Raw genomic sequence first — 282,582 nt, 5'->3', positions numbered from 1 at the left:
GAAACCGGACAAAGGATAGGGGGTGTAACCACCCCCCTTCCTGGTCCCACCCATGAAATGAAATGAAATGAATGAAGCTTATATAGCGCATGGCTTACCCTGGGGCATCTCCGCGCTTGCTTACGGAACCCGTCCTGGTATTCCCCTGTGAGATAACCCTGGCAGGGTATCCACAAGGTGAAAGCCAGGCATCCCACCGCGAGGGGTCGATGTGGAGATTAAGCAAGCTATTGCCCAGAGTCGCAGAGTGTGAACCCGTGAGTCGAGAAGGCACCGGAGCGAGAATTACCGAGTCCGTGGAATTTTTGAGCCCAAGACACGCCGAGGCGGGGAATTGAACCCTGGTCCAGGGCCGAACTCAAGCTCCAGGTCTGCCGCCTCTAACCCCTGAGCCACACTTCTCCACATGGGAGGGACCTAGTCACTAGTGCAGCCCCCTTTAGGAGAATAAAGGTAGGAGCTGGTCCCATTCCAAATTAGATTTATCCTGACAACTTTACAAGAAGAAACTCTGGACTTCGACGTTCTGCTCCACAGAAGACTGAAGAATCTCCCTTGTGGGCAAGGAGTGTCCACCCTGCAACTGCAGGCACCATCAAGCGTCCTAGCGGTTCACTTTGTCGTCCTTCCTACCGGATTCAGACTTCAGAGCCCGAAGAGACCAGGATTCCCAGACCTCTCCGACCTCTACCTACATCTGCAGCATAGCTGAGATCCGTGGGTGCGACGAGACACAGGGGACCGGCCATCTTGAAGAAACTGCACTTCGCTTCCAGCACGACTTCAGAGGTATCCTCGAGAAAGTGCTTTGGAGATTGAGAAGCCCCAGCCCTGAGCAGCTCCTGCACCGAAGACCAGCCCTCCAGCATCCACGAGATCTGCGTGGGGCCCTTTTGCTTGGTTGCTGCTCGACGCGTTGTCTGGTCACTTGCCGGCTGGCTACTGGCCTCCTAGATGACGATCCACGAAAACTACACTGCTGGTCTGGTTGCTCCAGACTGGCCCTTGCTCCCCTCCAAAAGAGGAGCACCCCGGACCCTCCTGGTCCGCACCTGACGCCTTTTCCACTCACCCCGTGGGTTGCCTTTGCCAAGGCCTGTTGATGCTGAATCCGGAACGGACACCGCCGACAGCGAGAGCCTGCGTGGGACAGCTCGTGCCTCCATCCTGGTCGTCGAAGACACCTCCTGGTCCACGTGGCTGCAGAGTCAAGCGTCCACTCTTCACCTGATCGCGATGACGACATCTGGTTCCTTCCTGGTTCCACACCGGTCACTGGCTAGTGACTTTGAACATTGTCCCCTCTGCTTTCAGGTCTTCATCTTCCTCGATCCACCCGTGGATCGCTCCGGACATCTTCCTCCTGGTCGCCTGCAGCATCTTTCTTCAAGGCTCCATAGACTTCGACGTGGAAACCCAACACACTTTGACACCTATGCACCCGCAGCCCGTGGGTGAGGTAACAAGAGCATTTCGGTGCTCAAGGGTGGATCGACTCTCCTAGTGTCCAGGTATCCTGTCGTAACTAGTAGGAACTGTCTTTTACTTACCTTTTCGTAATTTGTTCTGCCCATTGACTTTGTTCCGCATCTCGCGTGTGAGTTCACACTCTGCACACGCGTCCCATGGGCCTCCCTTTACTTACCTAAGGTTAGGGTAGGGTAGTCCCAGCAAACCTACAGCCTCTGGGCATCTTCATTTCCTAAATCGTTCTACTTATACCATTTACTTAGTATATGGTTTGTCGTGCCCCTAGGACACCATTGTAATTTTGTGCAACTTATCGTATTTTTCCTAAGAGATTGTCATGCGCTTAGCCCTCTGACCTCATAAAGAGTTCAGAGGTGTTTGTTATTAATAGATATACTGTTTATTTTCATAACAACCTGTGTGGTGTCCTTTCATCTGGTATTTAAGGGGTTATGTGTGGTAAAACAGCTGGCTTCACATGCCAAAAGAGTTTAGCCTAAGACTGCTTTGTCCATGCTACCATTAGGATAGCTGGTCTATAAGGTTGACTTACAACCAATCACCATAAGGGTTGTTTGGACTGATACAAGGTGATCGCTAGAACTAGTGAGCATCATATATCAGGCCAACTTCTCACATTGGTGTGCAGCGGTTGGGATTTGAGCTTGCTGTTGTTTTTACCAAATATAATCGTGAGATATCATTTGAAAGATCACATAAGGTACCATAGGTACATATAACAAGCTTAGAAATACTCTGAGTTCTACTGAACCAGCTGTTGTAGTAGAAAGGGCCTAGCACACCCTGACTACAACTCTTAGCAAGGGATCAGTAGGAAAACCCATAGTGTAGGTAAGTGCACCACTTACACCTCCCTAGAAAGCATGTCTATCACAGGAGAGGCCTCAGTGACTCCCCTTGTGGTTAGTGACCCTCCACAGGTCCTTTCCAGATATGCAGCCCTCAGCTTCCAGGAGATGAGACAATTGTGTACCTCCAAGGGACTGAAACAGGGTTCTAACCCTACCACTACTTTTCTGTTAGGTCTCTCAGAGACATATGATGCTAGAAGGGCTTCTAACACAGGCCCCACTGATCCTACAGATGAGGACATGCCCCCCTTAGAAAGTGGTCCAAACTCTAACCCCCCTGAAACAGAGAATGTAGATGGTAGGGAAGAGGGAGGCTTATCTGAGGATGAGGCAGACAATGGCCAACCTTTAGTCAGCAGACTTACAAGGGGCAACTTAGACCTACATAGGGAAGGAACTGGGGGAGCCCCAGTACCATCCACAAGCAGGCCTAACTTTGGGGTCAGAAGAAATAGATCTCATTCTAGGGACTCCAACAGATCTGCTCACTCCCATGCCTCTTGTGCATCTGCTCAGAGGAGGATGACTTCCCCTCAGAGAGAGCATGAGGCAAAGATGAAGGAAGGTAATCTGAGGATTCAAAGGGAAGAACTTGCCCTTGCCAAGGAGAAACTTGCTTTTGCTAGGGAGCAACAGTTGAGTGGGTTAGCACCCACTGGTGGCAGCACTTTCCCTAGGGATAAATACAGTCGTTTTGATAATAGACACCTGAGTAAAATAGTGCCCTCCTATAAGACAGGAGATGGTATCCACAAATGGATAACTGCTCTGGAGAGGGCCTGCAAAGTACAGCAGGTACCCCAGAGTCAGTGGGCAGCTATATTGTGGCTCTCCTTTGAAGGTAAAGGTAGAGATAAGCTCTTCACTGTTAGAGATGAGGATGCTAATGATTACCAAGTCTTGAAAACTGCACTGATTGATGGGTTTGGCTTAACCACTGAACAGTACAGGTTGATGTTCAGAGACACCCAGAAAACTCAGGCTCAGGATTGGACTGACTTTGTTGATAGTGCCACTAAGGCTTTGGAAGGCTGGTTACTGGGTAGTAAAGTTACTGATTACACAGGATTGTACAATCGTATTATGAGAGAGCAAATCTTAAATAATTGTCAGAAACAGTTGTTGCATCAGCACCTGATTGACTCAGATCTGACCTCTCCCCAAGAATTGGGAAATAAGGCAGACAGATGGGTCAGAACCAGGGTCAAGCAGCAGAACCAGAACCAGGGTGGTGGCCAAAAGAAAGCAGACCAAAAGGGTAATAATCAGAATCAACAAAATGACCAGAAGTCTTCAACAGGGCCCCAACAATCCAAGGAGGGTGGGTCCCTGAATTCCCAAAGGAAGAAGACTGATGTTCCAAAGAAACCATGGTGCCAATGCTGTAAAAGTAAGACTCACTGGTTTAGTGAGTGCACCAAGAAAGGCCCAGCTCCTACCACTACTGTCCCTAAGACACCTGCACCCCCTAGTACAGTTAGTAGTGATAGTGTACCCCCAAGGCTATAGTTGGGTTACCCCTGGGAACTGAGGTGGATTCTGACTTAGTCAGAATACCTACTCAGGCTGTTCTTGTTTGTACTGGGGACATGGATATGCCCCTACTGTGAGTCCCAGTACTCTGGGCAAGTACAGGCAAACGCCTTTAATCAATGGAAAAATGGCTCAGGCCTACAGGGACACATGTGCCAGTGTCACTATGGTGACACCAACCTTTGTGGACCCTGATTAGATCATGCTAGGTTCAGACTACCTAGTGACCAATGCTAGCAACGTCACTACCAATCACAGTATGGCAGTTGTTAACTTCTCCTGGGGAGGGGTAACTGGCCTCAAAAGGGTTGTAGTTAGTTCAGACCTCCCAGTAGATTGTCTCTTGGGCAATGATTTGGAATCCTCCTTGTGGTCAGATGTGGAGTACAGGACTCATGTAGAAATGTTAGGTCTCTCCTCACATGTCCTTGCTGTGACCAGGTCACAGGCCAAGAAATGCCCAGCTGAACAAGTGCTGGATCCTGGAAGAATGGACCAGACACTACCCAAGAGGAAGAACAGTATGGTTAAGGCAGAGCCTTCCCCCCTGCCTCAGGTTGAGGATCAGCCCTCTCAGGAGGCTGACCCAAAGACCCCAGAAGGAACTGTCTTAGAAGAGCTTGAACCTGAACAGGTTGAGTTTCTTGGGACAGGGGGGCCTTCCAGGGCAAACTTGAGGCAGGCACAGTTAGACTGTTCCTCCCTTGAACCCCTCAGACAGCAAGCTGCTGCTGAGGCTGCAGGGAATGCTACAGGTACCCACAAAGTATACTGGGATGAAGGACTCCTATACTCTGAGACAAGAGACCCCAAGCCTGGTGCTACCAGGAGGCTGGTCATCGCCTTGTTTCTCAGAGGTTTCCTTCTCACCTTAGCCCACGAAATTCCCCTTGCAGGTTACTTAGGCCAGAACAAGACTTGGGACAGGCTTGCCCCACAATTTCACTGGCCTCACATGTCTGAAGACACCAAAGAGTTTTGTCGCTGATGTATCACCTGTCAAGCCAGTGGCAAATCAGGTGGCACAACAAAGGCCCCCCTTATACCACTACCTGTGGTGGGGGTGCCCTTTGAAAGAGTGGGGATAGACATTGTTGGACCAATGGACCCCCCAACAGCATCTGGGCACAGGTTTATACGGGTGGTAGTGGATCATGCCACCAGGTATCCAGAAGCTATTCCCCTTAGGACCACTACAGCTCCTGTTGTGGCCAGGGCCCTACTTGGAGTTTTCTCCAGAGTTGGGTAACCTAAGGAGGTTGTCTCTGACAGGGGTGCAAACTTCATGTCAGGATACTTGACTGCAATGTGGAAGGAGTGTGGTGTAAATTACAAATTTACCACACCCTATCACCCACAGTGCAATGGGCTTGCAGAGAGATTCAACAAGACCCTAAAAGGGATGATAAAAGGGTTACCTGAAAAGCTTAGGCGAAGATGGGACATCCTTTTACCCTGCCTCCTGTTTGCTTACAGAGAGGTCCCACAGAAGGGGGTTGGCTACAGCCTTTTTGGGCTTCTGTTTGGGCATCCTGTAAGAGGACCCCTATGTCTTGTGAAGGAAGGATGGGAGTTACCTCTCAAAAAGCCTAAGCTTGACATAGTGGACTATGTACTTGGTCTCCGCTCCAGGATGGCAGAGTATATGGAGAAGGCATCCAAAAACCTTGAGGCCAGCCAAGAACTTCAAAAAGCTTGGCATGACCAAAAGGCTGTCCTGACTGTGTATCACCCAGGACAGAAGGTATGGATGTTGGAGCCAATGGCCCCAGCAGCTCTCCAAGACAAATGGTCTGGACCCTATACCATCATTGAGCAAAAGGGAGAGGTCACCTACCTGGTGGACCTTGGAACTCCCAGGAGCCCCCACAGGGTGCTTCATGTAAACAGGCTCAAGGCATTTGTCGACAGGGAGGACATGGGCTTGCTCATGGCCACAGATGAGGGACAGGAGGAAGAGAGTGACCCTCTCCCAGACCTGCTCACTCAGAACCCTGATGATGGGTCAGTAGATGGTGTAGTCTTTCTGACAGCCTCTCTGAGCATCAACAAAAGGATTGCAAACAGGTTCTTCAATCCTTTAGACAAATGTTCTCACTGACACCCAGTCAGACAGACTGGTGCACCCATGAGGTGGACACTGGTGACAGTCTGCCTGTCAAGAGTAAAATCTACAGGCAACCTGACCACGTCAGGGACTGCATAAAGAAAGAAGTACAAAAGATGTTGGAATTGGGAGTCATTGAACCCTCAGAGAGCCCTTGGGCTAGTCCTGTAGTTCTAGTGCCAAAACCTCACACCCAGGCTGGTAAGGGAGAGATGAGGTTTTGTGTAGACTACAGGGGTCTCAATGCTGTCACTAAGACAGATGCCCATCCAATACCTAGGGCAGATGAACTCATAGACAAGTTGGCTTCTGCCACCTTCTTGAGTACATTTGACCTAACAGCTGGTTATTGGCAGATCAGGTTAGCTGAGGATGCCAAGGCCTAAACAGCATTTTCTACCCCAGGAGGTCATTACCAATTTGTGGTGATGCCCTTTGGTTTGAAAAATGCACCTGCCACTTTTCAAAGGTTGGTGAATCAAGTTCTCACTGGGTTGGATGACTTTTGTGCAGCATATCTAGATGATATTGCTGTCTTCAGCTCCACCTGGGAGGATCACCTGATCCACCTGAGGAAAGTTTTGGAGGACCTGCAGAAGGCAGGCCTCACTATCAAGGCCACCAAGTGCCAGATAGGGCAGAGTCAGGTTGTGTACCTGGGCCACCTTGTAGGTGGAGGCCAGGTTCAACCATTGGAGAGAAAGATACAGGCCATAAAGGACTGGGCTCCTCCAACCACCCAGACACAGGTCAGAGCTTTCTTGGGCCTGTCTGGTTACTATAGGAAGTTTGTCAAAAATTATGGGTCCATTGTGACACCACTCAATGACTTGACAAGCAAGAAAATGCCAAAGAAAGTTCAGTGGACAGTTAGCTGTGAGAAGGCATTCGATGACCTGAAGCATGCCATGTGTACTGCACCTATTCTCAAGAGTCCTGACTACTCCAAAACCTTCATTGTCCAAACAGATGCATCTGAGTTGGGTGTGGGAGCTGTTCTATCTCAACTGAATATTGATGGTCATGACCAGCCCATTGCTTTTATAAGTAGAAGGCTGACCCCTAGAGAGAAACGTTGGTCAGCTATAGAGAGGTAGGCCTTTGCTGTGGTTTGGGCCCTGAAGAAGTTGAGGCCATACTTGTTTGGAACTCACTTCAAGATTCAGACCGGCCATAAGCCCCTCTTATTGCTAAATCAAATGATGGGTGAAAACCCAAACGTTCTTAGGTTGTCCATTTCCCTACAGGGGATGGACTTTACAGTGGAGCACAGACCAGGGACTGACCATGGCAATGCAGATGGTCTCTCCAGGTATTTCCACTTAAAACAGGAAGACTCACCTGGTCAAGGATAGTTTAATGTCCCTAAGTTTTGGGGGGGGGGTTATGTAGGAGAGTAGGGTCTGCAATCCTATGGTCACACCGGGTTTTTGCTTTTTGCTTCACTGGTTTACGACTTTCCCTGGCTGTGGGCCTGCTAATAAGACCCACAGCCTAGCTGTTCTCTCTCTAAATTGGCATCCATGTACTTTAGGTGCATTTACCAATTGGTATTGGGACACCTTATCAGCCCCTGTACAGTGTACCTTAGGTACCCAGGGCATGGGTGAAACCAAGGCCTACCAGGGGCTGAAGCATGTATTATGCCACCCCTGGCTGGCCATCTAAACAGACACAACTGGCTGGTAAGACAGCTGGGGCAAGGTGGTGTAATCACCCTTTGCTATAGATATAGTATACCTATATCTTACCCCAAAATGGACACATATACTCCTATCAGTCACTGCTATGACAGGCTTTGTCAATCCTGAAGGCAGAGTTCTTGGAATTATGTGAGATGGTGCTCTAGCATGAGCTGAGCCTGTCTACAGCTTTCGGAACCAAGTCCTTTAGCTGTTTCCATGATAACGCTATACCATATACTCTTAAGTGCATTATAATCCTCGCGGTTATTGCTAACTTTGGTATAACATTATCAAAACATGTCGAGTAAGGTGTCATACGAATTGGAATACTACCCCCTCGCAAGTTCTGGCGACATGGGTTGCATTCCACCCTTCTAGAGGGACACGACATGTATGTAACTGTGAACCCTGGTTAAAGTTAAGCAGAGCCTCAGCATCACAAAATGGATGCTGCCACCACAGACACAGGTCTGACCTCCTGCTGCTGGGAGTCCTTCCAGCGAGGGATGCCTGGACAAAGGGTTTCCTGCCTTGGGAGGTGCTAGAACCACCCCAGACGGGGTTTTGTGTATTAGGTAGGACAGGCCTGAAAGGAATGAGACATGAATGGGGCAAACAAGGTGTCCCTGTGCATACCCCGGTTCAAACCAGTTGCTGGGGCACTCCAGCCCCAACTTTGACGCGAAACCAGACAAAGGATAGGGGGTGTAACCACCCCCCTTTCTGGTCCCACCCATGGGAGGGACCTAGTCACTAGTGCAGCCCCCTTTAGGAGAATAAAGGTAGGAGCTGGTCCCATTCCAAATTAGACTTATCCTGACAACTTTACAAGAAGAAACTCTGGACTTCGACGTTCTGCTCCACAGAAGACTGAAGAATCTCCCTTGTGGGCAAGGAGTGTCCACCCTGCAACTGCAGGCACCATCAAGCGTCCTAGCGTTCACTTTGTCGTCCTTCCTACCGGATTCAGACTTCAGAGCCCGAAGAGACCAGGATTCCCAGACCTCTCCGACCTCTACCTACATCTGCAGCACAGCTGAGATCCGTGGGTGCGACGAGACACAGGGGACCGGCCATCTTGAAGAAACTGCACTTCGCTTCCAGCACGACTTCAGAGGTATCCTCGAGAAAGTGCTTTGGAGATTGAGAAGCCCCAGCCCTGAGCAGCTCCTGCACCGAAGACCAGCCCTCCAGCATCCACGAGATCTGCGTGGGGCCCTTTTGCTTGGTTGCTGCTCGACGCGTTGTCTGGTCACTTGCCGGCTGGCTACTGGCCTCCTAGATGACGATCCACGAAAACTACACTGCTGGTCTGGTTGCTCCAGACTGGCCCTTGCTCCCCTCCAAAAGAGGAGCACCCCGGACCCTCCTGGTCCGCACCTGACGCCTTTTCCACTCACCCCGTGGGTTGCCTTTGCCAAGGCCTGTTGATGCTGAATCCGGAACGGACACCGCCGACAGCGAGAGCCTGCGTGGGACAGCTCGTGCCTCCATCCTGGTCGTCGAAGACACCTCCTGGTCCACGTGGCTGCAGAGTCAAGCGTCCACTCTTCACCTGATCGCGATGACGACATCTGGTTCCTTCCTGGTTCCACACCGGTCACTGGCTAGTGACTTTGAACATTGTCCCCTCTGCTTTCAGGTCTTCATCTTCCTCGATCCACCCGTGGATCGCTCCGGACATCTTCCTCCTGGTCGCCTGCAGCATCTTTCTTCAAGGCTCCATAGACTTCGACGTGGAAACCCGACACACTTTGACACCTATGCACCCGCAGCCCGTGGGTGAGGTAACAAGAGCATTTCGGTGCTCAAGGGTGGATCGACTCTCCTAGTGTCCAGGTATCCTGTCGTAACTAGTAGGAACTGTCTTTTACTTACCTTTTCGTAATTTGTTCTGCCCATTGACTTTGTTCCGCATCTCGCGTGTGAGTTCACACTCTGCACACGCGTCCCATGGGCCTCCCTTTACTTACCTAAGGTTAGGGTAGGGTAGTCCCAGCAAACCTACAGCCTCTGGGCATCTTCATTTCCTAAATCGTTCTACTTATACCATTTACTTAGTATATGGTTTGTCGTGCCCCTAGGACACCATTGTAATTTTGTGCAACTTATCGTATTTTTCCTAAGAGATTGTCATGCGCTTAGCCCTCTGACCTCATAAAGAGTTCAGAGGTGTTTGTTATTAATAGATATACTGTTTATTTTCATAACAACCTGTGTGGTGTCCTTTCATCTGGTATTTAAGGGGTTATGTGTGGTAAAACAGCTGGCTTCACATGCCAAAAGAGTTTAGCCTAAGACTGCTTTGTCCATGCTACCATTAGGATAGCTGGTCTATAAGGTTGACTTACAACCAATCACCATAAGGGTTGTTTTGACTGATACAAGGTGATCGCTAGAACTAGTGAGCATCATATATCAGGCCAACTTCTCACATTGGTGTGCAGCGGTTGGGATTTGAGCTTGCTGTTGTTTTTACCAAATATAATCGTGAGATATCATTTGAAAGATCACATAAGGTACCATAGGTACATATAACAAGCTTAGAAATACTCTGAGTTCTACTGAACCAGCTGTTGTAGTAGAAAGGGCCTAGCACACCCTGACTACAACTCTTAGCAAGGGATCAGTAGGAAAACCCATAGTGTAGGTAAGTGCACCACTTACACCTCCCTAGAAAGCATGTCTATCACAGGAGAGGCCTCAGTGACTCCCCTTGTGGTTAGTGACCCTCCACAGGTCCTTTCCAGATATGCAGCCCTCAGCTTCCAGGAGATGAGACAATTGTGTACCTCCAAGGGACTGAAACAGGGTTCTAACCCTACCACTACTTTTCTGTTAGGTCTCTCAGAGACATATGATGCTAGAAGGGCTTCTAACACAGGCCCCACTGATCCTACAGATGAGGACATGCCCCCCTTAGAAAGTGGTCCAAACTCTAACCCCCCTGAAACAGAGAATGTAGATGGTAGGGAAGAGGGAGGCTTATCTGAGGATGAGGCAGACAATGGCCAACCTTTAGTCAGCAGACTTACAAGGGGCAACTTAGACCTACATAGGGAAGGAACTGGGGGAGCCCCAGTACCATCCACAAGCAGGCCTAACTTTGGGGTCAGAAGAAATAGATCTCATTCTAGGGACTCCAACAGATCTGCTCACTCCCATGCCTCTTGTGCATCTGCTCAGAGGAGGATGACTTCCCCTCAGAGAGAGCATGAGGCAAAGATGAAGGAAGGTAATCTGAGGATTCAAAGGGAAGAACTTGCCCTTGCCAAGGAGAAACTTGCTTTTGCTAGGGAGCAACAGTTGAGTGGGTTAGCACCCACTGGTGGCAGCACTTTCCCTAGGGATAAATACAGTCGTTTTGATAATAGACACCTGAGTAAAATAGTGCCCTCCTATAAGACAGGAGATGGTATCCACAAATGGATAACTGCTCTGGAGAGGGCCTGCAAAGTACAGCAGGTACCCCAGAGTCAGTGGGCAGCTATATTGTGGCTCTCCTTTGAAGGTAAAGGTAGAGATAAGCTCTTCACTGTTAGAGATGAGGATGCTAATGATTACCAAGTCTTGAAAACTGCACTGATTGATGGGTTTGGCTTAACCACTGAACAGTACAGGTTGATGTTCAGAGACACCCAGAAAACTCAGGCTCAGGATTGGACTGACTTTGTTGATAGTGCCACTAAGGCTTTGGAAGGCTGGTTACTGGGTAGTAAAGTTACTGATTACACAGGATTGTACAATCGTATTATGAGAGAGCAAATCTTAAATAATTGTCAGAAACAGTTGTTGCATCAGCACCTGATTGACTCAGATCTGACCTCTCCCCAAGAATTGGGAAATAAGGCAGACAGATGGGTCAGAACCAGGGTCAAGCAGCAGAACCAGAACCAGGGTGGTGGCCAAAAGAAAGCAGACCAAAAGGGTAATAATCAGAATCAACAAAATGACCAGAAGTCTTCAACAGGGCCCCAACAATCCAAGGAGGGTGGGTCCCTGAATTCCCAAAGGAAGAAGACTGATGTTCCAAAGAAACCATGGTGCCAATGCTGTAAAAGTAAGACTCACTGGTTTAGTGAGTGCACCAAGAAAGGCCCAGCTCCTACCACTACTGTCCCTAAGACACCTGCACCCCCTAGTACAGTTAGTAGTGATAGTGTACCCCCAAGGCTATAGTTGGGTTACCCCTGGGAACTGAGGTGGATTCTGACTTAGTCAGAATACCTACTCAGGCTGTTCTTGTTTGTACTGGGGACATGGATATGCCCCTACTGTGAGTCCCAGTACTCTGGGCAAGTACAGGCAAACGCCTTTAATCAATGGAAAAATGGCTCAGGCCTACAGGGACACATGTGCCAGTGTCACTATGGTGACACCAACCTTTGTGGACCCTGATTAGATCATGCTAGGTTCAGACTACCTAGTGACCAATGCTAGCAACGTCACTACCAATCACAGTATGGCAGTTGTTAACTTCTCCTGGGGAGGGGTAACTGGCCTCAAAAGGGTTGTAGTTAGTTCAGACCTCCCAGTAGATTGTCTCTTGGGCAATGATTTGGAATCCTCCTTGTGGTCAGATGTGGAGTACAGGACTCATGTAGAAATGTTAGGTCTCTCCTCACATGTCCTTGCTGTGACCAGGTCACAGGCCAAGAAATGCCCAGCTGAACAAGTGCTGGATCCTGGAAGAATGGACCAGACACTACCCAAGAGGAAGAACAGTATGGTTAAGGCAGAGCCTTCCCCCCTGCCTCAGGTTGAGGATCAGCCCTCTCAGGAGGCTGACCCAAAGACCCCAGAAGGAACTGTCTTAGAAGAGCTTGAACCTGAACAGGTTGAGTTTCTTGGGACAGGGGGGCCTTCCAGGGCAAACTTGAGGCAGGCACAGTTAGACTGTTCCTCCCTTGAACCCCTCAGACAGCAAGCTGCTGCTGAGGCTGCAGGGAATGCTACAGGTACCCACAAAGTATACTGGGATGAAGGACTCCTATACTCTGAGACAAGAGACCCCAAGCCTGGTGCTACCAGGAGGCTGGTCATCGCCTTGTTTCTCAGAGGTTTCCTTCTCACCTTAGCCCACGAAATTCCCCTTGCAGGTTACTTAGGCCAGAACAAGACTTGGGACAGGCTTGCCCCACAATTTCACTGGCCTCACATGTCTGAAGACACCAAAGAGTTTTGTCGCTGATGTATCACCTGTCAAGCCAGTGGCAAATCAGGTGGCACAACAAAGGCCCCCCTTATACCACTACCTGTGGTGGGGGTGCCCTTTGAAAGAGTGGGGATAGACATTGTTGGACCAATGGACCCCCCAACAGCATCTGGGCACAGGTTTATACGGGTGGTAGTGGATCATGCCACCAGGTATCCAGAAGCTATTCCCCTTAGGACCACTACAGCTCCTGTTGTGGCCAGGGCCCTACTTGGAGTTTTCTCCAGAGTTGGGTAACCTAAGGAGGTTGTCTCTGACAGGGGTGCAAACTTCATGTCAGGATACTTGACTGCAATGTGGAAGGAGTGTGGTGTAAATTACAAATTTACCACACCCTATCACCCACAGTGCAATGGGCTTGCAGAGAGATTCAACAAGACCCTAAAAGGGATGATAAAAGGGTTACCTGAAAAGCTTAGGCGAAGATGGGACATCCTTTTACCCTGCCTCCTGTTTGCTTACAGAGAGGTCCCACAGAAGGGGGTTGGCTACAGCCTTTTTGGGCTTCTGTTTGGGCATCCTGTAAGAGGACCCCTATGTCTTGTGAAGGAAGGATGGGAGTTACCTCTCAAAAAGCCTAAGCTTGACATAGTGGACTATGTACTTGGTCTCCGCTCCAGGATGGCAGAGTATATGGAGAAGGCATCCAAAAACCTTGAGGCCAGCCAAGAACTTCAAAAAGCTTGGCATGACCAAAAGGCTGTCCTGACTGTGTATCACCCAGGACAGAAGGTATGGATGTTGGAGCCAATGGCCCCAGCAGCTCTCCAAGACAAATGGTCTGGACCCTATACCATCATTGAGCAAAAGGGAGAGGTCACCTACCTGGTGGACCTTGGAACTCCCAGGAGCCCCCACAGGGTGCTTCATGTAAACAGGCTCAAGGCATTTGTCGACAGGGAGGACATGGGCTTGCTCATGGCCACAGATGAGGGACAGGAGGAAGAGAGTGACCCTCTCCCAGACCTGCTCACTCAGAACCCTGATGATGGGTCAGTAGATGGTGTAGTCTTTCTGACAGCCTCTCTGAGCATCAACAAAAGGATTGCAAACAGGTTCTTCAATCCTTTAGACAAATGTTCTCACTGACACCCAGTCAGACAGACTGGTGCACCCATGAGGTGGACACTGGTGACAGTCTGCCTGTCAAGAGTAAAATCTACAGGCAACCTGACCACGTCAGGGACTGCATAAAGAAAGAAGTACAAAAGATGTTGGAATTGGGAGTCATTGAACCCTCAGAGAGCCCTTGGGCTAGTCCTGTAGTTCTAGTGCCAAAACCTCACACCCAGGCTGGTAAGGGAGAGATGAGGTTTTGTGTAGACTACAGGGGTCTCAATGCTGTCACTAAGACAGATGCCCATCCAATACCTAGGGCAGATGAACTCATAGACAAGTTGGCTTCTGCCACCTTCTTGAGTACATTTGACCTAACAGCTGGTTATTGGCAGATCAGGTTAGCTGAGGATGCCAAGGCCTAAACAGCATTTTCTACCCCAGGAGGTCATTACCAATTTGTGGTGATGCCCTTTGGTTTGAAAAATGCACCTGCCACTTTTCAAAGGTTGGTGAATCAAGTTCTCACTGGGTTGGATGACTTTTGTGCAGCATATCTAGATGATATTGCTGTCTTCAGCTCCACCTGGGAGGATCACCTGATCAACCTGAGGAAAGTTTTGGAGGACCTGCAGAAGGCAGGCCTCACTATCAAGGCCACCAAGTGCCAGATAGGGCAGAGTCAGGTTGTGTACCTGGGCCACCTTGTAGGTGGAGGCCAGGTTCAACCATTGGAGAGAAAGATACAGGCCATAAAGGACTGGGCTCCTCCAACCACCCAGACACAGGTCAGAGCTTTCTTGGGCCTGTCTGGTTACTATAGGAAGTTTGTCAAAAATTATGGGTCCATTGTGACACCACTCAATGACTTGACAAGCAAGAAAATGCCAAAGAAAGTTCAGTGGACAGTTAGCTGTGAGAAGGCATTCGATGACCTGAAGCATGCCATGTGTACTGCACCTATTCTCAAGAGTCCTGACTACTCCAAAACCTTCATTGTCCAAACAGATGCATCTGAGTTGGGTGTGGGAGCTGTTCTATCTCAACTGAATATTGATGGTCATGACCAGCCCATTGCTTTTATAAGTAGAAGGCTGACCCCTAGAGAGAAACGTTGGTCAGCTATAGAGAGGTAGGCCTTTGCTGTGGTTTGGGCCCTGAAGAAGTTGAGGCCATACTTGTTTGGAACTCACTTCAAGATTCAGACCGGCCATAAGCCCCTCTTATTGCTAAATCAAATGATGGGTGAAAACCCAAACGTTCTTAGGTTGTCCATTTCCCTACAGGGGATGGACTTTACAGTGGAGCACAGACCAGGGACTGACCATGGCAATGCAGATGGTCTCTCCAGGTATTTCCACTTAAAACAGGAAGACTCACCTGGTCAAGGATAGTTTAATGTCCCTAAGTTTTGGGGGGGGGGTTATGTAGGAGAGTAGGGTCTGCAATCCTATGGTCACACCGGGTTTTTGCTTTTTGCTTCACTGGTTTACGACTTTCCCTGGCTGTGGGCCTGCTAATAAGACCCACAGCCTAGCTGTTCTCTCTCTAAATTGGCATCCATGTACTTTAGGTGCATTTACCAATTGGTATTGGGACACCTTATCAGCCCCTGTACAGTGTACCTTAGGTACCCAGGGCATGGGTGAAACCAAGGCCTACCAGGGGCTGAAGCATGTATTATGCCACCCCTGGCTGGCCATCTAAACAGACACAACTGGCTGGTAAGACAGCTGGGGCAAGGTGGTGTAATCACCCTTTGCTATAGATATAGTATACCTATATCTTACCCCAAAATGGACACATATACTCCTATCAGTCACTGCTATGACAGGCTTTGTCAATCCTGAAGGCAGAGTTCTTGGAATTATGTGAGATGGTGCTCTAGCATGAGCTGAGCCTGTCTACAGCTTTCGGAACCAAGTCCTTTAGCTGTTTCCATGATAACGCTATACCATATACTCTTAAGTGCATTATAATCCTCGCGGTTATTGCTAACTTTGGTATAACATTATCAAAACATGTCGAGTAAGGTGTCATACGAATTGGAATACTACCCCCTCGCAAGTTCTGGCGACATGGGTTGCATTCCACCCTTCTAGAGGGACACGACATGTATGTAACTGTGAACCCTGGTTAAAGTTAAGCAGAGCCTCAGCATCACAAAATGGATGCTGCCACCACAGACACAGGTCTGACCTCCTGCTGCTGGGAGTCCTTCCAGCGAGGGATGCCTGGACAAAGGGTTTCCTGCCTTGGGAGGTGCTAGAACCACCCCAGACGGGGTTTTGTGTATTAGGTAGGACAGGCCTGAAAGGAATGAGACATGAATGGGGCAAACAAGGTGTCCCTGTGCATACCCCGGTTCAAACCAGTTGCTGGGGCACTCCAGCCCCAACTTTGACGCGAAACCAGACAAAGGATAGGGGGTGTAACCACCCCCCTTTCTGGTCCCACCCATGGGAGGGACCTAGTCACTAGTGCAGCCCCCTTTAGGAGAATAAAGGTAGGAGCTGGTCCCATTCCAAATTAGACTTATCCTGACAACTTTACAAGAAGAAACTCTGGACTTCGACGTTCTGCTCCACAGAAGACTGAAGAATCTCCCTTGTGGGCAAGGAGTGTCCACCCTGCAACTGCAGGCAACATCAAGCGTCCTAGCGGTTCACTTTGTCGTCCTTCCTGCCGGATTCAGACTTTAGAGCCCGACAAGACCCGGATTCCCAGACCTCTCCGACCTCTACCTACATCTGCAGCACAGCTGAGATCTGTGGGTGCGACGAGACACGTGGGACCGGCCATCTTGAAGAAACTGCACTTCGCTTCCAGCACGACTTCAGAGGTATCCTCGAGAAAGTGTTTTGGGGATTGAGAAGCCCCAGCCCCGAGCAGCTCCTGAACCGAAGACCAGCCCTCCAGCATCCACGAGATCTGCGTGGGGGCCTTTTGCTTGGTTGCTGCTCGACGCGTTGTCTGGTCACTTGCCGGCTGGCTAGTGGCCTCCTAGACGACGATTCACGAAAACTACACTGCTGGTCTGGTTGCTCCAGACTGGCCCTTGCTCCCCTCCAAAAGAGGAGCACCCCGGACCCTCCTGGTCCGCACCTGACGCCTTTTCCACTCACCGCGTGGGTTGCCTTTGCCAAGGCCTGTTGATGTTGAATCCAGAACAGACACCGCCGACAGCGAGAGCCTGCGTGGGACAGCTCATGCCTCCACCCTGGTCGTCGAAGACACCTCCTGGTCCACGTGGCTGCAGAGTCAAGCGTCCACTCTTCACCTGATCGCGACGACGACATCTGGTTCCTTCCTGGTCCCACACCGGTCACTGGCTAGTGACTTTGAACATTGTCCCCTCTGCTTTCAGGTCTTCATCTTCCTCGATCCACCCGTGGATCGCTCCGGACATCTTCCTCCTGGTCGCCTGCAGCATCTTTCTTCAAGGCTCCATAGACTTCGACGTGGAAACCCGACACACTTTGACACCTATGCACCCGCAGCCCGTGGGTGAGGTAACAAGAGCATTTCGGTGCTCAAGAGTAGATCGACTCTCCTAGTGTCCAGGTATCCTGTCGTAACTAGTAGGAACTGTCTTTTACTTACCTTTTCGTAATTTGTTCTGCCCATTGACTTTGTTCCGCATCTCGTGTGTGAGTTCACACTCTGCACACGCGTCCCGTGGGCCTCCCTTTACTTACCTAAGGTTAGGGTAGGGTAGTCCCAGCGAACCTACAGCCTCTGGGCATCTTCATTTCCTAACTCGTTCTACTTATACCATTTACTTAGTATATGGTTTGTCGTGCCCCTAGGGCACCATTGTAATTTTGTGCAACTTATCGTATTTTTCCTAAGAGATTGTCATGTGCTTAGCCCTCTGACCTCATAAAGAGTTCAGAGGTGTTTGTTATTAATAAATATACTGTTTATTTTCATAACAACCTGTGTGGTGTCCTTTCATCTGGTATTCAAGGGGTTATGTGTGGTAAAACAGCTGGCTTCACATGCCAAAAGAGTTTAGCCTAAGACTGCTTTGTCCATGCTACCATTAGGATAGCTGGTCTATAAGGTTGACTTACAACCAATCACCATAAGGGTTGTTTTGACTGATACAAGGTGATCACTAGAACTAGTGAGCATCATATATCAGGCCAACTTCTCACACCCCCCTCTTCAAACACCCGGAGCCCCCCCGTGCCTCAAACTACACAAAGGCTGGGCTAGCACCTGGAGGCAGGCGTTGCGGCGCCTGTGTTCTCCTGTCCCCTGTACTTATCTGCCTCCCGTGCACTCCTGTCCCCATATAGTCCTGTCCACTGTGCTCTCCTCCCTCCCGTGCTCTCCTGTCCCTGTGCTCTCTTGACCCCCCCTGCTCTCCTGTCCCACGTGCTGTCCTGTCCCATGTGCTCTCCTGTCCCCGTGCTCTCCTCCCTCCCCTGCTCTCCTGTCCCCGTGCTCTTCTGTCCTTCGTGCTCTCCTGTCCCCCATGCTCTCCTGTCCCCCATCCTCTCCTCCCCCCTGTGCTCTCCTGTCCCTGTGCTCTCCTGTCCCCCGTGCTCTCCTGTCCCCGTGCTCTCCTCTCCCCGTGCTCTCCTGTCCCTGTGCTCTCCTCTCCTCCGTGCTCTCCTGTCCTCCGTGCACTCCTGTCCCTGTGCCCTCCTCTCCTCCGTGCTCTCCTGTCCTCTGTACTCTCCGGTCCTTTATGCTCTCCTGTTCCCCGTGCTCTCCTCTCCCCTGTGCGTGCTCTCCTGTCCCTCGTGCTCTCCTGTCCCTGTGCTTCTCTGCTCCCGTGCTTCTCTGTCCCCGTGCTTCTCTGCCCCGTGCTTCTTTGCCCCTGTCCTTGTCTGCCCCGTGCTTCTCTGCCCCCGTGTTTCTCTGCCCCCGAGCTTCTCTGTCCCCCCGTGCTTCTCTGCCCTGTGGTTCTCTGCCCCCCTGTGTTTCTTTCCCCCTGTGGTTCTGTGCCCGTGCTTGCCTGCCCCGTGCTTCTCTGCCCCCGTGTTTCTCTGCCCCGTGCTTCTCTGCCCCCGTGTTTCTCTGCCCCCGTGCTTCTCTGTCACCCTGTGCTTCTCTCGCCCCCTGCTTCTCTACCCCATCCTTTTGTCCATGACTATGGAAGTGCCTTCCCAGTGTGTTCATGTGGTTTGAGTGGTGTTGAGTGTTCTGCCATTCATTTCCGTTAGTATCCTTCTACCTGTGTTTGGTTCTCTTTTGTAACTTGCACACGTCACTTTTCTCTTGTAACAAACTGTTTGCTACCTCTTACATTTTGTTTCCTTTCGATACTTGCACAAGTGCCACCATTGCCTATGTGACGTCTGTTCTTGTGTTTGAGTGTCTTCCATTTATTGCAGTATTATACCTCTACTTGTACTTTGTTCGCTTCTGTAACCTGCACACATGTCACTTTTTCCTCCTGTAATGCACCGTTTGCTACCTCTTGAAGTCCTGTCAAGTATCACGCCTCAGGTGTGACACGCATGCATTTCAGTGTGGTGCTCCGCATCACCGCACTGAACTGCATTGTCACGCATAAGCATAGCCTCAGAGCTATTACATAAATCACCCTGCAAACAGTGTGCGGCAGCTAGAAGTGCGCGCCAGTGTCTGTGCAGGCTGTTCCCGTAGGCTTGGGCGCCCTTCTAGCTGTTCGGGCTCAGACTCACAGATACAAAATATCTATCTTTTTGTATTCCCACAGGGCGCGCAGAGAGCCTGAGTGATGTCACAGCCCGGCTTAGGTTCAGTGAGAGACCCAGTCTCAGACTGGCCGTAGTGCCGGCGCAGGATGACGTAACAAAGATGGACAAGTAGAAGGCAGAAAAGAGAATCGCAGGTAGGTTGAAATTCGTTATTTCGGTTATAATGATATCGCAGCTAAGCCTCAAACATCCTGCCTCAGCAAGCGCCTCATGTGGAATCCAGAGCCCATTAGACATCAGCACAGAACCCTAAGTGAGCGCGGGGATGCCTCCGGGTCACCAGGCGCTCTATAAATCACTAAATAAATAAGTCATCAGCACTCCAAGTGTCATCACCTAGAATACTAATGACCTCACATGAAGCTGGCACAACATACAACATATCTCCTTTCCTTATAATAAAAAAAACACGGCACAACATACTGCAATTTTTCATCCACGGAATGGCGCAGAATGACAGCTGTCATCAACATAGGATCACAGAAGATGCATTAACCCCTTCGAGGCTATTGACGAGCTGGGCTCGTCATCGCGCTTACCTGTCCTGCGCGGATGACAAGGCCAGCTCGTCACGTAACGCGGTAATTTCGAATCTGCCGCGCACAGCGGGAAAAGCCGCCGCAGCGATGCGGTTAAGAATAAATACAATGTCATTTCTAAAATCAAAATCATATCTATTCATTAAATTGCTTTCTTATAACAGTTTTAGAACACCCAATAAAGCGCCTCTCACTGTCTAAAAACAAGGACATGAGACAAAATTGCCGCAATCTGTCCGGACCGCTGGTGAAAAACGGGGCCTGTCCGGGCAAATCCGGGACGTCTGGTCCCCTTGGTGTCATTTGTAATATTTATGAGTTTCCCTTCTCTTGATTGCTTTGTTTTGCGAGCAGGAAAGTGTCACTCATAGCGCTTGTAAAGTCACTCGTATTTACATTGAAATTCTAAAAGTGTCACAGCTGGCGCTTTGAAACCTTGGCAGCGATGCTCTTGTGTTTTGTTTGGTCCCAGTTGTAACTTTCGCCCTCGGGTAAAGTCCGCGCGAGACAAAAACGCATCAATAAAATAAAGGAATAAGAAAAAAGAGAGAAATCAGTGCTGCGCAGGCGCACGTCTCTGCGCTGACGCTCGTGACCCGGAAGCACCAGCCGCGCGCCCCCTCTCTGCGTACGGAGGCGTACCCTCCAACTTCCGGGTGAGGCCGCGGCGCACGGGGGACTCATCCGTACGGACCGCCCCCTCTGCTGTTTCCGGGTATGCCTGTCACTTCCGGGCTCCAAGTTTGAATTCCGCAGGCAGCTCAGGGAGACAGGTGAGGGGTGCGTCTTTAGGGGTACAGCCCCCCCCCCGGGGAGGGGCCACACCTGGGGCCCCCAGCGATGGCAGGAGACCCTGGAGGTACGGGGGGGCTGAGGCAGAGCTGGGAGGAGCACCCCAAGGACTCCTGCATGTATAGGGGCTCTGGGGATGAGGTACAGCGCCCCCCCCCCACGGCGAGGGGCCACACCTGGGGCCCCCAGCGAGGGCAGGAGACCCTGGAGGTACGGGGGGGGCGCTGAGGCAGAGCTGGGAGGAGCACCCCAAGGACTCCTGCATGTACAGGGGCTCTGGGGATGAGGTACAGCCCCCCCCCGCGGCGAGGGGCCACACCTGGGGCCCCCAGCGAGGGCAGGAGACCCTAGAGGTACGGGGGGGCTGCGGCAGAGCTGGGAGGAGCACCCAAGGACTCCATGTACAGGGGCTCTGGGGATGAGGTACAGCCCCCGCGGCGAGGGGCCACACCTGGGGCCCCCAGCGAGGGCAGGAGACCCTGGAGGTACGGGGGGGCTGCGGCAGAGCTGGGAGGAGCACCCCAAGGACCTCTGCATGTACAGGGGCTCTGGGGATGAGGTACAGCCCCCGCGGCGAGGGGCCACACCTGGGGCCCCCAGCGAGGGCAGGAGACCCTAGAGGTACGGGGGGGCTGCGGCAGAGCTGGGAGGAGCACCCCAAGGACCTCTGCATGTACAGGGGCTCTGGGGATGAGGTACAGCCCCCGCGGCGAGGGGCCACACCTGGGGCCCCCAGCGAGGGCAGGAGACCCTAGAGGTACGGGGGGGCTGCGGCAGAGCTGGGAGGAGCACCCCAAGGACCTCTGCATGTACAGGGGCTCTGGGGATGAGGTACAGCCCCCGCGGCGAGGGGCCACACCTGGGGCCCCCAGCGTGGGCAGGAGACCCTGGAGGTACGGGGGGGCTGCGGCAGAGCTGGGAGGAGCACCCCAAGGACCTCTGCATGTACAGGGGCTCTGGGGATGAGGTACAGCCCCCGCGGCGAGGGGCCACACCTGGGGCCCCCAGCGAGGGCAGGAGACCCTAGAGGTACGGGGGGGCTGCGGCAGAGCTGGGAGGAGCACCCAAGGACTCCATGTACAGGGGCTCTGGGGATGAGGTACAGCCCCCGCGGCGAGGGGCCACACCTGGGGCCCCCAGCGAGGGCAGGAGACCCTAGAGGTACGGGGGGGCTGCGGCAGAGCTGGGAGGAGCACCCCAAGGACCTCTGCATGTACAGGGGCTCTGGGGATGAGGTACAGCCCCCGCGGCGAGGGGCCACACCTGGGGCCCCCAGCGAGGGCAGGAGACCCTAGAGGTACGGGGGGGCTGCGGCAGAGCTGGGAGGAGCACCCCAAGGACCTCTGCATGTACAGGGGCTCTGGGGATGAGGTACAGCCCCCGCGGCGAGGGGCCACACCTGGGGCCCCCAGCGTGGGCAGGAGACCCTGGAGGTACGGGGGGGCTGCGGCAGAGCTGGGAGGAGCACCCCAAGGACCTCTGCATGTACAGGGGCTCTGGGGATGAGGTACAGCCCCCCCCCGCGGCGAGGGGCCACACCTGGGGCCCCCAGCGAGGGCAGGAGACCCTGGAGGTACGGGGGGGCTGCGGCAGAGCTGGGAGGAGCACCCCAAGGACCTCTGCATGTACAGGGGCTCTGGGGATGAGGTACAGCCCCCCCCCCCGCGGCGAGGGGCCACACCTGGGGCCCCCAGCGAGGGCAGGAGACCCTGGAGGTACGGGGGGCTGAGGCAGAGCTGGGAGGAGCACCCCAAGGACTCCATGTACAGGGGCTCTGGGGATGAGGTACAGCCCCCCCGCGGCGAGGGGCCACACCTGGTGCCCCCAGCGTGGGCAGGAGACCCTGGAGGTACGGGGGGCTGAGGCAGAGCTGGGAGGAGCACCCCAAGGACCTCTGCATGTACAGGGGCTCTGGGGATGAGGTACAGCCCCCGCGGCGAGGGGCCACACCTGGGGCCCCCAGCGAGGGCAGGAGACCCTGGAGGTACGGGGGGGCTGCGGCAGAGCTGGGAGGAGCACCCCAAGGACCTCTGCATGTACAGGGGCTCTGGGGATGAGGTACAGCCCCCCCCCCCCGCGGCGAGGGGCCACACCTGGGGCCCCCAGCGAGGGCAGGAGACCCTAGAGGTACGGGGGGGCTGCGGCAGAGCTGGGAGGAGCACCCCAAGGACCTCTGCATGTACAGGGGCTCTGGGGATGAGGTACAGCCCCCGCGGCGAGGGGCCACACCTGGGGCCCCCAGCGAGGGCAGGAGACCCTGGAGGTACGGGGGGGCTGCGGCAGAGCTGGGAGGAGCACCCCAAGGACCTCTGCATGTACAGGGGCTCTGGGGATGAGGTACAGCCCCCGCGGCGAGGGGCCACACCTGGGGCCCCCAGCGAGGGCAGGAGACCCTGGAGGTACGGGGGGGCTGCGGCAGAGCTGGGAGGAGCACCCCAAGGACCTCTGCATGTACAGGGGCTCTGGGGATGAGGTACAGCCCCCCCGCGGCGAGGGGCCACACCTGGGGCCCCCAGCGTGGGCAGGAGACCCTGGAGGTAAGGGGGGGCTGAGGCAGACTTGGGAGGAGCACCCCAAGGACTCCTGCATGTACAGGGGCTCTGGGGATGAGGTACAGCCCCCCCCCCGCGGCGAGGGGCCACACCTGGGGCCCCCAGCGTGGGCAGGAGACCCTGGAGGTAAGGGGGGGCTGAGGCAGACTTGGGAGGAGCACCCCAAGGACTCCTGCATGTACAGGGGCTCTGGGGATGAGGTACAGCCCCCCCCACCCCCCCTCCCCGCGGCGAGGGGCCACACCCCCCCCACCCCCCCTGCGGCGCGGGGCCACACCTGGGGCCCCCCAGCGTTGGCAGGAGACCCTGGAGGTACGGGGGGCTGCGGCAGAGCTGGGAGGAGCACCCCAAGGACCTCTGCATGTACAGGGGCTCTGGGGATGAGGTACAGCCCCCCCCGCGGCGAGGGGCCACACCTGGTGCCCCCAGCGTGGGCAGGAGACCCTGGAGGTACGGGGGGCTGCGGCAGAGCTGGGAGGAGCACCCCAAGGACTCCTGCATGTACAGGGGCTCTGGGGATGAGGTACAGCCCCCCCCCCCCGCGGCGAGGGGCCACACCTGGGGCCCCCAGCGAGGGCAGGAGACCCTGGAGGTACGGGGGGGGGGGCTGAGGCAGAGCTGGGAGGAGCACCCAAGGACTCCATGTACAGGGGCTCTGGGGATGAGGTACAGCCCCCCGCGGCGAGGGGCCACACCTGGTGCCCCCAGCGTGGGCAGGAGACCCTGGAGGTACGGGGGGCTGCGGCAAAGCTGGGAGGAGCACCCCAAGGACTCCTGCATGTACAGGGGCTCTGGGGATGAGGTACAGCCCCCCGCGGCGAGGGGCCACACCTGGGGCCCCCAGCGTGGGCAGGAGACCCTGGAGGTAAGGGGGGGCTGAGGCAGAGCTGGGAGGAGCACCCCAAGGACTCCATGTACAGGGGCTCTGGGGATAAGTTACAGCCCCCCAACGGCGAGGGGCCACACCTGGGACCCCCAGCGAGGGCAGGAGACCCCACAGGTCGGGGGCCCAGACATCACAGGGGTTCATGAGTACTTGCTGGATACCAGGGGTTATTGCGCCTGTTGTAGCTTCCCTCCAACATTAGTTACGCCTTGTTCTTAAAAACATTATTTGGGATGTGGATAAAAAGTCAGGGCAAGGGCACTATGGACACTGTAAGCACCGCTGCTCCTGGTGGGAGCTCGCCCTGCCTTCCTCTAATAGGAACCAGCCAGACAGCAACACAAGCTGCTTAACAATCCAAGCCTGCGAGGTGCTGCAGGTCAGACATACAGATAGGAGCACGGGATATACATTTATTGTAACAAGCATTTGCAATGCAATAAGTATCGCATTTGTTGAAGTTACAGCTCTTGGCGTAAAAAATGACAATGTTTTTTACTTTTATAATTACTCGTCTGCAAATAAAAAACAAAGTTAAAAAAGTCATTTTCAACGCCAACACCTTTTAACAAATGCGAGACCTATTGCATTGCGAATGCTGGTTTTAACCTGGGGATTGCTGTTTACAAGCTTCTCTCACTTCGCAGTAAGAAGGGAGAGCTCATTGCTGGGTACAGAGAGTGTTAAAAGGAAAGGCAGTAGCACCCGATAAAATGTAAATACCTGGAAACGAACTTCACAGATTCGACAGCGAGGGAAGCAATGCACAAAACGAAACTCATTTTATTGTAATTCTGTAGTGTGATGGAAACACTGGTTTGAAATGGATCAAAACAAACCAAGACACTTTACTTGGTGATGCACAAATGATAAATATTCACTGAAACCTCATTTCCACGCCTTATCGTTTGTGCACTGTAGGTGTTCTATAAAATGACATGTCTGCAAATGTAGTGGCCGTTTCAATGGGAAATCTGCTGTCTGTAAATCACATTGCGGTGCCAAACGATGCTTTCCATACATTTAAAAAACACGTTCTAAAAAGTGACTTTTAGTTCTAAAACGTTTAGGAATCCCTGCACTCTATCGTATTTTCGTGAATTGACACTGAGGTTTTCACCGTTAAACTTGGGGTAATATCCAAAAAGGGTTGGGCTCCAATCCCGCTTTCGTTCGGCCCTGTAAAAAAAAAATCGCCTGAAACCCAGCCCCAGCAAAGAGCTCAGCGGCACCTCCAACACCCCCAGTGGGGAGGGGGGGCCGGCCGAGCACTTTGCCAGGGCCGGTTGTGGTTCCCAGTCCGGTCCTGGGAATTGGCAAGGACTTTTAGCCGTAAGGAATGGGAGAGTATTTATTATAGAGCACGTCACTCTGCCTACCATATGGGGCTTACACACACCTTAACAAAAATTGTGGCTTATTGGTATTACACCCACAAAAGGCTACACAAAATGGACCGTTCCAAGGATGCATTGTGTTGACAGGGCTGTGGGCAGGTAGGAACTTTGGTGCTTCTGCTTTGAGATTGTACACTCCTTCAGGGATATTGGCAACAGATTCTGGATGAGGTGGATGTGCATTTTGATACAGAGATTCCCCGTCTTCCATCATATGTCCTCCTGGGACTCCCAAATTCTCTGACATACCCGCTGCGCTCCCGTAAAGGTCGCCTGATTGCGATCGCGTTGGGCTCAGCGATACAAAACATTCTCACTCACTGGAGGACGAAGCTTGTCCCTACATTGCATGGATGGTTACATCGCCTCTGGCTAGTGCTTGGCATGGAAAAGCTCTCTCTGACAGCAGCTGGGGAGGGAGCCAAATATGCAGAGCTGTGGCAGCCCATGTCATTGCTGTCTTCGGAATTCCGCGAGGTCACCTCCCCCCAATATCTCAGACTGTTGCGTCTCTCGGAGACGGAGGATGGATGACTCGGTTAGCGCGAATGGACCACGGTACAATAAGTGGTGGACACTGAACGTGGGTGTGGGGTGGGGGGAGGGGGGTAGGATAGGGGGTAGTGGGGGGGGGGGTTTAGTCATGGGTTTCTTTTTCTTGTTTTCCTTTTTAGGTCGAGCCTAGACATGCAAGCAAGCGAAGCTTGCTTGTGTCTGCTCGAAACCTATTGTCAGCCGTATTTGGGAATGTGGACACAAGTCAGACGCGCGCTTTGCTATTCTCAGTTTTGACCGCGGGAGCACGCTCCTAGCTACTTGCTGTGTGTGCTTTGTCAGTTTCGCTTTCGAGCCAGTGCCCCTGGGGGGCCTCGTGGGCTCTGGAGAGATGCCGGCACTATCGTTGGAGTCCCACACCTGGGACTCCAAATACCATGGCCCTCGCAGCCCTCAACATGCTCAGAGTACCTCCTGTCCCCAGAAACGCAAGCACGGAGCCCCACTCACCGGGACTTCTACTCCGCAGGACTCTTCCGGGGAGACAACGTGCCCAGTCAGGTCCCGCTCCGGGGCTGCTCCCTCCGGCGTCAACAGGCACAGGGACACTGGCACTCCGCTCCTTCGCTTCCCGGGCGGACGCCGGCTGCACACAGGGCTCTCCTCTCTCTGCACCGGAGCCTTGCGCCAGCCTTTGCAGCCTGCCTCCTGGGAAGCTCCGGTCACGCTCGACTTCCTGCTTCTGGTCAGGCCCCGCCTCTGTCTCGAGGAGGGCTGCCTGACTTCCGCCCAGCCCGGGCTGCTTTCCTGGTCGTTACAATATCAATGCCCTTCTTGTAAATCCAGTTAAAGAAAGTGACTCCTAAGCACAGCTCGCCGCAGCTGTGTATACGCTAGGCTATCAACAGGGTGACAGATGAGAAAGGGAATTGTTGTGACAGGGGCCACAGTCTTATCTTAAACTGCACAGAACTCTTGTAGGCAGAGCAGCGACGTCACACGGGGAGCTGCCCTCCTTACTACAGTGGCTTCTTCCCACTGCAGGGGTCTCCCACTGGGGCTTGCTTTACTGGGGCTTGCTTTACTGGGGCTCTTACACAGCTTCAGTGACCTCACACTCCGGCGACCTTTACTGCAGTGACGTCGCGCCTGGGCTTCCATTAACATCACATTGACTCAGCAAGAGCTGAGTCACTGCATCGACATCTCATTGGCAACTGCATGAATGACAGATGGATATCAACAGTTACATCGCACTAGGAGCTGTACTCACCGAAGTGACATCACATTGATATTGGCCTAAGTGCAGTGATAGCACAGGGAGGTGCGCCCATTGCAGTGGCGTCATACAGCCAATGAATCTGACAGAGAGCTTTCCTCAGTGCACCGACGTCATGCCGAGTACTGCAATTACTAGTGTGATATTACATACACTGCATGGGGCCTTCACTCTTGTAACCTCACACTGGACTTTCTTCGCTCACCACAGCAGTGTCTCAGAGGGCCCAGCACCTTTAGCGTTGAAAACACGCAGCATCGGCCCTCCCTACCGTGACATGCGTGTCTGCAACATTCAGCACACTGTGCGTGCTTTCACTTTTAGTAAAGCATCCAGATCGCACTTCTTATTTAATACGGCAGTCAAAAACATCCATTTCTAATTTTGTAACAGTGCCCAGCATTTTCACACAACAGCCCTATTCCTTCGGGCATTGCTCCGCCCCGGAGTCGAATGACCCTTCTGCTCAGCAGCAACAGTCAGAAGCTAGGAGCAGCGATGCAGGAAGAAGACCGGTCAGCAAGCAAATGGCACAGTTAAAAGTTTTCTTTTAATTATTTGTATTTCTGTTAATAGTATTTATATGTTGCGTCTAGAGTCAGTCATACTTAGGGACTTGTTCCAATCCAGTTGAGGCAGTGCCAGAGGTGTTGATGGGGCAGGGCTATTCATCTAATAAAATGTACATCCGAGCACACAGTACGTGGTGTGCTTTAAAAAGAAATATTTTTTCACGTGATCCTTAGATAATGTCGAGGGAGGGGGTGACACCTCCGAGGCCTGCCCAAGCCCTTAGACTTTCCGTACTAATAACGTCACTAACAAGCAGGCCTTTCTCATGTGTGACAACTTAGCAATTCATGGAACGCCAAGAGGCAGCACTTTGCATTCTGGGACTTGTAGTTTTGTTTCCCAGAGCTATTAAACCCATCACAAGTGTTTGTTTACAAAAAAGGACTGCAGGCGTGTAACTCATAAACAGCTTTGATTGAAGTTAGTGGCTAATGCCCTCTGAGGGCAGCAGGTAGGGGCATGCCAGGTTACCTCATCTCTGCATGTCACCAGGACTCCACGTTTCACAGGCTGTCCCTGTCATTTACACAATATTGGGTTCATAGCTTCCGGGAGCCTCTAAACTGTGTCCCCCTCCCGCACCCCCTCAGAACTTTACAATTGCTGACTTTTAATCTGGATTTTTACATCTCAAGTATGCGTTTACTAACCCTGGTATCCAACCCTGGCCACAAAATCTGGCCTGCCCGGAGGGGTCTTGAAGGGAATAAAGCCGCTTGTTTATTTAGATGGTCGGCGGTTCTAATCTGTAATAAGAAGTGTGACTCCGTGCTTGATTTGAGTGAAAGGCAGCATGGAGGCTGTACCAAGCTTAGAGTGATGTACTTTTCTTTCTATCTTTTTCGTGTGTATGTGTATTGATATAAAAAATGTTACACAGTGCCTATAGCCACTGTTATGTGTTCTTTTAGTGATTTCGTATAGCACAAACTAAACCAGAAGGCATTAGAGCACTTTACCTGAGCACCAGTTTCATTACGTTAGGCTACTTTCATTTTTTAGGTCTCGTCTATCCGACAACACCACTCAGCCACAGCATTACTCAGCACCACCTCAGCACACTCGGCACCACCACAGCACCACTCAGCACCACCACAGCACCACTCAGCACCACCACAGCACCACTCAGCACCACCACAGCAACACTCAGCACCACCACAGCAACACTCAGCACCACCACAGCAACACTCAGCACCACCACAGCAACACTCAGCACCACCACAGCACCACCACAGCAACTCAGCACCACCACAGAAACACTCAGCACCACCACAGCAACACTCAGCACCACCACAGCAACACTCAGCACCACCACAGCATCACTCTGGAACACCACAGCATCACTCTGTGCCACCACAGCATCACTCTGTGCCACCACAGCATCACTCTGTGCCACCACAGCATCACTCTGTGCCACCACAGCATCACTCTGTGCCACCACAGCATCACTCTGTGCCACCACAGCATCACTCTGTGCCACCACAGCATCACTCTGTGCCACCACAGCATCACTCTGTGCCACCACAGCATCACTCACGGCCTCCACAGCATCACTCACGGCCTCCACAGCATCACTCACGGCCTCCACAGCATCACTCACGGCCTCCACAGCATCACTCCGCGCCATCACAGCATCAATCTGTGCAACCATTCAACAACAACTGGTTCAAATATGTTCTCTCAATGCGAGACCTATTGCATTGCAAATGCTTGTTCTTCTCTGTTCTTCCTTCTGAAGGGTTTGCAAGCATTTATGTATTTTGCCAGTTTACATCCGCATTGGCTTGGTTGGACTCATTAAGCTTTTAAGTCTTCAGCTTTCATTATACCAATGAATGTGATTTCTATGACAGTTCATGTATATTCATGTGTGTGCAATCCTTCAATAAAAATGATTTAATACTAAATAGTGATTTTCCAAGGACACAGTTTGGCCAGATGGGGAAACCTGGATTAAAAACAATTGTCCTGGTGAAATTTTCCTTAAACCGCTATGGTTTGTGGTGATTCTGATGCTAGGGCCGCAGCGCTACCCTCCCTGTGGAATTAACCACCTTTTGATTAGACTGTTTCCAGTATATTTAGATTAGTGTCACAACCAGGATAGAACATGGAGTTCCCAGGTAGAGTGGTTAGTGTACCAGCTGCACAATATCTAGTAGTATTTTCTGTTCATGCAGCAAATTTTCCACCTTTTTGGTGGTTTGGCATTCCTGTTTTGTGTGTGTGTGTTTTTGTTTTGAATTCAGTGCTTGAATGGAGCGTTTTTCTGAGTACTACCAATGTTAGATGTGTAACAAAAGGTAGAATTATCTTGTGGCCCTTTTCTTTGGGTCCTGGGCAGAAGTTGCTTTCTGACGCTGGCCACTGCTGTTCGAATGCCTGGGCTAACTACCAGAGATGTGGCAGAGATTTAACTCTCTAATATGACTTTGTAATCGCACTTGAGAATCCCATTGTTCTGTGAAAGTGGTTATAAAAGATGAATGGGCTCTTTTAAAGGAATGAAGCTCATCAAGAAACCATTGGGCAGACAGGGCGATTCCGCACCAAGACTAGCTAAGCAGCCACAAAGATGGTGCGAGTTAAAGAGCAGGGATACTGAGTGAGAGCGGACTGCTAAATGAAGCGCTTTTGATTGCCCATTGTAGGTCCCTCTGCAGCACTGGTGCCACGCGTGCCCTGCGTAGGATACATCATGTGCATTCTACCAGGCGCAGAAAGATGCTCCTAATACGGGACCAGCCCTACAGAGCCTGGGGTATTTGCACCCTGCCCAGCATTGCTCTCTTCACTGCGCGAGACAACTAACCTACATCGCACCCTCCTTGATGCCTAGGACCCGCAGCCAGGGATCCCACGCAAAGAGCCCGGGTGAGTACTTCCATATGACTTGACCCCAACATGCCTCTTACTGAGTAGCGTAGCTGTGGATGTGATGGCGACCCTACAATGTACTTCAAGATATATGGAAGGTTACCCTGTCAAATGTACACAGGTAGGGGTAGAGTACTATGAGAAAAGAGAGAAACCTGTGGTTTGCATAAAACTAAATAGTCATGAATACTGAAATGAACTGGGCTATGCCAAGTAGAAACTAATACAGATATATTAGTCACTGTAACTCATTGTGGAAATGGTTTGAATTTCAAGCACTGTCCGTATCTATCTTTCCCAAACTGATTCAATTCGATAAACAAAATCTAACCGGTAAACACACAACAATGGAATTTAAAAGGTATAAACACAATTTATTAAAATACCTCCCTATTAGGGTTACAATCTAATTAAAATACAATAAAATAATCCCATAAGTGAAATTAATCTAAAAAAGGGGGTCAAAGTACAGAGGTCGACGCTGCGTTTCGGTGTTCGTAATGATTAGTTACACCTTCTTCAGGACACTTTGACGATTCACAAATCAATCTAAAGATTTGAGAAAACAAATTTAAAAATATATTCCTTCATCACATGATCAGTCATTACTATACAGTGTTTACCAAACTAGTTAGGTTACCTTATAAAAATAAAAGTTATAGTTATACCTGTTTAGCAAAAAAGAGGGGGGACGTGCTATTGTGAGAACACATTGTTAATCTCAAGTTGGCCTTCTATTACCACACTAGAGTTTTATATGTTTATTTGGACAACTCGTCATCTAAATTCAACTATCCACTGAGTTTACTATTTTCATTATTTGGACAACTCGTCGTGAATTTAGATTTATTTTTATAAGGTAACCTAACTAGTTTGGTAAACACTGTGATTATTTTATTGTCTTTTAATTAGATTGTAACCCTAATAGGGAGGTATTTTAATAAATTGTGTTTATACCTTTTAAATTCCATTGTTGTTGTGTGTTTACCTGTTAGATTTTGTTTATCGAATTGAATCAGTTTGGGAAAGATAGATACGGACAGTGCTTGAAATTCAAACCATTTCCACAATGAGTTACAGTGACTAATATATCTGTATTAGTTTCTACTTGGCATAGCCCAGTTCATTTCAGTATTCATGACTCTATTTAGTTTTATGCAAACCACAGGTTTCTCTCTTTTCTCATAGGACCCTACAATGTAGCTTCCACTCTGAAACTGAGCCGTGAGTTGTAGCTGTGAAGTCAGGGCCGGTAGTGAAGGTGGACTGACCCTGAGATGAGGCTGTGGCAGTGGTAGGCGGGCTCTCCAGATGTAGCTCTGGTCTCACATTGACCTGTATTGGTGACTCTTATGGTGTCTGACTTTGTCTTCATTTTGGGTCCTGACCCTGAGATGTAGAAGTGATCGCGGCCGTACTCTTAAAGTGTAACTTTGGGCTGATGGTGTACTGGTAACAGTGACTGTTGTTTAGCTGTGAAGGTAATGATATGGTTCTGAGATTGTGCTGTGGAGGTGGTGGTGACTTTGAGGGCCTGGTCTTTTCCTGACATATCATTCTGCAGTTGATGTTCTTTTTCTAAGGTCTCACATTTCACTTGATTTTTTTCCTAACATTCAGCTGCATCAGAGATGTTTTTTTTCTGAGCTGGTGCTGTGAAGGTGTTTGTCTTTTTCCCAAGATGAAATTGTGGAGGTTGTTGTTTTTATCTTAAATATTATGTGCTGCTGCTGATTTTTATTGAGGTGTACCTGTTGAGGGAGTTGTCTTTGCTGAGTTACTTCGGTGGAGGTGATGACCATTGTCTGAAGTGGTGCTGGGGAGGTGATGACCATTGTCTGAAGTGGTGCTGGGGAGGTGAGGACCATTGTCTGAAGTGGTGCTGGGGAGGTGATGACCATTGTCTGAAGTGGTGCTGGGGAGGTGATGACCATTGTCTGAAGTGGTGCTGGGGAGGTGATGACCATTGTCTGAAGTGGTGCTGGGGAGGTGATGACCATTGTCTGAAGTGGTGCTGGGGAGGGGATGACCATTGTCTGAAGTGGTGCTGTGGGGGTGATATTTTTGCTGTGGAGGGAGTGGTCTTTGCTGTGGAGGTGATGACCGTTGCCTAAAGTGGGGCTGTGAGACGATTGGTATTTGTCCGAGTTGTAGTTGGGACGGTGATGGCCTCGCCCTGAGATGTTTATTTGATTTTAGTGTTGTTCTGTTTGTTCCAGCAGTGAATGCACATGCAGGCCCCTCTGCTCCCGCAGCTATGAGTACGCACCTAGAGCATGCAGTAGCGGTCAGCACCGTGGAGGAGCAGCGGGCCCGCTGGCAGCGCAAGAGAGTACGCACTGCCAAGGAGCTGGTGGAGTCGGAGCGCAGATATGTGGAGCAGTTGGGCCTGGTCACCACGGTGAGAAGTGCTGCAGTCCTAATGGTTCAACCGTGAGGGCGCTGCTCTTGTGAGATTGTGTGTAGCGTGCATTGGTGTATGTTGGGAGGTTCTACCCTTGTTAGAACCAAATGACACGTCCTGTATCCTAAATCATACTCGTATCACAGAAACACCAGAGTTTCATTGGAAATGTTGTTGGTTACTCAAAAGATGCATTGAACAGCTTTTGGCGATTTTTTTCTTTAAATTAAAAAAAATATATAGATGCTTTACAAAAAAACATTACTGCAGGTGGCAGACCCGTCTACGGATTTTGTGGGTTCAAATCATTTCCCAGAACCTGCTTCTTCGGGTTCAATGTGCTATTTTCACTGTCCCCAGATGAACACAAGCTGTCGCATATTTTAAGTGTTCAATGACCCCCACCCCCATTACCCCCATGTTTTTAGGTCTTGCTGAGCCAATGCGCTTGCGCATTGCTCCTGCGAGAATTATGTAGGGGCTCCAGGAAAGCCTGTCAGAGGACTTTGGAATGAGGTTTATGGCCAGTGCATGTGCGCCAGGCGCGCGCTCGCCATTTGCTCCCCCGCCCCCTATCAGACTTCAAAGGAAGACGTTCCCCCCCCCCCATAAGACTTCAAAGTAGTGCGCTCCTGAACTTGCTGGCTTCGCTCTTGTTTCCTATTTCTCAATCCCTTCTAAGTTCTTCCTACTTTGTCTTCACTTCTCCCGCTCTCTCTTGCTTCCTTTTCCCACCTTTCCTCCTAACATTCCATGTTGTGCTGTTTGTTATGTTGTTATATTGTTATGTAATTTTGTGACTCACTTGTATGTAATGTTGATTTGTGCAGTGCTGCTAGTATTTCTGCTCCTACCCAATGTTTGTTCCTGTTCCCTCTCTCACCTTCCTCTCAATCACCCCTCTCTTTTCCACATGTCCTCTGCCTACTTTCTCTAACTTCTCCGTTCTCTCCCTTGCACTTTTATTTTCAGTCCGTCACTCACTCCTTTCATCTCCTCGCCTCTAGCCTCATTCTTTCCTCCTTATTCATTTATTTTCATCTTCCTCATCCCACTTTTCTGCTCTTCGACTCTCCTTTCTCACTTAATCTTGCAGTTCCTCTCGGTTTATTTCCTCGGCGCTCTCATGCCGCAGTCCTTCTTTGCAGTCGTTCCTTGCATTGACTACCCACGTAGCCTGTCCTTGCTTTCCCTCATCTGTTACTCCACTGCTTGTCTGCTGTCTTTCATTCTATTTCCAGCTGTTTTGTCTGTCCCTGTCCTCTGTCTTTTGTGGCGCCCCACCTGTTCACTCCTTTCTCTCTCCTCGTAATGTTACCTCCGATTTGTTTTCTCCTCTGCGACCCCTCAGTTCTTCCCTGCTGTCTCCTCCCCCCTGTCTTCTACAGGTATGCCTCTCCCTTCTTCTCTGTCCACCCCTTCTGTCTTCTACTGGGCTGCCCTCTCCCAGCTCTGGGTCCTTAGCTGAGCTCCTATCCTTCTCTGCAGTCTTTCTTCTCTCTACCGCCGACCTTGCCTCTCCTCCTCCTCTTTCTGGTGTGCTCCACTCTGTCTTCCCTTCTCTCTCCTACGGATCTGTTCGCTCCCAGCTCTCTGTTCTTCGAGTTGATTTTACTCCCTCCCTGTTGTATTCCTGTTTCTCTCTCCTTTATATTGTCTTTCCCTGCTCTTTCCTCTGTTGTGCTCTGCACCTCCTCTGTTGTCTTTCTTTCTCTTTATCCTGTTAAGCCTTCTTCAGTGCTGTCTCACCCTTTTATAGGTTTCACCTAAAGAGAGCATGCGCTGTCAGCAAAAACAATTATCCTGAAAAGGGAGCTTAGAGCTCGCCCATTACTTACCTTTATTTACCATTGATAGAATCCCACGTCATTCATGCTTCTTTGCTTACCATTCGTCAGCTGCTCCTCCTGGCACCCTCGCGTCCCCTCACCCTCGCGTCCCCTCACCCTCGCGTCCCCTCACCCTCGCGTCCCCTCACCCTCGCGTCCCCTCACCCTCGCGTCCCCTCACCCTCGCGTCCCCTCACCCTCGCGTCCCCTCACCCTCGCGTCCCCTCACCCTCGCGTCCCCTCACCCTCGCGTCTCCTCACCCTCACGTCCCCTCACCCCCGCTCACCCTCACGTCCCCTCACCCCCCCTCACCCTACCGTCCCTCACCCCCCTCACCCTCACGTCCCCTCACCCTCACGTCCCCTCACCCTCACGTCCCCTCACCCTCACGTCCCTTCACGTCCCCTCACCCTCACGTCCCCTCACCCTCACGTCCCCTCACCCTCACGTCCCCTCACGTCCCCTCACCCCCCCTCACCCCCCCTCACCCTCACGTCCCCTCACCCTCACGTCCCCTCACCCTCACGTCCCCTCACCCTCACGTCCCCTCACCCTCACACACCCACACCCTCACCCTCACACACCCTCACCCTCACCCTCACACCCCCTCACCCTCACACCCCCTCACCCTCACACCCACACCCTCACACACCCTCACCCTCACGTCCCCTCACCCCCCTCACCCTCACGTCCCCTCACCCCCCTCACCCTCACGTCCCCTCACCCTCACGTCCCCTCACCCTCACGTCCCCTCACCCTCACGTCCCCTCACCCTCACGTCCCCTCACCCTCACGTCCCCTCACCCTCACGTCCCTTCACCCTCACGTCCCCTCACCCTCACGTCCCCTCACCCTCACGTCCCTTCACGTCCCCTCACCCTCACGTCCCCTCACCCTCACGTCCCCTCACCCTCACGTCCCCTCACCCTCACGTCCCCTCACCCCCCCTCACGTCCCCTCACCCTCACGTCCCCTCACCCTCACGTCCCCTCACCCTCACACACCCACACCCTCACACACCCACACCCTCACCCTCACACCCCCTCACCCTCACACACCCACACCCTCACCCTCACACACCCTCACACCCCCTCACCCTCACCCTCACACCCCCTCACCCTCACACCCCTCACCCTCACCCTCACACCCCTCACCCTCACACCCCCTCACCCCCCCTCACCCCCCCTCACCCTCACACCCCTCACCCTCACACCCCTCACCCTCACACCCCCTCACCCTCACACCCCCTCACCCCCCCTCACCCTCACACCCCCCCTCACCCTCACACCCCCCCTCACCCTCACACCCCCCTCACCCTCACCCACCCTCTCACCCTCACCCACCCTCTCACCCTCACTCACCCTCACTCACCCTCACTCACCCTCACTCACCCTCACTCACCCTCACTCACCCTCACTCACCCTCACTCACCCTCACTCACCCTCACTCACCCTCACTCACCCTCACTCACCCTCACTCACCCTCACTCACCCTCTCACCCTCACTCCCCCTCTCACCCTCACTCCCCCTCTCACCCTCACTCCCCCTCTCACCCTCACTCCCCCTCTCACCCTCACTCCCCCTCTCACCCTCACTCCCCCTCTCACCCTCACTCCCCCTCTCACCCTCACTCCCCCTCTCACCCTCACTCCCCCTCTCACCCTCACTCACCCTCACACCCATATACCCCCCTCACCCTCACACACCCTCACTCACCCTCACACCCTCAGACCCCCTCACCCTCACACACCCTCACACCCTCAGACCCCCTCACCCTCACACACCCTCACCCCCTCACCCACCCTCACCCACACACACCCTCACACACACCCTCACACCCCCTCACCCTCACACCCCCTCACCCTCACACACCCTCACACACCCTCACCCTCACACCCCCTCACCCTCACCCTCACACCACTCACCCTCACACCCCCTCACCCTCACACCCCCTCACCCCCCCTCACCCTCACACCCCCCTCACCCTCACACCCCCCTCACCCTCACACCCCCCCTCACCCTCACACCCCCCCTCACCCTCACCCACCCTCTCACCCTCTCACCCTCTCACCCTCACTCACCCTCACTCACCCTCACTCACCCTCACTCACCCTCACTCACCCTCACTCACCCTCACTCACCCTCACTCACCCTCACTCACCCTCTCACCCTCACTCACCCTCTCACCCTCACTCACCCTCACACCCTCAGACCCCCCTCACCTTCACACACCGTTACACCCTCAGACCTCCCTCACCCTCACACACCCTCACCCCCTCACCCACCCTCACCCCCTCACCCACCCTCACTCACACACACCCTCACACACACCCTCACACCCCCTCACCCACACTCACACACCCTCACCAGCATAGCATAACAAAACATAGCATAGCATAACACAACATAGCATAACAAAATCAAAGCATAACATAACAAAGCATAGCAAAACAAAACAGCATAGTATAACAAAACATAGCATAACAAAACACAACTAAACATAGCATAACATAAGAAAACATAGCATAACAACATAAAACAAAGCATAGCATAACAAAACATAGCAAATCACATCAAAACACAACAAAACATGGCATACATAACAAAACATAGCATTGCAAGCAAAGCATAGCAAAACATAGCATAACGGAACAAAACACAACAAAGCATAGCATAACAAAACACAACATAGCATAGCAAAACAAGGCTTAGCATAACAAAGCTTAGCATAACAAAGCATAGCATAATAAAACACAACAAAGCATAGCATAGCAGAACAAAGCATAGCATAACAAAACACAACAAAACATAGCATAGGATAGCATAACAAAACAAAGCATAGGAGAGCAAATTATAGCATAACAAAAAATAGCATAGCATAACAAAACAGCATAACACAACAAAACATAGTATAGCTTAATAAAACATAGCATAGCAAAACAAAGCATAGCATAATAAAACATAACAAAACAGCATTACAAAACATAGCATAACACAACAAAACATAGCATAGCTTAACAAAACAAAGCATAGCATAATAAAACATAACATAGCATAGCATAACAAAATATAGCATAACAAAACACAGCATAGCATAACAAATCAAAGCATAGGATAGCAAAACATAGCATAGCATACAGCATCACTCCGCACCACCACAGCATCACTCGGGGGCACCACAACATCACTATGGGCTACCACAGCATCACTGAACGCCACAGCATCACTCGTCGCCACCACAGCATCAATCTGTGCAACCATTCAACAACTGGTTCAAATATGTTCTCTCAATGTTTCAAGCATTATTACAAATATCACAAAAAGATGTTAATATTTCACTTCTGTTCTTGGATTTTCGTCACAATAAAATACACTGAACATATTCTTCACAAAAGTTATTTACAAAAGTTTAAGCTATTGCCTTTATAAATTACAATCACTTTTATTTAAGTATTAATTATTGGAAAAAATTAAAAGCCATTGTTATTTGTAATATCAATACATGTAAGTCACGTAAATACAACACATATTGCATTACAAATGCTATAGGTGTCACATTTGCGAAAGTTATAACTATTGGCATTGTAAATGACAAAGCTATTAATTTCGCTATTTTCAAAAACAAAACATAAATAAAAACTTTGTCATTTACAATACCAATAGCTCAAATTTTCCTAATGCGAGACCTATTGCATTGCAAATGCTTGTTTGCTTGTATGTGTGATCCCTCCATGATCTATCGGTACTCTAGTGTTTTCTCATCTAGACTTTCAGCAGATGCTATTTCCATTATTGGGTGACGCCATTAAGGAAACTTGCAGATATGAGCAGCTCAATAGAAGTTGTCAAGAAATGGATGGACATGAACAAGACAGTACTCTCGGGGTGTTACTAAACTGGACCCCTCGATGATGAACTGACCTTGGAAGGGCTGTTGTCCTGGTTGCAGGGTCGACATCCCACAAAGTCCTTTCCAGCCTGGTTGAAGTTCAGTCACCACTGGACTACTAGTCGCCCGTTGTCACGCTTACTGGCCAATCCTTCCTGAGTCAATAACTTGCCTTCTGAGAGTCCCAGCAACTCTCCGACAGCACTCCTGGGCTCAGCGAATTCAGGGAAACTCTGTGCAGCAAGTCTTTGATTTCGGTGCTGCAGGGCAGTGGTGGTAGCGTCTTGAAGACTTTGGGCTACCGACCTGTCCCAGCAGGCTTCGTCAGCTGTTGTCCCAGTGTTGCGATCAGGTGCCCAGTCAGATGGCCTTCGCGTTCCCTTTGCTTTACTGAGCTCTGGCGACAGCTTCTCTTTAAGTGGGACATGGCAGGCACAGTCCCTCTCTTCGCTAGCCACCCTTTGGAGCAGGTACAGCCCTTTTTTTGCTGGTACTTCGGTGCGGCAGGGCTGTCCTTATTCGGTTTTCCTTCCGAGTTGGACGAGATCTGAGTTCTGGGTGCCAACGGTGCTCTGTTTAGTTTCAGATAATTCCCTCAGGGTATGATTCGGTTGGTAGCGAATGGGCTACCAGGATCTCTCCCTCTTGATGACCATTTCCTGGGATGTGTGCTATCAGACTATCCCAAATGCACAATTCTGCCCACTCCCAAATGACCCCGATCTAGACACTCAGAGCTCTCTAGCCCACCCCCAGAGGTATGGCTCCCAAGAAGCCACATGCCCCTGTAAAAAATTGCTGGACAACTGGCTTCTCCTGTCCTGTCCCCAGTACCAGCCTGTCTGATATATCCAATAATTATAAAAAGGATGAAGGCACCACTGCCAATCTTGGAGATTCTCTTCATTTGCCATTTCATAATGGGAGTCCTATAAAGGAGGACGGTGACAATCTACCGGGGAAGATCTCCGAGACCCCCTACTCAGTCCATCTACACCTGTTACCTCTCCCAGAGCCTTCATATTTCCTTCGCTGCAGTAGCCAGCGTAGGAATCATATCTAGAACATATAACGGTCCCTATAAAGGGAGGTAAAGACCTAACCAGAGCTGTCAGGATAACACAAATGATAGAAATACGTGTTTCCCTCGCATATCCTTGGACCTTACGTTAAATGCTGCATCCCATAACATGATAGCCGCACCTCCGTGGTCATCACGCATGACTTGGAAACCCTTCCCTCAAAAGCTCAAAGTGAAGCAAGCACAGCTCAATTGACGCACCCAAGCATTGTTGCTTGTACTAGCGCTTTACTACCTCACTTGAGGGTAGTAAGCACTAGACAAATACTGCATTTAGATTGCTGAAAGTGTTGTACGTGGTGCTTATTTTTGCATCAATTAACCTGGGTGAAGCCCCCGGGAACTAGATCTGAAAGGCCATGATTGTTTGAGTTGGGAACCATTATTCACTTTAATGCCTCTTCAACTCCTTCTCCCCAAAAGTTTTAGAAGAGATTCCTTCCTTCCTGCAGCCGGCCTCCGTTGACAGTAGCAATGACTATAACTCTATATTAGATCATGCAGGGAATCCGGTCACCCCTGCTGCTGGTGCCTGGTGGGTTTGAAGGGCACACCTTTCCTCGTCTACACAACTTTCCTCAGAAAAGACCCCCTCCTTCCAGGGATGTTCAGAAAGCCAGCTGTCCCCAAACGTCTTTTGTTCTCTCAGTTGACTTGAGGGTGGCCGCCTACCTTTAATCTGGGTGGCATGTGCAATAATGAGGCCTGTTTACCGTTGGGTATAGGAGGAAAGCAGGGGAGTCTGCCTTCCAGGAAGAACTGAACCCACTACCATGACATCCCAGGTGCAGTTTACTGGTGCCTAATCAATGTAACAGGTGAACTTTCCATCCTGTCAGCAACTTTACTTTTGACAAGTGCTGGCATGCATGAGGGCTTCCAGCAGCTCTGGCAACTTATGATCTTTTCGCCCACGCCGTATCTTTTGCGCCGTATTACTGTGGCCTTATTTAGCAACTCAGTTAGTTTTCCAGTGCCAGGGAAGATGTTAGTAAAGCGAGTGTAGGTGGGCATGCAGACACATACTGTATTCTTACAGTTTCTCTCTTTCCTTTTGTTGTTGCAGTATTTCGTCGAGATTTTAAAGGCAAAGGGAACGCTGCGTCAAGATATCAGAGAGACGATCTTTGGGCCAATAAAATCTATTTACCAGGCCAACGAGTGAGTGATCTTTAGGACTGTGTGTGAGAGTGACAGAGAGCATCGAAGGATACCAGAGGGCGTGGTGAGGATGTTGGTGCACTAGGGAGACTGGGGCCTGGACGCTTGGGATGTACGTGAGGTGGTATGACATTGCGGTGTGAGCGTTTGCTGTACTAAGAAGACTGGGGCCTGGACGCTTGGGATGTACGTGAGGTGGTGTGACATTGCGGTGTGAGCGTTTGCTGTACTAAGGAGACTGGGGCCTGGACGCTTGGGATGTACGTGAGGTGGTGTGACAATCCGGTGTGAGCGTTTGCTGTACTAAGGAGACTGGGGCCTGGACGCTTGGGATGTACGTGAGGCGGTGTGAGGGGTTTCTGTTGTACAGAGGCAGGTGAAGTCCATGGCAGCAGGGCTGACGGGGGTGAGTAATGGTATGTTTTGGGATGTCAAAGCTGCAAGATGTCAGTGTGGCGTTGTTAAAATGTCACAGTAGAAGTTGCCATGGTAACATTGCCTAGAAGCTTTTTTTTGGGCCAGTATGAGGGGGCTGGAGTGCCTGAGAGCCTCCTTTACAAATGGTGGTATTCTGTGTCAGTCTTACACCTGATTTCTGCCCCTCATCAGGGCCCTTCTGCAGTCCCTGGAAAGCAGCCAGTTCGGAGATGGCTTTGAAGACTTCTGTCTGTTCCTGGACCTGTATCGACGCTACACAGACGGTTTGGAACAGGCCTCAAAAGTGCTTCAGGTGACTTTGACCTCATTGTACCTTTATTCTCCCTTAATCCTCCTTCAGCCCTTTTCTTCCTGTGTCCTAATGGTGTTGCCATCGAGTGCCAGGCGCAGAGTGCTGTGGTGGGTGTCTGCAAAGATTGTCCTGGCATCTCCGGGGCCGACTTACATAAGCAGTTATGAGCACAGGACCCCTTGTAAGTGGTCACCCCCAGTTTTTCTTTTATTTGTATTTTTTTAGACTCACTTGCTGGTAATCTTCTACTCAAACACTGTAAGGTGCCCCCATTTTCTTACCTCCGACACATTTCTCCCTTACCCCCAGCCCCACAAACTCCCCCCCTCCGTCCTCCCCCCACCCCACCCCCTGGAAGACCATCAACAGACCTTGAAGCGCACATCTTGCGATATGGAGCAGCAGCAAAGAACTGGCAGGTCCCTGGTCGCCGTGCCGGGTGCGGTCTGCAGTTGTTAGCTCTATTACCCAGCTGTCATCTCACAGCTGGGATGCTGGGTACACCCAAATCGGTAGAGGCCCCAGCCAGTGCAGTCTGATTAATCCAGTCGCAATCACAACAGGCGCAGTTAGTGCCACGGCAGTGCCGCCCGGACCAAACCATAGATGTGCAGTCCATGGGGGAAGGGGTCCTCCCCAGGCGGATGCTGTCACACCTGGGCAGCTGCTACAACCACGACTGGGCTTTTGACAGTCAGTGGTTCTGGCTCCTCCGCAATCAGTAGTTACAGCACTGAAGGTGCCTTTGGCAGCTACTGAAGGGGAGCTCCTTGTTGTCACCTGGGGGCTAGAATCACGCTGCAGACTACCCGCCTGAGCCCTACAGTCTCCGCTGCTCTCCCCCGCCGCCGCTCTGGTCATCGTGGCTGCCGAGCCGGGAGAGCAGGACTCCAACATCCAGCAATCCTTGCCGGATCGGGACGCCGCCCACCACCTGATTTTCGCGCCCGGGGGCGCACAAGAGGACGCTGTTCCTTCCGCGTCGCGGGATCGCACGCGGGAGAAGCCCGGGACCATCTGCGACCATCAGCGGCCAGAAGAGGCTGGGCTGGGCCACCCCCTTTGCATCTGAACCAGAGGTACCTTTGAACATTCCCCTAACCAGTGAAATGATACAGTGACTGTCTGCACTCACGAATCCACAAAACAATCTGTATCTGTGGATCGCAGGACATCGTGTAACTGGGAGAGTTGAGACATTATCATTTACAAACCCATAAAAGGGGAGGTGTTACTCACTGACTAATCTGACAAGCTGGGAACATAAGAGGCGGCTAATTGTTGATCTAGTTCACATTCCCCAGTTCATTTAATTGACCATGTCTAACAAAACTAAAACACGCTCTGCCACAAGTAAAACTCTTGCATCTCGCCCCCCTAACACCTTAGGTGTGGCACAAAATGTGGCCTTACAGCCAACCGCAATTGATTTGTTGTTGCAAAAGGTCAATAGGGAGATCGAACGCACTGAAAGAAGTTTATCTACCCCAAACACTCCCTCACAAACTACTGTTCTAAATGTTTCAGAAATGTCTGATAACTGTTCCTCAGAAAATTCTGCCGACTCTATCCCTTGTGCACAGGTAATAAAAGAATCAGTAAAAAGAACAATTAGGAAAACTAAACAAGGGGTAGCAGGAAGAACAAACGGAAGAATAACACACAAAGTGGGGCAATATCGGGGACCAAAAACCGGGGGGAAACAGTGATTGAAGAAATTGAAGAACGGGAAGTAGGTCAGGTGCTCCTACCGAGGTGGTTGGATGAAGTAATGGAAGATTTCCAAAAACGTATGGAAACTTTTATTATGAATCAACTAAAACCAATAATCAGCAAGTTAGATAAAGCAGTAAACGAGCTAACGAAGTTAGGGAAATGCAAGGGCTCTTCTGACTGCAATCTAACAGCAAACCGCCCTCTAGCTGGGACCAGGTCAGGGGAACAGGTAGTGGGGAATATTAATAACTGTGTGAGTAATGAACATTGCATCATAGCACAAGTACACCAAACACCAACGGCCCTAGTACAGAGAGAAAGGGGCAATACCAGCACTGGGGGAAATAAGAATCTAGAAAAGGTCCAACAGAGAACCAATGCCCCGAAAGTACAACTAGAAAAGGAAACAACTCAGGTCTGTTTGGAGAATGACCAGTCTAGATATGAGGTGATGGACATATCTTCACACTATGTTCCAACATGCATTAATTTACCACCTGAAGCATGCCCCTATGCTGTTGTTTTTACTGGGGCCCCTGCCTCGAGGGATGGGGAGAGAGAGTCACATGCTGATTTAAAAACCAAAATTACTAGGTGGCTAAATATACATAGGCCCTTGAGGGGTGGAGAACGAGGAGAGATACTTCTTGTAAGAAGAACAAATTGGGTAGGTAGTAGGAGGAAAGATATCACAGGAGACTGCATAGTGGTAAATTTTATGAACATTGACCTAGGGAAATATATACTAGGTGGACATAACAAAAATCATACCAGCACCATTTGCCCCTTAACACTAGGATAATTTTACCCAAGGAGACGGGCTGTAAACCCTATGTATCATGCCCAAGATAGACCAGGGATCTCAGGAGCAAGACATTGGCCAAGAATGGTAGAGCAGGGAGGGCAGAACCATACACAATGGATTAATAGATTCAGCCCACTACAATCTCTCGACGAACTAGACTGACTACCCCAAGCACCTCGGGAAAAGGTGGCTGTAATGGCAGGAAATAACCCTAGCGCACAGAGGGGTTTAGAAAGTGACCTAGCAAAGAGGGTAGATATACAACAATTACCCATAGCTAACAAGTTTCAGGGAGTGATCTTGGGAAGTGAGGCGGACCCGAAAATATATACACAGGGCATATTTAGGGGGGAAGCTCTGAAAGAAGGTCTAAAGATACTGTCCTGGAATATTGCTGGCCTGGCGGGGAAATTTGATAATGTGGAATGGAAAAATAATATCTGTGACTTTCATGTCCTAGCCTTTCAGGAGACCTGGGCAGTAGATCCGTCTCCCTACCAAATAGAGGGCTATAAGTGCTTTTTCACACCAGCACTGGAAGGCAGATCTGGCAGAGCCAAGGGTGGGCTTGCTTTATATGTAAATTTAGAGCTAGAAGGCTCATGGCTAGCAACCTCATGGTCATCACACACCTTGCAGGCGGCAGAATTCCAGGGCAAAGGGCTAAGGCTACTAATATTCAATATTTATAACTCAGGAACAGGTGAAGGGAATCACAGTTATCCACGAATTAGATGATAGACTCTATTATGAGACTAAAAAACGGAAAAGAGGTGGAGAACTAGTAGTTCTGATCATGGGCGATTTAAATTGCCACCTCTGCCCAAAACTACTCCCTGTAAAAGCAGACTGGTCATCATGCCTGGTAGAGAGTGGCCCTCACCTTGAGCATAATACGGAGGGAAAAACCATCATGAAGTTGCTAGGCAATCAGGCCTTATCGCACACAATAGATTTGGTGGTCCCGGGGAGGGATGGCAACCTTACACCGACGTTTAAGGGAAGAGGATGTAATTCGATTATAGATTTTATGTTGATATCCTCATTTGCAAAGGATAGGGTCAAGGAGGTGAGAATAGAGTGGAACCCATTTAGCGATCACAATCCGTTGACTATGGAATTAATATATAGTCGCTGCCCTATTAGAAGTCAACAAGCAACCACTGAGCTGCGACCAACGGATCAGGGGAGGCGTCTTAGATGGGCCAAAATTAACGCTGAGGAGTTTTACGGAACCCTTGTAAAAAAAGGTAAAAAACAGATAGAAGGCTGTCTTGACCTTTCAGTAGAAGGTGGGGTGCTGGTCTCTGTGTTTGAGTCACTAACCAATCTGGTTAGTGAACTCCTGAAAATAAATGGGCCAAAGAAAGTGGAAACACAGCCACGTTGGTTTGACTCCGAATGTTCCAGGGCATTGAGAGCGCTAAAATCATGCCTCAAAAAGCAACCTAGGGACAAGCAGGAAGTAGCCTCATGCAGAAGTCTATATAAGGCAAAGGTCAAGCAGAGGAAACTCGCGCTTCAAGCTGAAGTGTGGGCGGACCTGAGAGAGGCTGGGGAACACAGGGACTTCAATGAATTTTGGCGGATTGTTAACAGACCCTGTTTCCAAGAAAGAAACGCCCCGGTGATCAGTAACAACATCCTTCCTGAACAATGGGTAGCACACTTCAAGAGTCTCTATATCCATGAAAGTGACATCGTGCCTGAAGGGAGCTGGGGCGAAGTTCGGTCCGGTGATGTAGAATTCTCACTTCAAGAAATCACCCAAGCAATTAGAGGGCTAACTCGAAACAAAGCACCAGGGCCTGATGGCCTCCACCTGACCTCTATCAGAGGGCTAACTCGAAACAAAGCACCAGGGCCTGATGGCCTCCACCTGACCTCTATTTAAGCAATATAGACCTCTGGGCCCCTATCATGACCAGGGTATTAAACGCTGCTATTAAGGGTGGTCTTCCGCGATCTTGGTCTACAGCATTGATTGTCCCTATCTTTAAAAAAGGTAGTAGGGACAATCCTCAATGCTATAGGCCAATATCGCTGATAGATGTGTCAGCGAAATTGCTGGGCAGAGCGATTTTGAATCTCCTGATGTTGTGGACTGAAGAGCTCAATATAATAGCAGACACCCAATACGGGTTCAGATCAGGCAAATCAACAAGTGATCAATGCTTAAATCTCTACCTTCTAGCTGAAAAATATACAAGGGTTAGTAAAGGAACTCTCTATATGGGCTTTATGGACTCGGCAGCAGCCTTTGATAATGTAAATAGGAGTAAACTCTGGGAGTTGATGAGCAACTTGGGAATTGACCCTGGACTCATCAACATCCTTAAGGAGTTGCATTGGAACACCACTGTCAAGGTCCGCTATAACACGGGGGGGGGGGGGGGGGGGGGAGTACTGATCCCTTCCCGTGTACCGGCGGAGTGAGGCAGGGATGTATCCTTGCACCATTTTTATCAACGATTTGGAGAAATGTCTGGTTGACTTAAGTGTGGATTGTCCTAAAGTAGGAAAGCGTCACATACTGGTTATGCTGTATGCGGATGACGCGGTCCTGCTTGCCCGACCAGGCCTGAGCTTACAACATCTAGTAGATGGGTTTGTGGATTTCATGGATAATTTAGATCTCTCTGTGAACCTGAGCAAATCCTACGTGATGGTAACAGGCAAGAAACCCAGCAGGAAATTTGTATTTAAAATAGGGCCCCACAAATTAGAAACTGTAAGCTCCTTCTCCTACCTGGGCCTTCTGTTTGACAGGGATATAAAGTTCGACCTTTTAATTGAGGAAAAATGCAGGAAGTTGGTTTGTGCAAATGGGGCATGTAGGAGAGTAGGGTCTGCAATCCTATGATCACCCAGATTTTTTGCTTTTGTTTCACTGGTTTACGACTTTATCTGGCTGTGGGCCTGCCAATCAGACCCCCAGCCTGGCTGTTCTCTTTCTAAATTACGAGATGTACCCTAGGTGCATTTACCATTTGGTACTGGGCCACCTTATCAGACCCTGTAACTCAGGGCATAGGTGTACCCAGGGCCGCCAGGGGCTGCAGCATGTATTATGCCACCCCTGGCTGGCCTCCTAAATTTGACACAACTGGCTGCATGACAGCTGGGGCAAAGTCGTGTAATCACCCTTTGCTTTAGGTATAGTAGCCCTATATCTAACCACACAATGGACACCCGAGTTCCTATCAGTCACTCCTATGGCAGGCCTTGACAATCCTGAAGGCAGAGTGCGTGGGCTCGTGTGAACTGTGCTCTGGCCCGAGCCGAGCCCGGTTGCAGCTTGCGGATAAAGGACCCAATGGCTGTTCCATGATAACGCGTACCACATCGGTAACTTCGGTGTCGCGTTATCAAGACATGTCGAGTAAGGTGTCATACGAATCGGGATGCTGCCCTCTCACCAACCCTGGCGACGAGGTTAGCATTCCGCCCTTCTAGAGGGACACGACATGTACGTAACTGTGAACCCCGGTTAAAGTTAACGAAAGCCTCAGCTCCACAAAATGGATGATGCCACCACAGACACGAGTCTGACCTCCTGCTGCTGGGAGTCCTTCCAGCGAGGAGCGCTTGGACAAAGGGTTTCCTGTCGAGGGCGGTGTTCGCACCGTCCCAGACAGGGTTTGTGTATTCTGGGTAGGTAGGGCTTTTGCGAGAAGGGGACTACGGAGTGGCACCCCGGTGCTCACTACGCATCTGCCGGTCAGAACCAGTTCCAGGGGCGCCAGCCCTGGCCTGGGGAAAGTCCGGCAGGGGAGAGGGGTGTAACTACCCCCCTTCCTGGTCCCACCCTTAGGGCAGGACCTAGTCATGTACCCACCCCTTCCTTTAGGATAAAGACCGGAGCGGGGACCCTTCCAAATTAGATCATCTTTGAATCAAGAACTACTTTCTACGAAAGGACATTCGAGACTCTTCTCAAGATTTCTCCCTTGTGACTAAGGAGTAGTCACCCTGCATCAGCGGGCACCATCTAAGAACTCTGCGGTTTGCTGCAAGTCCTTCCTCAAGGATCCGACGGCCCAGCTCGACGAGAACCGGCTTCCCTGGCACCTCTGACCTCTACCCACGTCATCAGCTCAGCTGTGATCTGTGGGTGCGACGAGACCTCGAGGGACCGGCCATCATCAGAACCTGCACGCTCTTAACCAGCACGACCATCGAAGCAATTCTCTGGTGAGTGCTCTGGGGTCCGAGAAGCCCCGACCCTGAGCCGCTCCAGCACCGAAGTGCAGTCTCCCAGCATCTCCACGATCTGCGTGGGGCCCTTCTGCTCGCTGCTCAGCACGTTGTCTGGTCACTAGCCGCTGGCTTGTGCCCTTCTGTGACGACATCCGACAATCAACACTGCTGGTCTGGTTGCTCCAGACTGGCCCTTGCTTCCATCTTTGCGAGAAGCACCCCGGACCCTCCTGGTCCACTCAAGACGCCATCTTAGGCCCACCACGTGGCCCTGAGATCTGCCAAGGCTTGTTGCCCCATCCTGGGCCCAGCGACGCCGACAGCATCATCCTTCGTGGGACAGCTCGCACCTCCACCGTGGTCGCCGACAACGCCTCCTGGTCCGTGAGACTGCAGAGCCTAGCGTCGCCCACTCACCTAGTCGAGGTGACGGCCAACCGGTGCCTTCCTGGTACCCTCCGACTACTGGCTAGTAGTACGAACTTGGTCCCCTCTGCTTTCAGGTATCATCAATCTCTGATCCAGGCTTGGATCTCTACGAACTATTCATCACTGGTCGCCAGCCAGCAACTCCTTTTCTTCCGGCTCCTGGCTCGTCAGCGAAGACCCCGACGCCTGTAAGACTTGTGCAGCCGCAGCCCTCGTGGCTAGGTAACTCGGCATTTCGGTGCCTGCATAGCATCTTTACTCTAGGGTCCCGAGTCCCTCGCTTCCGACTTGCCTTATCGGGTCCGCCCGAGACCTTAAACTTTCCGTGTCCTCGGACACTTGTTTTAATTGTGCACTTGAAGTATTTTCCTAAGAGATTTGGTTTGTGCTTAGTACCCTGTCCTCATAAAGAGTACAGGGCTGTTGTGATTCTTAATAAATATCCTGTTTATTTTCATAACACTTGTGTGGTGTCCTTTCACTTGGTGTTCAAGGGGTACATGTGTGGTAAACAGCTGGCTTAACGCGCCCTCTCGAGTCTTTAGCCTTAGACTGCTCGTATCCACGCTACTAGGATAGCTGGTCTATAGGTTGACTTACAACCAAACACCATAAGGGTCGTTGGAACGATACATAGCGGTCGCTAGAATAGCGAACGTTGCATATCGGGCCAACTTCTCACATTGGTGAGCAGCGGTTGGGATTTGAGCTTGCTGTTGTTTTACCACACGTATCCTAAGAATATCTTGTTGAAAGATCGCATAAGTACTGTTAGTACATATAACTAAAGCTTAGAATACTCTGAGTTCTACTGAACCAGCTGTTGCAGCTCCTCAAGGCTTAGCACACCTTGGCTGCAACTCTTAGCAAGGGAAAAGTAGGTAAACACATAGTGCATCACTTACACCACACTAGAAACAGTATGTCGGACAAAGGAGGAAACTCTGAGTCTCCCCTTGTGTCAGTGGACCCTCCACAGGTCCTCCCTTCGAGATATACTGTGCTGAGCTTCAAGGAGTTAAGACAAGTGTGTCACTCCAGGAAGATCAAGCAGGGGTCTAACCCCACAACGTCCTTTCTGATTGGTCTCTTGGAGACTTATGATGCCAGAAAAGCTGAGACCCGTCCCAGCTCTTCTAATCCAGAAGGAGACATGCCTCCCCTCGAGGGAACCAGAGACGATCCTAACCTCATCCACCTCGCAACTGAGAACGAAGATGCAGAGGATGATGAGGATCCCTCTGGGGATGAGGCAGATAAGGGACAGGTAGAAGTCGTCAGACTAACACGGTCCAACTTAAGCAAACATGATAGTGGTACTGGGGGACCCCCGGCGCTACTGTCAGGTCCGCTTAACATTGGGAATGGACGAGCCAGATCTCTGTCAAGAGGCTCTGGCAGATCCCTTCAAACCAATGGCTCTCACAACTCTTCTCAAAGAGGGATGACGTCCCCTCAGAGTAGAGTGTACGAAGCTAAGGAAAGGGCAGCTAATCTGAGGATCGAAAGGGAAGAACTTGCCCTGGCCAAAGAAAGGCTTGCCTTTGCTAGAGAGCAACAGTTAAGTGGGGTAGTCCCCACTGGTGGCAGCAATGTACCTAGTAATAGGGAAAAGAGTTTCGATACGAAACACCTTGGGAAGATAGTGCCCCCCTTTAAACAAGGGGACGACATCCACAAATGGATTACTGCTTTGGAGAGGGCCTGCACGGTGCAGGGTGTTCCCCAGAGTCAGTGGGCAGCTATCTTGTGGCTCTCCTTTGAAGGAAAAGGAAGAGACAAGCTCCTCACCACCAGGGTGGAGGATGCTAACGATTACCAAGTCTTGAAAAATACACTCGTTGAAGGGTTCGGCCTAACCACTGAGCAGTACAGGGTGCTGTTCAGGGATACCCAGAAAACGCAGTCTCAAGATTGGTCTGATTTTGTCGATTGTGCCACTAAGGCTTTTGAGGGCTGGTTGCTGGGCAGTAAGGTTACTGATTACAAAGGATTGTATAATTTGATGATGAGAGAACAAATTTTAAACAATTGTCAGAACCAGTTGTTGCATCAGCATCTTGTCGACTCGGATCTGACCTCTCCCCAAGAATTGGGAAAGAAGGCAGACAGATGGGTTCGCACGAGAGTTAAACAGAACCAGGGCCAGAATCAAGGTGGTCAGAAGAAAGCAGACCAGAAGGGTAAAGATTCTAAGGGGGAACAAAATGACCAGAAGTCTTCGACAGGTCCCCAACAACCCAAAGAGGGTGGGGGTCAGGCTCCCCAAAAGAAGAAAGAAGGCCAATCCAAAAGATGGTGCCAGTACTGCAAAAGTAAATCTCACTGGTTTAGTGAGTGCACCAAGAAAGGAGGAGGGCAGACTCCTGCCACTGCAGCTCCTAAGGCACCTGTGCCCCCTAGTACAGTCAGCAGTGGTAGTGCGCCTCCCAAGGGTTTAGTAGGGTTAACCCTGGGTTCTGAGGGGCGTGACAACTTAGTTGGCACACTCACTCAGGCTGTCCTTGTCAGTACAGGGGACGTGGACGTGTCCCCGGACGTAAGCCCCAATACTTTGGGCAAATACCGACAGACGCCTTTCATAAATGGAAAGATGGCTCAGGCCTATAGGGACACTTGTGCCAGCGTCACCATGGTGACGCCTAACTTCGTGGACCCTGGACAGATCATGCCAGGTACAGAATTCCTGGTGACCAATGCAAGCAATGTCACTACCAATCACAGTATGGCAATTGTAGCTTTCTCCTAGGGAGGGGTAACTGGCCAAAAGAAGGTTGTAGTTAGTCCAGACCTCCCAGTGGATTGTTTGTTGGGCAATGATTTGGAGTCATCACAATGGTCGGAAGTGGAGCACCGGACTCACATGGAAATGTTAGGTTTGCCAGCACATGTGTTCGCTGTGACCAGGTCACAGGTCAGGAAATGCCCCACTGAACAGGTGCTGGATCCTGGAACAACGGACCAGACACCTCCCAAGAAAAAGAGCAGTAGGGTTAAGGCTGCGCCTTCCCCCTTGCCCCAGGTCGAGGATCAAGTCTCAGAGGAGGCTGACCTACAGGAATTGAGGGAAACTGAGCCTAGAGAGTTCGAACTTGATCAAGTTGAATTCTTGGGTTCAGGGGGACCCTCAAGGGAAGACCTGGGGAAGGACCAGTTAAACTGCCCTTCTCTTGAACCCCTCAGACAGCAGGCTGCTGCTGAGGCTGCTGGGAACGCCACAGGTACCCACAAGGTATACTGGGAAGATGGACTCCTGTACACTGGTTCAAGAGACCCCAAGCCTGGCATGACCAGGAGGCTGGTTGTACCCTTGTCTCAGCGTGGTTTCCTACTTACCTTGGCCCATGAGATTCCCTTAGCAGGACACTTAGGCCAGACGAAGACGTGGGACAGGCTTGTCTCGCACTTTCACTGGCCTCACATGAACGAAGATACCAAGGAGTTTTGCCGCTCCTGTGTCACTTGCCAAGCCAGTGGTAAGTCAGGTGGCACGACAAAGGCCCCCCTTATACCAATGCCTGTGGTGGGGGTGCCCTTTGAACGGGTGGGGATCGACATCGTCGGTCCCATGGAACCACCAACAGCATCAGGGCACAAGTTTATACTGGTGGTAGTGGATCATGCCACCAGGTATCCTGAAGCTATTCCCCTTAGGACCACTACAGCACCTGTTGTGGCAAGAGCCCTAGTTGGAGTATTCTCCAGAGTGGGTTTCCCTAAGGAGGTCGTCTCCGACAGAGGTGCAAACTTTATGTCGAGCTACTTAACTGCTATGTGGAAGGAATGTGGTGTCAACTACAAGTTCACTACACCCTATCATCCACAATGCAATGGGCTTGTTGAGAGATTCAACAGGACCCTAAAAGGGATGATTCATGGACTACCGGAAAAGCTTCGGCGTAGATGGGACGTCCTGATTCCCTGCCTTTTATTCGCTTACAGAGAGGTCCCGCAGAAGGGGGTTGGCTACAGCCCTTTTGAACTTTTGTACGGGCATCCTGTGAGAGGACCCCTATGTTTGGTGAAGGAAGGATGGGAGAGACCTCTCAAAAAGCCTGCAGCCAACATAGTGGACTATGTGCTTGGCCTCCGCTCGCGGATGGCTGAATACATGGAGAAGGCATCTGAAAACCTTAAGGCCAGCCAAGAACTCCAAAAAGCTTGGCATGACCAAAAGGCTGTCTTGACTGTTTACCAGCCCGGACAGAAGGTGTGGGTGTTGGAGCCAGTGGCCCCAGCAGCACTCAAGGACAAATGGTCCGGGATTACACCATCCTGGAGAAAAAGGGAGAGGTCACCTACCTGGTCGACCTGGGAACTCCCCGGAGCCCCCACAGGGTGCTTCATGTCAACAGGCTCAAAGCATATGTCGACAGGAAGGACATGAGTTTGCTCATGGCCCTAGATGAGGGACAGGAGGAGGAGAGTGACCCTCTCCCCGACCTGCTCACTCAGAATCCTGACGATGGATCGGTAGATGGTGTTGTCTTTTGTGGCAGCCTCTCCGAACATCAACAGAGCGACTGTAAACAAGTTCTTCAGTCGTTCAGACATATGTTTTCTCTAACACCCAGTCAGACCGATTGGTGCACCCATGAGGTTGACACTGGTGACAGCTTGCCCGTAAAGAGTAAAATCTACCGGCAGCCTGATCACGTTAGAGACTGCATCAAGAATGAAGTGCAGAAAATGTTGGAGCTGGGAGTCATTGAACCCTCGGATAGCCCTTGGGCTAGTCCCGTAGTTCTAGTGCCGAAACCTCACACCCCGGGCGGTAAGAAAGAGATGAGGTTCTGCGTAGACTACAGGGGTCTCAATGCAGTCACTAAGACTGACGCCCACCCAATACCAAGGGCAGACGAGCTTATCGATAGATTGGCTTCGGCCAACTACTTAAGTACGTTTGACCTGACAGCTGGGTATTGGCAAATCAGGTTAGCTGAGGACGCCAAGCCTAAAACCGCATTTTCAACCCCTGGTGGGCATTATCAGTTCGTGGTGATGCCCTTTGGTCTGAAAAATGCACCTGCCACCTTCCAACGGTTGGTGAATCAAGTCCTTACTGGGCTGGATGACTTCTGTGCGGCGTATCTAGACGATATTGCTGTCTTTAGCTCCACCTGGGAGGATCACCTGGTCCACCTGCGGAAAGCGTTGGAGGCTCTGCAAGCAGCAGGCCTCACTATCAAGGCCACCAAGTGCCAGATAGGGCAGACACAGGTTGTATACCTGGGCCACCTTGTAGGTGGAGGCCAGGTTCAGCCACTGGAGAGCAGAATACAGTCAATCAGGGACTGGGCTCCTCCAACCACCCAGACTCAGGTTCGAGCTTTCTTGGGCCTGACTGGATACTACCGAAAATTTGTCAGGAACTATGGTTCCATCGTGACACCATTAAATGAACTGACAAGTAAGAAAATGCCAAAAAAGGTTCAGTGGACAGCGAGCTGTCAAAAAGCATTCGATGACCTAAAGCAGGCCATGTGCACGGCGCCTATCCTTAAGAGTCCAGACTACTCCAAACCATTCATTGTCCAAACAGATGCTTCTGAGTTGGGTGTGGGAGCTGTTCTATCTCAACTGAATTTTGATGGTCAAGACCAGCCCATTGCTTTTATAAGCAGAAGGCTGACCCCTAGAGAGAAGAATTGGTCAGCTATTGAGGGAGGCCTTTGCTGTGGTTTGGGCCCTGAAGAAGCTGAGGCCATACTTGTTTGGCACTCACTTCAAGATTCAGACCGACCATAAGCCCCTCTTGTGGCTAAATCAGATGAAGGGTGAAAACCCCAAACTGCTTAGGTGGTCCATTTCCCTACAGGGGATGGACTTTACAGTGGAACATAGACCTGGTACTGATCATGGCAATGCCGATGGGCTCTCCAGATATTTCCACTTAGAACAAGAAGACTCACCTGGTCAAGGTTAGCTTATTGTTCCGACGTTTGGGGGGGGGGTCATGTAGGAGAGTAGGGTCTGCAATCCTATGATCACCCAGATTTTTTGCTTTTGTTTCACTGGTTTACGACTTTCTCTGGCTGTGGGCCTGCTAATCAGACCCACAGCCTGGCTGTTCTCTTTCTAAATTACGAGATGTACCCTAGGTGCATTTACCATTTGGTACTGGGCCACCTTATCAGACCCTGTAACTCAGGGCATAGGTGTACCCAGGGCCGCCAGGGGCTGCAGCATGTATTATGCCACCCCTGGCTGGCCTCCTAAATTTGACACAACTGGCTGCATGACAGCTGGGGCAAAGTCGTGTAATCACCCTTTGCTTTAGGTATAGTAGCCCTATATCTAACCACACAATGGACACCCGAGTTCCTATCAGTCACTCCTATGGCAGGCCTTGACAATCCTGAAGGCAGAGTGCGTGGGCTCGTGTGAACTGTGCTCTGGCCCGAGCCGAGCCCGGTTGCAGCTTGCGGATAAAGGACCCAATGGCTGTTCCATGATAACGCGTACCACATCGGTAACTTCGGTGTCGCGTTATCAAGACATGTCGAGTAAGGTGTCATACGAATCGGGATGCTGCCCTCTCACCAACCCTGGCGACGAGGTTAGCATTCCGCCCTTCTAGAGGGACACGACATGTACGTAACTGTGAACCCCGGTTAAAGTTAACGAAAGCCTCAGCTCCACAAAATGGATGCTGCCACCACAGACACGAGTCTGACCTCCTGCTGCTGGGAGTCCTTCCAGCGAGGAGCGCTTGGACAAAGGGTTTCCTGTCGAGGGCGGTGTTCGCACCGTCCCAGACAGGGTTTGTGTATTCTGGGTAGGTAGGGCTTTTGCGAGAAGGTGACTACGGAGTGGCACCCCGGTGCTCACTACGCATCTGCCGGTCAGAACCAGTTCCAGGGGCGCCAGCCCTGGCCTGGGGAAAGTCCGGCAGGGGAGAGGGGTGTAACTACCCCCCTTCCTGGTCCCACCCTTAGGGCAGGACCTAGTCATGTACCCACCCCTTCCTTTAGGATAAAGACCGGAGCGGGGACCCTTCCAAATTAGATCATCTTTGAATCAAGAACTACTTTCTACGAAAGGACATTCGAGACTCTTCTCAAGATTTCTCCCTTGTGACTAAGGAGTAGTCACCCTGCATCAGCGGGCACCATCTAAGAACTCTGCGGTTTGCTGCAAGTCCTTCCTCAAGGATCCGACGGCCCAGCTCGACGAGAACCGGCTTCCCTGGCACCTCTGACCTCTACCCACGTCATCAGCTCAGCTGTGATCTGTGGGTGCGACGAGACCTCGAGGGACCGGCCATCATCAGAACCTGCACGCTCTTAACCAGCACGACCATCGAAGCAATTCTCTGGTGAGTGCTCTGGGGTCCGAGAAGCCCCGACCCTGAGCCGCTCCAGCACCGAAGTGCAGTCTCCCAGCATCTCCACGATCTGCGTGGGGCCCTTCTGCTCGCTGCTCAGCACGTTGTCTGGTCACTAGCCGCTGGCTTGTGCCCTTCTGTGACGACATCCGACAATCAACACTGCTGGTCTGGTTGCTCCAGACTGGCCCTTGCTTCCATCTTTGCGAGAAGCACCCCGGACGCTCCTGGTCCACTCAAGACGCCATCTTAGGCCCACCACGTGGCCCTGAGATCTGCCAAGGCTTGTTGCCCCATCCTGGGCCCAGCGACGCCGACAGCATCATCCTTCGTGGGACAGCTCGCACCTCCACCGTGGTCGCCGACAACGCCTCCTGGTCCGTGAGACTGCAGAGCCTAGCGTCGCCCACTCACCTAGTCGAGGTGACGGCCAACCGGTGCCTTCCTGGTACCCTCTGACTACTGGCTAGTAGTACGAACTTGGTCCCCTCTGCTTTCAGGTATCATCAATCTCTGATCCAGGCTTGGATCTCTACGAACTATTCATCACTGGTCGCCGGCCAGCAACTCCTTTTCTTCCGGCTCCTGGCTCGTCAGCGAAGACCCCGACGCCTGTAAGACTTGTGCAGCCGCAGCCCTCGTGGCTAGGTAACTCGGCATTTCGGTGCCTGCATAGCCTCTTTACTCTAGGGTCCCGAGTCCCTCGCTTCCGACTTGCCTTATCGGGTCCGCCCGAGACCTTAAACTTTCCGTGTCCTCGGACGCTTGTTTTAATTGTGCACTTGAAGTATTTTCCTAAGAGATTTGGTTTGTGCTTAGTACCCTGTCCTCATAAAGAGTACAGGGCTGTTGTGATTCTTAATAAATATCCTGTTTATTTTCATAACACTTGTGTGGTGTCCTTTCACTTGGTGTTCAAGGGGTACATGTGTGGTAAACAGCTGGCTTAACGCGCCCTCTCGAGTCTTTAGCCTTAGACTGCTCGTATCCACGCTACTAGGATAGCTGGTCTATAGGTTGACTTACAACCAAACACCATAAGGGTCGTTGGAACGATACATAGCGGTCGCTAGAATAGCGAACGTTGCATATCGGGCCAACTTCTCACAGGGCAATTTTAAATTTTGCTCGTAGACTGGGTCGGTGGTCTCCAGAGCAAGTGATGAATTTATACATAGCTGTAAGTAGTGCTAAAGCTCTATACGGTGCAGGGGTTTGGGGCTTTAGGGATGTCAGGCTCCTACAACTGGAGGAAGACACATTTTTACGGAGGATTCTGAAAATACCCCAGGCTACCCCAGCAGGAATAACACACAATGAGCTGGGGATCCCATATATTTCGGACCTGGTGAAGGTGAGACCCATAACAACATGGTTTAGGATATGGGTGAACCCGGAGGCGGAATTAAGTAGGCAAATAGTCAGCGGCTGTTTGCAAAAAGAAAATCATATTCAAATTCCGTGGCTGAAATACATTAAAGAGACACTAGAATCCATCGATCAGACATCACTCTTTAGTGACCCGACCTCTATAACCACCACAAGCAGATACCAAATTAAAAGAGAACTTCTAGATAAATTTGAGTCACAAAGATCAAACTCCGACTCAGTAAAAAAATCACTGGTGGCTCATCGCCTAGTAAGTAATGGAGTTGGCATGGAGCCCTATCTATTTTTAATGCACAACCATCAAGATAGGTTTTTATTCTGTCGTTTTAGGCTCAATTTGTTACTTCACATTTTAGCTTATCCTTCAGGTATTACGGTGACAATTGAGCAGAAGGGTGCCTGCGGCTGCGACAATAGGTCTCCGCAGGACACCCTTCATTTTGTACTACTCTGCCCTTTTTATCGAACTCCCCGTCGCAGATTCCTTGTTGATATTTTAAAAGAGGCTAAAATCCGCCAAGCCAAGACCGCCCTAATCTTTTTACAAAAGGCCACTGATATGCGCACCCTGTGCTCTATTGTAAGTTTCTTGAAAGTAACAGCAAGATTGAGAAAAAACTAGAGATTGAGTAATGATGCATGAATTGTGATTTGTTTTTATTCTTTTAACTGTTTTTAAACTGTTTTTTAAAGTGGATCGGTTCATAAAAGGAAATGTAAATAATGTCTTTTGTATAAATGTATTTTTATGGTGACTTTTGGTCATCGAAATAAAGATTTACTGAACTGAACTGAACGGAGTCTGGGGTGGGGTAAGGGGGGGTACGGACACCAGGCTCCGTCTGGAGTGCTCTCGGGTAGTCTGCTTCTTCCTGACCCTTCAACGGCCATGAGACAAATTGGCACTCTTTTCTCCTGGTCGGCCGCCCCCTGCAGGGAAAGGCAGTCTCCTCCCTCTCTCACCAGGCTGACCGGCTTCAATGCACTTCATAACGGGCACATTGCTTCCCCAGCAGGGAATTCAGAGTTCAGGTGATGTCCCTTTACCCCGGGAGTCTGACTGTTAGGCAGACGCCAACCCAAGGTGCACAGCCATGCACTCAAACTGGTTTCAGGAAGTTCTTCTTTTAAGTCTCCTTTTCACAATGTTTCCAGGCGCAGCCTTTCTGTAGAGTGATGCACACACGAGAGGTGTGATGCTTCTGCACCCGGCTGCCGTAAGCACAACTGAAGGAGTGTTCAGGCTCAAACTGAAGGGCGAGCCTCCTCAAGCGGCTTCCTCCCCTTTCACAACGGAGGACGCAGTTCTGCCCCCGCCTCCCAACATCCGCCATTTGACACTGTTCAGGAAGACTCTTCAGCAGCTCCTTACTAACCAGGGGGCCTCGCGGGATTATCAAACTCCCCTCACTTCAGTGTCCGCCACAGAGATGTATGTAATGCATGCCCCCTGTATGGGAGCACAATCCTCGCGCTTCATCTTGTGCAAGGCCAGGTTGAGCCATTCCCTTATATCCCACTGACCTCCACTGCACTAACTCTCGCACGAAGGCCTAGGCTCCGTTGGGTAAACCCACGAGCACACTTAAGATGCCAGCGCGCGGCACTGGGCAGATGCGTAGAATCAGAACTTTACACGAGTGGGCCTGTAGGACTCCACCCCAGTGGCTCTTTATATAGTGGACCAAAAAAGAGGCATATCGTGAAAAGAGTCCGGGAAAACCCCAAGGGAGTACAGGGTCACAAATGACACCCCAAAAGCTCTTCTGTGGTAGTGTGGGCGAGTAATTAGGTAGTGCTAAGCCTTTATCTCTCACACGAAGGCAGAAAGTGAGACTACACTCCAAGAAATCAGACACCAATTTATAAAAATAAAACATAAACAATGTCGATACCAAGATCGGCTGAATTGGGCATTTTTTCAAGTTTTGAATTATTAGTTTTCAGAAGTTGACACACTGTGCATTTTCTGGATCGGTAACGTTATCCTATGGAGGAAAACATGTATTGCATTTGGGCTCATGTCAGTGACTTAACAGGACTGTCCTTCTGGACTTAAGGTGAGTATGGGGCAAGGTGCAACGCCACACCAAGAGGTCCCCTCTGGCGCCTCTGATGCGTCCAGGTACAGAGGTGTCATGTAAATGTAAATGTAAGGCCCATTTATACCGCGCTAACAATCGCTCCAAGGAGCATCTCGGCGCCAATGAGAGGTCAACCTGATGTTAAAGTTACTGCTTAAGAAGACCAGGCATCCGGTGTCCTATTCACTTAAATGGGAGAATGGTCCGGTTACAAACAGGCTGTGGGACCCTACGGTGGGCTCGCCCTTTGAGATCCTCGGGCGTGCAGGGACACTTTGGTCCACTTCTTCTTGGGCTGTGACGCTCTGGTGTAGTGGTGTCTTTTGGCATTCGGATTCCGTGCTGGAGTCACTAACGGTTAGAAGGGGCCTGCAGAAAGAGGCTGCTGAAAGTCCAGTCTGGTCAAACCCAATCATGGGCTTAACTCTTGTGGATCTGTGGACCCCGGTGGCATAGTCGCCTCCCTTGGACTCTGGCGTGCAGGTGCTTTGAGGCGTCGGGTGACGGCCGTCAGAGACTCGCGGCTTGGTCTTTGTTTCGCATAAGAGGGACAAACCGGACAGCTGGGCCACTCAAGAAGTGGGTTTCGCTGTCCCTGAATCCTCTCGACGTGCAGGTTGGTCTACTTGGTGTTGTCGTCCAGACTGGACACAGCCTTGGCTGATGAAAGATACCTACTACCCTAGTATTGGTCCTGGGCTGCTCCGGTTGATCCTGGTGTTCTCCCACTCAGTGAAGAGACCGACCTTCCCTTCAGGAGCCCAGGGTCCTCTCCTGGGGAGTTGCTGCATCAGGCTGGCCTGGGAGCGGCAACTCAGTGGACCGCACCTTGTGTCTTTGGTGTCTGCGGCTACATGGGATTATCTCCTCTACTCCAGAGGAGTTTCTTTGGGCAATCAACAAAGCACTGGCAGCGCTTCGGGTTTCTTGGAGACTGCATAGTGGCAGGACTAGTCTACTTCTTCCACGCTTGTTGGGACCAGCAGTCAGGCTGGCAAGGTTGGTGTCAAGTCAGTCGTTTTTCCTCGGTTCTCATGATAGGACTCTTCTTTGTCAACTCCTTCTCCTGGTCCGTCGAATGGCAGTGGGTCGGTATCCTCTCCTGTGAGAGAAACCCTCGCTGACGTCTTGCATTGGTAAACCCTCGCTGACGTCTTGCATTGGTAAACCCTCGCAAACGTCTTGCATTGGTAAACCCTCGCTGACGTCTTGCATTGGTAAACCCTCGTTGACGTCTTGCATTGGTAAACCCTCGTTGACGTCTTGCATTGGTAAACCCTCGCTGACGTCTTGCATTGGTAAACCCTCGCTGACGTCTTGCATTGGTAAACCCTCGCTGACGTCTTGCATTGGTAAACCCTCGCTGACGTCTTGCATTGGTAAACCCTCGCAAACGTCTTGCATTGGTAAACCCTCGCTGACGTCTTGCATTGGTAAACCCTCGCAAACGTCTTGTATTGGTGAACCCTTGCTGACGTCTTGCATTGGTAAACCCTCGCTGTTGTAAAGCTAATGATTCCCGCACCCCTTTTTTTATCCAACAGTCTGAGGAAACTTAAAAAGTTTATCAAGTTTATGCGTGCAACAGGGTACCACTTTCTGATCAAAAAGCGCATAGTAAGAATGAAGAGCAGCGTCACCCCAGGGGTAACGTCCCCTGAATACACAGCAAAATATCAAAACATTTAGTAATCTGGTAATATTTAAATGTTGAGGTGCTGGCTAATTCACAGTTTGAGTTTATTAAACCATCATTGTTTTAATTCTCCGAACCTCAAGCGTTTTTGGATATTTTATTGTGCATTCAGGGGACGTTACCCCTGGGGCAACGCTTCTCTTCAAACCCCACAGTAATTGATGTCCGTGTTGCATTTACCAATGAATGCACCCAGTGGGCACCTTGGAGCTGCCCTCTGAAGACCTACGTTTGTGCTTCTTTTGCTCTTGTTCTGAAAATCTACCAGCATCTAGTGTATTTGCTGACTGATTTCAGCTTGTCAGCCCAGGGATAAAATGGCTTCTCAGCTCATTTGCAATATCTAGCAATTGAACTAGACATCACCGGGGCATATCTGCTCATGCAGCTAAATCCTCACATAAAATATAATGCACCCATTGGGCTCAAGTCCTGCTGTAGGGGTGACTCTCTGGTCCCTGTTTCCCCTTGAGCTGGCCCCGGGTCCCCGGTTCTCCAGAGCTGTCTCTGGTTCTCCCTCTACAGCCCCTGCGGTTGAGCCTGTGACACGAGAGGCGGAGGCCTGGGTTCGCGGGGAGGTTCACTGCCGCACAGCTCTGATTGCGGCATGCATGGTAGGGAACTGAAGAGCGCACTGTGGTCAGTGGAGCCAAAGGCAGGGTAGAGATCTAATGTGAGAAGCATACAGGCCCATCTGTAACCTCTGGACAGGTTGAGCTCAGAGTGTGAGTAGAGGCGCCTCTCATTGGGAGCGAGGACTGGGTGTCGCACAGTATGTCAGCGTGAGAAAAGATGTTCAATACCTTGGACACTGGTCTGGAGTTTCAAACAATTTACACCCTGATCATGGACGTAATACAAAATGATGGCTCAAGAACTGGTGGTTCACATCCTAACTGGATGTCTTGAGTGTTTGTCAGCTGCTGTCTTCTTGGCTTGAGGTGCTGCTTAGCAAGTCCTTATTTTAGTCGCATAGAGGTTGTAACTGGTGTGTGTCACTGTTAGAACCTGGGGTAGCCTGGCCTAGGGCAAGACAAACATTTCAGAGGCACAGTGTAAAGGTTGCAGACCACCCAACAGTAAAACCACGCAATGACACTCAAAAAATAAAACGCTACACCAAAAATGTGGAAAAATAAGTACTGCTTTATTAAAATAATATTCTCTTTGTTCTCAAAATATACAGCTTAGAACATTTCAGGTTACTTTAGAATCAGCAATTATACCTTTTAAATTACTAGCAAATTATCAATTAGCTTCTTCAGTACATTACATTTAGTTGTCTTCAAATCAGTATTCCACTTCCCGAGATGTTAACCTGTTCAATAATACAGTACACTTGTCAATAAATTAATAACACTTCAGACTTGCTTTCTCAAATCAATGACCAACATCAATGGTGCATTTCATAAGACTCCAGAATCAATCTCAATTGGTTACTATACTGTGCACAATACTGGTCTCTCACAGCACCAACCACCCTCACTTCCTAGTACACAGTTGCTGAGGATCCCCTCAAGTTACTCCCTCCTGTGTGTCACTCAGCTGTGGAAATTACTAGGATATGGGTTATTCCCAGATAACCTCTAGCGCCGCTCTCCCCCTGCAGTACACCTCCTTACTTGAATTCAGCTGATGCTGCAGTCGTCCTGCGCCAAAAGGAGGGGTAAAACGGAAGAGGAGGGGGCCAAGGAACCGAGGCTGAAGAGGCTCCCTCACCTCAGCAGACTCCTCAGCGCTCCCCAGCTCAGGCCGACTCTTTAGGGAGGCTTTCACTTGTTAGGCGTTAAGGGCAGAAACCACGATGCCCCCCAGGCCCCTACCGGGCCTCTTTACTCCCCCTCCCTGCTCGGGCCAGCTCCTCAGTGTGGCGCTCGAGCAGGAGGAGAAGGCAGGATCACTCGGCGAACAGAAGAAGCCCCACCGGCGCCTCTCCTCGATGAAGACACTCCCTTGGCGGGCATGCGCGGAAGCGCTCGCTCTGGTTCCGCCTCTCCCGGCGGCCGCTCTCAGGAAGGACACTACTCGTCCGGGCCTGCTCGGTCCTAGGCCCCTCCTGTGGGGATAGCGTTCACGAATGGGGCATGCGCGAAGGCGCTTTCGAGCAGAGTCTCGCCCTCCCCTTTCCAAGTGAGACAGTGCGTTGCAGGCAATGCGCCAGAAGCGCGGAAGGCGCCCCCGGGGTCCCGCTCACAGAGAGAAGCCTCGCAAAGCTTCTCAGGCTCAGTGGATCCCGGGGCAGGCGCTGTCACAGAACGCGATCAGTACCCCAGGGGTCCCGCTCACAGTGGGGACGGCGCTGCCTCAAGAAACCGGCTCCCTTCACCAGGAACTCCAGGGACCGGCCAACTGCACGACCAACCAGGGCTTCTCAGGAAACCAGGGCACAAGCCTTCCCCAGCACCCAGGAAGGTAGGAAAACAGTGCTAGTTCGATTCTTTACCTCAGCTCCCACTCTCCCACTCTGCAAAGTCCTTTTATTACCCAAGTTTGGATGGAGGTTGGGGTCTAGGGATGAGGGCTATTCTTCCTGAGTCTCTTTCTGCTGGGCAGAGGACTGCGCACCGCAGCACTGCAGTCTCCTTCTCCTTTGACTTCCCCTGTATGGTTTAGACAAGGGGCAAGCTAGGCGCCCAGTGTCTCCAGTAACCCTTAACAGCGGGGTCAGGACAAGTAACCCAAAAGGGGATAATGAGGTGATACACTAAGGCAGCTTCCCTATCCAGGAGGTCAACCCTATGTCTAACCTCTTCCCACCCTTAGCTACAGCCTGTCCTCCAGCTGACTCTCTCAGGTAGACCAAATGGCTGCCCCACATTCCGCCTTATATAGGCTGACCCTCAGTGGTCCAGAATGGACCAGAAGGTTCTAGAACGCCCTATGCTAGGCTATGGCCAAGTTCAAGGGCTTACAAATCTTCCATCCTAAAACACTGGCCAATTGTCAGTCAAGAACAGGATTTTAATGGCATCTTCAGTGAACAACCCCTGTTTGCTTACAAAAGGGGAAATAACCTAAAGGAACTCATAAAAAACCCCAAAACTACATCAAACGTCAACTATAAAGGCAACCAACCTTGTTTGAATTGTCAGAACTGTAATAACTTGATCAAAGGCCCTGTATTGAAACATCCCATGAAGGGCACAGATGTGAGACTCAAATTGAATGCCACTTGCGACACTGAAAATGTCATATACATCATCAAATGTCCGTGTGGACTGATGTACACCGGCAAAACTACACGCAAGCTCAAAGTAAGAATTAACGAACACAAGAGCAATATAAGAACAGCTAACATCAAATCGAATCTGGCAGTACATTTCAAAGAATACAGACACAACATCAGTCAATTGAGGTTCGCCGCTGTAGAAGTGGTGAATAGGCGAGACGACAGAGACAACAACAATTTTTTGTTGCAACGTGAAAATCACTGGATCAAATTTCTTCAGACTATGAAACCATCTGGTCTGAATGATCGGATGGAGTTCCAATGTTATTTTTAGTGCAACTTCTTTAACTGATGTGATATTTAGCATTCACCTGTGAACAATTTTTCATTTGTTTCTTATTGTCCATTTGACATTTAACACAGCTTCTATATGCTTCTTTATATTTATTTTCTTTTACATCGGTCACGAGTATACTTGTTTTCACTTGATTTTTTCACAAACCCTCTATCTTCGAGGCTCGCGTCTCATTTCACCACTCTAACATGGCCGCCACACCATTGGTCCTTTCTTTATGTTTACTCGGCACCCTCGTTAAACTTCCGCGTTCACCGAACACTACGCTTCTCAGCTGATGGCGAAGGGCGCAAACGGCAGGACGCGCGTTCTTGCCTGCAGTTTCTCGTAAGTGTACCTCTAATCGAGTAAATGCTCACGCCACTCGGACATGTTTAACTTTCTCACTTTGGGGAGATTTTGGACTCGATATATGTGTTTTTGCATGACGCTGGTATATATGCGAGTAGCCACTTCATTAGCATGTTATGTTCCCCGAGCACCATGATTTTTAGCCTCCATCTCACAGCGTTAATCCTTCACTTCAGCATGTATGAACACGTTTGTTTTAGGTGCCTTTATGCCACTCTTTCACTTACATTTCGCGCACTTATTTCACTTGATTTCTTACACAGTGATTATCTTTTTGTACTTATCTTTTTGTACATATCTGTTTGTACATATCGTTCCACCATCGAGGATCATACTTAGTTTACTTTATCTTGTTTCTAGGATTCCCCTGATGAAGGATCTAGTATCCGAAATGCATTGGGAAAGGATGTGCACCCATACTCTGTGATATTGGATACATGCATGACGTGTAAATTTCATTGATTTGAAGAAATAATACATGTGAAATTAAACATGGAGAATCAATGATGAACTTGATTTAATCTTTGACTACAACTTGGAATGATTTATTGAAGAAACTTATCGGTTTCGATTAAGGTTGTGCGCTGAGAGTTGGCATCTACACTAGGTGCCACCAACCATAAGTGATTTCCACACCTTCTCGTCGGGGGGGGTGATATCTCCGCAGCACACCGCAAAATATCAACTTTGGTACACCGAGGAGTGCGTGACCCACACCTTTCTCTTCTTCAAGTTCTGAGTGTGACAGTTAGAGCAGTTGGTAGCCACCATTTTGTGTGGTTCCAACTTTCCTGTCAGAACAGGCCTCTGGGCCTGAGGTGAAAAATTATGAGGGGGGAAAAGAACACCTATCCCCCTGGCCAACACCTATAAAAAGTCAGTGGACAAAAATTATCAAGGGTATGAGGGGCAAAATAAATAACAAATAGGAGGGACTACGTCAAAAAGCCAGACAGGTCTAACAGTCACCATTTCCTAGTAATGGGTTATGGTGTCAGCTGGGGGTCACCCAGTTTTCTTCTAGAATTTCCAGGGTGTATGTAGGCCTCTTTTGTGCCCTTATCTTAGTGTTAAGCTGTTTGCATTTAAGCTGACTGCTGACTTTGCATTTGCAGGTGGAAGTTCTGTACCTTAAGCAATGCATCTTCTGAACATAAGTAATATTTATTGGTGTGTGACGTCATTTGCATTGTTTTTCAGGATACCCGGAAGCCTTGCATGTTCTTTACGTCTTTTTTCATGTAAGATTTGTAAGAAAATAGGCGTCTGTAAAGTGGACATATATCAGACACGTGTGGAGGCTAGACTCTTATGTCACTTGCTATTGGAGACCGTCTGTGCTGTGTCCTCATCTCTTTTCCTTGTTTGTCTTCGCGAAGATTCAGGTGAAGAAGAATAAATCGTTTGCTCGCTTTAAGAGGCTGCAGGAGGGCCGCCCTGAGTTCCGGGGCCTGAAGCTGGAGGAGCTGCTGCCGCTGCCGCTACAGAGAGTCCTTCAGTGAGTATCCACCGACCGTTCATGGGATAGTTTGAGCCGGTGCAAGTGTATCTTTGATTACATTTAGAAGGCTCTTTGTGAAGTGTCTGATCCCAACCTGGAGCTCTTTCTTTTTGCAGGAGAAATCTTGTTTTAGTTCCTCTCAAATCCACAAGATTAGATATTGACCAGTCCAAGGTTGACCACTCGAGCCCTTCATCAATCCGAAGTGGGCTTAGAGTCCATCCTTGGAGCTCAAGGAAAAGGATTGCAGTTATGGTCTGCCACAGCGTGGCATGCACAGTTGCCTACACTCTTCTAGTCTCCAGTTTTGGCGTTCTCCACCCTGCGTCCTGTTCCAGGGACAACCTTGGTCCAGAGGGCCTTCGTGCTAAGCTCTCTGTGAGCGTTGAAGGATGTTATAATGGTTTGCTTTCATGCATTGTTCATACTATCAACGCAAGCAAGTGGAAAATGCAGTCACAAGGTATAGACAATAGAAAAAATATTCAACCATCTGTAAATTCAGAAATTTCAAAAGTTCTATTTTACAATAAAAGTTCTACACCCTGCCTTCAATAATCGAAGGACATGCATGGTTAAAGAGTGCAGTACCGACCAACAGGGACCCTGGCATGGCTAGGCAAATATACACATTTCAGAGTCAGTGCACTGGCACAGAGGTCTGGTTAGCAGCCCCAGCCTATCCGTCTGTATTGCTTCCCCCTCCCGAATAGTAGAAAATACGGCCCTCCCACACGGAGGCACAAACACGGCAAAGCAACAAAAACACCTGGAAAGGGATTTCACTCTCATAAAATGAGGCACATCAAATGACTTCTCAGAACAAAAAGGCTTTCCTAGATGTCAAATGAAAAACATTCAAGTGTGTGTGTGTGTGTAAAATCCATGAAACAAAATACAAGCAGATAACAATATGGACATCCACTGCAAGAAATCAAAAAATATATATATACACTAAATACATCAAATGATTATAACCACTGGAGACTTGAATGTGCACTCACACATCACCAAGTCAATAATCAAATGAAAAACACCTCACCGGCTTGCATCTTAGCCCACTCCACACTGGGGGAGTCACAACCTGGGTGAAGAGACTCAGCAAGCCAGGTTCCTACACTGAAGTAGACGCAACCGTCTCTAATCAATTACAAAGACCCAGTTTCCAAGTCAGCAAACACCAGTTTTATAATCTCAAAAATAGGAGTTTCTGAGAGGACGTCCTCTGCGCCAAGGAAACTTACTGGCGTTTGCAACTCTCCATGCAAGCATTCCAAAGGCAAAAGAGTTCTCGCATATCCTTCTACGCTCTCACATTGTCCAGCCCCTTATCTTAACGAAGCTTGAAAACAATTTTCAAAAGTACAGAAAACAACCTTGAATGTGAATAGCCTAAACAACTTGGGTACTCTGGGGGGCCTGCCTGTGCGCAAATCTCAAGCTAGGCAGAGTCAGAATTCAAGATGACATGCAGGCTTGTCTAAGCCAATAGTAAGAACTTCATAATACTTCCCAATGTACAACACAATGCACATTTGTGCACCACTGCCTATAGCATGGCACACTTCATCTCCCAATGTACAACATAATGCACATTTGAGCACCACTGCTTAGAACACTGCACTTCGAGACCAGGAAGTGCATTCTACATCTCACACTCATACTTTCAAATGCACAGCCCGCATGTTAGGCCTGGCCAGGCTGTTCTACTCTGTGAAAGCTCCCACTCTAAAACTACAAGGAGACACAAAAGAAATCTTAAAGGAAAAGGGCACATGCAGGAACAATTATGTTGTTCATTCAAGACAACACCTAAAGTCAATTAAAATAATGGTAGTCCAGGTCATCACGTGATCCTAATATATGGGAGTGCCTCTGACGCTACACCGACCAAAACATTGGGTAGACCATAAGCAAGAGAGGGTTTAACGTACACAAGTTCAATCAAGTTGAGTTTTCAATCAAAAGACTGGTTGGGCCTCAAATCGGTGATTCTGGATCCGTCAGTTACTTAGAAAAGGAATCATTTCCCTTTATAGATATGTGAAAACTAGGACGTTACGTACAAGAGGGACCGATAGGCAAAGAAAAGAAGATGGCCGGAGCAGGCATTATTGACAGACCAGAAGAGTCTCAGAACTGGCGCCAGTTGCTAAGGAAGAATTAGTAATGAACCAGAGGCTGCTAGGTCCAACCTTCTGTGGTTTATCCATAGCGAGTCCAAGTGAAAGGTGCAGACGCTGGGGAAGAACCGGTGACCAAGGGCTACCGAGCCCGTACGAGAGGTCGCTACACCAGGAACATTTACCTGCTCACCCAGGAAACGGACTGCTGCCCAGTCGGCTGCACAAATACACTCACTGGTCAGGAAGTAATCACCAAGGGCCCTTCCCAACACTGCATGACCCCAATGACCATACCCTGACCCACTGGAGATAAAGAGGCGGTCCTAAATACAGGCCCTGAGCAAAGGGAATAACAAATAGTGCCACGGAAGGAGTTACCAACTAGTATCTGGCACGGATGTGTTTTCTGCCTTAAAGTATTACTTTATGGCACGTGTGAGCGTGCATTTTGTGGATGAAAACCTGGTCTTACTGCTGCGTAGTTGTATGACGTAGCCACTCTAACAAGTTATTCTCGTTGAGTTGTGACGCCCTAATGCCCGCTTCTCCGAGCCATCTTTGTTTAAGGCCGGTCAAGGAGCAGATTTACAAATGCTGTTTGAACTTTCTTGAAAACGCCTTTTCCCTAAACTTGAAGTCTCCTTAAGAGAGTGGAGTCCCTTATGACATTGTTTACTTTGGCAGCTGCTGCAGTTTGTTAGAGACACGCAGGGATTCCTGTGCATGGTAGCACACGTATGAAAATATAGTAGTTTCGTGAAAATGACTTACTTTAAACCACTTACACTGTGGCTTGTTTCCTTTCACGTTAAACAATTTACATTTAGATAGCTATACAGTGGTTTCAAATGAGAGGACCAGGCCAACTAACTATGTATGGGGAAAGGGGAGTGGTATGACCGTGTATTAATGAGGAATAAAATGCCATTTGTTGCAGGTTAAGGGGGTCTTGTCTGTCACCTCGGAGCTCTGAGGCCTGAGAAGGCTCTCTACCTCTGGCCTGGATTGTCCATAACGTGAATGAACTCCTCTGTGTTTTGCATAATCCTTTTAAATGTATGGTAGAGGTTAGTGTAGCTCATGGACCTGTTGTAGGTCATGAGCATAACGTTTGTGTCCTCCCCTTTATGAATGCTGTTTGTTTCAGGTATGAGCACTTGCTCCGGGACCTGACTGAGAACAGCAGCCCAGACACTCTGCAGTTCCAGCAGCTCACCAGTAAGTAGTTCCTGTGGGGTGCAGGGAAAGGTGTCTGTAGTGGGGTGCAAGGTTTGGTGGCTGCACTGGGATGCGCATATTAGTGGCTGCAGTGGGGTGCAAAGTTTGGTGGCTGCAGTGGGGTGCAAGGAAAGGTGGCTGCAGTGGGGTGCAGGGATTGGTGTCTAGTGGGGTGCAAGGTTTGGTGGCTGCACTGGGATGCACATATTCGTGGCTGCAGTGAGGTGCAAGGAAAGGTGGCTGCAGTGAGGTGCAGGGATTGGTGGCTCCAGTGAGGTGCAAGGAAAGGTGGCTGCAGTGGGGTGCAGGGATTGGTGGCTGCAGTGGGGTGCAGGGATTGGTGGCTGCAGTGGGGTGCAGGGATTGGTGGCTGCAGTGGGGTGCAGGGATTGGTGGCTGCCACGGGGTGCAGGGATTGGTGGCTGCCACGGGGTGCAAGGATTAGTGGCTGCCGCGGGGTGCAAGGATTGGTGGCTGCCACGGGGTGCAAGGATTGGTGGCTGCCGCGGGGTGCAAGGATTGGTGGCTGCCGCGGGGTGCAAGGAAAGGTGGCTGCCGTGGGGTGCAAGGATTGGTGGCTGCCGTGGGGTGCAAGGATTGGTGGCTGCCGTGGGGTGCAGGGATTGGTGGCTTCAGTGGGGTGCAGGGATTGGTGGCTTCAGTGGGGTGCAAGGATTGGTGGCTCCAGTGGGGTGCAAGGATTGGTGGCTGCAGTGGAGTGCAAGGATTGGAGGCTCCAATGGGGTGCAAGGATTGGAGGCTCCAATGGGGTGCAAGGATTGAAGGCTCCAATGGGGTGCAAGGATTGAAGGCTGCCGTGGGGTGCAAGGATTGGTGGCTGCCGTGGGGTGCAAGGATTGGTGGCTGCAGTGGGGTGCAGGGATTGGTGGCTGCAGTGGGGTGCAGGGATTGTTGGCTGCAGTGGGGTGCAGGGATTGGTGGCTGCAGTGGAGTGCAGGGATTGGTGGCGGCAGTGGGGTGCAGGGATTGGTGGCGGCAGTGGGGTGCAGGGATTGGTGGCTGCAGTGGGGTGCAGGGATTGGTGGCTGCAGTGGGGTGCAGGGATTGGTGGCTGCAGTGGGGTGCAAGGATTAGTGGCTCCAGAGGGGTGCAAGGATTGGTGGCTCCAGAGGGGTGCAAGGATTGGTGGCTCCAGTGGGGTGCAAGGATTGGTGGCTGCCGTGGGGTGCAAGGATTGGTGGCTGCCGTGGGGTGCAAGGATTGGTGGCTGCCATGCGGTGCAAGGATTGGTGGCTGCCGTGGGGTACAAGGATTGGAGGTTCCAATGGGGTGCAAGGATTGGTGGCTGCCGTGGGGGGCAAGGATTGGTGGCTGCCGTGGGGTGCAGGGATTGGTGGCTGCCGTGGGGTGCAAGGATTGGTGGCTCCAGTGGGGTGCAGGGATTGGAGGCTGCCGTTGAGTGCAGGGATTGGTGGCTGCAGTGGGGTGCAAGTATTGGTGGCTCCAGTGGGGTGCAAGGATTGGTGGCTGCAGTGGGGTGCTAGGATTGGTGGCTGCCGTGGGGTGCACGGATTGGTGGCTCCAGTGGGGTGCAAGGATTGGTGGCTGCCGTGGAGTGCAGGGATTGGTGGCTTCAGTGGGGTGCAAGGATTGGTGGCTGCCGTGGGGTGCAAGGATTGGTGGCTGCCGTGGGGTGCAAGGATTGGTGGCTCCAGTGGGGTGCAACGATTGGTGGCTCCAGTGGGGTGCAAGGATTGGTGGCTGCAGTGGGGTGCAAGGAATGGTGGCTGCCGTGGGGTGCACGGATTGGTGGCTCCAGTGGGGTGCAAGGATTGGTGGCTGCCGTGGGGTGCACGGATTGGTGGCTCCAGTGGGGTGCAAGGATTGGTGGCTGCCGTGGGTTGCAAGGATTGGTGGCTGCCGTGGAGTGCAACGATTGGTGGCTGCCGTGGGGGGCAAGGATTGGTGGCTGCCGTGGGGTGCAAGGATGCCGTGGGGTGCCACTGAATCCAGATGTGCCCACCTCTTGGCCCATGTATGGATGGTCTGTTGTGAATTGCCAAAGGAGCAAGCTCTTTCTTGTTCGGCTCTGGACAAAATCTAAAGAATGTAAATGTAGAATACTTGTAAAGCGCACAGCTGCCCCAACGGGGCGTCCCAGCGCTGTATAACGCTGTGGAACCCTTCCTGGCTCTCCCTGTGAGATGCCCCTCCTGGGCACCCCCAAGGTGAAGCCAGGCATCCCAGTGTTGTTGGGGCCGTTGTAGAGATTAAGCAAGCTATTGCCCAGAGTTGCAGAGTGGGACCCATGATTAGAGTAGGTGCTGAGGTGAGAATTCTCGAGTCCGCGGACATTGAGCCCAAGACCCTGCCGCGTCGGGACTTGACCACTGGTCCCGGGCCTGAACTCTGCTTCAGAGTCTGTCGCTCTAACCAGTAAGCCGCACTTCTCCACAAGTCTTTACCCCTCATGTTTTTCACAGAGAGGTGAAGATTTGAACGTAGGCAGATATGTCCTTGACGTAGTGATCACCAAAGAGCTGACCTTCAGCTCAGAACCACGATCCTTCTGTGACATGTCCACCAGCTCAGGATCTATTCTCATGAAGATCGTTTTCCTTCTCTCTGCTGCTAGAGCAGCATTGGCGTTGCCCAAGGGACAGAAGCCCGTAGGCTCCAACCTCTGAGAAGAGGCGAATGGACAGGAGTGCCTGGAAGTGCAGCACCTGATGTGAGTCAAAGGGCCCAGGATAACTAACCATTTATCCTGGCAGTGTCTATGCGCTTTATCAATTCCTTTTTTTGATCTTCCCCTTTTTTTTGTTTTTGTTTTTAAAAGGAAGGCGACCGTAGCTGGGTCAATGTCTGGAGTAGATGACAATTCATGAGGCAGAGTAGGTCTGGGACACTACACGCAGTTCATTGCAATTTGATTTTTCCATAGGTTTTCGAATCCAGTGGGCAAGAAATGCAGCGATAGGAGAAGCGGCCCATTTGCTTGATCTGAGTAATTTTATCTGGGTCAAAATATGGGGAGCACATTGAATCCATGAGAGCCTCCGACGGAGGTGCGGGAACCTTGTCTGTGACGTGTGGCGGGATTAGATACCCTGCATTACCATCATCTGTATCGTTAGGATTGTCAGAGTTAGAATGATCAGAATCTAAGTGATCTGTGGTGTGTAAGGTGTCGGAGAAAGACCTTTCTTATTTTAGAGGGAGAACAATCATAGGAAGACAAGGAAAAGGATCTAGAAGACCCCTGGGACTGGGGCGCAGCCATTTGTGTTTTTAGAAGAGGTCGTCGGCTGATCTGCAGATTGGGACCCGCGTCCTTGAGGCTGTTCGGAGGCTTGTCTTGGATAATGGTAAATATTATATATATTAAAGAAGGAAAAAGCACATTTCACTCAAAGACAGTTAAGTTCAAGTTGCACAACAACACGGTGCATATTAACAATAAATGGTTATGAAAAAAAATGAAGGTATACTATCTCTGCTAGAGCAGCAGAGAAGAGGGCGGTCCCTGCTCAGGACGGATAATCATACCAGAGACTGTTCACTGATTGGTGGATCACGCATGGGAAGATTGTTTTAAGCATCCTTATGGTCCAGGTACACGTACAGATGGTGCGGTTTGTTTGAACATTAAAATTAAGTTCAATATCCAACAAGCTTCTCAGCCTTCTTGCTCTGGACAGGTCGGTAACCTAAGGATTGAGGCCATCGTTTGCTGTTCCCCTTTGATAGCCCTGATCTGAATATCAAAACTTCTGTTTATCACGTTCTATGTGAATCCTTTGTCTCAAGCCATGGTAGCGCTTTTGGGCAGTAGTTCTTTCAAATATCTTCCTGGCTACTCTTCTTGGTATAGAGTGATGCTCTGACTGCAGGCAGCACTGCGGCTGTCTCAAACTGGAGCTCACACCACAGAGGCACAAAGAGGTGTGAGGGTTCAGCACTTGGCTGTCACCAGCCTGACCAATTTGGTTTTCAGTGATAGACACAGAGGTGAACCTCAGCTAGAAGCTCTCTCTCCAGCGACAGGAATGCAGGTAACACACTTCCACCGTCTGGGACAATATTCCTCGTCCTTAATCTTGTGCTAGGCCAGGGGCTTCGAAATGGGCCCCCTTGGCCTCCATCATTCAATTTCACTCATTCACAGGTTAACACTGCGTCTCTCTCTATCTCACTCACTCCCACACTCACTCCCTCCCTCCCACACTCCCTCACTCACACACCACGTACATACAAGCTCAGTAGCCCTCACACCCAGTGAACCAGATTTAAAAAGCCTGGTGTCGCTGTTGATATCCTCATTTACGCGGTGGTGCTTTATGCGCTGTAACCAGACCCACAAGGATGACTGTCTTGGCAGGCCCCTCCGGGTACCAGGACAGGTCCTGGACCGGGCTAGGTCTCTGTTTGAATGCTTAGATTAGCGAGACCGCATAGTCATAATGTTAGCATTCTAGATGCACAGAGAATACACTTATATACTCTGCATGGACACGTCTTTCCCATCATCAGTTCTATACATGTCACTGATTCTTGTAGAACTTTAACGTTCGACGAAACTACGCCAAGTGCAGCCTCAAACACTCCCCAAAACACACAAGAAGGAAGTGAAATAAACATATTAGCCATATTCAGAATCTTTAGGTGTTGTGAGCCTCCCAGTGAACTGCACTTCCTCTTTGTTTTTCGTGAGAGTTTCCATCTGATCCCGATCGGGCGCCGGGGATTTTACCTCCCAACACCGTCCAATGAGCTCATTCCGCTCTGTCGTGCTTTTAGATGTTCTCCTCTGCTCCACCTTTCTGTCCCTTTGCAATAGTCTTTCTTTAGCCCTGTTGTAAACCTTCTCCGATGCAGTCGGCTCTCCTCCGTGAGCGCTAGGCTCTTACATCCTCCTTCGTACTATCAAGGGCTCTCAGAAGGGTCTCTAAATCAGTCTGGTTTCAGCTGCAGTAGCTCGGGATGGGAATGCTCTTATAACGAAGAAGTATTCCGAAAGCAACAAAGCAAGAAAACAACGCAGGATCCGCAAGTGTGTGTCCAAGTGTGGGCTGTGAGGTCTCCGAGATCCTAATGAGTGCAGCTGAGGCGTCTTTAGGGGAACCCTCGGTAAGAGGGTGCAGAGGATGCTCCAGGACTTCCGGAGCATTGGCGTCTCTCAGTGGCACATAAGCAACATCTGAGGGGTGCAGCCCCCCACTGCAGGGTCCTCCTGAGGATCTCTAGTCATTGTGGCAAGGTCACCCTCAAACTGATCAAGCCTTCCTCAAGTCAAAACGCCTGGGTTCCTTTAGTCCATAGTAGAATGCTGAGGCCGCCACTAGTAAACTGCATCCCAAAGCGAACTACTGATTGAGTCACTGCATACACAGGGCGTATTTAGGGCCCGGGTTAACTATTTTCAGGCCCGTGAGTTAAAGCGCGGAAACGGCAGAAGAGACGAGTTACCTGGAGAGATACGCCAGGGATTTAATCCCTTAATAAATTTACAAACCGGACCTAATGTTGAAACCTACTATGCATAGATTGAGGAAGCACACAGAACACAAAAAATTGTAAATAGCCTTGAGAAAGCCCTGGCGCAATTCGCCACAGGGGCGAAACACGTGTCGGCTGTCTACGTCTGTATCCTCACAAATAAAGAGCTATTTTTCTACAAAGAACTGGTTACTTTGATTCTCTTCATATAAAAAGGATTGAGCCTAAGGATATTAAGATATAACGCTCCACACACTCATCATCCCCTCTAAAGACTTTGTTGTTTGAAAACTCAAGGAGGTCCAGAGTTTTCTTGAGTGTGTTGTCATTAACAAAAAAACAGTGAAAACTAATGTGGACTTGGATTCCTTTCGTGGACCACCTCCCCTCTGTAAAGCTGCTGGTGTGTTTGGCTGGCCGGGGCTCTGTGTGTGTGGGGTTTGGTGTTTGTGTGTGTGTGTGTGTGTGTGTATGTGTGTGTGGGGTGTGGTGTTTGTGTGGGGTGTGGTGTTTGTGTGTGTGTGTGTGTGTGTGTGTGTGTATGTATGTGTGGGGTGTGGTGTTTGTGTGGGGTGTGGTGTTTGTGTGTGTGTGTGTGTGTGTGTGTGTGTATGTATGTGTGGGGTGTGGTGTTTGTGTGGGGTGTGGTGTTTGTGTGGGGTGTTTGTGTGTGTGTGGGGTGTGGTGTTTGTGTGGGGTGTTTGTGTGTGTGTGTGGGGTGTGGTGTTTGTGTGGGGTGTGTGTGTGTGTGTATTTGTATAGGATCCGGCTTCATCCGTAGCAGGAGGTGAAGTTCTTTGACGTGCCATTGGGCATCTTTTAAGCAGCACCTCTGCCCTAGGGGCGGTAAAGGCGGTGTCGGAGGTCGCGCTGTACATCCAAGACAACGCACGCAGCCATGACAACTATCTGCAGGTGGTGAGGGTGCAAAAGCTGCTGAAAGGACGCAGGACGAAGGTGCTGGTGCCAGGTGAGTCTGGGGACAGAAGCTAATCTACCATTAAAGAGTGACCGTGGGAGAGGAGTCCTGGAGGGAGGGGGTGTAGTGACCGGTGCCCCATAAACCCGTTGTTGGCAGCTGCCTAGCTGCTCCTTCATGAACAGCCACAGGAGGGTGCAAGATTACAACATATAGCCTAAAAATAATATTGGTGCTAGGAGAAAGGGAATGCAGAAACCGCAACATTTCATTAGGCCTGAGGTTCCTAAATCCTTCCTCTGACCTGGGGGTGGCTGTGGGGGCAGAGGATGGGGGGGTTGCATCTGTTGAGTCAGTTGCCCATAGATATCCTAAAATGTGTTTGTAGGGTTGGGACTGTGTCCAGCTAATGACAATCCCTTAAGGGGGTGGAGGGTCTTCACAGGATTAATTTGGGCCATAGGGGTGAAAATATTTATTGACCCTCCTGGTTCGAGGTTGGGGTGCTGGCAGATTTCCACCAAGAACCTGTGGTGCTCTTCATAGAGGTATCAACTCTGTAACCAATAAGAGCCAGGTGGCTTTTCATATCCGATCGTAGATCTTTCACCACAGTGTGAAAATCTAGATTGAAGAACAAAAACAATGTTTTTTTTAATTATATCCACAGACCTTATGGGAAAAATAATAGTTTAGTAACCTGTAGGTGGCCTGATAGGGACCGAGCCCTGATGAATGCCCAGGACCCGTGAGGTGGTAATTACTTGGGCAGAACTGTTCATCGGAGGGTCTGCATCATAGAAAGACCCTTGAGCACCCTGGCTTTATTGATGCCACTGGTTTTCAGCCAGCATCCCAGTTTTCCCTACCTATTTACTAAGATTACCAAAAAAACACAACCCCATAAAGACCTCCGATTTGTGAAAAACAGAGGGAAGCCAATGCCCCGTCTTCCTTTCAAATGTCAGCCATTCCTGTAGTCAAGATGGGTGCGTCTCCATTACCTTTACGTTCTGTAGGATCGGTTCTGGAGATTCGGTCGGCTCTATCTCCAAGGGGTGGTTTATTTGGGTGAATATCAGGGGGTAACTCCAGCTTCTCTGTCCGCAGGTCGGGTGTACATCCGAGAGGGCTGGCTCACCGCCGTTCCCCAGAAGGGTGAAGAGGTGAAGCAGAAGATGTTTTTCCTCTTCTCGGACATCCTACTAATGACCAAACCCTGCCATCCGCTGCACCCCATGAATTCTGACAAGTTCTGCTGCCAATCCCTGTACCCGCTGGAGGAGTGCGCTGTGGAGAAGGTGTTTGGGCACACCAAGAGCCAGGGCGGCCTCATCAGCGTGAGTACATCCCGTGCCAGTCCATGGCCACTACATGTTTGAAGAATATCTGTCCTTGTCATGGGAGGTTTAATGTCATTGTTTCACGCATGGTCTCATTTCATAAACACTCAAGACTACAGTTTGTACTGGACCCTTCATCTTGTGAACATTGTATAAAGAACACTGCAAAGTATGTACAATTCAATCAAGAATACGGCTCCGCATGGGTGTAGAGCGTAGAGTCGCAGTGCATCGAAGAGGTGTGCTTCCGATGGATTCTTCTATGTGCAGATTTTTCACCCTTTGAATGTTTCGTGTCTTCTCAACCACCACCACCCCCACCCCCATCCCACCCAGGTGCCTCCATTTTTGTAACAAGTGATTCAGTTCAGGGTCTATTTGCCCCTTTTTGGCAAACAGTCTAATCAAGCGTCGCAGACTCATCTGTCTGCTTTTAGCCTCTGGTCCTGGCTAAACTGACCATGCAGGAGACATTCCTTTCCCTCCAGTCTGCGTCCAAGGAAACCTGGAAAGGAAATTGAGGGATTTCTTAGGAATAGAGCATGGGGTTCCTTGACTGTCCCACCTGGAAGCTTGCTTACTTCATTGGTTAATCAAGAGGGTTAGTAAAACTGTTGACTAAGGGGTTTTGGGGGCAACTGCTACAACATGGTTCCTGGGTTTACAGGGCAATCGGGGGCTATTGGGCTCCAGTTGTAGATGTCCACCACTGGAGTTATCCGGGACCACTGTGTTATTGCACCGCACATTGAATAACCAAGTGCACCCTGGAAGGGTCTCGCGTAAGAAGTCTCCGCATTGCAAGCCCTACTCCAGTGTAGTGTTCTGTGAAGATGTGTAGTCTGTAAGAGACACAGTTTACACAATAATGCGAGCTCCTACGGCTGAGGCCAGTTAGTGCTCTACTCTCGACGAACAATCTTTTCATGCACACAAGGAAAATGTATTATACATATATCTAATGCAACCCATGAAAACAAGATGGTACCTCTGGGCCAGGGCCCTGACCCCACTTAGTATTATAGTGCCTGAGAGCTAGGCATAAAAAAGTCTACTAACATTGAAGTCTGCAGACTGTCTGTACCTAGCGGTTTTGCTGCAGTTGGTTTGTGCACACTGCTGTGTGGGTTTGGTTTGTATGGAGAAGGGTCTACCTTAGGAATATTGGCCACTCAGACTCCAGGCTTTGCAACTACACCCTCTGGCGCTTCCAAAATCCACTGGGGGTCAACGGTGTGAAGAACAAAGCTAGGATGCAACCAAATGAATGTTTGCAAAAACACTTGGAAATATCAAGTTATATTTTTTAAAATATGAAGGTCTGATGAGTTGGGAAGAGTTAGTCTCTTTTTATGATCGTTTAGTAGATGGAAGGAACATAAGAAGTAAAGTTCCAAGTGAGCAGGAGAGCAGCATGACCGTGTCCCAATCCACTGGAAACAGAGCTCCACGAACATGCACAAGTTACAGTCTTATTTATGTAACTGTAGAAGCCATTCCAGTGTATGGCCGCAGTTTGACCACATCCATCCATCGAATCACTGCAGACCTGGAGTTCACTCCCTAAGGTGGGGTGGAAGTATGACCACATCCATCCATTGGATCACTGCAGACAAGTAATTCACTCTCGAAGTATGAATAGTCTGGCAGCAAGTACTTGATCGCTCAACCCCATAAGGAGAGTGCGATCCCCATCGGACGCTGCAGTAGCACCATCCTGTCTCTTTGGGTTAATGGCCCGCACGCTGCCGTTGTAGGAAATCAACAATGTGTCCTTTTGCCGCTCCCTGTTTATAGCTCTCTGTCCCAGGTGGTGCTTGAATGGGAGAAAGGGATTTCCAATGTTGCGCATTAAAACGCTTCCCTAAAAGAAGGACCAAGTCCATCGACAAGTTGGGAGTAGTAGAACCTGTTGCCACAGAAGGTTCTTTTAAGAACCACATTAAAACACAAGTTGTTATGAGTCGCACACGTCTGCAGACTAACCACATGTTCTTTGTATCTCATTCTAGCTTTCCTTTGAAAGACAGAAGCTGCTTCTGATGTCGACTGATCAGGAGGATATAAACGACTGGTTTCGATGTCTGTCGTCTGCCATCGGGTGAGTGGTGTTCTGTTGCAACAGCCATAGCGTGCCCATTCGAGGGATTGGAGTGACTCATGCTGTAGTAATCTGTGTCAGCAGAAAACCTGTGACGATCTGTTGTGAGCTCAGGGTATAGTCTGCAAGAGTCACTCGTGCTTCAGCGATCTTTGCATTGAGGATGCTGCAGTAACCTGTGAAGATCTGGTGTGAGCTTAGAGTACAGTCTGTAAGTGTCTGTAAACATGGAGAACGCTGTAGTAACTCGTGAAGGTCTGAGTGTGGTTTGTCCATAGTTACACCTGGAAGCACAGATCACGCTCCAGTAATCTCTAGTCATGGAGAACACTGTAGTAACTCATGAAGGTCGGTGTGTGGGTAGTTCATGTAGTTACACACTGGAAGCACAGATCACGCTCTAGTAATCTCTTGAGATAGGGAACGCTGTAATAACTCGTGAAGGTCAGAGTGTGGATAGTACTTGTAGTTACAGTGGAGGAACAGATCATGCTCTAGTAATCTGTAGGAGTGTGGAGTGCTACAGTCTTTTGTGTGAGCATCGCTCCTGCAGTATCATACCTCCAGTGAGGCGGCACCAATGTGTAGCTTTTCATTTTACTCTGAGATTCAAAGTAATAGATATGTTCCTCACTTGTAGGCAGCTGAAAGCCAAGCACACGATTGTTCAGCGGAAAGAGAACTTGAGAAAAGAGCCGAAACATGCTGCTCAGGCGACCACATCTGGAGACCGCTGCGACCCGCTGAGAGACAGAAAAAGGAACCTGGTGAGACTTACTTGTGAAGTTGATATAGGGCATAGGCATAGGATAGTGACAAAAGAAAAGCGAATGTGTAAGTTCTGTGTTCGTCTCTGTAAGAATTAGTTTACTGTGGTGCATCATTGACATGTGTCCCGTCCCTGGAGCGTCCGATCCCAAACCCCCCAGTGCTGTTCACCACTGTAAGTTCTCAGATTCAAAGTACTGTTTTAACAAAAATACCAGTTCTCTTTTGCTCATTGTGGTCTCCTCAAACCTGCATCCTCAATGCACAGGCTACCAACTACCAACCATCTGAAGGTTTCCCAACTCCTCACTCGGTTCATAGGTGCTTCCCTTGTCTTCCGGTGCAGCGTTACAGACTCAGATGTACCGGTCACCTTCCTACTGTAAACTGAGTCGCAAAACCGTAGGCCGTGGCCTCCTATAGGCCCATTTCTGGCCTAGAGTGTTTGCACAGCCTTGGAAGTGGTGGTTTCTGCTCAACTATTGGCTTAGCTTGTGCCTGATTTTAAGTCTGTTGTCCAGCCCTGCAACGGCACACCTAGTAGAGCTTCTAAGTGTGTATGTGCTGCTCATTTCTGTGGATCTCTTTGCTGCCTTTGATTCCATCAATCGTGGATCATTGATCAACTGCCTACCGAGTGTAAATCGGAGGACCAACAATCAATCAATCCGTAATCTTATAAAGCACGACTACTCATCCGTGAGGGTTCTTAGGGCGCTGAGTGAGTACGGATTCTGTGGTTCAGTCGAAGAGCCAGGTCTTGAGCTCCTTCCTGCGATAGTGATTGCCCGAGGTGCAGAGGAAGGGAGTTCCAGGTCTTCACAGCGAGCTAGGAGAAGGATCTTCCTCCCGCCGTGGTCTTGCAGATCTGTGGGACGGTGACCGGGGACAGTTGAGCAGAGATGTCTGGGGGTGGGTTAGGGGCGGGTGGAGTGCAACAACAATGTGAGCAACCCAAATATTAATAAAATAATCACCGTAGGTCTCTTCTTGTCCAAGCATGTCCGGTGAATGTTGGTCTCTCAATGATCATCGCTGTTGCAGACTCTTCAGCACCTACATGAGCGAGCACGCGTTCCATGTGTTTGTGGGTCATATTATCCTTTACATCGACTTACTTGAGGTAACAAGTGGTCGATTGCCTGGCGGGCCCTAAGATAGACGCACTGCACAGGGACCCTGCTGGTCCCTCACCTCTCACGACAACTGACTGACTCGCTTGGACGGCACCCACCCAAAAAGGCTATTGTTTCTGAGCCCCAAGTTAACAAAATTATTAAAATGCCTTTAATTGGCTGAGCCCTGTTAAAAGGAGTGACTCTGTTTTTTAAAGTCTACTCAGAGCATCGCTATAATCCCAGCAGTGGTCGTGTGGTTTCTGGACTCCTGTGACACTATCTACAGAGGTGCTCCAGAGAGCCCCAATGAATACAGCTGGGCTCCTGTCACACCATCTTCAGTGGCGCCCCAGCACAGGCTCCAGAGAGCCCCAATGAGTACAGCCGGGCTCCTGCAACACCATCTTCAGTGGCGCCCCAGCACAGGCTCCAGAATTCCCCTATGCATGCAGTCGGGCTCCTGTATCCCCTTCACTTCACTCCAGAGCACCCTGATCTATGCAGCTGGGCACCTTTTTCACCATCTACGTTGGTACCCTAGTACAAGTTGCAGAGCGCCCTACTCCGTGATGCCACTCTCCTATTCCTTCTGCACAATAGTAACCTTATCGAAGCCTCCTCAGTCATGTGCGTGGCCCACACGGGCTGGCAGTGCCAGTCTCTGCCACATCTTTACATTGCTCCAGAGAGATACCACTCACAGACCCAACACCTTTGGTCTGTCCCCATCCCCATATGAGCTTTGTAAAGACGCCTCAAATTAGCCACCCTGTACCTGTACCTGTGCGTGAACAGGAGCCTCCTGGACACATGAAATGCTCTGAAGGGGCAGTGGCCGCATACAATACTTTATTAAACCTTCACAATAAACGTGTGAGGACTGTCATCCTTTGCAAGTCACAGCGTCAGATGGTGTGTGCAGAGGAAAGTATGAAATGTATGCTCCTTTCTCTCATCTCTACTCTGTCTCTCTGTCACTTTCTTTCTAGTGCAGTCTCTTAATATATCTCTCTAGGATCTTTGTCAGCTCAGGCGTGGGGGTCGGGGACAGGACTGTGTTGCTCGTGTAAACTCACACCTACTTTTAAAAACCCCTCTGTGCCTCATCCATGTGCCTATGTTGCAGTAACCGGATTTATTCTCATTTTTACAGAGTAAGGATGCTTTGCGAGAGCAGGGCGTGTCGAACCGGGGGCCCTGCCAGCCACTGTGTCCTTCTGAGCCCGAAGAGCCTGTGCCGAAGAAAGCCAAGCTGTGCGAGGCCAACAACCCAACCCTCAGGTACAACAGGTCAACAAAACCATCACATGTGGTGATAGAGTATCGGTCAGTATCGAGAAGGCGGCTGCGCAATCCACGCAGCACATCCGGTCAGTATGTACCAGGCCACCATCTTTAGCTCTTGGCCAGGCGGTGTCACATTTTCCTCTAAGATGAGGTGGTGTAGAGAGGAATGAGTGGTGCTAGACACAGCTCCTGAGGCTACACCAAGACCACCCCCTCCAGCACCACACTCCACTGCTCGAGTTAGATTTTTGTTGTAATTTGTAGTGTTTGGCTTTTCCAGTTATGTCATAATCCACTCCTGCCGAACTACTTCACTTTCGTTTATTTTGTTCTGAGACTTTCTTCTAGAAGTTCTGTTGTTCATGCAGGTGGAAACCTGTGCAAAAAGAATAATTGATGGACAGAATGATGAACAATGTCAAACACTCACACCCAGTCCAGAGTTCTGGGTCTAAATCCATAGTTTTTTGCTCACCATGCCATCCCAATTCAGACCCAGCCAAATGCAAATCAGTCTTGACCCTGTGCCCCATGGGAACAGTCCAGCCCGAACTGCCAAGCCAGGTCTTCCCTGGACCGGAAACAAGCATCCAAGGACCAGCTTCGGGCTTACAGCCCTCATCAGCCAGGATCGCTTGAATCCAGTGGCAAAGTGAGCAAGGGGCCCACGTCTGATCATACCTGCCCCACTCGAGACCTAAACAGTAATCTTTTGGGGAAGAAAGGGTTGAACTTCCACAAAGTCCTAATGGTTCACCTATTCGTATTAGTGGATTCACAGGTTTTAATGTTTACCTCACTAAGTCCTGACGATCCCTGGATGGCGTTTTTAGATTCTTTGCTCTCTCTAATCCCATCATTCAGTAGCAGTGGTCTTGAATGTCCTCCATTTGTATATGATCTTCCTCAGTGTGGAATAATAGACATATTTTGCTGTAGTGCTTCCTTTCGGGCGCTGCTTTTAGAATCTGATCCAAACCTTGACTTGATTCATGCGTTTCATTCCCATCTGCAGGTTCCAGGGAGACGCTGTGGCTCCTGCCGCTTCCTCTGGGGGCAGCTGTGCCATACTCTGATGGTCCCCTGGAGTCTCCTGACCAGTGTGCGACAACCACTACTGTGCAGATGCAGCCCGGATTGAAGCCTTGGACCAGCCCCTCTCTTATATGAAGGACCCCCATCCTGCTGCTACACTTGGGCATCCCCTCAAGAGCTAGACTGTGTCGCCGTTCACCAGAGGGACTCCTCGTGCTGCTGACTCCTCACTCCTGCCCTCACCAGACCTCGGTTCCTCAAATCCCTCTGTTCTGTCTTCTGATTTCAGCTGGCGCTCTCGCTTCTGTTGCATGATCTCACTCACTCGGCCTCTGATATCCAGGGTGAAGCCGGGCCTGCTCTCACTGGGACAACATTTTACCTGAAGTACAAAGTGATCACACGTCTCATCAGAGGAGGTTTTCTTTTTAATCAGGGATGGAATTGATTTCTTTCTTTTTTTAATGTGCATTCTGCTGAGTGTTTTTAAAATTGGTGGGTTTTAACATGGCTGGCCTTGTTTTTTGCGTAAGATTCCTCCCCTTTCTTGGCTGGATTCCAGAATGGGGATTAAACAAGAGAAATAAAAGCAAAGCGGAGTTCTGATGTTTCTATGTTAAATAGTTTCTGAAGTGCAGTATAACCTCTTGCGTGCTGCTAGAAATGGGATCTCTGGCTGGCTAGGGCTTGCGCCAAAACCAGGCAGAGACCACCACTCTACGTCAGGGCAAGGGAGTTACACGCCAAGATAACCCCTGCTCACCCCCTTGGTAACGTGACACGATCAGTAAGGCTAAACTCGGAGGCAATGACTGTTAAGTGTTTGTGCGCGCACCCAGCAACAACACCCAAGGCCCACCACAAAGGAAACTCCACACAAGGTACTATAAAAAATAGCCTTTGTTTTGTACAAAACACATTAGATAATAAATACACACTTTACAATGTGCCATAGGCACAGGCAGAATTTACAGGGGATTAGGTGCATGGGACAGGGCCACGGGCGCCACTGTCAGGAAGAAACACTTTTAGAACTAGCACTTGGTAGGATTAGCACTTTGTAGGGATAACCCTCTACACATAGCACATATAATAATCACTGTAGCACAAAAATAGAACATAAAGCACACAACCAGTAACCACTGGTAACCGGTAAGTACCACCTACGCAACCCTAACCACCTTAGGAAAAGGTCACGCAGGGAACCAGGACCTCACTAGCAATACCTGTACTAGAAAGAACAACCACCTAAGGATCACTATACATTTAGGGGTATAGGCTTAAGAACATATTACACATGATGCATCACAACATTCAGAGGGGTAGGGAAGGAAAACACATGATGCATAAACATACATTCAGCGGTGTAAGAACAAGGCACATGACGCATCAAAACACATTCAGAGGTGCAGCACAGGAGAACACATGATGCATAAACATACATTCAGCGGTTTAAGAACAAGGCACATGACGCATCAAAACACATTCAGAGGTGCAGCACAGGAGAACACATGATGCATAAACATACATTCAGCGGTGTAAGAACAAGGCACATGACGCATCAAAACACATTCAGAGGTGCAGCACAGAACAATTGCGCAGAAATCACATGAGCCACTACCTGTGACTGTCCCCAGGCCAACTGACCTCTCAGGGGGCTAGGACGCCCTGTGTCCCAATGTTAGGGGGACCAAAACGTAGCAGCTGCCCACTAAGTGCTGGGCAGCTGTAACAACACTGGGTAAACACACGTGGGCACCTCGTGGGCTTGGAAGAAATACTTGGGGCCTCAGGAGCCTCGTGGCTCTGAACAACGAATGCCCCCTCTGAGCCTCGTGGGCTCTGATTGAAATAATGCCCTTGAGCCTCTCAGGCTCTTAAAACCAATATGGCCCCGTCGTTGGAGATCCCCCCCCCCCCCCCGAGATCACAGAAATGCCCCCAAATCTCTGGGCTCCTCACAAATGCCACCTTTCATCGGAGCGGCCCGCTATCAAGTGGAGCTGCTCCAGGAATCTGTTGGGACCTCCAGGGGGGCCTTCAAAGGACCAGGCTGCCCCCGAAACGAAGTGAACACACTGGGGGGAGAGGAGCGGGCACCGGCAATGTGGCCCGACGCCCCCTCTACCACACACCACACCGGGCCCCACTCACCGGCACTGTCGGGCTACTCAGCCGGTCCCGTCCTCGAGCACTTCTCGGCTGCCCTCTGGGGCTCTCCCTCGCTGTTGGGAGCCCCGGGGGAGGGACGGCGGCCTGGCTCCTCTTTTAGGCAGCGCGGGGCTCTGCTCAGACACCGGAGCCCCACCTGCAGCCGCCCTGCTCCTCACGCCGCAGCTTCAAGGGCGGGATTTCCGGCCTCTTCTTGCTTGTCCTGGTGGCCCCGCCCCCGTCTGGGCGTCTGGTGCCTGGCTTCCTGTGCCGCGAGCCACCAATGGCAGCGCAGACCTGTGGGTGAGGAGGCGGGCTCAGCGCCTCACCGGAGATCCCTGGGCAGGCCGCGGCAAATCCAGCACACAATGAGGAGTGGGCACCCTTGAAATAAAGAACAATAAATAACACGGAGTAGGCTCCCGTGAAAGAACCCAAACAGCGTGCTGCAACTTCTGCAGGGTGGGCACCTGCCCCAGAATTAAGAGGCACAAAGGGGGATCCCCACGCCGGGGAATCCCTCGGGGTAGGCAAAAGCAGCTCCGGGCACTCTGGAAATAGTGCTCCTAGGCGCTAGGGGCAAAATAAACCGCTCTCAAGCGCTAGTGGCACAAAAGTCCAGCAACAGGTCCTTCAGGAGGTTGGGGGGGGGGGCAAGGCTGGGCCCAGAGCCAGCTCACAGGGTCCTCCTAGGCAGGGAGGCAATCCCAAGTGGCGGTCCTCCTGGGGCCCAGCAGCAGCAGCCCCCCTCAGCAACAGAATCCAAGAAGAGAACATTTTCATGGGATCACAGCCCCTCTTCTATACACCTTTTCCCTTTGTCTTTGTGTGCATGGTGGGGGGAAAACCAGTCGCAGCTGGTTTTGGAGCACCCTTGATGTGCTCAGCCACCCTTCCTATTCACGAGTTAGGCTAGGGTCATCAGTCGCACCACAGGGGGCGGAGCCGCCAGCATTGTGTGGGGATAGCCCAGCCCTATTCAGGTCCCAGGTGCACCAATCCTTCACATCAGCATGCTAATCTCAACACTCACCACCGGGGCAGACCCATCCAGACTCCTGGAGCCAGGCTCACCAGCCAGCTCCAGCCAATCACACGCCAGCACATTCACTGCACAGACAGGTACACTTCTAGAAGTGGGACTTCCATATTAGACACAAACACGCTGTACGCATCATTGCGCAGCATTCAATCACACGAGTCCGCACATACCAGACTCGAGCCTGCACACCCCACGCATCAGGAACTACCAGAGACACATACATTCCCCATGCTTTCCTATGGGAGGGCAGGCCTATCACCACACGCACTCAGAGTACGCACGCACTTTCCACTGGGACACAGTGAAAGTGTGCATAAACCAAAAATCACCATCCCCAGGTCACATATAAAAAGCAAAAAGTTCAGGGGTGAACCTGCCAGAAGGGCCAAGTTCAACACATGTGCTCTGACACCACGCGCCTGTGCACCATGACCCCGCGCCTGTGCACCGTCACCCCTTGTGTGCGCACCTGATGCACAGTCTAGAAATTAGGGCGGTCTAGTGTCTGGGTACACATGGGACATAAGGAACCTAAGGTTACGTTACATTATCTACAAATGTCAATTTGAGGCTGAGTGAATTCGAGCCCTTGGGTGATATATCATGGTTCGGAATTATTTAAGACAAGTCTTGAGAGGAGTGGCGTGAATAGCCACACGTATGAGCAATAAAGAAAAAGAGCTGGAAACTAGAAGAATAGAACACCTTTTTGCAATATGTTAAGGATCTATCAAGATAAATTCGATTTAATGTCAGCAATAATCTACAAAAGAAACAATATAATAAACAAAAATTATTCCCTGAAATTATTCCCAGTGAAACTGTTATACTAATATCGTGAAATCTACACATTTATATACAGGAACCAGGTCTTAAAATATGTTTTGTAAAAATTACAATATGGCGGATATATTAGATCTCATGAGCGAGCAACAGTAGTCCTACTACTTTGTTGACGATCCCCAGAGAGACCCGGGCTAGGGTGTCATGTGACAAAGAAACAGTCCATAGATAATGGCGTACTCACGCTGTTTATCGGCGGAGGACGACTGATGGGGGCAGTACTCCTGGTGCTGCTCGTGACTAGTAAGTACTGAGGGCGACACGGGGTATTGACGAATGGCCGAGAGGAGTGTTTGAAATATATGCAGTTTAACGGCAGTTAGAATTACGGTGTAGTTCTCACGCCGCGTGCACTGTACTACTGGTTTAACTTGAAGAGATCACTGAGCCATATAAGATGTGCAGGGGATTATCTGTTTAGATCCTAACGCACGCGGGTCCATATTTGGGTGTTTGTAGGCATATATATGTATAGAAAAAATATATTGGTTTCCGTTGAAGATACAAAGTAGAAAAGAACACCAATGAGGAATAGCTCCCATAATAAGAAAGGAGCGTTTTTCTTGGTTGAAGAGATATTCTTGATAAGAACCCTGGCTTTCTGACAAAAACAGAAAAGAGATTGCAACACTAGGTTTTGGAATAAAATAACTAGAAACATCTGGCATGGTAGACTATAAAATAGAGCGAGTGTAATGATCTCCACAGTGTGACGGCGAGAGCACGGCCCCACAGAGTCCCGAGTTCAGAGAATTTTAGATGAACTTGTGTAAGTATACTGGGCATATTCTTTGACATCTAGATAGGTTGGGTGCTAATTAGAATGTGAGTTTGTGGAGCTCTTCAGGAAACAGGATAAATAGCCACATGATAGTTTAAATGTGGACATTTTTTAAGGTGGCTTTTTTTAATTGGTTGTTTGAAATAGGGCGATACAATACACATGTGTGAAACTGCTGAGAAAGGAAAAGACAGACAGAGAGGGGGAACTTGTTATAGGCTATGTTCCCTTGTTAGTTGTGTTCTATTTACAAACTTTCTCTTTCCTAGGAAGTGGATCCCTCACAGAAATCCTGGAGAGATCACAGTGTAGGAAAAATTACCAACAGACCTAAAGGTAATACAAACCCAATTAGGGTAAGGTTTACAACGAAGGGACCAACACCCTGATGATAGCCAGTGCCACCCATGTGGGGGCTTAGAGTTGGCAGAAACATATTGGTATCTGCAGTGGGGATATTGGGACCGTTGCTTTCCCTTTATACCCTTTTCCTTAGAGATTTTAATCCTTCCAGGGGTCCACAGCCAGAATAAAAATATATGTTGACCCGTAGGTTGTTTTAAACTATAAAATACTGCACTATATTGGTCCCGGTACAGAGGGGATAATACAACAACCCCCCCCCCCCCCCCCCCCCTCGGCTTTTTTGTTTGTTACGTCACGTTAATTTTCATGTTGTATGTGTTCTATCACATTTTCTTACTTCCTCCTATCTCACCACTAATCTTCATCTACAAAAAAACTTGCGCTCCATCCAGAGTGTTGGTCTGCACCTGGATGTATGATGCGGCCCAATGATGAAGCATGATACTGCAAAGTGTGTGAGGGCAGTATTAAGACATGTGTTGTCTCCCCTATAGTTGCTATAAGATCAGATAAGCATTGAACTCATGTGGAGTTAGATACAATATAGTTTCTGTTTTTGTCCTAGAACTAGAAAAAATAGACCTATATTTCTCTATGCTTTAGCACTTCTCTTTTGTGTGTGTTTAAATTGATAATAAGGGAACCAGAGAAGTCTTAGTCCCTTGTCTCCAGGTGTGTTTTTTACACATGGGACAGTGCCTGATTTGGATTGGGTAGTTTTTAGGGCGAGCCTGCGAAAAGCGCGTTCTCACTGCGAGAACTATAGTCTTCGGCTCAGCCGACAATGAGTAGAGACAAGAGATGGCCACGCGCAGCATTAAGAAGCATGGCAGAGTCTGATTACGACGCGCGCCTTGGGATTTGGTCGCGCGCGTGAGCTCGTACCGTAGACAGTTTACGACGCGAGCCTGGTAAGTTTCGGTTTCGCTACTGAGTCCAGATCCATGTGTGCGGCGCACGGAGACAGACTGCCTATTTCCCACGCACTGTCCTCAACTAACGCTTTATTTTCTCCGGTTGCCTAACTTACCAGAAAAGGGATCGATTATGTTTAAATATGAATCCCAAGCCAATACATATTTATTAAAAAATAAGCAAACTAACGCTTTGTTTTGTGATTATTTCATGCACTCGCCTAAACCTCAGAATTGGGCTCGAAGTCATCGCGGATCGAAACAAGAGCGCACGCAGTGGTGTTTCAGTAAATTTGCTCGGAGGGTTAAAGCAGGTTGTGACGTAGTTGAAAGTGCATGTTGAAAACAGTTGTTTAAATATATACAGCAGACTTTACAACTCGCGCATTGCCACCGTGCGCCTGACGATATCGGCTCTAATCACACACAGTCACCGTTTATTTTATTTAATGCGATTTTATATAGCGCGAATATTACCCGAAGGTATCAGAGCGCTTTACAAAAGAACCAGTTGTCTTACATAACGACTTTCAATTACATGCGTTACATAAGAGATGCAAGCAGAGAAAAACAAAGAGTAAACGTGTAAAAGAGACGATTATGCACACAGAGAAACACGCCTAGGGGCACTCAATTTCACAGTCTCCAGTAGACGTACAGTCAAGCACGCCGAATGAACAAACATGCAGGCATCAATGCATACAGACAAGCAGCCACATATAAAACGATGAAACAGGTACAGGGTGCATTAGCCGTGCATGTTCACCACAGTAGTACTAGCAGAGCTGCCATGATATGCTGCTTCAGTCCAGGATTTTTCTTTGCATTCTGGGACTTGTAGTCCTGTTTTATAATGGAATAAATAAGATTAAAACTCCCAGGATTCAATGAAAAACGTAGAATGGAACAGCACATTCCTCATAGACCTGGATAATTATGTTGGATTGCACCAGTAATGCTCCTGGGAGAAGAACTGTGTATTACACTTAGGGATACATTGGGTGAGAAGTACACTGTGCATCTGAAGAGAAATGAGCGATGTCCAGTTCAGGAGAACAAGATTCTATGCATTATTAGGGAACAGGATGCGAAGCATCATGGCTCTTAGGGTCATGGTATATGATGTACATGGCGATGGACAACAAGGCGCGCACACAGATGTTTAGTGGGTGAACACAGGTTGATGTGAGGTACACGTGTGTTTTTAGCAGCAGCAAGGCCCGATCAACTTTTCATATTTAATGTTTTGGAAAACAAATAAGGAGATTTTCAGCTTTCTTTCCAAAAGCTTCTGAGATGTGTTTTGCGGGTCACTATCTATTGTGGGTAAATGTAGTTTTGTCTTTTTCGTGGGTACTCGTAGACGGTTTACATTGGACAGGCATACACGGGCAGCTCATATATAAGTGCACACATACATAAATTGCAGAACAAGTGCCTATGTCCAGTCTGACACCTCTACCCAGTCCTGTTTTTTTGTACAGCAGCATTTGTCCTACTAGAATTTTCGATTTGCTTTTGTTTTACTGGTTTTCCTGTGCCTTGGCTTCTGAGCACAGTAGCATATTAAGCAATATTTTTATTTTCATGTAGCTTATTACCCTTTAGTGTAGTCGGTAAGGTTCTCCTGCGGTAAATAATTTTTTTAATCAGCATGCTTATAACAAGCAAGACTAGCACTCTATATTACTGCCAACTTTGCTTAGCATGTTATGTTACGTGAATTTGTACTGCGCACAGCTGCCCCAGCTAAGGGGCGTCCTGGCGCATGGCAAGGTAACACGCAACAGCCACAGGGAACACAACAGCTAAAGAGAAGGAACCAGGTTAAAATAAGAAAGTTGTAATAGCCTTACGAAAGGAGAAAAGATCCTCCAGCAGCCGAATCTCCACCGGGAGGGAGTTCCACAGTTCGGCTGCTTTAATCCGGAAGGAACGACCACCAACATGGCACAACTTATACCGAGGGGTGATAGTAAGGGCTTGGCCCAAAGATCTCAGAGGCCGAGTGGGGACGTACCAGGACAGGAGGTCCGTAAGAATTTGAGGAGCCGTACCCTTTAGGATCTTAAAGGCCAGGCACAGTACCTTGAATTGGATTCTGGCCCTGACTGGCAGCCAGTGCAATGCTTTCAAAGTACTGGAAACGGGGCAGGCTCTAGGAAGACCAACAATTGCTCTAGCGGCAGCGTTCTGCACGCGTTGGAGCATAAGCAACAGCTAACTATACACAAACAATGTATATATACCAATTGCAAATTAAAAAAAAAATTATGCAAAGCATTGTCATTTACAATGCCAGTAACTCAAGCTTTAATGCTGCGAGACCTATTGCATTGTAAATGCTTGTGTGTTTCTGCTCCTCCCGTAGGTAGCTTCCTGACTGGGTGCTGACATTTTTTTCAAAGCAGGTAAATGGGATACTTTTTAAATCGCAATCCGAGTAAAATTAATATCCAAGCAGACCTCTGACTCACAGTCTCACATTGGGTGATCTCACATTGGGTGATCTCACTGGAGGAGCAGCTCAACGCTATCCACTAAGAGGATAAATGTACCCATTTTCTCTAAAAGACCTCCATGACACAGGCAGAGGGCGGGCAGATAAAGGCTCAAACTAAAAAAAAAAAAACTTTTGATCACTAGATCAAAAAAGTATTACCCAGAACAAAGCACTTACAAACACAAATGATACAACATAAAACTTTTCAATAGGCTTTTGTTGGTCCATTACAGGAGCAGCAGTGAAAAATAATCATTTTAAAAATCCACAGATATTCACCATAAAAATGCTCTTGTTTTAAAAACAAGATGTAAAATACAATAAATATCTTCTGTAAATGCTAAAAGACATAAGTCCGCTAGAGTTTGTCCAAGTGGCACAATACAGTATGAATGGACCCTACGGAGGGGGGCAACTGATGGACTACCAAGAGAAGACCTGGCACGTCTGATCCTCATTGACTTTAGCAACTTGACCATACAGGATACAGTACCAGATGCGTCTGGCTGCAGTATTCTGGGTGCCTCCTGGTGCTTCCGGACTCCCAGGTTTCTGCACAGTCGAACTATCCACTTAGCGCGAGACGGTCTACACCGAGTGCAAACAAATAAAACATGCTAAAGTGCCTCAGGTCCTCCTTGGCACAAGTCCAGTTCTCATCGATCATGTCCATTTCTTAGTGCCACTTTCTTTTAAATGTTTTTACAGGTCGGCACCCATACCTGAACTGTAGATACAGCCTCCTTGCTAGTGGAGGAACAATTTCATCAATAGTTCTCTCAAATAACGGGGTTGGTTTAAAATCGATAAAAACAACCGAGTGATCCTTTACAATTGTGTATATTGTCCATCACAACACTACCCCAGTAAACCGCTGTAAGACTGGACTTTTGGATTTGACATAAAGAGTCCGGAAAGTCCCAGTATGTGTCGAGGCTTAACTTCTGCAAAAGGGCCTTCAACGTGCGGAGCCTCGAGATCTTACTTGCATATGTTGGTGACATTGGGTCACGAGGGCCCACCCTACGAGACTCGAGTGCTGTAGTAGACCATAGTTAATGCCAGAACATGAGCACTCCGAGCTCGATTTTGTGGGTAATGTTTTTCTGGGCCAAATCTAAATAAAGTGGAATCAATGGGGTGCTCACCGTGAGGTTTAACAGACATCTAAAAATTGATGTTCTATCACTAACTAATTGTTGAGTTTTGTGCAGCCCCATATAAACACGCTCCTAGAGCTTTGACATTGTAAATCTCTTGCGCAGGAGCTACCCTTCTGCATATGGGTTTCCTGTGCCTTTTTGCTATGTCCACCGTTTGTTGTACCAGGGACAGCTGTGCCCTTTCCACCCGTGGAGACCAACATAGGTTTCTGGTAAGTTTCATACCAAGATAATCAACTCGGCCCCCACTTCTAGAGGGAGCTCGCCCACCCGCAACTGCCTCCTCTGCTGGGATGTTAGTCTGGTGGCAAAAAATCATGTGTTTGGTCTTGGAGCTACTAAGCTCCCTGCCCTGCTCCAGGCTAAACGCCTGAGAATATATTTATTTATTTTAATTTATTTATTTTAAGGTTTTGTAGAGCGCGTAGTAACCCTAGAGCATCCCAGCGCTAGATCCTGAACTCAAGAGGGGTCAGCAACGGAAGGGGTTTAAGGGTCAGGGAAAAGAAGGGTCTTCAGTGCCTTCCTGAACTGAAGGAGAATCTTTTAGCAGTTGCTGGAGCCCCTGAGGCGACTTGGAGATAAGCAGTGTATCATCTGCAAGGAGGAGTGCAGGGCCCTCTGCCCTCCTATTTTCGGTGCGTCACACCCATCCCTCTTTAGAAACTTTGACATTTCTATACAGAGGGAACAGTGTGGGCGCTAGTAAGCACCCCTGTCTTACCCCTTTATCGATGTGCATTGATTCCGTCAAGACCCAGTCCTCCCCCGCCTCACTTGCGCCGAGGTGTCCACATGCAACCTCTTTGACATGCACACCAGACTCAGCGTTGCGTGTAGAAAATACACATTAGAAGTGCTAGGAGGCTTTCATCAATCCATTTATTCACCAGAGCTCTCAAACATTGAGTAAAATGATATTAGTGATATATGTATATCTGGACCTTTACGCATCGCAAGCGGAATACTTGACAGTGGTTATAGTGCTATAAGAGTGATTGCAGTGGGGAGGGTAGGGAGTCACAAATCCAATGGTTGCAGTGCTATACGAGTGAATGCAGGCAGTGGGGAGAGAAGCACCTTTCCTCCAAGGGTTACAGTGCTATACTAGCGACTGCGGGTAGTGGAGGAGGGGCACTTCACATCTAATGGTGACAGCGATATATAGTAACAAGCACTGGCGTTGTCAATAGGTCTCGCAGTAGGAAAGTTGGAGCTATTACAATTGCAAATAACAATGCCTTTTATTTTTGTTTTCAATTTAAAAAACCATAAAGGGCTTTGTCATTTACAAAACCAATAGCTCCAACTTTTCTACTGCGAGACCTATTGGCAACGCCAGTGCTTGTTTTAATCTGCCTCACAAACTTGCTGGGACAACTTTACTGTGTGCAAGCAGCGCTGTGTGCATGACAGGCACAGAGATGGCATCAGTACACCTTATTATTTATTTATTTCATTTCTAAAGCGCTACAGCTACCCAACAAAGGGTTTCCCGGCGCTGATGATTCCGTGCATTGAGAAAATCAGGATTTTTAGATGTTAAACAGCCAGGTTTTTAAGGCTTTCCTGAATTTCAGGTGATTCGTTTCCTGCCTAAGAATCAAAGGAAGAGTATTCCAAAGGGAGGGTCCCAGGTATGAAAAAGATTTGCCGCCCATTCTCGCCAGCCTGATTTTAGGGATCACAAATTGATTGGCTGTAGCTGAACGAAGGGTGCGGGATGGACGGTAGGGCTGAACAAGGTTTTGAAGATATTTGGGTGCCTTGTTGGTTGAGATCCTATGCATAAGACATAAGGATTTATATTTTACCCGATTCTCGATTTTCAGCCAGTGCAATTCGCGGATACACTTGGTGGTAGGTGTGGAGATGGGAATTTTCCACAGCAATCTTGCGGCGGCATTTTGCACTGTCTGTAGTCGTCGGGTTATGGCCTTGTTGGCCCCTAAATACAGCACGTTGGCGTAATCGAGCCTAGAGGTTATCAAAGCATTGATGACCGATTTTTGGGTGTTTTTGGGCAACATCCAACAGATTTTCTTCAGCCACTTTAGAATCGCAAAGCAAGTGGATGATGTCTTAGTAGCTTGCTGAGTAAGACTTAATGATTCATCAATGATGACTCAGAGATTGCGTGCTGATTTGACTGGGACCGGGGGTGTGCCTATCACATCAGGCCAGTGCTGGGGTCCCCAGAGTTCTTTGTTTTTGCCCAGAACAAGTAACTCTGTTTTCTCGCCATTAAGTTTGAGAAAAAAATTTCTCATCCAGTCTGCGATGTTAGTGAGGCCGATTTTTAATGACGAGATGTTATTTGGATCCGAAGATGATAAAGAAAAAATAAGCTGGGAATCATCAGCATACGAGAACATGAGTAGGCCAGACTCTTCTATCATTTTGGCCAATGGACTCATGTAAACATTGAAAAGCAGTGGGCTCAATATAGAGCCCTGCGGCACTCCATGTTTAAGGGTCATAGTGTCAGAGCATGCTGATTGGGGGAAAACTTGGAAGGTGTGTTGTTCTAGCAGAGATTTAATCCAGTTGCAGGCGGCGCCTCTGATACCGGTGGCGTGGAGTGTTTGCTCAAGTACAACATGTGACACAGTATCAAATGCTGCACTGAGATCCAGTAACAGCAAGGCAACCGTTTCTCCGCGGTCCAACAGTAGACGGATATTCTCAGTTACGCCCAACAGAGTCGTTTCCGTAGAGAATCCTGTGCGGAATCCTGACTGATGAAGAGGTAGTAGATCATGGGTGGTAATGAAATCAGTGAGGACTCTGTGAACATGTTTTTCCAATATCTTTGCAAAGGTAGGTAGCAAAGAGATAGGCCTAAAGTTGGATGGCAAGTTGGGGTCAGTTCCAGCTTTTTTCAGTAAAGGGTGGATCATTGCATGTTTCCATTCCTTTGGTACGATTTCTTCCTGTAGCGATTTATTAAGAAGGTTGGTAATTGTCCCTAGGGTTTTATCATTTAATTTTTTCAGGATAGAACACGGTAATGGATCGTTAGGTGAGCCAGACTTGATGGAATTCAAAAGTTTTCGAACCAAGTCTAAGTCAAGCAACCGCCATTTATCTAAAATGGCTAGAGGTGTTACATCAAGTGGGGATATATAGGAGGACATCTCTGTTTTCATGGGAGTGATGGGAACTGAAGTGTTGATTTCAGGGCCAATATAAATAGAAGGTGGGGTTGCTCTGGACTCGGCAATTTCCTTTGTGGTTTGTTCTATACCCTGATAGATTTTGTCGACTTTTTCTACAAAAAAAGTTGCAAGGGCATCACATTGTAATTTATTTATTTAAATCTGGGGGAGATTGTAGTGTAAGGGAACCAGCTAGTTCTCTTACAGTTTTAAAAAGTGTTTTGGACTGACAGAATGCTTCAGTGATTTTCGTGCAGGCATGTTCAGCTTTGGTTTTGGCACAGAGTCTCTGATAATTTGAGAGTTTATGTTTATAAGCCAATTTGGACTCAGGGCAATAGGATTTCCTCCAATGACGTTCTGCAGTTTTGCACATACTTTTTTCTTGTTTCAAGGTCTCAGTGAACCATGGAGCAGGGGGACGGTGGGAATTTTGTTTTAATATAGTTTTAGGCAAAGTGGAGTCGATGGCTTCTAGGAGCCAAGTTTGGACTGATGTAGAAAACTCTTGTACTGTTGATTTTGTACAAGGGAGATGGCCCTCGAGAAAGGAGTTACGTTTTTCTAGATCGAGTTTTTTCCATTTCCTGATTAATTGTATAGGAGTTGGTGTTCTCATCCCATTAGAGTTTTTTACAAGAAGGGAAAATTTAATCAGGAAGTGGTCAGACCAAGGCACAGGAATGGCCGTGGGTTTCGATATGTCGTTTAGGTTACTGTATTGTATGTATGTATGATAAGATTACCATACGACTTCGCATCATTAATAGGAACTCAATGTTTCTGTACTGGGTTTCCCCCTTCAAATGTCTTCGAAATAGAACGTGCATCCAATATGAGCATCTTGACTACAAGTCCCAGAATTCATTGCAGAGTTAAATAAAATCCCATGACTACAACACGGTGTCCTTGATGACAGGGAGTCATCTGGTTAGTGGCCCTTTCTTCTAAAGACAGACATGTTCTTTAAACAACCCAATGTGACCTTTCTCCAAAAAAAACGAGTGTTTCTTTAATTATTTGTCCAATTGTCGGAACAGGATTTGGAATGCTCTGGTGCTGGCTGCATTAAGGGGGCAGGGAGGCGGAGTTCCCGGAGTCAGGAGGGGTGCGAATCTGTTTGTAATCTACAATGTCTGCTGCATTCGGACAGCCAATCAGCAAATGATGCAAGAGAGGAGTAAGTATTGAAGAGGCATTGTCGCCTTATTAAGGGTGAGGTTGTGTTTGTGCCGAAGGGGGGGGGGGGGGGTGCAAAAAAAGAGCTTCAAGGAAAACATAAAACAAGCATTAGCGAAATGAAACAAGACGGATAGGGGTGGACAAACAAAAGCGCGGAGATGCCGGTTTTATGGCCAATTGAGCGCTATGCCAGTTGCACGCAAAAAAATAAGCTTGGTGCTGTGACATTAGGCAGGGTTCCCGAGTTTGGGCGAGTAGCTTTAAAGGGCCTCGAGTGTGCAACTGCACCACGCCTTTGTGTGCCGGACTTCAGCATACATGTCAACATCCCCGAATCAGGCGGGAGACTACCGATTTCTAGGATAGACTTCCACCTGCTGATTGCTGCCTGCAAAAACCAGATTCCTTGGCAGCTTCAGACAGCAAGGACTGGTCTTGTTTTACTCGAATTATGAACTGCCAGTAAACTGCTCCTGCAGGCCCCCTTTTTATCACGTTCTCTCTACCTGCCATAGCAATTTCTCTGTGCTCCTGACAGGCAAGGAAAAAATCTATATTAGTATTTCTGATATCCACTCCTGCAGCAGCACACTTGCAAGTCACCATACATGCCAATAGACGGATGTAGGCAGCAAAAGAAGTTAATAGGAGAAATACATAATCCCGATTATTTAAAAAAAATCTTCAATTTTTCTTTTCTAAAATATTGCCATGTACACTTCTGTGTGGCTGGACCAGCCCCTCTGTTACCACGGGTCTCCTCAGTGCAAAGCCCCACGTCCCTACAGTGGCAAGGCTAGGAGAATGGCTTTCCTCTGATATGTGGTGTTGTCTGTACACTGGGGTGTCTGAAGCGGAAGCGGAACATACATGTCAGGTCTGAAGGGGGGTGATGGAAGCGGGAAAGCAGTTGCGTATGGATTTTCGTGGCTACCTCCAGTCCAGTGCGCTGCTTCTTCCAGTCACGCAGCTCTGCCTGGATGAAAGGGCAAGCTGTGCTTCGCTCACACCAGATGCTTTGATATGAGTGGCCTCTCTATAGCATGTTTTGCAAAGATGTTGAGTTTGAAAGCATGCTCTCATTTACTTCTTAGTGCTGTTGCTGTGTAAACATCGAATGTGGGACATTGGAGGCGTTGGTTTGTAATCACTGAAAGTTGCCCAAGTCTGTGTGTAGCGCAAACAGTGGCACTCATATCTGTTACAGATGTGAAAACAAAACGGTGTTGCTATAACACTAATTCTTTGCGTGATGGGTGGAAAGAAATACCTTTATCCCAAAAGTACAAATCAATTGAAAGTAATACCCCCAAGTGTACAAGGCAGCTAGCTGGGTTTGTGTTTTAAATGAGCATGTTTACAGTCTGAAGTATGCACAATTGTTGATGAGTCTGAGCCACGAGCGAAATAAAAATCCTCACTGGCTAACTATACCAAGAAGGACTGGGGGAGAAGGGAGGGGAGAATGGCAGCAGCAGATGAGCATGATTAAAGCGGATGAAAAGGGAGGGGGAGGAGGGAGTGCGATGCGAGCAGCAGCAGGGAAGGGTGCGGAGAGGAGGCTCTGATGGAGAGCGATGTAAAGCCATGCTTTGCAGCGAAACCTAACAAGAAGAGACCTGGAACTCGGCGGGCTGTGTAGGCAATCAAGCGGAAAACGAAAGCCGTGCAAAACTAGATGGGCCGGCCAGCAGTGAATAATTTGGGGAGGTGCTGGGGAACAGATGGCCGTGAAGCAGGGGGTTGGGCAGCGGAACCCTTTGAAGTCACGGCCTGCGGCCGTGATGGCAAATGCTACTGGCAGGGCAAGCTTGTGGGTGAAATGCAAGCTCGTGCACGAAGGAGCTTGTGGTCACGTGATTTCACGTGAACTTTGGAAAAACCGCTCGTAAAAAGTCAGCTTTTGGTTTGACAATAATAGGTCCGAGTTTCACTCGACCTAATAATGACTTCAGGCGGGGGGTAGAGATCCACAAATCTAATGGTTACAGCGATATACGAGTGAATGCAGGCAGCGAGGGGAAGAACCAAAACATCTAAGGTTACAGCGCTATATGAGTGACTACAGTGGGGGGAGGGACCCACACATCTAATGGTTACAGCGCTATATGAGTGACTACAGTGGGGGGAGGGACCCACACATCTAATGGTTACAGCGGTATATGAGTGACTGCAGGCAGTGGGGAGGGCACGCATCTAATGGTTACAGCGCTATATGAGTGACTGAAGGCAGCGGGGGAGAGGGTTAGGACCCTCACATCTAATGGTTACAGTGCAGTCAGCGTTGGGGGGCAGCACAGATTCAATGGTGACGGGGTCATACTAGTGACTGCAGGCAGTGGGTTGAGGGGCACCTTTCATCCAAGGGTTATAATGCTAAACTAACGACTGCAGGTAGTGGGGGAGAGGCACTTCCCATCTAATGGTGACAGCGCTATATATTAGTGACTTTAGGCTGGGGAGGGGAGGGATCCACACATCTAATGGTTACAGCGCTATATGAGTGACTGAAGGCAGCGGGGGAGAGGGTTAGGACCCTCACATCTAATGGTTACAGTGCAGTCAGCGTTGGGGGGGCAGCACAGATTCAATGGTGACGGGGTCATACTAGTGACTGCAGGCAGTGGGTTGAGGGGCACCTTTCATCCAAGGGTTATAATGCTAAACTAACGACTGCAGGTAGTGGGGGAGAGGCACTTCACATCTAATGGTGACAGCGCTATACATTAGTGACTTTAGGCTGGGGAGGGTAGGGATCCACACATCTACTGGTTACAGCGCTATACAAGTGACAACAGAAGGGAGAAGGGTAGGAACCCACGTATCTAATGGTTACAGCGCTATACTAGCGTGGAAACTTCAGTCTTTTTTAGCTGATAGGATCCAAACTGTGGATCTGGATGGTAATTCATCTAAACCATTCACACTCCCATGTGGGGTGCCACAGGGCTCCTAGTTGAGCCCAAAGCTTTTCAACATGTATGTGGCACCTCTAGCGGGAGTTATTAGATCATTTGGTTTTCAGCTCACCTCCTACGCTGACGACACACACATTGCGTTGTCGCTGACGAAGGGAGGCGAGAAGGAGACTGGGGATCGTTTCCATGAGTGCAATATCTGGCTGGATGTCCTCCAACTGTCCTAAGCTTATTTCTAATAAGACTGAGGTCTTAAAGTTCGGGAACAATCCATTGGTGTGGACACCGGATTGGTGGCCAGATGATCTGGGCCTCTGCCCCATACCCTCTAGGAAAGCTAAAAACTTGGGGGTACTAATTGACAACAAACTTGCCATGAGGGATCAAGTGAGCTTGGTGTCCTTCGCTTGCTTTATGATTCTAAAAATCATAAGGAGAATAAAGTTCTTCCTACCTGAGAACAATCTTAAGACAGTAGTCACGGCCCTAATAACATCGCGTTTGGACTATTGTAATAGTCTATATCTGAACATACAAAAACAACATATGTATAGGCTTCAACTGGTCCAAAACGCAGCGGCAAGGCTGCTGTCCGGAACACCTAAATTTGTCTCCGTTCGAGGAGAGCTTAAGTAGCTACACTGGCTCCCAGTAAAACAAAGAACTCGCTTCAAGGCTCTTTGTATAGTATTCAAAGCCATTAATGGTATTGGCCTGAAGTTTCTCAGGAAAAAATGTCACTGGTACGTTCCTGGGAGAATGTTACGATCTACCAGCGCTAAACAAATGCAAGTCTCCATGGCTAAAAAAACTACGCTGGGGAGGCAAGAGTTTTACTTATTGTGCCGCTAAAGCCTGGAATGAGCTCCCTCTCTCCCTCAAAACTGCCCCGAGTCTCCTTGTGTTCCGGAAGGGCCTGAAAACATGGCTCTTTTCACAGTAGCACTCCTTTCAGCTTCCCAGGGAGACCAGTACTAAGCGCCAGGACACCTGAGGGTAATCTCGTGCTCTACAAGTGCATATAACATAACATGCGAGTGACTGCAGTGAGGGTAGGGACCTACACATTAATGGTCACAGTGCTATACGAGTGACTGCAGTGGGGGTAGGGACCCACACATTAATGGTAACAGTGCTATACGAGTGACTGCAGTGGGGGTAGCGACCCACACATTAATGGTAACAGTGCTATACCAGTGACTGCAGTCAGTGCATATAACATAACATACGAGTGACTGCAGTGGGGGAGGGCAGGGACCCACACATCTAATGGTCACAGTGCTATACGAGTGACTGCAGTGGGGGTAGGGACCCACACATTAATGGTCACAGTGCTATACGAGTGACTGCAGTGGGGGAGGGCAGGGACCCACACATTAATGGTCACAGTGCTATACGAGTGACTGCAGTGGGGGAGGGCAGGGACCTACACATCTAATGGTCACAGTGCTATACGAGTGACTGCAGTGGGGGTAGGGACCCACACATTAATGGTCACAGTGCTATACGAGTGACTGCAGTGGGGGAGGGCAGGGACCTACACATTAATGGTCACAGTGCTATACCAGTGACTGCAGTCAGTGCATATAACATAACATACGAGTGACTGCAGTGGGGGTAGGGACCCACACATTAATGGCCACAGTGCTATACGAGTGACTGCAGTGGGGGTAGGGACCCACACATCTAATGGTTACAGTGCTATACGAGTGACTGCAGTGGGGGTAGGGACCCACACATTAATGGTCACAGTGCTATACGAGTGACTGCAGTGGGGGTAGGGACCCACACATTAATGGTCACAGTGCTATACGAGTGACTGCAGTGGGGGTAGGGACCCACACATTAATGGTCACAGTGCTATACGAGTGACTGCAGTGGGGGAGGGCAGGGACCTACACATTAATGGTCACAGTGCTATACCAGTGACTGCAGTCAGTGCATATAACATAACATACGAGTGACTGCAGTGGGGGTAGGGACCCACACATTAATGGTCACAGTGCTATACGAGTGACTGCAGTGGGGGTAGGGACCCACACATTAATGGTCACAGTGCTATACGAGTGACTGCAGTGGGGGTAGGGACCCACACATTAATGGTCACAGTGCTATACGAGTGACTGCAGTGGGGGTAGGACCCACCCATTAATGGTAACAGTGCTATACCAGTGACTGCAGGCAGTGAGGGGAGGGGACCCACACATCCAAAGGGTACAGCGCTATACTCGTGACTGGACACCAAAAAGGCACCCAGCCCATGGTGACATCCCGACTAGACTACAGGAAGACAGCCCTCACTGCACACCAACAACACACCCAGCCCATGGGGATATCTATACAAGACTACGGGAACGTGGCCCTCGCTGGACCCCAGAAATTCACTCGACCCCAATGAAATCACTCCACGCTCCAGCCAGGCTCGTTTCAGGAGAAAAAGGGTCTGATCCCATCCCCTCCACTCGTTGAAGACTAGAATGGCTACCAAAGGATGCCTCCTCAAAACAGCCCGCAACCCTCACAAGGCTCTTCACCGGGAAACACCGAAATATCTTCAAACATTGAGCAGCTCGGGAAGAAAGAGCGCACTTATGAGCACAAGTGGGCATCTCCTAGAACCACTGAATTCTGAGAAAATGGTCATACACACGCTCATTCACAGGAAAGGCACTGGAAATAAGGAACTCCGTCCCACCGGAAATCCATGCAAACCCATCAACTGCTGACTTCAAGAAAATTTTAAAGTCCTTACTACCAGGTCACTGGCCACATGAGGGCGGGAGTATACCAGCACTGAGGACAGAATCCACTATGACCTCAGCACTTGTATCACCGGTCTATCACCAGAAAGAAAGGAGAAACGAGAACACACCGCCCGTACCAAGAAGCTCCCTCAACAAAACTATCAACTACGGGGAAGAACTTATTGTGCAAAACATCACCTGGGTGACACACAGGCAGATCTTGGACACACGTGGTAAACTGTCTTATCCACAATAAACTTGACATACTTTAAACGCCCATTGGAAAGCCACCCAGGACTGTGTGAACTTGTACAGCGATCTAGGCTCTTAATGAACACTTTTGTACAAATGAATGTTATATGTGTAGCGCTCTGATCAGGTATCCGCTATATAACACTGTCAATGAATGAATGAATAAATGGGTTAAGTCAGTGAATGAGTCTTCATACACGTTCTCTGTTGCTCCTCTTTGCGCTCATCCATCCATTCATCTGTCTGCTGAATCAACCTCTTACGCAATTGAAATAAAACACACGCAAACTCAACAACGTATGAAAGATAAATTAAAAGCATCCCAGTGGAAAGAAGAGAACAAGCTGCTGCCTAAACATCGCGGGCGATGCTTGCAAAAATGAAAATAATAATAATAATAATAATAATAAAGGGGATCTTATCATGCGCGGACTTAGCCCAATGGGCATCAAGGCGCCTAATTCCAAATACAGCTCATAACAGAGGAACTCTGCAGCTCAACCTGTATAGGCTCTAGAGAAACACCATGTTTTTAGGGCCTTTTTGAACAGCGCCAGAGAGGATAGCGTCTTAATCTCCGTCGGCAGGATGTTCCAAAGCTGTGGAGCAGCGACGGAGAAGGCCCTAGCTCCCCATCTGGAGAGCTTAAAACGGGGGACGGCAAGTTGGAGTTGTCCAGAAGAGCGTAAACACCTTGGAGGGTGATAGCGGGTAAGCAGGGAGCTGATAGCGCCTTTAGGTCCATCCTCGAGAGCTCTGTAGGTCAGACACAGAATTTTAAAATAAATTCTGTGCTGGATAGGCAGCCAGTGAAGGTCTCTCCTCGCAGCAGTAGCAGAGGAAGACCTGGGAAGATCCAGGACAAAACGTGCAGCAGCGTTCTGCACTACTTGCAGTCGATGTATAAGGCCCTTGTTGGCTTCCATGTAGAGAGAGTTACAGTAATCCAACCTGGAACCAACAACGACTGCAATCTGCTTACGTGCTTGAGGAGACAAGTAGCTGCGAATTCTGTTGAGTGTCCTGATCACGCCCCAGCAGGTCGAGACAGTCCGATTCACCTGTAGAGACATCGAGAGTGATGTATCGAACACCACACCCAGATTTTTGGCGGATTGAGCGGGAGTGGGGCAAGTACCAAGAGAGGAAGGCCACCACTCACTCGACCAGATATCTTGGTCCTTCCCAAAGACCAAAACCTCAGTCTTGTCGCCATTTAGCTTCAGGGAGTTGGTAACCTAACAGACGGTGTCCGTCTAGCAGGGACTATAGTCTGTTGTTGCCTTAAACTTCCATCACGGCCACTGTGTTTGGATCCAGTCGTTGGCCACCTTGGAACAGTAAAATAATGAAACTATACATGCCGCATGGCTTAGAGGAAGTAACCACGGTGGATGCACAGGGCAGATAAAGTGAGTGACAGGCAAGCGGCCCATTAGCACTGCCAGGGGAGTCGTAGTATGTTAAGAACAATAACAAGCATTGGCCATGCCAATTGGTTTCGCCATATTCGTGTATTATGAAAATATGTCCTCGGTGCAGAGTTGGAAAAGCAATCCAATGACACATGCGTGGCTCAGACAGGGCGGGAGGGGAACCCTTGCCAACTTGTAGTTGCCTCGTCATCTGACTCGGGCCTCAGAGAGGGTGAGGGCAGAGCCATGGAGACGCACCAAGGCAGCTCAGCAGTGGGCACCTTTGGGGTACCTGTGCCCAGCAGCAGAGCGGATCCTGCAGAGGTCACATTCCGCATCAGGAACGATGTTGGTCTGTTTACTACCCAGGGCATCACTCCCTGTGACAGCATCCAGTTTAAATTAATATTCTGCGTCTTGGATTCGAGGGATACCATCAGCACTTAGCTTTATCCGGTCTAATGCACTGACTGCTACACTCTTGGCTTGTCACTGGTGGCTCGCAATTTGAACACGTTCCAGGCAAGTAGAGCAAGGCTTGGCCGAGGGCCCCAACAAAGTATCTGTGAGCACCTCATTAAAGGAAATTAGGTGTTCGTATTTGTCCGGGCTGACGCCCTGCCATTAAAATATATATATTTTTAAAATTATGTTTTAATATTTATTTCTTAAATTTCACTGAACATAAATAAAAACCAACAATAATTGTGCCATGAATTCATAATGTGTACACTGCATCCAGTTACCCAAACCCCACAGCTCACACAAAGCAGTAGATAAAGAAAAGAAATCCTAACCCACAGAAGAAAGACATCGATAGACTGAACAGTGGAGCACAAGCACCAGGGAGACAAGAAATGAGCAGGGTGACATCCTCCATGCAAGCGAAGAATACAATAGCAGAGGCACAGTATTTCCCACGGGGCATCACAGAATGTCATCGGGGGGTTGGCGTTGTCAGGAGGATCCGCAGCTAGAGCAGGGGAGGATGCGCGGGCGTACTGCCCTTACTTCTGTAATGATGGGCTGGAGAACAGAGTAAACCTGCCCTTAGTGTCATAAGCCTTTGTATTGACCGTGGTATTTGCTGAAGAGGTGTATGACGTCATGTTATTGCTCTCAGCTCCCGGCCTTTCGAATAAGAAAATGCTGATCATTACAGTGCGTACATTACTTGGGGGCCTACTATGCCAGCTCCTTTGAACTCTGAGTATGTTCCTGCCTTCCCAATTATAAGGCGCCCTGATCAGTAGCCCCTCTCCTGACCCCCTGATCCTCCCTAGCGCTTGAAAATGTACCATGTGTCCACCCTGTCGCCGAGTACCCCTTATCATGGCCGTCGATCCCGTTCACTCGCCTCACCACTTTCAAATGTCACTAGCCGCCACTCTTCAGCCCGCTCCGCCTGCCTGGCATCTGCTAATGTCTGGCCTGATAGTGTTTCATGTGACCGGCTACGGAGTTATTTTGTAACTTCTTGGCGCCATAGCCTCCCCATGTGCCAATGTTCCGAAGGGAGCTATCTACTTTACACCTCCTTTAGTGACCTGTAAGGGCGGACAACCCTGTCCATGGAAAATTACCCAAGTTGTGAATTTTTTGCTGTTTTTTGTACACCGTCCATTCGGGTGTAGCAGTGATTTATTTTATTTATTTATTTTGCCTAGCCACATACGTTGTTACCTGCGAACGATATTTTATTGCCCTAGCCAGTGAGCAATATCATCTCCCCGTGCCTTTATCCCCTTGTCCCTTTACATTTCACTTGTAGTTGTGTGACCTGTGTTCCCACTATCTTTTGGCAGCTTGCTCCCATTTATTATAATAACCACGTAGCTGGTGTTATCCTTTTTATCCAGTTTTCGCATGCTAAGCAATTTGTTTCTCCGCGACAGAAAGTGGTTTATTGTCAATACCCATGTTCTGGGGGACCCTGTGTTACCCCCTTGACTTTAATGCTTTTCCCCAAATGGCCACCATCACGTTCTATTTTGAATAATTAGGACTGACAATGGTCAACTTGTAAATGAGTCTCGAAAGAATATTGTTGGACATTCTTGGTATATATCCACCGAGGGAGACCGTGCCGGGTCGTGCGCGGGTGGCGATCCCTGGGACAACTAGGCCGCCGTTGGGTGGTAGAGAGTGGGACTCGGAGGATCTCTTTCTGTCACTTTCACCTGCGACCCTTAGAAGGGGCTCGTGCTCACGGGCTGCCTGGCCCTCCTCTCCACTGAACAGGGGTGGAACAGGAGAGGGGGGGCGGAGATGCCCCTTGGTTCAGCCTCCCACTCCCCAGGGGGAGGGGGATAGTGGCTGGACCGGGGGTCTCAGTGGAGGCAGAGCCCGAGCACCAACTCACAACAACAATCTCCAAGGTTAACACCAATTTCAATTTTAGGTCAGCCACAAAAGGGGATTGAGCCAGGACGCGTCGGAGCATGATAGGAGACGAGGGACTGTTTCACAGTGGTGCACTGGAGCTAGCAGCAAACGAAGAGGCTGGACCTAGCGGGGTGTTCTCGGGACTGGAGTACCGTGGCGGCCAGGATGCGCAGCAGCTGTGGGCCAGCTTTTCAGCAACGGCAAAGGCAAAGAATTGGGAAGATTGGGAGCTGGCAATGGCTCAAATGCAATCACCTGCCCCTGAAGGTGGTGGACCATGGAAGGACGTGGATGAGTGGCAAGGGGACGGTTTTCCTATTATTGCCATACCTATGCAGCGACACGTGGGGAAAAGTGGGGTATAGAAAAGAAGGCGAGGAGGCGGGGCGGCTCCGTCGCAGGAGCCAACAAGCATTTACAATGCAATGGTTTTGCCTTTGTTAAAGTTTGAGCTATTGGCAAAGCTTGTGACCATTTTTTTTAACATAAATAAATGGCATTGTTATTTGCAATGCCACTAGCTTTATCTTTCGCAAATGTCCCCCAACACATACCCACACAGAGCCCCCCCACACACTGCGAGCCCCACCACACACTGCGAGCCCCCCACACACACTGCGAGCTCCCTCCACACACTGTGAGCCTCCCCTATACACTGCGAGCCACCCCCTACACAGAGAGCCCGCACACACCGAGAGCCTCTTCCACACACTGAAAGCCCCTCCCCTACACACTGAAAGCCCCCCCCCACACACAGAGCCCCCCGCCCACACACAGAGACACCATAAAAATGCACTTTCTAGAGTTCTGCAAATAATAAAACGTTAGAATGAAGTGTCACATCTGTTGTTGGTGGATCCTGCGATAAGTCCTACCATTAATTAAAAGGACACGTTGTATTACTTTCTTAAATATAGTATAATTGGTCTAAGTACAGATGATTTAGTAAAAAGGGATGGACTCAAATTCTTGAATCAATATTGAATCAGTCGATTCCGCAGGTTTCCATTCCATTGTTTTGATTTTGCCTGCGACGGTATAAGACGGTAGCGCGAGAGATCAACTTGTGTGGAAAAGAGCATATGTGCATTTTTACTCAACACCTCTAGTAACTCTACATTTGTTGACTATAATGCCATTTGTGAAAAACTTAAGTGTCTCTTAGAATCTAGCTTTCAGCCAGTATTACAGATTCCTAATTGAACGCTCCAAGCATCAGCTCAACGGGTGCATTAGACTGTCAACCCCAACTTTCATTCAGTTGTCCCACGCATACTCTTCCCCACTCATGCTGTAGCCCCTAATGCCCTTTGTCTGAAGCTGAGGCGGCAGGTGGGATAGGTCGGTGTGCCCAACTCCCCTTGAATAGGAGGGGACTTGGAAATAAATGAGTCTTCAGCTCACCCTCATAAATCTGAGGTGCTTCCTGTAATGAATTTGGCCATGCAGCGTGTCCATGTGTTGTAATCCTGAGAATTGTTCTTCAAATCAGTCAGCGGGGGCCTTGCGGGTGGCTAACATCAAGAAGGCTTTAGGTCTAAAACGTACACTTTTTGAGACGTATAGTGTGAGTGCTGGAGCTGTACAGCTAGTTATTGCATTCTTATGCACCGATGTGACATCACGGTACGTTTCTTATTTAAGATCTTGACACAGCATGTAAGGACCTTAAGCACAGAGCGGCAGAACGCTTAACAAGTGAACAAACAAAAATATCTCATAAGAACAGGAGTTAAGTCTCTAGAAAGGTTGTATCTTTGTAGTGCAGCCAGAGAAAGACCAGATCCAATAGCAGAGCAAGGAGATGAGATGTGTACGCATACAAATGTGTTGTGCGCGGCTGCGTTTACTCAAGGAAGCTGCTGAATGTATTGTTTGACTGGGATTAAACTCTTTCCAGGCACAATCAACATACTGTGGATGCACAAACATTTGAGTAGTAGTGTCTGTCGGGTTGTGTGACGCATAATCTGCAGCCCGTCTCTTTAAGACTGTACGAGCGAAGAGCGGAGACAGCTAGGGCATAGTTTTGATAATTAGTGTTTACCGAGTCCCAAATCGTGCCATACCCACACTTACCTACGCTTTGCTTTTTTCATTTTCAACTAAATGTTCCTTACATTATTCTTGTAGAAGTTACTTTATCTGGTCCCATAAATCCCAAAGTTTACAATTCATTTAGCGTATCCTTTATAGAAAACCCTCACTTCCTGTATAAGTCTATTGCAATCTGTCACAATTAAATCATCATTGGTACCTGGAGAAAATATATATATAAATTTCCGCGCTGCAAATAAAGATACAAATTTCAGCCTAGCAGCTAGATATATCTATATATAAACTGCGTTTTGCCTTATTCTATTTTAATGAGATGTGTTTTCATTTGATGGCTGCAAAGTTGAAAGGGCCCGTATTTTTTTGCATCTGGGAGCCTTGTATTGTAGGTATTGTGGGGAGGAACGGTAGTCCTCAAAGTGACCACAACCCTCTTTTGGCCACCATAGCAGTATCCTAGGTCTTTAATAGTAATTATTTAAGTGGGGCTACCTACCTTTACCCTTTCAACAAAAAGTTAATGCGTCCAGGCTCAGCCTCTATCGGCCCAATAAAGAGTTAAAATGACAAAACGGCATGGGGTCTTCTCTTACCCACAGGTGAGCTGGAAGTCAGTCGGAGTCTGAAACCCGGGAGGGTCCATGCGGCCTCGAGAACAAACACCGACGACGGCCGGAGCAGGAAGGCGGGCATCAGGAAACAAGCGGGAGGGGGCGGGAAAGGGGGAGGAGAGACGCTGACGACGTCAGACGACGGCCGGAGCAGGAAGGCGGGCATCAGGAAACAAGCGAGAGGGGGCGGGAAAGGGGGAGGAGAGACGCTGACGACGGCCGGAGCAGGAAGGCGGGTGCCGGCAATGCCGGAACAGATTCGGGGGCGTTCCCGGCTTTTGGCTAACGTCGCGTGACGTAGCCAAAAGCCAAAAATTCTCGGGAACGCCCCCGAATCTGGTCCGGCATTGACGGACAGGCCAGTCTTCCAATGGCTAGCCTCCATTTATGGAGCTAGCCAATGAAAGACGGAGGCCGTTCCTGTCTCCCGTATAGAGCTCAAGAGGTTTTCGCCTGCGCGAAAAAGATGCGCAGAGCGCATCTTTTCGCCAGGCAAAACCTAAAAAGGCAAGGATGCCTACAGAGGACATAACAAAGGCAATAATGGGGGAGGACTCACAGGCAGCAGCAATTTTGCGGCCACTTGCGCCAAATAGGCATTTGGGAGAGGACAAAGAACTCAAGTAAAGAAGGAGCACTAACAATGGAAAGTGGTTCCGTAGGTGAGTTGTCGGAAATCATTAAAAAAAGCTTTCACTAATTGGCATGAGCGCAGGGCCAAAAACAATGGGGAGGTGGTTGTGGTTGAGGAGGGGATAACGGCGGGCAGAGCATGGGATGGGTCCCCAGTACAAGTCTGGGAGGAGGGGGGCTGGGGGGGAGGGAACATGGGGGTGAAGGGGGGGGGGGGGGGGGGCGGGAAAGAAAGTGTCGGCTCAGTCTGTTAAAAGCAGCACCAGTACAAAGGGAAAAGGTCTCGTGTCAAATGCATCGCAAGAAATAAACACACTGTCAAATAAGGTAGGGTTAGGGGGGCCGAACGGGACACGGTGAGAAGCATGGCATATCCCACTGGAGGTTAAGGAGAAAGTTTGGAAGAGGGAATTCATTGATATTTTCACTCAATTGGAGCATGTGCGCAGGGGGGTGGACACGTTACGGGTATCTGGGCCCAGCGAGAGCAAGGATAGGAAGAGGATCAGGCCCGAGGAGAAAATTAACAACTGGTTGGACGCTTTTGCATTATTGACGGCCATAATGTTAGAGAAGTTTCCGGAGAAAGGTCCAGCATTGAGTAGATACAACCGAGCTATCCTGGACAGGTTCAGGCGCCATGGAGGCATGGGGTGGTTGCAATTTGATCTGTACTCCTGCCAACGCATGGAGGAGTCACCCTCTATGTCGTGGGATCAGAGAGAGGCGAATGAATGGATGGAACAGATGGGGTCTAAAGCAGGTTACGGGTTAGGGTTAGTGGGGGCAGGGGGGCAGCAGTGGATAGCACCACCAACAGGACAGGGTTGGCAGGCAAACAACACGCAGGCACATTCCTTGGCGAATGCTCAATACGGATTGGGTCAACAGTGACAAGCTTCCTACAGCAGCAAGTGGGACAGGTGCAAGTTCAACGCGAGATCAACCATGCGGGGAATGGAACAACGGAGGGGTCCCAGCATCCAGGTGCTGGAATGGGGCCCTGTCAACAGTCCTCTCTGGGTGGCGGGTGGCAGCAACATACGTGGACGGGTCCCATGCAGCCACAGGCAAGTGGAGAACAAATGCTGCAACAGCAATTGGGGTCGGGAGGACCACAGTTCACACAGGTGGGGCCTAGCCAGCAGGCAGGCACAGGTTTTCCAATTTCCACCATGCAGCCTGGGGGGCAGCTACCACAGGGCAACAATGGGCTAACAAATGGGCAATTCAACGGGGGCAGGGGTCGCAACCCTTAACGGCGGTGGGGTTCCCAGCTGGCGTGGGGCAGATAACAGCAGGGCAGCAAGGGGGACACGGTCAGGGCGGCATGGTTACAACACAAAGTTCCCCAGCGTCAGTGCTAGGCCAGGGGTAGAGCATGGGGAGGCACCAGCAGCCGCTCCAGGAGCAGCAGCAGGCATTTCGAGCGCCTAAGGTGGCGGACGGGTTCAAGCAGCTGCTGCAGCGTAAACAGAGGGATAATACCTGCCGCCTGTTCAATGCAGGCAATTGCATCTGTGGGCTGCAATGCAGATTTCGGCATGGGTGCTCCCAGTGTAGCGGGGACCATCCCGCTTAGGCGTGCAAAGCCCTCGTTAGAATGGCACCTGGTGCCACGTTCATGGGTCAGCCATAGACTGGGCCTGATAACAAAAGGCCCATCCCCAATAAACTTTGAATTGTGAGCAACACTTTTGAATGATTACCCGAAGGAAGAGGAGAGGGAACTATTTTTTGGGGGTTTCAAAGAAGGGTTTAAAATACCTTACCGCGGTCCTTTAGCAGGCAGGTCATGTAGGAACCTTCGCTCAGCGGAGGAACTTCCAGAAATAGTTGCGGAAAAGATACAAAAGGAGCTGCAGCTTGGGAGGATAGCGGGCCCATTTGACAACACCCCTTTAAGCAACTTTATTATTTCTCCGCTAGGTATTGTTCCAAAAAAGGAGGCAGGCAAATACCGAATGATCCACCACCTCTCTTATCCCAGAGGCAACTCAGTAAATGACTGGCTAGGCCGGGATATTTGTACAGTCCCCTATGCAACATTTGATGAAGCCATCGAGCTAGTCAGGCAGGCGGGGACAGGAGCCCTGATGGCAAAGCTGATGTAGAAGCAGCTTTCAGGCTGTTACCAGTGCATCCCGACAGCTTTCATTTGCTGGGGTTTCAGTTCAGAGATAAGCTGTACTATGGCATGTGTATGCCCATGGGTTGTTCCGTTTCCTGCTCTTATTAGTGGGCAACGAACAAGGTCCAGCCAGTGGGCGGCAAGCTTCATTATCTGGATGGCTTCTTGTTTGTAGGCGAGGCTAACTCCCCCGAGTGTGCCCAGGCATTGACGGCCTTCACGGTTGTGTCACAGGGCTTGGGAGTTCCATTGGCAGCAGAAAAAACAGAAGGCCCCACAACTAAGTTGACTTTTTTAGGGATAGAGTTGGACTCAGAGGATGGGGAGTCACGCCTCCCGGTGGAGAAAATACAGGACTTTGCAGCGGCTATTAAAACGGTATTGGCAAAAGAGAAGTCAACTTTAAAAGACATCCAGGAGTTAATGGGCAAGCTCAATTTTGCATCCAGGGTCATTCAGGTGGGGAGAGTTTTTTCTAGAAGGCTGGCAGGGGCTACAGCAGGCATTAGTCAGAAACATCACTTTGTCAGGTTGAAGAAGGGGCTGAAGCAAGACTTGCAGATGTGGTTGTCTTTTCTCCAAGGGTTCAATGGGGTTAGAATATGGCAGTCACTATGGACTGCTGATGAGAGGTCGCAACTGTACACAGATGCCTCCAGGCAAGGCGGTTTTAGTGCAATATTGTGTTCCGCATGGTGTGCCAAAGGGTGGCCATCTGCCTGGCGACGAGGTGGCCTCACCAACAATATCACAGCGATAGAACTCTTTCCTATTCTGGTGGCATTGTCAATCTGGTCGGACACCTTGGCTGACAAGAGTTTGGTCGTCCAGTCGGACAACATGGCAGCCGTCCGTAAAAATAATCAAGCGGCGGCGTGTCCCATAGTATTAGGCTTATTACGGAATTTGGTGAGCTGGTGTCTCCAGTATAATATCCAAATAACAGCCAAGCTTGTGCCAGGGGTTCAGAACAAGGCAGCTGATACTCGTTCTCGCTTGCAGTGCGAAAGATTCCGGGCAGAATGGCCAGAGGCGCAGCAGGAAATGACGCCCTTCAAAGAGGAATATTGGAGACTGATGCATTAGAAGGTCAACTACAGAATATGGCTGAAGAGGCGCTAGCGGTGGGGACAAGGCACCGGTATCGACGTTGTGTGGACACTTATCGGAACTTTACAGCGGAGGCTTCCGAGCTTCCAAACAATGTTCAGCAGCTGGGGATGCGGGTCAAACAGTTTGTGGTGTGGGTCAGGGGGGCCGGCAAATCTAGGTCATGGGTTGGAGAGCACCCAGCAGCAATAGCATACCATTCAAAGCTGAAGGGTTTTGACGATCCTACTAAAGGTTTTGTTCTAAGGGCAGCCTTGAAAGGGTGGGCAATAGGGGAAGGTAAAAAGCAGGATCACAGGTCCCCAATTGATTTTAAGACACTGATGATTCTAATGGACCACCTCCCTTTGGTGTGCTACTCGGAGTTTGAAAATTCGCTGTTTAGAGTAACATTTTCCCTGGCCTTCTTCGGGGCATTTCGCATTAGCGAACTAGTAGCCAGGGCAAAAGGGGATAAAAGCAGCAGGGCCCTGTTGGTGATGGACATGTCACTAGGCACACATCAGGCACACATCACCCCCCGGCTCCCTGGTTTAATGACCAGCTAAAAATAGCTAAATTTGGCTGCAAACATCTTAAGCGGAAGTGGCGCTCCAATTATGACCCCCACGCCAAACTAGAATATAAAGCTGCGTTATCCAGCTATCATGCCCTCTGTAAAAATGCTAGAACGGAATATGTGAATCTCTCTATTCTCAATGCTCAGAACCGCCCCAAAGCTCTGTTTAAGGTGGTTCAAGAACTCTCGGGTCCCACTAAGCAACCCAAGGCACCCTGCTTAGATGAGACGCAATGTGATGCCTTAGCCGATTTCTTTATCTCAAAAATTGAAAACATTTACTCTGACTTTGGCTCCATTATCCCAGCTGTTTCTACTACTTCCCCTCCCTCGTCTAATTCCCAATCCCCAGAACCAGATTTTTGCATATTAGAATCCGGAATTGCCGCTTGGACTCCCTTGACCCCACTCACTTTACGCAATATTATTAGTACCATTAAATCTGGTTCCCCTCTAGATCCTATCCCCCCTCAAATTTTGTCCACCCTTGATTCCCCTTCACTCAATCTCATTCTGGAGTTACTTAATACCTCACTTAGGGAGGCTAAGGTTCCCCAATCATGGAAACATGCGATGGTTGTACCACTGCTAAAAAAAGTTAATGCTGATCCGAACAATCTGGCTAACTTTCGTCCCATCTCCCTTCTTTCAGTTTTCTCAAAAATCTTGGAGAAGCACATTAATCAACAACTTACTAAATATATCGAAGCCCACACTATTTTACATCCTTCTCAGTCGGGTTTTCGCTCAGGCTTCTCCACTGAATCTACACTATTGGGAGTCTCGGAAACTATTAGGCATCTGGTGGATAGAGGGGAAACCGTGGCACTTATCCTGCTGGATTTAAGTGCCGCATTTGACACGGTTTCCCACTCTATCCTTATTAACACTCTCAGATCTATTGGCATCTCCCATCGTGCCTTAGAATGGCTTACGAGTTTCCTGAGCAATAGGACGTTCCAAGTTTTTTCAGCCTCATCAGCATCCAAAACCCATACATCAGCATACGGGGTTCCGCAGGGTTCCATCTTAAGCCCCCTTCTCTTCAATCTGTACATGAGACCTTTGGCTACGATTGCGGAGCAAGCGGGGCTCTCCATCTACTCGTATGCTGATGATACTCAGTTAATCTTTTCATTATCCACCAGCCACACATCCCTCCCTTCTTCCCTACGTCTCGGGCTTAGTAAAATCTCTGCTTGGATGTATGAGAATAAATTAAAACTGAATGGAGGGAAAACGGAGCTTCTTTGTTTGGTACTAATTGTGATCTATGGGGGCCCTCTCACTGGCCTGACCAAATGGGCACCCCACCCTTGCCCTCCAGAACTGCTCGAAATTTGGGCATCATTTTTGATGACCAATTATCAATGAGGGACCATGTTGTGAAAGTCTGAGCCACGTGTACGTCATTCTCAAGTGGTTAAAGAAAATCATCTGGATGCTCCCTCTTGACACCCAGAAAACCGTAGTCCAGGCACTAATCACCTCCCGCCTGAACTATGGGAATGTTCTCTTTCTGGGTGCCGGCAAGGAGATTGTCCGGAAATTGCAGACTGTTCAAAACATGGCAGCTCACCTTCTTGGCAAACTCCCTAACAGGTCTTCCATCTCCCCCTTTCTACGTAGCCTTCATTGGCTCCATATTGAGAGCCGGGTTAAGTTTAAGGCTCTGTGTTTTATACACAGAATCATTGCGGGCAACGCCCCACAATACCTTAAATCTTATATTCTTTCTTATGTTCCTTCCTGTACTCTTAGATCATCCTCCCAATTCAAGCTTCTAATTCCAAGGATTAAGAGAGCAAGAATGGGAGGTCGCTCCTTTTCCTTCTTGGGTCCATCCCTGTGGAACTCCCTTCCTCTCGGTCTTCGGACTGAGCCCAACTATCTGAAGTTCCGCAGGGACCTGAAGACATGGCTGTTCAACCAGTAATCTGTTGCAATTTCATACCTTTGTTGGTCAGCGCCGGGAAACCTTTGGGTAGCTGTGCGCTTAATAAAATTAATAATAATAATAATAATCCCTACGGGTGCGACGCTCTAAGACAGATCAAGTGGGAAGGGGACAGTTCATTACACTGAATAGGATGGAAGGGCACAGCTCGTATTGCCCAGTTACGCTCTTGGCAGGGTACATCCAGGAACGGGAAGGTGTTAATGGCGCCAACTACCTTCTCACCCACAAAGATGGGTCCCCGGTAACACTTTATCAGTTTAAAAGGGTGTTAGCAGCAATGGTCAAAATAGATGGCCTCCAAGGGTGTCACTACACTACACATTCCTTCCGGCTTGGGGCAGCCACCACAGCCTTCCAGGAGGGCATGTCGGCTAATGCTATAAAACAAATAGGAAGATGGGAATCAGATTGGTTTCGGGTGTACATTCGCCCAACATCCGACGGGTAGAGGATTGGAGAAGACATGGGTTGCAGCGATTCAGTTTTTGGGGTCTTGACTAAATTTATGTACAGCAATTTACAAGTATAATGAAAGGCTGATGGAAGACTGATACCCAAAATTTCTGTGCTTCTCTACTCCACAGAATACAAAACAGTGTGGGTCATCGGGCACTCTTACGTGTCGATGGCCGCTAAGAGAACCCACAGCTTTGGGTGCAATACAACGTTCCCGTTTCAACGCACAAGGGTACGATGGTTTGGAAAGCCAGGGTTGCACTGGAGAGAATTGGGGAGCGTCATTGAAGACTTCCGCACCTGTGCGAAGGACCCGAGTGTTTTAGTAATTCACCTAGGGGGAAATGACCTTCCAGTGATGGGGCGGGAGGAACTACTTCACATGTTAAAGAAGGATCTCACCAATTTAGCCGAGAGCATGGACACCACGGAAGATGTATGGTCCGAAATAATTCCTAGAAGGGTGTGGGCTGGTGCATGATCCCAAGAATGGGGCTGCAGTAATGGCATGGGGGGGCCTCTCTGGCAGCGATAGCTCCCAGCGAGGCATGGCGGTACTTACAAAGCGATCCAAGAGGAATAAGAAAAAGCAGGTTGCAAAGCGCGCACAAACCGCAAACGGGGCAGTCAGGACCCAGGGGGTCACTGGCAAGCTCCCCGAGCCCCCCTGGGTTCAGGTGAACCGGAAGTAAACAATTAATTATGCAACAGAGGGCAGAGCCTGTGGCATGGAGGAAGTTGGTTACCGGGTCACCTCGCAGAGATGGGTGGGGGAACAGTCAACCAGGTTTGACGGGCGGGAAGCACATCGGCTTGCCCAGGTAACAAAGAGGGTACACACCGGAAGGGAAAAGGAACCGGGCGGGGTGGAAACAAACGCTTACCAGAAGGAAATGTGTGGACACTGGAAGTGAAAGGTCACCAGGCCGGGTGGGAACCCGACGGTTACCCAGGAGTGAGTGGGCACCTGAAGCAAAAGGGTCATCCAGTTGGGTTGAAGCAGACGCTTACCCAAGGAGTGCGTGGCAACCGCAAGTAAAAGGTTACACGGTCGGGCTGGAAGCAGAAGCGTGCCCGGAGAGAAAGGAAAGGGTGCGTCCACAGGTGATGGCTTACCTGGGCAAAGATAGCTGCACTGAATGTAGGGCACAGTGCAGAGCAATGGGGGTTAAGGACGGTGATAGGTCACCTTGACAAAGAGAGCTGTACTGAAGGTAGGGCACAGTGCAGAGCGGATGGGGTAAGGACACAGGCTTGCCGGACAAACAATTATGGTGCGTAAAGGATCGCTTGTAAGTGGTAATGCCTAATAAACTGCGGCCTCAATTCTTCCATGAAAAGGAAATTTGTGTGGTCGGGTGATGCGACCATGTGGGGGTGCCTCTGCTGTGCGTGCGGGGTGGGGTTGTTGTAACCTGGTCCTGCAGGGGGCTTGCGGCTGGAAGGAGAAAGGAGAACGGGGGAAAGGACATTGCCTAACTGGTGTTGTATATCCCTTTTTAACCCTATAACACTCCGCACCACATGTTGGAGAGTAAACAGGGGTATACAACACCTGTTAGGCAATGTCCTTTCCCCCGTTCTCCGTTCTTTTGTGTATATGTTTTCCCTTTCTCTTCTCAGAGTACCCGACTCCTAGCCCCCCTAACAGCCAGTGTTCGAATCTCGCTCCCAGGGGTAGTCTTATCTGTCCGGCACTGACTTGGTGGAAGCCCCTGCTGCTCTCAGCGGGGGTGACACGGCTCAAGTAATGGTTGCCTGCCACTGCTGAGATCTGCTAGTCCAGGTCAGATCGGTGACTGCGCCGGCCAGCTGAAGGATTCATTGCCTCACGTATCTAGCAGTGAGTGTCAAGTCTGTTTCGTCGCTGAACTTCTTTCACTTGAACCCGGGCTAGAAAGGGCGGAGCGCACAGGGGCAGGAGCCCGTCTGCAGGAGTCTCCGTTGTAGTCAAAAGACATGTCCACCATGGGTGCAAAGGTACCGCGGATGTCGAGTCTGGGGTGCACAGGGATCAATGGGGCTTCTGCACATCACGCCCCAAGGGCAGCGCGGATGTCGAGTCTGGGGTGCACAGGGATCAATGGTGCTTCTGATCATGCCCCAGGGGCACCGCGGATGTCGAGTCAGGGGTGCACAGGGATCAATGGGGCTTCTGCACATCACGCCCCAAGGGCAGCGCGGATGTCGAGTCTGGGGTGCACAGGGATCAATGGTGCTTCTGATCATGCCCCAGGGGCACCGCGGATGTCGAGTCAGGGTTGCACAGGGATCAATGGGGCTTCTGCACATCACGCCCCAAGGGCAGCGCGGATGTCGAGTCTGGGGTGCACAGGGATCAATGGTGCTTCTGATCATGCCCCAGGGGCACCGCGGATGTCGAGTCAGGGGTGCACAGGGATCAATGGGGCTTCTGCACATCACGCCCCAAGGGCAGCGCTCCACCGCACAGCACAAGGACTCCAATTACATCAGGCACCCCCCCCCCCCCCCCCGCTATCCTCATTTCTCCTCGGCCTCAGGTTGAAGGGGCGGGGTGGGCTTCCGAGGAATGTGGAGGAGTGTGGAGGGTTGCAGTGCCAGGCACTCGTGAGCACTGCACCCACGGCTGGGCCCCGGGGCACTGGGGGTGAAGGGCTGTCCAGGGGGGCGCTATACAGGGAGCAATGCCTTCGGGTTGGTGGGGGAGGTTGATGGTTTAGGCGAAACCTGAAAAGAGGAGCAGCAAAGAAATGAAAGGCAAACGAGGAGAAAGCAAAAGGCCTGGACAACCAACACTGACACACAAGTGCACTCCTTTTCAGGCGGATGTGCACATGTGATTTGAAAATGCTGTCTCTGCAGGGAAAAAGAGGCAATGGACGGATGTCATGGATGGAAGCCATTACAGAGGAAGTCTGGCCCAAAGGCCTAAAATATATCTATGGATATACATGTCTAAATATTATTTAATGATGCTTTTATTACTAGATATTGCAAGACAGCTACGTCGGTCAGGACTTCCAGAGAAATTCTAGCAAGAATTATTACAATGCAAATATTCTACCACTAAGGTTTTTCAAATTGAGTAACCAACATCTAAATACTTCCCTGCAAAGGTAATCTGTGTGATTTAATGTCTCAAAATGCCTGACTACAGGCTTTAACATGGTGGGAAACCAATCCATTTGTGAGAAATTGGATTGTTGGTTGAGTGGGGAGTAAACCCGGCTCAAGGGATGTATGACTTAAACATACTTGCTTTTACAACAAATGCCTTTACTACCCAGGCAATACAATGAACACGTCATTACCATGCATTCCATTACAATGCAAGTTGTTACAATGACTTGCCTTAGGGAAGCGCTGGACTTTGGAAAGGTATATATTACTATTGCAACTCCAGTCTGAGCAACAGTAGGAAAATTGTTGGATTTCAAAACGTTCCCTAAAGCAAGTCGTCGTAACGGGTTGCGTGGTAATGGAATGCGTGGTAACAATGTGTTCATTGAAGTACCTGCGATGTAATGGCACTGCGTAGTTCTGTCTGCGTTGTAAACACTGTTTCCCTGCAACAGCCACAGTCCCTGTCTGTCACAGTGAGCCACTACATTAACCTGTGCTTAAGCCACTGCTTGGCACAAAAGAAGATCGGCTTAAGTTAGAGGCAATGTGTAGAGTATTTACACAGCACACAAGCATAAATAAATAAAGTGAAAACACAACACAAGAAAAATCCCACACCAACATAAAAAATAGAGTAAAATGTAATAAATTATTTGAGACCAAAATGACAAAAAAACAATTTCCAGCTATATGTAATTTTAAAGATGTAAGTGAAAAATAGTGCCTAGAAGAAGTAAGTGACAACTGTGGTTATCTGGTCCCATTGGACCAGGACAAAGTCACAAGTACAGGCCGACCGCAATGGATCGCGGGCCGGACACTGGGACCAAGTAAGGCCTGCTGAACAAAGTACCTTAAATCCTGGTATGCGGAGCATTGTCAAGTCCCGTGTCGAGGATGCATGATGGAGCGGTCGCTTCGAGGAGCTGTGTGGCTGCGATGCGGAGTTCGGTGTCATTGTTGAGGAGGGGCTTCTGATGCGAACTCCGGCATCAATGGTTCTGAAGTAGCTGCAGCATCCTCGATGCGATGACCAGCGTCATCGTCGAGGATACCGTCGACAAGGGGCTTGTGATACAAAGCCTGCATTGAGGATCGGTTCAGCCCACAGCCGTGCTGGCAGAACACCTACAGGCCAACTTCCAGGAGTCCAGGACTGGGGTGGCATCACTTGGAGGAAGGACTCAGAGCAGTCTGGGTTCAAGGGGGTTGGACCTTTTCTATATCTGAGGGTCTGAGCAGGAGGCCGTCTGGTGGGCCTGGGTTCAAGATGCAAGTCCAGTCCTGTTAACTCAGGCAACAGGGCAGTATACTAACAGACCTTGCAGAGCAGCACCGCAGTCCTGCGTCTTCCACAGGTCCAAAGGTGTAAAGAGCTGGATCTGAGGGTTCATATTAATGTCTGGTGCTCTCTCTGAAGTAGAAGAGGTTTCTAGAGGCTCCCACCCCCGAGGTGCTTGGAATTTCCTCTCTTTCCACCCTGGCCCCAGCCCAGTGACGGGGTCACAAAAGACTAGAATCAAACCCTATGTGAGTGTGCTCAGGCAGAGTCATTGTGATGTGAAGGTAACAACTCCTCCCCTCATCAAGTCCGAGATGGCCCATACAGCCAATACCTATTCCTCCTTTGTCTCACTGTCGGGTAGCAATACACAAAGACCAACACCAAGTCATGTGACCCAGGATACAGGCACCAAATGGTTAGGACAAGAAAATTCGACTTTCTAAAAGTGGCATTTTCAAAAGTGACTGAACTCTGACCTTCTCTTTAAAGGGCTTTAAATCACAATTCTTTAGATTCCAAACTCAACATTCCTATATGCTCCCAATTGAAAGTTATCACTTACTAAATGCAATAACTTAACCCAGTGTTATCCTATTGGGGAGGTAAGCCTTGTAGTAATAAAAACAGATTTAAGAGTTTTTTACTACCAGGACATGTAAATGTTAAAAGTACATGTCCAACTTTTTAAATATACTGCACCCTGTCCATGCCCTATGGTTTGTTCAGGGCCTACCCTAGGGGTGACTTGTATGTATGAAAAAGGAAGGTTTAGGCCTAGCAAGAGGTTTCTTTTGCCAGCTCAAAATGGGAGTTTGAAACCATACACACAGGCTCTGTAATGGTCGGCCCAAGAAATATTTTCAAGGCTACTTTGATGGGTGGCATAATAAGAGCTGCAGGCCTACTAGTAGCATTTAATTTATAGGTCCCGGGCACATGTAGTGCCACTCTAGTAGGGACTTATAAGTAAATTAAATGTGCCACTTGGGTGTAATCCAATGTTACCATGTTTAAAGGAGAGAGCAAAAGCACTTTAGCACTTTTTAGCCGTGGTAAAGTGCGCAGAGTCCTGAAAGCCAACAAAAACTGGTTCAGAAAACAGAAGGGTGAAGGCAAAAAGTTGGGGACGACCCTGCAGAGAGGGCCAAGTCCAGCTCCACCATTACAGGCCTATTGGCTTTAACACGTGAAATAGTAAATAAATCAGGCCTGCTGCTTTTGTCGTAACTTTGCATAATGAACAGCATAGTAAATCCCTTTTCCTAGTGAACTGATCCGGCCTACAGCTGTTAGCATCGGCTTACCACCATAACCACCTGAGGGCTACAATAATGAGCTTAACTGTTCCCACAGGCAAACAATCACAAGACTAAAAAATGTAAATAAGTATATAAAATTATAACTGGCAAAGCAAAATATTGGTCCCCCTCTCGAATATTTGCTTCCAAATGTCAGTGTGCAAGATGATCAAACTCCCCTCTGAATCACATGGCGTGCGGGGGGCTCCAAATCCAGAGGTGCACAAATATCCACTGTTCCTAGAAGCCGTATCTAGAGCGCGTGTAAAAGTGCCTCCGTTTCCTGCGTACCCATTTGTCACTCGTTACATTTTACCTTATCGATTGGTGCACGGTGGGTACACTGTGAACAGCTTCTACCAGCTGCAGCTTAAACTTTGGCTTTTGATATTGCGTGTTTATGGACTGCCGACAAACACTGTGGGCCTGGTTTACGGGCCCCTGTGCTTCGTGGCTTTTCATGGCTCTGTATTTATGGTGTGAGGCAACACCGAAAAAGTTGCGGCGTTGCCTCACACTATGATGGGGAGACGTGCCATGAGTATTACCGTGGGTGCGGCGTTGCCTCACACTATGATGTGGAGGCGTGCCATGGGTGTTACCGTGGTTGCGGCGTTGCCTCACACTATGATGGGGAGGCGTGCCATGGGTGTTACCGTGGTTGCGGCGTTGCCTCGCACTATGATGGGGAGGCGTGCCGTGGGTGTTGCCGTGGTCGCTGCGTTGCGCTGCACTATGATGGGGAGGCGTGCCATGGGTGTTACCGTGGTTGCGACGTTGTCTCGCACTATGATGGGGAGGCGTGCCGTGGGTGTTGCCGTGGTTGCGGCGTTGCCTCGCACTATGATGGGGAGGCATGCCGTGGGTGTTGCCGTGGTTGCAGCGTTGCCTCGCACTATGATGGGGAGGCGTGCCATGGGTGTTACCGTGGTTGCGGCGTTGCCTCACACTATGATGGGGAGGCGTGCCGTGGGTGTTGCCGTGGTTGCGGCGTTGCCTCGCACTATGATGGGGAGGCGTACCATGGGTTTTACCGTGGTTGCGGCGTTGCCTCGCACTATGATGCGGAGGCGTGCCGTGGGTGTTGCCTTGGTTGCGGCGTTGCCTCGCACTATGATGGGGAGGCGTGCCGCGGGTGTTACCGTGGTTGCGGCGTTGCCTCACACTATGATGGGGAGGCGTGCCGTGGGTGTTACCGTGGTTGCGGCGTTGCCTCGCACTATGATGGGGAGGCGTGCCGTGGGTGTTGCCTTGGTTGTGGCGTTGCCTCGCACTATGATGGGGAGGCGTGCAGTGGGTGTTACCGTGGTTGCGGCGTTGCCTCACACTATGATGGGGAGGCGCAACGAGGAGAAAGAACTTTCTTTCTCCTCGTTTTTTCCTCTTCCAATGCAACTGCATTCAGCAGCGCACATCGAATTAGGAAAAAGCCTCCATTGACTGCTTTTTGAGCAGGAAGGTGCCCCTTCTTGCACAACAACAATCATCCCTACAGCGCAGACACCCCTGCGCCATGGTGCAAAGCGGCCTGCGATGGCGCATGGCAGACAATTGTGCACCAGTGAAGGGAAGAGGGCAGGAGGGCACCCTATCTCATAGACATCCCTGCCCTGTCCTTTTGATGCAGGGCGGGGCCGCAGGAGGGCTTGCGGTGCTGCCCTAAGCCAAAAACCAGAAGGATGTGTCGGATGCAGCAGCATCAGAGGGACAAATGACAGATGAAATCTATCAGCTATTTCTATTTTTCCCTATTTCTCCAATATTTTTATTTCAAAAACTGCTTTTTGGGGGGGGGAAGTAGACCAGCCACAGAAATCACCCCTTGCTGAAATGGAGCTGTGAAGCTTTCCGAGATCACCCCGAGGCTTCGCACCTGTTTTCACCACAAACTGCAAGTAGGTTGAGACCACGAACAACAGGAAACCACTCTACTTGTTTCTGAAAGCTCGGAAGTTACTGATCTTAGCCCTGAAGCCTGTCGCTGATGACATTTTTAGAGAGAAAAAAATGCTTTCTTGCACAGCGCTTTTGCACTTAAAAAAAAAACTACATTTAGTGATACTGTAGATTTTTTTCTCAGTTCCCTCCAGGGACATCCATACGCCCTAGTTACCTTTAAACTCCTAAGGATGTGCACACAAGGGTGAATATTTGGCGGGATACCTTTTTGTGGAAAAAAGTTACAAATGTAAAAGAGTAAACTGCCCCAAACATCAAAAAAGGGCTCAACCCTGGGGTAAGGGGTTAATACAGAGGAATATCACCCCTCTCCCCCCGCTGAATGCCTATTGGCTTTAACATGTGCTCTTCACAATTAATAAGTCAAACCTACTGTCTTTATCATGACTTCAATATAAACAATCAGGCATAGGTTGAATGTTAAGTGATGTCAATAGAATGTATGTGTGTGTTGCCTTATTGGCTCAATACCAAACACATTAAATTGAAATAGTGACAGCTGCTGTCAAGCAGACCTGAAAATACTGCATTGTAGGGCTGTCATTGGGCAGCTATTCATGGCTCCACCCCATGTGACCCCTTCCTTTTACCCCAGTCTCTGGGTTCCCAGGGTGGGGGAGGAGTACATGAGATTCTGTCCTGTATTCATTCTCTCTGCCCAGGAATCTAGCCCTGTCTGCAAGGGTCTCAGGCAGGCATGTCCACCGCTTCCAACACACGCACATGTGCACCATCACACAATCATAGAACAGGACAGCCTAACAGCAGCATGAGAGCCGCACCGGGATTGGCCTGAACGGCTGATTTAACGCTCGCTCAGGTAGCCTGCAGTTTTTCTCCACCTGGATGTGCAAGACAGCTGGGTTGGGGAAATGTAATGGGTGATTGCCAGCTTGCCCGTCCTAAGACGGCCGGCGAAATCAACATGCTCACTTACAGTGTTCACTACTCCTCCTGCAGCTGAGCGACGCTTCTTCAGGAGGTCCCCGCCCCACCCTAAGGTTGGCGATAGAACACTTCCTATACAAGTGCCTGCTATCCCGCTTGGTACCGAACAGCACATCGTTGCTGGCTAAGGATCCCGCCACCGTGTGACGTAAGCGTGCCTATTACCTATTCCGGTACGGCACCCCCACCAATCTGTGTCTGTGGTCCCACGAACCACTTGAGGAGTACGGCGGACGCCTTCTCCACCCTGCCCCCACCCCGGGCAGGTGCCATCATCATTGTACTTCCGTGAACAACCAGAGCGGCGGTTATCTGTTCCTCGCCTCAATATCCTTCCACCCTCCGGAATCCTTGATACTCCTGCTATTGGCACCAAAATGCTCTAAACCAGGCAAATGTTATCTTCTAGTCCTGATGATGATCCGGTTTTACCTAATGAGCATGGGATCGAAACGTCGACATTTCTAAATAGTGCCACATATGTCCACTGTGTCTAACTATTGTGGTATCTATTTTGGTTGAACTTGCTGCCATTTTACCTCTAAATGCAAGTTGCCACAGCTCAAAGTCTTTTGCCCGTATTTGTAATTGTTTTTGTTCTTGTTTAATTGTTTGTATTGTTACCCCTTTCCCCCACACTTCCCGCTCATCTTAGGGTACAGGCTTGTGCCCCACTATTATTGTTTTTCAAAACAATTTTTGACTTTATTTTCCACATTGTATGAATAAATACTCCATGTCCGGCTGGACATTGGATTGATATAGTAACCCAACGCGGTCTATACTCTATCATTATTGTTTCTGTAGTAGGGGATCTCTGTGTATAGTCATAATCTAGTGAATAGTCCCGCCCATGTGCATGGACCCCGGAGCAATCAAAAATAATCTCTTAAAGTGTCGAAAAAATGCAGAACTGCACAGACACTTAAGAGAGAATTTAAAGACAGATAATGCAGCCTAAAAAAAGGCTACACTGTCCAGTACTTCAACTAGAAATTCCACCACAAAATCCACAAAACAGCAAAGCCTGTACAGATTTCCCTTGCTTTAACAGCAAACACCACGCCCACCGGTTGCCGGATGAGGAACGGACAGAAATCATTACTGTGATGCCCGTATTGGGACGGCACTTATTGGTGAAATCATTGCCCGAGTAGTGCCATTAAGAAAACACGGATGCGGAGCACGAGCTACCCTATGCCTGAGCGCCTTGTCTTACAGCGAACTAAAAGCTATGGCAATATATAAATGAAAAAACGCCATCGAGAAGGCAAGGTGACTACAGATTCGAACCTGTTGATATACCCTGCGTCTCGCCTACTTAAAACTCATATTTAGGACCCTAGGAATGTGTTGAAAACAGGCCATCTATTGAAAAGGATTGGTCATCATTTTTCCACAGCAGACGATACGTTGTGGTGGTTTTGAATTCAAGAGTGCCTGGATATCAGAATTAACGTTTTTACTGTTGAGTACAACCCCTCCTTCCCTCTTTCTGCCCTGACGAAGGTGCGGCCTATCTTGGGGCTTGGCACCGAAACGCGCGTCGGCGTTGAAACCATCTTCCCTGAACTTATCACCTTCTATCCCCGGCCTATGGCTGAGAGGAATATTCAGGATGTTCTCAGAGCAATGTACCTCGAATTCCATCTGAGTTGAATGTTTGAATGAGTTGTTGTATGAGTATGACTGGCTGCGATGTATGATCTTTGTTGAAGTCTGAATGTTGGAAGGTTTGATGGGTTGTGTATACATATATATGTTTTTACCTTATTATCATGAAAATTTTCAAAAAAACGATTTTGTATAACTGTGTCAGATATAAAACTATATGAATTAATTAAGAATAAAAATGATATATTTTTTCTATAAAATGCCTCTGTCTTTAGTAAACATGGTCTTGACCAATTGGTGAGCGCTAAAATGGGTGACTTTTGAAGATTTTGGACTCTAACTGAGCCTATACCTGATAAAATACGGGGCAGATCTACTCTCTCTTTGATTCTATTAACAGCAAACACCCTCTGGAATGATAGAGAGGAGAACCTGGACAGACAAGCCCCATAGGCTGCCATTATGTTGCTCTGAACAGGATACTGTGCCTTTAAGAGAACTTTCCAGAACTTCACAGTATCCCAGAATGCACTGCAGGTCCCTTTTACTTTCAGTTCTTTTTTCCGGCTCCTGCAAGCAGGACCCTGGAGCATTGAGCTCTCCCTTTTCAAGGGTTTATTGGTGATTTTTCACTGTTAATTTCATTTTGAGTGCTTCTAAAGTACTTTAGTGCTGTTCTTCTTGGTTTTTGCTCCATTTTGATGTCAAATATGCCTGCATTATTTGACAAATGCCCGGAGTGCTCCAGGAAGAAGGCCAAATCAGATCCCCATGAGGTGTGTATCCTCTGCCTTCCCTCTTCCCATGTCCCAGAGGAGTGTGAGATTTGTCAAGGCTTCTCTGGCAGAACCCTGAAGGACAGACAGAAGATCAGGCTTCAGGGACTCAAGGAAAGAAGGATGAAGGCGCAAGGTGGGTCTGGAGGGGCTCCTTCTGCCCATGCTGAGGCCTCTGGGGCGCTCCCCAGAGGCAGGAAGACCATCAAACGTGCCCACTCTCCGTCTGGGTCGATTGCAGCGACCACGACGTCAAGAGGGATGACTACGGTCTGTTCCCCGTCTCCCCAGGGCTCTGGGGCGAAGCGCCGTCGACGCTCGACGTCGAGGGATGTGCACAGTCCGCCGTCGAAGTCTCCTGTGACGATTTCGTAGTCTTCATAGTCGGTCTCGACGTCGAGTGATCGACTTCGACGGACCAGGCGTCAGCGCTCGCCGTCGAAGCGGCACCGCCGTTTGCCGTCGGTGAAGAGGAGGAGAACATCGTCGTCGAGGGGATCCTCGTCGTCGAGGAGTGGTCCGCCGTCGAGGCGGAAGAGGTCGCCGCCGAGGCGCAAGAGGTCGCCGTCGAGGCGCAAGAGGTCGCCGTTGAGGCACAAGAGGTCGTCGTCGAGACACAGGAGATCGACATCGAGGCGTTCGAAGTCGACGTCGAGGCATGGACGACGTTCGACGCCGAGGGGCAGACGCTCGCCGTCTGGTCACCGTTCTTCGACGTCGAAGAAGCGGGAGGGGAGGCCTGATGTCACGGGAGGCTCTCCGATGTCCCAGGCTGGTGGTGGATCATCGGGCTCGGTGTATTCCGAGGTGTATACGCCTTCGCAGGTTACGCTTCCGCCGCTGTTGCTGAGGGGTCCCCCTCCGAGGGTTCCTACCCCTCCTCCTTTGCCCCTGCTCCCGCACACCGTACCTCAGCCTCAGGGGCCACTGAAGCCTCCTCCGGTTCCTCCGAGGTCGTTTTCGTTGCCCAGGTTTCCGACGCCTCCCAAGGGGACTCCTAAGCCGGAGGCCCCGGCCAAACCTAAGACGCCCGCGACGGTGGAACCGGCGGATCGCCCGAGGCCTAGGAAATCGCGGTCACGCTACGGACGGAGAGGAAGATCTAGGAGTCGGTGCAGATCCTCCACTAGATCTAGACGCCGCCATAGGAGGCGAGGATCCAGATCCCGTAGGGGCTCCTCTAGGACTCGCTCCTATTCGCCGACCTTATTGGACTCCCCGGAGACAAGGGTGTCCCCGGTGGATGACATAAGCACGTTCCAGGAGGTTCTCCTGAGAGGGGCTACGAAATTGGGTATCACGGTGACGGCTCCTACACCTACGACGTCCGTGATATTCGAGACACTTCACAAGAAGCATCTGTCTCGCCCTCTGCTACCATTGGTGCCAGGACTGGTTGTACCTGTGGAAGAGCTGTTCCTTACACCTGCGGTGGTGAAGGCCGCTCCATCCCGACTTCTGAAGAAGTACAGAGCACCGGATTCGGACCCGGCTTTTCTACGGATGGACCCAGTGCCCGACTCCGTGATAGTGACGGCGGCCAGGAAGTTGCACTCTACCTCCCCTTCCTCCACTGTGCCGCCTGATAAAGAAAGTCGATGGATTGATTCGGCTGGAAGGAAGGCTTGTGGAACTTCTTCCACGACCATGAAAGCCTCCAGCGATTCGGCATTGCTAGGGCGGTACGGCCGTGCCCTGTGGGACTCCCTAGAACAGTTCACGGACCTTTTGCCGCGAGACAAGAGGGAGGACTTCCTAGAAATACTTAAGGAAGGAATGCTGGTTTCGAACCAAGTTATCAGCGCGGCTGCGGATATTTCGCTGTTGGCGGCCCATGGTTACTGCCACGGGATTAATCAGCGCCGGGATTAATCAGACTCATGTCACTCAAGCCGGAGGCCCAGCAGAGGGTAGCCAATCTGCCTTTTTCCGGAGACACACTGTTCGGAAAACATGCCGATGATGAGATGGCCCGCATGAAGGCGGAGGCGGAGACCCTGACGGCTGTGGGCTTGGAAAAGCCCAAAGAAAAGAAGTCCTACCGCCCGTTCCAGAGACGTTTCGGTGCACAGGGGAAAGGACGAGGTCAGTCTTCGGGACAGCAGCAGCAACAACAACAGCAGCAGTTCCGGAGACCCTTCCAGAAGCGCCAGAAGGGTAGAGGTGGACAGCAGTCCTCTACTGTGAACAAAGGCCCGGCCGGGTCTCGACCCTGAGCGGTTACTTCCCCTTCATCCGTTACCCGCTCCGGTGGGGGGAAGCGTTCAATTTTTTCTGGCAGAGTGGAGAAAAATTACTCAGGACAAGTGGGTGCTGAATATTGTTTGCAATGGATACAGTCTTCGGTTCACCAGCCCTCCTCCATCGATTCCTCCAATCAGCTCGCAGTATCAACTGCGCGAGGTCCAGGCGGAGGCCGATATCCTGTTCAGGAAAAGGGCGATAGAAGATGTACCTCTGTCTCAGAGAGGAAGAGGTCTGTACTCCTGGTTCTTTCTGGTCCGCAAGAAGGACAAGAACGAGTTCAGGCCCATTCTGGACTTGCGACAGGCAAACAAGTGGATTCGCAGAGAGAAGTTTCGCATGCTGTCATTGCATCAGATTTATCCTCAGTCGCAACAGGGAGACTGGCTATGTGCAATAGACCTACAGGATGCGTACTTCCATGTGCCCATTGCACACAAACACAGGAAGTTCCTGCGATTTCAAGTCGGCACCCATCACTATCAGTACACAGTACTTCCATTCGGGCTGAAGTCTGCGCCCAGGATCTTCTCGAAGTGCATGGCAGTGGTAGCGGCACACCTGAGGAAGAACAAGGTGTTTGTCTACCCGTACCTGGACGATTGGTTGATCAAGGCCTCCTCCTTCTCGGAAGCTCTAAGCGCACTTCCAGAAGACGTGCGTTCTATTGAACAAGCTGGGGTTGCACATCAACATGTCCAAGTCTGTCCCGACTCCGGTCCAGTGCATTCAGTACTTGGGAGCCACCATTGATACGATGTCAGCAAGCGTGTCTCCTTCGGAGGAGCGACGATTATCGCTCCTTCGGAAGGTTCAGGCTCTTATGACCACTCTGTCTACGACAGTGAGGACGGTGTCGTCTCTACTGGGATCAATGGCCTCTTGTATCTTCCTGACGCCACATGCGCGGCTGCACATGAGACCGCTGCAGGAGTGCTTGGAAGATCAGTGGGACCAGAGGAGAGGATCTTGGGACGACAAGATTCGTCTGTCTCTGCATGCTCTTCAGTCGCTGAAGTGGTGGTGTTCAGCAGAAAATCTCCTCAGAGGGGTTCCCTTCCACAAGGACATGCCCACTCAGATTATCGTGACGGATGCTTCTCTCCAGGGAAGGGGAGCGCACTCCGGAGACTTACAGATTCAAGGGACGTGGTTCCCGACGGAGTCCACGTACCACATCAATTTCCTGGAACTCAGAGCTGTTCACTTGGCACTAAAGGCTTTTCACCCGTCCTTCCAGACCAACTCTCTGCTTGTACAGACGGACAATACGACCACCATGTATTACCTCAACAAGCAGGGAGGCTCGAGATCACGCACCCTGTCGCAGGAGGCGCAGATGATCTGGCACTGGCTTCTGGCCCGAGGACTGACGATAACGGCCACCCATCTGCCAGGTGTGCAGAATGTTCAGGCAGACGCGCTGAGCAGACTGATTCAGGAAAACCACGAATGGGTCATAAACGACAAAGTACTAGGAGAAGTCTTCGCAAGGTGGGGAACTCCAGACGTAGATCTGTTCGGCCACCGCGGAAAACAGCAAATGCCGAGACTTCGCCTCCAGGTACTACCAGCCGGGGATGCTGGGGAATGCGTTATGGATCAACTGGTCGAACAGCTTTCTATACGCTTTTCCACCCATTCCCCTGATTCCGACGGTTCTCATCAAGCTGTCCCAGTCCAGGGCGCGGATGATACTGATTGCCCCGGAATGGCCCAGACAGTGGTGGTTCACAGACCTGCTTCACCGGTCCCTCCTTCCTCACATGAAGCTGCCATGCAGGCCGGACCTTCTCACGAAGTTCGGGGGGTGGACGTTGCACCCCAACCCCTTGTCTTTGAGTTTGGCGGCATGGCTCCTGAGATAGTGCAATATGGCCATCTGAATCTCCCAGAAGATTGCATGGACATACTGAAGGAGGCTAAGCGACCTTCCACTAGGACTTCTTATGCTTACAAGTGGAAGAGGTTTTGCATCTGGTGCAAGTCCAAGAACTATGACCCGACGTCATGTAAGGAAGATGTCATCCTTCCATATCTCTTACATCTGGCGCAGTCTGGCCTTAATTTCCATTCCATTAAGGTTCATCTGGCTGCATTGACTGCCTACAGGAAATGCCCTTCACAGACTTCCTTCTTCCAGATCCCTGTGATCAAAGACTTTTTGGAAGGCTTGAAGAAAGTGTTCCCTCCTGTCAGGCTTCCCTTGCCTCCATGGGAATTGAGTGTGGTGCTGTCCAGTTTGATGAAGGAGCCTTTTGAACCCATTCATAAGGCTTCGCTGCAGCATCTGTCCTGGAAGGCGGCGTTCCTCGTGGCCATTACATCGTCCCGCAGGGTGAGTGAAATTCAGGCGTTGTGTTGCCAAGAACCGTATACTGTATTTCATGCTGCTAAGGTTGTTATGCGTACTCACCCTAAATTTCTTCCCAAGGTTATTTCTGATTTTCATGTCAACCAGACTATAACTTTGCCTACGTTTTTTCAGAATCCTTCATCTCCAGCGGAAAGGTCTTTACATTCCCTGGATGTTAGGAGGGTGTTGAAATTTTATCTGGATAAAACCAAAGATATTCGTAGGTCAGACCAATTGTTTATCAATTATGGTTCAGTCAGGACGGGTCTTGCTACCTCTAAACAGTCCATTTCGAGGTGGATTGTGTCCTGCATACAATTGTGTTACCAAAAAGCTAATAAGACCTTAGGGGGTAAACCTAAGGCTCTTTCCACCAGGGGCAAGGCTGCCACGACGGCTTTGCTTTGTAATGTTCCCATTGCAGAAATCTGCAAGGCGGCCACTTGGAAGTCGGTCCATACCTTTGCTAAGCATTACTGCCTGGACACTGATGCCAGGGCAGACGCTCAGGTTGGACAGGCTTCGCTGCGAAATCTGTTCGCACAATAGTGGTGTTATTCATCGTTTCTCCACCGCCGCTTTGGTGTGGGGATGGGCTTGCCATTCTATTCACTAGATTAGGACTATACACAGAGATCCCCTACTACAGAAGGAGTAGTTTCTGTCCTGTAACTCCAGTTCTGTAGTAGGGGTATCTCTGTTATAGTCATAAGCGCCCGCCCTCCTCCCCGGTGGAGAGAGATATTCATGTAAGGAATGCTACAGGTCTGGCGTGTTACGCCTTCAAAAAGAACTGAAAGTAAAAGGGACCTGCAGTGCATTCTGGGATACTGTGAAGTTCTGGAAAGTTCTCTTAAAGGCACAGTATCCTGTTCTGAGCTACATAATGGCAGCCTATGGGGCTTGTCTGTCCAGGTTCACCTCTCTATCATTCCAGAGGGTGTTTGCTGTTAAAGCAAGGGAAATCTGTACAGGCTTTGCTGTTTTGTGGATTTTGTGGTGGAATTTCTAGTTGAAGTACTGGACAGTGTAGCCTTTTTTTTAGGCTGCATTATCTGTCTTTAAATTCTCTCTTCAGTGTCTGTGCAGTTCTGCATTTTTTCGACACTTTAAGAGATTATTTTTGTTTGCTCCGGGGTCCACGCACATGGGCGGGACTATTCACTAGATTATGACTATAACAGAGATACCCTTACTACAGAACTGGAGTTACAGGACAGAAACTACTCCATCTTTACTGTTCGCTCGGGACCTTTGTTCTCTGAAAATAGAACACTTCCTAGTGTATGTGACAAGAATTTTAGATTCTAATAAGGACACAGAGGTGGGAATTATGCTCCTTAATTTTTACTAATCCAAACACAGCAGCCAATAAAAAAACTGTAAAAACACACTACATATCCCACGAGGCTCTGAACCACGTCTTTTCATCCAGGCATAACTTACAAAATAGAGAGTCAACCTCGCTCCTGCCTCTTTCTTTGTGAAAAAAATGCAGTTCAACCAATAGAAGAATCATGCCCATAAAAGGAAAGAAAGAACCTTTCAAATGACAAACAACCGAGAGTCACCAAAGTCTAGAGAACCTCAGACGTCAACCTGGAAACAAACTTGATAGTAATCCAATCAGAGCCTTGAACGCAGTCCACCGGAAACAGCAACCCTCAGAAGTTTCAGTTCTGCTTCGATTTGGATCCTGAAAACAAAATCAAGAAATTAATCCAATCTCAACCCTAACTGAATCAAAAGGGCAGAAAAAACATGAGCAGACTTTTGCATAAGAGGCACGTAACAGCAATGATACCACACAGCCAATGGGTGGGATAATCCTCATCTCCTTATCCATAATAGAATCTAAAATTCTTGTTACATATGCTAGTAAATTTTCTATTCTATAGCCGGAGCAGAGGCTCTGATTATGCTGGTTCAAAGCTAACCAACCACAAAAGAAGAAACATGCACAAAAGACTAAAAATAAAAATCTTAAACAGAGTCAGAAGACCAATCAGCAGCACGAAGAATATCTTCTAGCCTCGAGCCAAGGCAAACGCTTTGGACACCATGGCTCACCTACTGTAGTGAGCACCGTACCTGGAGACATCAATGCCAGCCTCCGACATGAGCCAACGAGCGAACGAGCCACGGTCGCTGCCAAAACCGGACAGAAAGGGTTCTGGATATCTAATAAGAGAGGACCCAGGGATCAACCCTTTGCTCCATAGTGCGGTCTTCATAAACTTTTAAAGACTTTACCACACATAACTTAGCAGTTTGGGAAAAACCTGGATAGTGAATTGACCAGGATATAGTCTTTGTCCTCTTTGAAATACGAAACAAAACACCTTCTGGTGAAAACAACCATCCTGCGAGATCCAGCGCTCTTATATTTGGCACTCATCGACATGTAATGAAACATACAAGCATGGTCCGCTTTGTGGAAAGCTGTTTCAAGGATAAATTAGAATTGTCCCGCCATGACTTCAGTAAGGACAGAACATTCCTACAAGTGGTAGTAACGAAGCCTTGGAGGGTGTGACACTCTGATACCTTTAACAACTTACACACCAGAAGATGAATACCTACCGGCCTGCCATCAATGGAATCGTGACCAGCAGACAAAGCCGACCTGAAATTATTTACCGACCTGTAACCTAATCCAGATTCAGCGCGCACAGAACAAAAATTCAAAACATCTTTCAATTCAGATCCCACGGGATCCACCTCCCGTTGAAGGCACCAACCCACCCATCTCCCTAAAGGATCCACCTCCTGTTGAAGGCACCAACCCACCCATCCGCTGACAATCTAAAAAACCTTAGAGCTGCAAGAAGTGCATATAACAAACAAATCAAGACAGCCAAGGCGGACTACTTCAGAACCCAACTTAACCAAGCTGCGAATGTACCCGAAAAACTATTCGAACTGGTTAAGCAACAATCGGTAGCAGCCCCTAACCACTCAGCTCCAGACATCATACCTCCTTCTTGTGCTGATTTGGCTGCCTTTTTTATTGAGAAAAATAGGCTTATCATCACTGATCTGGAAGCCAGGAAGGCTCTATTGACACTAGGTATGGGCGGAAAATCCGTTTCGCTCGCGGATTTTGCGGATTTTCGGGAAATCCGCAATCCGCGAGATTCGCGAATCTCCCGCAAAATCCGCAAATCCGCGAGCAGCGGATTTTGCTCGCACTGCTCGCACTGTTCGCGTGAGTTCGCGGCTTCCCAGTACAACTTCGCGCCCCGCGAATAAGTGTTAAATTGCAGAAATACGATCTTAGCAAAACTGAAACTACTTGCCAGGTTCAAAAGTTCAGGCTCATCATTAGTAGCCATTTCCTGTAGTGCTTCCTGAGGGGCCCCTCCAGAGTTCAGTTGCCAGTTGCAACTATTATGTGACCCTGCTCTGAACCTCAGAATAGTTACACATATGCCACAAAGGTCCTGAATTACAGCTAAGGGAGACAAGCAGGAGCCAGGCTGGAAGTTAAAATCCATTAATCAGCCCCTAATTCATTATTGTCAGTTGGGGCAGGGCAGGTGTTGTAACTAATTTTGCAACAATGAAAGCACTTAGCAAGTGCAAAAGATCACTAATCAGGGCGCACTAAGGAAGCAGGTGCCAGCTAAAAAAATATTCTGTGACACATTAATCAGCCCCAAATTAATTCAGGTCACTTGAGGCAGGGAAGGTGTGCTTTGCTTTGCCGAAAATAATGTACACTGGACAACCAGAGGGTGTGGTGATGAAACAGAGGGTGGCATGGGTGGGCCAGAGGGTGGCATGAGTAGTCAGAGAGTGGCAGTGGTGACAGAGAGTGGCAGTGATGAAGAAGAGTGTCCCAAACAGGCTGGACACGTAGAAACAACAAGTTCGCAAAACTTGCGACCCGACAGGTAAGTTCGCAAATTGCGAAATTGTAAAAACCCTCGCGAACTGGCAGAAACACGGGCGAACACAAAAAAAAAAAATCCGCAAATTCGCGGGAATTCGCGGATTTTGCGGATTGCGAGTTCGCAAATCCGCAAAATTCGCGAACGCGAGATCCGCAAAATTCGCCCATGCTTAATTGACACCCAATGAACCCGCACTCCTACTGGCTGTTCATGACAAGACATCACCAACTAGCTGGGGTATCAAGAACAATGCTTCCTGGGACACCTTTACCCCCCTTAACGAAAATGATATCAAAAAGGTTCTGCCGATTATCAACCCGTCCAATCACTTCAATGACCCGTTACCACCTAACATCTTCAAATTGGTTAAGGGCGAAATCACCCCCTTCTTGACAAAGATAGTCAATGCTTCCTTGTCACAATGTTTGATCCCAGAATGCCTCAAAGAAGCCCAGATAACACCTATATCGAAAAACCCCACACCAATAGTACAGATCTTAACAACCTCTGACCTATCTCTAGTATACCTACCCTTGCCAAACTCCTGGAGAAATGCGTCCAATCACAACTATGTGCACACATTGAAAATTATCACCTCCTGGACAAACATCAATCTGGCTTTCGTAGTGGACATAGCACCGAATCGGCCCTCACTCATGTGATTGATGATATATTAACAATGCTTGATCGAAATGAATCCTGCCTCCTTATCCTACTTGACCTATCCACCACATTTGACACCGTTAATCATGACAACCTCCTATTCATTCTGGAACATAGGATGGGCCTCTCAGGTCAGGTGCTGCATTGGTTTGGGTCCTTCCTGCAACACAGAACCCAAAAGTTAAAGCGAATCACTCCCTCTCCCAGCCATCCCCGGTCATCATGGGGGTTCCCCAAGGATCCTCTTTATCTCCCATTCTCTTCAATCTGTTCCTGGAACCTTTAGCTAACGTTCTAAATTCTTTGGACACTAGGTTCCACATGTATGCAGACGATACCCAACTCTATTTGAAAATCTCCTCTCCGGAGGAAATCACCTCACTCAATTCTACCCTCCTGACTACCCAAAACTGGTTGACTATGAACCCCCTCCTACTAAACACCTCCATAACAGAATTCCTCCTCATTTCTCCTCCGAAATATACTCCTAATATCGACCTATGGATGAATCATCTAACCGCCTTCAACTACTCCCCCCGCATCATCGATTCAGCTAAATCCCTAGGAACTACTCTGGACAAGCATCGGAATCTGAAGTCTCACATCAGCAACGTGTGCAAAGGAGCCAACCACCTTCTAAGAACACTCAGGAATCTGAAACCTTTTCTACCACAAGCAGATTTCAAGCAAGTGGTCCAAGCACTTGTCCTTCCGAGACTTGATTACGGCAGTGCCACGCTATGTGGACACCCTAAATACTCTTTGGCCCCCTAAAGGCCTCTCTGAATGCAGCGGCCAGATTGATCAGGGGCACCAAGCATAATACACACATCTCTCCGGTTCTAAAATCACTAAATTGGCTACCCTACGAAGCTAGGATTCAGCTGAAGATTGTGTGCCTCTCACACAAAGCCCTCCACTTCAAAACCCCTACCTACCTCGCACAAAAACTAGAACTATTTGGAGGAGGTAGATCATCAAGGGGTGCTAATTCCATCCTCCTGAAACCACGTACCTTACGCAAAAAAAGAACTTGCCACCGAGCTTTCTTGGGATCTGCTCCTAAAATCTGGAACTCTCTTCCACCAGAAATTAGAAGGATCTCTTCCAAGGCCTCTTTCAAATTGGAAACAAAGCAATTCCTCATGAAGAAGTTCTTGCCTTAATAGGAGGGACAATACAAACACCTTTCTTGTGCTTTATTTTCCGCCCGAAAGGCATTGGTCATTGTATAGTATGATTCACCCCTGTATATGATTACTTTGTAGTGTTTATTCTCCTGTACATGACTTTGTGTTTTGCTCCCCTCAAATCATTGCCACATTTTCTTCCCCATCGCACCCGCACCCAGGATTGTAAGTGTTTTATTAGTTGCCTCCCACTTGATTCAATGTTTAGCAGAAGCCACATACAATTCATGTTTAGATTTTACTATAGTTTTGTCTATTATTCTTGCTTATGATTGTTCACTTATTACATTTATATCACAATGCTACATCATGAAGCTCCCTCTGTCCTCTCTGGACTTATAACTGAATTGTTATGCGTGAACTATTGATCTTATGATTATTTTACTACCCATCTTTGATTCATGTTGTGATTGTTACCTTACCTATAACTGTAAAGCGCTCTAATATCCTTCAGGATCTTGTCCGCGCTATATAAAACTTTATAAATAAATAAAATAAATAAATAAATCTCCCACGGGATCCACCTCCCGTTGAAAGCACCAACCCACCCATGTCCCACAGGATCCACCTCCCGTTGAAGGCACCAACCCACCCATGTCCCACTGGATCCACCTCCTGTTGAAGGCACCAACCCACCCATCTCCCACGGGATCCACCTCCTGCTGAAGGCTATATTTGCTTTCGTAAATTACTCAAAACTCATTTGTTCCAATTAGCCTATGAGTAACTTTGCTGCACTGTCCCCCCGCAATTGTCTGTGAGCGCCATGAAACTGTCTGGTGACCGAGCGCGGTATAAATAATTTTAACATAACATAACATAACAAGGCACCAACCCACCCATCTCCCACAGGATCCACCTCCTGTTGAAGTCACCAACCCACCCATCCCCCACAGGATCCACCTCCCATTGAAGTCACCAACCCACCCATCTCCCACAGGATCCACCTCCTGTTCAAGGCACCAACCCACCCATCTCCCACAGGAACCACCTCCTGTTGAAGGCACCAACCCACCCAACTCCAACAGGATCCACCTCCTGTTCAAGGCACCAACCCACCCAACTCCCACGGATCCACCTCCTGTTGAAACCACCAACCCACCCATCTCCCACAGGATCCACCTCCTGTTGAAGGCACCAACCCACCCATCTCCCACAGGATCCACCTCCTGTTGAAGGCACCAACCCACCCATCTCCCACAGGATCCACCTCCTGTTGAAGGCACCAACCCACCCATCTCCCACAGGATCCACCTCCTGTTGAAGGCACCAACCCACCCATCTCCCACAGGATATACCTCCTGTTGAAGGCACCAAACCGCCCGTCTCCCACAGGATCCACCTCCTGTTCAAGGCACCAACCCACCCAACTCCCACGGGATCCACCTCCTGTTGAAACCACCAACCCACCCATCTCCCACAGGATCCACCTCCTGTTCAAGGCACCAACCCACCCATCTCCCACGGGATCCACCTCCTGTTGAAAGCACCAACCCACCCATCTCCCACAGGATCCACCTCCTGTTGAAGGCACCAACCCACCCATTTCCCATGGGATCCACCTCCCGTTGAAGTCACCAAACCACCCATCTCCCACGGGATCCACCTCCTGTTGAAGGCACCAACCCACCCATCTCCCACAGGATCCACCTCCCATTGAAGTCACCAACCCACCCATCTCCCACAGGATCCACCTCCTGTTCAAGGCACCCACCCACCCATTTCCCATGGGATCCACCTCCTGTTGAAGGCACCAACCCACCCATCTCCCACAGGATCCACCTCCTGTTCAAGGCACCAACCCACCCATGTCCCACAGGATCCACCTCCCATTGAAGTCACCAACCCACCCATCTCCCTCGGGATCCACCTCCCATTGAAGTCACCAACCCACCCATGTCCCACAGGATCCACCTCCCATTGAAGTCACCAACCCACCCATCTCCCTCGGGATCCACCTCCCATTGAAGTCACCAAGAGAAGATGAGGGAAGACAAGAACAACCTATCACTGGGCATTTCCCCTGCGGAGGATGCAGCGTGTGTCACCTAACACCCAGCACTAAGGTATTACACTTGGAACCAGGAAAGGAATGGCGGCAACAGAATCATACCAATTGCAATTCTTGCAATGTTGTCTACTTACTTACCTGCCCTTGCGGGTTAAGATATGTAGGGTTAACAACAAGACGAGTGAAATTGCGAATTGGGGAGCATCGCAGCAACATCCGATGTCGGAAAAGCAATGCAAAACTAACATCCCACTTTTTGCAGATGAATCATACCCCGGAGGATTTAAGGTGGACTATCATCGAGCAGCTAGCCCAGGGATCTGAGGCTTGGTTGTTCGAGAAAGAACAACGATGGATATATCGCCTTTCGAGCCACCAGACAGGCTTGAATGATGACATTCCATGGGGTACTGTCATGAGACGATGATAGAAATCCAGGTCATGTTAGTTTCTTCAGTACCACTGAAACACATGATTACAGCTGTAAAGTGTAATATTCACTATTCGTGATAACTGGGTGGTTATCTGAGGATCAAGATATTGATAATCTGGGCCCTTGCCCTGAGCGATGCGGTGCGCGAAACAGGGCATCCGGGCCACTAATTGTCAGCAGATCGTGTATCTCAGTTTTGTGTTTCTTCATGGATCTACAATTCAATAATAGCATATTTAACTTAGCTTCATCCCTCACCTCCCTCCTCATAAGTGGAATAATCTTGTCGCACGTCTCGCAATAAGGGGGTAATGACTCAGCCTGTAGAGTATGGTGGCAGCTGTTTACCGGCATCCGACACAAAGATAGTAAATCTTGTTTAGTGTAATATAGTCGGTCCCTGTGCGTACCCATCGGACCAGAAGGCTCAGAAAGACCAGGGAGTCCTGCCCCGCGCCCCGGTCGATCGCGGACGGGCGCAGACGGGCAGGACTCTGGCTTGACTCCGGCGCGCCCGCTGTGCGCGTCCGCTGCGTGGAGCCATGGCCTTATGTTTTTATACTGGCGACCAGAGCGCCAGAAGAGGATGACCCTATCAAAGATGGCCGCCGCTGAATTCTCAGCCCGGGCCCCAGGAGATGACGGCCCTACAATCGGCCAGTCGTTGCGGGGGAAGGCAAGTAGTCTGCCGGCACTAAACTGAGTGCTTTAAAGATGTATTTTTTTTAAAAAGAAGCTGAACCCTTCACCCTAATATCGGCGAGTGTATCAGCAGCGCGCAATAGTCTTCAAGCGCGAAGCGCTAATGCCGGGGGGGGGGGGGGGAGAGGACACAGAGGGAAAATCACACAATGCGAAATTTAAGATCAAGTTAAAATTAAAAAGTAGTGAGATAATGGTGCGCGTGAGACATAGTGGATACTATGGCTATTGAGAGTGCAGTCTGGTAAAATGAAGAGTGCGTTGAAGAAAAATTAATATAGCTTAAAAGAAGAAGGTGAGAGGAAAAGTGATGTGAAAAGAGTATATGAAGAAGCAGATATAGAACTATAGACCGTTATTTAAAGAAAGAGTGTATTATTTGTTCTTCCCCTGCGGCTGTTATAAAAGTTGGGAAGTTGTAAAGCTTCTCCTGCAGCAGATTTAAATAAAAAGTTGGGAAGGAAAACGGATATATATATTGAAATTGGCGAAAATTTTAAATTAACGTATGGTTAGTTCTCCTCCTGCGGGTTTAGTAAAATAGAGAAGTTAAATCTTCTCCAGCGGCAGATTAACTATAAATCAGGGAAGAAACGAAGATTGTGAGGAGTTCGTAATTTTACCTGGTTAAAATTGATGCTTGGAGTGGATGTAAAAGAAGGAGAGTTGCGGATTTTTGGCAGTTGAAATAGCGAGTGGTGATCCTCTTCTGTCGGCAGTACGAGACTTCTGATGACTGTGAGAAGTTGGCCCGATATGCAACGTTCGCTATTCTAGCGACCGCTATGTATCGTTCCAACGACCCTTATGGTGTTTGGTTGTAAGTCAACCTATAGACCAGCTATCCTAGTAGCGTGGATACGAGCAGTCTAAGGCTAAAGACTCGAGAGGGCGCGTTAAGCCAGCTGTTTACCACACATGTACCCCTTGAACACCCAGTGAAAGGACACCACACAAGAGTTATGAAAATAAACAGTATATTTATTAAGAATCACAACAGCCCTGTACTCTTTATGAGGACAGGGTACTTAGCACAAACCAAATCTCTTTAGCAAATACTTTAAGTGCACAATTAAAACAAGTGTCCGAGGACACGGAAAGGTTAAGGCAAGTCGGAAGCGAGGGACTCGGGACCCTAGAGTAAGGAGGCTATGCAGGCACTGAAATGCCGAGTTACCTAGCCACGAGGGCTGCGGCTGCACAAGTCTTACAGGCGTCGGGGTCTTCGCTGACGAGCCAGGAGCCGGAAGAAAAGGAGTTGCTGGCCGGCGACCAGTGATGAATAGTTCGTAGAGATCCAAGCCTGGATCGGAGATTGATGAAACCTGAAAGCAGAGGGGACCAAGTTCGTACTACTAGCCAGTAGTCAGAGGGTACCAGGAAGGCACCAGTTGGCCGTCACCTCGACCAGGTGAGTGGGCGACGCTAGGCTCTGCAGTCTCACGGACCAGGAGGCGTTGTCGGCGACCACGGTGGAGGTGCGAGCTGTCCCACGACGGATGAAGCTGTCGGCGTCCTGAGTGGACCAGGAGGGTCCGGGGTGCTTCTCGAAAAGATGGAAGCAAGGGCCAGTCTGGAGCAACCAGACCGGCAGTGATGATTCTCGGATGTCGTTACAGAAGGACACAAGCCAGCGGCTAGTGACCAGACAACGTGCTGAGCAGCGAGCAGAAGGGCCCCTCGCAGATCGTGGAGATGCTGGGGGACTGCACTTCGGAGCTGGAGCGGCTCAGGGTCGGGGCTTCTCGGACCCCAGAGCACTCACCAGAGAGTTACCTCGATGGTCGTGCTGGTTTTTAAGAGCGTGCAGGTTCTGATGATGGCCGGTCCCTCGAGGTCTCGTCGCACCCACAGATCACAGCTGAGCTGATGACGGGGGTAGAGGTCAGAGGTGCCAGGGAAGCCGGTTCTCGTCGAGCTGGGCCGTCGGATTCCTTGAGGAAGGACTTACTGCAAACCGCAGAGTTCTTAGATGGTGCCCGCTGATGCAGGGTGACTACTCCTTAGCCACAAGGGAGAAATCTTGAGAAGAGTCTTGAAGTCCTTTCGTAGAAAGTATTCTTGATTCAAAGATGATCTAATTTGGAAGGGTCCCCGCTCCGGCCTTTATCCTAAAGAAAGGGGTGGGTACATGACTAGGTCCTGCCCTAAGGGTGGGACCAGGAAGGGGGGTAGTTACACCCCTCTCCCCTGCCGGACTTTCCCCAGGCCAGGGCTGTCGCCCCTGGAACTGGTTCTAACCGGCAGATGCGTAGTGAGCACCGGGGTGCCACTCCGCAGTCACCTTCTCGCAAAAGCCCTACCTACCCAGAATACACAAACCCTGTCTGGGACGGTGCGAACACCGCCCTCGACAGGAAACCCTTTGTCCAAGCGCTCCTCGCTGGAAGGACTCCCAGCAGCAGGAGGTCAGACTTGTGTCTGTGGTGGCAGCATCCATTTTGTGGAGCTGAGGCTTTCGTTAACTTTAACCGGGGTTCACAGTTACGTACATGTCGTGTACCTCTAGAAGGGCGGAATGCTAACCTCGTCGCCAGAGTTGGTGAGAGGGCAGCATCCCGATTCGTATGACACCTTACTCGACACGTCTTGATAACGCGACACCGAAGTTACCGATGTGGCACGCGTTATCATGGAACAGCCATTGGGTCTTTTCTCCGCAAGCTGCAACCGGCTCGGCTCGGGCCAGAACACAGTTCACGCGAGCCCATGCACTCTGCCTTCAGGATTGTCAAGGCCTGCCATAGGAGTGACTGATAGGGACTCGGGTGTCCATTATATGGTTAGATATAGAGCTACTATACCTAAAGCAAAGGGTGATTACACGACTTCGCCCCAGCTGTCATGCAGCCAGTTGTGTCAAATTTAGGAGGCCAGCCAGGGGTGGCATAATACATGCTGCAGCCCCTGGCGGCCCTGGGTACACCTATGCCCTGAGTTACAGGGTCTGATAAGGTGGTCCAGTACCAATTGGTAAATGCACCTAGGGTACATATCGTAATTTAGAAAGAGAACAGCCAGGCTGTGGGTCTGATTTGCAGGCCCACAGCCAGAGAAAGTCGTAAACCAGTGAAACAAAAGCAAAAAATCTGGGTGATCATAGGATTGCAGACCCTACTCTCCTACATGACCCCCCCCCAAACGTCGGAACAACTAGCTAACCTTGACCAGGTGAGTCTTCTTGTTCTAAGTGGAAATATCTGGAGAGCCCATCGGCATTGCCATGATCAGTACCAGGTCTATGTTCCACTGTGAAGTCCATCCCCTGTAGGGAAATGGACCACCTAAGCAGTTTGGGGTTTTCACCCTTCATCTGATTTAGCCACAAGAGGGGCTTATGGTCGGTCTGAATCTTGAAGTGAGTGCCAAACAAGTATGGCCTCAGCTTCTTCAGGGCCCAAACCACAGCAAAGGCCTCCCTCTCAATAGCTGACCAATTCTTCTCTCTAGGGGTCAGCCTTCTGCTTATAAAAGCAATGGGCTGGTCTTGACCATCAAAATTCAGTTGAGAAAGAACAGCTCCCACACCCAACTCAGAAGCATCTGTTTGGACAATGAATGGTTTGGAGTAGTCCGGACTCTTGAGGATAGGCGCCGTGCACATGGCCTGCTTTAGGTCATCGAATGCTTTTTGACAGCTCGCTGTCCACTGAACCTTTTTTGGCATTTTCTTACTTGTCAGTTCATTTAATGGTGTCACGATGGAACCATAGTTCCTGACAAACTTCCTATAGTAACCAGTCAGGCCCAAGAAAGCTCGAACCTGAGTCTGGGTGGTTGGAGGAGCCCAGTCCCTGATTGACTGTATCTTGCTCTCCAGTGGCTGAACCTGACCTCCACCTACAAGGTGGCCCAGGTATACAACCTGTGTCTGCCCTATCTGGCACTTGGTGGCCTTGATAGTGAGGCCTGCTGCTTGCAGCGCCTCCAATGTCTTCCGCAGGTGGACCAGGTGATCCTCCCAGGTGGAGCTAAAGACAGCAATATCGTCAAGATACGCCGCACAGAAGTCATCCAGCCCAGTAAGGACGTGATTCACCAACCGTTGGAAGGTGGCAGGTGCATTTTTCAGACCAAAGGGCATCACCACGAACTGATAATGCCCACCAGGGGTTGAAAATGCAGTTTTAGGCTTGGCGTCCTCAGCTAACCTGATTTGCCAATACCCAGCTGTCAGGTCAAACGTACTTAAGTAGTTGGCCGAAGCCAGCCTATCAATAAGCTCGTCTGCCCTTGGTATTGGGTGGGCGTCAGTCTTAGTGACTGCATTGAGACCCCTGTAGTCTACGCAGAACCTCATCTCTCTCTTACCACCCTGGGTGTGAGGTTTCGGCACTAGAACTACGGGACTAGCCCAAGGGCTATCCGAGGGTTCAATGACTCCCAGCTCCAACATTTTCTGCACTTCACTTTTGATGCAGTCTCTAACGTGATCAGGCTGCCTGTAGATTTTACTCTTTACGGGCAAGCTGTCACCAGTGTCGACCTCATGGGTGCACCAATCGGTCTGACTGGGTGTCAGAGAAAACAGATGTCGGAACGACTGAAGAACCTGTTTACAGTCGCTCTGTTGATGTTCGGAGAGGCTGCCACAAAAGACAACACCATCTACCGAGCCATCGTCAGGATTCTGAGTGAGCAGGTCGGGGAGAGGGTCACTCTCCTCTTCCTGTCCCTCATCTAGGGCCATGAGCAAACTCATGTCCTTCCTGTCGACATATGCTTTTAGCCTGTTGACATGAAGCACCCTGTGGGGGCTCCGGGGAGTTCCCAGGTCGACCAGGTAGGTGACCTCTCCCTTCTTCTCCAGGATGGTGTGGGGCCCGGACCATTTGTCCTTGAGTGCTGCTGGGGCCACTGGCTCCAACACCCACACCTTCTGTCCGGGCTGGTAAACAGTCAAGACAGCCTTTTGGTCATGCCAAGCTTTTTGGAGTTCTTGGCTGGCCTTAAGGTTTTCGGATGCCTTCTCCATGTATTCAGCCATCCGCGAGCGGAGGCCGAGCACATAGTCCACTATGTTGGTTGCCGGCTTTTTGAGAGGTCTCTCCCATCCTTCCTTCACCAAACACAGGGGTCCTCTTACAGGATGCCCGTACAAAAGTTCAAAAGGGCTGTAGCCAACCCCCTTCTGTGGGACTTCTCTGTAGGCGAACAAGAGGCAGGGGATCAGGACGTCCCATCTACGCCGAAGCTTTTCCGGTAGTCCATGAATCATCCCTTTTAGGGTCCTGTTGAATCTCTCAACAAGCCCATTGCATTGTGGATGATAGGGTGTAGTGAACTTGTAGTTGACACCACATTCCTTCCACATAGCAGTTAAGTAGCTCGACATAAAGTTTGCACCTCTGTCGGAGACGACCTCCTTAGGGAAGCCCACTCTGGAGAATACTCCAACCAGGGCTCTTGCCACAACAGGTGCTGTAGTGGTCCTAAGGGGAATAGCTTCAGGGTACCTGGTGGCATGATCCACTACCACCAGTATAAACTTGTGCCCTGATGCTGTTGGTGGTTCCATGGGACCGACGATGTCGATCCCCACCCGTTCAAAGGGCACCCCCACCACAGGCATTGGTATAAGGGGGGCCTTTGTCGTGCCACCTGACTTACCACTGGCTTGGCAAGTGACACAGGAGCGGCAAAACTCCTTGGTATCCTCATTCATGTGAGGCCAGTGAAAGTGCGAGACAAGCCTGTCCCACGTTTTCGTCTGGCCTAAGTGACCTGCTAAGGGAATCTCGTGGGCCAAGGTAAGTAGGAAACCACGCTGAGACAAGGGGACGACCAGCCTCCTGGTCATGCCAGGCTTGGGGTCTCTTGACTCAGTGTACAGGAGTCCATCTTCCCAGTATACCTTGTGGGTACCTGTGGCGTTCCCAGCAGCCTCAGCAGCAGCCTGCTGTCTGAGGGGTTCAAGAGAAGGGCAGTCTAACTGGTCCTTCCCCAGGTCTTCCCTTGAGGGTCCCCCTGAGCCCAAGAATTCAACTTGATCAAGTTCGAACTCCCTAGGCTCAGTTTCCCTCAATTCCTGTAGGTCAGCCTCCTCTGAGACTTGATCCTCGACCTGGGGCAAGGGGGAAGGCGCAGCCTTAACCCTACTGCTCTTTTTCTTGGGAGGTGTCTGGTCCGTTGTTCCAGGATCCAGCACCTGTTCAGTGGGGCATTTCCTGACCTGTGACCTAGTCACAGCGAACACATGTGCTGGCAAACCTAACATTTCCATGTGAGTCCGGTGCTCCACTTCTGACCATTGTGACGACTCCAAATCATTGCCCAACAAACAATCCACTGGGAGGTCTGGACTAACTACAACCTTCTTTTGGCCAGTTACCCCTCCCCAGGAGAAAGCTACAATTGCCATACTGTGATTGGTAGTGACATTGCTTGCATTGGTCACCAGGAATTCTGTACCTGGCATGATCTGTCCAGGGTCCACAAAGTTAGGCGTCACCATGGTGACGCTGGCACAAGTGTCCCTATAGGCCTGAGCCATCTTTCCATTTATGAAAGGCGTCTGTCGGTATTTGCCCAGCGTATTGGGACTTATGTCAGGGGACACGTCCGCGTCCCCTGTACTGACAAGGACAGCCTGAGTGAGTGTGACAACTAAGTTGTCACGCCCCTCAGAACCCAGGGTTAACCCTACTAAACCCTTGGGAGGCGCACTACCACTGCTGACTGTACTAGGGGGCACAGGTGCCTTAGGGGCTGTAGTGGCAGGAGTCTGCCCTCCTCCTTTCTTGGTGCACTCACTAAACCAGTGAGATTTACTTTTACAGTACTGGCACCATCTTTTGGATTGGCCTTCTTTCTTCTTTTGGGGAGCCTGACCCCCACCCTCTTTGGGTTGTTGGGGACCTGTCGAAGACTTCTGGTCATTTTGTTCCCCTTTAGAATCTTTACCCTTCTGGTCTGCTTTCTTCTGACCACCTTGATTCTGGCCCTGGTTCTGTTTAACTCTCGTACGAACCCATCTGTCTGCCTTCTTTCCCAATTCTTGGGGAGAGGTCAGATCCGAGTCGACAAGATGCTGATGCAACAACTGGTTCTGACAATTGTTTAAAATTTGTTCTCTCATCATCAAATTATACAATCCTGCGTAATCAGTAACCTTACTGCCCAGCAACCAGCCCTCAAAAGCCTTAGTGGCACAATCGACAAAATCAGACCAGTCTTGAGCCTGCGTTTTCTGGGTATCCCTGAACAGCACCCTGTACTGCTCAGTGGTTAGGCCGAACCCTTCAACGAGTGTATTCTTCAAGACTTGGTAATTATTAGCGTCCTCTACCCTTGTGGTGAGGAGCTTGTCTCTTCCTTTTCCTTCAAAGGAGAGCCACAAGATAGCTGCCCACTGACTCTGGGGAACGCCTTGCACAGTGCAGGCCCTCTCCAAAGCAGTAATCCATTTGTGGATGTCGTCCCCTTGTTTAAAGGGGGGCACTATCTTCCCAAGGTGTTTCGTATCGAAACTCTTTTCCCTATTACTAGGTACATTGCTGCCACCAGTGGGGATTGCCCCACTTAACTGTTGCTCTCTAGCGAAAGCGAGCTTTTCCTTGGCCAGGGCAAGTTCTTCCCTTTCGATCCTTAGATTAGCTGCCCTTTCCTTCGCTTCGTACACTCTCCTCTGAGGGGACGTCATCCCTCTTTGAGAAGAGTTGTGAGAGCCGTTGGTATGAAGGGATCTGCCAGAGTCTCTTGACAGAGATCGGGCTCGTCCATTCCCCAGGTTAAGCGGAACCGACAGTAGCGCCGGGGTTCCCCCAGTACCACTATCGTGTCTGCTTAAGTTGGACCGTGTTAGTCTGACGACTTCTACCTGTCCCTTATCTGCCTCGTCCCCAGAGAGATCCTCATCCTCGTCCTCCTCTCCCTCTTCGTTCTCAGTTACGAGGTGGATGAGGTCAGGATCATCTCGGGTTCCCTCGAGGGGAGGCATGTCTCCTTCTGGATTAGAAGAGCTACGAAGTTTCTCAGCTCTCCTGGCATCATAAGTCTCCAAGAGACCAATCAGAAAGGACGTTGTGGGGTTAGACCCCTGCTGAATCTTCCGGGAGTGACACAGTCGTCTTAACTCCTTGAAGCTCAGCACAGTATATCCTGAAGGGATGACCTGTGGAGGGTCAACTGACACAAGGGGAGACTCAGAGTTTCCTCCTTGGCCCGACATACTGTTTCTAGTGTGGTGTAAGTGATGCACCTACCTACACTATGTGTTTTCCTACTGATCCCTTGCTAAGAGTTGTAGCCAAGGTGTGCTAAGCCTTGAGGAGCTACAACAGCTGGTTCAGTAGAACTCAGAGTATTCTAAGCTTTAGTTATATGTACTAACAGTACTTGCGCGATCTTTCAACAAGATATTCTTAGGATACGTGTGGTAAAACAACAGCAAGCTCAAATCCCAACCGCTGCTCACCAATGTGAGAAGTTGGCCCGATATGCAACGTTCGCTATTCTAGCGACCGCTATGTATCGTTCCAACGACCCTTATGGTGTTTGGTTGTAAGTCAACCTATAGACCAGCTATCCTAGTAGCGTGGATACGAGCAGTCTAAGGCTAAAGACTCGAGAGGGCGCGTTAAGCCAGCTGTTTACCACACATGTACCCCTTGAACACCCAGTGAAAGGACACCACACAAGAGTTATGAAAATAAACAGTATATTTATTAAGAATCACAACAGCCCTGTACTCTTTATGAGGACAGGGTACTTAGCACAAACCAAATCTCTTTAGCAAATACTTTAAGTGCACAATTAAAACAAGTGTCCGAGGACACGGAAAGGTTAAGGCAAGTCGGAAGCGAGGGACTCGGGACCCTAGAGTAAGGAGGCTATGCAGGCACTGAAATGCCGAGTTACCTAGCCACGAGGGCTGCGGCTGCACAAGTCTTACAGGCGTCGGGGTCTTCGCTGACGAGCCAGGAGCCGGAAGAAAAGGAGTTGCTGGCCGGCGACCAGTGATGAATAGTTCGTAGAGATCCAAGCCTGGATCGGAGATTGATGAAACCTGAAAGCAGAGGGGACCAAGTTCGTACTACTAGCCAGTAGTCAGAGGGTACCAGGAAGGCACCAGTTGGCCGTCACCTCGACCAGGTGAGTGGGCGACGCTAGGCTCTGCAGTCTCACGGACCAGGAGGCGTTGTCGGCGACCACGGTGGAGGTGCGAGCTGTCCCACGACGGATGACGCTGTCGGCGTCCTGAGTGGACCAGGAGGGTCCGGGGTGCTTCTCGAAAAGATGGAAGCAAGGGCCAGTCTGGAGCAACCAGACCGGCAGTGATGATTCTCGGATGTCGTCACAGAAGGACACAAGCCAGCGGCTAGTGACCAGACAACGTGCTGAGCAGCGAGCAGAAGGGCCCCTCGCAGATCGTGGAGATGCTGGGGGACTGCACTTCGGAGCTGGAGCGGCTCAGGGTCGGGGCTTCTCGGACCCCAGAGCACTCACCAGAGAGTTACCTCGATGGTCGTGCTGGTTTTTAAGAGCGTGCAGGTTCTGATGATGGCCGGTCCCTCGAGGTCTCGTCGCACCCACAGATCACAGCTGAGCTGATGACGGGGGTAGAGGTCAGAGGTGCCAAGGAAGCCGGTTCTCGTCGAGCTGGGCCGTCGGATTCCTTGAGGAAGGACTTACAGCAAACCGCAGAGTTCTTAGATGGTGCCCGCTGATGCAGGGTGACTACTCCTTAGCCACAAGGGAGAAATCTTGAGAAGAGTCTTGAAGTTTTTTCGTAGAAAGTATTCTTGATTCAAAGATGATCTAATTTGGAAGGGTCCCCGCTCCGGCGTTTATCCTAAAGAAAGGGGTGGGTACATGACTAGGTCCTGCCCTAAGGGTGGGACCAGGAAGGGGGGTAGTTACACCCCTCTCCCCTGCCGGACTTTCCCCAGGCCAGGGCTGTCGCCCCTGGAACTGGTTCTAACCGGCAGATGCGTAGTGAGCACCGGGGTGCCACTCCGCAGTCACCTTCTCGCAAAAGCCCTACCTACCCAGAATACACAAACCCTGTCTGGGACGGTGCGAACACCGCCCTCGACAGGAAACCCTTTGTCCAAGCGCTCCTCGCTGGAAGGACTCCCAGCAGCAGGAGGTCAGACTTGTGTCTGTGGTGGCAGCATCCATTTTGTGGAGCTGAGGCTTTCGTTAACTTTAACCGGGGTTCACAGTTACGTACATGTCGTGTCCCTCTAGAAGGGCGGAATGCTAACCTCGTCGCCAGAGTTGGTGAGAGGGCAGCATCCCGATTCGTATGACACCTTACTCGACACGTCTTGATAACGCGACACCGAAGTTACCGATGTGGCACGCGTTATCATGGAACAGCCATTGGGTCTTTTCTCCGCAAGCTGCAACCGGCTCGGCTCGGGCCAGAACACAGTTCACGCGAGCCCATGCACTCTGCCTTCAGGATTGTCAAGGCCTGCCATAGGAGTGACTGATAGGGACTCGGGTGTCCATTATATGGTTAGATATAGAGCTACTATACCTAAAGCAAAGGGTGATTACACGACTTCGCCCCAGCTCTCATGCAGCCAGTTGTGTCAAATTTAGGAGGCCAGCCAGGGGTGGCATAATACATGCTGCAGCCCCTGGCGGCCCTGGGTACACCTATGCCCTGAGTTACAGGGTCTGATAAGGTGGTCCAGTACCAATTGGTAAATGCACCTAGGGTACATATCGTAATTTAGAAAGAGAACAGCCAGGCTGTGGGTCTGATTTGCAGGCCCACAGCCAGAGAAAGTCGTAAACCAGTGAAACAAAAGCAAAAAATCTGGGTGATCATAGGATTGCAGACCCTACTCTCCTACAATGACGTATAAGAATGTTCTGAGGGATTCAGCGCAGAGCGCTCTGCGTGAGGAGACGACGTGGCAAAGTGATGATTGTGTGATCGCGGCATTTGGGTGAATGGGTTGCAAGCGTGAGTCAACGTACGTCATCAGAGAAAGGAGTTAACAAAATAACTTCCTTAAAAAAGATTACAGAGCGGAAAGACTACGCGGCGGTAATGTGTTTGAGTTACCGGTGTAGCACAACGTCTGAGTTAAAAGAAAAGAGACAACAAGTAATTGTAGATTATTTCACTTTGAAAATAAACAGGAACTAGTGGTTTGTCAAGGACATTTGTCGTGAAGGGTATTTAAGGAATACTCTAAGTACAATTTAAATCCACTTTGTTATTTATTTAAGAACGAAACAAACACTTAAAATAAGTATATTATAATATAATATTTAAAATTTAGAGTTTATTGATCTGAATATGAATATGAAAATACAAATTGATATTTTAAAATGTTATGTGACAACATTGTGGCGTATTATTTAATGTAACTTTAGTAGTTTAGGTTAAGCTGACTATAGTATTATTTAATAATTATATAGGTATAGTGAAAATAGAAAGTATAAAGAGGAATCAATCTAATTTAGTTTAGGTTTAAAGATGCAGAATGTAACTACTCCACCATTTTTTCTTAGTGATCCGGGTGAACCAAAAGTTAAATGGTGTAAATGGAAAAAAAATTGTGCATTATGCAAGGGTATGTGGCACTAACTTAAGTGTGGAAAGAAAATATTCTTTATTGTTACATTGTCTTGGAGGAGAGGGACGGGAGGTGCTAGAAAATTTACCAGCTTTATGTCCTCAGGAACAACGAGGTTTAGATGAGTATGAGGTATGTTTATTACAGCTGGATAAGCACTATTTGCCTCGTGTGAGTACAATTATGGAAAGATACCATTTTTGAAGAAGGGAGCAAGGAAAGGATGAATCAGTTGAGGAATATTTAACTGCTTTAAGAAAATTATCCTCTACTTGTAAATTTGGTGCAGCAAATGAGCGTTTAAGAGATCAGTTTGTTTTAAAATGTAGAGAGGATAAGATCAGAGAGGAATTGTGGCTAATGGACGAACCGGCTTTGGAAGAAGTTATAGGTATAGCTAAGAGGGTGGAGCATATGTTAAAATGTGTCAATGAGTTAAAAAATGACTAAGGAAAAACTGAGGCAATAGTTGAAGAAATGAAGGAAAATGTTTCTCAAGTAAAAGATGTGAAGAACTTTGTTAAAGATTTAAGTAAAGAAGAAACTGCATCTACTACTATAACGTGTTTCAGGTGTGGAAAGTCTGGTCACAAAGCCAACTCAAAGTTTTGCCCAGCTTTGAGTTTTGTGTGTCATGGGTGTGGAAAAAAGGGTCATTTTCTAAAATGTTGTAAATCTAAAGATAAGAAAATAATGAATAAGGAGATAAAAGAAGTTATATGTCAGGTAAAAGATAAAAGTGGTAATGATCATCCAAGTGGAAAAGTTAAGATTGATGGTATAGTATTAGAAATGAAATGTGACTCTTGTGCACATATTTCAATTATTTCAAAAGAAATTTATGAAAAATGTTTTAAAATGAAAAACAGGCTTTACAAAATGGATGTGAGTCCAGGGGGGTATGGTGGGTCTCCCATAAGAACCTTGGGTTACTTTAATGCTTCTATTGAAATGGAAAAGAAAATAATTGTTGGAAAGATCTATGTTTCAAAAATTGGTGATTGTTTAATTGGGTGGCCACATCAACGCTTATTGAGGGTGATGTTGAATCCTAATTCTAATCCTCAAGTTCAAATTCAAGAGGTGGAATCTAATAGTAACTCTTTTATAGAGGAGTTTCCACGTCTTTTCCGTTCAGAATTAGGTTGTCTTAAAGGTTACAAGCATAGTATTAAGTTAAAGAAAGATGCTGTACCTGTTATTGCTAAAGTTAGAAGAAATCGGATAGCTGTACAAGACAAGGTGGAACAAGAATTGAAGAAGTTACAAGAACAGGATATTATTGCTTCTGTGGAGGCAACGGAATGGTTGGCTCCAGTTGTTGTCGCGAACAAACCCAATGGCGAGATAAGATTATGCTGTGATTTGAGATCACTCAACAAAGAGGTTATAGTTGATAAATTTCCATTACCAAATATAGATGAGTTATTAACTTCTTTGGGTGATTCTAAAGTATTTATGACGTTAGATCTTACTCAGGCTTATCATCAGATTGAGTTGACGCGGGATTCACAAGATCTAACGGCTTTTATCACTCCAATGGGTGCATTTAAGTATAAAAGGATGCCGTTTGGTCTTGTGTCTGCTGCGTCGGTTTTTCAGCCTGTTATGGCCTCTATTTTGAAAGGAATAAAATCAGTAAAATGTTACCAAGATGATTTATTGATTTATGGAAACAATCAAGAAGGACATCACAAGACTTTGAGATTAGTCTTAAAGAGGTTAGAATCTGCTGGACTTACGTTGAAATATCAGAAATGTAAATTTTCAGTTAGTGAAGTCAATTATCTAGGACACAGTATATCAGCTTTGGGGATTTCACCTAAGAAAGATTGAATTTGAATTTAAAATATTTATAAAGCGCTGCGTTCACCATACGGTTTCTTGGCGCTATGGAGGCAAAATTAGCAGAGGAGAGACAATAGAAACTGGTACAGTGAAAGGTAGCAAATGAGGACAATTTACAGCGAGAAGGCCTGCTTGAATAAAAAGGTTTTGAGGCCTTTACGGAAGAGAGAATAGTGCTTGGCCGACCGAAGGTGATCGGGGAGGGAATTCCAAAAAGTGGGTGCCAAGAATGAGAAGTTGGCCCCTCCCCACTTTTTGCGCTTGTAGCGGGGTACCTGCAGAAGAGATTGGGAGGATGAGCGAAGCTCTCTGGTAGGGACATAGTCCCTTATCAAAGAGGTAATGAAGGCGGGAGCTGAGCCCTGGCGTGCCTGGAAGACCATGCAGCCAGTTTTAAAAAGGGATCGCTCCCTGACAGGTAGCCAGTGGAGCGCCGTCAGTAACGGGGTTGAGTGATGGGAGCGGGAAAGGCCGTACACTAGTCGGGCCGCCTGGTTTTGAACCAGTTGGAGCTTTCGTAACCTGTAAACTGGAATGCCGTTGTACAGGGCATTGGCGTAGTCCAGCCGGGAGATCACTAGGGCGGACATGATCAGTTTAAGTGCCAGGGGAGAAAAGAAACGGGAAACAGTGCGAATAGTGCGAAGAGTGAGAAAGCAAGAAGAGACAACGGAGCTAATTTGTGAGTGTAGGGTAAGATGATTATTCATTTTGATACCTAAGGTCTTAACTGTAGGAGAGGGAGTGGGAGGGGAACCTAAGGAAGAGGGCCAAAAGTGGATACTATACAAATTTAGCGTCACCAAAGAACAAAGAGGAAATTGTTTCTATTTTAGGTATGGTTGAATATTATGGTAAATTTATAAAAAATCTAGCAAGTAAATTTTGTAATTTACGGAATCTATTAGGAAAGAATAATGTGGTCAGAAGAATGCCAAAAAGAATTTGAGGATATTCAAAAAAATGTAGTTGATGCTCCAGATTTGCAAGCATTTATTCTTTTTGAAGAAACTTTTGTTATAACTGATTCTAGTTCAAAGGGTTTAGGTGCTATTCTAAAACAAAAAAGAGGTGGAAAGGAAAAACGTATTGCTTGTGCTTCAAGGAGTTTGAGGGGTTCAGAACTAAACTATTCGGTAATAGAAAAAGAAGCTCTGGCAATCTTTTGGGCTCTGAGAAAATGTAAAAATTTCTTTGGGGTTTAAAATTTAAAGTTTGTTCATATCATAAACCTTTAAAGGGAATTTTTATGATGAAAGGTTTGGACAGTGTTTCTTCAAGGATCAGAAAATGGGTAATTGGTCTTCAGGAATTTCATTTTAGTGTGGATTATATACCAGGTGTAGAGAATGTGACTGCAGACTGTCTTTCACGTTTAGTTGGTGATGTTTGTGAAGGTGGTGTTGAGGAAGAAATCTGTGAAAATGAGGTTAATGTTTGTGAGATTACTTCTGGTGTCATATTTGAAGAGGAGTGGTTGGAAGAAAACAGAAAGGATAGTGAAATTTCTAATGTGAATAATCTGGTTTTGAATAATTCTAGTTTTGACAAATCTTTGTCTAAAGTTTTGCATTTGGTTATAAATGAATTATCTGTGGAAAATGGGATTCTTTTCAGGGGTTCTAAGTTAGTTCCTCCTAATTCTTTAAGGAAAAGGTTAATTGAGGAGGCTCATCAAGGTCATTTAGGCATTGTTAAAACCACGGAAAGAATTTGATGCTCATTCTGGTGGCCAGGGATGGATCTGGAGATTGAAAGAGAAGTAAGAGAGTGTTTGCAATGTAAAGTAAGTGATAAGATTCTTGTTTCTCGTACTGCTCCTATGGTGTGTCGCAATCTTCTGAGTGGTCCTTGGGAGGATATTGCAATAGATGTTGTGGGTCCACTTGCTGGTGAACATCGTACTCCTTATCTTATTGTCGTAATTGTCCTATATTCAAGATGGGTTGAAATTTCATCTGTATCTGAAGTCACATCTACATGTGTAGTAAATTTCTTAAAAGAAATTTTCAGAAGAGAAGGGTTTCCAAAAACTCTTGTATCTGATAATAGTGCCCAATTTTGTTCCAGCATGATGTCAGAATTTTTAATATCTTGTGGAATTCAACATAAAAAATCTTCAGTATATCACCCAGAAACAAATGGAACCGTGGAACGGTTTAACAGGGTGATAAAGGAAAATATAATACTTTCAAGAGTAAATACGTTAGATTGGAAAGAGGAGTTGCAGAAATGTATTTTAGCACATAGATTTTCTCCTCAAATGTCAACTAAAAAGACCCCTTTTGAATTATTTAAAGGAAGAACTCCAAATACAAGTTTATGTCCAGGATGGATGTTTTGGGGCAAAGGAGTAAAGGATAATAGTATTGGAGATTGGAGAATCAGCGAAGAAAGACTCCAGTTTGTTTTGATGAAAGGAAAAGAGTAAAAGAAGGGAAAGTGATAGTTGGTGACGTGGTTAGAGTCAGAGCACCTGTTGGAGCTTTGTCTTGGTCAAAATATTCGGATCCTATGGGTGTCATCAAATGTTTTAAAAACTTTGTAAAATTGGAGAATGGCAAAATCTGGAATTTAAATTGTGTAGTCATTGTTAAAGAATGCACTTTAAATAAGAATTTGATTAATGGAAATTCTTTCTGTTCTAATGAATCTGAAAGATCTGAAGTCAGGAGTAGCACTCGTATCAAGAAAACCCCTATCTATCGGAAAGATTATAAAAGTTAAGTTATATTGTTTTTCATGTGACTAATTATTTTCTTGCATTCTGTATTTCATTTCCTTTTGTTTCATTTATTCTGAGTTTAAGCTTTTGTTATAAGAAAGAAGATGTGTGGTGCCCTCTCTCTTCTACATTGGTAAGGGTTCAGCTGCGCATGTCACCTGCACGCGGTTACAGCTGTCTCTAGTGGTCACTTCTGTACTCACTGTAGTGTCCTCTCTCTTCTACATTGGTAAGGGTTCAACCACGCATGTCACCTGCACACGGGTGCAGCCACGCATGTCACCTGCACACGGGTGCAGCCACGCATGTCACCTGCACACGGTTGCAGCTGTCTCTTGTGGTCACTTCTGTACTCACTGTAGTGTCCTCTCTCTTCCACATTGGTAAGGGTTCAACCACGCATGTCACCTGCACACGGGTGCAGCCACGCATGTCACCTGCACACGGGTGCAGCCACGCATGTCACCTGCACACGGGCGCAGCTGTCTCTTGTGGTCACTTCTGTACTCACTGTAGTGCCCTCTCTCTTCTACATTGGTAAGGGTTCAGCCACGCATGTCACCTGCACACGGGTGCAGCCACGCATGTCACCTGCACACGGGTTCAGCCACGCATGTCACCTGCCCACGGTTACAGCTGTCTCTAGTGGTCACTTCTGTACTCACTGTAGTGTCCTCTCTCTTCTACATTGGTAAGGGTTCAGCCACGCATGTCACCTGCACACGGGTGCAGCTGTCTCTTGTGGTCACTTCTGTACTCACTGTAGTGTCCTCTCTCTTCTACATTGGTAAGGGTTCAGCCACGCATGTCACCTGCACGCGGTTACAGCTGTCTCTAGTGGTCACTTCTGTACTCACTGTAGTGTCCTCTCTCTTCTACATTGGTAAGGGTTCAGCCACGCATGTCACCTGCACACGGGTGCAGCTGTCTCTTGTGGTCACTTCTGTACTCACTGTAGTGTCCTCTCTCTTCTACATTGGTAAGGGTTCAGCTGCGCATGTCACCTGCACGCGGTTACAGCTGTCTCTTGTGGTCACTTCTGTACTCACTGTAGTGTCCTCTCTCTTCTACATTGGTAAGGGTTCAGCCACGCATGTCACCTGCACACGGGCGCAGCTGTCTCTTGTGGTCACTTCTGTACTCACTGTGGTGTCCTCTCTCTTCCACATTGGTAAGGGTTCAGCCACGCATGTCACCTGCACACGGGTGCAGCTGTCTCTTGTGGTCACTTCTGTACTCACTGTGGTGTCCTCTCTCTCCTACATTGGTAAGGGTTCTGTGGAACCTGGAGTGCTCTGATGGTTAATGTTCTCTAAGAGTCAGTTATTGCCTGGCAGCTGATGGATGGGGTGTTAATGAATAAACCTCTATGCTACAACTACAATATATCTGTATTTATTGTGAACTTTTCACTCACCCCTGCTGTAAACGTCAGAGTTTAACCCTGTATCATGTGTGTTGTAAAGCGCTTCGATGCCTTCGGTTTATAAAACTGCAGATAAATACATACAACGTGTGTGCTTCAGTGTGCAGGTGTGTGGTCTTCTCCACATGGATGAAAGGTGGAGTCAGTCAAACTTTCTCCTCCACTTGGATAAAACGTACAGTCCCCCGGACTCTCCTGTAAACAAACAAATGTGCGGTCACCCAGACTCTAGCCTTCATAAGGATAAAAGGTGGAGTCACCCTGGCGCTCTCCTCCAGATGGATAAAAGGTGAAGTCACCGCGGCCCTCTCCTGCATAGTGAAAAAAGGTGGAGTCACCCTGACTCTCCTCCTCACGGATGAAAGATAGAGTCACTCTGACACTCCTCCACATGGTTGAAAGGCGGAGTTACCCCGAGTCTCCTCCACACGGATGAAAGGCGGAGTCACCTTGTCTCTCGTCCATACGGATGAAAGGCGGAGTCGCCCTGACTCTCCTCCACACGGATGAAAGGCGAAGTGGCCCTGACTCGCCTCCATACGGATGAAAGGCGGAGTCACCCCGGCTCTCTTCTCCATGGCGAATCTCATCTCTTTGGAGCTCACTCAACATGTCTCGTTTGCAGCCGGGGTTTGATGTCAGGCCAGGGCGGGGCCACGGGTGACGTAAGCAGCGGCGCCAGGGGTTAAAGTCCAAGGGTCATAGGACAGACGAGGGGCCTGTGCCCAGGGGTCCCAGGTCATTTATTTATTTGATGCGTTTTGCTCTCGCGCGGACTTTCCCCGAAGGCGTCAGAGGCTTCACAATAGGAACAGAAGTGAACAAATTACAAAAGCAGGCGACACGTAACATGAGGCAAAAGTGACAATCGCGAGCCAACAAAATACAGTGCCCTCGCGACCCCGGCTTTAATTAACCCTCGGTCAGGGGCGCCTCCGGACAGAAACTACAAGATCCAGAATGCAACGGGTGATATTGACCAAAGAGAGCTAATCCTGGCAGCGGCGAGGGGGGCTTCGCACACCAAACTCATTAAAGGAAAGAGAGCAGAGGAGGGACGAGGGGGGTGAGAGGAGGCCTGAGGGTAGGGAGAGCGGAGGGGAGGAGAGACAGGAGGGCCGGAGGTGTGTGAGGTGCGAGGGCGGGGACAGGAATCAGGAATCAGGAAGCTCTGACTGCCCAGGTGTCACCGCGGAGGAAGGTAGGAGCGCCCCAGGGGTGCGGGGGTTTGGGGGTCTGGAGAAGACCGGGGGGGGGGGGAAGCTGGGGAGTGTCGAGTACTATGAGGATGTTGACAGAAGTTGGAGTTTACACTGGATCTAGGAAAGTTTGGAGAAACTTAACAACTTCAATCCAGAGGGCTCTGTGTGTGTCTGGAGGGCTCCGTCTGTGTGTCTGGAGGGCTCTGTGTGTGTGTCTGGGGGGCTCTGTGTGTGTGTCTGGAGGGCTCTGTGTGTGTGTCTGGCGGGCTCTGAGTGTGTGTCTGGAGGGCTCTGTGTGTGTCTGGAGGGCTCTGTGTGTGTCTGGAGGGCTCTGTGTGTGTGTCTGGAGGGCTCTGTGTGTGTGTCTGGAGGGCTCTGTGTGTGTGTCTGGCGGGCTCGGAGTGTGTGTCTGGAGGGCTGTGTGTGTGTCTGGAGGGCTCTGAGTGTGTGTCTGGAGGGCTCTGTGTGTGTCTGGAGGGCTCTGTCTGTGTCTGGAGGGCTCCGTCTGTGTGTCTGGAGGGCTCCGTCTGTGTGTCTGGAGGGCTCTGTGTGTGTGTCTGGAGGGCTCTGTGTGTGTGTCTGGAGGGCTCTGTGTGTGTGTCTGGAGGGCTCTGTGTGTGTGTCTGGAGGGCTCTGAGTGTGTGTCTGGAGGGCTCTGAGTGTGTGTCTGGAGGGCTCTGAGTGTGTGTCTGGAGGGCTCTGAGTGTGTGTCTGGAGGGCTCTGTGTGTGTCTGGAGGGCTCTGTCTGTGTCTGGAGGGCTCCGTCTGTGTGTCTGGCGGGCTCTGTGTGTGTGTCTGGAGGGCTCTGTGTGTGTGTCTGGAGGGCTCTGTGTGTGTGTCTGGAGGGCTCTGTGTGTGTGTCTGGAGGGCTCTGTGTGTGTGTCTGGAGGGCTCTGTGTGTGTGTCTGGAGGGCTCAGTGTGTGTGTCTGGAGGGCTCTGTGTGTGTGTCTGGAGGGCTCTGTGTGTGTCTGGAGGGCTCTGTGTGTGTCTGGAGGGCTCTGTGTGTGTGTCTGGAGGGCTCTGTGTGTGTGTCTGGCGGGCTCGGAGTGTGTGTCTGGAGGGCTGTGTGTGTGTCTGGAGGGCTCTGTGTGTGTGTCTGGAGGGCTCTGAGTGTGTGTCTGGAGGGCTCTGAGTGTGTGTCTGGAGGGCTCTGAGTGTGTGTCTGGAGGGCTCTGAGTGTGTGTCTGGAGGGCTCTGAGTGTGTGTCTGGAGGGCTCTGTGTGTGTCTGGAGGGCTCCGTGTGTGTGTCTGGAGGGCTCTGTGTGTGTGTCTGGAGGGCTCTGTGTGTGTGTCTGGAGGGCTCTGTGTGTGTGTCTGGAGGGCTCTGTGTGTGTGTCTGGAGGGCTCTGTGTGTGTGTCTGGAGGGCTCTGTGTGTGTGTCTGGAGGGCTCTGTGTGTGTGTCTGGAGGGCTCTGTGTGTGTGTCTGGAGGGCTCTGTGTGTGTCTGGAGGGCTCTGTGTGTGTCTGGAGGGCTCTGTGTGTGTCTGGAGGGCTCTGTGTGTGTGTCTGGAGGGCTCTGTGTGTGTGTCTGGCGGGCTCGGAGTGTGTGTCTGGAGGGCTGTGTGTGTGTCTGGAGGGCTCTGAGTGTGTGTCTGGAGGGCTCTGTGTGTGTCTGGAGGGCTCTGTGTGTGTCTGGAGGGCTCTGTGTGTGTCTGGAGGGCTCCGTCTGTGTGTCTGGAGGGCTCCGTCTGTGTGTCTGGAGGGCTCCGTCTGTGTGTCTGGAGGGCTCCGTCTGTGTGTCTGGAGGGCTCCGTCTGTGTGTCTGGAGGGCTCCGTCTGTGTTTCTGGAGGGCTCCGTCTGTGTTTCTGGAGGGCTCTGTGTGTGTCTGGAGGGCTCAGTGTGTGTGTCTGGAGGGCTCTGTGTGTCTGGAGGTCTCTGTGTGTCTGGAGGGCTCTGTTGTTGTCTGGAGGGCTCTGTGTGTGTCTGGAGGGCTCTGTGTGTGTGTGTCTGGGGGTATCTCTGTGTGTCTGGGGGTATCTCTGTGTGTCTGGGGGTATCTCTGTGTGTCTGGGGGTATCTCTGTGTGTCTGGAGGGCTCTGTGTGTGTCTGGAGGGCTCTGTGTGTGTGTCGAGGGCTCTGTGTGTGTCTCTGGAGGGCTCTGTGTGTGTGTCTGGAAGGGGCTCTGTGTGTGTGTCTGGTGGGCTCTCTGTGTGTGTGTGTCTGGAGGGCTCTGTGTGTGTGTCTGGAGGGCTGTGTGTGTGTGTCTGGAGGGCTCTGTGTGTGTGTCTGGAGGGCTGTGTGTGTGTGTCTGGAGGGCTGTGTGTGTGTGTGTCTGGAGGGCTCTGTGAGTATGTGTCTGGAGGGCTGTGTGTGTGTGTCTGGAGGGCTCTGTGAGTATGTGTCTGGAGCGCTCTGTGAGTGTGTGTCTGGAGGGCTGTGTGTGTGTGTCTGGAGGGCTGTGTGTGTGTGTCTGGAGGGCTCTGTGAATGTCTGGAGGGCTCTGTGTGTGTGTCTGGAGGGCTGTGTGTGTGTGTCTGGAGGGCTGTGTGTGTGTGTCGGGAGGGCTCTTTGTGTGTGTGTCTGGAAGGCTCTGTGTGTGTGTATCTGGAGGGCTCTGTGTGTGTGTGTCTGGAGGGCTCTGTGTGTGTGTCTGGAGGGCTCTGTGTGTGTGTCTGGAGGGCTCTGTGTGTGTATCTGGAGGGCTCTGTGTGTGTGTGTATCTGGAGGGCTCTGTGTGTGTGTGTATCTGGAGGGCTCTGTGTGTGTGTGTGTGTCTGGAGGGCTCTGTGTGTGTGTCTGGAGGGCGGTGTGTGTGTGTCTGGAGGGCTGTGTGTGTGTGTCTGGAGGGCTGTGTGTGTGTGTCTGGAGGGCTGTGTGTGTGTGTCTGGAGGGCTGTGTGTGTGTGTCTGGAGGGCTGTGTGTGTGTGTCTGGAGGGCTGTGTGTGTGTGTCTGGAGGGCTCTGTGTGTGTGTCTGGAGGGCTCTGTGTGTGTGTCTGGAGGGCTCTGTGTGTGTGTCTGGAGGGCTCTGTGTGTGTGTCTGGAGGGCTCTGTGTGTGTGTCTGGAGGGCTCTGTGTGTGTGTCTGGGGGGCTCTGTGTGTGTCTGGAGGGCTGTGTGTGTGTGTCTGGAGGGCTCTGTGTGTGTGTGTCTGGGGGTATCTCTGTGTGTCTGGGGGTATCTCTGTGTGTCTGGGGGTATCTCTGTGTGTCTGGGGGTATCTCTGTGTGTCTGGGGGTATCTCTGTGTGTCTGGGGGTATCTCTGTGTGTCTGGGGGTATCTCTGTGTGTCTGGGGGTATCTCTGTGTGTCTGGGGGTCTCTCTGTGTGTCTGGAGGGCTCTGTGTGTGTCTGGAGGGCTGTGTGTGCGGAGGGCTCTGTGTGTGTGTCTGGAGGGCTCTGTGTGTGTGTCTGGAGGGCTCTGTGTGTGTGTCTGGAGGGCTCTGTGTGTGTGTCTGGAGGGCTCTGTGTGTGTGTCTGGAGGGCTCTGTGTGTGTGTCTGGAGGGCTCCGTGTGTGTGTCTGGAGGGCTCCGTGTGTGTGTCTGGAGGGCTCCGTGTGTGTGTCTGGAGGGCTCCGTGTGTGTGTCTGGAGGGCTCTGTGTGTGTGTCGAGGGCTCTGTGTGTGTCTCTGGAGGGCTCTGTGTGTGTGTCTGGAGGGGGCTCTGTGTGTGTGTCTGGTGGGCTCTGTGTGTGTGTGTCTGGAGGGCTCTGTGTGTGTGTCTGGAGGGCTGTGTGTGTGTGTCTGGAGGGCTGTGTGTGTGTGTGTCTGGAGGGCTGTGTGTGTGTGTCTGGAGGGCTGTGTGTGTGTGTCTGGAGGGCTCTGTGAGTATGTGTCTGGAGCGCTCTGTGAGTGTGTGTCTGGAGGGCTGTGTGTGTGTGTCTGGAGGGCTGTGTGTGTGTGTCTGGAGGGCTGTGTGTGTGTGTCTGGAGGGCTCTGTGAATGTCTGGAGGGCTCTGTGTGTGTGTCTGGAGGGCTCTGTGTGTGTGTCTGGAGGGCTGTGTGTGTGTGTCTGGAGGGCTGTGTGTGTGTGTGTCTGGAGGGCTGTGTGTGTGTGTCTGGAGGGCTGTGTGTGTGTGTCGGGAGGGCTCTTTGTGTGTGTGTCTGGAAGGCTCTGTGTGTGTGTATCTGGAGGGCTCTGTGTGTGTGTGTCTGGAGGGCTCTGTGTGTGTGTCTGGAGGGCTCTGTGTGTGTGTCTGGAGGGCTCTGTGTGTGTATCTGGAGGGCTCTGTGTGTGTGTGTATCTGGAGGGCTCTGTGTGTGTGTGTATCTGGAGGGCTCTGTGTGTGTCTGGAGGGCTCTGTGTGTGTGTGTCTGGAGGGCTGTGTGTGTGTGTCTGGAGGGCTGTGTGTGTGTGTCTGGAGGGCTGTGTGTGTGTGTCTGGAGGGCTGTGTGTGTGTGTCTGGAGGGCTCTGTGTGTGTGTCTGGAGGGCTCTGTGTGTGTGTCTGGAGGGCTCTGTGTGTGTGTCTGGAGGGCTCTGTGTGTGTGTCTGGGGGGCTCTGTGTGTGTCTGGAGGGCTCTGTGTGTCTGGAGGGCTGTGTGTGTGTGTCTGGAGGGCTCTGTGTGTGTCTGGAGGGCTCTGTGTGTGTCTGGAGGGCTCTGTGTGTGTGTGTCTGGGGGTATCTCTGTGTGTCCGGGGGTATCTCTGTGTGTCTGGGGGTATCTCTGTGTGTCTGGGGGTATCTCTGTGTGTCTGGGGGTATCTCTGTGTGTCTGGGGGTATCTCTCTGTGTGTCTGGGGGTATCTCTCTGTGTGTCTGGGGGTATCTCTGTGTGTCTGGGGGTATCTCTGTGTGTCTGGGGGTATCTCTGTGTGTCTGGGGGTATCTCTGTGTGTCTGGGGGTCTCTCTGTGTGTCTGGAGGGCTCTGTGTTTGTCTGGAGGGCTGTGTGTGCGGAGGGCTCTGTGTGTGCGGAGGGCTCTGTGTGTGTGTCTGGAGGGATCTGTGTGTGTGTCTGGAGGGCTCTGTGTGTGTGTCTGGAGGGCTCTGTGTGTGTGTCTGGAGGGCTCTGTGTGTGTGTCTGGAGGGCTCCGTGTGTGTGTCTGGAGGGCTCCGTGTGTGTGTCTGGAGGGCTCTGTGTGTGTGTCTGGAGGGCTCTGTGTGTGTGTCTGGAGGGCTCTGTGTGTGTGTCTGGAGGGCTCTGTGTGTGTGTCTGGAGGGCTCTGTGTGTGTGTCTGGAGGGCTCTGTGTGTGTGTCTGGAGGGCTCTGTGTGTGTGTCTGGAGGGCTCTGTGTGTGTGTCTGGAGGGCTCTGTGTGTGTGTGTCTGGAGGGCTCTGTGTGTGTGTGTGTCTGGAGGGCTCTGTGTGTGTGTGTGTGTCTGGAGGGCTCTGTGTGTGTGTCTGGTGGGCTCTGTGTGTGTGTGTCTGGTGGGCTCTGTGTGTGTGTGTCTGGTGGGCTCTGTGTGTGTGTGTCTGGTGGGCTCTGTGTGTGTGTGTCTGGTGGGCTCTGTGTGTGTGTGTCTGGTGGGCTCTGTGTGTGTGTGTCTGGAGGGCTCTGTGTGTGTGTGTCTGGAGGGCTCTGTGTGTGTGTCGAGGGCTCTGTGTGTGTCTCTGGAGGGCTCTGTGTGTGTGTCTGGAGGGGGCTCTGTGTGTGTGTCTGGTGGGCTCTGTGTGTGTGTGTGTCTGGAGGGCTGTGTGTGTGTGTCTGGAGGGCTGTGTGTGTGTGTCTGGAGGGCTGTGTGTGTGTGTCTGGAGGGCTGTGTGTGTGTGTCTGGAGGGCTGTGTGTGTGTGTCTGGAGGGCTCTGTGAGTGTGTGTCTGGAGCGCTCTGTGAGTGTGTGTCTGGAGCGCTCTGTGAGTGTGTGTCTGGAGGGCTGTGTGTGTGTGTCTGGAGGGCTGTGTGTGTGTGTCTGGAGGGCTGTGTGTGTGTGTCTGGAGGGCTCTGTGAATGTCTGGAGGGCTCTGTGAATGTCTGGAGGGCTCTGTGTGTGTGTCTGGAGGGCTCTGTGTGTGTGTCTGGAGGGCTGTGTGTGTGTGTCTGGAGGGCTGTGTGTGTGTGTGTCTGGAGGGCTGTGTGTGTGTGTCGGGAGGGCTCTTTGTGTGTGTGTCTGGAAGGCTCTGTGTGTGTGTGTATCTGGAGGGCTCTGTGTGTGTGTGTCTGGAGGGCTCTGTGTGTGTGTCTGGAGGGCTCTGTGTGTGTGTGTATCTGGAGGGCTCTGTGTGTGTGTGTATCTGGAGGGCTCTGTGTGTGTGTGTGTGTCTGGAGGGCTCTGTGTGTGTGTGTCTGGAGGGCTGTGTGTGTGTGTCTTGAGGGCTGTGTGTGTGTGTCTGGAGGGCTGTGTGTGTGTGTCTGGAGGGCTGTGTGTGTGTGTCTGGAGGGCTGTGTGTGTGTGTCTGGAGGGCTGTGTGTGTGTGTGTCTGGAGGGCTGTGTGTGTGTGTCTGGAGGGCTGTGTGTGTGTGTCTGGAGGGCTGTGTGTGTGTGTCTGGAGGGCTGTGTGTGTGTGTCTGGAGGGCTGTGTGTGTGTGTCTGGAGGGCTGTGTGTGTGTGTCTGGAGGGCTGTGTGTGTGTGTCTGGAGGTCTCTGTGTGTGTGTCTGGAGGGCTCTGTGTGTGTGTCTGGAGGTCTCTGTGTGAGTGTCTGGAGGGCTCTGTGTGTGTGTCTGGAGGTCTCTGTGTGAGTGTCTGGAGGGCTCTGTGTGAGTGTCTGGAGGGCTCTGTGTGTGTGTCTGGAGGGCTCTGTGTGAGTGTCTGGAGGGCTCTGTGTGAGTGTCTGGAGGGCTCTGTGTGAGTGTCTGGAGGGCTCTGTGTGAGTGTCTGGAGGGCTCTGTGTGAGTGTCTGGAGGGCTCTGTGTGAGTGTCTGGAGGGCTCTGTGTGAGTGTCTGGAGGGCTCTGTGTGAGTGTCTGGAGGGCTCTGTGTGTGTGTCTGGAGGGCTCCGTCTGTGTGTCTGGAGGGCTCTGTGTGTGTGTCTGGAGGGCTCTGTGTGTGTCTGGAGGGCTCTGTGTGTGTCTGGAGGGCTCTGTGTGTTTGGAGGGCTCTGTGTGTTTGGAGGGCTCTGTGTGTGTGTCTGGAGGGCTCTGTGTGAGTGTCTGGAGGGCTCTGTGTGTGTGTCTGGAGGGCTCTGTGTGAGTGTCTGGAGGGCTCTGTGTGAGTGCCTGGAGGGCTCTGTGTGAGTGCCTGGAGGGCTCTGTGTGTGTGTCTGGAGGGCTCTGTGTGTGTGTCTGGAGGGCTCTGTGTGTGTGTCTGGAGGGCTCTGTGTGTGTCTGGAGGGCTCTGTGTGTTTGGAGGTCTCTGTGTGTTTGGAGGGCTCTGTGTGTGTGTTTGGAGGGCTCTGTGTGTGTGTCTGGAGGGCTCTGTGTGAGTGTCTGGAGGGCTCTGTGTGTGTCTGGAGGGCTCTGTGTGTGTGTCTGGAGGGCTCTGTGTGTGTGTCTGGAGGGCTCTGTGTGTGTCTGGAGGGCTCTGTGTGTGTCTGGAGGGCTCTGTGTGTTTGGAGGGCTCTGTGTGTTTGGAGGGCTCTGTGTGTGTCTGGAGGGCTCTGTGTGTGTGTGTCTGGAGGGCTCTGTGTGTGTGTCTGGAGGGCTCTGTGTGTGTGTCTGGAGGGCTCTGTGTGAGTCTGGAGGGCTCTGTGTGTGTGTCTGGAGGGCTCTGTGTGTCTGTCTGGAGGGCTCTGTGTGTCTGTCTGGAGGGCTCTGTGTGTGTCTGGAGGGCTCTGTGTGAGTGTCTGGAGGGCTCTGTGTGTGTGTCTGGGGGGCTCTGTGTGTGTCTGGAGGGCTCTGTGTGTGTCTGGAGGGCTCTGTGTGTGTCTGGGGGGCTTTGTGTGAGTGTCTGGAGGGCTCTGTGTGAGTGTCTGGAGGGCTCTGTGTGTGTGTCTGGGGGGCTCTGTGTGTGTCTGGAGGGCTCTGTGTGTGTCTGGAGGGCTCTGTGTGTGTCTGGAGGGCTCTGTGTGTGTCTGGGGGGCTCTGTGTGTGTGTCTGGGGGGCTCTGTGTGTGTCTGGAGGGCTCTGTGTGTGTCTGGAGGGCTCTGTGTGTGTCTGGGGGGCTCTGTGCGTGTCTGGGGGGCTCTGTGTGTGTGTCTGGAGGGCTCTGTGTGTGTGTCTGGAGGGCTCTGTGTGTGTGTCTGGAGGGCTCTGTGTGTGTCTGGAGGGGGCTGTGTGTGTGTCTGGAGGGCTCTGTGTGTGTCTGGAGGGCTCTGTGTGTGTGTCTGGGGGGCTCTGTGTGTGTCTGGAGGGCTGTGTGTGTGTCTGGAGGGCTCTGTGTGTGTCTGGAGGGCTCTGTGTGTGTCTGGGGGGCTCTGTGCAGAGTCGTTTGAGTGAATTGGCAAAGCGGTCTCTGGTCCTGGGCCCCAGCCTTCCAGGGGCCCCTGATAGGGCCAGCTCTGTCCTGCAGTCTGACCCCGATGCTGGAATATCTCCCACATTGATCGGTTGAAATACTATTTCCTGTCATTTATTTTTCAGGTGTTTGAGAGTCTATTTCAGACAAATGCAGTCACGTTTGTTTATTTCATGCAAGATCCATACAAACTAGTTTAGTTTTGCTGTAAGCGGGGCCACACGTGATCGATAGGATGGGGGCGGGGGCGGGACAGGGGTCCGAGAGGTTATTGTGAGTCTGCCTTCTGCTGCATTCATTATTTACAGCCCTCTCTGCTGACGCTTTATGTTAAGTGATTTCCTTTGCGTCGATCTTAGTGCGACAGCGCCCGGTCCAAGAACCAGGAATAGCGCTAAGTGTGACCTCGAAGCGCATTTTCCTCCCCTGGAATGAATCGTAGTGGTACCTGCCCCCACCCTCACACCACGCCTCAAACCCACTCACACTCCACAGACCTGACCCCCTCCTCACCTCACGCAACTACAGACCGCCGTGGAGCGACCCTCGTGGCATGTATGTGGGGAGTGTTTTGTAAACTCCCCCCCCCACACACACTCTGGTGGAGAAGTGTGGCTCAGGGGTTAGAGGCGGCAGACCCGGAAGCTGAGATCGGCCCTGGACCAGGGTTCGATTCCCCGCCTCGGCGGGTCTCGGGCTCAAAAATTCCACGGACTCGATAATTCTCGCTCCGGTGCCTTCTCGACTCACGGGTTCACACTCTGCGACTCTGGGCAATAGCTTGCTTAATCTCCATAACGGCCCCTCGTGGCGGGATGCCTGGCTTTCACCTTGTGGATACCCTGCCGGGGTTATCTCACAGGGGAATACCAGGACGTAGTGTGGCTCACTGGTTAGAGGCGGCAGACCCGAGAGCAGAGGACGGCCCGGGATCAGGGTTCGATTCCCGGCGCGGCAGGTTTCTGGACCAGGGTCAGCGGACTCGATAATTCTCTCGCCTCGGTGCCCACTCTGATCAGCGATCACACTCGGCAACTCTGGGCATTAGCTTGCCTCATCTTCACTAACGGCCCCACCAGACCGCCGGGGATGCCTGGTCTCACCCTGGAGATACCCATTAAGGGACCATCTCTCAGGGAAGCCAGGAAGGGTTTCGCAGCGGTCGAAGCGCCTTGGGACCCTACGGGTAAGTAGTGCGCTATATAAATGCCTATACATACAGGACGGGTTCCCTAAGCAAGCGCCGGGAAACCCTTTGTGGGTAGCTGTGCGCTATATAAGCTCAAATACATTTACATATACATTTACACAGGTATGTGATGGTGACGTGAGAGCATGATCCAAGCGCTGTTCCCATGCCCTATGTGTGATCGTCAGCAGCCTGCCTCTTTTCCTTTCAATCAATCAGGAGTTTGTTAAAGCGCAACTACTCACCCGTAAGGGTCTCAAGGCGCTAGGGGTGGGGGGGTGCAGGTTCCATTCCATCAAGGAGGGGGTCTGTCGAAGAGCCAGGTTTTGAGGTTTCTTGCGAAGATGGGGAGCGATGTTGTCTGTCTGAGGTGGAGCGGAAGGGCGTTCCATGCTTTGGCCGCGAGGAAGGGGAAGGAGCGGCCTCCCGATCTGGTCTTTCTGGTGCGGGGGACCACGGCGTAGGAAAGCTGGGCTGATCGTTGGGTCCTTTGGGGTGCGTGGAATTTGAGTTGGCTGTTCAGGTATGCTGGTCCGGTGCCGTGGAGGGCCTTGTGTGCGTGGGTGAGCATCTTAAAGGTGTTCTCGCCTCGACGGGGAGCCAGTGGAGTGTGCGCAGGTGCTGGGAGATGTGGCAGTGTTTTAGCAGGTTGAGGACCAGTCTTGCGGCGGCGTTCTGGATGTTCTGTAGCTTGCGGGTGAGGTTTTTGTTTATTCCGGCGTAGAGTGCGTTGCCGTAGTCGAGTCTGCTGGTGACCAGGGCGTGTGTGATGTCTTTCTGTGTTCCAGGGGGATCCATTTGAAGGTCTTGCGTAGGAGGCGGAGGGTGAGGAAGCAGGAAGATGAGACAGAGTTGATCTGGCGGTCCATTTTGAGCTCTGAGTTCAGGATGATTCCCAGGTTGCGTGCGTGGTCCGTGGGGGTGGGCGGGCTTCTGAGGTTGGGGGTCGTTCCAGGCATCAGGGGTTGGGCCCATGATGAGTACGTCCGTTTTGTTGGTATTTAGTTGTAGGCAGCTGTTTTCCATCCATTTGGCGACGGCTTCCATGCCTTCTCGAAAGTTGTCTGGCGGTGTTGGGTTAGTTGGATAGGGAGAGGATGAGTTGGGTGTCGTCTCCGTATTTCACAATGTTGAGTCTGTAGGTTCTGGCGAAGGTGGCGAGTGGAGCCATGTAGACGTTGAAGAGTGTAGGGCTGAGGGAGGATCCCTGGGGGACTCTACAGGTGGTAAGTGTAGAGTTCAAGAGGAAAGGGGGGAGTCTGACCCGCTGCATTCTGACACCGAGGAAGGAGCGGATCCAGTCGAGGGCCTTGTCTTGGATCCCTGCCTCATATAATCTGCGTATTAGGGTGCGGTGAGGGACTCTGTCGATCGCCGCTGAGAGGTCGAAGAGGATGAGGGCTGCTGTTTCTCCTTTGTCCAGTAGGGAGCGGATGTCATCTATTGCAGCGAACTTCTTGCCCAGGTCCTCCCATTACCTTTCCACCTGCTCCCTCACACTTGCATTACATGTCCCAACAGTCCTTGCGCTGGGGCTTGGAGTCTGCTGCAGCCCTTTTCTCTGGACACAGTGCACAGACACTGTTGTTTCTCACAATGGTGCCTCTAACTTCAGCCTGTCGAAAGCTCAGAGTTCCTGACGTCTCGCTGCCCCACCCTGATCTCGGTGCATGAACCCCACGGGTCCAGCTAGGGTCAGGTGAGATGGCTGCTGGGACTGTCATGTGAGCTCCCGAGGCTGCCGGACCTGTCAGGTAGAAGCCCCCTATGCCGGCCTGTGGGCAGTGCTGCGGCTGCTGTAAGAGGGCACATTTACAGCCACCGATTGGTCCAAGTGGGGCAGTGCATCTGATTGGTCCGAGTGGGGCAGTGCATCTGATTGGTCCGAGTGGGGCAGTGCATCTGATTGGTCCGAGTGGGGCAGTGCATCGGATTGGTCCGAGTAGGGCAGTGCGTCTGATTGGTCTGAGTAGGGCAGTGCGTCTGATTGGTCCGAGTAGGGCAGTGCGTCTGATTGGTCCGAGTGGGGCAGTGTGTCTGATTGGTCCGAGTGGGGCAGTGCGTCTGATTGGTCCGAGTGGGGCAGTGCGCACATCCATAATGCAGCCCCAGGTCTGGTATTTGTAACTTTATCATTGGAAATGTGTCCAGAACGTGCACATCTGTGATTTGCTTTTGCATCCGGGCTTTTAAAAATAGTATCACAATAGTCATGGTTTTCTGTTGTTTGTGTAAATGTAGTTTTACACATACATTAATTGGAAAACAATCTTTGATGCCTACATTTACTTCTGCAAATAAAAATATGTTTTGTTTGAGGGTCTCGATGCTGTCACTTGTGTCTGGCAGGACGATAGCCTTGAAACCCGTCATTGTGACGCGGAACATTACATTTATCCTAGAGGTGTTTGAATACCCACCAAGGTGAGGGTATTTGACTGGCTGCAGATGTGCAGGTGACTGACTAGCTGCAGATGTGCAGGTGACTGACTGGCTGCGGATATGCAGGTGACTGACTGGCTGCGGATATGCAGGTGACTGACTGGCTGCAGATGTGCAGGTGACTGGCTAGATGTAGATGTGCAGGTGACTGACTGGCTGCAGATGTGCAGGTGACTGACTAGCTGCAGATGTGCAGGTGACTGACTAGCTGCAGATGTGCAGGTGACTGACTAGCTGCAGATGTGCAGGTGACTGACTGGCTGCGGATATGCAGGTGACTGACTGGCTGCGGATATGCAGGTGACTGACTGGCTGCAGATGTGCAGGTGACTGGCTAGATGTAGATGTGCAGGTGACTGACTGGCTGCAGATGTGCAGGTGACTGACTAGCTGCAGATGTGCAGGTGACTGACTAGCTGCAGATGTGCAGGTGACTGACTAGCTGCAGATGTGCAGGTGACTGACTAGATGTAGATGTGCAGGTGACTGACTGGCTGCAGATGTGCAGGTGACTGACTAGCTGCAGACGTGCAGGTGACTGACTGGCTGCAGACGTGCAGGTGATGAACAAACCAAGCCTCCAGCAGCAGGGCAATCCATTAATAAACAACACAGTCCTCTGAGGAACAAGGCAGTACTTCCCTTTGCCATGCCTACAGGACCAGGAGTGTACTGAAAAGGTGCGCTGAACGTTCAATATTTACATCTGATACCAGTCTTAGAAGTGAGGGGTTCTTTAAGGATACACCCACATCTGGTTCTGGAGACAACTCTTTGAAGTGTAAGTGGGACAGGGAACCGCTCCACCCCAGCCATCCTGGCCAGGGTAGCCCTCTCCCAGCTACACCCAGGTCCTATACTTCATTGTCTTGGTCCAATACACGTTCCCAGTGGGGAGCCATTGACAGGCTCAGGCAGCTGGAAACACCTAGAAGGCCTCAGCAACAGCAGGAAAATACCAACTTTCTAAAAGCAGCATTTTCAAAATTGTAATCTAAAATCCTACTTTACCATTAAAGAGGATTTAAAATTAGAATTAATTTGTGTGTAAACAGGATACTTCTAGCCGCTCCTAATCCAAAGTTATCACTTACTAATTGTAATAAGGTAACCCAGTGTTCATCAATGGGAGAGATAGTTCTTGTAGTAGTGAAAAACGGCTTTAGGAGTTTTTCACTGCTAGGACATTTAAAACTTAAAAACACATGTCATATTTTTTAAGAACAATGCACACTACCCTATGAGCCTTAAGGGCCTACTTTAGCTTGACTCATATGTATTAAAATGGAAGGAAGACATGCAGCTGCTTGACTACCTGCAGACGTGCAAGTGTTCGAATAGTCACAAAAGTGCACGTGTTTGAGTGGCCGCAGACGTGCAGGTGCTTGATTGGCCACAGACATGCAGGGGCATGAATGGCCGCAGACGTGCAGGTGCATGAATGGCCGCAGACGTGCAGGTGCATGAATGGCCACAGACGTGCAGGTGCATGAATGGCCGCAGACGTGCAGGTGCATGAATGGCCACAGACGTGCAGGTTCATGAATGGCCACAGATGTGCAGGAATGTCCGCAGATGTGCAGGTGCTTGAGTGGCACAGATGTACAGGTGCATGAATGGCCGCTGACGTGCAGATGCATGAATGGCAGCAGACATGCAGGTACATGAATGGCCGCAGATGTGCAGGTGCATAAATGTCCGCAGACGTGCTGGAGCATGAATGTCCGCAGATGTGCAGGTGCTTGAGTGGAACAGATGTACAGGTGTATGAATGGCCGCTGACGTGCAGATGCATGAATGGCAGCAGACGTGCAGGTACATGAATGGCCGCAGATGTGCAGGTGCATAAATGTCCGCAGATGTCCTGGAGCATGAATGTCCGCAGATGTGCAGGTGCTTGAGTGGAACAGATGTACAGGTGTATGAATGGCCGCTGACGTGCAGATGCATGAATGGCAGCAGACGTGCAGGTACATGAATGGCCGCAGATGTGCAGGTGCATAAATGTCCGCAGATGTCCTGGAGCATGAATGTCCGCAGATGTGCAGGTGCTTGAGTGGCACAGATGTACAGGTGCATGAATGGCCGCTGACTTGCAGATGCATGAATGGCAGCAGACGTGCAGGTACATGAATGGCCGCAGATGTGCAGGTGCATAAATGTCCGCTGACGTGCTGGAGCATGAATGTCCGCAGATGTGCAGGTGCTTGAGTGGCACAGATGTACAGGTGCATGAATGGCCGCTGACTTGCAGATGCATGAATGGCAGCAGACGTGCAGGTACATGAATGGCCACAGATGTGCAGGTACATAAATGTCCGCTGACGTGCTGGAGCATGAATGTCCGCAGATGTGCAGGTGCTTGAGTGGCACAGATGTACAGGTGCATGAATGGCCGCTGACGTGCAGATGCATGAATGGCTGCAGGCGTGCCGGTGCTTGAAAGACTGCAGACGATCCAATTCAACATCTCTACAGCCCCTTTACCAGTGGGGTGGTACGTAGGATCAAACCATTAAACCTCTCTACAGCCCCATTACCAGCGGGACGATACCCAGGATCACCCTATTAATCCTCTCTAAAGCCCCATTAAAGGTGGGATGGTGCCCAGGGTGATTCAATTCAACATCTCTCCAGCCCCTTTAACAGTGCAATGGTACACAGGATCACAACATTAATCCGCTCCACAGCCCCATTACAGGTGGGATGGTACACAGTATCACACCATTAATCCTCTCTACAGCCAATTACCAACGGGATGGTAAAGATAGATACATTTGTGTTTGATGCTGTTGACAGCCAACATTTTGTTCACCACTTCTGAAATAAATTAAGCATTATTGTCAATAAGAACTGATTTGGGGAACCCTTTCTACTGGAAGACATCAAGAAGCTAATACCATTTTGGCATCGGCTCTGTCTACAGTTCAAATCTCTGGCCAACTGGAAAAAAAATCAAGCATCGCAATAATGTATTTGGAATATCTGTACTATTCAGTACAGATTCAGAATTATAGCTACAAGGCCTCCCAGGCAGGGTCCATCAGGGCACTGCAACAGACTCAAGTGGGGTTTTAACATGACTTGGGGTTTGTCAGCACTGCCACACTCCATACAACTCCAAATCATCTTTCCAATAGCCGCGTCCCTCGCAGGGTGCTGTATCGGCCTTCACTCCTTCGTGTTTCTAATGATGCCTAAAGGACCCTCGTGGTTCATTTCCAAAATGTTGTCACACAGAATTGTAGAAGGTATTACACCTCAGCCTCACAATGAGACCAGGGCATCTTCTGTTTAGAACTAAACAGAATCCTGACGTTCACAGATCCTCTCAAACCATCACATATGATGTTTACAGCAGCTTCAGCCTCAGAATAAGGATCCAGCCATTCATCCTTCTCGATCCAGTTCATGCACCCCCACAGAGGCAACTGAGTACTTCTCCCACTCACCCTGTAGATTCTCGTTTAGGGGCGGAGGAGCCCTGTGCAAGAAATCACCTTGTCAGTCTCTTGTACCCGGACACCTCCCACTTTACAGGTGCAGTCCAGCAGTCACATGGGCACCCTGGCGACGCACAGAGGAGCTCTCGCCAAACATCTGTCCTCAAAGGTTTAGGTAGCAGTTTATGATCAATTTATTTTATCTATTTATAAAGTTTTATATAGCGCGAACGAACGTGACCCACACGGGTATCAGAGCGCTTTACAGTATTAGAACATAAATGGATGAGGTGGTATACATACATTCAAAAGTGTCCATTCGTACAAAAGAAATATTAAATATAAGAATAACAAACCTAGAGCCCTGTGAAACTGCAGGGTGTAGTACAATAGACAGTTAATGAACATTAGGTGATTGTGCCAGCAAACATACATAGTATAACCACGATCGGATCAAGAAGGATATAATGTGTATAGATAAAACCAAGAGGGACCCACCACCAGCTAACCTTTACACCACATACAGTTATTGAGCAATAAAGTCTGTGATATTAGTCTTACATAAAATACTCATCCATTCCTCCTGAGATAAAGATGACTCGGTGGCATCCTCGGATTACAACTTAGGGCATGAATTTGTTCATTAGTAGTATTTTTACTTCTTTTTTGAATGTGGTAAAAGAAGTGATTCCAAGCACTAGTGGCGGTAGGGAGTTCCAAATCTGTGGTGCAGTCCCTGAGAAAGCTCTTCAGCCTGTTCTCTTCTTATGAAAGGATTGAGGTTTCAAAGGAAAGTGCTCGCACTTCACAGTCGTCTACAGCCTCCAGACCTTTCCAACTTTAGGGCCAAATAACTGGGTGTATTGCTGTAAATTGCTTTGTGTGTCATGCAGGCCACTTTAAGGTGTATTCTTGCCTCGTAGGGCAGCCAATTCAGGGCTTTCAAGGTTTGGAGAGATGTGACTATTTCTTTTGGTTCCTGATACCAGCCTAGCTGCAGCAGTCAATGCTGCTCTCAGCGGAGCCAGATTGTATTTAGGGAGGCCAGAGAGGGTGGTGCTTCTGTAGTCTAATCTAGGCAGTACTAGGGCTTGTACTGCCATTTTTAGATCAGCCTGAGGGCGGAAGGGTTTGAGCTTCCTTAATATACTCAACTTGTGATTAGCTCCCTTGGTGGCAACAGAGATGTGCGACTGTATATTCAGATGTTTGTCTATGGTGATTCCTAGCGATTTTGCCGAGTCTTTGATGAGGGGGACACAGTCAAAGAAGGTTAGGTGTTATAACCATAGGTCTGGCTTTGGTGTGTGGCTCGGTGGCTAGATGAGAATGAATTCTGTTTTTTTGGTATTCAGCATGAGGTGGTTGTCGGTGAGCCAGCTTTACGTGTTCAGTAGAATAGTGTTGAGGGCAATGAAGTCTTCTGGCGAGGTGATTTTCAGATACAGCTGGGTGTCATCAGCATACTGGTGATACAGAATGTTCGCTGATTTCAGTGCGTTCGCCAAAGGCTCCATTAGGAGGTTGAAAAGAATGGGTGATCGGGCAGATCCCTGCGGAATACCGAGGGTGACCATGGAGGGTTGCGAGAGTGAATTCTTCATCTTGATTCTTTGAGTTCTGTTATTCAAGAAGGATGAGAACCGTTGCAACACTGTGCCCAAGAGGCCCCTCCTTTGTTCCAATAGGGACAGGAGGCTGTCATGCTTGACCCTATCGAAGGCGGAGGACAGATCAAGAAGTATGATTAGGCAGGATTCATTGCGGTCAAGCATTTTTAGCATGTCAACCATTATAGGTGTGGGTGCAAATTCTGCGCTGTGTCCTTGGCGGAAGCCCTATTGGTGACTGTCTAAGAGGTTATAATTCTCAATGAGTTTGCATAATTAAATTTTTACACATTTCTCCAATAGTTTCGCCAAAGTGGGTATGTTGGTTATAGGCCAATAGTTGTTTAGATCAGATGGAGTGGCGTCAGCTTTCTTAAGTATAGAAATGAAATGAAAATGGTTTTTGTAGAGCGCACGTAGCTGCCCTAAGGCGTCCAAGCGCTATGACTGAGAGATGAGAAGTGCGGTTGCAGCAGATGATAGGACCAGTAAACATATTATTTATTGAACAAAAACGTTTTTAGTTGCTTACGAAAGGAGGTGAGTTCTGGATTGGACCTTAGATATTGAGGGAGGGCGTTCCACAACTTGGCCACGTTGAAAGAGAAAGCGCGGCCACCCGCTCTGGTTCTCTTTATTTTGGGTACTATGGCCAGAGAGGCATGGGTTGAGCGCAGCTGTCTGACAGGTTGGTACGGGGTGATAAGGGAGCGGTTAATTGCTGGGCCCGTGGCCCAGAAAGCCTGGTGGGCGATACAAAGGGATTTGAAACTGATTCTATCCCTAACGGGGAGCCAGTGTAGGCTTTTAGCCCGGACTTGACAGATAACCTGCGAAGGATTTGCAGTAGCGTCCGGACAGCACAGTTTTGTATTACTTGTAATTTACGCAGGGTAAAGTCAGGTGCTCCCAGATACAGGGCATTCCCGAAATCCAAACGGGATTGAATCAGGCCCTGTATCACAGTCTGTTTTGCTTCAAAAGGGAGAAAAGGAAGAATCTTCCTTATAACTCTAAGGATACCGAAGCAGGTGGCAGATAGTCTGATTGCCTGATGGTCAAATGACAGAGACCTATCTAGCCAGCTGCCAAGGCTCTTGATGGTATCCCTAGGTGCCGGTGGAGAACCCAGGCAGGGTGGCCAGACCGCATCAATAGACGCTGGCGCGAGCCGACCCAGTAACATGAGTTCAGTCTTGTCTCGATTGAGTTTGAGACAAGACTTGGTCATCCAACTTTTTACCTTCTCCAAACACCCCGCAAGATCCACCTCGGCTGCGGAGCCACCCTCTTGAGCCAGAGAGACCACCAGCTGAGTATCGTCCGCGTAAGTAACAAACTTAATCCCGTATTGGCGGACGATCTCAGCCAGCGGTCTCATGTAGACGTTAAATAACGTTCGGCTCAACGATGAACCCTGCAGGACTCCACAGCCCAGAGGATTGCTGGAGGAAATGGTGTTACCTTCATAGACCTGGAAGGCTCTGTTGCTCAAATGAGATTTGAGCCAGTCCAGAGCTCTGCCAGATATTCTAGTATCCAGGAGACACTGCAGAAGGATGCTGTGGTTAACGGTATCAAATGCCGCGCTCACATCGTGGAGGATGACTGCCACCGATCCTCCTCGATCTAAGATTTTCTTGGATTCCTCCGTGACCGCCAGCAGAGCGGTCTCCATCCCATGTTTGGGTCGGAAACCCATTTGGGAAGGATCAAGCAACTGATTATTTTCAAGAAAAGCTGTTAATTGGCCATTAATGTACTTCTCTAGGATTTTGGCAGCCCAGGGGAGCAAGGAGATCGGGCGGAGGTTATTAAGATTCTTGGTGTCCAAATTAGGTTTTTTAACAAGAGCCCGCACCATGGCCTGTTTCCAAGCCACCGGGATAATACTTGTGGAGATTGAGGCGTTAAGTACTTTTAGTAAAGTGGGGAGAATAATTTGGGTAGCAGAGACCAAGATAGGGGGAGGGGCGGGATCATTGGGTGAGCCCGATTTCACCTGCAGCATTAGGGAGGTGAGTGTGTCCACACTCAGCATGGGAAATTCAGCCAATGAAGATGAGCAGTTGCGTTTAATTTCCAGCAAAGGGACAGAAGATAGCTCTTCCAAAATGGTCCGGTCTGTGGGCAGGAAAGAGGATTATATGAGATCAATTTTACAGAAGAAAAATTCCGCCAAATCCTCACAGCGAAGTTGAGGATTGTAATCAATTAGCGGCGGTGGAGGAAGCTTGATGAGGCTTTTCACAATCTGATAAATCTCTTTGGAGCTGTAGCCAGCCTCAGAGATTTTATGGGTGTAATACAGCGATTGAGCAGTCTTTATATCATTTTTATAGACTCTGATAGCCTCTCTGTAGATGGTTTTATCCAACTCAGCATATCCCAAACGCCATTTCCTTTCAAGTCGTTTTTCTCCCGGAGCTCAGCTGAGTACCAGGGGGCAGAAACCCTAGATCTTTTTAGAACAGTTTTCTTGATAGGAAGAATGGCATTGAGAGAATTTTCTATCCATTTGTTGAATGACTCATTAGCTAGCGATGGATCCTGATCAATTGATGGTCTTGAGCTTTCTAGCTCATGTGTCCATTGTTCTAGCGAGAGTTTTGACCAGTTACGTGCTTCTCGCACTGCCGGTGTAAGGGCCGAGGTTATACCAGTCTCCCATATTAGGGGAATTAGCGAGTGATCTGTCCAGGGAAGAACTATAGGGGGATAAGCCTTCAGGTTAAGGCAGTTGCTGAACACTGGATCTAACAGGTGTCCTTTGATGTGTGTGGGGAATAAGACAAGCTGAGTCATCTGTAAAGCGGAGAAATCTTCAATTAATTTTTTAGCGGTGTTATCCGTCATGTCATCTAGGTGGATATTCAAATTGCCTAATAGCGTATAGTTGGATGGGGAGAGGGCAAGGTCTGCGAGCATCGGAGGCAGTGATTCACAGAACTGTTTGGCTGAACCCGGAGGGTGATAAATGAGCGCTCCGGTGAAACTCGTGTTAGGAGAGAACTCAAGACAGAAGGACAGGCTTTCACAATCAGTGAGGGGGCTGGGGAGGCAACGACAGGTATAGCAGTCCCTAAAAATGATTGCTAATACGCCTCCCTTCTCATTGGGTCGATCATGTCTTGCAATTTGATAACCCTGCCCCAAGGTTTGTACTAACTCCGGTTCCGAATGCGGTGTCAGCCACGTTTCGGTGAGGAAGAGCGCGTCTGGTTTAAGCTCATCAAGTAACAGAGATAGTTCTGTGCAGTGCCTTGGCAGGGATCTGCAATTTAGGAGGTACATTTTAAATAATTGTTGTTTCTCTAAGAGGGGCATTGATTTGAACTGCACATTACAAAACCCACACTGTGTAGGTATGTCTAGGGGAGAATAGCGATGTACGCAGGTTTTTTTCCACTTGTAATCTTAACCCTCTCAATTCGGAGGAGGTATAGCTCTTAACGATCCCTGTGAAAGAAGCATGGGTTGTAGCCCCTAGCCCCGGCCGGACGCGGACGGGCGCAGACGGGCTTGCCTTCGGAGCACCGCCGGCGCGCCCGCTGCGCCTCCTAGGAAACTGAACGATTTTATGTGGAAAAGGGGCGGGAGTGGCGGAGCACTAGTCTGCTCGGCCGGCTCCTCACCCAAGATGGCGGGACCCACGGGAGGAGTTGTCTCCGGTTCTGTGATGTCGAAAACAATGTGCAAATGAGCAATAAGATTTTAAAAGACACAACAAATAAGTAACGGTATTTTTAAAAATGATAGGCGTAACAATAGCAGCAATCGCAATGTCACAACGATCTGTCCCGGCTTGCGCCTCAGGACATACCAACACACACTCTCACTAGTCAATCAGTATAGGTGTTACCTGCCCTATTTTAAGGCAGTCCGGAATGACACCTTGACTCAGGGAGGCGTTTACAATTTTAGCCCATAGTGGTAGGATAGATGTTTTTAAAATTTTGAACAAGGCAGGAGGCAAGGGGTCAGAGAAATGATTGGAGGGGTTGATTGCTTGAAAAGTGTTGTCAATAATTTGTTGAGAGATTGGCGGGAAGTTGTGCCATGAGTCATTATTTTTTGTGACTTCCCCTGGATTATTAAAATGTACTTTGAATAAATCTCCACAGTTAGAATCTTGGACCATAGTTTGCGGAAGCGCCATCTTGGATTGGATGTCAAGCTCGATGGTCTTAGTCTTTTTGTGGAAGAAATTGGCGAGCACGTCACATGTAGGTGTGGCCAGGTCGTTTAATTCCCTAGAGTAAGTTGTATTGCATGATTGATGCTTGACGATTTCAAAGAGATTTTTTGGCCGGTTGCTAGCTTGGTTCAGCTGAGTTCTGAAAAAGTCTGCCTTTGCCTTAAGAATCTTCCTATTGTATGAATTCCTTAACCTTCTAAGGTGCTCAAGATTATCAGTGGTAGGAGCCGATTTCCATAGACGATCTGCAACTCTTAGATGTCTACGCTCCGCATTCAGGCCCTTGTTGAACCACGGTTTGGAAATCTTAGAGGAGACGTTTTTTTCCTATAGGCGTGCTGTGGAGTCCAGTATTTCGAGCAACGAGGCATTGTAGAAGGTTGCGAGGTCATGTATAGCAGTCATGTCCATCATGGGGGCCTGAGCGGAGTTACAACGGTTTACCAAGGTGATGGGGTTGATATTTTGTGAGTTCCTTTTCCATTGCCTAGTTTTTGATGGTTGACCCCTTTTTTTAGTAGCTTCACTATTGATGGAGAAGAGGATGCCGTAATGATCAGACCGATCGCATGGAGTGATGGATTCTGGTAGGACGAGGTTTGGTTTTGCAATGATGAGGTCCAATGCCTCTCCCCTGTTATGCGTTGGGCTGTCACAGAATCGAGATCTATCCTGTACTGACAGAAGCTCCTTAAGACAGCCTACAATATGATCGTTTGCGTTGTTCCAATGGAGTTAAAGTCACCCAAGAAAATATGATGAACTTGTGAGTTGGCGTTGGATGCCATGATGTAAATGTAAAATGTAAATTGATACTTGTATAGTTCACTACTCACCCGCAAGGGTCTCAAGGCGCTAGTACGAATACCGCTGTGGAACCCGTCCTGGCTTTCCCTGTGAGATGTCCACTCCTGGGCACCCCCAAGGTGGTGGCCAGGCATCCTTAGCGTTGTGGGGGCCGTTGTGATCTCCATGATCTCGTCAATACAGGTCAAGTAATCGCCTGGGGGGTGGTAGAATATGTGTAGCTTGCTGGCGATGCACTTGGCATCGGAGATATTAATGCATAGATAGCCCGATGGAGTCCACTTGCTTGACTGATATTGAGTTACGATAAATGCAGGCTACCCCTCCCCCTAGTTTCCCGATTCTATCTAATCGGATTAGGTCATGGTAAGGCCGAGGATGGGTGAGGAGGAGCTATATAACCAAGTTTCTGTGAGGACCATGATGCATTTTCACCCCCTCAAACCTGTGTCAAATCTTGCACACGTTTTGAGAAGTATTCTGAGGATCCTAGGAAGGATCTCGCATCATCCTTGCATGCAGGAGGCAGCGCATTCTCAGCGCCTTTCTCTCATTCTTTGTGGTAAATGCCCCGTCCTCCCACTTCATGCCTAAAAATGTTACAGACCGAGCAGCAAACTTCCACTTTTTGAACTGAGCGTCCAAACCTTCATACTCAAAGCACCCCGCACCTTCCTCAAATGGCTATCGTCCTCCAGCCATTACTTCCCCATGATTAGAAAGTCATTTAGAAAAACTGCTGCTCCTTCACCTCCCTGGAACGATTGAATTATCAGTCTCTGAAAAACTGCAGCCGCCGACGCAGAGTACAAACTGTGAGCAGCCAAACTCTGTGATGCCAGCGGCTCGGCTCCAGCTGTTCGGATGAAGTGGTGTCTGGTGGGAGGCTGACACTAGGTCCCTTTGTCCTGGAGAGCAGCTTGTCAGTCTTAGGTAAGGCAACTTGTCACTAAGGATGCTATGTAAGTCCCTTAATGTATGACCAGATGTGGCTCTTGGCACTTCCGGCCACACGCGGCCCCTGTTGGGTCAACGCACCTGCTCTGTAGCAGAATGCATGAGAACTGTAGTGAATGACTATCTTTGGAGTCTTTTCCCTCCAATGTTTGCCCCCCTGTATTGCTGTTCGAAGAGCTCTGTGCACTTTACTCCTGCTAAGCAAGAGTAAAGTGCCTGCGCTCTCACTTCTAACATGGCTAAATTGGCTTAGCCCTGGTTCACATATTTAACTTGCTTACAAGTCCGTAGTGTATGGTATAGAAAACGTACGTGGGGTCTGCAAGTTACATGCAGCCTGTGGATTGTACAGAGCGGGCCTGTCAAACATGGCTAGCCTGACTGCAGCAACCTATAGCCCGCTGCCAACTCTGTCAATACAACCCTTTCCGACCGGGGGAAATCCTGCTTTTAACTATTAATATAAAGCAGTGAAATATTAATATTTCACCGCTAAGTATACCCTGCAGCCCACAAGGTAGGGATCCTGATGTGTAAAAGTGGAACATATGTGATGCTGAATTTACCATGTCACTGGCAGGGCTGTAGCAGATGCTGGAAAATGTCAAGTATAGATCACAAACTTTAATGTATAGCGTTTGCCAGGAAACTAGAACTGTCATTCAAAGTCTAGGTTTTCATATTGATTCCAATTCCAATTCCAATCCATTGCTGAAGTAAGATTTTTATTAAATATATGGGGAAAGTAACTTGTAAAAAGCTATACTCTTCTTGCCTGAGCCCCAGGTTGACTAATTGGCATTATCCTGGCCAGCTGGCCTCTCCCCGACAACACGGCGTAAAACTGCTAACACAGCAGAGACTGTAGTCACAGTGGGGGGTTGTGTTTTTCTTCACCTTGCAGGATGGGCAGGTGGGAAAGTCCCAGGAACTTTATTATCTTGTAAAGGACAGAGGCGTGGCCTGTACTTTCACAGGCCACGCCTGTAAAAGAAGTGTGGCTCACTGGTTAGAGGAGGCAGGCCTGGAAGCAGAGGTCAGCCCGGGACCAGGGTTCAATTCCCGGCTCAGGCGGGGTCTTGAGTCCTAAAATGTCCATGGACTCGACAATTCTCGCTCCGGTGCCTACTCGATTCACGGGTTCACACTCTGCGACTCTGGGCAATAGCTTGCTTAATCTCCTCAACAGCCCCTCGCGGCGGGATGCCTGGCTTTCACCTTACGGATACCCTACCGGGGTTATCTCACAGGGGAATACCAGGACGGGTTCCCTAAGCAAGCGCTTAGAAACCGCTTGGTGATTTACGCTATATAAATTCCTGTACATTTACATTTACACAGGCCGATAAAAAGCAAGACCCATAAGAGGACAAGCCTTTATTCCCCTGGTCCACAACCCCCAAGCTGGCTCCAAACCCAGGATGATGGAAGTTGCCCCCGCAAAGCTTGGAGTGGACACCGGGGAAAAATTTTGTGTTTTTTACAGTGGAAAACAACCTGTGCATTAAGCGCTGAAGAACAGTCGAAGCCGAAGCCAGGCAGAAAGGCATTCTCTTAAATTGAAAACATCCTTGAGGGGTTATAAAGGCAGTGTACTGCTTGCTGTCTTTAAACAAAGGAATCTGGTGGTATGCGGCAGATAAGTCAATGGTGGTGAACCACCTAGCTCCATCAAGTAAGGCTAACATCTCATACATTTTTGGCAAGGGGAATTGATCCACCACAATATTCTCATTTAGATGGCGTAAATCCACACACAATCTCAATTTTCTGTTTGCACGTTTCACAATAACTAAGGGAGAAACCCAAGCAGATGCCTCAATTGGCTCAATTATGTCAGAGGAGACCAATCTATCAAGCTCAGACGCAACATCCTTTCTTAAAGCGATTGGCACACTTCTGACCTTATGGATTTTCGGCACTGCAGAATCTTTTAAAATTATCTTATGCTCAAAATCCTTTAAATTTGCCAATTTTCTTCTGAAACACAGAAGGAAACTTTTTAAAGAGTTCCTCACCCGTCTTAGTCCCTTCATCCATCACCAACACCTTTTCCACCGAATTGGGATCAAGAATTATGTGTAATTCCCCTTGATCTTTCCATCCCAACACCGATGGTCCTTTTTTAGAAACATACAACTTGCCATAAGACTTGTGATTCTTAAACTCAAATTTCGACCAACGGAAACCAATAATATCAATCTTCCCACCATTATAACCCTCCGGGTCAATATCCGGAGGAGATAATTTTGGACCAACTCTGTCAACGAAAGTGTTAAGCCAAACGTCTTCATTGACAATCGTATAGGGCGAACCAGAATCCGCATATACCCGCACACGCACACCACCTATGTGCATCCAGCATTCAGCCTTATTGTCAACCAGTAAACATCCATCACGAATGTTGAGAAGAAGTTTCTTCTTTTAAGAAAACTGCACACTCAGAGGCCTGATCGTCACCACTAGAGGCGTTGTCGTCAGAGACAACGTCCTCTTGAATACATTTAGCTGTCCTGGTCCTTCTTCTGCATGCTTTAGTATAATGACCATACAGTCCACAAGCACCACATTTACTCTTCTTAGCCGGACACGACTTAGCAAAAGCCAAATGCTCAGAACTCCCACACCTATAACATTTTGGAGGTTCACCGCTATTCCTAGGCTTTGCGCCCATGTTTCATTTTTTTGTTTAAAACTACTGTTCTTTTTTTGAACTGGAATTAACCTTGGCTATAACATCTTTGTTAAGAGATTCAGATTTCAAAGCACTAGCACATCTGCTGGAAGTTTCAGCTTTACGAACTAAAGCTAAGATGTCATCTAAACAAGCATCGCCATTCATCCAGAGACGTTCTTGAATATCAGGATTATTAGCATGCATGACGACCTGATCACGAACCAAATCTTCCAGTAACCCCCCAAAAGCACAATCATTCCCCATTTTTTTAAATTCACCAACGTAGTCATCAACAGATTCATTTTTAGACTGCTTCCTTTGAAAGAATTTGTAACGCGTAATGCCGATACAGACCTTTGGGGAAAAATACTTATCTAAATTAGACAAAGCAACAGGGAAAACATTACTGTCTCCACCGCCAACAATGGGTTTGTTCATCCTGTTATAACATTTAAGACCTTTCGAACCAAAAGAGTGCAAGAGAATACGCTTCTTTTGTTCGGCTGACATTTTACCATCAGAGTCAACAGTTTCGATATAATTTAAAAAATAATCTTTCCATTCCAACCATTTCAAATCTGGTTCAGAACCCTTGGACCATAAATCTTGGGGGTTACTTAAAGAAAAGGTTTGTTGACTCATGTTGAAAGAATAATGCTGTCATTAATGATGCTTGTCGAAATCAAAATAAATAACAGTGCTGCTAATAAAGATGCTTGCGGTGGAATTGTTCAGTGTATCAGTAGGATGAACAACACAGAACTAAATGAAGATGTCCTTTTTACACTGTCCAATCTTCACCACCAGTACGATTCAAATCCAGAAAAGTGTCAAAATCCAAGAAAAATGTTAGAGTAGTTCCAGTATAACAGCTTAATACAATTATAAACAGTACCTTCAACCGCTTTTCAAAACGGGTCAGTAAATGTTAAAATCGGTGGCAGAAAATCCTTCGTGTAGATTCACGGAGTTCGAGTAGGCCTGCCCAATTCAAAATGGCTGCCGTGCGTCACGTGACGCACCACGTTCACAAAGAAAGTCTGACATAGGTAGGAATAGGGAGAAGCCTCGGGGGAGAACTTGCGAGCGAGGAAAGCGTCTCGAGAGCCAGCATGGAAGATCTTCACGCATCCAGTGTTTTATTCAAAGAGGACAAACAGTGAGATCTCGAGCGCCACAGCATTAGCTGATAAAATCTCGGTGCTAGGTGACAAAAATCCATAAATTCTTGCATAAAAGACTCGCTCACCGCAATTAGCTCCTCGTCCTTAGTAGTTGTCCCCAATGCGCCATCAGAACACTACCAAACGTCGTCTCTGCTCATAAATCCATAAGACCAATAAAAAAAATAATGCGGTCTTGAGGTATTGATAAAAAAAAATCCCGATCATCGGCACTTGTTGAAAGTAAACACTCAGAATAGGTTCAAGTATATTTAATCCGGAGAAGAGCAGGTACGCAGCCTGACAGGTAAGCAGTCAGCATCAACTGAAATACATTGGAATACATAAGCAATACAGTGTTCTAAGGAATGTGGATATGGAATGAACACAGTGGAGAAGTGTGGCTCAATGGTTAGATCGGCAGACCCTGATGCAGAGGTCTAGCCTGGGACCAGGGTTCAATTCCCCGCCTCGGCGGGTCTTGGGCTCAAAATTCCATGGACCTGATAATTCTCGCCTCAGTGCCTATTCTAATCATAGAGTCCCACTCTGCAACTCTGGGCAATAGCTTGCTTAATCTCCACAACTGCCCCCACAACGCTAAGGATGCCTGGCCTTCACCCTGGGGGTGCCCAGGAGTGGACGCCTCACAAGGAAAGCAGGACGGGTTCCACAGCGGTATTCGTACAAGCGCCTTGAGACCCATGCGGGTGAGTAGTGCGCTATACAAGTATCAATTTACAGTTAAAGGTGTATTACACAACATAACAACTGGCTATGAGTGCATTTCATGCTGACAGCACTTCCATAATTCTGGTTGACGCCAGCTTACACGGGCTCGTAGCAGTACTGAGGCAGTGTGTGTCAGGAAGGGAACATGCGGAGGCTTTTGCATCAAGATCACTGAAGCAAAGTGAGAGTCATTACAGCACCATAGAGCGTGAAGCACTAGTGTGTGTGTGGGCAGTGCAAAAGTGCCAAATGCGTGTGTGGTGTTACAATCTGCAGTTGCATTCAGACCACAACCTTTGGTTCTCAACCTCAGTGGATTGACCAGGTGTTCTAAAATCCACAGGAACAGCTTGAGGTTTTAAGGAAGATTTAATGTAAGCAGCACAGCCACAGAGAATGCAGCTTCTTGGCATACAGGAACAGAGTAACTGACCTGATGTCTAGAAGCCAGAAGTGTTCTACAGAACACTCAAAGAAAAATAACAAAAGCTTAAAGGTACAGTGTAAAAAACATGAAAGAGAAAATGTAACACCAGGCTGATTCCCAAATTGCAAGAATATCATTTTGTGGTTAAAGATCTGTCTGGAGGTAAATAGTTCAGAGCGTGTTTCTTGTCGCGTGTGCCGCTGGCAGATACTGAGGAGGGGGAAGGCGTGGACGCTATTGAATATGTTGTGGTTATCATAGATGTGTCATTCGAGGATGAAAAATTACCAGCTCACTTACAAGTCCATAAGTACAACAAAACACCAAAACACCAGGGACACAGATGGGACTTGGCTCAGCCTGTCTCCCTGTTACGTCAACCTCCCCAGACATGGAACACTCCAAGAATTACAACACAATCCCACCCTGAAAGGGCAAGGAACACTGAGACAATGACCTCACAGCACACCCCACTCTCACAGGGCATGGAACACTGTGACAACACTCCAACAATGACATCACAACACACCCACCCTCTGTGGCCTGGGATATATGGCACTTATGCGGCCCAGTCTCTGGTCTCTGACATCGACACATTGTACGGGTCTGTTATGATGGCTCTTACTCCAGATTCATTACTATGCTTTTTATTGGCGACTCTGCTTAACATCCACTGACGATGACAACATGTCTCCGTTCCCTCATCAACTGTCCCCCCCTGGAGCCCCACATGCACGTTCCTATTCTAAGAATCTACCGCACATTCCTAACTAAAAATACTAAGAATACTACAACACAACACATCTTCCCCCTTTACAATAATAATAAACCAAGGAAAACTATATACAACACAACGGGAAGAAGAAAAAAAAAAAAAAGTAACATATAATCTTTAAGTCTGTGAGGAGTATGAATGACTCTTCCAAATCTTCCCAATCTCATTGTATCTGTACAAGTTTGTTCACACAACTCTTCATTTTCTGTGCAATTATCTTCTTCAATTCTTACCTCATCTTCCACTTCATCCTCCCACAACCATTCCCCGAACATAGCTGTAGCTTCCCCAACATCCTCCTCCTCTGCTTTTTTTTACATTTTTTACACTTAGCTATACGACTCGTATGCCATACCCGACCATCACTAAGTCTAGCCGAGTTTTTTAGACATTCCACAACTCTACAAGGCTTGGAAAAAACACTTTCACCCTTAGCCACTTTTCCCCACTTCTTTGTTTTTACCCAATCTCCTACTACAAGTTCTTCCACCCTTGTCCCATTCTTCTTATCATAGTTCCTTTTGTACACTTGTTGTGCTTTTATGATATTCTCCTTAACTTTTCCTGGTGACCATTCAATATGTTTCGTACTATCCATCCAACCATCCAACCAGTATTGTCCCTTGTGATCGGTTCTCTACCTCTCATCATCACAAATGGACTCAAACCAGTGAGAGAAGGTGTGAGACGATAGCTCCACAACATTTTTTTAAGTTCAACTTCCCAATTCTTCTTATTCTCACATGCAATTTGTATTGTCCCTTTAATGACGCGATTAAACCGCTCTACAGCTCCATTACCAGAGGGATGATATACAGACGTCAACGCATGTGTTATGCCATTCCTTTAAAAAAAATCTTCTACCTTTACTGCTGTAAAATGTGTTCCATTCTCACTGATAATTCTTTTAGGCAGCCCTTCTCTCAAAAATACACCATTAAGAAAATCGATCACTGTCTCTGCATCAGCTTTTTTGCCAATTTCTAATTCAACCCATTTGCTAAAGTAGTCTATTAAAACTATAATAAGCTTACCCTCGCCATACTTGTTCTGGACTGGACCAACAAAATCAATTGCAATCAAATCCCAAACCATTTCAGTACATCTTGCAGGTGACAACGGTGGCTTTAACGTCGTCAAGCTTTTATCTGAATCAGCACATTCCTTGCACTCCCTCACCACTCTTTCCACCTCAATATCTACACCTGGCCACCAATATGAGCTCTTAACTCTTATTTTTTTTTTTGTCCTAACAATACCAAAATGCCCTTCATGACATAAATCTACTATTCTTTTCCTCAGAGTTCTCGGTGGTATAACCTTTCCTCCTCTGAAAACAAATCCTGACTCTACACTCAACTCCCTTCTTACTTCCCAAAAACTTCTTCCTTCTTCTACATCTGGTTTCCTTCCACCCCAACCTTCTAAAACCTTCTCTTTTACTTTCTCCATCAACTCATCTTTTCCATAATGTTCAAGCCATTCTTTTTCTCCAATCAATTCCTCGAACTCTTCCTCCACTACAGCAATTTGATATTCATCCCACTCACTTCTAGGTACTTCTTTAATCGGTAAGGGCATTCTACTTAAACAGTCTGCAATTTTATTTTGTACTCCAGGAACAGATTCGTTTCTCTCACCTCCGTATTTTGTCAATTTAACTCCTCCGTTTCTCTTTTCAATTGTCCTCGTCCTCCGTTTCTCTTCATTTTATTTCCGGTTTCTTCATACAACTCCGTGGGTCCACGCAGAGTTATCCCATCCTCGTCGCCAAAATTGTAATGATGGCTCTTACTCCAGATTCATTACTATGCACTTTATTGGCAACTCTGCTTAACATCCACAGACGATGACATGTCTCCATTCCCTCATCAACTGTCCCCCCCCGGAACCCCACATACACGTTCCTATTCTAAGAATCTACCCCACATTCCTAACCAAGAATACTAAGAATACTACAACACAACAGGGTCTCTAGACGATGCATCTGGTTGTTCGGGTTTGTTGGAGCGAATCGAACGTCAGGTGGATACTGAGCTGATGTCTCTTTGATGTCGTGAGCAGTGGCCCGTTGTTACGTGGTACTCAAAGACTGGCTTACTGTCCCAGCCCAGAAGGCATCTGCTCTCAGGCGACCATTCCAGGGTAATCAGCTGTTTGGGGCGGAGTGGGAGGATAAATTCCACAAGTTGTTTAAAGAAAAGAAGACTTCCTCCTCCTTGAGACTGGCTTCTTCTGATAAGCAGCCTGTGAAGTCCCCCTTCCGCCGGCCTTCTCTTAGGCAATATCCATGTTCTCAAGTGAGGTTTCAGGCTGATAGGGGAAGGGACAAAAATGCCAAGTCTTGTTCAAAACCTTGTTCCTGACTATATGGTCAGAACCCGTAGTTTCTCCAGGCCGGGGAGGCTTCTACCTCAGATGCCTGGATGTTGCCCATCCTGAGAGATGGGTACAACATGGAATTTGTGGAAAGACATCATTCTTCAGGAGTCTCTCTGAGTACGTGGCCTTCCAGAAGGAGAAGAGGTTGGCTCTGGTCGGGGAATCCTCTCTTTTCTGCAGAAGGAAGCAATCCTGGAAGTCCCTCAGAGGGAGGGGGACAAGGGTTTCTATTCCATCATCTTTCTTGTGGCAAGGTCCACGGGAGGTTTCAGAATTGTTCTGGACTTGAAGGCGCTCAACAAGTTTGTTCAGTCCCTGGCCTTCAAGATGAGAACCTAAGCGAGTAATTCCATTGGTGATCAGAGGTCTTCTGATGTGCACCCTGGATCTGCAGGATGAATGCTTGCATGTTTAGATTCATTCTCCGTTCCAGCAGCATCCGAGAAATGACGTGACTATCTCTCCACTTTCTTGACCCTGTGTGTGCCATAGGGTGTCTCTGAATAGGATGAGTGTTCAGGATCTGAGCGTGGCATTCTACCAGAGGGTTCTCAAGCTGATGTTTGGTGCATGTCTGGGGTCCCACTGAGGCCCCTTGGTGCTTGTAAAACAAGATCTCTGAGCGGCCCAGGTCACACCTTGCTATGTTTGTTCCTCTTCCGTTGATGCTGCTCTCTTCATGCCAACAGATCATTGTCTCATGTGCTGTCTTCTGGTCTTCTTTCAGAGTCTCCACTTGAAAAGGATGACGAGGGATGACCGCCACTTCAGACCAGCTCTTTGAATCCTCAGGAACCTGCAGAGTGACTTTGCTCCACCTCCTCCGACGGCATGCAGGCCCAGACCGGTCACTGAACTGGAAACCTTGTCCTCCTGGAGGAAGCCAGTAGCCGCTCTTGGCATCCAGCGCGCCGCATGAAGGTTGCCCGGCCACCTGACCAGTGTCGGCCACTTCTGGTTGCAACCATGGTCCTTCGGCAGTCTCCGTTCCCCAACGGATGCCTCCATGGCTTGCACGGTGTGTCCTGGGCCCTCATTTTCCCATGCTACTGGTTCCTGGAGCGCTTCCTCTCCTCCTTCAAGGAGACCACCTTAGAGAAGAAGCGGCGGAAGAGCCGGCAATGCTCTCTCCATCCACTGCCAGCCGTGTTGGGCACAACAGGCTTTCTTGTGCTCCTTGTCCTCTCCATGCCCATTGCCCTGGTCGGCTTCATCTTCTGGCTTCCCCTGCAGGCTGTCCGCAGGCCTTTCAGTTACAGATACAACCAGCCCCAGGATGCCCCAAAGGAGTGGTCTGTGCCAGAGAAGGGCCGGCCGTTCATCTTTGTGAGTGCCAATCTCTGCCTTCTGCCTGATGGCCTGGCCAGGTTCAGTAACTTGTGCCACACGCAGAGGAGGTCGGCTGTGATAGGCAAAAGCATCGTGCAAGGGGTCACCAGGGAGCAGGCACAGACCAGCTCTCACTCTCCTAAAGAGGGCATTCTGAACCAGGGCATGGTGGGCACCCCGCAGTACGGCGCCATAAACACCTCCCCAGACCCACCATGGAGGGGGCCGGACTCGCCATCGAATGGAGGTGACGCAAGGGGAGTGGGAGAAGACACCCAACCGGTCGACCCAGTGGTCATCGCCATTGACCTGGAGGAGCAGCATCTTGCGGGGGATGTGGGCTTCTCCAGGGAAGAAGAAACCATGCATGAACGAAACCATCTCGAGGAGAACATTGGCGAGCCCAGGGCTCTGTCTTATAGCAACGCCTGCCTGGACTCTGAGGATTCTGCCAATTCTACTGTGAACCATGCAGGGCCAGAGGGATGGTGCAGTGGAGATGCCAACAGAGGTGCCGTTCGCTGTGATATCAGCCCACTCGTGCCCGCAGGGGCAGATTTCGTCTGCCTTCAGGAAGTGTTTGACAAAAGGGCGGCCAACAGGCTCTCGGCTCTCCTCAGCCCAGTCTACGAGCACATACTTTACGATGTAGGAGTCTACGGCCCTCTTGGCTGTTCAGACTTCAAGTTCTTTAACAGCGGGCTCTTCCTGGCCAGCCGATACGCCATCCTGACGGCCCAGTACCGTCATTTTGCCAATGGAAGTGGAGAGGATGCCTTGGCTGCCAAAGGACTCCTCTGTGTGCAGGTAAGGGGGAAATGACTTTATTCTGTTGGTTTAAAAATCTTTATCAATGAGCAACTCTCTGGGCCTCTACTAGGGGGCTGGGGAAGTCACACTCCGACTGTCTTTGCGGCATTGACCACTTCCGTGTCCGGTGCTGGACAGTTAATCCTTTCTAGGCCTTGTCTGTTGTTCCTGTTCTTGGTAGTGGGCGGGCAGTTTCTGGGTGATCTACCAGCCATTTGGGTGCTTTCTGGACTCCAGAGTCAGTCCTGGGGGAGTCGAAAGCCCCCTGTGTAGACCGCCCCTGATCTTGTTTAGATACATTATGTGTAATTTGTCACCTTCACAGCCACTCAACTTGACCACAGACCCAGGGCTTGATTCCCAGTGGTTCGAAATCTGTTCATGGTTTATTTTCATTGCTTGGGTTTTGACCAAAATACTGAAATACTGCTCTGATTAGCACTGAAAGTGCTAGAAATTCTTGATAAATGGTGGCGAAGAAAGGAAATGTCTTTGGCGGTCTGTGACCCTCCCCCGGGGGGCTCATCAGACCGCGGACATTCCTGTTCCTTTGGCTTCACTTTAACGAGGACGCTGAAGGTGTCCCCTCCACCCCCAGCCTCCATGTCCTGCTCTCTACGGGGCCACCTGGCTCTGTTCAGAGATGGTTTATATGGGCACCCCACATGCTGGCTCAGCTCTGCCGAAGGTTCTATCTGACCCCTTCCTAGACATCTAGATCTCGTATCGTATGTGTCGCGAACGTGTGCCTACTAGGGCGCTATTTTGCATTTATAATATTCCTGAGACCATTGACTACACATATTGTCGAATCGCTGTACCCCTGACTAACCATCCTGATTGTGACAGCTGCTCCTCTGCCAGAGCTCTTCAAGGCCTGTCCAGAGAGCCGCCTCCCCTTCATAAGGATCATTCCAGCCTCAAGACTGCTCCCAAACATTCACAGACCCCAGGTCTGTCCACGGTGCCTCCTGCATGCCTCCTGATCCATGGGGACAATGTCCTCCCAGCCTCCAGGTCTCAGCAGAGAGCCTTCTTCCTGTCTCAATGTCCATCCAAGCAGCTTCTACCCCACCAAACCTCCTTCCCAGCATCAAGAACTATCCCGAGAGCCTTGTCCCTGATCCCAGCCTCAGGATCCACCCGTCAGCCTCCTCCCGAAATCCCCTTCCATTAAGATCCATCCTGAGAGATTTCTCCTCCGCATAAAATCTGTCCTGAGAAACTTTTCCCTAGTCTCAAGATCAGCGCCAAGCGCCTCTTCCATGTTTTAGTATTATTCAAGAGGGTCTCCTCCATGGCCGCAGGACCTGCCCGAGAGACTCCTCCTTTCCTCAGTGTCCTTCCAAGAGGGTCTCCTCCGTGGCCGCAGGACCTGCCCGAGAGACTCCTCCTTTCCTCAGTGTCCTTCCAAGAGGGTCTCCTCCGTGGCCGCAGGACCTGCCCGAGAGACTCCTCCTTTCCTCAGTATCCTTCCAAAGAGTCTCCTCCATGGCCGCAGGACCTGCCCGAGAGACTCCTCCTTTCCTCAGTGTCCTTCCAAGAGGGTCTCCTTCATGGCCGCAGGACCTGCCCGAGAGACTCCTCCTTTCCTCAGTGTCCTTCCAAGAGGGTCTCTTCCATGGCGGCAGGACCTGCCTAGAGACTCCTCCTTTCCTCAGTGTCCTTCCAAGAGGGTCTCCTCCATGGCCGCAGGACCTGCCCGAGAGACTCCTCCTTTCCTCAGTGTCCTTCCAAGAGGGTCTCCTCCATGGCCGCAGGACCTGCCTAGAGACTCCTCCTTTCCTCAGTGTCCTTCCAAGAGGGTCTCCTCCGTGGCCGCAGGACCTGCCCGAGAGACTCCTCCTTTCCTCAGTGTCCTTCCAAGAGGGTCTCCTCCATGGCCGCAGGACCTGCCGAGAGACTCCTCCTTTCCTCAGTGTCCTTCCAAGAGGGTCTCCTCCATGGCCGCAGGACCTGCCTAGAGACTCCTCCTTTCCTCAGTGTCCTTCCAAGAGGGTCTCCTCCATGGCCGCAGGACCTGCCGAGAGACTCCTCCTTTCCTCAGTGTCCTTCCAAGAGGGTCCCCTCCATGGCCGCAGGACCTGCCTAGAGACTCCTCCTTTCCTCAGTATCCTTCCAAGAGGGTCCCCTCCATGGCCGCAGGACCTGCCCGAGAGACTCCTCCTTTCCTCAGTGTCCTTCCAAGAGGGTCCCCTCCATGGCCGCAGGACCTGCCCGAGAGACTCCTCCTTTCCTCAGTGTCCTTCCAAGAGGGTCTCCTCCGTGGCCGCAGGACCTGCCCGAGAGACTCCTCCTTTCCTCAGTGTCCTTCCAAGAGGGTCTCCTCCATGGCCGCAGGACCTGCCTAGAGACTCCTCCTTTCCTCAGTGTCCTTCCAAGAGGGTCTCCTTCATGGCCGCAGGACCTGCCGAGAGACTCCTCCTTTCCTCAGTGTCCTTCCAAGAGGGTCCCCTCCATGGCCGCAGGACCTGCCTAGAGACTCCTCCTTTCCTCAGTGTCCTTCCAAGAGGGTCCCCTCCATGGCCGCAGGACCTGCCTAGAGACTCCTCCTTTCCTCAGTGTCCTTCCAAGAGGGTCTCCTCCATGGCCGCAGGACCTGCCTAGAGACTCCTCCTTTCCTCAGTGTCCTTCCAAGAGGGTCTCCTCCATGGCCGCAGGACCTGCCGAGAGACTCCTCCTTTCCTCAGTGTCCTTCCAAGAGGGTCCCCTCCATGGCCGCAGGACCTGCCCGAGAGACTCCTCCTTTCCTCAGTATCCTTCCAAAGAGTCTCCTCCATGGCCGCAGGACCTGCCCGAGAGACTCCTCCTTTCCTCAGTGTCCTTCCAGAGGGTCTCCTCCATGGCCGCAGGACCTGCCGAGAGACTCCTCCTTTCCTCAGTGTCCTTCCAAGAGGGTCCCCTCCATGGCCGTAGGACCTGCCCGAGAGACTCCTCCTTTCCTCAGTATCCTTCCAAGAGGGTCCCCCCCATGGCCGCAGGACCTGCCCGAGAGACTCCTCCTTTCCTCAGTGTCCTTCCAGAGGGTCTCCTCCATGGCCGCAGGACCTGCCGAGAGACTCCTCCTTTCCTCAGTATCCTTCCAAGAGGGTCCCCTCCATGGCCGCAGGACCTGCCTAGAGACTCCTCCTTTCCTCAGTGTCCTTCCAAGAGGGTCTCCTCCATGGCCGCAGGACCTGCCTAGAGACTCCTCCTTTCCTCAGTGTCCTTCCAAGAGGGTCCCCTCCATGGCCGCAGGACCTGCCCGAGAGACTCCTCCTTTCCTCAGTGTCCTTCCAAGACGGTCCCCTCCATGGCCGCAGGACCTGCCTAGAGACTCCTCCTTTCCTCAGTGTCCTTCCAAGAGGGTCTCCTCCATGGCCGCAGGACCTGCCCGAGAGACTCCTCCTTTCCTCAGTGTCCTTCCAAGAGGGTCTCCTCCATGGCCGCAGGACCTGCCCGAGAGACTCCTCCTTTCCTCAGTGTCCTTCCAAGAGGGTCTCCTCCGTGGCCGCAGGACCTGCCTAGAGACTCCTCCTTTCCTCAGTGTCCTTCCAAGAGGGTCTCCTCCATGGCCGCAGGACCTGCCCGAGAGACTCCTCCTTTCCTCAGTGTCCTTCCAAGAGGGTCTCCTCCATGGCCGCAGGACCTGCCAGAGAGACTCCTCCTTTCCTCAGTGTCCTTCCAAGAGGGTCTCCTCCGTGGCCGCAGGACCTGCCTAGAGACTCCTCCTTTCCTCAGTGTCCTTCCAAGAGGGTCTCCTCCATGGCCGCAGGACCTGCCCGAGAGACTCCTCCTTTCCTCAGTGTCCTTCCAAGAGGGTCTCCTCTATGGCCGCAGGACCTGCCTAGAGACTCCTCCTTTCCTCAGTGTCCTTCCAAGAGGGTCCCCTCCATGGCCGCAGGACTTGCCCGAGAGACTCCTCCTTTCCTCAGTGTCCTTCCAAGAGGGTCCCCTCCATGGCCGCAGGACCTGCCTAGAGACTCCTCCTTTCCTCAGTGTCCTTCCAAGAGGGTCTCCTCCATGGCCGCAGGACCTGCCCGAGAGACTCCTCCTTTCCTCAGTGTCCTTCCAAGAGGGTCTCCTCCATGGCCGCAGGACCTGCCCGAGAGACTCCTCCTTTCCTCAGTGTCCTTCCAAGAGGGTCTCCTCCGTGGCCGCAGGACCTGCCTAGAGACTCCTCCTTTCCTCAGTGTCCTTCCAAGAGGGTCTCCTCCATGGCCGCAGGACCTGCCCGAGAGACTCCTCCTTTCCTCAGTGTCCTTCCAAGAGGGTCTCCTCCATGGCCGCAGGACCTGCCCGAGAGACTCCTCCTTTCCTCAGTGTCCTTCCAAGAGGGTCTCCTCCATGGCCGCAGGACCTGCCCGAGAGACTCCTCCTTTCCTCAGTATCCTTCCAAAGAGTCTCCTCCATGGCCGCAGGACCTGCCCGAGACTCCTCCTTTCCTCAGTATCCTTCCAAGAGGGTCCCCTCCATGGCCGCAGGACCTGCCCGAGAGACTCCTCCTTTCCTCAGTGTCCTTCCAGAGGGTCTCCTCCATGGCCGCAGGACCTGCCGAGAGACTCCTCCTTTCCTCAGTATCCTTCCAAAGAGTATAATCCTTGGTCTCAAGATTTGCCCCCAGCGCCTCCTCCATGTCTTAGTTCCTCCCAGAGATGGGGTCCTTCCTATCTCAAGATCCATCCAAGCCGCCTCCTCCCAGCTTCAAGCTCTGTTCAGAGTCTTTAGGTGAGGGGCTCCTTTTTGTCTTTCCCTGATTACTTTCATTTGGCTGAAGACAGCCAAGTGCAGACACTTCAGACCTTGTTTTTCCCCACTGTTGTGGTTACTCCAGGCTGGAGACTGTCCTTCTACACAACGTTTGTTCCTGGAGAGCTGCCTGGAAAGGCCATTTGAAAAGAGAATCACCCCACACCAGGTCTGAAGTTGCAGATAGTGGATCCATATATCCTATCTGATTTTAGTCTATAAAAGTGGAACCCCACTACCCCGCTTGCTGTTACAGTCTCAAGTTCTCTGCAGCCAGAGAGGGGAATGCTCTGTAGATGACTCCGAGGACTGCTGTGCAGTCAGTGACGGCCAGCCTCCCTGAGGTCTGACCTCTCGTCGGAAGGGCTGTATCCCTGCCGAGGATGGCAGAAATCTGCCAACAATGCATTTGGAGTGTCCTGAGTGTCTGTGTGGCATCCAGAAGAAGAAGACTGAGGAGAGTGAACTGAGGACCCTGTGTCTGTGGGTCTCTCCGGGGCGGTTCCAGGTGTCTGTGGACTGCGATATCCCCGGGGCAGTACCCGGTGTCTGTGGGCTACTGTCTGTCTGGGGTGGTTCCAGGTGTCTGTGGACTGCGATATCCCCGGGGCAGTACCCGTTGTCTGTGGGCTACTGTCTGTCTGGGGTGGTTCCAGGTGTTTGTCGACTGCGATATCCCCGGGGCAGTACCCGGTGTCTGTGGGCTACTGTCTGTCTGGGGTGGTTCCAGTTGTCTGTGGACTGCGATATCCCCGGGGCAGTACCCGGTGTCTGTGGGCTACTGTCTGTCTGGGGTGGTTCCAGGTGTCTGTGGACTGCGATGTCCCTGGGGCGGTTCCAGGTGTCTGTCTTGCCTGGTTCCAGGGGTCTGGGGGCTGTGGTCTGTCTGGGGCGGTTCCAGGTGTCTGTGGACTGTGATGTCCCCGGGGCAGTTCCAGGTGTCTGGGGGCTGCGGTCTGTCTGGGGTGTTTCCAGGTGTCTGTGGACTGCGATGTCCCCGGGGCAGTTCCAGGTGTCTGTGGACTGCGATGTCCCCGGGGCGGTTCCAGGTGTCTGTCTGGTCTGGTTCCAGGTGTCTGGGGGCTGTGGTCTGTCTTGGTGATTCCAGGTGTCTGGGGGCTGCGGTCTGTCTGGGGTGGTTCCAGGTGTCTGTGGACTGCGATGTCCCCGGGGCAGTTCCAGGTGTCTGGGGGCTGCGGTCTGTCTGGGGTGTTTCCAGGTGTCTGTGGGCTGCGATGTCCCCGGGGCGGTTCCAGGTGTCTGTCTGGCCTGGTTCCAGGGGTCTGGGGGCTGTGGTCTGTCTTGGTGATTCCAGGTGTCTGTGGGCTGCTGTCTGTCTGGGGCGGTTCCAGGTGTCTGTGGACTGCGATGTCCCCGGGGCAGTTCCAGGTGTCTGTGGACTGCGATGTCCCCGGGGCGGTTCCAGGTGTCTGTCTGGTCTGGTTCCAGGTGTCTGGGGGCTGTGGTCTGTCTTGGTGATTCCAGGTGTCTGGGGGCTGCGGTCTGTCTGGGGTGGTTCCAGGTGTCTGTGGACTGCGATGTCCCCGGGGCAGTTCCAGGTGTCTGGGGGCTGCGGTCTGTCTGGGGTGTTTCCAGGTGTCTGTGGGCTGCGATGTCCCCGGGGCGGTTCCAGGTGTCTGTCTGGCCTGGTTCCAGGTGTCTGGGGGCTGTGGTCTGTCTTGGTGATTCCAGGTGTCTGGGGGCTGCGGTCTGTCTGGGGTCGTTCCAGGTGTCTGTGGGCTGCGGTCTCTCCGGGGCGGTTCCAGGTGTCTGTGGACTGCGATGTCCCCAGGGCAGTTCCAGGTGTCTGTGGGCTGCGGTCTTTCCTGGGCAGTTCCAGGTGTCTGTGGGCTGCGGTCTTTCCTGGGCAGTTCCAGGTGTCTGTGTGCTGCGGTCTGTCTGAGGCGGTTCAAGGTGTCTGTGGGCTGCAGTTTGTCTGGGGCAGTTGCCGGTGTCTGTGATCTCCCCGGGGCAGCTCCAGGTGGGCACCGCAGAGACTCGTACCATGATTGTTGAGGCTTGGCCGTCTGTGATTGAAGCCAGCGCGTTGACCAGTGCTTGGCTGTGTTGCCATCAGAGGCCCACCCTGCTCCCACTGAGAGATGAGTGCTGAAACAGATGTATCGGTCAAGGCTGGAGAGCAGCAGAAGGACAGACCTCACGCCATCAGACGCAAACAGCCTGTGTCCTCACAGTTGGGGCCCAGTGGCCCTCGCCTGCTTCATGTTCCCTAAATGGCTTTGACAAGCTTCTGAGTCGAAACTCTTCACTTTTCTGCATCTGTTTGAAGCCTTCCTTTCTCCTTCCATGATCTGAAAGTAGAGTTTATTGTAAGAAACAAACACGTAGCCGTTCTCAAACCTTGTGTGAATTGGAGATTATCTTAATCTCTCACAGCAACGGGCGCGTTTACAGATATCTGGGTGTCTTGGCATTCTGGTGTCTTGGGCATTCGGGAACATAAGGAAGCACTCAGGATTCTGAGATACGACACATTAAGGTTTCAATCTTTGCTCTTTCTCGTTTTCTGAGGAGTGTGTGGGAATAAGGTACACGTTGAGTCCCCCTCAAGAGAAACTTGTATAGTGGCGAACAGTAACATGGCGGCTGTACAAACATTGAAGGACAGGGAGGCTAATACTCCTTGTATAACAGGATCAATTTGAGAGGTATTATATTCTTTTGAACCTGTTAGCAGGTTGTAATGTTGGTGGCTGTGTGGCCGTAGTCAGACCTTAGTTGCTCACAGTCGCCTGCGCAGGGGTGTATCGCGCAGCACCAACGAATGAAGCGCCAGACACCGTGACTGTCCGAAGTGACGTGCACGAGCGCACGTCCTCCTTTTATTTGGCCCCGCAGGCCACGCCTGGCCTGCGGATGTAGGGGCGCGTGTGCGTGCATCGTCTAGAGCGCTAACAGCATTACATCCCTATCCAACTATGCAAACTTTTCAACAATGTCCAAACATTTGGCACATTGAGACATAAAGTTCCAAACATGCAGCTCTGTACTTGCGTGTCCCTTGGTGGCAGCTTCAGGGTCTCAGCTGACAGGCGTAGTCCTTTAACTTCTGACTTGGGGGTGGGTTGGGACGCAGGTTGTATCTCGGAATGTTACCTCTGCCCTGCTCCATGGGCCGGGGTGTGTCCCTTCGAGGGGTTGACGTAGCTGGTGACCCGCACCCTGGCTCAGGTGTCGCTTCGCTGGTTCCTGCCGATGGATTGTCCTCCTCCTCGTGTGTCATGGCTCTCGGAGACCCACTGTTTCCATTCGTGGTTTCTGGATTTGATCTCGGCCCCGGGGATATCACCTTAAACCAGGTGGTGTTCCTCGATACTTCCTCTCCTTCCTTTCTGGCGGTCACCATGGTACCTTTCATGGCTGTTACAGTCTATTGGCCTGGTTCATAGGGGGTCTGGAATTTTCCCCCAGGTCGTCTATTTCGTATGACTACTTGAGCTCCCTGGCACAGTTGCCTTGGTGTAGCTCTACGGCGCCGGCTCGCTCTCTGATTGTTTTGTCGTCTTCGTTCTTGGGTATCTTCCATGTGATTCAGGTCCGGCACTGGCCCCGGTGCGATGGGAAGGAGATCTCTGCGTTGGCCTTGGAACATGAGGGTCCAAGGGCTCCTCTGGGTGGTGCAGTGAGGGGTTCCTTGAAATTCCCGTAGGAAGTCATGAAGTCTCTGTTCAGGATCGGCTTGCTCTACCACTGCGATCCTGAATATCTTATTGAGGGTCCGCATAAATCTTTCTGCTTCCCCGTTGGCTTGTGGCCACTGAGGTGTGATGCGTCGGTGCGTGATGCCCCGGGTCTTTAGGAACGTGGCGAACTCCGCTCCCTGGAATGGTGGTCTGTTGTCGCTCCGTATTTCTTCAGGGTAACCGAACATTGAGAACATCTTCTCTAGTGCCGGCCCCACGTGTGTGAAGGCCGTGGAGTTGACTTTTTCGACTAGTGGGTACTTTGAGTATGAATCGATCGCCACCAAAGTGTGTCCTTCTCCCAGGAAGCTCCCGAAGTCTAGGCTGACTTTGGCCCAGGGGGTCGTGCATGCTTCTTCCGTGATTATGGGTGCCGGCCTCTCGGGGTCACTCGTCAGTTGGCAGGACATGCAGCTTTTCACATAGTCCTCCACCATGGCTTCCAGTTCAGGGAACCACACCTTCTCCCGCATGCGTGCCTTCATTTTTGTAGCACCCTGATGGCCGCCGTGAGCAAGTTGCGTGGCTCGGTACCTGAGGCTCTGTGGTATCACCAGGCGTGATCCCCTTAACAGCACACCTTCTTCCGTGGCGCTGAGTTTATGTCGGACATGCCAGATCTTCGTGAGGGCCTCTTTGTCTGCTGCGGTCCAGGTGTGGGGAGGGTGTAGGTAGTTGGCCCAGGACCCTTCCTGAACGGCTTGTAGTGATCTCGTATAGATGTTATCCTCAGTGGCTGCTTCCTTGATTTCGGCAATCGTCATGCACTGGGGACACGAGGTGAGGGCTACTCATTGCGCGTACTCCTCGCAGTCGTCATCTGCGGGCACCGGCTCTTGTGGTATCGTGTGGCACGATAGGTAATCAGCAGGATTTTTGGCCCCTGGTCGATAGACTACCTCCATTCCATACGATTGAAGCTGAATCACCCATCTTTCAATGCGTGGTGGTGGGTGTGGGGCAGTTCCTTTGAAAAGAGGTACTAATGGCTGGTGGCCTGTGACCATGACGAACGAGTGGCCTTGTAGGTATAGGTGGAAGTGACTGCAGGCCCACTTAATTGCAAGAGCCTCTCGCTCGATTTGGGCGTACCTGGTCTCGGTTGGGGTCAACGCCTTACTGGCAAAAGCTAGTGCTGTTCATTGGCTGGGCTCATGCTCCTGGGTCAGGACCGCTCCCAGACCCACCGGGCTGGCGTCAACAATCACCTCGGTCCGTTTGGCAGGGTCGAAGTAGGATAGTGTTGCATTCTCCAGGAGAGCATCCTTAATTCCCTGGAAGGCTTGTTTTCTTTCGGCCCCACTGCCACTTGGCGTCCGTTTTAGTTAGCGCTCGTAGGGGTTCACTGCGGGTGGCTAGGCCTGGTATGAACCGGCCACAGTATGTGGCCATCCAGAGGAAGCTTCTCACCTCCGTTGGTGATTTTGGCGCTGGGGCATCCTTGATGGACTTGGACTTCCTCGGATCGATTTGAATTCCTTCCTGGTTAAAAACGTAACCGAAGAACTCAATTGAGGATTGAAAGAATTGGCATTTATCTTTGTGGAGTGTCGCTCCATATGTGCTCAGCCTCTTCAGGACATCTCAAAGGTGTTTGTAATGTTCGGACGCGGTGGCAGAATGGATTAAAATGTCGTCACTGACATTGATTACCCCCGGCAATCCAGACAGGAGTTCTCTGATTGTATTTTGGAACACCTCAGCAGCCGAGGATATCCCGAAGTTAAGGCGTTTGTATCGCCGGAGGCCAAGATGAGTACTGAATGTGGTGATAAAACGGCTCTCCTCTGCAAGGGGTAATTGATGATATCCAGCATTGAGATCGATTTTCGTGAACCATCTCGATCCATTTACATCAGCCACTATGTCGTCCATCGTGGGCGTTAGGTGCCTTTCCCTCCGGATGGCGGTGTTTGGCAACTGCATGTCAATACACAGGCGAATTTCGCCTGGTTGCTTGGGTTTCTCAACGATGACCATAGGCGAAACCCACGGGGTGGGTCCCGTTACCTTTTCGATGACACCAAGGTTCTCAAGTTTTTCCAATTCCTTCTCCACCAGCGGGCGGAGGTGGAACGGTATCCGGCGGTAGCGTAGGGCTGTGGGGGTGACAGATTTATCAATATGGAGTTTGATGGGGTCGCACTTTATACAACCTAGGCCTTTGAATAATTCAGGAAAGCGTTCCAGCAGTTCATCCACCTGGTGGGCTCGGATACGGTTAGCAAATGCTATCAGTTTTAAGTCCTCTGCAGTGTGGCTGCTTAGCAGGGTGTCGGCTTCCCGGTCAATTATGTGGACTGTAGCCATTATTTCTGACTCATCTGCTCGGATGGGTATGATGATTTTTCCCTTGAGAGGTAGCGGTGTGTCTGCTCCATAGGCAAAGATTCTTGTTTTGGACCGTAGAACTTCGGGTCGTGGTCGTAGTTTGTTGAATTGTTGCAGCCCCATGACATTGACGGTGGCACCCGTGTCAATGATGGCCTTCACCTCGATTTGTCCCATTTGCATCACGCATGTCGGTTGTGGCCGTCGTCTTTGCTTAAGTTCCCGGGCGAAGGAGATGACGTATGCCTCCTCATCTTCCGAGTCCGAGTCATCGTAGATCGTGGGTAAGTGTTTCTCTGGCTTCTCCTTGGGCGGGTCGGTTAGCGACAGCTGGCGGACAGCTTTTGTGGGTGTCCATGACTTCTTGGGATTCTTAGATTGAGTTTTCCTTCGGCAGACTGACGCGAAGTGGTTTGGGATCCCACAGTTCGCACATGTTTGTCCTTGGGCCGGACAGTCTTTGGCTGCATGGGGTTCAGGCCGCAGTAGCCACAACGAGCTTGAGGTGAGTTTCTCCGGTATCCTTTCTGTGTCTGCCCACGTGGTCGAGGCCGCACCGCGTCTGCGCGTTCCACTTTGATGGCTTCTGTCTTAACGGGGGCTTTGTGTAAGGCCTGTTCCATGGCTGTCGCTCTAACGTCTGAGAGCTTGTGGGATCTGGCCAGGATGAGGATGTGTTCTAGTGAGATCCCTGGTTTGCGTAGGATTTGACCTCTCAGCGTCTTGTCCCGACACCCTTGAATAAGTTGTCTTCTTATGGCCCTCGGTTGATCCTCATCGGTGGAGCTGGCTAGTTCCCTGACGCGGGTGTGGAACTGATCCATTGATTCTCCGTCCCGTTGGCGTGCTTGCCCCAACTTGAATACCTCAAAGTCCACATTCAACTGGGAATCAAAATGGCCGTTGAGGGCGGCAACAGCGGCAACGTAGCTGTCGGCTGCGCCCGTGTTGGGGAGGTGTTTGAAAAGTCTAAAGATCTCATCCCCTGCGTAGTGGAGTAGTAATGACCTTTTCACGGCTTCATTTGTTTCCCTCGTGACCACGAAGTAGTTCTCTAGTCTTTCAAGCCAGATTTTCCATTGTGGCGAGGCCGTGGACGGGTCTATCGCCTCGCTGAATGGTGGCAGTACCCCGGCAGCAGCGTGCTGGAAGGGAATGTTGATGACGGGCGCTGGTGCATCGCATTCCCCCATGGTGGAGAATTCACAGCGGGTGGTGATAGTATGTCCCTTGTTCGGGATGCCCCCTCACAAGCAGCGTCAGCGCGCGTACCTTTCCAGGGCGTCCCCTCTCTTCTCCTCCAATTCGACATCCTCGCGGCGTTAGTGCGACGTTCCTCACCAGTACCACGTGACTCGTGGTCAGCCAGAGGTAGGTGAGTAGTGGCCCCTCCGGGATCCTCTGCCGGGCCTCCGGTACTCCAGCAGCTGCCCCTCCAGCAGGACGTAGGGCTCTCCAGGCCTCAGCAGGCCGAGAAACGCGTTGCACGCGAGATGCGTGTGAAACGGCTGGGCGTTTTCCCGCCGCACCCGCGAGATGCGTGAGGAATAGCGGGGTGCGGCCGAAACACGGACCACGCGAGATGCGTGGTGAACGGCAACCAGTCGCCGTTAGCGGAGCCAAAGTTGCGGTGGCGGCCAGCTGCGTCTCGCGCACCTCCCTCAGGCAGCAGGGGAGAGCGAACCAGGTCCGAGCAAGGGGTGAGGAGCAAAGGAGCGCGCCGGCTCCAACGATGTAGATGCCGCAGCCAGGGCATACGTGGCGGGCGCTGCGTACAGGAGCAGACAGCTCCGTAGAGTCTCTGGTATACGGGCGAGGGTTGGGCCCCCTCCGCTCATCGCCAATGTAATGTTGGTGGCTGTGTGGCCGTAGTCAGACCTTAGTTGCTCACAGTCGCCTGCGCAGGGGTGTATCGCGCAGCACCAACGAATGAAGCCCCAGACACCGTGACTGTCGGAAGTGACGTGCATGAGCGCACGTCCCCCTTTTATTTGGCCCGGCAGGCCACGCCTGGCCTGCGGATGTAGGGGTGCGTGTGCGTGCATCGTCTAGATCGCTAACAGCATTACACAGGTGATTAACCAATTTTATTGCCCCGAAAGCCACGCTCGCTTGGCTTCAGGATAGCTACATCTGCAATTATGTCAACAATTATTTCAAGTCTAGGGAGGTACCAGGTGCTCCCAGACAAATTGCATCAAACCTTGCGCTGTGGGAGCCCGCCTCATAGCAAGGAGTCGTAGATTGCGTTTTTGGTTATTCTATTGGACAGAAGTTTGTACATTGATACTGTAAATGCCACATGGGTTATGTATGTTTTATTCCATGTGCCTTTATGGCTTACAGCTGAAATAACGTTTAAAGTTTGCAGATACCTGGGTATCCGGTTGTTCAGTGCTTAATTTGAGCCGGTGGCTGGAGGTGGTGCCCACTGGCTCTCACTGCTACAGTATCTTTCTCAATAAACTTTGATCCAGAGCAAGAGAGAGAAACCTATTGATGGGAGAAAGTAGGTAGAAGAACAGGATGGAAAAACAGAGATAAAGAGAGTAAACTGCAAGAGTGAGATGAAGCGACGGGGTGTCTGGCGGGGATTAATGAGGCATGGGGTGGTATACAGACGTATCCGGCACCCTGACCTTCCATAGCGCCGTCCACAGGCTCCCGTACAAACCAAGCATCGAGGGGGCGGCTGGTCAGTGTCCCAGGGTACAGGACACAGGGGCGGGGCCCTACAGGATGGACCACAGCACACAGGATGGAGTGGGAGGTCACAGTCCACCCCCACGAGGGACTTGAGTATACACTTTCTCCCTCTCTCTCTCTGTCTCACTGTCTCTCTCCCCTCTCTCTGTCCCTCTCACTCTCTCTCAATCTCTTTCTCTCTCCCTCTCTCTCCATCTCTCTCCTTCTCTCTCTCCCCCTGTCTCCCTCTCTGTCTCCCTCTCTCTCTCTATCCCCTCTATCTCTCTCCTCTCTCTCTCTCTTATCTCTCTCTCCCCTTGCTCTCTCCCTCCACCTTGCTCTGTCTCTCTCTCCCCTCTCTGTCTCTCTCTCTCTATCCCTCTGCCTCTCTCCCCTCTATCTCTCTCCCCTCTCTGTCTCTCTCTCTCGCTCCCTGTCTCTCTCTATCTCCCTTTGTGTCTCTCTTGCTCTGTCTCTTATTCGCTTTCTCTGTCTCCCTCTCTATCTCCCTCTGTTTCTCTCTCTCTTGCTCTCTAACTCCTCTCTCTCTCCTCTCCTCCCTTCTCTCTCTCTCTCTCTCTCTCTCTCTATCTCCCTCTGTGTGTGTGTCTCTCTCTCTTTCTCTCTTCCCCTTTCCCTCTCTCTCTCTCTCCCTCTCTCTCTCTCTCTCTCTCTCTCTCTTTCTGTCTCTCTTCTCCAGTGTTTGCTCATTTTCAACAATGGTGCTTTATTAAAACGCAAGCTAACAAAAATCTCTCTCCCACTACGAACACATGGAAAGATGCTCAGCTGTCATCTTTTTTTAATAATTGGATTAAGGGTGCAGTACCTTATGTGGCTAAAGAGGTCTGTCTACTACTCCACAGCGACACCTAGTAACACCCCCTGGTACTGCACCCTTTACTTCCTTTGTGGGTTTGTGGCTGCCATTGATGAGGGCATTTCAATGGCCATTATAATTTTAAGACACTTTATTTGCGCGGTATGTGGTTCCTCTCGCTCTCTCTTTCTCTCCTCCTCTGTCCCAATTTGGCACAGCGGTAGGATAACATATGAATGAGTCTTTAGTAGGGGAAGTTGAGCAGGAGTAGAGTCTCTTCTGTGCATCCTCCACAAAGCAGCCACCCTCTCCCTTAGTCCTTTATCTCACAGCAAGGGTTTTGCGTGTAAAGACAATGCTTTGTGCTGTTTTCAAGCACTGTTAGCACGTGGCCTTTCCATACAACTCCACAAGCAGGGCTTTAAGTGGGGGGGGGGGGGGGGTCTCTCATAGGGGTGTGGCAGATGTAAGTAAGGGTGTGTCATAAAACACTTCAGCTAATAACCTGTACCTAGCATAGCGTGCTGCCCCACTGGTGTCTCGCTGCGTCTGCCCATTCATCCGGATATGTAACATAACAAGTAACATTACACCTACAACAAGCCGGGGCTGCTGGCTTTGTGAATGGTTGTAAATTGTATTAGACAAGTAAGCAACAACTATGACTTTGTCGTATATAATTTTGAAATGCTTCCGTTCTTGCGGGTGAGGTTGTGGCGTCACGCTTGAGCTGCCGTGGTTCGAGCCTCCTGTCCCTCAACATCCTGTGATTCAAAACATGAACATGTCCTGGTGGAACGTAAATTGTTTGCAGTGTATAAAACTGAAACATGAGTCTCTTTGAAGTTACATCAAAAGCAGTGACGGATGCTACTATTGCAGAGTTAAGCTTTTTTCCCCCACATTTCCCACCCTGAAGGTAAAAATAGTGCGCCCGATAGGGCCCCGTCTCAGCACCTGCTTTTAAGAACTGCTGGTGCTGAGCACCGGCAGAACCCGGCCCACTTCAAGCCCTGTCTGCAAGCACAGATTTTTCAAGATTAACTAATCGTTACAAGAAATTATGATCTACTTGGCTCATATTTACATAAAAGGAAAAAACACACCATCCATTTTAGAAAAAGCACATAAAATGTATCCTGTTGTTTGGATGTGCACTGAAAGAAAAATTGTCTGGGAAAAGAGCATCTAAAACAAGCACTTTCAATGCACTAGGTCTCACATTTCTGAAAGTTTGAGCTATTGGTGTTGCAAATAATGCTACGCCAATAGCTCAGTGATGCGAGACCTATCCTAAACCCTTCCGTCATATTCAGTTCTGTCTTATGCTTCAGCGCTTGGACGCCCATTGGGCAGCAACCGCGCTATATAAATGACAATACAATACAATTGCATTGCAAATGCTTGTTGTTCTATACAAATGTGCACAACAATTCCTGCACCTGCCGTTGTTTGGTGCAACGCAGAACAGACATTTTGAGTTTTGGAATGGTGCACCATGAAGCTTCTTATCCACAACAAATGAGAGTAGACGTGAGGACCGGTGTTCCTTTTTATTCTTTCTTTATTCGATTCCAATTCTTCACATCCATGCACAACATCCAGACAACGCGTTTCGTTCAGTTAAAATTTGAGCTTCATTAGGGCTTTGAAGTATAATTTCACCAAATTATCCAGATAACATGAAAAATTCTTCAAGTAAATAGCAAACATTTGTTTGTTCCCTATGGATTGCTCCTTCACGCCCAACAAAGGCAAACTTCAAAGGGACATGGCCCAACGATAGGACCGCGGGTTTGATGACCCTTCAAGTGTGCGGTAAATCCACAGCAAGCTGTCACTTCCCTGGTCTGAATTGAATAAAGAAAGAATAAAGAGGAATACCTGCCCTCGCTTCTACTATCATTTGTTTGTAGATGAGAAGCTTCATGGTGCACCATTCCAAAACTCAAAATGACTGTCTAAAAAGGCACCTGTGTCCCAGGGAGCCGACGGTGTGTCCCAAGCGGCGTGCGCAGTGCTGAGTGTCTGCATGCTTTGTGCTCGTCTCCAGGCAGATCAGTCGCCACCATTTTAGATGAAGCACGTGGCGCGTCTCGATCCTTAACCATGGATGAAGAAGCGCCACATGCTGCACTTTTGAAAAAAACATGTAAATGTAGGAGTGCGAGCCACGCGAAGAGAACGAAAGGCGCGCGGCCACCATTATTTTAGAGTGCGCATGAGGCACGCCACACTGCTTAGATGCGGAGCTTCTGAAAATACATTTAATATTTAAAAAATGTAATTGTGCAAACCGCACAAAATAAAAGAAAGGTGCGTGACCATCGTTATTAAAGAGTAAGTGTGCGGCATTAAATAAACATAGAGATACCATTTACGTCCGGCCATGGAGATGTGCCTGTAAATAATACCAATCCAGTTACAACCCATGTAAGAGAGGCTGTCCAGAAGGGAAGGAGGTACTAAAGATGGGCAAAGAGGGACTACTGAACAAATGAACCAATGAAATATAAACAATTCAAAAAGACAGACTCGGAGGAGCCCATACATGGGCAGAGCATAGGTGGAGCTTAAAGCCCGTATCCTGAATACAGCATGTCTCGAAGAGACCGCTCAAGTCCTTCCTAAAGGAGACCTCAAAAAGCACAACAGGGACGGGGGCTCTAAGAAAGATTATTGGTTCCAAATATGTCTTCTAGACTTGTGGCATCTGCTTTAGTATGCTTGCAAATCAGGATGATTGTAGTCCTTTCGTAAACAAATAAGTGTAACCACCTCCAGACAAACGGACAAAAATATGCTGCTTCCAAAGATAAAAATTAACCCACTCACATAGATGATTTTTGGGATTTGTGCTCCAAGTCTTATAAACACCGTTTCTGCAGCTGAGGAGCATACTGTAAGAATGCTGCTTCCCTAGAATCTATGCATGTTCGTAGCACAGGCATCATTGTGGCAAATGAAAACTGCGACCCGTGGGCGCCTTCTGACGCGTCACTTGTGAAACTGCAGCTGTGGAGGCTTCAGGTCAAAAATAGACTATCCGCCCAAACCCACTTGCTGTATCCACTGAGGCCCTGATTGACGAGTAACCATCATTTTTCTTATTAAAATACATTTTTTACAATTTCTTCACCAAAGTTATACACTGTAGAATACAAATACTCTGTCCAGTGATTAATGTGAAGCCTTGGGGTGCAAATGGGTGACCCTAGCGGGGGCGTCCGTGGCATAGGATTGAGTCGTACACCATCCCGCTCCTTCCAACCAATGCAGTCGGTGTTTATAGGTGATCTACGACTGGTTGTTTGGATCCTGCGCACCACTCCAGGGCTGAGGCTCATCTGCAGAAGAACCACCTCCGTGAAGCCCCATAGAGCCGAAGTCATCCCCCTGGGTCTTTGAAATCGTAAATCTGCCTAAATCTTTCACAGGAGTCAGCAGGTAGTCTAGTGGTGGCAGAGTGCATTTACCCTAAACGAAGGTACATTGGTGGGAGTCCCCCGTGAACAACTGCAGACCCAGGGTTATTTGGTTCTATCACAACTCTTTGTCCCCGGTGTGTCCCCTGCCGGATGACTATGTCAGGCCCTTCTCTTTGAAGCAGTTGGTTGATAGTTGCTCGATTAGTATTTTTTCCCCAAACCATTCTCATTCCAATATTTGAAGCTCAACCTGGTGGGTCCTCGTCTGTTTGGCCTTTTGAGTGTTCTGCCTCATTATTACTGGTTCCTGCATCTTTTTTAAACTTATTTTTATTGTTAATTGCGACCCTCAAGCCGAGAAAGTTTGAGTCCTGGGCTCAGCAGCCATCCAGGAATGTCTACCAAACCCAGACAATGACAACTCGACACCTAGGGGAGTCCAGGGAGATGCACCTTTTGTGGATCTTGCAACATTTTCCAACCCAGAATCCCCTGCAAACCTCAAATTTAGTTAAAATATTCACAGTTGTGGGATCACCGCGCTACCACAAATTTCCTACTACTCTGCATTTCCCAGGCCCCACAATAAAAATGGTACCTCACTTGTGTGGGTAGGCCTAGAGCCCGCAACAGGAAAAGGCCCAAAACGTACTGTGGAGACTTCAAAATTATTGATCGCAAAACTACCTGGTTTTTCGAAGGAATCACCTGTGTTTTTGGTTTCGGGCTCAGCAGCCAAATTTGGTAAGGGACGATCGATCCCCTGGTTGGGTTACGTCTTTAGGACTCTAAACGAATGAAGCTTGCCTGGCATGTTTGATGCACCCTCCACCTTAAATAAAGGCCATCAGTTGATGGTTAAGCTCCGTTTCTAGAGTTTTGTCAATCTCAGAGACTGCGTTTTGAATTATAAAAAGCTCCATCAGGGATTACAATATGCTCTTAGAACCTGTTGAACCCGTAATGTGTTTAACCCTAGAACTCGCATGTTGGGAAAGAGCGCTTGTTCGCTTTAGGGTGGGTATGGGGTTGTGACTTTTGTGTTTCTCTGAGGCCTACTCTCCTGGGAAGTTCTGTATCGGTCTGCCCATGTGATGGGTTGTCTAAACTATCACTGACACATTTTATGTTTTTTTGCAAATTCTACGGTTCCTTTTATTGGTTCTTTCTAAAACCAATTTTAAAGCTCTCAGGCTTTCAAATGTCCAGGGATGCATTACTCTGTCTTCAGCTACTATCTATTGCCGATGGCTGTTAAAGAGTTGGTTCCTTCATTAAAGCTGCAGTGAGGTGTAGAGAATCAGTGGAGGGTTAAGCCTCTGGTGGGAGCCACCGTCTCAGCCCCCAAAGCATGCTAACCTGTCCTTACTGAAGTGACAGCAGGGGGCACTGCTGTGGGGCCTGTAGTAGGATTTATGCTTCAAGGATGTTGGATTGTGGGGCCTTAGAGCAGACTGTGTGTGGCTGTTGTTCTTCCGCTGCTGTTACTTACCTGCGGTTGGTGATGACGAAGGTACCTGAACCAATGTCGCAGCTGATGGATTTCCACTGGATTGCTTCCTGCTCCTCCTGCTGTCTCAAATGCCCCTCATTCTTCACTCAACTTTGCTTTTATTCATTGTGCCGCTATCCAGATGCCCTCAGTCTCTTGCTTGTTTTATATAGTTTATGTATCTTTTCTGGATACTTTTGTGCCGAATTAAGCCTGTTGATCGATTGCTTGACTAACATATCCAAAAACAATGATTTGTAAAAGCAAAAGCTAGAATTGGAAATGATGTGTCCTAGCAACACGGAGTCATCTGATAATGCCAGGGATCTATTTACCTGGGGTATACTGGAGGGTTGTGGACGTGCTCCATCCATTTGCTTCTCAGTTTGCTGGGGCTGCTCTAATGATTCCAGGGCACCAAACTGTGATTTCTGAGTTATCAGCCCAGAATGTACAGTGATGTAGCGCCGGGACACCCCTTTGGGGTAGCTGCGCGCTTTATAAAATACACAAATAAATAAAATAAATAAATGTGTCCTAGCAGCAGCAGTGGGTCCTAGCATCAAGCAGTGGGCCCTAGCATCAAGCAGTGGGTCCTAGCAGCAAGCAGTGGGTCCTAGCAGCAGCAGTGGGTCCTAGCAGCAAGCAGTGGGTCCAAGCAACAGCAGTGGGTCCAAGCAGCAGCAGTGGGTCCTTGCAGCAAGCAGTGGGTCCTTGCAGCAGCAGTGGGTCCTTGCAGCAGCAGTGGGTCCTAGCAGCAAGCAGTGGGTCCAAGTAGCAAGCAGTGGGTCCTTGCAGCAAGCAGTGAGTCCTAGCAGCAGCAGTGGGTCCTAGCAGCAAGCAGTGGGTCCTTGCAGCAAGCAGTGGGTCCTTGCAGCAGCAGTGGGTCCTAGCAGCAAGCAGTGGGTCCTAGCAGCAAGCAGTGGGTCCAAGCAGCAGCAGTGGGTCCAAGCAGCAGCAGTGGGTCCTTGCAGCAAGCAGTGGGTCCTTGCAGCAGCAGTGGGTCCTTGCAGCAGCAGTGGGTCCTTGCAGCAGCAGTGGGTCCTAGCAGCAGCAGTGGGTCCTAGCAGCAAGCAGTGGGTCCTAGCAGCAGCAGTGGGTCCTAGCAGCAAGCAGTGGGTCCTAGCAGCAGCAGTGGGTCCTAGCAGCAGCAGTGGGTCCTAGCAGCAAGCAGTGGGTCCTAGCAGCAAGCAGTGGGTCCTAGCAGCAAGCAGTGGGTCCTAGCAGCAAGCAGTGGGTCCTAGCAGCAAGCAGTGGGTCCTAGCAGCATCAGTGGGTCCTAGCAGCAGCAGATTACTATAGTGCATGTGTACAAGAAGTTTAACCTGTATTGCTGTGTGGAGAATGCCTTTTGACTGTCCACTGGTCTGACTGTAGTCTGTTGTCTTCCTCATGTATGGAAGGTCAGAGTGTGTGGGTTCCCGATGCTAGGAGATTGGCGGGGTGCATTTCACGTTCGATGCAAGTTGACGGCCCTCCAGCATTAGTCGTAGTCCATGTTGCTTTCTAAGACCGCCTGCCTGGAACCAGTTGTGGTTGGTGGACCAGGAGAAAGCTGCTAACACAGCTGCTTTGTTCCTTTAGGTTTTTTGCGCCTCTAGTGAAACCCACGTCACTGCGCTTCCTACGTTGCTGTTGGTCTCCACACTAAGGGTAACAGTTGGAGAGGGCTGTCTAGAATCAACAAAACAACCCTGACAAGTCAATGCTGGAAAGCAATTCTTGGTATCAGACTCAAGCACAAGTTAGACAACAAAAGGAAGAAGCACTTCTCCAGGAGAGGGGTGTGTGTATTTGTGTAGTGTAGGGTTGTGTAGTGTAATCTCTTAATCCTAGAGTCCTCCCACGTCTCGCACTAGAATCTAGTTTGGGGAGGTGACTGTGTAGAAGCTCGGAATAATAGAAACTTAGACAGTCATTTCCCAAAGACTGATTTTTACTTAAATTACTTAGATTAATTTTAATCATGACAACCTCCTATCCATTTTGGAGCACAGGATAGGCCTTTCTGTGTGGGGAGTTGACGAGTCGGTTTCTTACTGTGATCCGGTGCGATGCAACAAAAATGTTGTCTTGGTTATAGTGCAACGTAGATTTGATGTGTGCATGCCCGACGGCTGTGCGGCGATTTGGTGAACTTCTGAGCCACGACAGGCCCTGCGATACGCTTCTCCAGTGATGTGACAAGGACCTCTGCGGTGGCAGCACGCTTCGGTGATTCGTGGCGACAGCGGCAGTGGCGGCACGCTTACTTCGCGATGCGACGACTACTGCTGTGACGGCGACACTTTTCTTCTTTGTTGAGTCACGCTTCCAGCTCCCAGCGCCACGACACCTCAGGGCAGCAGTGCGCTTTACAAGACACATACATTACATTAACATATTTAACTTCCCTATAAGGCTATGGTATGTGGTTTTCGAAAATGTACCCATTTAATGGAAATGTAAAAGTCACCCATGGACAAAGGCACTGGGGAGGGGACAACTTACTACCATAGCCACACCTCTAGATAGGCTCACAGGTTCTTCACAAGGGGAGAAGGGTTCCTTCAACTTGGAGTTAGTAAGTGAAGCGCACTGAGGAATTTTTGCAGAACAACAGCAGGCACTTCAATTCCCAGCAAGGGAATTCAGGGGAGAGCTGGTGGTGAAGTCTTCTATCCCTGAGACTTCAGACAGGAGGCAAGCACAGTTCAAGCCCTTGGAGATCTTCTTCAAGATGATGAAAGCACACTCAGTCCTTTTCTCCTTTCTTTGGCAATGAAGCAACCACTGCAGGCCAACCCCCAAATAGCACACAGCACAGGGGAGTCTCCTCCTTCAGTTTCCTGGTTCTTTTCCTCAGCAAAGGTTTGTCTTGATTCACAGAAGTGATCTAAAGTCCTGGGGTCTGGGTTCCCCTTTTGATACACATCAATCCTTTGTCTCTGAAGGCAGAGCGTGTCTGTACCTAGTCTAAACCGGTTCTGGGTGCATTCTGCCAGTGCACAACTTCAACCTTGTGTCAGTGTTGGCCAGGGTCATCAGACGCACCCCAGGAGGTGGAGCCAGCATGTGGAAGACAGGCACAGCCCTTTACAGGTCCAGCTGCTACTCCTCCCACCACTCCCCATGCAGATAGGTCTATTCAGCCCTGTGCTGACTCACCCTTTCTCCTGGAATCCCCAGCCCTGTCACTCACAAACCAGACATGGAATACACAACCTAGCAGAGGCAGTTCTGGATAGTTAGACAAGAAAATACCTACTTTCTAAAAGTGGTATTTTCAAACACAGAATGTCAAACGCAACTACTCTAAAGGATGTATTTTATCATTCTGAGTTCAGGCATACTAAATTCGTTTTTCTACCATGTTCCCTGGGTTAGTTAGGGTTATAAGATGTTATAATCAAACTGCCCATTCTGGTCTATGGGGACAGGTAGCCTTGCAATAGTGAAAACCGGATATGGCTGTAATTCACCATCAGGATGTCACGATTCGCTCCCTATGTTCTCGTGTCCACCACCAGGGGGCTGAACTGTGGGACTCTCCAGTGTTCTAATATGCTTCCTGACACTCCCCTGCATGCATATCTTGACTTCCAGCTATTTGGACACTATTTGAGAATTGACATCCATTCCCAATCCATGCCGGGTTTTGTGAAAGCCAGCCTACTTAGACTGAAAGCCAGCCTACTCATGCCTGAAACTCCATTACCCAGAATTCCCTGCTCACTGCTTTGTCTCCACCCCTGCAGGCCAAGGATGGTGGAGGAATTCAGCTCACCTGTGGCTGGCTGCTGCTAGCCTGCTCACACCAGCTGCATGTGATTACTGAGAGAGCTTTTAAGCTCCAGCTCCCTTCAGGCAAAGGTTGGTCATTGTAGCTGTTTACCGGTGAGACCAATCCTTGGTTCCAGAGTTCCCTGAGATTTTGCTATTCTTGTTTCCAGTCTTTCCTGAGCTTTAGTTATGCCTTGTTCCTGACCTGCTGCTGTTTTCCCGTTCCTGAATTAGCACTGCCTGCAGTGCTACCCTAACCCCATAGCCTTAGTATTCCTTGTTCCTGAACTGCAGCAGTTTCCCTTCTCCTGAATTAGCACTGCCTGCAGTGCTACCTTGTTTCCTGAGTTCCTGAGCTATAGTTATTCTTTGCTCCTGGGCTTAGCTATTTCTTGTTCCTGATTTGCACTGCTTGCAGTGCTCTCTTGACTCCTTGTTTCCTGAGCTATAGCTATGTCCTGTTTCATTGAACCAGTATTGCCTGCAGTGCTACCTTGACTCCCTAAGCTTTGGTAGTTCCCTGTTCCTGAACCAGCACTGCCTGCAGTGCTACCTTGACTCCTTGAAGCTGTAGTAATTCCCTGTTCCTGAACCAGCATTGCCTGCAGTGCTACCTTGACTCCTGAAGCTTTGGTAGTTCCCTGTTCCTGAACCAGCATTGCCTGCAGTGCTACCTTGACTCCTGAAGCTTTGGTAGTTCCCTGTTCCTGAACCAGCACTGTCTGCAGTGCTACCTTGACTCCTGAAGCTTTGGTAGTTCCCTGTTCCTGAACCAGCACTGCCTGCAGTGCTACCTTGACTCCTGAAGCTTTGGTAGTTCCCTGTTCCTGAACCAGCATTGCCTGCAGTGCTACCTTGACTCCTGAAGCTTTGGTAGTTCCCTGTTCCTGAACCAGCATTGCCTGCAGTGCTACCTTGACTCCTGAAGCTTTGGTAGTTCCCTGTTCCTGAACCAGCACTGCCTGCAGTGCTACCTTGACTCCTGAAGCTTTGGTAGTTCCCTGTTCCTGAACCAGCATTGCCTGCAGTGCTACCTTGACTCCTGAAGCTTTGGTAGTTCCCTGTTCCTGAACCAGCATTGCCTGCAGTGCTACCTTGACTCCTGAAGCTTTGGTAGTTCCCTGTTCCTGAACCAGCACTGCCTGCAGTGCTACCTTGACTCCTGAAGCTTTGGTAGTTCCCTGTTCCTGAACCAGCTTTGCCTGCAGTGCTACCTTGACTCCTGAAGCTTTGGTAGTTCCCTGTTCCTGAACCAGCATTGCCTGCAGTGCTACCTTGACTCCTGAAGCTTTGGTAGTTCCCTGTTCCTGAACCAGCATTGCCTGCAGTGCTACCTTGACTCCTGAAGCTTTGGTAGTTCCCTGTTCCTGAACCAGCATTTCCTGCAGTGCTACCTTGACTCCTGAAGCTTTGGTAGTTCCCTGTTCCTGAACCAGCATTGCCTGCAGTGCTACCTTGACTCCTGAAGCTTTGGTAGTTCCCTGTTCCTGAACCAGCATTGCCTGCAGTGCTACCTTGACTCCTGAAGCTTTGGTAGTTCCCTGTTCCTGAACCAGCATTGCCTGCAGTGCTACCTTGACTCCTGAAGCTTTGGTAGTTCCCTGTTCCTGAACCAGCACTGCCTGCAGTGCTACCTTGACTCCTGAAGCTTTGGTAGTTCCCTGTTCCTGAACCAGCACTGCCTGCAGTGCTACCTTGACTCCTGAAGCTTTGGTAGTTCCCTGTTCCTGAACCAGCATTGCCTGCAGTGCTACCTTGACTCCTGAAGCTTTGGTAGTTCCCTGTTCCTGAACCAGCACTGCCTGCAGTGCTACCTTGACTCCTGAAGCTTTGGTAGTTCCCTGTTCCTGAACCAGCACTGCCTGCAGTGCTACCTTGACTCCTGAAGCTTTGGTAGTTCCCTGTTCCTGAACCAGCATTGCCTGCAGTGCTACCTTGACTCCTGAAGCTTTGGTAGTTCCCTGTTCCTGAACCAGCATTGCCTGCAGTGCTACCTTGACTCCTGAAGCTTTGGTAGTTCCCTGTTCCTGAACCAGCATTGCCTGCAGTGCTACCTTGACCCCTGAAGCTTTGGTAGTTCCCTGTTCCTGAACCAGCATTGCCTGCAGTGCTACCTTGACCCCTGAAGCTTTGGTAGTTCCCTGTTCCTGAACCAGCATTGCCTGCAGTGCTACCTTGACTCCTGAAGCTTTGGTAGTTCCCTGTTCCTGAACCAGCATTGCCTGCAGTGCTACCTTGACTCCTGAAGCTTTGGTAGTTCCCTGTTCCTGAACCAGCATTGCCTGCAGTGCTACCTTGACTCCTGAAGCTTTGGTAGTTCCCTGTTCCTGAACCAGCATTGCCTGCAGTGCTACCTTGACTCCTGAAGCTTTGGTAGTTCCCTGTTCCTGAACCAGCATTGCCTGCAGTGCTACCTTGACTCCTGAAGCTTTGGTAGTTCCCTGTTCCTGAACCAGCATTGCCTGCAGTGCTACCTTGACTCCTGAAGCTTTGGTAGTTCCCTGTTCCCGAACCAGCATTGCCTGCAGTGCTACCTTGACTCCTGAAGCTTTGGTAGTTCCCTGTTCCCGAACCAGCATTGCCTGCAGTGCTACCTTGACTCCTGAAGCTTTGGTAGTTCCCTGTTCCTGAACCAGCACTGCCTGCAGTGCTACCTTGACTCCTGAAGCTTTGGTAGTTCCCTGTTCCTGAACCAGCATTGCCTGCAGTGCTACCTTGACTCCTGAAGCTTTGGTAGTTCCCTGTTCCTGAACCAGCACTGCCTGCAGTGCTACCTTGACTCCTGAAGCTTTGGTAGTTCCCTGTTCCTGAACCAGCACTGCCTGCAGTGCTACCTTGACTCCTGAAGCTTTGGTAGTTCCCTGTTCCTGAACCAGCATTGCCTGCTGTGCTACCTTGACTCCTGAAGCTTTGGTAGTTCCCTGTTCCTGAACCAGCATTGCCTGCAGTGCTACCTTGACTCCTGAAGCTTTGGTAGTTCCCTGTTCCTGAACCAGCATTGCCTGCAGTGCTACCTTGACTCCTGAAGCTTTGGTAGTTCCCTGTTCCTGAACCAGCATTGCCTGCAGTGCTACCTTGACTCCTGAAGCTTTGGTAGTTCCCTGTTCCTGAACCAGCATTGCCTGCAGTGCTACCTTGACTCCTGAAGCTTTGGTAGTTCCCTGTTCCTGAACCAGCATTGCCTGCAGTGCTACCTTGACTCCTTGAAGCTGTAGTAGTTCCCTGTTCCTGAACCAGCATTGCCTGCAGTGCTACCTTGACTCCTGAAGCTTTGGTAGTTCCCTGTTCCTGAACCAGCATTGCCTGCAGTGCTACCTTGACTCCTGAAGCTTTGGTAGTTCCCTGTTCCTGAACCAGCATTGCCTGCAGTGCTACCTTGACTCCTGAAGCTTTGGTAGTTCCCTGTTCCTGAACCAGCATTGCCTGCAGTGCTACCTTGACTCCTGAAGCTTTGGTAGTTCCCTGTTCCTGAACCAGCATTGCCTGCAGTGCTACCTTGACTCCTGAAGCTTTGGTAGTTCCCTGTTCCTGAACCAGCATTGCCTGCAGTGCTACCTTGACTCCTGAAGCTTTGGTAGTTCCCTGTTCCTGAACCAGCATTGCCTGCAGTGCTACCTTGACTCCTGAAGCTTTGGTAGTTCCCTGTTCCTGAACCAGCATTGCCTGCAGTGCTACCTTGACTCCTGAAGCTTTGGTAGTTCCCTGTTCCTGAACCAGCATTGCCTGCAGTGCTACCTTGACTCCTGAAGCTTTGGTAGTTCCCTGTTCCTGAACCAGCATTGCCTGCAGTGCTACCTTGACTCCTGAAGCTTTGGTAGTTCCCTGTTCCTGAACCAGCACTGCCTGCAGTGCTACCTTGACTCCTGAAGCTTTGGTAGTTCCCTGTTCCTGAACCAGCATTGCCTGCAGTGCTACCTTGACTCCTGAAGCTTTGGTAGTTCCCTGTTCCTGAACCAGCATTGCCTGCAGTGCTACCTTGACTCCTGAAGCTTTGGTAGTTCCCTGTTCCTGAACCAGCACTGCCTGCAGTGCTACCTTGACTCCTGAAGCTTTGGTAGTTCCCTGTTCCTGAACCAGCATTGCCTGCAGTGCTACCTTGACTCCTGAAGCTTTGGTAGTTCCCTGTTCCTGAACCAGCATTGCCTGCAGTGCTACCTTGACTCCTGAAGCTTTGGTAGTTCCCTGTTCCTGAACCAGCATTGCCTGCAGTGCTACCTTGACTCCTGAAGCTTTGGTAGTTCCCTGTTCCTGAACCAGCACTCTCTGCAGTGCTTCCTTGACTCCTGAGCCTTAGCTCACTTCTTGTTCGTGCCCCAGCTCTGCCTTCTCTGCTACTTTGTTTTCTTGATTCCTTAACCTGCACTATTCTAGTATACCCTTGTAGCCTCCCCTTCTGTATATCCGTTTCCAGTCCCTGCCTTGCTTCCCATTTCCTTGGTTCCAGTTCTAGTTTGCTGTCTTTCTATTCTGCTGTCTTACTTCTGTTGCCTTGTATGTTTGTTACCTGCTTTCTGCCAAGTGTGCCCTGTCATTTCCTTCCTTTCCTGTTAAGCACTCCTCCTTGCTAGCTCCTTGTCTATCGTGCTTGTGTTTAGTTCTACCTCTTTGCTGTTATTGCCTTGCGCGTTCCTGTTTGATCGCCACGATCCGTGGGCTCAGTTGACTACCTAGGTGGTGTTTCTTGTTCCCTGTGAGTTTTGTCTTTAAGTTACATGTATAACATCACCATAGGTATCAGCTCCACAGACCCTGCCTTTGCATCCATATCCTACATGTGGGTATTTTCAGTCAGTATCTGTAACGAGCTTCAGTCTTACCATGTGGAGCTCCTGAGTGCTTTACCCCACACCCCGGTTTATTGTTAATGTTGTATTATATATATGTCTTGCATGTCCGTCTTCGGTGTATTTAGTCTGAATGCTAAATTGCCTTGTGAGTGCCCTTCCTTTCTGAGTCTTAACCATCTTGTTCACTTGTATAGGCTTCCCCTTTGGATCCCTTTTCTCCTCTGACTCCCTGTGTGATCCTGGGCAGCGCTCTACTCCTCTTTTCTGTGTACCTCTTCTACCCATTTCCCAGTCCTTGTCCAAGTCCCTGACTGTGTTCCCCACATAGTCCCGGACAGTCCCTGACACAGAACATGCCACACACATCAGGGCATGTCCTACCTTATACTTGCAATGCACCCTGCCCTTGAGCCTAACTTAGAGGTGGCTAACATGTAGAAATGGGAAGGCTGTGGGACTGGTAAGTGGGTGCGCTTACCAAGTCGACATGGCAGTACTAGACTGCACACAGGCTTTGCAATGGCAGGCCTGAGACACACTTTATACTCTGCTTCTGTGTGTGGCGCAACCAGTGCTGTAAGCCCACTAGCAGCATTTGACTTGCAGGCCCTGGGCACACATGGTGCACTGTACTAGGGTCTGACAAGTAAATAAAATAGCCAATCATGGAGTCACTAATCCATTACAATACTTTAGAATAGGGAGCAATTGCACTTTGGCACTGATTAGCAGTGGCACAGTGCCCAAAGCGTCTAGACTAGCAAAAACATAGCAAACCTAGTAGGCAACAGTGGAAAAAAGGGAAGGGAGACCTATGTCAATGGTGCCAGGTCTAACACTAAGACACAACAGGGTGGCACCAAGTGAGTGCATGCACACCTGCTGTACAACCCAGTTTATAAGGAGAAGTGAGCAAGAACATAACAGACATGCAAATGCTCCTTTCCACTTCTCTGACCTGCGAAAACAAATCGAGACTGGCTTCAATCTAGATAGTGTGAACATTGATGCAGACTCTGGACAGGGAATGAACTGCCCGCTGCAGAGGCTGTGAGCCTTGATGAAGACTCTGGGCAAAGGTCTGAATTCTACAAGTAACAGAAGGTGTGAGTATTGATTCAGACTCTGGACAGAAGACTGACTGCCAACAGCAATAGAGAGTGTGAACATTGATGCAGACCCTGGACCAAGGACTGACTACCTCACAGGAGCAGAGGGAGCACTCTGACTTATACCTCTGTACTAATTGTGTTTTCAGTTTTATCATCTGTTTTTTAAGGGTAGATAGTCTGCATATTTGCCTTGAGTTTGGCAAAGTAGGTATTTTTATGTCAAATCTAACAACTTTTTGGGGACATTCTGAGGTCTACCCTGGTAGAGCATTCCACCCTTTGCTTACTATTGGTTTTGTGACTCATATTTGCTTGCTTTCTATTTGTTGGCTTTATTTGTTTTTGGCTGTACAGTTTGTGTTTGTCCCTCCAGTGAAGCATCGCCTATTTACTGTATTCTTCCATGAGTCTTCCACTTTCTGTAATTAGGCCTTTAAAGTGTGTTACTGTCTCATCACATTTGTTATGCAGTCAATGGCAGAGGTCAAATGTCACACCCGGTCTTCCGAGGGAGCTTGGTGTTTACTTTTCTTACTCCAACTTCAAAGTGAGAGGATTAATGTGATATTTTTGCTGTAAAGAAAAGGTTTATTTTCTAGCACACAACAACATTTTATTGTCTGTAAATGAACTGTGAAGATTTTAGAGAATGTATCAGAAGTAGGAAAGCACAAATGAAGCCAATTTTTTGTGTAATTCTGAAGTGTGGTGAAAACAAATATTTTAATACGATCAAAACACATCAATAGAGTAGATGATGCTATTTCCACACATTATCAGTTGTGAGCTGTATACTTTTATCAGTAAACCTGTATGTCTGTGCACATGTAATAGTAATTTCAATAAAAAATGTGTTGTCTGTTACGGCAGAGCGCTACCTCACCGTGCATACTCCACTCTACACCACTCCTTTCTGCACCACATCACTGTACAGCATTCTACTCCACTGTATCCTCCTCCACTTTACGCCACTCGATGACCCGCCACTCCACCCTGCGACACTCTGCTCCTCTCTTTACTCCACCCTACTCCACGCCCCTCCCGTCACTCCACCCTACACCACTTTACACTACTACACTCTGACATGCCTCTACTCTGACACGACACGCCACTCTACACAACTCCAATCTGTGACGTGCCACTCCATGCCACTGCACTGGATTCCACTCCACTCTGCTGCATGACACGCCACTCTACTCCACTACATGGCACTCTACTCTACAACACATCCCTCCACTTCCCTCCACTCTAAGCACCTTCACTCTGTGTCACTTCATTCTACTCTATGCCACTTTATTCCACTCTACACTATGCCACTCGCACTTCACTCTGGCACTCTTTGACCCTCCACAGTCCCAAACTATAGTCTACTCTATGCCACTCCACCATACAACATTTTATCCAACTCTACGCCACTCGATGACACTGGGCACAACTCCCTCTAGGCCACTCCACACCCTGTACTCCACTCTACTCTGACACACTACTCCACTCCATTATGCCACTCTACACCACTCCACTGTATGCTTCTACACTCTAAGACACTTTATGCCACTCCACACCATTTCACTCTATTACATTCTACTCCACTCTATGCCTCTCCACGCTACTTTACTCCACTCTACTCTGTGACACACTACTCCACTCTACTCCAATACCCCACTCTAATTCACTCTACTGTATGGTTTTACACTCTACAACACTCTATGCTACTCTACTCTTTGACACTCTGCTCCACACCACTCCACTCCACTCCACTCCGCTCCACTCCACTTTATGCCACTCCACACTACAATAATCTGCTCCACTCTAATCTACAACATTCTACTCCACTCTACACAACTCCCTTTATGCCACTTTACTGCAATCTACCTTACTCCGCTCTATTCACAAAAACCGTTCTCGACACCACGACACTCTGACAGCCTGCGCAACTGTATGCCACATAACAGGGCCGGCCCTAGGCATGTGCAAACTGTGCACCTGCACAGGGCCGCCAAACCCCAGGGGCCGCCACAACGAGGATGCGTCCGTGGCACTGGCGGCCCCCTGGCAGGATTTGGCAGCCTCCCGGCTTCTATTATTTTTTAGGATATCTCGCGCTTCCCCTGTCTCTCTCTCCATCTCTCAGCACGTGTTGTTGTTTTCAGGGGGAGGGGGGGGGGGCAGTCTCCAGTGGATGAAGGGGGCCCCTCAGCTGAGCCCTCCGGTAGAGAGCTGTGTCTCTCTCTCTAAAGCAGCTGCTGCTGTCTGCAGCCTGCTCCTAGGAGCTCCTCGCGCTTCTGACCTTTGACTGAAGAGAAACAAAGTATCAACTTCCAATTGTTTCTCTTCAGTCAAAGCCACGAGCCAGGCCCGGAAAGAGGATGGGGTGGGGGCCCTAGGATGGTGCATTCTCCTCAGGGCACTATTCCTTTGAGAAGGGAGGAGGCCAGGGGTGAGGGGTGGGGGAGGGGGGGTTGTCAGGGTTTGGGGGCCTACATGGGCTGGGGACAGGGTCGGATTGGGATCACAATTCGGCCCGGGCACTGACGAAAAAAGTGGCCCACAATCAAGAGGCGTGGCCCATATTTAAGGGGCGTGGCTCACATTCAAGGGGCGTGCCCTTTCATGAAACACTATTTGCACAGACAAGGAATGAAAGTGGGAGGATACTGTTCTTGCACACAGGACACAGGGCAAAGGTTCCAATGGCCTACATGCTGAGCAACTAAAAAAAATAGCAAGGCCCCTTTCTGTCACAAAATTATTCCAGCCCTCCAGCACAGGAGCACCTGAAAAGCAGCAAAGCCCCTGCTATTACTAACCTACTTAGCCCTCCCCAGACCTTCAGCTCAGGAGCACATGAACAGGTAAGGCCCCTGCAATTAGTAAATTAATCAGCCCTCCAGGCCTCGGGAAAATGTCCTGGCAGGGAAGCACAAAACACAGCTTTCTGGGTCATCCCAGGTAGCCAGGGGGAAGGCTGAGGTGAAGCTGGTGCATGCGAAGTGCCTTCCCAGTGTGTTCTGGCAGTTTGAGTGTTTACCATTTACTGTAGTATTACCCTTGTACCTGTGTATGGTACCCTTTTGTAACTTGCACACATCACTTTTCTCTGGTATCACACTGTATGCTACCTCTCACTTTTGTTTGCTTTAGATACTTTCACTAGTGCCACCATCGCCTACGTAACGTTTGTTCTTGTGCTGGAGTGTCTGCCATTTATTGCAGTATTATACCTCTACTTGTACTTTGTACGCTTTTGTAACCTGCACACATATCACTTTTTCCTCCTGTAATGTACCGATTGCTACCTCATGTATTTTGGTTGCTCACTATTGTCACTTTTGATTCATGTAACTTAACGTTTGCTTTTGTAATTTGTCCACTTGTAATTTTTCTCCTCATGTATTATTGCTGTTCCTTGTGTGAAGCGCTCTGACACCTTCGGGTAAAGTCTGCGCTATATAAAATCGCATAAATAAATAAATAAAATAAAAAAATTCCAAACATCACCTGGCCCCCACAGCAAGACCCATTCTTCCTCGCCCACTATGCCCTGAATGTGAAGGGCTGTGGGCGAGGTGCTAAGACTAACAACGTTTCTGGGTTGCATGGGCGCCAGGGGGCCGAGGTGAAAATGGCTCAAAGGCCTGAGAAACACCTGGACCCCAGGGAGGCCGATTCTTGCAAACAATCACCCCTCCCCAGCCCAGCCTCAGCTTGATTGCTTGGCAGGGCAGGGGTGAAGGAGAGGCCACAGCTGACAATCGCTGTCCGGCCGCACAGCGAGGCTGAGGCTGCTTTCATTTTCTCAGTCTCTGTCTCCGTGCACTCTGTGGGCCGTTTTTTTTCTCCCCTTTCCTAGTCCAGTCTCTGTGGACTGGGACAGGGGAGAAAAAAAACGGCCCACAGAGGGCACTGAGGCACCGGCCCTTCGGCCCATTCCCGAATGCCCGCCTTGCCAATCCGCCCCTGTGTCCCAGCCTCTAGTATTATAGATTGTGCAGCTGGGTACCTGTGTCCCGGCAGGGTGCCAGTGTGTGCCAGCACAGAGACGCTATGCGTGGTACTATATGTGGGCAAATGGAATGTCTTTTGGCGACCCTCCTATGGGGGCCTCTGCTAAAGTTATGACATGAGTCCTGCCTGCTTATTGCCTGCTGAGACTGTTCCAAGGGACATTGTCCTTTAAACCCACTTTGTGGCTGGAGAGACGGTACATCCATCTTTGTTCCTTTAGTAGTGGCTGTTGTTGAATGTTGGGCATATTCGGGACTAGGGCCTCAATGATGACCCATCTCATGTCGTTGGTTGTGTCCAGTTTCAAGAAAGTGGTTGGTCCTTTTCGTTGTGTTCTTCTTGCATCATATGGAGTATCTCGGCTCACATATTCGGGTTTTCACTTTCCTGTTCGTCATCCCGATGTAGGTAAGGTTGCAGGGACACACGATACGATAAATAACATGTGCGGTGTCGCAATTAGTGTGGTACGCAACTCCCAGGTCTTGCCAGGCTCCAGAGGCATAGGTGTGGCTTCACGTGGATGGGTCTCAATCAGTCCTTCACGGGTTTGATGCCACACCTATGCCTCTGACGTGTGTCACCACCTTTAACATGGTCTCCAACCAAGTGTCAAGCATAATAAAGAAACACTGGAAGATCCTCGGGACAGGAAACCTCAAGTGGGACCCACCCCTTTTGTCTCACAAAAAAGCCAAGTCCATCAAAGACGCCTTCGTCTCCACCGGCTCGAAAACAAGGGAATACAGTCCTAAATGCATGGGGCCTTCCGAAGGTCACTGGCCATGTTGCATGTGGCAACTGCAGCGGATGCCACCTGACCACAACCACCAAGACATTACACCTAGAGCCTGGCAAGGCATGGGAGTTGCGTAACCACACTAATTACGACATCGCACATGTTATTTATCGTATCGCGTGTCCCTGCAACCTTACCTACATCGGGATGACGAACAGGAAAGTGAAAACCCGAATATGCGAGCACCGAAGCACCATACGAAGCAGGGACCACCACAAATGGCAGCCCCTCTACAATCACGGATACAGGGACCTCCACAAACAGCAGCCCTCAGCTCTCGTAGATACAGGGACCACCACAAACAGCAGCCCCTCAGCATTCAGAGATACAGGGATCACCACAAACAGCAGCCCTCTGCACTCGTAGATACAGGGAGCACCACAAACAGCACCGCTCATAATTCACAGATAAAGGGACCACCACAAAGAGCAGCCACTCAGCATTCAGAGATACAGGGATCACCACAAGCGGCAGCCCCTCTGCAGTCAATAACACAGGGACCACCACAAACAGCAGACCCTCTGCATTCACGGATACAGGGACCACCACAAACGGCAGCCCCTCTGCAGTCAATAACACAGGGACCACAACAAACAGCAGACCCTCTGCATTCACGGATACAGAGACCACCACAAACAGCAGACCCTCTGCATTCACGGATACAGGGACCACCACAACCAGCAGCCCTCTGCACTCGTAGATACAGGGAGCACCACAAACAGCAGCCCCTCTGCACTCTATGGATACAGGAACAACCACAACCAGCAGCCCCTCTGCATTCACAGATACAGGGACCACCAGAACCAGCAGCCCTCTACATTCATGGATACAGGGACCACCACAAACTGCAGCCAGCACCTCAGCATTCATGGATACAGGGACCACCACAAACGGCAGCCTCCCTACACTCACGGATACAGGAACCACCACAACCGACAGCCCCTCTGCATTCACGGATACAGGGACCACCACAAACAGCAGCCCCTCTGCAATCACAGATACAGGGAGCACTACAAATGGCAGCCCCTCAGCATTCAAAGATACAAGACCGCCACAGACAGCAGCCCCTCTGTACTCATGGATACAGGGACCACCACAAACAGCAGCCCCTCAGCACTCATGGATACAGGGACCACCACAAACAGCAGCCCCTCTGCATTCACAGATAGAGGGACCACCACAAACGGCAGCCCCTCTGCACTCACAGATATAGGGACTACCACAAATGGCACCCCCTCTGCATTCATGATACAAAACCGCCACAGACAGCAGCCCCTCTGCACTCATGGATACAGGGACCACCACAAACGTCAGCCCCTCAGCATTCACGGATACTGGGACCACCACAAACGGCAGCCCCTCTGCACTCACAGATACAGGGACCAACACAACCACAAACAGAAGCCCCTCTGTCCTCAAGGATACTGGGACTACCACAAACGGTAACCCCTCTGCTGTCACAGATACAGGGACCACCAAAAATGGCAGCCCCTCTGCATTAACAGATACAGGGACCACCACAAACGACAGCCCCTCTGCATTCACAGATACAGAGACCACCACAAACAGCAAACAATCCGTAAGAACTATGAACTGCATCAAAAAGAGATCTACCGTAAGGCCAGAAACAGCTATCACTCGGCATGTATGAAAGCTAAGGCAAGCTATGTGACCACCACCATAAATACAGCTGTAAATAAAGTCCAGACGCTTTTCAACACTGTGAAGGAATTGGCTGGAGAAAATTCTAGAGCGGAGGTGGCCCCACTCAACACCCAGCAGTGTCAGGATCTGGCGTCCTTTTTCACTGAAAAAATTGAGAAGATTGTCTCGAATATCAATAAAAATAGCACTACCACTCATAATCAAGAGGACACCTCCCTAACCTCTAAAGGAAACTGTCACCTCGAAGCCTGGCCTCCCATTACATTGGATCAACTGAAGAAACTTTTAAAACCTATCAAATCGGGTTCCCCTCGTGACCCCATTCCCATCAGTATCATGAGCCAATTGGAGGACTCGACCCTGACGCCCATCTCAGATATACTTAATGCCTCCATGGAACAGGCCTCAGTTCCTGCTTTATGGAAACATGCCATAGTCAGCCCCCTGCTAAAAAAGCCGATCGCCAACTATCGGCCAATATCGTTACTCCCCGCTTTTTCCAAAATGTTGGAAAGGCATATTCATGAGGCACTTTCCTCCTATGTGGAAAATAATGAATTACTTCACCCGTCCCAGTCTGGCTTTTGGAGTGGATACTCTACCGAGACAGCCTTGCTTGGGATTACGGAAAAGATCAGAGAGCTCAGAGATGATGGACAAACGGTGGCACTGGTCCTGTTAGACCTTAGTGCGGCCTTCGACACCATCTCTCACTCCAGACTGCTTGTCAGGTTGGGAGAGTGTGGTGTCAAGGGCAGGGCGTAAGAATGTATTAAATCATACTTATCCCTACGCACCTTCCAGATTACCTCTGCTGAGGCCTGCTCGGATGTCTTCTACTCTCCCCATGGTGTACCACAGGGATCTATCCTGAGTCCCCTGCTGTGTAATTTGTATCTTCGTCCTTTAGCCAATCTTGCAGAGAACTTTGGTCTTATTTTAATGACATATGCTGACGATTCTCAGATTTTGTTTTCTCTCTCTAAATCTGATACGTCTGCTCCTTCTGCACTTAAAATAGGCCTTCATGAGATATTTTGCTGGATGTCGGCTAACCAACTTAAATTAAATGGGGACAAAACAGAGGTCCTCCTCTTAGGGAATAATAAGGATCTTTGGAGCGATCCCCACTGGCCGACATCACTGGGCAAGCTACCGCTCCCAGCCACTCAGGTTAGAAATCTTGGGGTCATCATAGATGACAATCTCTCCATGACACAGCAAGCCAACAAAGTGGCGGGCACATGTTTCACTATTCTCAGATGGCTTCGTAAAATTGTCTGGATGTTGCCACCTACCACCCAGAAGACCGTAGTCAATGCATTAGTAACTTCTCGGCTTGACTACGGTAACATCTTGTACCTGGGTGCAAACAAAGCAGTAGTAAGACGCTTACAACTGGCACAAAACGCTGCGGCCAGACTGCTTTGCAGAATACCCAGACACGCCAGGATCACTAAACATCTTGGGGATCTACACTGGCTCAGGGTTGAAAACCAGATTCGCTTTAAAACCCTGAGCTATCTGTTTAAAATCAAAGCTGGGACCGCTCCCAAGTATCTTCAAGATCTTGCCAAGCCCTACTTTCCCAATCGCAATCTTCGTTCAGCGACATCAGCGACTTTTGCGGTTCCCAGGTATAAACAGGCTAGAATGGGCGGGAGATCGTTTTCATACCTGGGTCCAACCCTTTGGAACACATTGCCCATCCAAATACGCAAAGAAGAAAACTACAGGAACTTTAGAAAAAGTGTAAAGACCTGGTTGTTTGACAAATAAGTACCCTTGGATTTTTTCTCTCTCTAGCTGTGCCCGTGACCTGCTAATTCGGCGCCGGGAAACCCTTTGTGGGTAGCTGTGCGCCTTACAAATGCTATAAAATAAATAAATAAAATAAAATAAATAAATCCGCCCCTGGCTGGGGACCTCTTAATGTGATTGTGGCACCCTTAAAAAAACTGCTTCCCTGCCTCCCCCCCTACAAGTTATCTAAAGACACAATTACAATGTTGAAGCTGGCTCTGTGTTTCCACATCAGCATTTTAAAAGCATGCTTACATTTTCTGGATGATTTCAGCCGGCTCGACTACGCATGTCTAACATGCGAAAGTGAAAGCGATTTGCACACCCCTCTTGAGTGGGCCTCGGTAAATGTGGAGAGCTGGCATGCTGGCATGTGGCGAAGACTCAGTGTTCTGCTATGTGCTTGTGCACAGGTTGGCCCATGGTGAATTATAATTATTAGAAAGAACGCTCGAGATGCAGTAGCACTTCCTCAGACACCAAGTTTGGGACAAGGAACGAGACAGTGAGTAAGTTTATTTTTATTGTTGAAAGGTGAACAGAGGTCTCGGTGGAATGGGATAACGGGCCTGCAAGTAAGGGAAGATTATCTGATCTCTGTTCAGACAGCCTGTAGGTCCTTTCTCCAACATACATACCTGTGCAATATAGTTTGTAATCACTGTGACATTTTTAGGAACTTTTATACATAATAGAAACTGTGTTTTCTGACAAGTCATGGTTCTTTTAAACAAAATACAATTTTAATTGCTTGCTTTATCGTAGTCCGTTTCACGCTCACCCTGACATCTGTTTAAGTCCTCCGAGTCATTTGTTATTCTCTCGGTGTACCAAGTCAACCTTCCCTCTGAGTTCGGTAAGCTGAGTTACAGTGACAATCGTTATGCACAGCACATAGGTGTCAAAATGGCATTTGTACAAACATTAATTTTATTGTGAGAGAAAAGCAGCCTCATTAAAACATGAATGCATGTGAGGGTGATGTGCTCTCTGCCCGCCCTTGTTTGGCCGATATATTGTTGGTAGTTCTTAGTATTTAGTGTGTATCCTTGGCTTGGGATGGTGGCACTTTCCTTGTATAGCCAGAGTACATATGGATACTGGATGAAAACTGCAAACTGATAGTAGAGCACCTGCCATGCATTTACTAAAAATAAAAAGCTTGTCTATTAGGTCAAAATTATTTTGTTTGAAGAAAGTCATCAGCTTACGTTTTGGAGTCCAGGGGGAGAAGGGTGCAAGGCAGAGGGGAGAAGGGTGCAAGGCAGAGGGGAGAAGGGTGCAAGGCAGAGGGGAGAAGGGTGCAAGGCAGAGGGGAGAAGGGTGCAAGGCAGAGGGGAGAAGGGCGGAAGGCAGAGAGGAGAAGGGCGCAAGGCAGAGAGGAGAAGGGCGCAAGGCAGAGAGGAGAAGGGCGCAAGGCAGAGAGGAGAAGGGCGCAAGGCAGAGAGGAGAAGGGCGCAAGGCAGAGAGGAGAAGGGCGCAATGCAGAGAGGAGAAGGGCGCAAGGCAGAGAGGAGAATGGTGCACGGCAGAGAGGAGAAGGGTGCAAGGCAGAGAGGAGAAGGGTGCAAGGCAGAGGGGAGAAAGGTGGAAGGCAGAGAGGAGAAGGGTGCAAGGTAGAGAAGGGTGCAAAGTAGAGAAGGGAGCAAGGCAGAGGGGAGAAGGGTGCAAGGCGGAGGGGAGAAGGGTGCAAGGCAGAGGGGAGAAGGGCGGAAGGCAGAGAGGAGAAGGGCGGAAGGCAGAGAGGAGAAGGGCACAAGGCAGAGAGGAGAAGGGCGCAAGGCAGAGAGGAGAAGGGCGCAAGGCAGAGAGGAGAAGGGCGCAAGGCAGAGAGGAGAAGGGCGCAAGGCAGAGGAGAAGGGCGCAAGGCAGAGAGGAGAAGGGTGCACGGCAGAGAGGAGAAGGGTGCAAGGCAGAGGGGAGAAGGGCGGAAGGCAGAGAGGAGAAGGGCGCAAGGCAGAGAGGAGAAGGGCGCAAGGCAGAGGAGAAGGGCGCAAGGCAGAGAGGAGAAGGGTGCAAGGCAGAGGGGAGAAAGGTGGAAGGCAGAGAGGAGAAGGGTGCAAGGTAGAGAAGGGTGCAAAGTAGAGAAGGGAGCAAGGCAGAGGGGAGAAGGGTGCAAGGCCGAGGGGAGAAGGGTGAAAGGCAGAGGGTAGAAGGTTGCAAGGCAGAGGGGAGAAGGGTGCAAGGCAGAGAGGAGAAGGGTGCAAGGCAGAGGGGAGAAGGTGCAAGGCAGAGGGGAGAAGGGTGCAAGGCAGAGAGGAGAAGGGTGCAAGGCAGAGGGGAGAAGGGTGCAAGGAAGAGGGGAGAATGGTGCAACGGGGAGGGGGAAAAGGGTGCAAGGCGGAGGGGAGAAGGGTGCAAGGTGGAGGGGAGAAGGGTGCAAGGCAGAGGGGAGAAGGGTGCAAGGCAGAGAGGAGAAGGGTGCAAGGCAAAGGGGAGAAGGGTGCAAGGCAGAGAGGAGAAGGGTGCAAGGTGGAGGGGAGAAGGGTGCAAGGCAGAGGGGAGAAGGGTGCAAGGCAGAGAGGAGAAGGGTGCAAGGCAGAGGGGAGAAGGGTGCAAGGCAGAGAGGAGAAGGGTGCAAGGCAGAGGGGAGAAGGGTGCAAGGCGGAGGGGAGAAGGGTGCAAGGCAGAGGGGAGAAGGGTGCAAGGCAGAGAGGAGAAGGGTGCAATGTGGAGAGGAGAAGGGTGCAAGGAAGAGGGGAGAATGGTGCAACGGGGAAGGGGAGAAGGGTGCAAGGCGGAGGGGAGAAGGGTGCAAGGTGGAGGGGAGAAGGGTGCAAGGCAGAGGGGAGAAGGGTGCAAGGCAGAGGGGAGAAGGGTGCAAGGCAGAGGGGAGAAGGGTGCAAGGCAGAGAGGAGAAGGGTGCAAGGTGGAGGGGAGAAGGGTGCAAGGCAGAGGGGAGAAGGGTGCAAGGCAGAGAGGAGAAGGGTGCAATGTGGAGAGGAGAAGGGTGCAAGGAAGAGGGGAGAATGGTGCAACGGGGAAGGGAAGAAGGGTGCAAGGCGGAGGAGAGAAGGGTGCACGGTGGAGAGGAGAAGGGTGCCACGGGGAGGGGAGAAGGGTGCAAGGCAGAGAGGAGAAGGGTGCAAGGCAGAGAGGAGAAGGGTGCACGGTAGAGAAGGCTGCAAGGCAGAGAAGAGAAGGGTGCAAGGCAGAGGGGAGAAGGGTGCAAGGCAGAGGGGAGAACGGGGCAAGGCAGAGAGGAGAAGGGTGCAAGGCAGAGGGGAGAAGGGTGCAAGGCAGAGGGGAGAAGGGTGCAAGGCAGAGGGGAGAAGGGTGCAAGGCAGAGGGGAGAAGGGTGCAAGGCAGAGGGGAGAAGGGTGCAAGGCAGAGGGGAGAAGGGTGCAAGGCAGAGAGGAGAAGGGTGCACGGTAGAGAAGGCTGCAAGGCAGAGAAGAGAAGGGTGCAAGGCAGAGGGGAGAAGGATGCAAGGCAGAGGGGAGAAGGGTGCAAGGCGGAGGTGGAGAAGGGTGCAAGGGGGAGGGGGAGAAGGGTGCAAGGGGGAGGGCGGGAAGGGTGCTGCAAGGCACAGGGGAGAAGGGTGCAAGGGGGATGGAGATGAAGTTAAAAATGTGCCCCCCCCCCCCCCCCCCGGAAACATTTCTTCGGATGCCCATGGAACGCACACTACTTTGTGAGAGAGAGTGGAGAGAGAGAGGAGAGAGAGAGAGTGGAGAGCGAGAGTAGAGAGAGAGAGTGGAGAGAGAGTGAGGGTGGAGAGAGAGGGTGGAGAGAGAGGGTGGAGAGAGTGGAGAGAGAGTGGAGAAAGAGTGGAGTGAGGCAGTGGAGAGAGAGTATAGAGCGAGTGGAGAGAGAGAGTAGCGAGAGAGTAGAGAGAGTGGAGAGAAAGACAGTGGAGAGAGAGTAGAGAAAGAGTGGAGAGAGAGAGTAGAGAGAGAGTGGAGAGAGAGAGTGGAGAGAGAGAGTGGAGAGAGAGAGTGGAGAGAGGGTGGAGAGAGAGAGTGGAGAGAGAGTAGAGAGAGAGAGTGGAGGGAGAGAGGGTGGAGAGAGAGAGTGGAGAGAGAGCGTGGAGAGAGAGAGTAGAGAGAGAGAGTGTGGAGAGAGAGAGTAGAGAGAGAGAGTGGAGAGAGAGTAGAGAGAGAGAGAATGGAGAGAGAGTGGAGCTAGACAGTGGAGAGAGAGAGAGTGGAGAGAACATGGAGACAGTGGAGAGAGTGAGCAAGAGAGTGGAGAGAGAGAGAGTTGCGGGAGACAGTGGAGAGAGAGTGGAGAGAGAGTGGAGAGATAGTGGAGAGAAAGACAGTGGAGAGAGAGTAGAGAGAGAGAGTGGAGAGAGAGTAGAGAGAGAGAGAGTGGAGGGAGAGAGAGTGGAGGGAGAGAGAGTGGAGGGAGAGAGAGTGGAGGGAGAGAGAGTGGAGGGAGAGAGTGGAGGGAGAGAGTGGAGGGAGAGAGAGTAGAGAGAGAGAGCGGAGAAAGAGTAGAGAGAGAGAGTGGAGAGAAAGTGGAGCTAGACAGTGGATAGAGAGTGGAGAGAGACAGAAAGTGGTGAGAGAGACAGTGAAGAGAGAGAGAGTGGAGAGAGAGAGAGAGAGAGAGAGAGAGTGTAGGGAGTGGAGCTAGACAGTGGAGAGAGAGAGAGAAAGTGGAGAGAGAGACAGTGGAGAGAGAGAGTGGAGAGTGGAGAGAGAGAGAGAGAGTGGAGAGAGAGAGTGGAGAGAGAGAGAGAGAGTGGAGAGAGAGAGTGGAGAGAGAGAGAGTGGAGAGAGAGAGAGGAGAGAGAGAGGAGAGAGAGAGGAGATAGAGAGGAGATAGAGAGTGGAGAGACAGTGGAGAGAGAGTGGAGAGACAGTGGAGAGAGAGTGGAGGGAGACAGTGGAGGAGACAGTGGAGAGAGAGATAGAAGAGAGAGAGAGTGGAGAGAGAGAGAAGTGAGAGAGGAGAGAGAGTGCATAGAGAGTGGAGAGAGAGTGGAGAGAGAGTGGAGGGAGAGTGGAGGGAGAGTGGAGGGAGAGTGGAGGGAGAGAGTGGAGGGAGACAGTGGAGGAGACAGTGCAGAGAGAGAGTGTGGAGAGAGAGTGGAGAGGGAGTGGAGAGGGAGTGGAGAGGGAGTGGAGAGGGAGTAGAAAGAGGGTGGAGAGAGTAGATAAAGGGTGGAAAGAGAGTGAGACAGAGAGTGAGAGAGAGTGAGAGAGTGGAGTGAGGGAGTGGAGAGAGAGAAGGTGAGAGAGAGCGGAGAGAAAGAGAGAGCGGAGAGAAAGAGAGAGTGGAGAGAAAGTACAGAAAGAGTGTGAAGGGAGAGAGGGTGGAGAGAGTGGAGAGAGAGTAGAGATAGTGGAGGGAGACAGTGGAGGGAGACAGTGGAGAGAGTGGAGAGAGAGTAGAGAGAGAGAAAGTGGAGAGAGAGACAGTGGAGAGAGAGTGGAGAGACAGTGGAGATGGAGTGGACAGAGTTGAGAGAGAGAGTGGAGAGAGAGAGAAGAGAGAGAGGAGAGAGAGTGCATAGAGAGTGGAGAGAGAGTCGAGGGAGAGTGGAGGGAGAGAGTGGAGGGAGACAGTGGAGGAGACAGTGCAGAGAGAGAGGGAGTGGAGAGGGAGTGGAGAGGGAGTGGAGAGGGAGTGGAGAGGGAGTAGAAAGAGGGTGGAGAGAGTAGATAAAGGGTGGAAAGAGAGTGAGACAGAGAGTGAGAGAGAGAGTGAGAGAGTGGAGTGAGGGAGTGGAGAGAGAGAAGGTGAGAGAGAGCGGAGAGAAAGAGAGAGCGGAGAGAAAGAGAGAGTGGAGAGAAAGTACAGAAAGAGTGTGAAGGGAGAGAGGGTGGAGAGAGTGGAGAGAGAGAGTAGAGGGAGACAGTGGAGAGATTGGAGAGAGAGTAGAGAGAGAGAAAGTGGAGAGAGAGACAGTGGAGAGAGAGTGGAGAGACAGTGGAGATGGAGTGGACAGAGTTGAGAGAGAGAATGGAGAGAGAGAGAGAGAGTTGAGAGAGAGAGAGACTGACTGACTGACTGACTGACTCAAAGACTGAATACTGACTGACTGAGAGACTGACTGGCTAGGAAACTGACAGAGAGAGAGCGCAAGATTGGCTGACTAAGAGAGTGACTGACTGACTAACAGAGAGAGAGAGACTGATTGAGAGTGAGACTGACTGAGGTAGAGAGATACTGACTGACTGAGGTAGAGAGATACTGACTGACAGAGAGAGAGGCAGAGACTGACTGACTGAGAGAGATAGACTGACTGACTGAGAGAGATAGACTGATTGACTGCGAGAGAGACTGACTGACTGAGAGAGTGACTGACTGAGAGAGACTGACAGAGAGAGAGAGAGAGACTGACTGAGAGGGGGACTGACAGGGAGAGAGGGAGAGAGACTGACTGAGGTAGAGAGAGAATGACTTACTGAGAGAGACTGACTGACTGGGAGAGAGAGAGACTGACTGAGAGAGAGCGAGACTGGCTGACAGAGAGAGAGAGACTGGGAGACTTACTGGCTGAGAGACTGTCAGAGAGAGATAGACTAATAGAGAGAGAGACTGACAGAGAGAGAGACTGACTGAGAGAGAGATTGACTGACAGAGAGAACAGAAACTAAAGAGGGCCCATGGAGCTTTGTTTACTTTTCTGTTGTCTCCATTTCTTGCTCTTTCCATAACACCTCAAGCAGTAAATAAGAGGCCGTCGAAAGTCCAAGGTTAGACACGCCTGTGATGTCACTGGGTGTGAAAGGGAGTGACATGTCGCTTTTGTCACCCATAACATTTTGGCGAATCGATGTCCATGAGGGTCCGGACCCCCCCTCTTCCGGGGCCCCCACCTACGCTCCCTGCACAGGGCCACCATGAGCCTAGAGCCGGCCCTGCACATAAGTATGGTCCACTGCGCACAACATCCTCTATGCCACTCCACAACACTTTACTCCAGTTTACCTCACTGTCTGCCACTCCCTTTGACTCTACTCCCCACCACTATACGCCTTTCTACTCTGTAATGGCAGTAAGAAGGCCACCATCTGCTATATAATGCTGCCAAAAATCCTCCAGACGTCGTAGAGAAGACTTCTGTCTGTTGTAAATAATAGCCCGCAGATGTCTCCTACCTGCTCGCATATGACATGTAGTATAGGGCAGAGTTTATGTAGTAAAATCACTACAGTCCGCTGCAGATGAGTCAAATGGGTTTATTTCTCTTGCCTTGTCTCCGCAGTGCAGTCTCCCTGGTCTTGGAGACGATGCACATTTTGTTGAAAATTAAGGTGAGGCCAACCCCCGCCTGGTTGACACCCCTGCCCTGCCGGGCACTTACTCTTACACACTAGTCAAGGCTGTGCCTCCGGTGCGTGAGGAGTTCTCTCACCCTCCTTCTGCTTGTGTTTCAGGTTCTTGTTGGTGTCATTGGAGAGAAGAGGATTGTGGGATACATGAACTGCACCCACCTGCACGCGCCAGAAGGTAGGAGGCATGTCTGCGGAGTTGAAGCATGAGTAGTGTTAAATTATTTCTACCTTAATGACATCTTAGTGGTACCTTATGCTACATAAGAGCACAGCCCTGCGGACGAGAGGTAATGTAATGTACTGTAATGAGATACTTGTAAAGCGCTGACTGTCACTCCGAAAGGAGCATCCTGGTGCTGGTTGGAGGTGAAAGAGAAACCCAAGGGGTACTAAATGAGTGAGAGACCAAATTCGTCTGAGGAGCTGAATATCCAGGTTTTCAGTAACTTCCTAAATTGGGTTTCTGTTTTCAGCAATCTCTGCTGAGTTGGCAACAGGTTCCAAGTCTTGGTTCCCAAGGCGGTCACTGTTTTTCCTCCCTTAGTTTTACATCGGAAAGTGGGGAGTTTGATGGGATTGGCTGACAGGGACCTCAGGGTCCTAGTTGTAATGTAAGGTGTGAATCTCTCTGAGAGGTACCTAGGGCCCAGTTTGAGAGAGGCTCTGAAGGTGATAAGGAGGATCTTTAAAAGTATTCTCTTATGCAGTGGGAGCCAATGAAGGGCTTTTAAGGCTGCTGATGTGGAGGACCTACATGGAAGGTTTAGTACCAAATGCGCAGCAGCGTGTTGGACCACTTGGAGTCTTTTTGGTGTTACTTTTTTTTGCTCCTGCCAGGAGGCTGTTGCAATAGTCCAGGTGCGAGAGAATTAGGGCAACTGCCACTGATTTCCTTGCGGTGAGTGAGTCTGGTTTCACTCTGGGTTGCAGTGTGTAGCACTGAGTCTGGTTCCACTATGGCTTGTAGTGTGTAGCACGGAGTCTGATTCCACTAGGGGTTGCAGTGTGTAGCACGGAGTCTGGTTCCACTGTGGGTTGCAGTGTGTAGCACGGAGTCTGGTTCCACTGTGGGTTGCTGTGTGTAGCACTGAGTCTGGTTCCACTATGGCTTGCAGTGTGTAGCACGGAGTCTGGTTCCACTGTGGGTTGCAGTGTGTAGCACGGAGTCTGGTTCCACTATGGCTTGCAGTGTGTAGCACTGAGTCTGGTTCCACTGTGGGTTGCAGAGTGTAGCACTGAGTCTGGTTCCACTGTGGGTTGCTGTGTGTAGCACGGAGTCTGGTTCCACTATGGGTTGCAGTGTGTAGCACGGAGTCTGGTTCCACTGTGGGTTGCTGTGTGTAGCACTGAGTCTGGTTCCACTATGGCTTGCAGTGTGTAGCACTGAGTCTGGTTCCACTGTGGGTTGCAGTGTGTAGCACTGAGTCTGGTTCCACTGTGGGTTGCTGTGTGTAGCACTGAGTCTGGTTCCACAGTGTGTAGCACTGAGTCTGGTTCCACTGTGGGTTGCAGTGTGTAGCAGTGAGTTTGGTTCCATTATGGGCTGCAGTGTGTAGCACTGAGTCTGGTTCCACTATGGGTTGCAGTGTGTAGCACGGAGTCTGGTTCCACTGTGGGTTGCTGTGTGTAGCACGGAGTCTGGTTCTACTATGGCTTGCAGTGTGTAGCACTGAGTCTGGTTCCACTGTGGGTTGCAGTGTGTAGCACTGAGTCTGGTTCCACTGTGGGTTGCTGTGTGTAGCACTGAGTCTGGTTCCACTTTGGGTTGCAGTGTGTAGCACTGTGTCTGGTTCTGCTGTGGGTTGCAGTGTGTAGCACTGAGTCTGGTTCCACTGTGGGTTGCAGTGTGTAGCACTGAGTCTGGTTCCACTATGGCTTGCAGTGTGTAGCTCGGAGTCTGGTTCCACTGTGGGTTGCAGTGTGTAGCAGTGAGTGTGGTTCCACTGTGGGTTGCAGTGTGTGTAGTAGCAGAGTTTGTGGGTCCACTATGGCTTGCAGTGTGTAGCACGGAGTCTGGTTCCGCTGTGGCTTGGAGTGTGTAGCAGTGAGTCTGGTTTCACTGTGGGTTGCAGTGTGTAGCACGGAGTCTGGTTCCACTATGGGTTGCAGTGTGTAGCACGGAGTCTGGTTCCCCTGTGGCTTGGAGTGTGTAGCATTGAGTCTGGTTTCACTGTGGGTTGCAGTGTGTAGCACGGAGTCTGGTTCCACTGTGGGTTGCAGTGTGTAGCACGGAGTCTGGTTCCACTATGGGTTGCAGTGTGTAGCAGTGAGTCTGGTTTCACTGTGGGTTGCAGTGTGTAGCACGGAGTCTGGTTCCGCTGTGGCTTGGAGTGTGTAGCAGTGAGTCTGGTTTCACTGTGGGTTGCAGTGTGTAGCAGTGAGTCTGGTTCCACTATGGGTTGCAGTGTGTAGCAGTGAGTCTGGTTTCACTGTGGGTTGCAGTGTGTAGCACGGAGTCTGGTTCCACTATGGGTTGCGGTGTGTAGCACGGAGTCTGGTTCCACTGTGGGTTGCAGTGTGTAGCACGGAGTCTGGTTCCACTATGGGTTGCAGTGTGTAGCACTGAGTCTGGTTCCGCTGTGGCTTGGAGTGTGTAGCAGTGAGTCTGGTTCCACTGTGGGTTGCAGTGTGTAGCTCTGATTCTGGTACCGCTGTGGCTTGGAGTGTGTAGCACTGAGTCTGGTTCCGCTGTGGCTTGGAGTGTGTAGCACTGAGTCTGGTTCCACTGTGGGTTGCAGTGTGTAGCACTGAGTCTGGTTCGACTGTGGCTTGGAGTGTGTAGCAGTGAGTCTGGTTCCACTGTGGGTTGCAGTGTGTAGCACTGAGTCTGGTTCCGCTGTGGCTTGGAGTGTGTAGCAGTGAGTCTGGTTCCACTGTGGGTTGCAGTGTGTAGCACGGAGTCTGGTTCCGCTGTGGCTTGGAGTGTGTAGCACTGAGTCTGGTTCCGCTGTGGCCTGGAGTGTGTAGCAGTGAGTCTGGTTCCACTGTGGGTTGCAGTGTGTAGCACTGAGTCTGGTTCCACTGTGGCTTGGAGTGTGTAGCAGTGAGTCTGGTTCCACTGTGGGTTGCAGTGTGTAGCACGGAGTCTGGTTCCACTGTGGCTTGGAGTGTGTAGCAGTGAGTCTGGTTCCACTATGGCTTGCAGTGTGTAGCAGTGAGTGTGGTTCCACTGTGGGTTGCAGCGTGTAGTAGCAGAGTTTGTGGGTCCACTATGGCTTGCAGTGTGTAGCACCGAGTCTAGTTCCACTGTGGGCAGCAGTGTGTAGCACGGAGTCTGGTTCCACTGTGGGCAGCAGTGTGTAGCACTGAGTCTGGTTCCACTGTGGGCAGCAGTGTGTAGCACTGAGTCTGGTTCCACTATGGGTTTGGGTGTGTAGCACTGAGTCTGGTTCCACTGTGGGCTGCAGTGTGTAGCACTGAGTCTGGTTCCACTATAGGTTGCAGTGTGTAGCACCGAGTCTGGCTCCACTATAGGTTGCAGTGTGTAGCACTGAGTCTGGTTCCACTGTGGGCAGCAGTGTGTAGCACTGAGTCTGGTTCCACTGTGGGCAGCAGTGTGTAGCACTGAGTCTGGTTCCACTATAGGTTGCAGTGTGTAGCACTGAGGTTGGTTTCACTGTGGATTGCAGTGTGTAGCACTGAGTCTGGTTCCACTATAGGTTGCAGTGTGTAGCACTGAGTCTGGTTCCACTATGGCTTGCAGTGTGTAGCAGTGAGTGTGGTTCCACTGTGGGTTGCAGTGTGTAGTAGCAGAGTTTGTGGGTCCACTATGGCTTGCAGTGTGTAGCACGGAGTCTGGTTCCACTGTGGGCAGCAGTGTGTAGCACGGAGTCTGGTTCCACTGTGGGCAGCAGTGTGTAGCACGGAGTCTGGTTCCACTGTGGGCAGCAGTGTGTAGCACTGAGTCTGGTTCCACTGTGGGCAGCAGTGTGTAGCACTGAGTCTGGTTCCACTATGGGTTTGGGTGTGTAGCACTGAGTCTGGTTCCACTGTGGGTTGCAGTGTGTAGCACTGAGTCTGGTTCCACTATGGCTTGCAGTGTGTAGCACTGAGTCTGGTTCCACTGTGGGCAGCAGTGTGTAGCACTGAGTCTGGTTCCACTGTGGGCAGCTGTGTGTAGCACTGAGTCTGGTTCCACTATGGGTTTGGGTGTGTAGCACTGAGTCTGGTTCCACTGTGGGTTGCAGTGTGTAGCACGGAGTCTGGTTCCACTATGGCTTGCAGTGTGTAGCACTGAGTCTGGTTCCACTATGGGTTTGGGTGTGTAGTACTGAGTCTGGTTCCACTGTGGGTTGCAGTGTGTAGCACTGAGTCTGGTTCCACTATGGCTTGCAGTGTGTAGCACTGAGTCTGGTTCCACTGTGGGCAGCAGTGTGTAGCACTGAGTCTGGTTCCACTATAGGTTGCAGTGTGTAGCACTGAGGTTGGTTTCACTGTGGGTTGCAGTGTGTAGCACTGAGTCTGGTTCCACTATAGGTTGCAGTGTGTAGCACTGAGTCTGGTTCCACTGTGGGCAGCAGTGTGTAGCACTGAGTCTGGTTCCACTGTGGGCAGCAGTGTGTAGCACTGAGTCTGGTTCCACTATAGGTTGCAGTGTGTAGCACTGAGTCTGGTTCCACTATGGCTTGCAGTGTGTAGCACTGAGTCTGGTTCCACTGTGGGTTGCAGTGTGTAGCACTGAGTCTGGTTCCACTATGGGTTTGGGTGTGTAGCACTGAGTCTGGTTTCACTGTGGGTTGCCGTGTGTAGCAGTGAGTTTGGTTCCACTGTGGGTTGCAGTGTGTAGCACTGAGTCTAGTTTCACTGTGAGTTGCAGTGCGTAGCACTGAGTCTGGTTCCACTGTGGGCAGCAGTGTGTAGCACTGAGTCTGGTTCCACTGTGGGTTGCAGTGTGTAGCACTGAGTCTGGTTCCACTGTGGGTTGCAGTGTGTAGCACTGAGTCTGGTTCCACTGTGGGCAGCAGTGTGTAGCACTGAGTCTGGTTTCACTGTGGGCAGCAGTGTGTAGCACTGAGTCTGGTTCCACTGTGGGTTGCAGTGTGTAGCACTGAGTTTGGTTCCACTGTGGGTTGCAGTGTGTAGCACTGAGTCTGGTTCCACTGTGGGCAGCAGTGTGTTCCTCCAGGAAGCACGAGTGAGTGCAGCTCACTTGTAGCTGAAGTAAGGGTGACCCTATGGTACCTCAAGTTGTCATTGAAATGAGATTGTTACATTCTCCCTTTACGATGTTATGGGATTGAGTACTGGTTTTCTGAATGGTAATTCAGTGCTCCACCCTCTTCTCTCCTCAGCGGATGGTCACATACGCTGTGCCCAGCTCACCACTCTGCTCACGTGGATCACCGATTTCCAGGAGAAGAACACATCCCCCACTGACCTTGTCGCCTTCGACGTCCTTTGTGGAGATTTCAACTTCGATAACTGCTCTCCGGGTGAGGCTTCAGGATAACCACCACACCGAGCTACTAGAACGTGGTACAACCTTCCACTCACTCTCTTACCACACTCTAGACAGTATCGCACTCTGAGCTACTAGAACGTGGTACAACCTTCCTCTCACTCTCTTACCACACTCTAGACAGTATCGCACTCTGAGCTACTAGAACGTGGTACAATCTTTCTCTCACTCTCCTACCATATCATAGACCCCATCACACCCTGAGGTACTGGAGTGTGGTGCAGCCTTCCTCTTACCCTTGTGCCACACCTTGGAAACCATCATGCTTCGAGCTACCAGAATGTGGCACAAACTTCCTCCCACTCTTACAATACGCCAGGCACCATCACATTCGGAGCTACCTGAATGGGGCACAACCTTTCACTCTCCTACTCCACCTAGACACCATCACACTCCGAGTTACTGGAGTGTGGTGCAGCCTTCCTCTCACTCTCATGCCACACTGTAGAAACAATCATGCTCCGAACTACCAGCATGTGGTTCAACTGGCCCCTCACTCTCTTCCCACACCCTAAACATCAACACGCTGCGAGCCACCAGACTGTGGTACAACGCTGTCACTGTTGTACCACACCCTAGACACCTTCACACTGCAAGCTACCAGAATGCAGTACAACCTTCACGTCACTCTTTTACCACACAATGGACAAATCACACTTGAGCTACCAGAATCTGGTACAACCTTCCTCTCACTCCCTTACCACACCCCAGATACCATCCCACTCTGAGCTGCCAAAATGTTGTACGTTATAGTAAATGGGTACACCCAAACTTGTCGCTGGGACCTAGGTAGCTATAGGTACAAAGAGAGAGTGGTCCCAGGATGGCGTCAGACCCTGATATCACCTCCCTCCTGCAACAGGGATATCTACTCCAAAGAGTCAACAGGCCGGAGGGCAGAGGAGGAGGAATAGGCATCCTTTATAAAAATCAATACCAATGTAGGACTAATGCAGGCTCAATATCAAATTGCGAAAGTATGCAGTTCGCCCTTGATCTATCACCCACGGCGACCTTTTCAGGTATACTTATTTATCGCCCCCCAAACCAAATGGGAGAATTCCTCGACTCCTTACAACTCAAAGTCGCTGAACTAGCTGTCACTAGCCCAAACTTCACCATACTAGGTGACGTTAACATTCATCTGGATAAACCGGATGACCCCTCAACCAAAACCTTGCTAGATAATCTGGAAGCTATTCAACTCACTCAGAAGGGCTTCGAACCCACACACGAGAAAGGCCATCTTCTGGACGGAGTGTTTAGTAACGACCACAGACTGGTAGTAGGAACCCCTATGGCCCTCACATGGTCTGACCACCACTTAGTCCCCCTACGGTGGCAACACACCGCCTCTGTCTCACTACCCCCGCGTATATCGCTTCAGGGGAGAGAATGGACTAAACTCTCTGTCGACAGGTGGATAGATGCTCTGCGCGCCACCATCCCACAGACAAAGGACAACCCAACACTACTGTATGACAACTATTCCCTTTGGATTACCAAGGCCCTTGACTCTGTGTTACCGGAAACAATCTTAAAAGAAAAAACTAAATCCAAGGAATCACCATGGTACACTCCCAAACTTAAAGAAATGAAAAGACACTGTAGGAAGCTAGAAAGATCCTGGAGGGAATCTCGCAGTAACGCAGATAAAGCAAAACATCATGAGGCCATAAAAGAGTATAAAGCCGAGATTAATTCAACCAAGACCCGTTTCTTTGAAGATAAAATCAACAACGCCCATAACTGCCCCAGAGAAATATTCCAAATTGCTAAATCTCTAATCAATACCCCATCCACCCCTTCGGATCCCAGTAAAGCACAATTTCGATGCAACAATCAGGCGGAATATTTCTACAAAAAAATACAAACAATTTCATCGGCCTTTGCAGCACCAATTTTAGCAGACCGGGAAGGAGCTACGCCATCCTGCATCATACCCTACAAATTAGCAGAGTTCCCCTTAGTAGGAGCCGACGTTCTGGTTCACACTATGAAAAAAGTTAAATCTGGATCCCCAAGTGATCCCGCACCTCCATGTCACCTAAATAAGATTACAGACACAATATTGCCAGTCATTCTCAACATCCTTAACAATTCCATCACTACTGGCATAGTCCCTACGGCCTGGAAAAAAGCGCAAGTACGAGCTCTCTTGAAAAAACCCACCTTAGACCCAGATAACATGGCCAATTATCGCCCAATATCCCTGCTCCCCTGGGTCAGTAAACTGCTTGAAAGACATATCAATACATCTCTCACTCAGTATTTGGAATCAAATAGTATACTCCATGATTCCCAAGCAGGCTTCCCCCCCAGGTTGGGAACGGAAGCGGCCCTTCTGACAGTCACTGAGCTAGCCAGGAAACAGATGGACTTAGGCGGCACTACAGCAATCATTTTGCTTGATCTTAGTGCCGCCTTCGACACTGTAAACACCACCATCCTCATCCACCGTCTTAATCAAATAGGAGTGTCAGGAACAGCCATTCGATGGCTACAATCTTTCCTAGAAAACCTTTCATTCAGAGTAGTGGAGGGCACTACTCACTCCAGGACCTGGCCTCTTGCTCAGGGTGTGCCTCAGGGCTCGTCCCTGAGCCCCACCCTTTTTAACATATATATGCTCCCCGTGGCAGACATTGTCCACTCATTTGGCCTGGAGTTAGTCACATACGCTGACAATACTCAATTGATCGTCTCCCTGAACCAATCTAACACCTCCCCGCCTAATCTCAGTAACTGTTTAGTAGCAGTTAATAAATGGATGGCCAGCTCCCATCTAAGACTCAATGGCGATAAAACGGAGCTCATGATTCTTGGGAACCCAAACATCCCCTGCCCATTGCCTGACTGGCCCCCATGCATGGGCACCCAGCCTCAGTCCAAACCCCAAATAAAGAGCCTGTGCATATTGCTTGATGCTAACCTTAACTTTAATCACCAAGCAACCATCATATCTGCCACCTGCTTCGGCTTGATGCGTATGCTTAGGAAGGTATTGCCACTTCTCCCCCCACAAGCCCGCAGGATCATGGTACAGGCCATCATTCTGTCCCGTTTAGACTACGGGAATGCGTTGTACCTGGGGGCTCCGGCCATTACAACGAAGAAGCTCCAGGTCACGCAAAACGCAGCAGCCCGCCTCCTGCTGGGTCTTAACAGGCGAGACTCCGGTACTGCTGCTCTAAAAAGACTCCACTGGCTACCTATTAAGGCTAGAATAATGTTCAAATCAATGTGCTTTATGCATAGAGCCATGTGGAAAGAAGCACCAGCAATGATCTGCTCGCTGGCCACTCCATATCTCCCTCGCAGGCCGCTGCGCTCCAGCACAGCTTTTTTGGCCACTGAAAACAAAGTCAAACGTGCCAGATGGGGGGGCCGCTCCTTCTCCTGGAATGCGGCCAAGGCATGGAATTCCTTGCCGGCCTCCCTGCGTGGCGAACCTAACCTCCTAAAGTTCCGGAAGGAATAAAAAACTATCCTTTTCACCTAAACCACACTGCCCTCACTTGCCCCCCAGTCACACTCAGCGCTACGAGGCCTCCGGGTAGTCTGCGCTTAATAAAACCCATTTAATTAATAATAATAATAATTAATAATATACAAAGAGTATAATAGGGAACGGAAAAATTAGAACTGTGATGTGGTACAACCTTCCTGTCACTCTCATACCACACCCCAAACACCATCATGCTCTGAGCTACCACAATATGGTGCAACCTTCCCGTCACTCTCCTACCACACCCTAGACGCCCATCACACACTGAGCTACCAGAATGTGGTACAGCCTTTCTCCCACTCTCTTACCACACCCTAGACACCATCACGCTACAAGTTACCAGAATGTATTACAACCTCCATCTCACTCTCTCCCCACACCCTAGACACCATCACACTCTGAGCTACCAGAATGTGGTACAACCTTCATCTAACTCTCTACCCACACCATAGACATCAGCACAGAGCTATGAGAATGTGGTGCAACTTGCCCATCACTCTCTTACTACACCACTGTCACTCTCCTATCTTAGCACAAATGCACAGATCAACATATTGTGTCTCACTCCGTTACCACACCCCAGCCACTACCATGTTCTGATATAAAAGAATGTGGTAAAATCTCCCTCTCAATTTAACACACCGTACACGCCCTCACACTCTGAGCTACCAGAATGTGGTACACATTTCCTCCCACTCTCTTACAATACACTAGACACCATCACATTCTGAGCTACCTGAATGTGGTACACATTTCCTCCCACTCTCTTACAATACACTAGACACCATCACATTCTGAGCTACCAGAATGTGGTACACATTTCCTCCCACTCTCTTACAATACACTAGACACCATCACATTCTGAGCTACCTGAATGTGGAACAACCTTTTTCTCACTCTCCTACCACACCCTAGACATCATCACACTCATAGCTACCGGAGTGCAGAGCAGCCTTCCTCTCACTCTTGTGCCACACCGTAGAAACCATCATGCTCCGAGCTACTAGAATGACACAAACTTCCTCCCACTCTCTTACGATACTCTAGACACCACCACATTCCGAGCTACCAGAATATGGTGCAACCTTTCTCTCACTCTCTTACCACACCTTAGACACCATCACACTCCGAGCTTCCAAAATGTGGTAAAACCTTCCTCTCACTCTTCTACCACACCCTAGACAACACCACACTCCAAGCTACCAGAATGTGGTACAACTTTGTCACTGTCATATCACACTATAGACACCATCACACTGCAAGCTACCAGAATTCAGTACAACCTTCCTCACTCTTTTGCCACACCCTAGACACACCACACTCTGAGCTACCAATTTGTGGTACAACCTTCCTTCCTCCATTACTCACCTTAGACACCATCACACTCCGAGCTACCAGAATGTGGTACAACCTTCCTGTCACTCACTTACTAAATCATAGACACCCTCACTGTCCGAGCGACTGGGATGTGGTAGAACCTTCCTTTCATTCTCTTACCATACCCAAGCTACCAGAATGTGGTACAACCTTCCTATCACTCTTACTTACCTTAGACGCCACCACACTCTGAGCCACTGTGATGTGGTACAACCTCCCTATCACTCTTACTTACCTTAGACGCCACCACACTCTGAGCCACTGTGATGTGGTACAACCTTCCTATCACTCTTACTTACCTTAGACGCCACCACACTCCGAGCCACTGTGATGTGGTACAACCTTCCTGTCACTCTCATACCACACCCCAAACACCATCATGCTCTGAGCTACCACAATATGGTGCAACCTTCCCGTCACTCTCCTACCACACCCTAGACGCCCATCACACACTGAGCTACCAGAATGTGGTACAGCCTTTCTCCCACTCTCTTACCACACCCTAGACACCATCACGCTACAAGTTACCAGAATGTATTACAACCTCCATCTCACTCTCTCCCCACACCCTAGACACCATCACACTCTGAGCTACCAGAATGTGGTACAACCTTCATCTAACTCTCTACCCACACCATAGACATCAGCACAGAGCTATGAGAATGTGGTGCAACTTGCCCATCACTCTCTTACTACACCACTGTCACTCTCCTATCATAGCGTGGACAGCATCACACTCTGAGCTACCAGAATGTGTTACAACCTTCATCATACTCTTACCACACCCTAGACACCATCACATTCAGAGTTACCAGAATGTGGTACAACCTTCTCCTCACTCTCTAACCACACTCTAGACACCATCACACTCTGAGCTTAAAAAATATAGTACAAAATCCTCTCACTCTCTTACCATACCCTAGACACATCACACTCGAGCTTCCAAAATGTGGTACAACCTTCCTCTCACTCTCCTACTGCACCCTATAAACCATCACACTCCAAGCTACCAGAATGTGGTTCAACCTTTGTCACTCTCTTACCACATTCTAGACACCATCACACTCCAAGCTACCAGAATTTGGTACAACCTTCCTGTCACACTCCTGTCACACTCTTGCCACACCGTAGACACCATCACACTCTGAGATACTGGAGTGTTGTACAACCTTCCTGTCACTCTCCTCCCACTCCCTAGACACCATCCTAGGCACCCAGTTGGATGTTTTTCCACTATACATCAAAAACATTATGAACAATACCTGTGTTCATTGCAACCAGGGCCTGGCTTCTTCTGGTTGGCTGTCTCCGTGTACCTCCTGCCAACTCCCAAGCATCTTCTAAGCTCCAATCCCTCTCTCCCCCACACACATATGTGCACTCTGGGCCCCTCAGACACACACACACTCCTATCCTCCCACACATGTACACTCTGACCCTCCCACATACACACATGCACACTCTGACCCCCCCACACACACACTCTGATCCCCCACATATGCACACTCTGACCCCTACACATGCATGCACATTGACCCCCCCACACACAATCCGTTCCCCCTCACACACATGCACATTCTGACCCCCACACATGCATACTCTGATCCACCTAAAACTAATGCACACTCTGACCCCCCCAAGTGCACACACACTCTCTGATCCTCCCACATGCATATTCCAACCCCCCCACACACACACACTCTGAACCCCATCTCACATGAACACTCTGACTCCCCCACACACACACTCTGAGCCCTCCCACACATGCACATTCTACCCCCCCCACACACACACACTGACCCCCACACACACGCAAACTCTGACCCCCATATATACACTCCGATCCACCACACACACACTTGACTCCCCGCACACATGCACACTCCAGCCACCCATTCACACATGCACACTCTGACCCCCCCACATGCATACTCCACTCTCCCACACACACTCCCTCTCTCACCATCTTCCCTCTCACCATCTTCCCTCCATCACCATCGTCCGTCTCACCAGCATCTTCTTTCTACCACCATCTTCCTTCTCTCACCGTCTTCCCTCTCTCACCGTCTTCCCTCTCTCACCATCATCCCTCTCTTACCGTCATCCCTCTCTCTCGCTCCATTCCCCTTCTCCCCTTCCTTACAACTTTCTTCTCTCACCATCTTGCATCTTTCCTCTCTCACTTCTTCCCCCTCACCATCTTCCCTCACTCATCCACCTTTCTTCCTGTGTCCCTACTTTTATCCTCATTTGTCTTGTCCCTCACTTCCCTCACTCAACTATCTTCCCTCGTATGCTTCTAAGATGCTTTCTTCCCTCACCCAACCATCTTCTCTGATGTTTCTCTATCCTCCTCTCTTATGTTTCCCTCCTCCATCCCTTCTTTCAACCTCACTTGAGTCTCTTCCCTCCTCTGTCCCTCCTTTCCTCCTTACTTGACTCGAGTCTCTCCCCCTCACTCACCCATCTTCCCTCATCTTTCCTCCTCCCTTGATTCTCTTCCCTCTTTCTCCCATCTTCCCTCCCTTGTCCTTCCTTTCCTCCTGCCTTGAGTCTCACCCCTCACCCTCCCCTCTTCCCTCCTCTGCCCCTCCTTTCCTTCCCCTTGATTCTCTTTCCTCTTGTGTCCCTCCATTCCTACATTGATTCTCCTTTCTCCTCTGTCCCACCTTTCCTCCTACCATGATTCTCCTCTCTCCTCTGTCCCTCCTTTCCTCCTCCCTTGATTCTCTTCTCCTCACTCTTACAAATTCTCTCATCTATTCCTCCTTTCCTCCTTACTGTATTCTCTTCCCACCCTCCCGGCTGCCCTCCTCTGTCCTTCTTTTCCTCCTCCCTTGATTCTCTTGTCCTCGCTCTCCACTCCTCTGCCTGTCATTTCCTCCCCGATGATTCTCTTCACTTCTCTGTCCCTCCTTTCTCCCCCTCTCTTGATTCTCTTCCCTCCTCTCTCCCCCTTTCCTTCTCCTTAGAGTCTCTACTCTCACTCTCCCCTCTTCCCTCTACTGTCCCTCCTCCCTTGATTCTCTTCCTTCTTCTGTCCCTCCTTTCCTCTTTCCTTGATTCTCTTCCCCCTCTCCCCTCTACCCTCCACTGTCCCTCCTTTCCTCCTTTCATTCTCTTCCCTCTTCTGTCCCTCCTTCCTTGATTCTCTCCTCACTCTTCCCTCCTCTGTCACTCCTTTCCTCCCCCTTGATTCTCTTCCCTCCTGTGTCCCTCCTTTCCTCCATTGATTCTTGTCTCTCCTCTGTCCCTCCTTTCATTATCCCTTGATTCTCTTCTCCTCACTCTCATATCGTCTATCCTCTGTCCCTACTTTCCTTGTACCGCCTTGAATTCCTTCTCCTCACTCTCCCATCTTTACTCCTCTGTCCCTCCTTTCCTCCCTTGATTCTCTCCCCTCATCTGTCTCCTTTTCTCCTCCCTTGAGTCTCTCCCCTCACTCACCCTCTCCCATTCTCTGTCCATCCTTTCCTCCCTTGATTCTCTTCCTTATTCTTTCCGCACTTTCCTCTTTCCTTCATTCTCTTCTCACTCTTCCCTATGTCCCTCCTTTCCTCCCCTTGATTCTCTTTCCTCCTGTGTCCCTCCATTCCTCCCTTGATTCTCCTCTCTCCTCTGTCCCCCCTTTCCTCCTCCCTTGATTCTCCTCTCCTCTCTCCCCATCTTCTCCCCTTTGTCCCTCCTTTCCTCCTCCCTTGATTCACTCTCCCATATTCTCTCCTCTGTCCCTCCTTTCCTCCCAGTTGATTCTCTTCCCTCCGGTGTCCCTCCTTTCCTCCTCCCTCTAGTCTCTTCTCTCTTTTGTCCCTCCTTGTTTCTATTCTCCTCACCCTCCCATATTTCCTCCTCTGTCCCTCCTATCCTCCGTTGATTCTCTTCCCTCCTCTGTCCCATCTTTCCTCCTCCCTTGAGTCTTTCCCCTCACTCTCCCCTCTCCCATCCTCTGTCCCTCCTTTCTTCCCTTTCTTCCCTTTATTATCTTCCCTCTTCTGTCCCTCCTGTCCTCCTTCCTTGATTCTCTTATCATTCTTCCCTCCTCTGTCCCTTCTTTCCCCCCTTGATTCTCTTTTCTCCTTTGTCTTCTATTCCTCCCTTGAGTCTCCTCTCTCTGTCCCTTCTTTCTTCCTCCCTTGATTCTCTTCTCACTTTCCCATCTTCTCTCCTCTGCTCCTCCTTTCCTCCGTACTTCATTCTCTTCTCACCCTCCCCGCTTCCTTCCTATGTCCCTCCTTTCCTTCTTCCTTGATTCTCTTCTCCTCCCTCTTCCCTCCTCTGTCCCTCCTCTCCTCCCTTGATTCTCTTCCTTATTTTGTCCCTCCTTTCCTCCTTCCTTGATTCTATTCCCACTCTGCCCTCTATCCTCCTCTGTTCCTCCTTCCCCCCCTTGATTCTCTCCCCTCCTGTGTTCCTCCTTTCCTCCCTTGATTCTCGTCTCATCCCTGTCCTTCCTTTCCTCCTCCTTTGATTCTCTTCTCCTCACTCTCCCCTTGTCTCTCCTCTGTCCCACCTTTCCTCCTTTCTTGATTCTCTCCTCACTCTCTCCTATTCCCTCCTCTGTCCCCCCTTTCCTCCCCATTGATTCTCTTCCCTCCTGTGCCCCCCTTTCCTCCTCCCTCGAGTCTCTTCCCTCATCTGTCCCTCTTTGATTCTCTTCTCCTCACTCTCCCATCTTTCCTCTTCTATCCCTCCTTTCCTCCTCCCTTGATTCTCTTCTCCTCCCTCTCCCATCTTCCCTTCTCCTCTCTCCCCATCTTCCCTGCTCTGTCACTTCTTTCCTACTCCCTAGATTCTCTTCCCCTTGCCCTCCCATCTTCCCTTCTCTTCACTCTCCCATATTTCCTCCTCTTTCCCTCTTTTCCTCCTTTCCTCCTCACACGAGACTCTCCCCTCTTCCCTCCTTTCCTCCCCCTTGTTCTCTTCCCTCCTCTGTCCCTCCTTTCCACACCTTGATGCTCTTCTCTCCTGTGTCCCTCCATTCCTCCTCCCTCGAGTCTCTTCCCCCATCTGTCCCTTCTTTCTTCCTCACATGAGTCTCTCCCTTCACTCTCCCGTCTTCCATCCTTTCATCTTCCTTGTTCTCTTAACTCCTCGTGTCTCTTCCCTCCTCTGTGCCTCCTTTCCTCCCTTGGTTCTATTCACCTCACTCTCTCCTCTTTCCTCCCCTGTCCTTCCTTTCCTCCCTTGATTTTCTCTGTCCCCCCCTTTCATCATTACTTAATTCTCTTCCCTCATCTGTCCCTGCTTTCCTCCTCCCTTGATTCTCTTCTGCCCTCTCTCCCATCTTCCCTCCTTTCCTCCTCACATGAGATTCTCCCCTCACTCTCTCCTCATCCCTCCTTCCCCCTTTTTCTCTTGCCTACGCTGTCCCTCCTTTCCACCCTTGATTCTCTTCTGTCCTTCCTTTCCTCCCTTGATTCTCTTCTGTCCTTCCTTTCCTCCCTTGATTCTCTTGCCTCCTCTGTCCCTCCTTTCCTCCCTTGATTCTCTTCCGTCCTTCCTTTCCTCCCTTGATTCTCTTCCGTCCTTCCTTTCCTCCCTTGATTCTCTTCTGTCCTTCCTTTCCTCCCTTGATTCTCTTCTGTCCTTCCTTTCCTCCCTTGATTCTCTTCCCTCCTCTGTCCCTCCTTTCCTCCTAACGTGAGTCTCACCCCTCACTCTCCCCTCTTCCCTCCCCCCCCCCTCGTTCTCTTCCCTCCCTTGATTCTCTTGTCCTCCCTCCACAGATGACCACCTGGAGCAGAAGCATGAGGTCTTCGGCTGTTATAAAGACCCGTGTCGAGCCGGACCCAGAAAGGACCAGGAGTGGGCCATCGGTGAGAAGGGGTGGCATCCAATGGGGTGAATGTGCTTCCTGTACCTGTTTGTGGCACTAGCGCTGAGGGGTGGCACCACGAGGCACCAGGGTCCCCAGAGAAGGGCCCTGACCAATGGTGGGGCCCCCAACAGTCCAAGGGCCATGCCGGCAGCGGGCAGTGGCCCCGGCGGCCCCTGCACAGATAAGGGTTAACATGAAGTGAGGGGCAGAGATGGGACAAGGCCTGAAGTGGCCACAAGGCACAGAGCACTTTACATGCAGAGACAACGCAAGGATATCAGCGGCCCTGGGCCAAATGTATTCAGGGGAGCCTGTTTGGTGTAGGTTTGAATTTATGATCCAGTTTCAGCTCTTTCATGCCCCCCTGGCCGGTCACTGGCAGCTGGTGCAGATTCCAATGTGTTTACATTCAATATTCTGGGGCAGTGACGTGTTTCAGTATCACAGCAGCGGCAACTTAAATCATCTCTGTGACCCCCCAGTTCTCATATGTGGGGTTCTCTTTTGGTCTAAAAGAAACTTTTTTATGAATGTTACATGAAAATAAAAAAATGATTTCAAAATGTCTGTCATAGACTCTCAAAGAAAAACCAAAGGGGATGATGGACGGAGCGTTGACAATACAAACACTCACCCCCAGTAAACTGATCTGGATTTAATCCACCCCCTTTTGTACCGCTTTTGGCCGCCATAAGTGTGGCAGGGTATGCTCAGACGTGAGTCCCTTGCTCACTTTGCCACTGGATTCAAGCAAGCCGGGCTGAAGAAGGCTGGAATGCCAGAAACCGGTGCTCGGAAGCTTGTTTCCGGTCCAGGGAAGGCATGGCTTGTCAGTTCGGGCTGGTCTGTTCCCATGAGGCACAGGGTCAGACTGATTTGCATATGGCCATGTCTGAACTGGGGTGGCAGAGTGGGCTAAAGAACGGTGATGGATTAAACCCAGATCTTTTGACTGGGTGTGAGTGTTTGATTGATTCAGATGCTCCGTCCATCACCACCCCCCTTTTGTACCGCTTTTGGCCGCCATAAGTGTGGCAGGGTATGCTCAGACGTGAGTCCCTTGCTCACTTTGCCACTGGATTCAAGCAAGCCGGGCTGAAGAAGGCTGGAATGCCAGAAACCGGTCCTCGGAAGCTTGTTTCCGGTCCAGGGAAGACATGGCTTGTCAGTTCGGGCTGGTCTGTTCCCATGAGGCACAGGGTCAGACTGATTTGCATATGGCCATGTCTGAACTGGGGTGGCAGAGTGGGCTAAAGAACGGTGATGGATTAAACACTGATCTCTTGACTGGGTGTGAGTGTTTGATTGATTCAGATGCTCCGACAATCACCACCCCTTTTGTACCACTTGTGGCCGCCATAAGTGTGGCAGGGTATGCTCAGACGTGAGTCCCTTGCTCACTTTGCCACTGGAATCAATCAAGCTGGGCTGAAGACGGCTGGAATGCCAGAAAACGGTCCTCGGAAGCTTGTTTCTGGTCCAGGGAAGACATGGCTTGGCAGTTCGGGCTGGACTGTTGCCATGAGGCACAGGGTCAGACTGATTTGCATATAGCCATGTCTGAACTGGGGTGGCAGAGTGGGCTAAAGAACGGTGATGGATTAAACCCAGATCAGTTGACTGGGGGTGAGTGTTTGATTGATTCAGATGCTCCGTCCATTACCACCCCCTTTTGTACCGCGTGTAATGGACTCTCACACATTAACCACATTACATATTCTATGTATTTATATATAAAGTTTTATATAGCGCGAATATGATCCCGAAGGATATCAGAGCGCTTTAAATTGGAGGGAAAGGAAGGTAACAATTGCAGTGCAGGCATCCAAAGCAATACCAACCCAAACACACATCGAATAGGCACCCAACAAGAAGGTTAGTCGAAAGGGGTCAACGAGGAATAAGATAATAACTGCCACATGGCGAACTGGGCGGCGCAAATGATTAGTAAAGAAGAGTAACACCTAGCAGAGGGATTGGGGTGTACGTCCAATGCATCAGAGCAGACGATCCGAGACCCTTTTAAGGTAAGAACTTGTTTATGAGGAAGCATTTTACTTCCAACTTGAAGGCAATCGTGGAGGAGATTCTGCGTATTTCTGGTGGGAGAGAGTTCCAGATCTTAGCGCAGAGCCGGAGAAAACCCTGTGACACGTCCTCTATTTGCAAAAGATCTGTGGTTTCAGGAGGAGGGAGTTTGCACTCCTAGAGGGTCTACCCCCACAGATAATTCTAGCGTTTACACTGGATAACTGCGGGTTTCAAATGGAGGGCTTTGTGAGACAGGCAGGCAATCTTTAGCTGTATTTAAGTTAAAGGAAATCATATTTAAAACAATCTGTTTAGGAATGATTCCAGATCATCAGGCAAGACTCTGCCAACAGAGCTGGCTCTTTCAGGGGCCCCTGAAAGGCTGGGGCCTAGGGCCAGAGCCCACTTTGCCCAGCCTTAAAGCGCCTCTGTTATATGCAGTGAAGCGTTCAGAACACAAACGTAGGGGGGGGCAGAGTAGGTTCCTATTGTTGAGAATTGATGAGAGTTGGTTGAGCTCAAGGATCCCAAGAGCTGGAAAAAACCATGGAGATGTGAGACCGGGCACCCGTGTCTGGGCGGGAGGGCGTGGGAGGGTGCACGAGAGGTCTGTGGCTGATGTGAAACACTGATGGGAGATTCCAGAGCAGAGACTCAGAAGAAGAAAGACCAGAGTCACAAGAGAGGACTTGTGCTGAGAAGACCCCTGGCTTGAGGGCAGACACAGTGGGGCTACTGGTTCTACAGCTCAAGAACCGCGGACACATAGCTCCTTAACTGCCCACTGTCCGTTACCTTTCAAGGTGCTATGTATTGATAGATCTTACCTGCGTGCTCTCCCTTACCAGTCAAGACGCTATGCATTGATAGCTCCTTTCCTGCGTGCTCTCCATTACCTCTCAAGGTGCCATGCACTGGTAGCTCCAAGCTGCGCGCTCTCCATTATCTGTCTTTTGAAGGCTCTATGCATTGGTCATTGAGCTCTTCATCAGACCGACCCTGCATGCATCCAGACATCCACCACTGTGTGGTCCTCCCACACGCCCTCATCATTCAGAACTGGTGTAGGGCTCCTGGGGAGCGACTGATGACTCAGCCCGACACCTTGCCCTGGAAGAGGAAAGCCTGTCAACAAAGTACTCCTGGCTGCCCCTGTCCACACAATGCTGGCTCCACTTCCCGTGGGGCGTCTGATGTGCCTTCCCTGCTCCCTGAAAGGAGAAACCCAAGTTTACCCAACACAGTGCTCAAGAACTGAAAGAAGTTATGCAGATGCCTCCCTGGCCTGCCAGAACAAAAGAAAAGCTGTATAAAAGTAGGAGCCCTGCTCCCAAGAAACTAGATCCTGTTTACCACAACGAACCTCTGCCCAACTAGAAGGACTAAGAAGAAGCTGGAAGGACTGGCCTGCTGTCTGCCTTGCTGAGGAAGGAGAGGAGAAGACCTACAAAGGACTTTGCAGAATTGTACTTGAGACTTTCTCCAAGGACTTGTCTGAGCTTGCCCCCTGAACGGAACCCCAGGACCAGTGGGTTCCTTGTGTCTTCGTTCGTGTTGAACCTCGAGCTGTGTGTGCCTCCCGCCGGAGCTGAGACTGCGCCCCCCTCGCTCCCTCCTAGGGCTGTGGCACTCAGGAGCTTGCCTGTCCTTTACCCGTGAGAGCCTCGCTCTGCTGGAGTCGCTCTCTGCCCCCGGGTCAGGCTGCCTGCTCCTCTGCCCCCGCCTGCCATTAGGAGCACGCTGAAGTGCTCTCGCCCCTCCCGCTGGAATTCCTCTTTGGGCTGTGATAGATGCCGGGACAGCTGTCCGTACGTCGGAACGTACCCTGCTGCCCTGTTTCACCCCCCTAGAGAACTTACAGGCCGCACCGCCCCCTTCGGGAGACCGCAGCACAGTCCGTACTGAGGTTGTGGGCCGCGCCTGCCTGTGCGCATACACCCACTGTCGATTCAAGATCCGAGGCCACACTTGTGCCCCTGGCGCACCAGACCCCTACGAGCCGTCCCCCGGTACAAGGGACGACTAACCCAAAAAGTACGCCTGTCTTTAGTCCTCGGTGCACTGAGGATCTCCGTGCGCTCCTCCCTGAGCGGATCGTGCGCTTGCTTTGTCCAGGGCGCTCCGTGTTGAGCGCACCCTCTTGACAGAGCCCGCCGCGCACTGACCATCTGCACCGAGAGTGTTGAACTCTCACCGGGCTCGGGCCCCCAACGTTTTATTTCCCCGTGTGGAGTGCAGAGTGAGAGAGTGCGCCCCGTATAACCGTACCAACCACTTCTGCGCACAGGGCTTGTCTCGGGCTCGGGGCCCGCAATGTTCTTCTTTCCCCTTGGCCCTGTGTGTTGCGCAAGCATCCAGGTTCACCTCATCCCCAGTCAAGACTGTACGCTTCGTGTTGCAGTTCAAAGTTGTACGCCACGTCCGCCTGCTCACGCGAGAGGCGTCCTCATCGGTAGGGGTTGTGATCTCTCCCGTACGAAGCGCACGGGAGCGCTGAGAGGCATACAAACTTGCTCCCAGAGGCACCAAAGTGGTAGAAACTTGACAAAAATCATTATAAGACTTCAGATAGTAACAAGGACTACTGAGAAGCAACTGGCAACCGAAAAGAACAATTGCCAACACTTGAAATCTGGTGGCCCTAGTTAAAGAAACGTGATATAATGTCTTGTGATATCTGCCTGTATATATATATATATATATATATATAATTTATTTTACATAAAGGAACCGTATTTTTACAGAACCAAAGCCTGGTGTCCATTTGTGGGGGGAATCAGTGTGTTTTACTGTGAAAGGTCATAAATGGTTAACTGTAGCGCCCCAAAGTTTAGCCTTGTCCGCCACGCAACCTAAAGGGTGAGCAGGGGTCATTCTGAGGAGTAGTTCCCTTGCCCTGATTAGAGTGGTGGTTTCTGCCTGGCTTTGGTGCCTTTCTCAGCCAACCAGGAATCCCATTTCTAACACGAGCCGCCTTTGCGTTGCGAGCCGCCTTTGCGTTGCGAGCCGCCTTTGCGTTGCGAGCCGCCTTTGCGTTGCGAGCCGTCTTTGCGTTGCGAGCCGTCTCCATGTTGCGAGCTGTCTCCATGTTGCGAGCTGTCTCCATGTTGCGAGCTGTCTCCGTGTTGCGAGCGGTCTTCGTGTTGTGGGCCGTCTCCGTGTTGCGAGCTGTCTCCGTGTTGCGAGCTGTCTCCGTGTTGCGAGCTGTCTCCGTGTTGTGAGCCGTCTCCGTGTTGCGAGCTGTCTCCGTGTTGCGAGCTGTCTCCGTGTTGCGAGCTGTCTCCGTGTTGCGAGCTGTCTCCGTGTTGCGAGCCGTCTCCGTGTTGCGAGCTGTCTCCGTGTTGCGAGCTGTCTCCGTGTTGCGAGCTGTCTCCGTGTTGCGAGCTGTCTCCGTGTTGCGAGCTGTCTCCGTGTTGCGAGCTGTCTCCGTGTTGCGAGCTGTCTCCGTGTTGCGAGCTGTCTCCGTGTTGCGAGCGGTCTTCGTGTTGCGAGCGGTCTTCGTGTTGCGAGCTGTGTCCGTGTTGCGAGCCGTCTCCGTGTTGCGAGCCGTCTCCGTGTTGCGAGCCGTCTCCGTGTTGCGAGCCGTCTCCGTGTTGCGAGCCGTCTCCGTGTTGCGAGCCGTCTCCGTGTTGCGAGCTGTGTTCGTGTTGCGAGCCGTCTCCGTGTTGCGAGCCGTCTCCGTGTTGCGAGCTGTGTCCGTGTTGCGAGCCGTCTCCGTGTTGCGAGCCGTCTCCGTGTTGCGAGCCGTCTCCGTGTTGCGAGCCGTCTCCGTGTTGCGAGCCGTCTCCGTGTTGCGAGCTGTCTCCGTGTTGCGAGCGGTCTTCGTGTTGCGAGCGGTCTTCGTGTTGTGGGCCGTCTCGGTGTTGCGAGCTGTCTCGGTGTTGCGAGCTGTCTCGGTGTTGCGAGCTGTCTCGGTGTTGCGAGCTGTCTCCGTGTTGCGAGCTGTCTCCGTGTTGCGAGCTGTCTCCGTGTTGCGAGCTGTCTCCGTGTTGCGAGCTGTCTCCGTGTTGCGAGCTGTCTCGGTGTTGCGAGCTGTCTCCGTGTTGCGAGCTGTCTCCGTGTTGCGAGCCGTCTCCGTGTTGCGAGCCGTCTCCGTGTTGCGAGCCGTCTCCGTGTTGCGAGCCGTCTCCGTGTTGCGAGCCGTCTCCGTGTTGCGAGCCGTCTCCGTGTTGCGAGCCGTCTCCGTGTTGCGAGCCGTCTCCGTGTTGCGAGCCGTCTCCGTGTTGCGAGCCGTCTCCGTGTTGCGAGCCGTCTCCGTGTTGCGAGCCGTCTCCGTGTTGCGAGCCGTCTCCGTGTTGCGAGCCGTCTCTGTGTTGCGAGCCGTCTCTGTGTTGCGAGCCGTCTCTGTGTTGCGGGCCGTCTCTGTGTTGCGAGCCGTCTCTGTGTTGCGAGCCGTCTCCGTGTTGCGAGCCGTCTCCGTGTTGCGAGCCGTCTCCGTGTTGCGAGCCGTCTCCGTGTTGCGAGCCGTCTCCGTGTTGCGAGCCGTCTCCGTGTTGCGAGCCGTCTCCGTGTTGCGAGCCGTCTCCGTGTTGCGAGCCGTCTCCGTGTTGCGAGCCGTCTCCGTGTTGCGAGCCGTCTCCGTGTTGCGAGCCGTCTCCGTGTTGCGAGCCGTCTCCGTGTTGCGAGCCGTCTCCGTGTTGCGAGCCGTCTCCGTGTTGCGAGCCGTCTCCGTGTTGCGAGCCGTCTCTGTGTTGCGAGCCGTCTCTGTGTTGCGAGCCGTCTCTGTGTTGCGAGCCGTCTCTGTGTTGCGAGCCGTCTCTGTGTTGCGAGCCGTCTCTGTGTTGCGAGCCGTCTCTGTGTTGCGAGCCGTCTCTGTGTTGCGAGCCGTCTCCGTGTTGCGAGCCGTCTCCGTGTTGCGAGCCGTCTCCGTGTTGCGAGCCGTCTCCGTGTTGCGAGCCGTCTCCGTGTTGCGAGCCGTCTCTGTGTTGCGAGCCGTCTCCGTGTTGCGAGCCGTCTCCGTGTTGCGAGCCGTCTCCGTGTTGCGAGCCGTCTCCGTGTTGCGAGCCGTCTCCGTGTTGCGAGCCGTCTCTGTGTTGCGAGCCGTCTCCGTGTTGCGAGCCGTCTCTGTGTTGCGAGCCGTCTCCGTGTTGCGAGCCGTCTCCGTGTTGCGAGCCGTCTCCGTGTTGCGAGCCGTCTCCGTGTTGCGAGCCGTCTCTGTGTTGCGAGCCGTCTCCGTGTTGCGAGCCGTCTCCGTGTTGCGAGCCGTCTCCGTGTTGCGAGCCGTCTCCGTGTTGCGAGCCGTCTCCGTGTTGCGAGCCGTCTCCGTGTTGCGAGCCGTCTCCGTGTTGCGAGCCGTCTCCGTGTTGCGAGCCGTCTCCGTGTTGCGAGCTGTGTTCGTGTTGCGAGCCGTCTCCGTGTTGCGAGCCGTCTCCGTGTTGCGAGCTGTGTCCGTGTTGCGAGCCGTCTCCGTGTTGCGAGCCGTCTCCGTGTTGCGAGCCGTCTCCGTGTTGCGAGCCGTCTCCGTGTTGCGAGCCGTCTCCGTGTTGCGAGCTGTGTTCGTGTTGCGAGCCGTCTCCGTGTTGCGAGCCGTCTCCGTGTTGCGAGCTGTGTCCGTGTTGCGAGCCGTCTCCGTGTTGCGAGCCGTCTCCGTGTTGCGAGCCGTCTCCGTGTTGCGAGCCGTCTCTGTGTTGCGAGCCGTCTCCGTGTTGCGAGCCGTCTCCGTGTTGCGAGCCGTCTCCGTGTTGCGAGCCGTCTCCGTGTTGCGAGCTGTGTTCGTGTTGCGAGCCGTCTCCGTGTTGCGAGCCGTCTCCGTGTTGCGAGCTGTGTCCGTGTTGCGAGCCGTCTCCGTGTTGCGAGCCGTCTCCGTGTTGCGAGCCGTCTCCGTGTTGCGAGCCGTCTCCGTGTTGCGAGCTGTCTCCGTGTTGCGAGCCGTCTCCGTGTTGCGAGCCGTCTCCGTGTTGCGAGCCGTCTCCGTGTTGCGAGCCGTCTCCGTGTTGCGAGCCGTCTCCGTGTTGCGAGCCGTCTCCGTGTTGCGAGCCGTCTCCGTGTTGCGAGCCGTCTTCGTGCTGCGGGCCATTTTCGTGCTGCGCAGGGGCACTTCCATTTAGGACGTTCTTGGGAATTCAGTTTTTCTTCCCTTTACGATGAAGTGTTTTTGTAGGAGAGGTCTTTCGAGTACCAGGGTGCCGAAGGTTTTGGCTGCACTGCTGTGTTTTTTTGGGAGCCGGAGTGCTCACAGATTTTCTTACAATCAATACAGAGGTGGGAGTGGGAAGGACCACTGCAGAACTGTGTTCAGGCAATCATTCATTGGCTGTAACTTAGATTCTCTCAAGATTTTGTAAATGCAGAATGTCTTGCAATGTTTAATCGTCTCTATAAAATTATTGAAAACAAATGACACTGCTAGGTAAAAGCTGGAATAAATCAGAATATTCAGTTAATTGATGTTTGGTGCAGCTGCCTCGCAGTGGCTTAGTTGGTATCTCCGCAGGTGGTGAGGTCCTGGAGTAAGTTACTTCCATAACCACTACTTTGTAAATGTGATTATGAAATGCAGTTTACGAGGTTGTTGCGACAGCATTTATAAAGCATATCCTGCACAGATGAGTGTTCAGTGGTGCGCTCCACGTCACCACTGTAGTTGCTCAGTGAACTGTCCTCCTTTAACCCTGTGTCTCCTTAAGCAGTTTCTGTCTGTGGTTTCTACACAGGGACCCTGCTTCAGCAGCAGATGCTCTACGACGATGCGGTGTACTCTGCACAAAGCCTACAGCGGTGAGTATTTCACCAGTGTGCAGTGCACTCTTGAACCACAGGTATCCTGGTGTCTGAGGGGGCAGCTGCAGGCTCATGGGGGAGGTGGAGAGGCAGTGAGGACACTGAAGGCTGCTGGTCAGTGGTATGAGTGAGTGAGACCACGTGCTTGGGTCGGTGAGTGTTTCACCAGTGTGCAGTGCACTCTTGAACCACAAGTATCCTGGTGTCTGAGGGGGCAGCCGCAGGCTCACGGGGGAGGTGGAGGCTGAGAGGCAGTGAGGACACTGAAGGCTGCTGGTCAGTGGTATGAGTGAGTGAGACAACGTGCTTGGGTCGGTGAGTGTTTCACCAGTGTGCAGTGCACTCTTGAACCACAAGTATCCTGGTGTCTGAGGGGGCAGCCGCAGGCTCACGGGGGAGGTGGAGGCTGAGAGGCAGTGAGGACACTGAAGACTGCTGGTCAGTGGTATGAGTGAGTGAGACCACGTGCTTGGGTTGGTGAGTGTTTCACCAGTGTGCAGTGCACTCTTGAACCACAGGTATCCTGGTGTCTGAGGGGGCAGCCGCAGGCTCTCAGGAGGGAGGTGGGGAGGCAGTGAGGATGCTAAATGCTGCTGCCTGTTGGCCATGAAGCCACATGCATGGGTGGGTGAATGAGGGGACAGTCTCTTGCTGGGAGGACAGCCAGTTCTCGCAAACGATGCAGAGGTTAAGTCAGTTGAGAAGTTGGCTGGCATCCTCACTGTTTGTGAACTGTGTGAAGGCAATAACTTTAAGTTCATCTGAAATATGTGTGAAGTGTAAACATCTAAACTGAATGAAAAATGGCTAGCAGCATTGAACAAAAGTTGGAAAAATCTGTTAAGTGCAAATAAACTCTGAGTAAGAAATAAAAGTGTATAACATAATGTAAAGTAAGAATACAAAAGTAAAACTTTACCTCTGCCTACCTTTGGGCATCTACTGGACTCTGCGCACACTATACCTCACTTAGGCATAGTATATACAGTCGGCTTCCTACATGTATACACCAATGTTACCATCTTTAGGGGAGAAGCATATGCAACTTCGCACTGGTTAGCAGTGGTTAAGCCAACAAAAACAAGGTCGGGAAAGGGGTGGAGGAAGGCAAAAAGTTTGAGGTATCCTTCAGAGATGGCCATTTTCCACCAACTTCTTAGGACAGTGTGCGGGTCTGAGAAAGCATAAGTGTGTGTGGGTGGCTATAAATTACTATTCTAAATGGAGAATTTTGATTTGTGGATGAACCCATATCCATGACTCCGGTGGTAATATATTCCTTGGGGAGGTGAACAGCTAATAAGGGACCTCCAATAGAGTTGATATCTGATAGAGGGAGGCACTTTGTATCAAATGAGAAGAAGCAATGTTTCCATAACTATGGCAGAGAGCATAACACCTGCAGTCTTTATCATCCCCAAGGAAATGCTTTAGTGGAGAGAGCTAATGGGTTCGGTGGAAGAGGAGAGTGGATGTCAGAAGCGTGTTGCAAGTGCAATCAAGGAAGATCTGAGGACGATATAAGAGAAATTGTGGTATGATGAGAAGCAATTTGTGACGAAGTTGGATATGAATGTAGGTGATGAAGTCAGGGGCAAGTTACCTAATCAGATAAAAATCTAAGATATGAACGGTGCTGCACAAGAGAATGAAACCCGGATTCTAGAGGAAGTTTCTCAGGAACTATTTGTACGTGGTGGAGGCGTATAAGTAGTTGCCTTTTTTGGAGGTCACAATATGTGACCACTTCCCCTGCTACTACAGAAAAATATACAGTTTCCAATGTGTCTTGTCTCATAGGAGGTGTGTTGTGTCCGGTCTGTCTTGTGTCATAGGAGATGTGTCTGGCGTGTCTTGTCTCGTGGGAACTGTGTTGTATCCAGTGTGTCTTGTCGCGGAGGAGGTGTGTTGTTTCCGGTGTGTCTTGTCTCTTAGGTGGGGTGTTGTATCAGGTTTGTCTTGTCTTTTAGGTGGTATGTTGTGTCCGGTGTGTGTTGTCTTGTTTGAGGTGTGTTGTTTCCGGTGTGTCTTGTCTCTTAGGTGGGGTGTTGTATCTGGTTTGTCTTGTCTTTTAGGTGGTATGTTGTGTCCGGTGTGTCTTGTCTCGTAGGAGGTGTGTGGTTTCCAGTCTGTCTTGTGTCATAGGAGATGTGTCTGGCGTGTCTTGTCTCGTGGGAACTGTGTTGTATCCAGTGTGTCTTGTCCCATGGGTGGGGTTTTGTTTCTGATGTGTCATGTCTCATTGGAGATTTGTTGTTTCTGCTGTATCTTGTCTCATGAGAGGTTTATTGTGTTCAGTGAGTCTTGTCTTAAGGGCCTGGTCTTGTGCATCTGTCTGCAGTGCTTTCTATTACGAAGCGCGTGTTTTTACAATCCGAAGCTGTTTACCACTGCGGGCCCTTGATTCAGTGAGTGTTGGGGGCCGATTAGAAGCGAGCCAAGAAGTGGACTTTGGCTGAACATTTAGGATTCAGAATTAGCTTAGACAATTTCTGTTGTTTGTACATCATCTGAATACCGTGACTACTGAGACCCCTTTGTTTCCTACGGAGACATTTTGTCTCTTCTAGAACCCCTCTAGAACCTCTTTCTTTTTAATTTAGTATAATCTTTTTGTAATAACGTGTATTCCTTTTTACTAAATTAGGTTGTGAATTTTTAAGTTTGATTTCTTGATTTTATTGCTGCTTGGGTCCAACCAAAGTACTTTACAATCATTTTCTGTGATAGGAGCTCCAGCGACCCGTGGTAGCCCCAGAATATCTCACGCCCAGGGTCCTACACATACTGCTCACCCTTCAAATTAATGATATAGTCATACAGTTTACTATTAATGAAAACTGCACATGCAAGAGAGTTTGTCAAGGAAATAAAAGGATAAGAAAAGAGAAGGTGACAGATTTCAGAGACTGAAAGTGATGAAAATACAGGAGGGGGACGACCGTGGTATGGATTTGTTGAGGGAGGCACCTTTTGACTCTGATAACCATTACTAAAGGTTGTACGTTGGTTGCCACATATGGGTTGCTGTCCAACTTGATAAAAAGAACACCCTTAAGTATGGACAGAGGTCCTGTCTATACTGATCCTGGCCTGATGCAGAATTGATCCTGTTAATGAAAAGATACTCGTCCAAAGCTGGCTTCTAGCATCTCCTGGACTTTCACCGACACGGCCTGGGGTCCTTTCTCCACAGTGATGTCTTGGTTCTTGAAGTTGCATCCATTCTTCACTCTGCGGGCTCATGTCCAGGATCTCATGCGTTTACCTATAAAGTTGGATGCGAGCAGTAATGGCGGTGCAGGTCAAGCTTAACCAGTCTTGTGCCTCTGAACGATTGTGGTCGGACAGTTCCTTCCTATGGTGGCAATCCAGCTTGTCACACTTGTTTCTCCCTTTGGCTTCTTAGGACTCTGGAGAAGGAGGAGGGCAGGCGGAAGTATATTGCACACCCGATTAATCCTGATGGGACTCCAGACGACTCGGATGCTGGAGCCCCATGGACTGGACGGAGAATTGATTATATCCTGTACCGTGAAGGCTGCGGTTCGAGTCTAAAAACTGTGAGTATTGGGAGCCCAACGGAGCATCTCGTGAAGTAGATGAAATCGATAAAAGCCAAATATCAATGGAGATTGTAGAGGAGGGAACCATATGGGAAAATTTATGGAGCCCCTGCTAGCGGTCCCATAAATATATTGATACGTTCACGTGTTCCCAATCAGATCCATGTTGTGCCTCCTTCCAAATATCATCCCATACACCTCCTACTATATAAACCTAGTGGTTCTCTCACTGTTGCAATCCTATAGAATCACAGAGGCTTCTACAGGCCTCCTCATAAAGCCTCTCCATATACCGGCTCTCCCAGTAGTTTCCTAGTGTAGGCTGTCCCATACAAGCTCTTCAACATGTCTCATATTATAGAAGCACTGTCACATGTCTTCTCCTATAGAACACTTTTGGCTCGCTGCCATTTTGTTGTTGTGAATCCCAGCCCGTCCCCCCACCACGCACCCGCCTCCCAGCTGACCCTCCCTCGCCCCTCCCCTTCCACTATCCATTTATGACAGCTGCATTTGCGCGCAGCGGTCGCGCCCCATGCGCGCCGAAGGTGCGCCAAAGGTAAGCCCGTCTACGCCCGTCCGCGCCTGGACCGAGCCCAGCGCCAAACCCCCTGGCCCACGCAAATCCCACTCCACCCGCATAATATACGACGCCGCAGCGCTCCTAGCCGTTAACCCCGGCGCACTCCAAAACTGCTACCGAGCCGCCCCAGGACACACCCATGGACCCTTCGCCTGCCACTCCTGCAAGTTCAACTGCATCAGGAACCACACCAAATCCACAAACTCCAAACTGAACTCGGACACAAACCACCTAAAGTGCGTACTGCTCATCACCCGCTCAGTCCACAGACACTCCATCGAACTCTGGAACCTACTTGACACTACATCGCCGGACGTCGCCTTCCTTACAGAAACATGGATGAACGCCTCATCAGCCCCCGACATCGCCATAGCCATCCCGGACACCTACAAGATCATCCGAAAGGACCGCATCAACCAATCAGGAGGAGGCATCGCCATCGTCCATAAGAACACCATCCGCATCACGACCAGCTCCGACGACAACCTCACTACCGCCGAACACCTTCACTTCCAGATTCACACCGACCCCAAAACCACACTCAGAGGCACCCTTATCTACAGACCGCCAGGACCAGGCTCACAATTCAGTGAATTTGTTGTATAAAAAACAGGAGAAGACCCATAGACCTCGTTGGGATGGGTATAACGTGTAAGAAAAAACAATTCCCAACAGGATTTATGTCAAGACAGTTTCAATAATGTATGCAATTTGCATTACAAGAAAGGAAAACCAAGGAGTCAGTTGATTAAAGGCAGTATTATTCACCAAGGAACAAAAGAAAGGAATGGTCTTTCACATATCAATACAGTTAGAGACTGCACTGTACAGAGTGGATCATGTGACAACCACGTGACACTTGGTGCAAGGTGCTATATACAATTGACGAACGTGAAGGTGCAAGTGTTTAAAATAAACAGCGTAATCGACGCATTAGCCAAATTAATACATCAAATCATGGCTCCAAAGCAGCAAGTTATAGTCACTTAAAACAAAATTATTTATATAGGAGCACAGAACGTGATATGCGTCGTATAATTCAAGCTGTATAGTCGACGGCGTTTCGACCCCCTTTAGTCGGGATCGTCATCAGGACAGGGTTGTCGATGGAAAACAGTGAGTAATACCCAAGCATAAGGGCGAGGGTAGTTGAAGTCCGGTTAGTCGCTCATTAATCGATAGCTGATCGATGACTGGAGCTCGAGCCTTCACTGCTAGCAGCCTACCCGTCAGAAGAGCCCCATTTGCCTTCCGCTGTCCTGATCTATTCAGGCACAGCAAGTTTCGCGCGCTGACCTTAAAGTCATCGATCAGCTATCGATTAATGAGCGACTAACCGGAATTCAACTACCCTCGCCCTTATGCTTGGGTATTACTCACTGTTTTCCATCGACAACCCTGTCCTGATGACGATCCCGACTAAAGGGGGTCGAAATGCCGTCGACTATACAGCTTGAATTATACAACGCATATCACGTTCTGTGCTCCTATATAAATAATTTTGTTTTAAGTGACTATAACTTGCTGCTTTGGAGCCATGATTTGATGTATTAATTTGGCTAATGCGTCGATTACGCTGTTTATTTTAAACACTTGCACCTTCACGTTCGTCAATTGTATATAGCACCTTGCACCAAGTGTCACGTGGTTGTCACATGATCCACTCTGTACAGTGCTGTCTCTAACTGTATTGATATGTGAAAGACCATTCCTTTCTTTTGTTCCTTGGTGAATAATACTGCCTTTAATCAACTGACTCCTTGGTTTTCCTTTCTTGTAATGCACATTGCATACATTATTGAAACTGTCTTGACATAAATCCTGTTGGGAATTGTTTTTTCTTACACAATTCAGTGAAGACATCACCGACTTCATCAGCCCACATGCCCTCCCATCCGAGAACTACATTCTACTGGGAGACCTCAACTTCCACCTGGACAAAAAAAACGACAACAACACCACCACCCTCCTTGACAACCTCACCAATCTCGGACTCAAACAACTCGTTGACACCCCCACCCACTCGGCCGGACACACGCTTGACCCTATCTTCACCTCCAGCAAGTACATCTCCTTCGAACACACCACAGCCCTCCATTGGACGGACCACAGCTGCGTTCACTTCCACTACAAAAAATCCTCGACCCATAACCCTCCAAAACCAATTTCCAGAAGAAACTGGAACAAAATCACCACCGACCTGCTCTTCTCGTCGCTTCAACAAAACCCCCCCACCAATTCATCGGATCCTAACCAAGCAGCCACTAACCTCACACAATGGATCACCCACAGCGCAGACGAACTAGCACCCTTGAAAAACCACCTAATCAAGCAAGGCAAAAAAAAAGCCCCCTGGTTCAACGTTGACCTTAAGAAATTCAAGAAGCTCTGTCGGACTCTCGAGAAAACCTGGAGAAAAAACCCTACCACCGACAACCTGACCTCCCTCAAGAACGCCACCCGCAAACACCACCAACTCGTCCGATCCACCAAGAAATCAGCATTTAAGGATCGACTTGACAACAACGCCCAAAACAGCAAGGAACTTTTCAACATCGTCAAAGAATTCACTAGCCCTTCCGCAGGCACTAACGACATCACCCCCTCCCAAGACCTCTGCGACTCTCTATAATCATTCTTCCACAACAAAATCGGCAAAATACATAACAGCTTTCAAAACCAGTCTGAAGACCAACCCGCTCCACCCACCCCCGAACCAAAATTCCCCTCTAACAACCTTTGCGCCTGGAACCCAATCACCACTGAAGACACCATCCGTCTGATGAATTCCATCCACTCAGGATTGCCAACCGACCCTTGCCCCCACCACATCTTCAACAAAGCAGACTCCATCATCGCACCCCATCTCCGGGACGTCATCAACTGCTCCCTCAACACTGCTACCTTCCCGGAAAACTGGAAACATGCCGAACTCAGTCAGCGCCCTTCTGAAGAAACCCACGGCTGACCCAACTGAACTTAAGAACTACCGCCCCATCTCGCTCCTCCCTTTCCCCGCCAAAGTCATCGAGAAAGCCGTCAACAGTCAGCTCGCCACCTTCCTCAAATCCAACAAATCCCTCGACTCCTCTCAATCAGGCTTCCAAGCCAAACACAGCACCGAGACCGCCCTCATCGCAGCTACAGACGACATCCGAACACTACTGGACAACGGAGAAACAGTTGCTCTCATCTTACTTGACCTCTCCGCAGCCTTCGACACAGTCTGTCATAGCACCCTCATACAACGCCTCAGCAACATCGGTGTACAAGGAAAGGCATTGGACTGGATCACATCGTTCCTCACCGGAAGAACCCAGAGAGTTCGCCTCCCCCCTTTCAAATCAGAGGCCACCGAATTAATTTGCGGCGTACCACAAGGATCATCACTCAGCCCCACCCTCTTCAACGTATACATGAGTCCCCTCGCATCCATCGCGCGCCAACACAACCTCAACATCATCTCCTACGCAGACGACACCCAGCTGATCCTCTCCCTCACCAAAGACCCAAACACCGCCAAAACCAACTTACACGCAGGAATGAAAGAAGTAGCCGTATGGATGAAGAACAGTCGTCTAAAACTAAACTCGGACAAAACAGAAGTCCTCATCTTAGGATCTTCCCCCTCTGCCTGGGACGACTCATGGTGGCCATCGGCCCTCGGAACCGCACCCACACCTACAGACCACGCACGTAACCTGGGCTTCATCCTGGACTCCTCCCTCTCGATGACCAGACAAGTCAGCGCCGTCTCATCATCCTGCTTCAACATCCTACGAATGCTCAAAAAGATCTTCCTTTGGATCCCCACCGAAACAAAAAGACAGGCACCCACGCACTGGTCACAAGCCGATTGGATTACGGAAACACCCTTCACGCCGGAACCACAGCCAAACTACAGAAAAAACTCCAACGCATCCAAAACGCCTCAGCCAGACTCATTTTAAACATCCCTCGGCAAGCCCACATCTCCAACCACCTGAAAGACCTCCATTGGCTCCCTGTCAACAAGAGAATAACGTTCCATCTCCTCACCCACGCACACAAAGCCCTATACGACCTGGGACCGGAATGCCTCAACACGCGCCTATCCTTCTACACCCCCTCCCGCCAACAACAATCATCCAATCAAGCCCTCGCCACTATTCCCCACATCCACAGATCCACCATGGGGGGAAGATCCTTCTCCTACTTAGCGGCTAAAACCTGGAATTCTCTCCCCGTCCACCTCCGCCTCACTCAGAACCACCTCTTTCAGAAAGCAACTAAAAACCTGGATATTCGATAAGTAAATCACCACCCTCCCTCAAGCGCCTTGAGACCCTCTGGGAGTGCGCTATACAAATTTTGGAACTTGAACTGTCACATGTATTCTCCTATAGAACACTGTTGCATGTCTTCCCCTATAGAACACTGTCGCATGTCTCCTCCTATTGAAGGTCTTCCTCATGCCTTCCTATAGAAGGTTCCCATCCATGTCTGTTCCTATAGAGGTTCTCACACTTCTCCTATAGAATCACCGTCACTTGTTTCCTCCTATAGACTGTCTTCATGTCTCCTCCTAAAGAAGGGCCCCTCCATGTCTCATCCTTTACAGGCCTTCACACTTCTCCTTCTATAGAAGCTCTGTCACATGTCGGTGCCATGTCTCCTCCTCTTGCGGCTCTTCCATGTCTCTGCCTATAGTCTCTCTCATTCTTTCTTTTAATGCCATTGCAGCTGCCACTTCTTTCTGCCCCTCTCCTCCACATCATTTCTGTCTTCTGCCCTCTCACCTGCCTGACCTGGTGCCTTCTGCCCTCTCACCTGCCTGACCTGGTGTCTTCTGCCTCTCTTCATCTCTAGATCTGGGCCCGCTCTGCCATTTTAATCTGCATGGGTCTGCCTTCTCCTCCCATTTCCTCCCAGGCCCTTCCTTCTCTGCTTCAAAGGCGCCTTTCACCAGCTGTCTCCCAGTGTCATCCTTGCCCTCTTTGTCTCTTCCAGGAGGTGCAGAAGTTCACCTTCATCACCCACCTGGCTGGACTTACCGACCACCTGGCAGTGGCTCTTCGGCTGCTTGTGACGTTTCCATCCGAAGACCTCTAGGAGCCTTCAGCAGGACATTGTCTGTAGCTCTGCAGCCTCGCCCCGAGGAGGGACATGGGACAAGGGGAGGGCGAGAAGCCAGTGAGGAACCGGGTCCACAGGGTCCACCCCAAGCTTGGATGCAATGGGGTCACTTCATGCACATGGCCCCTGGTGCCCCTGGCCAGTGGCTGTGTGATGGGCAGTGCCGTTGAAGAAGGCGCAGACTGCGCCCCTGGTGCCGGTAGCGAAGGCACCAGGACTGACTTTGGGATCCACTGTAAGACATTCCGTTGGGTGTCGGGTATAGGGCCGTACCGTGTCTGTGACGAGATGAAGGCCGTGCACACTGTGCCCTGTTTGGGGGCTGCCACTGGCATTATACTATAAAGGTAATTGAGGGTCATTTGCATCTCCTGGTGTGTCTCAGTCTCTTCTAATAACCAGCTGCACAGACATGGTTTGGGGGTGACCATACACCCCTCCTCCCCCTTGCCCCGCATAGGGAATGAAACAAAAAGATGCAATGACAAGGTGTGCATGAGACCAGAGCCACCCAGGCATAGGGAACAAAGAGCCGCAGTGACAAGGTGTGCAGGAGAAAAGACCCACCCAGGCATAGGGAACAAAGAGCCGCAGTGACAAGGTGTGCAATAGACCAGACCCACCCAGGTATAGGGAACAAAGAGCTTAGTGACAAGGTGTGCAGGAGAACAGACCCTCCCAGGCATAGGGAACAAAGAGCTGCAGTGACAAGGTATGAAGGAGACCAGACCCTCCCAGGCATAGGGAACAAAGAGCTGAAGTGACAAGGTATGCAGGAGACCTGACCCACCCAGGCATAGGGAACAAAGAGCTGCAGTGACAAGGTATGCAGGAGAACAGACCCTCCCAGGCATAGGGAACAAAGAGCTGCAGTGACAAGGTGTGCAGGAGACCAGACCCTCCCAGGCATAGGGAACAAAGAGATGCAGTGATGAGGTGTGCAGGAGACCAGACCAACCGAGGCATAGGGAACAAAGAGCTGCAGTGACAAGGTATGCAGGAGACTAGACCCCCCCAGGCCTAGGGAGCAAAGAGCTGCGGTGACAAGGTACGCAGGAGAACAGACCCACACAGGCATAGGGAACAAAGAGCTTAGTGACAAGGTGTGCAGGAGACCAGACACACCCAGGCATAGGGAACAAAGAGCTACGGTGATGAGGTGTGCAGGAGACCAGAGCCACCCCGGCATAGGGTCAAAGAACTGCGGTGACAAGGTGTGCAGGAGAACATACCCCCCCAGGCATAGGGAACAAAGAGCTGCGGTGACAAGGTATGCAGGAGAACAGACCCTTCCAGGCATAGGGAACAAAGAGCAGCAGTGACAAGGTATGCAGGAGAACAGACCTTTCCAGGCATAGGGAACAAAGAGCTGCAGTGACAAGGTGTGCAGGAGACAAGACCCTCCCAGGCATAATGAACAAAGAGCTGAAGTGACAAGGTATGCAGGAGAACAGACCCACCCAGGCATAGGGAACAAAGAGCTGCGGCAACAAGGTATGCAGGAGAACAGACCCATCCAGGCATAGGGAACAAAGAGCTGCGGCGACAAGGTATGCAGGAGACAAGACCCTCCCAGGCATAGGGAACAAAGAGCTGCAGTGATGAGGTATGCAGGAGACCAGACCCACCCAGGCATAGAGAACAAAGAGCTACGGTGGCAAGGTGTGAAGTAGACCAGACCCCCCCCCCAGGCATAGGGAACAAAGAGCTGCAGTGACAAGGTATGCAGGAGACCAGACCCTCCCAGGCATAGGAAACAAAGAGCTACGGTGATGAGGTGTACAGGAGACCAGACCCTTCGAGGCATAGGGAACAAAGAGCTGCGGTGATGAGGTGTGCAGGAACCCTCCCCTCCCGGTGTGTGGAACATGGATCCTCACTGACACAGTGTGCAGGAGGCCAGACCCACCCAGGCATAGAGAGCCATCTCATTTAAGATTCTATGCCCTCCAAATCCATCCAAAACATCACCAAATAAAATATAAGCACAGTTCCTGGAACCGTTTTGTACTCTCTCTTCACTGATGAATATCAAAGTAAGCATCATGGGATTTTCAAGATAGACCTCATCTTCTTCACTCACAGCACCACATCAGGCTCTGACCTTTTCCAGAGTGATCTTGCGTTGCGTCATTATCTACTTTGTTTACCACTGCAAACTTAAAATTGCTCCCTCCTCTCTTTCCAATGGATCAATAACCAATTTTATATAAAACAATGGAAACATAATGGTTCAGTCCACCGATGCATGTCTATCAACACTACTGCAAGTGTTTTCCGCTGCTCCTCCCGACACACCTCTCGACTCCACACTCATTGCTCAGGCGCGCTCTTAAAGGCTGCATACCTCTACTCTCTCAATAATTCCCACTTAGGGATCATGAGTCCACCCCCCCATTGGGCACAATTACTTAGGAGCACTGGTATCCCATCCCTCATGTTCCAATCTGGAAGAACTCAGAACTTGACTTCTCCCACCAGCCAGAACTCACTGGTACACCCCTGGCACACAGACCAACCCCTCGTCTAAATCTATACCTTCAACCTCCTTCTTCAACCCTCCTTCACCTGATCTAATACATACCATACCATACGACCACCAGGACAGCTCTATGCCCCCCATGCTATGTTTGTATCTATGCAAAATACACACATGCAGAACAAGTCAAAACATTCATCCCCAGTCAAGAGGTCTGGGTTAAATCCATTGTTCTTTTGCACACCATGCCAGCCCAGTTTAGACCTGGCCATATGCCAATCAGTCTTGACCCTGTGCCTCATGTGAATAGATCAGCCTGAACTGCCAAGCCAGGTCCTCCCTGAAACGGAAACCTGAATCCTAGGACCGCTTTCGGGGTTTCACCCCTCTTCAGCCAGGGTAGCTTGATTCCAGTGGCACAGTGAGCCAGGACCCATGTCTGGGCATACCTGGCACACTAAGGGCGAGAAAGCAAAAGACACACAATTGATGGACAGAATGCAGAACAAATCAAAACATTCACCCCCAGTCAAGAGATCTGGGTTAAATCCATTGTTCTTTTGCTCACCAAGCCACCCCAGTTTGACCTGGTGTTAGACCTGGCACCATTAGCGTGGGTCTCCCTTCCATTTTTGCTGTTGCCTCATGTGTTTTTGCTGGTGTTAGATGCTTTGGACACTGTTCCACTGCTGTCCAGTGCCGCAGTGCAAGTGCTCCCTATTGTAATTTGATGTATTAATCAGTGGTTCCATGCTTGGCTATTTGGTTTTCTTGTCAGACCCTAGTCTAGTGCACTGAGTGTGCCCGGGGTGTGTAAATCCAAATGCTGCTGCTTGGCCTGCAGCACTGGTTGTGCCACCCACAGAAGCAGCCTTTTTAAAATGTGTCTAAGGTCTGCCATTGCAGAGCCTGTGTGCAGTCTGGTACTGTCATGCTGACTGGGCAAGTGCACCCACGTGCCAATCCCAGAACCTTCCCTTTTCTTCATACCATTCACCCCTATGGTAGGCCCAAGAGCAGGGTGCATTGTAAGTGTAAGGTAGGACAAGCCCTGGTGTGGGTGGCATGTCCTAATAGTGAATTACAGCCATTTTCGGTTTTCACTATTGCAAGGCTACCTGTTCTCCATAGGCCAGAATGGGCTATTAGATTACCTGTTTATAATCCTAACTGTCTCAGAGAACATGGTAGAAATTTGAGTTTAGCATGCCTTAACTCAGAATGATAAAATACATATTTTAGTGAAGTTGGTTATAACATTCTGTGTTTGCAAAGTAGGTATTTGCTTGTCTAACCATTCAAACCTGCCTCTGTTAGGTTGTGTATTCCTAGGTCTGGTTTTGTGAGTGACAGGGCTGGGGATTCCGAGAGACAGGCTGAGTCACCCAGTGGTGAATAGAGAGATCTGCATCTAGATGGGAGGGAGGAGCACCTGAACCTTGAATAGGGCTGTGCCTGCCTTCCACAATGTTGTCTCCTCCACCTGGGGAGTGGCTGATGTCTCTGCCCTGCACACTGAAAGAAGAGAAGGAGTCCTGTAAACAAAGTGCTCCAGGACTGTACTTGCCTTCCACAATGCTGGCTCCACCTCCTGTTGGGCGTCTGATGTGCCTGCCCTGCAATGTGAAAGGAAAGGAGAAGTCTGGTAAACAGAGTGCTTCAGAACTGGTTTGTACTGGGCAAAGGCCGCCCTCCCCTCAGAGAACAAAGGATTTTGGGGTATAAATATTGGGACCCTGATCCCATGAAATTAAGTCACATTTGGACTACAAGGAAAAACCTTTACTGAGGAGAGGAACCTGAAGAAACTGAGGAGAGACTATTCCCAAGCTGAAGTGCTGCTTGGGGGATTGGCCTGCAGTGGTTACCTTACTGCCAAAGGAAGGAGAAAGAAACTTTGTGTTCTTTACTTTCAACTTGTGAAGGATCTCCAAGGGCTTGGAAAAGAGCTTGCCTCCTGCTGAAGTCTCAGGGACAACAGACTTCACCCCCAGCTCCCCAGAGTTCTTGTGGAAGTGCCTGGTGCTGTTTTGGGTCTTCTGAGGAACTGCGTATCTAAAGGAGCTGGAAGCGCGACTCAACGAGAAGAAGCGTGTCGCCATCGCTGTGCCTGCCATTGCAACTCCGAAGGAGGGTGTCGTGCTGGAACTGTCGCATTGCACCCCATCGGAGAGAAGAGTGCTGCAACAAAGAGGAAGGGTGTCGCCATCACTGCTGCTGCCGTCGCAGCTCTGAAGGAGGGTGTCGCCGCTGTAGCTGTCACATTGCACTGCATCAGGAGAAGAATCTCGCAACGAGGTCGGAGCGTGTCGCCGTCGCTGTGCCTGCCGTCGCTACTCCGAAAGAGGGTGTTGCCGCTGAAACTGTCGCACTGTACCGCATCGAAGAAGAGCACCTCGCATCCCCGAGAAGCGCGCCGCTGTCGGAGCTGTTGCCGTCACATCATAGATGTCGCTGCCATAGTTGTCGCATTATGCGGAAACTTCACGCTTCGTGGGAGAAGAGTGTCGCTGCTGGAGCTGCTGCCGTCGCATCGCGGAAGAAGGGTGTCGCCACTGCAGTCCACGCATCAAACTGAGACCTTCTCGCACCCCCGAGAAGCGTGTCGCATCTGGAAGATCTTCTCGTCTTTATTTCTTTGCACCTGAACTTTTCGCATTTCCCTCGCTGCGACATTGCTTGTCGTGGAAGCGCAACGCAAACTAAGGTACATTGACCCAAAGTGTCGCATCTAAGAACTGAACAAAACTAAGCTTAATCTACCATCTCAAAGTAACAGTATTGTGTATATTTTTGTCGTTTATGGTCTTGTGGTAACTCTATATAAAGTATACTAATTTTTGATATAAAAACCTTGTGTGGTGTCCATCTGTAGTGTTGTCACTGGGCTACTGTGTGTGGTCACAAATGCTTAACTTACAACACCTCTAAGATAAGCCTGGCTGCTCATGCCAAGCTACCAAGGGGGTGAGCAGGGGTTATTTTAGGAGTGTAATCCCCTTATCCTGACTAGAAGAGGGGGTCCCTATTTGTCACAAGTACCTATCTGTGTCAACTAGAGACCCCCAAATCTAACACCTGCCATAAGCAAATCAGTCTTGACCCTGTGCCTCATGTTTTTGTACATGTTTGTATCTATGAGCATGAACAGCCGCTATTGCCGCTCACCCTCATAACATCCACATACCCCTCACTGAGTCCCACTGCAGTCCCTCTGATCTCCGGTAGTATACACCATCTCAAGTTACAATATCTTCCTACAACACCATACACCCTTCTCTGCCACGATATACCACACAAGGCGATTGTGAGAAGTTGGCCTGATATATGATGCTCACTTGTTCTAGTGATCACCTTGTATCAGCCCAAACAACCCTTATGGTGATTGGTTGTAAAGTCAACCTTTATAGACCAGCTATCCTAATGGTCGCATTGGACAAAGCAGTCTTAGGCTAAACTCTTTTGGCATGTGAAGCCAGCTGTTTTACCACATATAACCCCTTGAATACCAAGTGAAAGGACACCACACAGGTAGTTATGAAAATAAACAATATATTTATTAACTAACATACACCTCTGAACTCTTTATGTGATCAGAGGGCTAAGCACATGACAATCTCTTAGGAAAAATACGTTTAAGTTGCACAAATTACAATGGTGCCCTAGGGGCACGACAAACCATATACTAAGTAAGTGGAATGTGAAAGTCGATAAAAGGAATGGAGCTGTCTAGAGGCTGTAGGACCGCTGGGACCACGCTACACTAACTCTAGGTAAGTAATAGGAGGCCCACGGAACGCGTGTGCAGAGTGTGAACTCACACGCGAGATGCGTAACAGTGTCTATGGACAGTACAGTTCAAGTAAAAGGTGAGTACGGATAATCCTGACTATGTAGTACTAAAACGACTGTGGAACTGGACACTAGTAGAGTCAATGTACCCTTGAGCACCGAAATGCTCGTATTACCTCACCCACAGGCTGTGGGTGCATAGGTGCGAAGTCGTGTTGGGTTCCGGCATTGAAGTCTATGGAGCCTGGACGAAAAGATGCTGCAGGCGGTCAGGAGGAAGATGTCTGGTGTGATCCAAGGGTGGATCAGTGAAGAGAAGAACCTGAAAGCAGAGGAGACAGTGTTCAAAGTCACTAGCCAGTGACTGGAGTGGAACCAGGAGTGGAACCAGATGTCGTCGTCGCGATCAGGTGAGAGTGGACGCTTGTCTCTGCAGCCACGTGGACCAGGTGGTGTCTTCAACGACCAGGATAAAGGCACGAGCTGTCTCACGCAGGCTCTCGCTGTCGGCGGTGTCGGATCCGGATTTGGAGTCAACAGGTCTTGGCAAAGGCAACCCACGCGGTGAGTGGAAACGGCGTCTGGTGCAGACCAGGAGGGTCCGGGGTGCTCCTCTTTTGGAAGGGAGCAAGGGCCATTCTGGAGCAACCAGACCAGCAGTGAAGATTTCAAGGTTCGTCGTCTAGGAGGTCACTAACCAGCCGGCAACTGACCAGACAACGCGTCGAGCAGCAAACAGGCAGAAGGGCCCCACGCAGATCTCGTGGATGCTGGAGGGCTGGTCTTCGGTGCATGAGCTGCTCGGGGTCGGGGCATCTCAGTCCCCAAAGCACTTGGAAGAGGTTACCTCAGAAGTTGTGCTGGAGCAAAGTGCTGCTTCTTTCAATATGGCCGGTCCCACGTGTCTCGTCGCACCCACGGATCTCAGCTGTGCTGCAGATGTAGGTAGAGGTCGGAGAGGTCTGGGAATCCGGGTCTCGTTGGGCTCTGAAGTCTGGATCCTTGCAGGAAGACGACAAAGGGAAGCCGCGGTCTGATGATGGTGCCTGCTTGTGCAGGGTGGACACTCCTTGCCCACAAGGGAGATTTCTTCAGTCTTCTGTGGAGCAGAACGTCGAAGTCCAGAGTTTCTTCTTGTAAAGTTGTTCAGGATAATCTAATTTGGAATGGGACCAGCTCCTACCTTTATCAGGCTAAGGGCTGTACTACGACTAGGTCCCTCCTCTGGGTGGGACCAGGAAGGGGGGTGGTTACACCCCCTATCCTTTGTCCGGTCTTGCGCCAGAGCTGGGGCTGGAGAGCCCCAGGAACTGGTTTAGACCGGTGTATGCACAGTGTTAGAAATGGGATCCCTGGCTAGCCAGGGCTTGTGCCAAAGTCAGTCAGAGACCCCCACTCCTAAGTCAGGGCAAGGGAGTTGCACACCAAGATATCCCCTGCTCACCCTCTAGGTAACGTGGCGCGAGCAGCAAGGCTAAACTTGGAGGCTATGTGAGTTAAGTATTTGCGCACGCACCCCAGCAACAACACCCAAGGCCCACCACAAAGGAAACTCCACACAAGGTTATATATAAAAATAGCCTTTGTATTACACCAAAACACATTAGATAAAAACGCACACTTTACAATGTGCCAATAGGCACGGGCAGAATATACAGGGGATATGTACAAGACAGGGCCACATGGACCACTGTTAGGAATTAGCACTTTTTGAACTTAGCACTAGGTAGAATTAGCACTTAGTACATAGAATATAAATCACTGTAGCACAAAATAGAACATAAAGCACACAACCAGTAATCACTGGTAACCGGTAAGTACCACCTACGCAACCCTAACCACCTTAGGAACAGGTCCGGCAGGGAACCGGGACCTCACTAGCACCACCTGTACTAGCAAGAACAACCTCCTAAGTATCACAATACCTGTAGGGGTAGAAGCACATAACACATGATGCATAACATATATTCAGAGGTGTAAGGAATAAGGCACATGATGCATCTACAACACATTCAGAGGTGCAGCACAGGAGAACACATGATGCATAAACACACATTCAGAGGTGTAGCAAAGAACACTTTGCAGAAATCGCATTAGCACAGAACTTGCATCAAAGCCCAGGGTCCAGGTTGCGCCACTGCGCCAAAACCTAAACGTGGCAACTGCCCACAAAGTGCTGGGCAGCTGTATATACTGATGAGCCAACGTTGGAGCCTTGTGGGCTGAAGAACAATGGTGAGGGCAACACAGTGTGGGAGCCTCGGGGCTCTGACCACCTGACTCTTCCTCAAGAGCCTCGCTGGGCTCTACATACACAAAATGGCACTCGGAGCCTCTCTCAGGGCTGTAGAACAAGCATGCTGCCTCACTGGGCGGTGGGGTCCCTCACGGGGACCCAGGAACACTTAGGACGCTTTGAGCCTCTCGGGCTCGCAAAACCATGGTGGCGCCGTGAGCCCCTCAGGGCTTTAAAGAATAATGCCCTTGCACGATGGAGTCCTTCTCTGGGACTCGAATGGGAAATGCCGCCTCGAGCCTTGCAGGCTCGTAAATACCAAGGGGCGCGCTGAGCCTTGGAGCCTCTGGGGCTCTAATTTAAGAAATGCCAGCGCGTCGGACTATAAAGGGGGAGCGGCCCACTGCCTTCCGGGGCCACTCCAGAAGTATGCACGGGCCCCCACGGGGCCTTTCAAGAGCACTGGGTCCCTGCGGCGTCTCTCTGCTGCCGGGACTCTTCTCTCTGGCTGCGGGGCTCTCTCGGCCGGACTTCCCTCTCTCCCCGAGGCTTTCCCTCGCTCCTGGGAGCCTGAGGGCGGGGGTGGGGGGGGACACTGGCTCCTGTAGTGCTCCTGCCTCTTAGGCAGGCAGCTGGGTCTCTCTCTGCTGGCCAGACTTCTGAGTTGCTACAGGCCTGGCTACGTCCTGCTGCAACTTGCCTGACTTCCGGTCTGGCAGCCAATGGCAGCGCGACCCCTTAGGCGAGCCTCCAGGCTCCGGGGCGCGCTGCTAAGATTAGCACGGCGAATTATTTTTCCTGCTGCGGGCTTGAGAGGGGTGGGCTCCCTCGGGACACAGCTCTCCTTGTGCTCAATAACAAAATAAAGCGCTCCTAAGCGCTATGGGCAAAGATAAAGCGCTCCTAAGCGCTAGCAGCATAAATACGCGCTCCCAAGCGCTAGTGCACAAAATACACCGCTTCCGGGCGCTTGAAGGGTGAACAAAAAGTCCAGCAACCAGGTCCTTCTTGCAGAGCAAGGCAGGGGGGGGCAAGCTGGGCCTGGGGCCAGCTCACTGGACCCTCCAGGCAGAAAGGCAGTCCCAAGTGGCGGTTCCTCCTGGTGCCAGCAGCAGCAGCCCCCCTCAGTAAGATCAGGAAAGAACAAATTGTAAGGAGACACAGCCCCTTCTTATACTACTAAATCATTTGTCTGTAGGTGCAGGTTGGGGGAGAAACCAGTCGCAGCTGGTTTTGGAGCACCCTTGATGGCTCAACCACCCCTTTCATTCACTAGGGAGGCAAGGGTCGTTGGACACACCACAGGAGGCGGAGCCAGCATTGTGT

At 50.2% G+C, this 282,582-nt stretch overlaps 4 protein-coding genes across 5 annotated transcripts; all 4 read left to right on the top strand.

Moving 5' to 3' along the window:
* Positions 1 to 406: 406 nt before the first annotated feature.
* LOC147725816 (uncharacterized) lies at positions 407 to 26,485 on the top strand. Its single transcript, XM_086962790.1, has 3 exons — positions 407 to 721; positions 1,683 to 3,600; positions 26,475 to 26,485. The coding sequence occupies exons 2-3, from the start codon at positions 2,355 to 2,357 to the stop codon at positions 26,483 to 26,485; spliced, it is 1,257 nt and encodes a 418-aa protein (XP_086818916.1). The 5' UTR covers positions 407 to 721; positions 1,683 to 2,354.
* Positions 20,860 to 85,120, top strand: ARHGEF39 (Rho guanine nucleotide exchange factor 39). Of its 2 annotated transcripts, none has more exons than XM_086959993.1 (13): positions 20,860 to 20,946; positions 30,799 to 31,021; positions 33,247 to 33,425; positions 41,295 to 41,389; positions 41,999 to 42,119; positions 67,020 to 67,138; positions 70,415 to 70,485; positions 76,787 to 76,915; positions 77,975 to 78,204; positions 80,220 to 80,308; positions 80,949 to 81,075; positions 83,348 to 83,475; positions 84,497 to 85,120. In XM_086959993.1, the coding sequence occupies exons 2-13, from the start codon at positions 30,979 to 30,981 to the stop codon at positions 84,555 to 84,557; spliced, it is 1,392 nt and encodes a 463-aa protein (XP_086816119.1). In that variant the 5' UTR covers positions 20,860 to 20,946; positions 30,799 to 30,978; the 3' UTR covers positions 84,558 to 85,120. The 2 variants fall into 2 exon arrangements, with proteins under 2 accessions (XP_086816119.1, XP_086816118.1); XM_086959992.1 differs by having other exon boundaries at positions 33,244 to 33,425.
* A 29,665-nt stretch (positions 85,121 to 114,785) lies between these two features.
* On the top strand, positions 114,786 to 117,840 carry LOC147725814 (uncharacterized). The gene is made up of 2 exons (XM_086962789.1): positions 114,786 to 115,368; positions 117,566 to 117,840. Exons 1-2 carry the CDS (start codon positions 114,786 to 114,788, stop codon positions 117,838 to 117,840), a joined length of 858 nt encoding a protein of 285 aa, XP_086818915.1.
* A 42,564-nt stretch (positions 117,841 to 160,404) lies between these two features.
* On the top strand, positions 160,405 to 273,110 carry LOC147725813 (sphingomyelin phosphodiesterase 5-like). Its single transcript, XM_086959991.1, has 8 exons — positions 160,405 to 161,068; positions 192,809 to 194,217; positions 238,676 to 238,748; positions 243,865 to 244,005; positions 254,643 to 254,732; positions 263,419 to 263,482; positions 266,895 to 267,048; positions 272,624 to 273,110. The coding sequence occupies exons 2-8, from the start codon at positions 192,997 to 192,999 to the stop codon at positions 272,723 to 272,725; spliced, it is 1,845 nt and encodes a 614-aa protein (XP_086816117.1). The 5' UTR covers positions 160,405 to 161,068; positions 192,809 to 192,996; the 3' UTR covers positions 272,726 to 273,110.
* The last annotated feature ends 9,472 nt before the right edge of the window (positions 273,111 to 282,582 follow it).

The sequence above is a fragment of the Lissotriton vulgaris genome, chromosome 3_1, assembly GCF_964263255.1.
Source record: "Lissotriton vulgaris chromosome 3_1, aLisVul1.2, whole genome shotgun sequence".
Taxonomy (NCBI): domain Eukaryota; kingdom Metazoa; phylum Chordata; class Amphibia; order Caudata; family Salamandridae; genus Lissotriton; species Lissotriton vulgaris.
Note: the sequence above shows the minus strand (reverse complement) of the source record. Positions and strands in the feature narration are given on the sequence as shown.

Coding starts and splice junctions, on each gene's coding strand:
- LOC147725816 (XM_086962790.1), top strand. CDS start 2,355: ATGTCTATCACAGGAGAGGCCTCAGTGACTCCCCTTGTGGTTAGTGAC.
- LOC147725813 (XM_086959991.1), top strand. CDS start 192,997: ATGAAGGTTGCCCGGCCACCTGACCAGTGTCGGCCACTTCTGGTTGCA. Junction 194,218..238,675: donor AAGGACTCCTCTGTGTGCAG/GTAAGGGGGAAA, acceptor CTTGTGTTTCAG/GTTCTTGTTGGTGTCATTGG. Junction 267,049..272,623: donor GCGGTTCGAGTCTAAAAACT/GTGAGTATTGGG, acceptor TGTCTCTTCCAG/GAGGTGCAGAAGTTCACCTT.
- ARHGEF39 (XM_086959992.1), top strand. CDS start 30,979: ATGCCTAGGACCCGCAGCCAGGGATCCCACGCAAAGAGCCCGG. Junction 41,390..41,998: donor TCTATTTACCAGGCCAACGA/GTGAGTGATCTT, acceptor GCCCCTCATCAG/GGCCCTTCTGCAGTCCCTGG. Junction 80,309..80,948: donor TGTCTGTCGTCTGCCATCGG/GTGAGTGGTGTT, acceptor CCTCACTTGTAG/GCAGCTGAAAGCCAAGCACA.
- LOC147725814 (XM_086962789.1), top strand. CDS start 114,786: ATGGCCAGAGGCGCAGCAGGAAATGACGCCCTTCAAAGAGGAATATTG. Junction 115,369..117,565: donor GGTGATGGACATGTCACTAG/GCACACATCAGG, acceptor CGCTCTTGGCAG/GGTACATCCAGGAACGGGAA.